This window comes from Alligator mississippiensis, chromosome 3, assembly GCF_030867095.1.
Source record: "Alligator mississippiensis isolate rAllMis1 chromosome 3, rAllMis1, whole genome shotgun sequence".
Lineage (NCBI taxonomy): Eukaryota > Metazoa > Chordata > Crocodylia > Alligatoridae > Alligator > Alligator mississippiensis.
Genome location: NC_081826.1, coordinates 197,255,265 through 197,528,866, shown reverse-complemented (window position 1 = coordinate 197,528,866; position 273,602 = coordinate 197,255,265). Strand labels below are relative to the sequence as shown.

The window sequence follows — 273,602 nt, the reverse complement described above, 5'->3', positions numbered from 1 at the left end:
TTACCTGGGATAAAATCTTGGTTCCAGTGAGGTCAATAGGAATATTTCACAAATGACTGTAGTAGGTTCAAAAGTTCCTGGAATCAGAAAATTTTGAAACTTCAGGTTTCCACTGCAAGCAATGGGAATACTCCCATTGATTTCACTGTTAGCTATATTAGGTCCTTGTAGGGCTTCCATAGTGGGCTCCCTTTGTAAGGCATGACGTGATTAGAGGATGCATATGTTTGTTTTGCTTAAAGTTATAAAATGTTTGGGAGTCATGATGTTGACACTGGATTTGGACCCAGCACCTATACCTTTGTTCCGGGTGAGCACAACCCTCAGACCGACCACAACCCTGGCCAGTTGATAGGTAAATGTATTGATACAGAGTGATAAGAAAAAGCAACAATAGAAACAATTCTGTATCTACCAGTCCTAGGGCTGTCATCAGAGTCAAAGTACATCTGGTCAGGATGCAGGCTCTATTCTGAGGCTCTTTTTCGTAGGTGTCAGCAGTCTGGAGGTGTGATGTTGAGGCCTGCAGCCTCCTTCCAGTGGGGTGCATGAGATGGGCTTCTGGTGTGTACCCTCTGTCCATGGCATCCTCAGGGACCCTTCCCAGGAAACAGGGATGGGGATGGGAACCCCTCTTGAGAAACAAGGAGGGACAGGGAGGGATGGGACAAAGAAAGGGACCCTTTGTTAATCTCAGATCTCTGCTTTTGTATTCTCTTTCCTCCTTGATTTTTGATGACTTTTCATCTGTGGCTATCTCTGGTTAGTTGTCTCTCTGTGGTCACACGTCCATGTGGCCTTCTGGGCCTTCTCCTAATTTGATCTGTTCCCCCAAAACCAGGACTCAGCCCCCCTGCTGCTCTTGGGCCTTGTGGCTGGTGTCACTTACCTTGTGTTATGGGGCAGTATGGTACATACTTCTCTGGTTCCCAGGCTGTGTCCTTGTTATGTTAGACAACCTGTCTACCCTGAAGGCTGTGATCTCATGTTATGGTATGCCTCGCTTAATTCTTAGGCTGTGTCCATCCATGGGCCTTGTTGTGCTGCTTTCAGGGCCTTGAGAAGCTGTGTGTGTGTCTCCCAAGCTCTTTAGAGATCTATTTAAACCCTGCTGCCCATTTTGACCCCTTATAATACATATATCTATACCTATAAGCCAAATTAAAAAAAATCAGACCTTTAAATGCCATTTTTAAGCCAACAGTGAATGACCAGTGATTACATCCATTGACAAAACCATCTGGACAGTATTATTTGCAACAGAGCTGTTTTTGAACAGAAACTACCTCAGAGAGGCACTATAATTTTCAGCTTAAATTCTTAAAAGATTTTTATTCTCTTTGCAATTTTCATAAAAACTAGGGGACATCTTTTTGTGATACTTTGCTGTCCTCTTTTGGCAAAAATGGACGTCCGTTTTTTTCTTAATTGAACAACTCAGCATGTCAATGGATTGTTTGCTTGTTTCTGCAGAGCATCATGAGCTATTTACCGCAGGTGAGGGTATTAACTTTTCCCTTTGCTGTGGCAGGATGGTAGTCTTTTACAGCAAGAATCTGGCAAGCTCTATTTTCAGGAGCTCCTCCCCTATATTTTGATTTGGGAAAGCCCTTAGCTATGTACTTAAGGTCTTCCATAGTTTAAGGAGAGCCCTTGAGTGTGTTTAAGTATGTGCTTAACTTCACTGGAACTTAAACATGTTCTTAGAGATAAGAACTGTTGAAGAACTGTCTTGGATAGAGTTGCTTTCTTGAAATGTTGCTGTGAAAAGGCTGAAGTATTCAGTACCTTTTTTACCTTGGCCTTCACTGGCAAGATCAGCTCCCAGACTACTGCACCTGGCAGCACAATTTTGGGAGAAGGTGAGCAGATATCAGTGGTGAAAGAACAGGTCAGGGACTATTTAGAAAAGCTGAACATGTACAGGTCCATGGGGTTGGATGCAATGCATCTGAGGGTGCTAAGGGAGTTTGCTGGTGTGATTGCAGAGCTGCTGGCCATTATCTTTGAAAACTCATGGCAATTGAGGGAGGTCCTGGATAATTGGAAAAGGGCAAATACAGTGCTCATCCTTAAGAAAGGGAAGAAGGAGGATCCAGGGAACTACAGACCAGTCAGCCTCACCTCAGTCTCCAGAAAAATTGGAGCAGGTCCTCAAAGAATCCATTTCTAAGCACTTGGAAGAGAAGAAAGTGATCAGGAACAGTCAGCATGGATTCACCAAGGGCAAGTCATGCTTGATCAACCTGAGTGCCTTCTATGATGAGATAACTGGCTCTGTGGATGTGGGGAAAGCAGTGGATATACCTTGACTTTAGCAAGGTTTTGATATGGTCTCCCAAGCAAGCTGAGAAAGTATGGGTTGGATTAATGGACTATAAGGTGGATAGAAAGCTGGCCAGATTGTTGGGTTCAAAGGGTAATAATCAATGGCTCAATGTCTAATTGGCAGGCAGTATCAAGTAGAGTGCCCCAGGGGTTAGTCCTGGGGCTGTTTTTGTTCAATATCTTCATTAAGGACCTGGAAAATGGGATGGGTTGCACCCTAAGCAAATTTATGGATAGCACCAAGCTGGGGGGTGTACTGGAGGGTAGGGCTAGGATTCAGAGTGACCTAGACAAATTAGAGGATTGGGCCAAAAGAAATCTCATGAGGTCCAACAAGGACAAGGGCAAAGTCCTGCACTTAGAATGGAAGAATTCCATGCACATCTACAAGTTTGGAACCAATTGGCTAAGCAGCAGCACTGCAGAAAAGGACCTGGGGATTACAGTGGACAATAAGATGGATGTGAGTTAGCAGTATGACCTTGTTGCCAAGAAGCATACTGGGCTGCATTAGTAGGAACATTGCCAGCAGATTGTGTGAAGTAAATATTCCCCTCTATTCTTCACTGGTAAGGCCACATCTGCAGTACTGTGTTCAGTTTTGAATCCCCCACTACAGAAAGGTTGTGGAGAAATTGGAGAGAGTCCAGTGGAGGGCAACACAATGGTTCAGAGGCTGGGGCACATGACTTAAGAGGAGAAGCTGAGGGAACCGGGCTTATGTAGCCTGCAGAAGAGAAGACTGTGGGGGGATTTGAGAGCAGCCTTCAAGTACCCAAAGGGTGGTTACAAAGAGGATGGAGCTAGACTGTTCTCAGTGGTGGCAGATGACAGAACAAGGAACAATGGTCTCAAGTTGCAGCAAGGGAGGTTTAGGTTAGATATTAGAAAAAAAATCTCACTAGGAGGGTAATGATGAAGCACTGGAACAGGTTACCTAGAGAGGTGGTGGTATCTCCATCCTTGGAAGTTTTTAGGATGCAGCTCAACAAAGCCCTGGCTGGAATGATTTAGTTGGGGATGGTCCTATTTTGAGCAGAGAGTTGGACTAGATGACCTCTTGAAGTCCCTTCCAACCCTAATTTTTGATGAGTCTATGATTGATATGCATTGTACTTGTGGATTTAAATATGTACATCTATATTAGAAGCTGGAAAGCAAACCCCACCGGAATATGCCCTCAGCACTTGTAAGTGCCCTTTGGATTTACCTTTTATTTTTGTCAGGTCATTGTTGCTGTTCCCAAAAGGCTATGAGCACACACGAGTCCTCATATGAAGAGAGGACCCGAAGGGGCTGCCTGGGGGATCAAACCCAGTTCTATGCATTGACAAGCAATCATTTACTCAAGAATTCACAAAAATTGGCACTTTAAACCCTTCTGTATGCTATATAGCACAAAGCCAGAATCACCAAAAGCTGCTGGGCAGCATGTCATTTCTAAAAGCAGGCAAATCAAGCTGTCACAGTCTAAAAGAGATGTGAACATATCACACTACCCCCAAAAGAGATGCAACTGTCCCAATAGTGGAAAAAATTACCCTGGGATAAATCAACGTCAAATCTGTTGCACTTTTCAATGCTCAGCCTGCTGTTTTGTGGACATCTGCTACTATGTGAGGTACTCCAGGTTTATGCCTTGACTTGGTCCTCCAGGGTTATCCATAAGCCCCTATTACACAAAAAATATATAATACTTTTCTAGCTGGTTTCCATCATGCTTTAAATTGAACATGTAGCAGGATTAGGACTGTTCAGGATTAGGACTGCATCAGGGTCTCCCACCAGGCCCAGTGCAGTTCCCATCAGTTGAAAATGAGCTGATTGTCGGCCAGATCTGTGACCACACTAGAGCCTGAACCAGCCCTGTTATGGTACGATTATCAGCTGATTGTTGGCTGTATCAGGACCAGACTTGGACTCGATCAGCTGTTCATTGGCTAGTAGGGCTGTGCAGGATGGCGATGTTTTGTCTTGGTTTCAGATTTGGCTATTTTGGAGGACAGTGATTCATTTCAGTGTTTCGGATAACTGTTCTATTTTGATTCTGCCGAATCTATTTTGGAGTTTCAGTGCTGTTTCGGTGATTCAGCCATAGGCTATAATGGAGAATGCCTATAATTTTGTCATTTCTTGCCTGATTTAGATGAAAATTGCAGGGATGGTAGCCCCTTCTGAGGGCATGAAGTTTGCCAAGCTTCAAGGAGATAGGTGCTGGGGTTTTAGTGAAACTGCACCTCAAACTGTTAAAAGCAAAACTCGTGTCACCTGTGTGTGTTGAGGTAGAGGAGGATGAAAACAGCAGGGAAGGTAGCCTATTCTGAGGCCATGAAGCATGCCAGGTTTCAAGGAGAAACCCCTCAAACTGTTCAAAGAAAAACCCATGATGTGTGACTTTGTGTGTGTGTTAAGGCACAGTGGGATGAAACCAGCAGGGATGGTAGCCTGTAACGGGGCATTCCCATTGCCAGTTAGATCTCTGCCCGCCCACTGGCTTTTGGGCCAACCGCCTGCCCCTCATTTTCCTGCCATGCCTCGATGGAAAACCAATTAAGATGTTTTCCAGGTGGGAGGCTGTGCATTTAGACCCCTGACGTCTAGGGGTGGCATCCATTCCATAGCTCCAGATCTCCCCTAACACTGCGGCTCATACCTCACAGATGGCATCCCAGGCAGCTAAGCTCACCTGGAGTCTCACAACTCCACTGCAACCAGCAAGCCTCAGGCCTCTCAAAGATCTTACAGGTCTTGGCTTTCCCTAGCAAGGACCGTGCATGTGTGTGGTGGCTGGAGATTATAAGGCACCTCCTACCCGCCTTTCACCAGGAAGGTTTGCAGTTTTGGCATTTCTTGGGGGCTGCCACGCCACCGGCAGTCCCACCAGGTCTCCCAAACCTTTCAGGGTGCAGTTTTAGGTCATGCCCAGGACCTAGGGCCTCCTTCCCCAGAGCCCCAGTCCATACCTCCAAGTTTGTCCTGGTACAGGAGCTCAGCAGAGTCATGTTCTTCCCCTGCTGTCTGGTGATACAGTTAGTGCCATCTCCAGCTCTGAGAGTGGGGCATTAAATGGTTTAAAAATGTTTTTAAAAAGGAAATAGTTGCGGATGGGATGAGGGTGACACTCATTTCGTCTGCACGTGGAACTTGGGGAACCTTAGCGGTGGAAGGTTCACCTTCAGGAACATCAGTTGCTCCACCAAACCAGGATCCAAGCAGTTGTGGTGGGCTGTCACAACATCCACAGTTTCATATTTTCATAGTTGGTAGGGTCGGAAGGGACCCGTGCTTTTCACCCCCTTGTCCAAGTCGCTGATGAAGATGTTGAACAGTGCGGGCCTGAGGACCGAGCCCTGGGGGACCCCACTGCCCACATCCCTCCAGGTCAAAAATGACCCGTCCACCACTACTCTCTGGGTGCGGCCCTCCAGCCAGTTGATGACCCATCTGACTGTGTAGGCATCAACACCAAAATCTCCAAATTTTTTAATGAGAATGGGGTGAGAGACAGTATCGAAGGCCTTCCTAAAGTCCAGAAAGACTACATCTACTGCGACACCTGCGTCCAAGGATTTTGTGACCTGGTCATAGAAGGCCACCGGGTTGGTCTGACAGGACCTGCCTCTAATGAACCCACGTTGGTTGCCCCTAAGCATACACTCCCCTGCTTGCCCCTTGCAGATGTGCACCTGGATAATTTTCTCAAAGAGTTTACCCAGGACCAAGGTAAGCCTAACAGGCCTATAATTTCCTGAATCCTCCTTCCTCCCTATTTTGAAAATGGGGACCACATTGGCCCTTTTCCAGTCCTCTGGCACCTCGCCAGAGCACTACGAGTGCTTGTAAAGCTGTGCCAGGGGTCCCGCAATGACCTCTGCTAATTCCCTCAGCACTCTGGGATGGAGATCATCAGAACCTGCTGATTTGAACACATCTAGTCCCACCAGAAGTTCCCTGACCAGGTCCTCACTAACCCTGGGCCTGGCAGCACTTCCCCTGGGACCATCAGGGATCCTGGTGGGGGGGATGACCTGGTCCCTGCTCAGAAAAATGGAGGCAAAGAAATTGTTAAATAGGTTAGCTTTGTCATCTGGTGAGACCACCAGATTTCCTAGCGTGTCCTGCAGAGGCCCCACGTTACCCAGAACCTTTTTTACCCCCTATGTATTTAAAAAAAGATTTCTTGTTATCCTTGATCCGGGTTGCTAGGCCCAGTTCCATCTCTGCCTTGGCTTTCCTAACAGCCCCTGTACAATCCTGAACAATGGAGGTATAGTTCTCCCTGGTGATGGCCCCTCCCTTCCATTGGGTGTACATCTCCTTTTTAGCTTTGAGACATTCCTGGATGCTTTTGGTGAGCCATGGGGGCTTTTGAGCACTCCCCCTTTGATCCATGTTGGGATTGCCACCCTTTGGGCTTGGAGGATCGTCTCCTTCAGGAACGACCTCTCTTCTTGGACTCCCAACTCCCCACCCCTCCGGGACCTCAGTGCCTCCCCAACTAGTCTCCTTGGCTCAATGAAATCCACCCTCCTGAAGTCCAGGGCTTTTGTCTTGCTACAGGCCTTTGCCACACTGCGCTGGATGGTGAATTCCAATAGGCGATTGTTCCAGGGGAGCGGGGGCACTGGGAGACCCCAGCGGCGGCCAAGGGCTCCACTTACCTCCTGCAGGGCCAGAAGACCCGAAGAGACTCCACGCGCCGGCGCTGCCGGCGCGGGCCATCAGCCGGGCGTTTATCCGGCTGCGGCTGAGCGGCGGGGGCGGGGCACGCCGGCCGGGAGGAACAAAAGGTGGCCCCGCCGACGCAGCGGGGTGGCTGGAGGGAGAGAGCAGGAGCGCGGAGCTCCAATGAGCAGGGGATCAGCCGCCACCCGCGGAGTGCGGGACGCCGCCGGATAGAGGCGGAGCAGGCTGTGAACAGCGCAGCGGAGAGCCCAGAGAGGCAGAGACAGGGGGAGAAGTCAGCCCCAGAGGCGGGGCAGCAGCCGGCGGGGAACTCGCCACCTGAGGCAGCGTGAGGCGTAGCAGCTACCCCGGGAGCGGGGCCAGCTGTAGCCGGTGTTGCGGAGCAGGCTGCGAGCAACGCAGCGAGAACCCAGAAGGGAAGAGACAGAGGGAGAAGTCACCCCCAGAGGCGGGGCAGCAGCCAGCGGGGAACCCAACACCCGAGGCAGCGTGAGGTGTAGCAGCTACCCTGAGAGCGGGGCCAGCTGTAGCCGGTATTGCGGAGCCACCGGAGTGGGTAACGGCGGCCGAGACTATTGGGGGAGGCAGAGAGGATGGCTGCCTCCCAAGGAAGGAGGGATCAGGGCAGCACTCTCCAGCTGGGTGAGGCATACCCGGCCCGAAGACAGCCTGTAGGGGCTAGGGTGCCCGAGCCGAGAGAGAGGACGAGACGAGGACGGGTGAGAGGCCAGGACAGGAAGACCTGAGGTGGCGTATGGCCGGGGTGTAGGGGAGGACGGAGCCCCGAGAGTACCCGCGAAGAGGTGTGCCGGCACCAGGGGATACCCCGAGGGAAGACCCCCCACTGAGAGAGTCATCAAAGTCGTGGCAGGCGAGTTCTGGGGTCCCCCTTAATACCAGCCGGGGTAAACCCTGGGGCGTACCAACGAAGCTCGGGGGCACACGATCCCGAGCCCGGGCTAAGGTGGCGTGCAAGCTCCTAATCGAACGGAGGCGGGTACAGCGATGATCACTATCGCCCAGGTGATCAAGCACCCACAGTCCCTTGACCAGGTCATCACTTGTGGCCAGGACCAGGTCTAACAAGGCATTTCTCCTGGTGGGACTATGCACCTCCTGGGATAGATGGAGGTCCTGTAACACGGCTAGGAACCTACATGAGCGGTCAGACCTGGCTGACTGCTCTTCCCAGCAGATGTCCTGGTAGTTTAGGTCACCCATGATGACCACATCCTTTGACTTAACTGCCTTCATGAGCTGACCTGAGAATTCCCAGTCTAGCTCTTCTCCCTGATTGGGTGGTCTGTTGTAGACCCCCACCATTAAGTCCCTTTCCCCCCAACTCCCTTGTATTCTGACCCAGAGCACTTCAGCCTGCCCCTCCTTTGACCCAGTGCTGCTGATTGAGGTTGTGAATTGTTCTTTGACATAGAGCGCCGCACCCCCGCCTTTCCTCCCTGTTCTGTCCCTCCTGTACAGCCTATAGCCCTTGATGTTCACCTATAGCCCTTGATCCCTAGCAATACTGAACACCCTCTCACTCAGAACACTGGTCAGTGGGCAGGACAGGTGTTCCCAGGCAACCATGGTCATGCCACATCTGGCTGCAACTTGCTCAGTAGGCCAAGGGATTCCAGTGGCTCCATGTCCTCAGCAAGATAGGTAGCCACTGAGGCCTTGGTGCTACCTGCCTGATGCTGGGGTCTGGTGCCTCTGGACCCCAACAGGGAAGCCATGCCCTTGGCCCACATTGGAGGAGACTGGCTCGTGAATGGAGTGCTGGCACGGGACAGTGAATCCCCCTCTTCCATGTTCCCCTACCTCCGCTGTTCTGCCTCCCTGACTTTCTTCACTAGCACCTCTGTCCACTGATTCAGGTCTTGGCTGCTGCATACGCTGCCCTTCACCCTTGGGTTACACATGGTGGCCAGCACATGGACCGTACTGGACCACAAGAGATCAAGCCATTTCCTGATGCCCTCCTTCAGCCACCTCACCAGTGCTTGGACGTCTGGTGACAGCAGCTTGCCCCAACCAGGAACATTGATCCCCTGGAAGCTCTCCATTTGGCTCTGAAGTTCCCTCACTACAGGGATTACTTGGCTAAGGGGGGCATCACTAGAGGCTATTGGTGGCCTCGAGGAAGGGCTTCAGAGCTGCCAAGATCTGGGAGATGGTATCCCACTCAGCTCTGTTAAGGGGGCCACTGATCCCAATCTCCTTGAGCAAGGCAATCACATGGATAGCCTTCTTTTGCTCCACCAGCCTCTTGAGCATCAGGTATGTGGAGTTCCACTGAGTTTCCATATCCTGCATTATGTTGTTCTGCAGGATGTTCAGCTTTGCTTGTTTGTCTCACAGCATCTTGCCCGCCTTGATGCTCCGGTGGAAGTAGCCTTCCCCCTTCCTGCATTTGGAAATGAGCTTGCTGGTGGTGCTGGTGTTGGCATCATCACCAGCAGCCCTGTACTGCACCGAGGCATCCCTGACATTGAGGTGGAACTCTGTGCCACACAGTGGATTCTAATGAAGTTGGCATCATGGGCCCCATTGTTGGTGACCATGAACCCATGGATGAGCTCGCCCTGCCCAGTGAGCCACCCCTGGACCAAGTGGTTCATGGCCCCCATGATCTCGGTTGATGCATGGGACTCATCCATCACCTTGGCTTGAAGGAGAGCCCACCCATGACCTGACTGGTTGCACCAGTGCCCTGTGAGGGAGAGGTAGGCGTGATCTCCACCCCGGCTACTCCAGATGTCCAAGGTGAAGTGTAAGGCCACCTGTGGAGCTGCCCTGTGCAGCTCCTCCCTCAAGTACTCCCTGCATGCCTCATACAGGGAGAGCACCAACGTCCTGCTGAAGGTGGTACATGTAGGTATTTGGTATGATGGGACCATTAGCCATGAGCTGCTTGCACCCTGGCTGCTCAACTAAGGAGAAGGGCTGGCCATCAACAGCAAGCATCTCCCCAATGTTCTGGGTGATCTTGCTCGCCTTTGCAATGTGCCCCCCTTTCTGTCTGCCTTTCCCCTACTGTTCCAGTGTGGCCTGCCTCTGCTTTGAGAGGATGGGGGCTTTGGAGCAAGAGGGGGACTTCCCTTTGGGCATGTTCCTGCTGGTGCCAGGCTGAGGAGGAGCAAGTGCAAGGGGGTGGTGCCTGTGGAGATGCGTCAGCATCCCTGTGGTGCTCATGTGTTTTGTTCCCTTGCCCTGGCTGGTTTTGGCTCAGCAGTGCAGGCAGATCGCATATGTGGGATCATCTGCCAGCTCAAAATTATTCCAGACCAGACTACGTGTTCACTTCTGGGGTGCAGATGAATGTGTGGATGCTGCAATTTCCCCCTCCTCAGCAGGCAGAGGCACAGCAACAGGAGGAGCAGACTCAGCTGAGCCACTTGCCTCCACAACCTCTACCTCAGCATCCTCTGAAGTGCCTTCTGGGGAAGGAGACCTGGCTCTTGGGAAAACTTGAGGGGTGTGGAGCACAAACTCAGTTGATTCCCTCTCCTTCCCCAGAATTTCCTTTGCTAGGGCACTCAGCTCCATCTCCAGTTCTTCTGCTGGCACTGGAAGGCTCAGCATGGGAAGTGAAATGGGGATGGAGGAGACAATCATGATGGTGCTTGTTTTCATGGTAGTGGTGGTGGTGGGGGGGAGAGTTATGGCTGGTGCTCTTGGAGGGGGATGCAGTCTCAGGCACAGGCAATGGCACTGGCACTGCTCCCCTCCCCATGCTGCTTCTGGAAGCCTCATCCCTGCTAGTTGTAGGAAAGAGGCTGCATCTCAGTTTGGGCTGTGGTAGAACTTGCATCTCTTCCTCTACCCCCTCTTCCGCCCCTCCCTGAAGGCTTGCCAGCTGCCTTTCCAGCACACTTCATGGTGTGTTTCACAGTGTGTTGTTTTTATTCAAATATATAAATGTATTTTTGTTCCTATATAAATTCTATAAGGTATGTAGTATATGACGCAAGGTATAAATGTAAAGAATTAAATATAAATGTATCTCCCTTCCTATATAAATTCTATAGTGTAATATCCAATATAATTATAAAATTGAAAGGAATAAATCAATGAATATAGTAATAAAATAAAAGGGTCCAGAAGAAAGCAAAATGTATTGTGGAATCCCACTTGCTAGGCTAGGAAGTAGGAAATAATTCAAATCAATGCTAGTAGTAGCTTTCATTGTCTAACACTCTGGAGCTGCTGGAAGATAGCTCAGTAAGTGTCAGAGCCCAAGGCAGAAAGCAGGCCATTTCAAACAATGCTACCTTTTTTGCTGTTTTTTCATCCTTTCCTCAAAGCACTGGGATTGGAAGGAACCTCAGGGAAAGATCACAGTCACTGGCCAGCTACACAGTCAATATGAGAGCAGTCCTTCCCCACTCTTCCCCTTCCCTCTCCTTACTTTCTGTTTCCCTGCAGGCAAACCCAGCTTCACCTTCAAAACTCGAAACATTTTGAAACTTTTGAAATGTTTTGACTGCCTTTGTTTCATTTTGAGGCTGTTTCGAAGCCCTTTGTTTTGTTTCGATTTTGCTGTTTTGAGCTCGAAACAAGTCAAAACAGCGTCGAAATGAAACAGCTGGCGAAATTTCGCACAGCCCTACTGCTTACTGTATCTTCTATGTCTTTATTATATCTTCTTCTATCTGCTTTCTATATCTTTAATCTGTAATATATTGAAAGGTGTATCCAATCCTTTCCAAAAAGAGAGGCTAGCAGGAGACTGACTAGGAAGCAAGTCACTGCAGCCAGCCAGTACTTTTCACATGCTGTTGCTTCCAGACAGACAGATCAAAAAATGAAGAGAGAGGCTTCATGCAGACCTTATATGGTGTTTCTTTATCCCTCCCCCAGAGCGCTGGGATTGAAAGGGACCTCAGGGACAGATTGCAGACACTAGTAAGGTACAGATGTCAATATCAGAGCAGTCCTTCCCCCTTTCCCCCTTCCCTCTTCCTCTTGTGAGTTTCTGTTTCCCTGCAAGCTGGCCTCTAAAACATTCTGAAACATCTGAAACATCCAAAACATTTTAGATGGTTTCACTTCATTTTGGAGATGTTTCGGAGCCTTCTGTTTCATTTTGGATTTGGTGTTTCGGGTACCAAAATGGGCTGAAACACCTCCAAAATGAAATGGCTGCCAAAATTTTGCACAGCCCTATTGGCTGGCTCTGGGTACCACACCAGGCTCTGTTCCAGCTGTCAAGTTGCTGGTGCTGAGGGATTCCAGGTTTAGGTTTGTGATCATGTGAAATCGATCCTGGTGCTCTCTGCAATGGCAAGTAGTGTGTAATTGGGATCTCATCTCCAAACCCAAGATTGCATGTTGTGCCACGCATGTCTGGCATAGCAGGAGGTGCAGTTGTTGGAACTTGGGAGCAGATTCCATCACCTTTTAATGAATATCTGTCAGTGACTCTTGTGTCCATAATCTGAGGCCTCATAAAGTTATTCATTTTTTTCTGGGAGAACAGAAACCCTACAAAATAAAAATGGCCACTTCAGGAGAAAAATAACCTGGGAACAACCAGGGTTCAATCACTCCCAAAAGGGCTTCTCCTGGGACACCATGGCTTCCTCAGGAAAGAACATAGTCCTCCAGCATCCGATCCTCACCCCCTGCCCCCCCATCCCTCCCAGGAAGACAGCGGGCATGTCTACATGAGATGCTTTACTGCACATTAGAGCAAATTACTATGTAGTAAGTGTCTGCATCTACATGTGCAGACCATAATTGCTCAGTAATTTGCTCTATTTGGCAGTTAATTTTCTACTTGAAAATGCAAGTAGCAAATCAACTGCCAAGTAATTACTGCACAGTAATATGTATGTAGATGGCCAACTGGGAGCAATTTGCTCCCAGTCAATTGGGGCACAGGGGTGGGACAGTTCCCAGATTCTGCTCCATGATCATGGGGCAGGGCCTGGAGAACCTGTTCCCTGCCCAGTTTCATGATCAGGGTCCCCACCAGCAATGAGTTCCCAGCCCCCACTCTGTAAGTGGGGGTTTAGGGATCCGCATCTCCAAAGCTGAGCTTCATGATCATAGGGCTCAGGCTGGGGGATTCTTATCTCAGGTGTCAACATGATCACTACTGTGAAGTAACTATTGCAAGTTAATTTGCTACTTGCATTTTCAGGTAGCATATTTACTCATGATTAGAGCGGTTTACTGCACAGTAAGTTTGTGCACATGTAGATGCATAAGCTTACTGCATAGTAAACTGCTCTACTGTGCAGTAAAATGTCACATGTAGATGCACCCAGTGCCAAGGAACACTAATAAGTAAATACCTTATTCTCTTGGATATCATATACCCTGGACTAAGATATACACTTTACTTTTGCAAGGTGGAGTGAAGAAGAAAAGATCTTTCCTTGTAGTAACTGTGTAACATCAGCTAGGGAGCCAAGCCTGCTCATGTGGATCACATATAGAGTTGGTTTTCATTTTGCCCAGAAGAAGCTTAAACAGCAGAAACAGTATTTCCTTCTGTATAATGCGCACACCAATTTCCAGCAGCTGTTTTATTTAGAAAAAAAGGTAATTGCTGTATATAAGAAAATACAGTTATTTACCAAATTGGATTTTAATTTTTGACATTTTTTAGATTAACAACACATTTGGGAATATTTTTATCTGCTTGAAGGTTCTGTGTCAAATCCTTCTTCCCTTACTCACATGAAGGCAGCAAGTGGGATTTTGCCCTAAGTGTACTGTAATTCATTATGCAGGAGTGTTTTCTTTTTTTTCCCTTTTTTTTTTTTTAGGGTAAACCAAAGAGTTTACAAGCACATATTAAAGTGTAAGTAAAAGAAGGCTACAGATTACTCAAAGCTAAATGATTTACAGTTGTTTTGGCAGCTACTAATTGGATATTTTGTTTAGAAATGAAAGTTTTCAAGGTTTGGAAACTTCATTCATGGGAAGGCTTCATTCATGTTATTGTAATGGCTGTGGAATAATCAGTGATATCTTTAGTGCTGGTACCAAACCCCCCCAAATGGATATAATATACAAATGTTTTATAGGAAAAATACACCTTTTTTTTTGTGGCCATTTTGATTCATCATATTTTGAGAATCAATAAGATACATTTATAAATGCTTATAAAAAAGACCTTTTTAAGTGTAGCACTAAAACATGTTTCTTTAAAAGATAATAGAAACAGAAAGCAAGCTACATGGAGAAAGTATTTGTGATGTTTTTGCTTGGAAACGTGATCTTGAAATAATATATTTTAGTTATGTCTTTGCTGTGTGCTATTTAATTCTCTCTCTTGCAATACTATAGTGGTTGTGGCTACTGCTCTACACAAAAACAGAAACCCAGATCCATTTGACTTCCTCTATAATTTTATGGTTTCAATCAGGCCTAGGGAATACACCACAGATTTTTAACTATAAAATACTTTGAACAGGCAGCAGGGCCATCCCTAAAGTGGGGTGTGAATCAGGGCGACTGCCCTGGGCCCCGTGTTTTGGGGGGCCCTGCAGAGCTGGGTGAAGTGGCCCTGCTGATTCCACGGTGCCGCTGGCTTCACGTCTGGTGGCTTGGCACCTCTCTCCCCACCGCCACCAAATTCGCCACTGGATTCCTTGCATCCGGAGGCAGGACCCCGCACAGGCTGATTTGCCCTGGGCCTCGCACCCTGCTTGGGTCGTCTCTGTCAGGTAGTGTACATAGATATTTGACACTTTAAAACTTTGGGAATTGCTTTGTAAACCCAATTACTGGTATAAAACAAACACCTTTAATTTGATATGATTGTACAGCTTCTGAGCTCTGCCTCTGGTTCTGTGGTCTGAAAAGAACATGCAACATTTTGTGTAAATAGGACAGTCAGGGTAGATCTTCAGCTGGTATAAGTAAGTGGAACTTTATTGACTTCAACAGAGAGGATCAAGCCTTTCAAGTCCCTTTTCTTTTCTTGGAAGGATAATACAAAGTCGTATTTCAATTTTTGCCTTGACACAGTGGCCAAGGGAAAGAAAAAGGAGAAAAGTCTGTCAATAGAAACATTGGCTTTCACATCAGCTGTGACCACCACAAGTGTCAGCACTTTTCTTATTGCCAGACCATTTACCAACCTACCTTATTGTCTTAAAGCCTTTCAATCTTTTCTTTGCTAAACTGGTTATGTCTTGAAATCCTCTGGAAGACGCTTTAATCCCCTAATTTACAGGAGCTCTTGCAGGGAAGGAAAGTCTTAAACAAAACCGTCCCCCAAAAGCAAAAAAAATCTTTTCAGTGTTTGAATAGCACATAAGCTATGGCAAAGCATGTTGATTTGCCCAGTTGGCATTCATTTAGTTACTTTACATCTCTGTCTCTACATACACTTTTAAACTAAATGTTTTCCCCTCTATATTCTCTTGTGTAGTCATGTGATAGGAAACCTGTAGATTAAAAAGAAAAAATCAAAACAAGATAAACCCAGTAATTTAGTTCCAGCAACGAAAGATTGGATGTGTTTTGTGCATCAGGGATGGAGGCAGGCACCTAAAACCTTCCATTTCTCAGTCTGTCATAGAATGAGTTCAATGCAGTGTCTTGATGGCTCACAGCCAGTCTAATGCAAACACAAACATGGGCACGGGGGGAAGAGAATGAGGTAAGGAGCAGAAAGGAATCTTACTTCTCTAGCCATTCTACTCTTATTCTTCATGACCAGGGGTCAAATTCTGTTACTTCTTATGGGTGTCCCCATTAGCAGGAACATGCATTTTCCTGGGGACAAATAGCAATGACACATATTTGTGCCACTGCTAGTTGTCCCCAGGCGTGCCCCTACATGCGCAGCCTGGCACACAGCAGATTGCCCCAGGTGGGATAGGGGAGGTTGGGCCAGCACCTGAGCTGGCCCCAGGAGCCTTACCTGGGGTACTGGGGGTCTCCCAAGGCTTGAAAGGTGGTGATCCAGGCACGGGGAGCCTGGCCAGCAGCTGGAGCATGGCTCTGGCTGGACAGGCTCTAGTTTTGGGTGGCACACACTGCAGCCACGTGTGCCATGCTGTTTTTTGCCCCATTTTTTTTAGATACCAAGAGTTCCCAGTATCTAATTTTACCACTGTGCTGCAAATATGTAGAATGGGGAACCAATTTCTGTGTGCTGTGTGAATTTTGCGGCACCTCAAAAGCCTTTGAGGCACCACAAACTGCATGTTCCCACTCATGGGGATGTCGCTTATGTGCCTAAATTTGCTGTGCATGCACTAACTGGGTGGGTACTGGCTATATAGGTGCGCATACTGGGTGGGCGCAAAGCACATGATTCTACCTAGCAAAAGTCTCATGACTTGGGGGGGGGGGGGCAGAGGGGAGGGAACAACAATGATGCTGATAACTACTTACATATTTTAATCCCAGTAGCTGAGTGAAGCAAGAAGAGACCCTGGGTTCCAGGCTCTTTACCTTCACCAGGGGTACAGCCAGAAGAGCAGCTCCTTGCTATAACACATGATACTTTGTAGGAAGCACCCTGAGTTACAGTGTTACCCCAGATCAAACGGAAGTTCACTGTTGGGTCCAGGGAGGAAGGGAGGTTAGGAAATCCAGCTGCTGGCTGTAAGCCTGCATCTCATTTCCCCTAGTAATGGCCCCTCCTCCCTCCCAGCCTGGGCACTGTTTTAAAAGTTGGAGGGAGGAAAGGGAGTGGAGGGAGTTTGTTCTAGGGCAAGGGTGGGCAAAATACAGCCCACAGGTGGGATCTGGCCCACGACGCCATTCTATCTGGTACGTGGGGCCCCTAAAATTTTTTTGAAAATTAAAATTTATCTGTGCTTGGTTCCTGTCAAAAATGACAGGTATCAGAGGCAGTAGGACCCAAGGGAATCCTCGCCAGGCTCCTGCAACAGCAGGGCTCACCCAGCCCTGCCCCCCCAGCTGAAAGCCCTAGCAGGGGCTTCTGGCCTGGGACCATGTGGCTGCCCCCAGCACAGGAAGCTCAGGTAAGGGTGGGAGGTAAGGAGCTGGGGCAGAGCACAGGGAAAAGTGGCCCCTCCCCTGCTCCATGGCCAGCATTCCCTGCTGCAGCCGCTTGCAGCCTGCATGGGGCTGTCCTGAGCAGGCACAGCCAGTGCAGGGCACTGGGCACAGGGCGGGCAAGGGGTCAGTTTTCCCCAGCACTCAGTCCCAGCTTGTAACCCACCCCCACGCCAGCTCTGGGCTTGCCCATTGGGGCTGCACCACAGTGGCAATGGCAGCAGCTGCAACCCCCCACTTGCCATGCCAGGCAGTGTTTGCTGCTGCTGCCTGCCCAGAGCTTGCACCACAGTAGGCTGCAGTAAGGCTGCCACCTCTGCCTCTGGGCTGCCCAGCGCACAAGTTCCAGGCAGACAGAAGCAGCCAACACTGCCCGGTGTGGCAAGCCGGGGGGCTGAAGTTGTGGCTGTTGTGGTGCAGCCCTGACAGGTGAGCCCAGAGCCGCGCAGGACCCAGGTTGGCAGTGGGGGTGGGTTACAAACTGGTTCTAGGTGCGGGGGAAAAGCAGCCCCTTACCCACCCCGTGGCTGGTGCCCCATGCTGCAGCCACTTGCAGGCTATATAGGGCTGCCCGAGCCTGCTCAGGACAGCCCTGCACAAGCTGCGAGTGGCTGCAGCAAGAAATGCCAGCCACGGGGTGGGGCAGGGGCCGCTTTTCCCCATGCTCTGCACCAGCTCCTTCCCTGCCAGTGAGCAGGGGGTCAGGGCTGTGTGCTACCCCCCCCTCCTGTACCACAAGACTGGGGAGGCACCGGGAATGAGCAGGCATGGGAGCACAGAGCCCACACCAGTGTCCCAGGGCCAGCAGGGCTTAGAGCAGGGCAGCAGGGGTACAGGGTTCCAGCCTGAGTGGATGGAGGTACCTCCTTTGTAGCCCTAGCCTCCAGAAGGAGGCAGGAGTCCAGAAATGCAGTTGTATGCAGCATTTCCTATTTACTAGATGTAAGTGGTCCCTTGCTCAGGGAATGGGTGTTTCCCTCTTCCCCGATACACTGCATAAGTAATTTGGGTGCTTAACTCTGGATATTGCACTCCATCTGGCAGATAAGTCCCTCAAAGGCAAGTGCTGCAGCATTTGACTTGCAGGGATCCAAGTCTTTTTTATGCCTCAGCCCCTAGTTAATATAAACATATTAGATTATTTCCAATAACAACTATTATATGCATTGGAAAAGAACTGCTGTTGAATAAGGTACTTCAAGGGAAAGCAAATTTTTTTTTTACCTCTTCTGTAAATTGGACGTAACCCAGCAAGCAAGCAAATAAACAGTGATGTAAGAGTAACTATTTACATAAGAGGCTCATTAATATACTCCACAAATGAGGATCCTATGGAGAGTCTTAATTCACTTTTTACAGTGAATGGCCATAATCATCAAGTATTAACTGTGCTAGCAGCTAAGGTTGGGTGTTATGTTTTTTGTATGCTATAGTGAATTATGTAAAACCTTGATTTTATTTAAAGACGCTAACTGAAGCATGTTCTTTATAACATGCTTAAAATCTTCAATAACAACCTGATATAAAGAATTTAGCTTTTTTAGTGGTACTCCATTCATTTCAGGGTTTTGCTTTTATCATAGGCCATGCAGAACATTTGCTTTTATACTTCAACTGCTACACTTCAACACTTTTACACTGCTTTTACACTTTAACCATGTAATAGCTGAATGAAGATGTAGCATGAGACAATAGGTTTCCTAGATATTTTGTGGATAGGTTTATCTAGTAAAGTGAGCAAGCATAATAGGTGGTTAAACAGACAGAAGTGACAATTTTCACTCGATCTGGCCCCTGAAAGTGGTCTACAGCCATGACCAAACAGAAGTGCACAGCTGCAAAGTGCTTAAAAGACAAACCACTAGCTTCCATACAGTATTTTCTTCACCTTCTTGTATCCCACTTTACCTTTCTGTTGAGTTACAGACCACAGATTAATCTTCAAAGACAACTAATTAAAATACAAGATATAATTCTGTGTACATGTTTGTGCAAACTCTCATCTATGGCTCTTCTTTTGGAGGAACTAGTATACATACCCTCCAAAGGCACACAAGCTACTAATGCCTTGAAGACAAGTGTCAGTTTCAGAGTCTCCTTCAAACTCTAGATAGCCTTCAGAGGATCAAAGAAGACCGGAGGAAAGCCTGGATAAATACTAGGGCTGTGAGAAGGTGGTGATTCAATTTGGAGGAGATTCAGCCCGATTTGGTGGCTGAATCTCCAAATCAAATCAGGGGACCAATTAAAAGGTCCAAATCGATTAAAAGCTCTCCAAATCTTCAGAAAAGATTCAGACAGCTTTGATGATTCAGGCAGTCCCCTGGTGGCTGCAGCACAGAACTGTAACCAGACTCTGAGCTGGTAACTTGTGGTGGGGGAGAGGGGGCTGGACGAGAGTGGAGGGGACCATGGGAATCCCTGCCTCCCTCACTCCCCCAGCCCCCCCATGGCTGCCCCAGCTCCAGCCCTATAAGAAAAAAAACCCCTGAGAAAAACCCCAGGACTCACCACTTCTTCAGCGGTCTTGGGGCTTCAGGGGGCTAATGGAAGAGCCCCCTTGTCTCGGACGGCCAAAGCCGACTCGAGGTGATTCAATAATTACTCGTTCGTCGGGGTGGGCTGGTGAATAGAGAGGCCGAGAAAGCTTTATGGTCGTAAAACTTTACTTACGTCGCTTGCTGTTGCGACGAAAATGGTCCGGTCATCTGAACAACTACTTTAGTTGTTCCAGCTGGCAGGGCTCAGGCCAGCATGTCCGTCTACAAATCAGGCCGGCAGGGAAAAGGATACGTCTGGGATTTCGCTTGGCGACGGGGAGAAGGATCGATAGGTGACCAGTCTATCGATCAGCTCAGCCACGAGTCAGATCTCTTCAGAAGCACTCTGCAACGTGCTCAAAGTTCTCTGACTTGGGCGGAAGTCACACTAATTTTTAAACGGCTAGCAAGCCAATTACTAGCTGCCACGTGTGCATAATTTAGAGCTGGCCAATAGCGGGACACACATTTACATTCGAGTGGTGGGAACTCTCTTGCACCGGGGGTTTTCTGCAGCAACAGAAAACCTTTACTTTGCAAGAAGCTCTCATGTGGCGGGAAAATTCCACCGTGCTGAGGCACCAAAATCACTGGGTTGTGACATGTCCCCTTGCCGACGGCACAACTGGAATTTTAGACACATGAGCTTATCATATGGCATCTTTGTTTCGGGACTCAGTGACCTGGCAAATCTTTAACAACCAGTAATACATATATATATAAACAACTTGTTAGACCGGTCTTTCTAACAAATTACAAAATACAATAACTTTGAACATATAACAACAACCGTTGATCATCGTCTGATCGGAGAACATCTGCTTGGGACTCTCCTCGTCTGGTAGTCAGTCCGTCCTCTCCTATTAACAGACAATGTCGATAAAATACTTAACAAAATGAGAGTAAATAGTGTTATAGCAAGTCCTGAGCTAATGAACGTTCGCCGTCTCAGTGTCTCCTTTATAATCATCACTCTATTAACTCAAACGAACTGCAGTCTGGAGTTCGATGAATCTCACGATCGGGCGGTTGTGGATTACTACTTTTCTAGGGTCAGTCCTGTGAAGAGAGAAAACAACAACACAAAACAAAAGAGACTTATGGTTAAATTTACTGTAAGGATACTGGGTGAACGTCGGAACGGCGTGTCATCCAGTTGTGATGAACGATAATAGGAGGACGATCGGGCTTCTCTTCCAATTGGATAGAATAAGTATTGGGATATTGTCCCGACCGCTGAACGGTCCCTTTGTGAACTTGTGGATGAGACTGATGGGGGTGCGGTATTGAAATCCACACTAACTTGTCTGGTTGGAACTTGGGCTCCCAAGGTGGAGGTTTCTGGACATTAGCTTCGTCCCATAATGGTTTAGCAGCGTTTAGTGAAATAAGGACATCGTGATTAAATTTAGTCCAGTTTTTAAACATCCCTCCTCCTCTAAGGCGAAGCTGCTCTTTGTACAGACCTATGTGTCTTTCCACAACACCGTTGGACTGCGGGTGGTACGAAGATGCCAGGCTACATTATGAAGACGAGCGAATTTGTCCAGAGCGTTTGAATTAAACAGGGGTCCTCCATCAGACTGAATCTCACGAGGAGGTTGCCAGGTAGCAAATACAGCAGTCAAAGCAGAAATGACAGCAGTGGCATTACTTTTCCGAAAGGGGGATAACCTGTAACTGTCTTGTTCCCAAATCGACAACAACTAGTCCTTTATTTGGCGGCTTAGACCCTGGGAGGGGTCCCAGTAAATCTACCTGCCAAACTTTTCCTGCTTGAAACTGTGAAGAATCAAAAGCTCCTAGTTGGTGTTTGGTTCTATGGCACTTTTCTTTAGCACACATCTTGCAGGCCTGAGCTACCTTTTCCCAATCGCGCCGAGCTCCATATGAAGCCGGCTCCATAAGGGTTCGGCACCATCGTTGATGGCAAGCTCGTGGTCCTGGGTGATCCCAATTTTCATGAAGCCACGTGAGGCATGGATTTACTTCAGGACCGGAGGTAGATGTGACAGGCAAGACTATATCGGTCCGAAGTGGATCTTCTAAGAGCTTATCAATTACCTCATGCACTGGATCGGTATCTGGATGATGAGACTTAGTGTGCCTAATCAACGGAAGGCGCACAAATTTAGTTAACGTTTCCCAAATATCTTGCCAATCATTCAAATTCTTGGAGGGAAAAGCTGTGACCGTAAGAATTTTATAAATGTATTGCGAATCAATTGCGATGATCGGAACTGGGAGTGTATCGTTATGATGTGTCAAACAATGTTCCAGTACCTTAAGGAATCCTAATAATTCACATCTTTGGGCCGAATTATCATCTGGGTCGGCTTGAAAGATTTCCTTATCGTTGCAGTTCTTGCAATAATATCCATAGCCTCCACCATGTCGGGAGGTTCCATCTGAGGCCATCCATGCCGGGGCAGAAGTTCCATACAATGTAGGGACCTCCTCCTCATCTTCTGGGCTTGGATCAGGTACCGTGTCTTCCAACCTCCAACAATGCCAGTTGTAATGGTGGGTAAGCACTAGCGTATTCCAGGTCTTAGATTCTCCCTGAAAATGTGGGTCAATTCTGTTTGCATCCAGCAAGGGTAACAATGTGGCACCAGGAGCGCGTAACGTCCCATGCCCCCTTGCTAAAGGCTCCACCATTTGTTCGGCTAGGAGGATTTTTCCCACAGCTCCATATCGATGTTGTGCTGCTTGAAGTGTTTTATGGGCTGTATATACTAGCTCATCATGAGAATTATATGCGACAGCCCACACATGTTTGGTGGTGAACCCGAGGGTTACGGTTAGTGACTCGCCCAGATCGATGGCATGGAGTTGTGTATCTTTAACCGTAGCTAGCAGGTGAAACAGGTTCTGCTGATCTCCTTTTGTCCAGGGCGTAGACTTTCGGGATTTATTATGGATCTGTCGCTGCAATTTGGTGAGGAGTGCCAAATCACTAGGTTCAATATAATGTCGATACCAATTCAAATGACCCAACAGCTGTTGAAAGTGCCTCTTAGTTGTAGGGAAGAATGTTTTCAATGGATCGATGTTAGGACCCTCATGAGAAATTCCGTGGCAGATGGAACCAATGTATCAAGTACCGAGGAACGTAATGTCATCTACAGGTTGTAAACACGACTTTTCCTCGTTGATTGTCCATCCCTCACTCTGAAGGTGAGTGACTAGTTGACTGACTATACTAGTAACTACGGAACTATCACGACCCATGATGGCGATATCATCGACATAACTCCAAATCTTTAGTTCCTTCTCTGGGGGAAGAGAGTATGAAGCTCGAAAATTCTTTAGGGTGTTATTCATGGCACCAGTGGCTAGTGATGGAGCGTTACGATATCCTTGTGGACAGACTGTCCACCTATACATGATGCCATCAATACACATGTTTAGTATTCCTTCTGGGTCGTTTATCGGGATGGAAAAGAACATATTTTTAAGATCCAATGTGACTCCAACCCACTTATTTTGTTGGAGCTGTGCCATCTCAAACATACATTGTGGCAGAGTAGATGGATTAGGTTGTTGAAGTACCTGACACCTTTTGTTGACTTCTCAATAGTCTACAACCAACCGGGCTTCATTAGGCTTTCCAGGTTTCGCTACCCCCCATCCTGATGACAGGTAGGTGCTGGCTGTTACAGTCTTAATACAGCCTCGTTGCTTGAGTCGCCTCAGGAGGTCAGTAAGGGACTGCTTTAGCGAACCCTTAGTCGGGATTGGTCGATATTGCCAGGTGGAGTTGTTACAAAGTGTTGGTCGATGCCAATCCTGTTCTGGGATAATGATGGGTAATGCCTGTAGCACTTGTTCTTTAAGGTCAAGCGCTTTTATCCCCGGGATCCCCAAAATGTTGATGCCCCCTAGGACAGCCTCTAGGGGGTATCGGTGGCCTTGGACCCAAAATTTGACCTTCGTTGTGACGGCGATAGCGTTAAGCTCTTGTACCTTGATCGTTTCGGTGGTCTTTTGATGAGGTATCATTGAGGTAATCACATTGGTCTGAGCTCCAGTATCGAGAAGGAAGAATGCTTGTTGTTGGTCATCTGGATCGGTAGGGTTGCAAACAGTGAGTTCGGTGTATGGTCGAGAATCTGTAGGGTCAGGTCTGAACTGGAGAAGGCCACCGGCAGAGCCAACGGCCATCACTCGTTTTTTGATGAGTCCTTGAATTTGAATCCCAATGCTTCAGCTAGATGAGACTGGCCCCTTTCTCCCAAAATTTGTAGCTGCGCCTTTGTAAGTCCAGTGCAGGAGAGAAGAAAACCAAACATGGTTCTTTCCTTCAGGGTTCTCTCCTTCGGGGTTCCTGGAGGTGACCACCCTTGCTCTCGTCGGGGAATAAATTCTTGCCGTCTGGGTCTCAGTGTTCCGGCTGGGTATACCGAAGATCGGTCCCTTATAGTATCTGAAGCTTCTTCACCTTGTTGCATAAGTGCTTGTAGACGTGGGAGATGGCTTAAAAGATTTCCCACCGGTTGACCTGCCATTGGGTTCAAGAAGAGTTGGAGTGTAACAGCATTTGCTCCTCCATATACCTCCACGCAAGCCTCTATAGCTTCCAAGGGCGTTGGGATTGGCCCAGGGTCCGATAGGTGGCAATGAGCCCATCTCTCTTTTCGTTGTACGGCGGTTAGTCCCATTGGATTTGTTCTCGGACTCCATGAGAGATATGACACCCCAACTATAGCCAGGAGGAGTTGCTCCGCAGTAGCCTTTTGTGGACGACCTTCGTGCCAGGTGTGAAATTTGTGGGTTACCTGTCCCACTACAAGCGCTGGGAGTGGGATGGGCCAGTGGGCACTGTCCACGACCACATTCAAGTCGGTAGCACGCCCACCACTCCATGCCTTCTGTCGGGTCAAAGCACTTGCTTCTTCTTTATCCAAGGTGTCAGATCCAAATTCCACTATTAACCGTCCTAACCACATTGCCAAGGTCTCTCCTGATCTTATTTTAGATTCCTTGCAAAGCTCTTGAATCTCTGGTCGAGTTCATGTGCATGAGATAATAGTGGTACGTGTAGCACCATCTTCATCTGCAACATGCTTCGTCACAGCTATCGGGTGAGCTGCGGTAGAGAAAGAGTTAAATTCTTCGTCTGGGAGCGTTGGGTATATCTCTCCTCCCATTGCCCCCTCCCCTTGGCAAGGAGGCGGGGTCGTTGGGAACGACATCACCTCAGGGGGCGGAGACGCTAGACGGATCCCCGCCAGGTCTTCTGAAGCTCCGCCCCTCCTTTCCAGGTTTCCTGGATGGCTCGCGCTTCTTTCGGCGCCATTTTCTGCTAGCGGTATCATGCGGCTGGTGCTTCTGACAAGCACCGCTCCAGAGCTTTTTGTCGCCCGCTCCAGCGACTCCTTACCCGCCGTATGCATCTGCGTCTCTAAATTTGCGTATTCCCTTAGTAGACCCGCTACTGTACGGAACAGCACATTTATCATTTTTCCCTTCTTCCATTTGGTCAGACCCCATCTCGGCACATGACGGCCCTTAGTTTCCAAGTCCTCCCGGAGCTGAATGAGGAGCTCATGACCCCGCGATTCCGGCACCAAATCCGGACAGTTAAACCAGTCCGTGGGGGTGGATTCCCCTCCTTCCCTTAAGTACCGAATGCATTGAGCGAACTCTTGAGCGGGGGTCAGCGTCTCTGCCTTCCGCGCTTTCACCCCGGCTAAGGATATGGTTGAGGTTTCCTCCGGGGGTCGATAATAGACCCGGTCGCTCCCCATTATGCATCCGAACTCCCCAAGGGATAGCTTAGTTCTCCATTCCTTCACTACGGCTTCTTCTCTCTTTACGGAGAAGTAACCATCAATATTTCTTTCTTCCCCTTCTACCGCCTGGTGGTAAGCGATATGCGCCCATAGATTGTTGTCATTCTCTACGTGGCGGGTCCCGGTGCGCCAGGGGCAGCACCCAATTAGGTTCTTCTCTATCACCGTGCCCTTAAATCCCATCCTCGTCGCCATGTCTCGGACGGCCAAAGCCGACTCGAGGTGATTCCATAATTACTCGTTCGTCGGGGCGGGCTGGTGAATATAGAGGCCGAGAAAGCTTTATGATTGTAAAACTTTACTTATGTCACTTGCTGTTGCGACGAAAACGGTCCGGTCGTCTGAACAACTAGATTAGTTGTTCCAGCTGGCAGGGCTCAGACCAGCACGTCCGTCTACAAATCAGGCCGGCAGGGAAAAGGATACGTCTGGGATTGCGCTCGGCGACGGGGAGAAGAATCGATAGGTGATCAGTCTATCGATCAGCTCAGCCACGAGTCAGATCTCTTCAGAAGCACTCTGCAGCGTGCTCAAAGTTCTCTGACTTGGGCGGAAGTCGCACTAATTTTTAAATGGCTAGCAAGCCAATTACTAGCCGCCACGTGTGCATAATTTAGAGCTGGCCAATAGCGGGACACAAATTTACATTCGATTGGCGGGAACTCTCTTGCCCCGGGGGTTTTCTGCAGCAACAGAAAACCTTTACTTTGCAAGAGGATCTCATGTGGTGGGAAAATTCCACCATGCCGAGGCACCAAAATCACTGGGTTGTGACACCCCTCGCATGGTGCGGGGCAGTGGGGATTGCCCCTCACTGGCAGGAACAATGAGTCTAGCGGGGCGTCTCAGGTTTTTTTTTCTTAAAGGGCTGGAGCTGGGGTGGGCAGGGCAGCCATAGCGGGGCCTGAAGGAGTGAGAGCAGGGTCAGGGGGTTCATGCAGAGCCCCCCACACAGTGGGGGCAGCGGAGATCGGTCCCCTGTCTGGCAGCACCCGCTGAGTTGGGCTTTTTTTTCAAGTCATGAGAGCTGGGGCAGCCATTGCTGGGCTGGGAGAGTGGGCAGGTGATGGTCCTGGCCTGGGTGATTCGGACGAATTGATTTTGGACAGTGATTTGAATCACTGAATCGAATCACTGTCCCCTGAATTGGCCGAATCCAAAGCGAATACTAGCTGCTTCGCACAGGCCTGGCAAATACCAACCATCCACAGACATACATTGTTAGCAGCCCTACAATCCCCCAAACAGATTTTGACCTACCGAGAAAGATTTGGTCCTCTCTGAATTGCATTGGACACTTCATGGAAAATGTGGTCACCTGCTCCATAAATGGAGAATCAAAGAGAGTCTGGGTTGTGATTGTGGTGCGATTTTTCAGATGGTGCTACACATTGTGGACAGTTGCCCTATTAGATCATTTAATGGTGATCTAAAATCAATCCATGCAGCTACCCCTGATGCAGTCTATCAGATTTAGATATTAATCTATGAATGCTGTATGAATGTTGTAATTCTAAAATGTTACATGAAAGAGAAAGAGAGTGATGCATTTGGGGAAAATGTACACAGAGCCTTGGGAGCAGGAGCCAGAATTCAGAACTGCCTCCCTCTGTTCTAGGCCAGGGCACAGCCAGGCCACAGAAGTGACTCCTTGTTCCTTACTTCTCCTACTGTCCCACAATCCTTTCCTGTTGGCCAGTTTCAAGAGGATGGTGGTGTCTTCCCCTGAGCTTGAGGGTCTGGCCACTAAGACATAGGAAGTGTAGGTTTAAACTTCCTGAGCCTAAGAGTGGGGCTTAGAATCCAGGTCCCATAAATCCCTTAAAAACTTTCTAGTCATTCAGTTGCTGGAAAAAGAAGATCTTTATATTGTTTTCCACATAGATATCTAGGTACTCGGGTCAGAAAGAGTTGTGCACATCATATGGTGTCAAGGGGATGTAAGATTCTGAGCAGAAGGAGGTTTTTTAGCATAACTTAAAATTCTTCATTGGAACATGTACCTCCTGAATGACTAGGAGACATCTCTGGAGGTATAACACTTGCCCATTGAAATGAACAGGAAAGAAGTGTTGACCTGCAGAGTGGAGTAGAGTTCAATTTGGGGAGCACATGAGCTGTGAACTTGCTCCCTGTTGAAATGGCAGGAGAACTCATACATGTGGACACCAATCAGACTGCCAGGGGTGAACCTGAGCAGACCAAAAATGACTATAGGGCTTTGGGTGGAAGGGTGAAGGGGACCGGGGCTCGAGTGGTGTTCTTGATTTTCCTAGTCAAGGGGAAAGGCCCAGGCAGAAGCAGATGCATCGTGCAGATCCATGCGTGGCTGTGCAGAAAGCCAACTAGGGGCTATGTTCTTCTTTACCTGCTGCTCTCAAACAGGGAAGAATTGGTGAGGAATGTAGAAATGGATGGCAACTTGGGCATCAACAACCACAAGATGATTGAATTGCCAGAAGGGCTTTGGCTTCTTTGTCTATAGGATGTTATTCCAAGAAGAAGGATATCTAGGAAGAGATGGGATCCACCTGACAAAGAGAGGAAAGGATCTTTGCATTCAGACTGGCTAATCTAGTGAGGAGGGCTTTAAACTAGGCTTGCTGGGGGATGGACACCAAAGCCCTGAGTTAAATGGGGAAGTGGGTGACCTGGAGGAAGTGCAAGTGCGGGTGGGGGGGATTCTCATTCTTTCTGAGAAAGTAGGGCAATTGGCTAATTACTTCAGGTGTCTGTACATGAATACATGCAGCCTGGGAAACAAGCAGGAAGAATTGGAAATCCTCGCACAGTGATGGAACTATGTGATTGGAATAACAGAGATTTGGTGTAGTAGCTCGCATGACTGGAGTACTGTCATGGATGGGTACCAACTGTTCAGGAGGGACTGGCAGGGAGAAAAGGAGGAGGAGTTGCACTTTATTTAAAAGAACAGTATGATTGCTCAGAGCTCCAGTAGAAAATTAGAGATAGGTCTGGTGAAAGTCTTGGGGTTGGGGTGAGAGGGAAGAGGAACAAGGGTGATGTCATGGTGGGTGCCTGCTATAAGCTTAGGGGCATTTAAATCCACTTCTTGTATCTCCTAAGACAGTACCCTAGCTACCAGGCTATAGATAGATGCTACATTCTACATTAAACCATCACTGGTAAAAAAACAAAACAAAACAGAATAGCATCGGTTGCAGTGTCCTGAAGAGACAATTCTTTTCCTGGTAGGTAAATACTTCACTGCTGGGTTAAAGAGCCAGGTTCCCATTTGAATAGTTTGTAGGACTTCAATGGGCACAGCTTTTTGCAGACAGAACATACAGTACATGCACAAGTACAGGCTCCAGTAGTTCAGTACAGTTCAGTTTATATCCAGTAACTCCTAGGATTCCTCATAGAAGTCAAATAGTTAGTTTTTTATCACTGGTGTTCTGGTAGATTTCAGATGATTACTTCTGACCCATCTAAAAAAATCTCCTTTCAGTTCAGCTTATGTAGGACTGTAAATACAGGGGTGATTTTTCTGTTTTCTATGATCAGCACCTTTACAAGAAAGGAACTGGCCAGAGGGTATTTAGGCATCTAACTCAATGGGAGTTTGAAGAACTTGGCATCTTTTTGTTATGTGACCCAATACAATGTCAAGGATATCACAATGTGCGTTCCTTTCTGTGGCAGGTGTCGGTTTGAGAGTTTTCCACACCTTTTGTCATCATTTATAGCCTCCTTCCCCAGCACCTTGCTCTGGTCTCTGGCTTCCAACCATCATCTTTCCTGGGTAGGGCCCTGCATCTCTGAACCTTAAGACCAAAGCTTTAGGGCTGCAGCCCTTTGTGATTCAGTGCAATTATCCCTAAAAGGTCTGGCATAACACCTGCTGGCTTGTTTCCCCTCATGGATAATGGCAGAGTGACTCAGGGACCAGGTAGATTTCATAGAGTGTAACACTGTGTTTCAAGACAAAAAGCATTTTAGATAAAATTGCAATAAAATGCTTAAGCCACATGTTAAGTATTGCCTAGAATTTGCATGTTGCCCTAATACAAGGGTGTCATACACCCTAACCTCTCCCCACTTCACCCCCCAGTGCATTAGATCTAGACTGTGGAGCAACTCCTCATGGGCTGGATCCAGATTGACCTCCAACAGAGGGGTGGATGGTGTTATCGTTAACCATTTTGGGGTCCTGAGCCAGTGTTGGCCACAGCTGTTGCTTGCTCCTCTGTTGCTGACACATGTCCTCAATGGGGCTCCACATGCCAGAGGTTGACAGTGGGCCCTGCCCGCAAATTCCTGACCCTTCCAGGAGCCCTGTGGGCCAGATATGGCTCCACTCTCTGGATCTCTGACATGCCTGCTCTAATAGGTGCAGACATCCAGTTTTTTGTTCCAGGATGCACTTCCATTCCAAACCCTTGAATCAGATCAGGGATGTTTCTTCACACCCTACAGCTTCTTTCTTTATGCTACTTATTGGACTAGAACAAACCAGGGCATACTGGCCCTTCTGACTTGTTTACAGGTCTGGAGGGTTACATGAATTGTCCCCTCAAAGATATGACAATTTTTCTGAATATTTCATGAGGCTGACGTGTTATACTTGCCATGTGGAGATTTACATTTGTCCTTTCATTTGTTGTTTGCTACAATTTTAGGTTACAGAAAACTAGACTACAAGAGCACAGTTTGCTCTTTGTATATGGCAAAAAAACATAAGTTATACAGAGCATTCCTCCTTCCATGCCTTAAACTCTTTTTGTTTTGCATTGCAGAACAGTTGTCACATTCTTCACTGAAGGTGGTTGCATTTCAGTGCTGGGTGAAGTGATTCTTGCATATATTATTTGTTTGTGCCCTAGGCCAGTCTCTGTACTTTGAAGTCAGACTATGAATTTTTCAGTGAGATTTTTACAACATTGTGCTGGACTTCATAACATTATTGGTCACATTTGGAATGGGAATGGCTGAAATAATTGTGAGAAGCCCGCATTATTTTCTGAACAGGAGATCATCTAGTTGCTTCTTGGGATAGCCTCAATTTTGAATTTTCTCATTCTGCTCAACAACACACAGCAAAAAAGGCAAACTGTCTATGCATCCATGGTCAGGGAGGTAGAGGTGTAAATTATACTTGTAAATTATGTTTGTAATTCAGTTATGGAAGTAAAATTGTAGAATCAGAGAGACATTTTCCCTCTCCCTCAGAAGATCTAGGGCAGGGCATCATAATAACATCCAATGCAGGTCCATAAAATGGGAAAAACTACAGAAAATAGAAGTACACCCTATAGTGTGGAAAAGTGTCCACACTTGAGGATAGGCTGGCGATCCAGACCAACCTCGACAGACTTGCAAGGTGGGTGGATGAAAACCTGATGGCATTCAATATTTCATAGATTTTCAGAGACATTAGGGCTGGAAGGGACCTCGGAAGATCATCGAGTCCAGCCCCCCGCCCAAAGGGCAGGAAGTCACCTGGGGTCATAGGATCCCAGCAAGATAAACATCCAGTTTCATCTTGAAGGTGTTCAATGAAGGCGCTTGAACAACCTCTGGTGGCAGGCTGTTCCAGACCTTGGGGGCTCGGACAGTAAAGAAATTCTTCCTTATGTCCAGCCTGAAACGATCTTGTAGTAGTTTGTGACCATTCGACCTCATCATCCCTTGGGGCGCTCTGGTGAACAAACGTTCCCCCAGATACTGGTGGTCACCCCTGATAAACTTGTAGGTGGCCATCAGATCACCCCTGAGCCTGCGCTTTTCCAGGCTAAAGAGCCCCAGGGCTCTCAGCCTGTTATCGTAGGGTCTGCTTCCCTGACCTCTGATCATGCGCGTGGCTCTTCTCTGGACTCTCTCAAGCTTCTCCACATCCTTTTTGAATTGTGGAGCCCAAAACTGGATGCAGTACTCCAGCTGCGGCCTCACTAAGGCCGAGTACAGGGGGAGAATGACGTCCCAGGATTTGCTTGAGAAGCATCTATGGATGCAAGCCAGCGTTTTGGTCGCTTTACTAGCCGCAGCATCGCATTGCAGGCTTATGTTCATTTTGTGGTCAATGATGACCCCCAAGTCTCTTTCTTCCATAGTGCTAGCCAACATAGCACTGCCGAGACTATAAGGATGGTGCGGGTTTTTCTTCCCAAGGTGGAGAACCTTGCATTTATCGGCATTGAACACCATCAGATTCTCGTCCACCCACTTGCTGAGCCTGTCCAGGTCAGCCTGGATCATCCGCCTGTCTTCTGGCGTGGATGCTTTGCCCCAAAGTTTGGTGTCATCTGCGAACTTGGCCAGTCCGCTTCTGACTCCAGTGTCCACATCATTAATGAAGATGTTGAACAGTATGGGTCCAAGGACAGAGCCCTGGGGGACCCCACTGGTCACAGGACACCACGATGAGTGACTTCCATCAATTACTACCCTCTGGGTCCGACCCCGGAGCCAATTTTCCAGCCAGTGGATCGTGGAGGACCCAAGGCGACAATTGGCCAGTTTCTCAAAGAGACGATCATGGGACACCAGATCGAAGGCTTTTTTGAAGTCAAGATATATGACATCAATCTCATCTCCCTTGTCCAGGTGATAGGTCACCTGGTCGTAGAAGGAAATGAGATTGGTCAAGCAAGACCTACCCGCAACAAACCTGTGCTGGCTATCCCTTAAGATGTTGGCATCGGCCAGTCCATTAAGGATGGCCTTCTTAATAAACTTTTCTAAGATCTTCCCCAGGATAGAAGTCAGGTTGATGGGCCTATAGTTAGCCGGATCCACTTTCCTCCCTTTCTTGAAGATAGGCACCACATATGGAGAAATGCAAGGTGCTCCACTGGGAGGGGGGACCTGCATCACATTTATAGGCTCAGCAATGCTACACTCACTAGCACCATGACCGAAGGAGACTTGAGGGTCATGATTGATGACAAGATGAACATGAGCCACCTGTGCAATACTGCAGCTGGCAAAACTAACAAAACTCTGACTTGCATCTACCGATGCCTTTTGAGCAAGACCCAGGATGTCATTCTCCCACTGTACTCAGGCTTGATGAGGCTGCAGCTGGAGTACTGCATCCAATTCTGGGCTCCATAATTTAAGAAGGATGTGGGGAAGCTTTCATAGATTTCATAGACATTAAGGCTGGAAGGGACCTCAGAAGATCATCAAGTCCAGCTCCCTGTCCCAGGGACAAGAAGTCAGCTGGGGTCACAGGATCCCAGCAAGATAAATGTCCAGTTGACCCTTAAGGGATTCCAAAGTAGGTGCTTGCACCACCTCTGGCTGCAGTCTGTTCCAGGCTGTGGGGGTTTGGACAGTAAAGAAGTTCTTCCTTATGTCGAGCCTGAAATGCTCTTGGAGGAGTTTGTGACCGTTTGACCTTGTCATCCCTTGGGGCACTCTGGTGAACAGGTGTTCCCCCTAATGTACACCTCTTTTATACTTATAGGCAGCCACCAGGTCCCCCCTGAGCCTGCATTTTTCTAGGCTGAAGAGTTCCATGGCTTTCAGCCTCTCAGCATAAGGCCTGTTTTCCTGCCCTCTGATCATGCGCGTGGTTCTCCTCTAGACTCTCTCAAGCTTCTCCACATCCTTTTTAAGTTGTAGAGCCCAGAATTGGGTGTAGTACCCCAGCTGCAGCCTCATCAAGGTTGAGTACAGCAGGAGGATGACATCCTGGGATTTGCTAGAGAAGCATCTATGGATGCAAGCCAGAGTTTTGCTCACTTTGCCAGCCGCAACATCACGTTGATGGCTCATATTCATCTTGTGGTCAACCATGACCCTGAAGTCCCTTTTGGCCATGGTGCTAGCAAGTGTAGTACTGCCGAGCCTATAAGCATGCTGTGGGTTTTTCTTCCCAAGGTGGAGTACCTTGTATTTTTCAGTATTGAAGGCCATCAGATTTTCATTTGCCCATTTTATGAGCCTGTCAATGTTGGCCTGGATCACAATCCTGTCCTCGAGTGTGGATGCTTTACCCCAAAGTTTGGTGTCATCAGCGAACTTGGCTAGTCCGCTTCTGATACCAATGTCAACATCATTAATGAAGATGTTAAAAAGAATAGGCCCAAGGATGGAGCCTTGGGGGACCCCACTTGTCACGGCACACCACAATGATTGACTTCCATCAACTACCATTTTCTGGGTCCGACCTCAGAGCCAGTTCCCCAGCCAGTGGACTGTGATGTAGCTAAGGACACAGTTGGCCAGTTTTTCTATGAGATGAAAGAGTCTATAGGAGAGCCACGTGCGTTATCAAAGGGCAAGAGAACAGGCCTTATGAAGAGAGGCTGTGAGCTATGGGACTTCAGCCTGGAGAAGTGCAGGCTCAGGGATGACTTGGTAGCAGCCTATAAGTACATAAGGCAGGGGCGGGTAATTATTTCAGGCAGAGGGCCAGTTACCCACTTTTGGCAAGCTGTGAAAGGCCGCATGGGTAGCCCTGCCTTGACAGGTGCCCCGTCCCTGGTCACCATCTTGGCACCAATGTTCCAGGGCCAGCACTGGTGGGGTCCAGAGCGGGACTCAGGCTAGCAGGGGTCTGTGGAGACGGGCTGGGCTGAGCCAACAGGGAGAGTGGGGACCTGGCCCGGCTCCATAGAGCCCCTGCTGGTCAGGACCCTGTACTCCTGCTGCCCTGCTCTGGGCCCCGCTAGCACTGGCCCCGGGACACCGGTGTGGGCCCCACGCTCCCACTGGCTCCCACACCTGCTCACTCCTAGTGTCCACCCAGCCCCACGGTACAGGCGGTTGGGGGGGGGGGTAGTGTGCAGCCCCAACTCCCTACTTGCTGGCAGGGAAGGAGCTGGTACTGAGTGCAGGGAAAAGTGGCCTCTCACTGCCCTGTGGCTGGCACTCTCTGCTGCTGCTGCTCACAGCCCACATGGGGCTGTCCTGAGCAGGCACAGGCAGCCCCACACAGGCTGTGAGTGGCTGGAGTGTGGGGTGCCAGCCACTGGGCATGGGAGGGGCCACTTTTCCCTGAACTCAGTACCAGTTTGTAACTTGCCCCCGCTGCCAGCCTGGGCCCCGCGCCAGCTCCGGGCTCGCCTATTGGGGCTGTGCCATGGTGGCAGCAGCCACTCAGCATGGAGGAAAGCGGCCCCCACTGTTGCCATGCCGGGCAGTGTTTGCCACTGCTGCCTCTGGGCTGACCAGCATGCAAGCTCCGGGAGGGCAGCAGCAGCAGCAAACACTGCCCAGCATGGCAAGTGTGGGGGCCACTTTCCTCTGTGCTGAGCAGCTGCTGCCACTACAGCGCAGCCCCAATGGGGGAGCCTGGAGGCTAGAACAGGTGGTGCAAGCACCTACTCTGGGCACTTTTAATAAACATTTGGATGCTTATTTTGCTGGGATCCTTTGACCATAGCCGACTTCCTGCCCCTTGGGCAGGGGGCTGGATCTGATGATCTTACGAGGTTCCTTCCAGCCCTAATGTCTATGAAATCTATGACATCTATAAATTACTTTACCATTTTATCAGAGGGCAGTAGTGTTATAAAAGAACGACAGCAGGACAAACAAAAACAAAAGCATCTCCATACAGTTTTGAAATTTCCCATACTAGTCATGGAGAGATTCAAAATGCAGGTATAAAGGAAACAACTGAAAGGAAGAACGATGGATCTGGATAAAGGATCCTTTTAGAACAAGCTATCCCTGTGGAAAATGTGGTCTAAGCAAAGCTGAGTCTTATAGCCATTTACTGCTATAAAGAGCCTGAACTCAGGCCTCTGAATGCTCCTATTTTATGGGCCTGATTCCTTATTCACACCTCTGGAATGCTAAGGTAACACTGCTGTATTATGTGTATAATTAGTGGAATGAAGTAGAGAATCAGGACCTGCATTATTAGATGCTTTGCTTTCTTTGACAGTGCAGCTGCAGGTATTCTAAAGCATCTGATGCTTAAATACTCAGCTAACAAGCTATGAAATATGCATATTGCACAAAGGAGAGGGCTTTTTAAAGAAAAGACCAGGTATTGGTTATGAAGAGGCCTTTTCAATGTTCAAGGTGCATCTACACAAGATGCATTAATGTGCATCAGCCTAATTTAATGTGCATTGCAGGTGGGCATCTACATGTGCACACCCTTAAAAGACATTAAAAATGGTGAAAATAGGCTAATTAAGCAAATGCAGGTACCAAAATTAGGCACAATTAGTTAAAGCGCATTAATGGGCGTGTAGATGTGACCCAGCACTAACTTTATTGCCAGGTCTGCCCAGCCACTAGGGGCACATGGGAGGGCTGCAGGGACTTGGCACTAACTTTAGTGCCAAGGCCCTGCACGTGTAGGCACCTGTCAAAAATTGTTTAATGCGCATTAGTTTAATGCACATTAAATTTAGCTGTGCTTAAATGCCCATGTAGACATGCCCTCAGGGAACACAGGGGCTTGAGGGTTAAAACACAGTGGTTAAGTAGGAGTTTACATGCCAGGTGAACACAGGACAACTGCTTGAATCCAAACTGAGTTTACTAGTGGGAATGAATTTTTGGCAGGCTTCTTGAGTTTGCTAGCATCACCCTCTTACTTTGATTGCCACAGTTTAGCAATCTGTTGCCCTGTAATTCTAGGTAGTCTGAATATTTACTTCACCTTATCTTCCTTGACATAGTGGAGTTCATGTTCACATTGCCCACATTCTTGGCATAACAGTCTATAGATTTGTACCAAGTATGCTTTAAATATAGCTGATCCCCCAGCACACACCTCTGTGAAAACATTGTTTGTACATGGTGTTCTATGAATCAAACATTTTAATGAGCATAGACAGAACTGTAAATGCTCATTGCTTACTGGAAAGATTGCTGGTACACCCACTATTCTCTTTGGTTTTGTCTCTGCATTTAGGCAGTCAGTCCCACATATTGGGTTCCAGTCTTGTCCTCTAGTGATAAGACAATTGGGACAGGCTTATCAGGGTTGGGATTTTTTTTTTCTTTAGTTATATTGCTAATGCATGTGCCCTGAACTTGAGCACTAAAGCAGGTAGATCATTATGCTTTCACTTTCCCTCCCACATACACTTAGGACATGCTGATGTTGACCCAACTAAACAGAATAAGAAGTCACCCTCAACTCCAAGCCTGAGTGGCATTTCCCAGCTGTGGGCGGGGGAGAGGGGTTTGAACTCAGGGTACTCTGAGCAGGATGGATTAGTGCACTGAGCTCCCATGCTGACTCCATCAACGTTTTCCTCGGAACATCTCCATTATCTGTACAGCTCTGTTAACCAAACCTATTATCTTTCCCCCTTGGTTTTCAAGTTGAGAAAGGGAAAGCAACTTCTTTAATGGCCCACAGATTGATGATTAACATTTTACATGTCCCTGCTGGTAAGTAAAAGAACTGCTTTGTGGACAGTGAAAATGCCTGAGAGAAGGAAGCGGGAGTCAACTTGCTTTATTAAGTTGTGCTGCTTCATTAATCACAATCTTTTTTTATTGCTGTGCTTAAAGCCAAAGTCATTGTATGTCTCTGGAATGGACTAGATCAAAACCAAGTGCTCTTAATGCACCTTTGACATCTGGCCTAGCAGCTGGCTATCTGGGATTTACTCTTAAGAAGCGTCGGGAGCCACATTTACTGTGACCATTCTAGCCCTTCTGATTTAAGCTACTGCAGGGGGCAATGAATTACCTTAAAGGAGCTCCTCTGTAAAACCTTAAGTTTTATGCTGGACCCCCGCCAGCCTCACTACTTCATGAGTATGAACAATCAGACAATTGAACTGATTTGACTTTGCCACTCCTGGAGTTTCATTGCCTTTAACCTTGGGATGTAATGATGGTAATGCCATGCTAAGTGGCTCTCCTACTAGGGGGAATATGGGCTGTCGGATCAAGTAGGGCACCCATTCTTGTTAGTTGAAAACTGCACTGATTTGCAGCAAGAGGCAAAATAGTGTGAGCATGATTAAATCAACTTTGAATGCATCTTATTTTCATTTAAGGCTTTTGGAGTTTGGAAGTGTCCTAATTTATTTTTTGTAATTGTAAGCTCATCGTAAGTCCTTGTTCTTCCTCTGAAATTTTTAAACTTCTAATTAGTGGTAAAAAGGGGCTGCCCCAGTGCTATTCAGCCAATCATGCCCACAGAAAGGTGTGTGTGCATGCACACACATACACATGTGTATGCACACACCCGTGCATACACACAGTAATAATAACAACTATAAAAACCCAGTGAGATTGAGTTGCCTTCTCTTGGGCATTGCATATCGAGGTGGTTGTTCCTCTCTGATAAGACCACAGGTGGAATGCAGCATTTAGTTCCTGACACTTTAGTGATAAAAAGTTAGATGTGTTTAATTGAAACTTCCCAGCCAGTATTAGCTGCTGTCCTTCCTACTGTCAGAATGGAAGGGTAAACAGTAGAAGCCTCTGCTTTCCAGATAATAGCAGCTGTGGATTCTGCATAATATGTTTCCCAGCTCCTTTTTCATGCTTCTTCCCTTTGGCCTCATATAGGGAATAAAGTAGGTGAGCAGGGCAATGCTACGCAGCTTCTGGCCAAAAGCATGAATATGCCAGGTGCTGTTGAGGTCCTGATGTGGGGGTGAGAGGGAATGCTGTTGGGATACTCTCCTCTCCTTGCTCCTGGGATTACATGGGGGTGAGATCTCAGTAGAAGTTTTTATTCATCCTCTCCCTTTGCTATCTGATCCCCATCCCATCCCAATGATAGTCATTGGGTCAATTTGTCCCTTAGACTGAAAGGGTTTGCAGCCCACATCATATTAATTCATGGACATTTAGGCCAGTAGATACCATTTTGATCATCCATTCTGACCTCCTGCACAACAGAGGGCACAGAACTTACCTTGTAAATTCATAGACTTCATGTTGGTGTTTGTATATCACCATTTTCAGTGGAACTTCAGTGCTGCATAAACCCTTAGTGTCCTACTGCGATAGAATGATTACATTATGTTAATAAAGATTAGTAAAATATCCTTACCCTTAATCATGCCTACCTATTATTAGAAGGGTTCACTTCACATATGTACTGCTAGTGGAATAAAGCTGATTATATCAGTTAAAACCAGATGCTAGAATAATAAATAAGCAAACTCATAAAAATAAGAAAAACATGGTCCATAGATTACCATTCACCTTGAAAGCCACCTGATGCTCATGACTCAGAAATCCACTACGTAGGGCACTGAGGAGGAGGGTAGCCTAGGGGCAGATTCCTTAGCAATCTGTATAGATCAGTGGTCAATCCTGGAGCCTCTGACAGTCGATCTCAGTCTGTCAGAGGCTCCATGATCAGGAGCAGCAGGACACACAGGCTGAGCCACGCTCCCTGACACCCGGGCTGGGCTGGGTAAGTGGGGTCAGAGCCCGGGTGGTTTGTCTGGGAGGTGGGGGATGGGGACAGGAGGCAGGGCAGAGGCTGGGAGGGCATGGCAGGGTGGGGGTGGTAAATCCTGGGGTGCCCTTTACTTACAGAAAGTGATCTTCACCATAAAAAGGTTGGAGACCACTGGTATAGATTAAGAATGTCTTGCATTTGAAGGCTTGTCTAATTCTATCCCAACTATACAAGTGGTCCAATAAAAGATACCACCCTAAGAAATCCTTGCGTCTTGCATAATCTGTAGAGTAAGTTAACAGGAATCTCGGACAATATTTTTTTGCTGTTGACCTCTTTCTGTTGGCTCTTCAGCAATCATTCATTGGTGAAGACCAGTCTTTGGGCGGTGGTGCTACTGCACACATACTCTGTTAGCCAGCTATTAAAGCATAGTCATTTCTGATCAGTGGGTACATCTACATGTGCAAATAAGCACAACTAAATGTAATGCACATTAAGTTGTTTTTGGCAGGTGTCTACATTTGCAAGGACTTGGGACTAACCTTGGTGCACTTGGCACTAAAGTTAGTCCCAAGTCCCTTCAGACTTGCCATGCACCCCTGTGGCCACCTGGGGTGGGGGTGGGGAGGCGACCAGACTTCAGCCTCCACCAACATGGCTGCCAGCTCTTGGCAGCCACGTTGAAGCCAGAGCCAGCTGCCAGCACTTGGCAGCTATCTTGGAAGCTCTGATCCCCGGCCAGCCCCTTCCCTGCCCAGGAGCCACTTGCCTAGTGCAGGGGCAGCACATGGCAGCTCCCTCCTTGCCCACACTACCTCCCTGTGCCAGGGCTGCCCCTGCCCCTGCCAGTGACACTCAGTGCCCTGCTGCTCCAGCCCAGCCTTTGTCTATAACTCAACATTTGCTGATTACACCCCAAAGCACAAGAATTTGCACTTGTCTCTATGCTTATCTAGCAATCTGCCACAGCACAATACAGATTCTCACCTGCACCATTTGGGGAAGACACAGGAGGAAGGTGGCACACAGACTGGTAGCAGGTTGTCTTGAATTTGCTGAGGTCTTTCCCAAATCCCCCTGCGTTTACACCTAATATTTATTAGCGGATTTTTCAAATGAATGTTCTTGGGTTGGCTTTATATTCAATTTTTTTTTTAATTCATGGAGACATTGGGCACTGGCATGAACCAGTTTTTTTGTAGACTTGGAAGATGCCAATTAGCTGGAATCTGAGTGAAAATTATATTTCTGGGAGAGAGGACTTCTTATCTCCTTACCTCACCAGCTGGGAATGATACTTGTCATCCTGTTTCATTTACTTTGATGAGCAAGTGTGTTGTAAGATCTAAAAAAGTTTACTCTGAAATGGGCTTTGGGGCCTTCTGCTTTAGCTCAACTTCTGCAGCTTAGCATAAGTCCCTTGACAATGGCCAAGGCTGACAACAGGGTAAGAAAGACACATTATTATTTCAATAGGATTCTAGCTGATAGCATGCAATTAAATTCTTAATATCAAAAGGCAAAACATCAGGTGTTACTTTTAGCTGCTATTAAGTTCTTTCCACAAAGCAATTATTCATTCTTGGCCTAATATAAGTGGCCTTGATAAACAGATTCTTATTTTTACTTGCCCAGACTACTGCTTATGACTTAAATGCACATTTACTGACTATCGAGTGCATTCCAGCTTAAGCACATCTTTTTTCATAACTCAGGCTTTTGCTAGGTCCATAGTCTGCACTGGTCAGTGTTGTCTGTTGGTCACTGAGCGTGTCTTCAGTCTACAAAAGGGAATACTGAGATGATCCATACAGGATTGGTATATAAACATACATTGGGCAGAACAAGTCAAGTTCTGTTCCCATTTAAGTTAAAGGTAAAACTCCCACTGCAAGCCTTTTGCAAATGAAAAAAACTCATCTTGGTTTGATATCCCACCTTTCAACCTCCTTATAAGGATGCATCCTGGAAAAAAACAAAAAAACCCCAAAACCTAAGTCAAGCTTACAAATTCCTTGTGCCAATCTAAGTGCCACACAGTACAAGATAACCTTGTCAGGATACAGGATAACTATACCAGAGTTAGAAGGCTAAAATGCCTGTGCTACAGTTAGAAATTCAAGCTGAAATGAAGAAGAGTTGTCAAGGGAAGAAGTTGAATTTGCTAGTCTTAAAGTTCATCAAGAAAGTGAAGTCAAAGTTTTGCCATATGGAATTCAAGTTGCCTCTCTTTAATTACAATTTTTTATTTATTCTTTCCCTCTTTTCCTTCCCTAGTTTCACTTATTTCCATTTCTGCAACATTCCTTTACCTTCTGTTCTTTATACTTTAACCCGTGGGCATGCAACTGTATTGAATCAAAAATATATCTCTTCTTCATTATCCAGTGTCATGTCCTGATGCTTAAATGTATACTTGTCAGTCATATGTACAGTGGTTAGTGCTGGATGGCCATAAAATACTTGCTTATGGAACGGAAATTAAATAAGAAGTGCCATTTAACCCTGCTGTAGTAGATAAGAATTCAAAGCCTGCTGTTTCAACTGACATGATGAATCTTCACTTGTTACATTCCTGGGTATGTCCTAAAAGCTTTGTAAAATTACCATCAGACCACTCAGAACTTTGCTGGGATTGAATCCCTTTTTGTCAGTATTCAAGGCTGTGGGGAGAATACTTCTATTTGCTAACTCTATAGTGTTACCAGTAATATTATATAGCAGTAGCATCTGCTGCAGGTAAACACCCGAAGAGTGGACAATGAGTTGGAAATTCCTTTTAAGATCAACTAACATCAAGGCTAATAGATCAGAATGTCCATTGATCCAAGATCCATGATAACAGACAACAGTATTTTCTGTCTGCTCTTATCATCTGTGTTTCCTGGAATCCTTCCCTTCAAAGGTATTTGGCCAAAGGCAAAGCTAAGATGCATTTCATTTGACAGCCATTCTTGTCTTAAAGACAAGAACAAGAATGCATGGCCAATGCGTGGAGTGTGAATTCTGTATGGGAAAACAATTGAGGTAGTGGGTTTCCAGTGACATGTAACAGCTAACAACCCCACTGCTTACACTGACATTAAGTAATCTTCAGCTCTAAATTGCAGTGCTATAAAGCTAGAATGACTCTACTAGATTACTTCTGATTTACATTTGTATAACTGAGGACACAATCTGTTTTTGACTTTTCTTTCTTTCATAATGCCTACAGGTGGATTTGCTATAGTTGAATTAAAAACCTTTGATTCACAAGTGTTTCCAAGATCATGAAACTGCCCCTTCTTACACTAGCAATTAAAATTTTTGCTTTTAATTTATGTTAGTAGAATGTTTATCTTTGGAAAGTCCAAGTAGAATGGAATTGTTTCTACTTGATGCTGGAAAACATACCTTTTACTAGATTTAAAGACAGATCTAGTTTAATGTAATGGACACACAGAATTCCAGTACTTTGACGTAGTTGGACTGATGAATAATTTTATCATAAGGGTAAATACAGACAGTCAAAAAGCCTGAAACTGAATTGATTCAAGCCTTGCATGTTAGTGTAAGCTGCATAGATTGAACTGAGAAGCAAGTGAACAGACATTCACTTTTGATTCCGGAGATGTAGCCACATGCCTGCAGTGGCCCAGGCTAGAAGCCGCAGGGTGCTAGAGCATGCCTCCTTGCTTGGCTGCAGCAGACAGCTTGAGTCAAGGCTAGCCTTCTCATCCTGGAAGGAGGGGGCGGTCAGAGAAGGTGAAAAGCATCCTGGGATGCTGGGGGACTGTGAGTTAACTTGAATCTGGAGGGGGTTTGGGAGAGAAGTTCAATAAACTGATTTAAACTAAATCAGTAGCAATGATATCGGCCTGTAGTTCCCATGATCACTGGCTGGTTTTCCAGTTTCAGAAGAACAATAACCATTGCTTATGCCAGATCTGAGGGATCTGGCCACTTTCTGTCACAGTGGAATACAGGGGCAGAAGCCACTTTTGAGCTATTGGTCCGAGATCCTGAATGAAGTCCAAGGGATTCCATCTTTTCTTACAGCCTTCCCTCCTTTTGGTGCAGTCAGACCAGCCCTAAATTCCTTAGTAGAGAAACTGTCTGAGAGTATGGAAGATTCCAGACAGTTGGCCATTGACTCTTTCAGTTGCCACCTGATTCAATTCATTAAATTGTTTTTTCAACCTCAGCTGTGAACCTGGACCTCGCTGCCAGTTTTGATTACATAACAGGGATTTTGATCCCAACATGGCTAATGACTAGCCATTGTTGGTTGTGTGGGAAGTGAGAGAACACATTTTTAGACACAAGGAGAGGGGCACCATCCCTGTTGGTCGAAACAAAAGTGAGGTTCAGGTTATACTCCTATCCTCATCTCACCGACCTAAAAGTATATTGCTTTGTACAGCTTACAAAGTACTGGAGTGGTGCATCCTCCAAAGGATTAGCCCAATTGCCAAGGTGTTCATCCCCCCCCAAGAACAAGTTGGTTTTATGCCACACTAAAGTTGCTGTGACCAAGTGCTTGCCCCCACCATGAACAGCAAGGCTAGCTTCCAGCACAACCTTAAGGCTGGCACTGCATTCATTAACCTTTCTGCAGCATATGATACTGTTTGGAAGCGTTGTCTGTTGCTAAAACTCTCTTGCCTTCTCCTGCGTGCCAGGCTGCTCCATCTTTTGTGGTCATTTCTGGGCAATTGACTGATGTGTGTCTACCACCGAGACAAAGTGAGCAGACAAAGGATCCTAAATAATGGCCTCCTGCAGGGAAGTGATCTTCTCCTGACACTCTTCAACATTTATATAAGCAATATGCCTGCTACTTCTTTGAGGAAATTTCCGTTTGATGATGACCTGGCACTAACCACATAGGCAAGGACCTTGAAAGGGATTGAAGACACGCTGACCTGTCGGTAATGTCAGAATGGAGTAGAGACTGTAACCAAATCCTTCAGATTGCAAGTAGAGGCTGTGATCAAATCCAACTAAGTCCATCATCTCAGCATTTCACTTCAACAACCACAAAACACATGTTTATCTCAATGTTACCTTTTGCAGAGAAAAATTGCAACACAATCCAATTCTGTCCTACCCTGGTGTGACAGTCGACCACACTTTAACCTTTTGTAATCATCTTTGAAAAATAGTTGTGAAGATCAAATGTTGGGTGAACATAGTGCAAAAACTTACCAGAACAACCTGGGGTGTCATCGTGGGAATACTCTGCACCTCTGCTAAGGCATTGGTCTTCTCAACATCTGAGTACTGTAAACCTGTCTGGGCTGCTAGTACTCATACCAAATGCGTGGATGTCCAGTTAAATTCTGCATTGAGTGCTATGACCAGAACCATGAAATCTACATCAATTCAATGGCTACCAGTCCTGCCATTATTGCTCCTTCAGACATTCACTGTGACAAAGCTACATACAAATATGTCATCCACATGAATGACAACCCAGACATCCCTATCTATGGAGATTTAAAGAATCTCCCAGCTCACTGCTTGGGCTCCCAGAAACCTTTGTGGACACATGTACAAGCCCTTGTAGGACATGACAGTGCAGCATCTTGGAGGAAAGTGTGGAAGGAAACTATCATTTGGAATAAAAGTCTAATTTCTGACCCAATAATAAAGACGCCTGGTTTTGACCTGCCATGAAAAACATGGAAGGTTTTAAATTAGATCTGAACTGGGCATGGCCACTGTGGTCACTTGATGCACAAATGGTGTATTATGAGTTCTGCAGAATGTGACTGTGGCAACCCTGATCAACTTAAGAATACTTTAAATGGTACTAATGGCAGGGAAAAGGTAGAAATTCAGCTATACCACTGGTGGCCAAACTTCTGGTCCCTGAGCCAGATAAGTGGTTCAGAGCCATTCTGCAAACTGGATCCTGCAGGCAGAGTCAGTCCTCAGGCTGGATCCACTGTAGCATGAGGAGTCAGTCTATGGGTGTGATCCAGTACTCCAGATCTGGTTGTGGAGTGCCTCTGCATGCTGGTGCAATCCAAATGTGGTGGTGGGGGAACAGTGGCAGCATTAATTGCTGTATTTCTGAAAGCCATGGCAATTAATGCTGCAACCTTTTCTTTACCACCAAATGCTGGACCTGTAGGGAGCCTTAGAGGCTGGATAACATGGCTCCATAGGCTGGAAGTTGAGGACTACTACCATTAACTCAAGAAGTAGCAGTCTTCTAAAACTTAAGCAAATGAATCATAGACCTGTCCTGTATTATTGACTAAAGTGTTCCATGGTCACATTTTGTTATGTCCAATGCAATCTAACCAGCCATGGGAATCACTTTAGGAGGAGAAGTGGAGTTTCTGCTGTCTATTTACTTATTTGATGTATGCTGCTTAGCTTTAAGTGTTTTTAAATTTAATATAAAGTTTGACTACAACTCCTAAATCAAAGACCAGTAGCTCTGAATCCATACACTGAGGCTTACACATATTTCTAGGTGTCGGAGCACCTTGTCACTTGGTGGTATGTATAGAAAAAGCCTACATTTTAGTATAAAGTAATACTTTTGTATAAATTGCTTTTAACCATCCCATGGGATCTTATAAAAAAGTCCTCTTAACTTGGAGGACACAATGGAAGATTTACTCTAGGGAAATGAGAGTTTTCTGTTACATTTTACAGCAAGTTTCCAGACAGAATAATTGTTGAAAAACAATGAGTCTAATTTTCATTTTCAGGCTCTTTTTCCTCTGCTTTCTTCAAAGGACCCTGTTTTTATTACCATCTGTTACAACTGTTCTAAAATAGTCTGCTGTGTGTCTTCTATATTGTTGACTGAAAGTTCAAAATTTATGGAAAAATATGGCATGTTTATGACTGAGCTTGCTGAAGCTAAAAGACTAATTTTAAGGAAATAGTTCACACAAATATTTTGATACATTAGTTTGGTTCAGAAAAGGTTATAACAGATATTCACTTCCACATGGTGTGATCTTTTTGCTGTAATTAAAATACATGTATATTGCATGTATATATGTGTATAATATGCAAATGTGTAATGTAATTGTAATAGCAGATAAGAGATGCAGAATATATGATATGACACTATTTTGGGATCTGTGGAAATGCTAGAATGAAATGTTGAAGGATAACAATGAATGGCTAAATGCTGTGTTTTACACTGAGCAAACCACATTTAGTTACAGTTCAGTTTAACAGCCACAAAATGAATGATTTTGAGACAATGGAAAGATAAGTCACCTCAGAATCAGGGTAAGTAGTTTCATTAGTACTAACCCAGTTTGCAGCTTCTCAGAGCAGTGTTTCTCAATCCATGGTATGCGTACCCTTGGGGCTACGTGAGACACGGCCAGGGGGTACACGGGTGCCCCATTTTGACTTTGGCCTGCCCCCTGCCCCGCGGATTAGAGGCGTCTTTGACTGTTTGGGCCAGAAGTTTTGGCCGCTGCCCTCCAGCCATGTCTGGTGCACCGGGGCTTTCACTCCCCAGCATCAGTGTGCCGGGGGACAGGGAGGGGGGCCCCATGCAGGCTGCTTTTCCTGTGGCCGTGGTCCATGAGGAAGAAGTGGGACTTGGCTTGTGGCGGCAAAACCAGAAGTGCCACGGTAGGACTTCCGGTTTCACTTCTGCCGCGTTTATCGGCAAGTGGTATGTAAGATACCAAAGGTTGAGAACTACCGTCTCAGAGCATGATGGAACTTGCAAAGACCGTATTAGTTTACCTGATAGCAGCTGGAAATTTTACATGGAATATACTGGGATGTTAAAGACACGGCTCGTATTTCTACATTGTGACTTCATAGAGTAACTTCATGATAAAGAACCAGATAAAGGCAGATAATATCATCAGCCACCTGATTGTGCATCTAAGATAAAAATGATTAAACATTAATTCACCTTTTCTGAATTCTCTGGACAAGTTTAAACTTCTTGTTTGTTTCTCTGCATCTCTTAGATTATTTAATTGTATTGTGATTTAGTGGACAGAAAAAAAATCTCTGAGATTTGCTACTTACTAACAAAGTGCTCAGCTGGAAGGTTCTAGTTTAAATCAAAGTCAAAACTTTCTAGGTTTTATTTTAAAATAAGTATATCAGTTCATATTTTGAATATTTGGTGAGTGAGGAGACTCTTCCGATTTTCAAAATATGAACTGATATACTTGTTTTAAAATAAAACCTAGAAAGTTTTGATTTTGATTTAAGCTAGAACCTTCCAGCTGAGCAATTTGTTAGTAAAGAATTTTTCACCTTCTCATCAACTTAGGCGCATAATTCAGTCAAAACTTAAGCACTGGCCTATTTTATACACTTGACTAGTAGCAATGACCTCCCATGTTTAAACGTGCTCACTATCTTAAGCATTTTACTGAATTAAGATTTGGCCCAACCAAAGCCTTTAGGCTTCTTTAGAGCAAAATGTGGGTCAGGGAAGATTGGTGGCCTTATACATAATTTCTCTTGAAAATGGTTTTAGTCATTCACAGTCAGGTGCCTTTTCAAGAGACCTGCAGAACAAAGCAGCTTTAACATTTCAGGAAATAAAAGGCATATAATTATTTCATATGGGAAAACAGTAGTTCCAACCTTATGTAGTAACCTTTGGAGGGACAGGTATGAAGAATAGGCATATTGGGGTGGAAAAGGGAAACACAGGTCTTAAGAAAGGCAAAGATAAGATAAGTAGCACTTTTATTCAAAAGAAGCTGTCTACTCTCATGGATCATTTCAGAGGAAATTTAACTATGTGAGTCTCTCACACATTTTGGCGTCTTTGTCTTCCTCTGGTGACTTGTAACATGGGAGGGCACAGGGTGGCTTCATTGTTTTTGTCAGCCTGCATGCATTAATTGTTAAATTAACAGATTCAGAACTAGCTAGTTTTTATAAGTAACGTGTTCAGGTTGGGAAGAGAAACCATAATACATTCAGAAGTATGCTGAACAGCACGCTGTAGAAAAGCCTGGAGATGCAGTGAGTAAGAAACCTCCCTTGAATGACAGGTGGTTTTCCTGTGCCAAGAACGAAGCTATGTACTTGCTATATATTTGTTATAAACATCATGGCTAGATAGGCTAGTAAATAAATCTTTAGCTGTCATTGGGAAGGAAAGGATATTCTATTTTTTTTTCCTCTGCGATTGCAATTGAATCATTGAAATGAGCACCATAAAACTTATAAAACATAAAAAGACAAAAATATAGACTTTTCACTGCTAACTGGCTATGTAATGGAATCCAGAAATGTAAGAAATAAGGGTGAATAGAGTCTGAATTTTAATAACATGGAGATGAAGTTTTATTAACCTGTAGAATTTTCAGGCAAGTTCTCTTGTGGCATGACTTAATCATTTAAAATTGTCATTTGTTAATTAGTTGAAACTGAAAGCTTTTGCACATGAGTTGTATTAAGGTAAGGCTGATCTTGCTGATTATATGAGTTCTCTAAATTAGTCTAGAAGTTGTTGTGATTGTATTATCCTGAAACTGCAACAATTGCTATGAATATCCTTTTTGGGCCAGATCCTTCAGCACATGCAAAATTCCCAGACTTAACTGTGAGATATATAAGAACTGCAGGACTAAGTCCAATTTATATAGCTAGGTAATGAAATATTTCCTGTATCTGTATGCACTTATGAATATGTGTGCAATACATAAATATGGAACATTCATTCTGCTTTTAAAAGATGCACACTTATACAAAGAGTAAAAAAGTATGGCTAAGGATAGACATAAAGGGCATTTACACATATGCTCTGGGAGGAGGGCATGGGGCGAAGTTTATGCTCTTGGAGCTACTTTAATTAAAATACCTGGAGTGTCATGTGTATCAGCATCCCTGTGCTGAAAAATGTTGGTGGGGACACTTTAACTAAAGCTCATTGAACAAGCTTTAAAGTACACCTGCCACCATTTGTCAGCCCAGGGATGCTGATACACATGATGCTGGAGTCTGCTGGAGCTCGGTAATTACCACACTCCAGCAGGCTCGATTAATCAAGTGTGCTCCAATGCACTGTAATTATGGCATGACGGAGCAGCCTCAATGCATGTGTATAGGCACCCAAGGAAACGCATGTTACCAAAGCAAGACATGGCTTGCAATTCCATTTCTCCCAAATCATGAACCTCTCAGACTTGCGGTTCTTGAGCAATTGTTACACGTGCATGCACCACAGTGCCAGATGCCTTGAAAAGTGCCCGGTGCTGGGGCACATGCAATGAAATGCATATCAGTGCACAGAAAATGGCAGTGGTCCACACCTTGAAGGTGTTTTAGTTCAAAAGTGCAATGCCACCATTTTCTGCTCACTGACGCACATTTTGCTGCATTTCGCCACTTTCCAGGAAACAGGGTTTCTTTGCCATATCATCATGGGAAAAAAAGCTTTTAGATCTTTTAAGTATCAACTGTTGTATACTCGAGAGCAATTGCAACCCAGTTTTTAAAAATTATTCTGAAAAATAAAAGTATGTTTCAAAAGAAAAATCAATGAGAAAATTAAGTTCTGATTCATCTGATATGAATGATGGACTATTTTTACATTTATCACATTTGACTAAAAATTTCTAATACAAAAACATTGACAAACGTATGTCTTCAGTTACTACTTGGATTTCTATACCTCCACTGTGCATGTCTAGAAAGCCACATTTGAATAAGTGTATCCAGTAAATACACTCAGGATTTTAAATTATCAAAATCTTAGTTTAGATTCACTAGCAGATTCTGATATATAGACTAATATATTTCACCAATAACTCTTTCCAGAGCATGTTTCTTGCTTTGAGAGATTAAAATGCACAAACAGAATAGATAATCCACTCCAAGTAAGTGACCATGCAATTTTGAATAAATATATTATGGATTTAATCATTGCAGTGATATAAAACTGGAGTACCACACTGGTGAAGAAAACTCTATAAATGATTATGTCAGTGTTTAGAAATATTTGCCTACTTTGTTCAGGTCTTATACTATGTTGGTCACTCCAATAATTATTAGATTCACTATATCTGTGAACAAGGCTAGTTGTACTTTTCACTAAAAGCTATTTTTTTACTCCCTCTCTCTCTCTATGTGTGTGTATATGTGTGTGTGTGTGTGTGTATATATATAGACAGAGAGTAAAAATTAGTTTTTGTAAAAAAAATGCTTATATCTATCTATCTATCTATCTATCTATCTATCTATCTATCTATCTATCTATCTTTATCACATATTTATCTTCACAAGGGTTCTGTCTGGGTGATGTAGTCTGAGTGCACACAAAGAGTATCTAAACAATAAGGAAGCATTAAATAGAAAACTGTTGAAGTGAAGTGCAACAGTGCTTATGATTTTCTTCTGTTCAGAAAAATATAGCTCAATATGCAAATAGATATTTACTGTATGACATTATTTACCATAACTAATGCACTTAGGTATTTATTATTAGAATTAGAAATACCTACTTTTAAAGCTGTTTAATTTTAATGACTGTATAAGCTCTTATACTTGAACCCAGTGTTAAATTAAAATTATTTCACATAGATACACATTCTTAGTTTACCAGAACTTTGAAAACCTAATGCTACATTTTATTTTCAGCTGTACTTTTAAAATTTGAAATAAAAGTTCTGATCCTTCAAAAATTCCTTGAATCCTGATTAAACAAAGCATTATAAGCAAACACATAAATGATCTGTATAATATATAAGCAGTCCCACTGAAGTCAGTATGTGTGACTTCAGTAATGGCCTGTGGGGTAAATCTAGATTAACTAGATTTTTAAAAGTATGTAGATGCATAAAGGTGCAGACAGGTATCTTTAAACACCTGCCTTTATGTCTTCAGAACTTGAGGAGAGAGATTTTCTCAAAGTCAACTAATCACCTTCAGTATATGTTGGCCTATATGGAAAAATATTGGATCAACACATTTACTTTTGCATTTAGGTGAACTCCTTATATTACTGTGTCATTTCCTTTTATGCAAGTATCTGGATTAAGATTCTTCCTTCTTGTAGCACAGTCTTTTCTTTAAAAAATAGCTATTTACATATTAAAAAATTGCAGCTCTAATTTAAATTGTTGATCAGCAGCCATTTTGGTGCATTGATGGATATACATGGTGTACTTAATGATATATGCAAAAAAAAGAGGCAGGGGGGAGTCTCAAAATGAATATGGTCTCCTGATCTTTTTTCGTTTAACTCCATATTTGTCTTTTCAATCCAAAGAATGAAGTTATATCTTTCATCTCAGAATAAAACCAAATCAGAAGTCAGACTTTATTTTCTTATAGCTTTTTTTTTATTTTGTTCAGCATTAAAGAAAGGAACTTCATCAACATTGATTGTCATTTACAGAAAACATTCAAAATCATGTGTGCATTATTATGGAATGCTAACAGTATTGAACTAATAATTTACAAGACAAAATAAGACAAAAATCTATTACATTCTAAAGTAATATAAAACCTTTTTTTTTGACAGGGAATGCTGGTCCTAGGATATTCATGATTTAAAAAAACCAACCAAAACCCTCAATGGTCACTTTCTAAATGAACCAGGCTGTAGTTTTACTCACATACACATAAATTAGGGCTTTTATATTAAACAAGGGAGAGAGAGCAGAGAGAGATTAGAAGAAAACTTCAAGGAGTGAAAAACCCTGCCCCATTAAAATCAATGGGAGCTTTTGCTATTGATTTCAGTGGAACCAGGATTTCACCCAAAATGTCACTGGTTCATTTGTGGTTTTGCTTTTTGCATCTACAAGGCAGTTAAAATACATCACCGTTATTATTATACAATTAACCTTCAGGAAAAAAAATGACGGCTCTATGAGGCATTTTGCTTTAGAAAGTAATTTTTGTTCCACTTTGAGAGATACATTTGTTATTTGTATTTTATTTTTACATACTTCTCAGGCAATGCAGCTTTTGTGCGTTACCAACAGTGGTGAGCATGCTTATTGAGTAGCAAACTACACCCCCCACCTCAAAATCAAATGAAATTAATTTACAACGACATAGCTACAGCCAAGCTCCAAATAGCTCATGGCTTTGAAATCTGGGGACTTAATGTCTCACTTAATTCTTAACAAAAGTAACTGGAAATAGGATAAAAACATTAAATCTTTGAAAGTTGGAAGTATATGAAAAATCATTTTCTCTCATAATCCTAAAAGCAAGAAAGCATTTTCAGGGATATTTCAAAAATATTAGAAACTTCATTTAAATCTAAATATCTATTTTAATTATGTTTTTATAAATTGGTAGTCATAAAATATTAGCCATTAAAGTCACACTTGGGATGCAGGAAAGGCATCCAAATGCTCTGCATGTTATTTATGCTCCTGCCTGCATTTTAAAGATGTCAGTACACTGGACAGTATTTCTTTTTCCTATTAGGATCTTTAAAACATTTATTTGGTGAAGGTCAGTTATGGCTTCAGATTATAGCTAATGAGTGACCTGACCTCAAATTTGAATAAGAAATTAAAAGCATACAAAAATATTTTGTTCATTGGAAAGAAGAATTTGTTTCTATTAATATAATCCACACTGGAAGGATACATAAAAGCCATATGCTTTAAGGAAATATTATTTGCTTCAACAAGCTTTTGTGAATTGCATTCTTCAATGCAGTCTGCAGGTATTAGTACAATACTTGCTTTACAGACTCATTGGGAAAAGGTTCTACTGACAGTCTTGTCATTTGTTTCCCTCCCGCCACCCCCCCATTACAAACAGAAGTATACACTAAACACCAATGGCTGGTCAAAAGGCTTTATCTATTACAATCAGTTTTCATAAAAACTGAAGAGTAGATTACACTCATAGGAAGCAAGTACATAGTTTGCTCTTTGATGTTTTTTCCTCTTTAAAAAAAATTGTTACAAAGTCTTATGCTTAAACAGACATAGAAAAAATCAGTGTATTCACTGTCCCAAGTTATTTACAGCAAAAATTACAGAGACAGCTTACATAGTATTAGACCTTCCACAAGCATATATTAAAAGTAATTACATTTGAAAAAATATTTTATTTGTCTTCTACATTTCTACAATACATACTCAGGATTTTTATTTTTTTTTGTTTGTTTGTTTGCTTTTAGTTACTTTTATAGTGTTAAACAGATGAGGCAGACAGTGCAGTGGTAAAATAAGGGGTTTTGTTGATATTCCGATTCCTAATTTATTTATGGTGTCCATCAATTACAGCCAGAGTAATTAGTCTGACATGGGAATCATCCCACAGATGACTGTGTAAATCTCAAAACACCCCAGACATCTGATTGAACTGGGTGTCAGTTATAGCAAGTTAGAACTTTAGTTGTGCTTTATTTGTGGCCACAAGTACAACCACTGAGCTGCTCCCTGTAGCCTGGAGGTCACGTTGCAATAAAGCAAGAGACAAAGATTTTCACAGCAAGTTTATTTGTTAGGGTGCTCAGTCACTATTTAATGATAAGTGCACAAACAAATCCCCATCTACTGCACAAGAATGCATGGTCTACACTTTAGAACCTTGAAAGGTTAAATTATTATTAGCATTTCATATTCATGACAACAAAAATTTGCCCGATTCAGACACTGAAGTGATGCATTTAAAGAAAACAGTTGTAGTGCATTTGAATCCCAGAAGAAGCTGAGAGGCTAATCTATTACTCTGATTTATTAAGCTGGGAATCTAATCAAGACAAATATACGTGCTTTTTTATAAGCTGTTTTTAAGTAGAATCGTCTTCAAGGTAAAATCTGTTGTTTGTGGCTGCCCATCTGGCCCTACTTGTTCTTCAATGCTTTTGGGCTTCTGCTGCTTAAATATCAGGTGACTAATGTGGCAATAAAATTGAAAACAAGGAGACAAATTTCTAATTCTATCTAGATATAATTTTATAACGACTATACTTCATTGTTGTCAATGTATAGCAATAAAATAAGGTCTCAATCTTTTCTTGAAGCACATACATTTTCCCCCCCTACAGCAGTATCTTTAATCATAAATTAGCAGGTCCACCCAGCAAGTCCAAAAATAGGTAAAAATACTGTTATACCTATAGTAGATGAAGCTTTTTCTTAATGCTATTGTACAGAAGACAGCGTGCAAAGCAAACATTTTCTGCATGTATAAAATAACACTTAGAATTTATTGCTCCTATATCCAATGATGTTTTCTTTCACTCTCCCTATATACTGTGGTTGAGTTGTTAGGATGATAAACATATGCAAGTATAGTACATCAAGTTACTGAACTCACTGTCAGCAGTATTATCCTCATTGTCTGCATTGATGTCCAAGAAAAATTAAGCCCCAAATAAGTACCTAATCCTTATTCTCAGACGCATTTTTGTGCATTTTCCTACTCTTTCAGCATAAATGAAAGGATTGTCTTATGGACACTGCTGCATTAACATAATCCACCTACATCAGCATATATTTAGATTGCCTTTTAGGGAGAGCTACTGATATTAGTTACCACAGGAGAAATTTGATTTCATACAAATTGTTTTTCTTTTATTTTGAGACTATGCATGCAAGTGATATTTCTAGTGAAATGAACAGCTTCAAAACCAGTTTAGGGGCTATACATTAATAGAACAATTCCCTTGGTATCTCCCAAGATTAAAATGTGAGAGCAATAGAGTCCAGGGCAACTTGCCCAGGCTGGCAAGAAGAGTTCCTTCCTACTTTGCCAGTGTAAAATGAACCACATGGCTGCTCAAGTAAGGACTTTTTGGGGGTGAAAGAGCTTTGAAAAGCATCTGAAATGGGTCAGTCACCACACAGATCCTTGATTTGGTGGGAAGTTATTTGATGCAGGGAAACTGCCTTTGGACAAGATAGGGAAATGCCTGCAAGCGTCTTCAAAGACTGACTTCTATGATTTGTGAACTAGAATAGCCTAAACTCAAGCTGCAGTGGGTCAGATGCTATGGTGTGGACACCTGCATAAGAAGCTAGATAGACAGAATGATAGATTTAAACTACTGGCATAAGTAAAAATCTGGGACTCTACATTCTAGTTCTTGATATGAGGTTCCCAACACAGCTTCAGGAACAGGAAAGGATCCTAACCAAACCATATGTACTCACTCAAAAACAAGCTGGAGATGTAAAGAAATCCCATCATGGAAATGGGAAGAGGTTAGCTCAGTCAGGGACCTGGGGAGAATTACTTATTTCTGGCTGATCCAGATTAGATCCATTATAATCCAGTTTTGTGTGAGGTTCTTGTAAACAGAGAAGAAGGGGGTTCATTTGAGATATCAGGGGGTAAAACAGTGTCTTCCAAATCTGGAAGAGAAGGGAGAGGTGGATATTGTTCCTTTAGCAGAATAGTAAAGAATTCACAGTTAGAGGTGAATATGTTTTGCCAGAGATGCATATAAACTCACAAACTCATATTTTCTGGGAGAAGGGCTGCCCTGCTAGATAGAGGCCCAACTAGGAATTTTGACCTCATGCATCCCTGAGAGAAGAGGATAAAGGGGGCCTTTTTATTTTCTGTTACTTGCTCTTAGTGATAATTTCTCCATGTGGTAATTGCTCAAAACTTTGGCTGTTGTTGCCAACACATTATAATTTATTCTGTCATACAACTTTGTTTTACATTCTTGCAGCAATCCTGAATATAACCCACCTTAACTCCACTTTAACTCAGTACCTTTAAACCAAACTTTCTTTTGTCAATAGTCCAAATTCAGTAACTCCTACAGAGCTCAAGCTGATTCTCAACAGGCTCTCAATGCACATGTATAAATTGCTCAGGAATACTCTACTGAGAAACAGCAAGGAAAGCTGAGGAACCACTGACTGTGAATTTAGTATAAACAACGTCATTTCTAATCACTGGCTTGAAAGCCTTGTCTGGGTCTCTTTCATTTGGGCATCTAAATCTGTGCCCTTCAAAGCCTCTAACATTCTTTTCCTTATTATTACCATTATATTATATATTTATCTTTAATAGTGAAACATCCCTGAGTGGAGTACAGTGCAACATCTGCATCGAGCAGTGATTGTCATTTACAAAGCACAAAACTTTGAAAGGAAAGAAGAGGACTGGTTCTCTGACATGCTATTGCTACAGGATGTCAGAGACAATAGTTAGTCTTCAGAATGGAGGCAGAAAGTGCTGGGGTAAGTTATTCAGTATAAATACCAAATTTTGTTAGCGTCAGCAAAAAGAAATCTGTATTTGTCTCAGGTTTCACTTTCAACACATACAGGATAGGCCTAGGCCAAAATGGCTGTTATGTTTCATTCTCATCTTTTTACTGAGTTCTGTATAGCTGAGCTTCCAAATAGACTATGGTAATATAATACAGTCCAAGGAAGGACATCAGGATATTTTGAATGCATGCTGCAATCAATGGAGTATATGGAGAGGAATAGTATTGGGGGAAGGCGCACGGAACCTGACCATTTTGCCCTATCATGTTGCTTTATGGCAGGGGGCTATTTAGATGCAGAGGCCAGCACCTGTGCATCTGTGAATATGAAGCCTGATCAGTCACAATTCAAATTTCAGCTCTGAGGCTACAGCAGCGTCTATGGAGCAATCCCACTATCTCTTCATAACCTGGGTTTGGAGGTAGGAAGGGGAATATTCTTTTCCCCAACTTTTGTAGAGTAGCCCAGTACATAGCTCATGCTGGTCCTAGGTAATAGGGTATGTGCCCTTTCTGCTTAAATATCAAGATGGCAACTTGCCCCCTCCCCCACCCCCTGGAATCAAGTCAAAGAAGAACTCCCATCAGTACAGGCTGCTTAGGATGAACACAGATGAAAGCAATCACAGTACAAATTGTCTTGGGTACAAAAAGCCTTTCAGCCAAGACCCTCAAACCTTCCCCAAATGCACAAATTGCCCCAATCTAAAAATATAAGATGAAATGGAGGAAATTAATTATCTGCTGTGAAATGGAGCTGGAATTAACAATGAGAAGCACAAAGTAGAAACATTAAAGCTTATGTGAAGCCAACATTTGACAGGAGTTCCATAAAACTAAAGCTTCAAACACTGACGGCCTTTAATTTTATGAGGGTTTGAGAAACTCCAATGAGGTGTGGAGGGGCCTCCATTTTCATTGACTCTAGCTGGAGCCCTGGGAGCCCAGCAACTCACAGGATCAGATCCTAAAGTTGCTTTTTGCAAACCAATCATAATATATATATAGCATTTGGAAACTGCTTGATTGAATTGAGTGCCTTCTATTATCCTGTTTTCCTAACAATCAGTAAAGCAATCTTTCCATTAGAAGGAAATATGACTCTTGGAATTAATTCTTTATACAAAGAGCTAGCAGGAGTAACATTTACACCAAAATTAAGTCCCGGTAGTAGTGTAACAAACCGTCTACATCTGTCTGATAGATGCTGAGGATCATTTGGTTCAATGTGGTTGAATTATCTGAATATAATGCTAGAAGTGGAAGAGCTAACATATATTTTTATACCCTTTTTTTGTTAGAGGTCTGGGACTAATCAATCACTGAAAATCAGTCCCATTTAAAGTGCTTGTCATTAAAAAGTCAACATGTATCAGCAATTACCACACAATGCAGTTATGGCAACTTCTAATTGTAAGGAGCTAATGGTGGTGAGTCAGATCCCACTGTGGAATAACTAGAGCTAGTTGTACATAAAACAATACAGAAATATTTTCTGGAATTAATGCCTAGACTTCAATTTGCTGTCAGTTGTGGACCTTATATTGTACATGGTTCACAAGTAGTTTGGTGGCTGAGAGTTATACATGGAAAAGATCTCAAATCTCCAATTTCTTAAATTTTAGCACGTATGTCCCAAATTCAGACTGGGAGTTGTCATTTCTTGTACTGTGGTTTTATAAATTTTAGTCAGATAATTAAGTAGGAGAAGTAACATTATTACTTTTAACTGGTCAGTCTCATATTACAAATAATGTAACAAATAATTAGCAACTAATCAAAATTAGCAAACAAGTTGTGTGTTGAAATGCATCTGTATTCACTTCGTGCAAATTTAGAGCCTATGTTCAAAGAATTCAAAAGCTATAAGAAAAGGAGGTAGGGAATGTACAATAAATATAATGTTCAATGAATAATTTGACCAGGTATTGTGGTAACTATTTGCAAATGTTGCCTTTTTAATGGTGACCAATATACTTTGTATATAAAAAAGTAACACTGCTTTTATAACCATCTTAATGTAGGGGAGCAATAGTACATATTAAAAACTGGTGTGTGGATCTGGAAAGGAAAATCAGAGCCTAAATCCCTGTCATCAAATCCAAGTTTGAACTGTGTGGCCTTTGCCGAGTCAGTTAACGTCTTTGTCTCATTTCCTCATCTTTAAAATGGGGGTACTGATTCTTATCCATGAAAGGTGCTGGGAGGCATAATTAGTGAATGGTTACCTAGTGTTTTGAACATGGAAAGTGCTATTTTAAGTGCTAAATAATGTCTTTTTAATGTCTACACCCCACATTCAGTTAGCTTGAGTAAAGTACATGAGCTAAAATCTCTAAGACTGCTGTCTTATTTTGCAAAGGAAAGAACTGAAAAACTTTTAAGGAAGCAACATAGAGTAATGAAGGAGTGCTCTTATTAGCACCGTAATACAGCCTCCTTATTTACTAACAAAAAGTACAATTATTTTTATCACATACTCTACATTTCTGGAACAGGGGCCAAGAGGTTTTCAAATATATGTACTTGTTCTTTGTGCTTTAAAAAGACAAACTGGGCATGTCTACTGCATATTAGACTAACACGTAGTAAAGTGTCACTGTCTACATGTGCTCCACAATACTGTGCAGTAGATTAATTTACTCCAGCATAGGATAGTTCCATCAGACACAGGTATTATTTTATGCCATAGTAAATTACTGATCTTATTTACAGCAGTGTGTCAGGTTCATGCTTTTTGCCTTCTTTGCTCCAGTTTCCTCCTTGGTAGAATGGGAATATAAATACCTGCACCCTCTCACAAGAGACCATGAAGCTGAGTCAATGCTTGTGAGCTGAGCTGAGAAGGAAGTTACTAGGGAAGTGCAAATACCTTTTACTATAATTACAGACATTTCAGTTTGATTAGGAATATCAGGGTACATGGCTCCAGGTGAGAAAACCCTTTTGGCTCCACTTGAGAAAAGTTATTTTAGAAACTGATCATTTACATTCCTAAGTAATTTCTGAAGCACAGTCAGGTTTACTTTGTATTTTTTACTTTGTACATAGAGGGCGAGTCCTCTATGTAGCAGCCATAGTGCTGGGTCTAGTCCACATGCACCAGCCCTGGGGCTCACTGTGTATGCAGCATGTGGGGCTGGTACAGGGCATGCATACACCCTGGACTAACCCCTGTGCAGCATTCAGCATGTATGGCATCAGGTCCAGCCCACGTGCTTCATGCAGAAAGTAGGGCTGCACTGGTGCATAGGGTTCTTCCAGTGACCTCAAGGCTGGATCCCTCAGCTCCAAGAGCTGGATCCAGACCACAAGCCATATGTTTGACACTCTGTGTTATGTGAAGAGTAGAGAATTTTGCTTCCTTAATTTATTGCTGTTGTATCTGGTGCGTGAGCGCTAAGGAAAATGAACATCATCAACAAGCAATTATTAACATTGCCTAAATAGGCCCTGTTTGTGTGGAAGGAATACAGAAGTGGCTTTTGGGGGAAAAGAAAACTGCAAACTATTCCCTCCAAAAGAAAGGGAGAGAAGGATTAAACCAGAACCTTTCAGAGCCCCTGAAACTGGCTGGAAGCTTCAGACTAACCATATAATATCCCTGCTCAGGTTCCCTTGGGTGTCTCCTCCAGCTCCATATCAGTACAGCTCCAGAGGAACCTAAAGACAGGGCTTTCCATGCAGCCTGTGGCCATTACAAAAAAAATTATAGTAATTGCACTGTGTGGCATGCCATAGTTTTTATGGCAGGAACTTGGGAGTAAAGAATGTATCTCCTTGTAGCCCTGTTTCAGAAATCGCCTTTCCTGTCATCTGATCCCATATAGATTTTAGACCATGTGGAGTAGTCTCCTCAGACGAAACGAATGGTAGAGATCATCATGGCAGAAGCTGAATAGCCTGTGCTTTCACAGGTAGAAGGCCTCTACCTGTGTGGATCCGATAAATGAATGAATTATTCACTACTGCTTTTTCATACTCTGCTAACCTCCTACTCCCCTTCCTCCAGTACAAAGAGACTGGCAAAAATGAATACAATGGAGTAGAGCAGCCCAGTTTTTGAGGAATGGTCTGGGTCAACTTTCCATCCACATCTGAATGTTGCTGCTGTAGGGTTGCTGTTTTTTCCTTCTGTAGAAAAAAATCCACCCAAACAATCCCCTACTTCTTCCTGAAGCTGTAATAGTATCACTCAAACATCACAAATTAATACGAAATGGAAACCCTCTGGTTTCATTTAGCAGCTGATCATGTTTTAGTTGGTGACAGTTTGCTGTCACCAGTCTCATTGTCATCATCATCCCACGCTTACTTTTAAAAACTACTTTGGGCCTGCGTTCACTGAAGTCAATGGGAATCTTTCTATAGACTTCAATAGAAGCAAGATCAGGCCTTGCATACTGCTTTCAAAGAAAAAAACAAAATATAAGCTTCAGTTGAGTCACAAACAAGTAAATTAGCCCAAACAGTACATTTTTGGGACCCAACAAAAGCTTATAAGTAAAAGTTTATACTGTTTGGGATAATTTACATTTTTACTCCATATTCCAGATTCCTTACTGGCCTCTTATCCTGTAATGTTAATTTCTACATATGTCTTATTCCTGTAACAGGGAACAAATTCCAAACTTTTCCTCTGTACACTTGAATCATCCAGACAAGGCTTTTGCACCATTGATATAATCCTGATGTTTCCTTTACCAGCTATGGACATGCACTACATTACACATTTCTCAGAAGTGGTACCATCCTGTCACTATAGATTGGAGATTGATGATTTAAATCTAGCTGACAAAGCAAAATCCCAATTACCCAACGAAAATCTAATATATTAGTTGGAGAGTAAAAAATTCAGGAGAGCCTGACTGAGCATCCTTTGAAAATAGGCATGGGATTTTAAGCTACAACATTGTGCATATATTACATATATATGTATTTGTATATAGTACATATACATATATGTATGTTTCATACATGCACAATTTTCAAGACAGCTACAAATTTCAACATGCATTAAACTATCTAAAAACATAGAAATAGGCAAGTCTAATAAGTGAAATTTTCTTAAATTATATTTGAACAATAAACAGCAAGAGTAATACTGCAAAGTACTGCTCTATTCTCATTTATATCTACAATAAAATTCTATGAACAGTTGTCTCCCAAAACATACCCCAATAAAATAAAATTAAAAAAGGTAATACCCAGTGTCTATATTTTTTTATGTTTATGGTCAGTTCAAAAAAAATAAAGAAAAGAAAAAAGAGCCCCACTCAGAGGTGCATATTTACATTCTTCAAACTGTAGCGGTGAAAAATAATTCTATTAAGTGCAGGACATTCCTAGTGTTGCAGTAGTGACATTTTAAATAAGTTCTTCATGAAAACATTTCTTTCGTCTTAACAGTGATGCATTCCATGACTATGTGACAATTCTATCTCCCCTTCACTTGCAGCCAGTGGTAGAGTCTGGATTGAAAAGCTCCTTGTATAATGGAGGAAAGAGCGTGTTCACTATATCTGGATGAGATTGTTTAAATACCTGCAGTTTCTCTCCGTGCAAGTTGCAAAGTGCAGTTATGGTTGGTATCTTGGCTATTAACTGTAGGACATAAAGAGAGATAGAGAGAGAAAGACTATTTAGAATTAAAAAAAAATGATTTCCAAAATGAATTGGGGTAGCAATCTTTTGGGTAGAGGAGTGATTGTGATTCACCTAGAGTGTGAAAACTTTTCAAATGACCTCTGTAAGAGAGCAGACTTTGGTTGCCTAGGTTGGTCTTTTAATTCAAGATCAAATGTGAATGTCTTGGAGAAAGAAGAGGTCATTTAAGACAAAAATGAAAGAGCTCCATACTGAAAAGAGCTCCTTAGTGCATTCTTATTCTCAAAATAAGAAAGCTGGAAGGAGAAGGGAGGAAATAGGACAGGGTGGCAGAGAGATGTGAATTGTAATGGCCTCTTCCTTGTTTTCGGAAAAAAAAACTTGCTGTTGTTTACCAAATCAAACAAGCCCGCACAAAATGATAGAATTTCCTATCAAATGTAACATTTCTGGTTTATCCTGTTGTGTGGTATAAGGAGCTACCTTTGTTAAAGTCTCATCATCAAGATGGTTCTTCTGAATCACATGTTGAAGTGCAAAGTAAATCTTTTCCTGAAGCTTCTGGACCTTCCTTGGTTCTATTAGCCAGGCTCGATCTGACAAAACAAAGGCAAAGGCTAAAGCCAACAAGGACTAGGAAAGATAGCTTATTCACACATGGACATCACACACTATGCTGACAAGTGTTAATAATAATCTCATTATGTTGAGGAAGGATTGCGATACTATTAACATGTGATTTCAGAAACAGAATATGTTGAATCATTATCACCTGTGAGTTTAATGGTTCATAACAGTTATGAATGACACACAGTGTTCAGTGCTTTGGTTTGTTTGAATCTATGTTGACTTTAAACACAGGTTGAGAGAGAGATTTAACAAAATGGGAAAAGTGCGTCTACATATTTCAGGCAGACAAGGTTCCTTGGGTGAATTTGATATCTTTATAAAAGATATCAAATTCACCCAAGGAACCTTGTCTGACTATATCCTTAGACCAACACGGCTACAACCTAAACCCCTGTCTACATATTTCAATATTTTTGGTTATGCTAAAGTTCATATTTCTTTGTCGTCTTATCCTCTAGGACATCTTCAACTTTATATCAATCTCCATGTCACCAGTTTGAGTATCTTTTACAGGTAGAAAGAATAAAATAAAATAATCAAAATATTCACCTCTGTGAGGGAAATAAAATGTAAAATGAAAAGAAAATAAAAGAAAAAATCAGTCTCTACTTGGCTAATATTTTAAGACCAAGTGTTAACAGAACTGGTCTCCTTCAAATTGTTTCTTTAACAATTTTGGTAAATTATGCTATATTGCAAATTCCTTATTATTTAAAAATTGACTTCTTTTAAAGTCACCCCAAACAAAACAAGCTCATAATTTTCTGGAAGAATAACATTTACTGACGTAGTTGCCTGCCATACTATCCTATATCTTCTTAAGTGGAAGGCAAGCCTCTCATTGATTTTAGTGAGAGTAGAATAAGGGTTTTTTTCAAAGACCTATATTTTTCCAACACATCTTCCTGAAACAAGCATATGGTAAATGGTATGGCAGATCTTGATTCAATTCAGAATGCATTAATACAATACACTTACTCGCCAACAAACTTTTTCTTATCATACTGCAAATCTTGCTCTCTCTCTCTCTCTCATGCACACATGTGCGCACACACAGAGTTTTTCTCTCTTCTATCCAGCCTGGTCTTAGAAATAGGTTGGGTTTTCAAACAGGAAATTAAAAATCTACCTTAGTGCAGAAGATAAATCTTATAGTAAGAGCTGTGAGGTGCAGCTCTTTAAAGGCTGATTTTTCCTTTTCTTAGTTACTGATGTGGAGTGATTTTACTGATTGCATAGGATTCATTTAAGTTGACCTTTTCAATGGTCACATTGGCTATACAGGCTAGATAATAGTTGTATTTCACCATCTAATTAATAGGATTTCATTATTTTCTCAATCACTTGGTGGGAGGACTGCATAGAAAGGGTACAGCATTGAAACACCGCTGATTAGAGCACGCTAGTCTGTGCTCTAAAGACGCAGTTGAGATCTCCGGACACTAAACAGATGCTTGGGGAAAGAAACCCTGTCAAAATGCTAAAGAATCTTGTTTGTGTTAGGTAAGCAAGTAGATTCTGTACCAGCAGCAGTAACAAGATTAGCTAAGAGCTTATATAACACCTGCACAAATGAGCACAGGATAATAATATTCAGACATCATATGTTTAGTGCCAAATGGTATGCTGTCATAAGAACATGTTTCAATGGAGTTAAATCCAAGCCCATTGTGGCAGACTGGAGATAAACAGTTTTATCAGAGGAATATTTTCTAAATATGATCTACTGTTCAGAAGAACAAGTTGAGAAATAGACCAAGGCTGTTGGTACTGTTTGACTGGTCAAATAAAGTATTGGAATGGTCGTATAAAGTTCAGTCAATTGACTGGTCAAATATTGGGAAAAAAATTATAAAAAACAATAATACACTGAAAAAGCACAAATTTTGTACGAAGAAACGTGTCAAAAACAATAAAAAATCATACATCTGTCAAGAAACCTACATTTTTTTGTAACATTGCTATATTCTTTATTCTTATATGGTCAAAAAATATGCAGTCAATTGACTGCTCAATTGATCGGCTTGCCAACCATAGTTGATACATAGATTTGGTGAGTTACTAATACTAATACATAATACTACCAGGTAAGGGATGTGATGCATAAAAATTCAGAGTTGTTAAATACGTGACTAGAGGGGTGATTTTCTTTTTTTTCAGTAAATAGTATATTTTCCTAAATAGTATGTTTTCAGTCACTCAGAAACTTTCCAAGTTTTAATGGAATCCCCCAACCAGTTCATGTTGGGAAAATAAATTCCAGGGTTTGAGTTACAAAACTGGTAGAGGCAGAGGTGATATCTGACACCCAATATCCCAGTGGTAAAAGCAGCTATGCAGAATGTGGAAAATAAGATTCAGTTCCTTCTCTGTGAGCAAGGATTTAAACTACCATGTAACTACCATTACATAGTATTCTGGGATGGGGTTACTCCCAGTCTTTTCTGTTAATACTATTCCACCTTGCATAAATAAATAAACATTCTTTGGAGCAGGGCAGTGGGTCTTAATCTTGTTAGACACAAGGCACCACTCAGAAAATGCCTCCTTTTAGCTTTCACTCAGATTTGACTATGGAAAAATAACCGAGCAATTCTTTTGTTGCAAACAATGCAGAAAGACTACATATTTTGACACCCTGGATTCTTTGAATATTTGAAATCTCCAGGTATGCCTTTTGAATCATGTGTGGACATTGGCAAACTTAACAGTGCTAATGTTGTGCCGTAGCCCACAGGACCCTTAAAAGGATCACATGGCGTGGCACCCTGGTTGAGAATCACTGGAGTATGAACTATAAACCATAGATTCATAGATTGTAGAGTGGGGAGGGAGCACAATGGATCATCGTGTCCGACCTCCTGCCCCTGGCAGGAAAGAGGACCGAGGTCAGATGACCCCAGCCAGGTGACTATCTAGCCTCCTCTTGAAGACCTCCAAGCTAGGTGACAGCACCACCTCTCTTGGAAGCCCATTCCAGATCCTGGCCACCCTTACTGTGAAAAATGTCTTCCTAATATCTAACCTAAATCCACTCTCAACTAGTTTACACCTGTTATTCCTAGTCACTCCCTGGGGTGCCTTAGTAACCAGCGCTTCCCCTATTCCCCGTTGACCTCCCCTAATAAATTTATAGGCAGCCACAAGATCTCTCCTCAGCCGTCTCTTGTGAAGGCTGAAGAGATTCAGCTCTCTCAACCTCCTCCCGTAGGGTTTATCACAAAAACCACTAATCATGCAAGTGGCCCTCCTCTGGATGCTCTCCAGATTCCCCACGTCCCTCTTGTAGTGTGGCGCCCAAAACTGGACACAGCACTCCAACTACGGCCTGACCAGTGCCGCATAGAGGGGGAGCATCACTTCCTTTGTTCTATTAGTCATGCACCTGCTAATGCACGACAAGGTGCGATTGGCCTTGTTGATGGCCTCGTTACACTGCCAGCTCATGTTCATCTTGGAGTCAATTATGACTCCAAGATCCCTCTCTGCCTCTGAGCTGCTGAGAAGGACACTCCCCAACCTATAGGTGTGCTGGGGGTTCCTCCTTCCCAGGTGGAGTACCTTACTTTTATCTTTATTAAATTGCATCCTATTTCTCTCTGCCCATTGATCCAACCTGTCCAGGTCAGCCTGAATCTGCTTCCTGCCCTCCGGTGTACTAACTTTGCCCCATAACTTGGTATCATCAGCAAACTTGGAGAAGGTGCTCTCCACGCCCTTGTCCAAATCACTGATGAAGATATTAAATAATATCGGTCCGAGGACTGAAACCTGCGGGACCCTACTGCCCACTTCCCTCCAGGCTGAGAAGGAACCATCCACCACCACTCTCTGGGTGCGGTCCCTAAGCCAGTTGGCCACCCACCTGACCGTGTAGGCATCCACTCCACAGTCTGCTAGCTTCCCAATGAGGATAGGGTGCGAAACTGTGTCGAAGGCCTTCCTAAAGTCCAGGAAGATGACATCAGCCTTGGCTCCTGCGTCCAGGCAGTGTGTGACCTGGTCATAGAAGGCTACAAGGTTTGTTAGGCAGGATCTACCTGTGACAAACCTGTGCTGGTTTCCCCTCAGCATCGTTTCCCCGGCTGGGCCTGCACAAATGTGTTCTTCGATTATTTTCTCTAGCATTTTCCCAGGAATAGAGGTAAGACTGACTGGCCTAAAGTTACCCGGCTCATCAGTTCTCCCTTTCTTGAAAATGGGCACCACATTGGCCTTTCTCCAGTCCTCAGGGACCTGGCCCAGAGCACCACGAGTGCTCGAACAGCTGTGCCAGTGGCTCATCTATGACACTGGCCAATTCTTTCAGCAGCCGTGGAGGAGGTCATCTGGGCCCGCTGACTTGTACCTATCCAGCTTCTCCGGGAGCTCCTTAACTATTTCAGAACTAACCGTAGGTGGACTGGTGCTCTGTGGACATCCGGCAATGATCGAGTTGGGGGAATTGGCTTGGAACTATAAACCAGGAATACTAACTTTCAGGGGACTATCCTATGCTGCCTGTAGGGTATTTTGAGTAGGGCCTCAGTTCCTTCTGTTGCAGCTGTTCCACTGTGTATAAAATACTTATTTACTGAGTGCATCTATGCATGTCCCTATGGTACCTTTGTTTCTGCGCCATCATTTAGTACTTCCTTTTGGAAGTACTAAATGATGGCGCAGTAACAGCCTGTACTACTCCATGTGCACTGTGCATGGCTAATTTTTAGCTGCTATGTTGCCATAGCAACACGCTATACCAAGAGAGTGCATTGCTACAGTGATGTAGCTGCAGTGTCATGGTATGTGTTCACTGATGCTACGGCGACATAGCATCATATGTAGATGTGCCCAATGAGACAGAAGATGCCCCCCTATCTTGGTAGACAGGGCACTTACCTGAAAGATGATACCCCTGAATTCAAATGCCTGGCTTGAATTGTGCAGAAAATGGATTTGTGCAGAAAATGTTCACCTTTCAGCATAACCGCGTAGGCTAAGAGCAGACATTCAAAAAGCCCCTAGCAGAAAGTGCTCTAACTACAGCACTTTACTTAAAGTACTATAAGTTAGAATACATTCCAACTAAACAGACATGCACTATTTGGTCAGGGGTGTGTGTGTGTGGGGGATGGGAAGCTTGGTGTCTGCCTGCACAAGCCAAAGTCAGCAGGCAGAGGGAACTCCCACATGCCTCCCAAGAGGTGCCAGAGCAGCCTCCCCAGCCCTGCTCCCCACCAGCTGGCAACTGTCAGCACTGGCTAGGGGCAGAGTGGGGGAACAGAGACCCCTCCCAGTCATGAGGTTCCCCCCAAAGCTTGCTAGCTGGAGTCTTTAGGGGGGGGGGCAGACCAGGTCCCTGTGGTGGTGGGGCAGGGGCTCACTCTCCCCTGGTCCTAGTTCCTGGGGTGGGGAAATGCCAGTCTGGGCTGTCTTCTGTAGCTTCTGGCTGCTGCTGTCAAGAGGATGGGGCTGGGGGAAAGTGAACACCCCTGTCATGAGGACCCCACTACAATTTGCTAGCTGGGGTCTTTTGGGGCATGGGCTGGCCCATGGTGTGGGGAGGGGGTTTCTCTTCCCCTCACCCAAGCCTCTTCACAGCAGTATCTAGTGTGTGGATAGCTTTAACAGTGTTATGTATAAGTTGTTACATTGGCTGGGGGATTGTAGGAGGGAACAAAAGGCAAGTAAGCTAAGAAGGCTTTTTGAATAAACAAGCTTTATCATTCTATAAGTTTAACTCCTTGGTCTGTTGAGAATAACACATGGTACTAGGAGCAGGGTGCAAAGAAAGACAGAAAAATGGAGTGCCTCAGAATTCCAGAGGCGTTAAAGCTGTCTAGCAATGCAGCAGAAAACTGGAAGAAATTTAAGAAGAGCTCCACCGTATATATGATGGCCGGTGGAGCTACAAGAAGGAAGATCCAGTCAAAGTAGCTATTTTATTTAAAATATAGCAGGCCCAGAAGCTCTGTCTCTTTATAATAGTCTACAGTTCTCAGAAGCAGAACAGAAAAGCTATGGCACAGTAATAAGACAGTTTGAGGCTATTGCATACCCAAATGAAACCTTTAAAGGTACACTTTCCACATGAGACAACAGAAAGAATATGAAACAATAGAGCAGTTTTTCAAAGACCTCAGACTGCTGAGCCAGACATGCAACTTTGGAGACTAGGGCTGTGCGAAACAGCACCATTTTGTTTCAACTACTGTTTCACCATTTCAATGGGACAGTGTTTCATTTCAAGTTTTGTTTTGTTTCGAAAGCACTGTTCTGTTTTGTTTCGTCAAAACTTTTGCTGTTTCGATGCTCATTCAACGTTTTGCCTTTAGGCTATAATGGGGAAGCACAAAACTGCCTATAATTTTGTCATTTGGAGGCAGATTTGGATGAAAACAGCAGGGATGGTAGCCCCTTCTGAAGGCGTGAAGCCTGTCAAGTTTCAAAGAGATAGGTGTAGGGGTTTCCGAGACACTGCACCTCAAGCTGCTGTCAAGCAAAACTCATGACATGTATGACATTGTGTGTGTGTTAAAGTGTACCCTCACTGGTGCTGGGGCCTCAACATGACACAGTAGTGTGCCTCAATGAGGCCTCTCCTCCTCCCCTACAGCCTCAGCTTGGTCCACCACTTTAAATAAGAATAGGTAAAATAATAACTTAATGAGGAGTAGCACAGTAGCATCAGCAGCATCTCAGGCAGCCAAACTGTGACAGAGCCTTTTTTTCCTCTCCTGAAGGAGCTTCTTCTTCAGCATGTGAGTTAAGGTGCGCCCTCACTGTATCCTTCCCCACTCTTGCCCCTCCCTCTCTCTACTTTCTGTTTCCCTGCAGGCAAGCCCAGCTTCAGCTTCGAAACTCAAAACATTTCGAAACTTTCAAAATGTTTTGACCTCTCTCATTTTGTTTTGAGGCTATTTCAAAGCCCTTCATTTCATTTAGATTTCGCTGTTTCAAGCTAGAAACAAGTCAAAACAATGTCTAAACAAAACAGCTGGCAAAATTTCACACAGTTTCTCCAATGGAGACCTAAAAGAATCCATGATCAGGACCAAATAGTATTTGGTATAAGGGATACAAGCGTCAGGAAAAGACCATTAGAGGATCCTGAGTTTAATTTGGAAAAGGCAGTTAGAATGTGCTAAGTGGCTGACATAACAAATGCCAGGCTGCAGAAACTGGAGGAAAAAGAAGAAAAAGCTGAACTAGACAGGGTTACAAGACTGCTAAAGTCTAAGGCAACACATGAGCAATACAGAATGGAGGACCTCACTATGAAGCAGGCCTGTGGAGACCAAAGACAACCGCTTGAAGAAACAATGGTTAGTTGCAGATGCTGTGGGGTTACCACAAACTCATGCAATGTCCTGCATTCAGTAAATGCTGCAGCAAATGTAAAAGATTCAATCACTTTGCAAGGTTTGCAGAAAAGAGCAGGATGCACCACACAGGAAACAGGAGGTGCATGCTGAATGCAACAAGAAAGAGGAAGAATTCCTCATTGACACAATGCAAGACGAAGTTCATTCTTCTGATGATTGGAGAGTCACCCTGGACAGCAATGGACTAATGGTATCTTTTAGATTAGATGCAGGGGCTCAGATCAGTGTAGTACCAGAATATATTATTCAAAAAATGAAAACTAAATCTGTGTACTTTGAGAATAAGAAAGTGAAACTTGGGGCATATAATGGGAACATAACTGCAACCAAGGCTGTTTATGCACTGCATGTTAGACATAAGGGTAATATAGTAGAAGTTCAGTTTGTAACAGTCCCAGGAAAGCTAGTGCCATTTATTGGGTTGTGAACGTGTAAAACTCTAGGTTTGATTAGGGGATGGATGCCATTGAAGGACTAGAAAGCAAGAATATAGAAGAAGAACTTAATGATGTGTTTCAAGGTATAGGGAAAATGTCAACCAAGTACAAGACAGAATTAAGAGAACCAACACTCCCACCATACATGGTCCAAGAAGTGTTCCCCTTGTACTAAGGGAGAAAGTGAAAAAGGAATTAGATAGATTAGTTAAAATGGACATAATAAAATAAAGTAGAGCAACCAACTGCTTGGGTTCATTCGCTGGTCATAATAGAAAAAAGAAATGGATCCTTGAGATTGTATTTTGATCTTAAGCAAATGAACAGATACATCAAAAGGGAATATTTTCCCATTCCCACCAGGGAAGAGGTTTTTGGCAATGTGGCTGAAGCTAAGTATTTCTCCACTTTGGATGCATCTTCTGGGTTTTGGCAAGTTCTAAGAAAAGAATAGCCCTAGATTATATACCTTCAATATGCCCTTCAGGAGGTATTGCTTTTGCAGGCTTCCTTTTGACTGTGTTCTGCACCTGAAGTATTTCACAGAAAGGTGCAACACATTTTTGAAGATCTTGATGGAACTATGGTTTATATTGATGAGGTATTAGTTTGGGGAAATACTATGGAAGAACACAACTTCATACTAAGAAAAGTACTAAGAAAAGAACTTCTACTATATTACCCTTATGTCTAACATGCAGTGCATAAACAGCCTTGGTTGCAGTTATGTTCCCATTATATGCCCCAAGTTTCACTTTCTTATTCTCAAAGTACACAGATTTAGTTTTCATTTTTTGCATGACAAATAGGTCCAGGGAGGTGATACTTCCCCTCTATAGGGCGTTGGTCAGACCGCAGTTGGAGTACTGCGTGCAATTCTGGGCGCCACACTTCAAGAAGGATGCGGATAACCTGGAGAGGGTACAGCGAAGGGCAACTCGTATGGTCAAGGGCCTGCAGACCAAGCCCTACGAGGAGAGACTAGAGAAACTGGACCTTTTCAGCCTCCGCAAGAGAAGGTTGAGAGGCGACCTTGTGGCTGCCTATAAGTTCATCACGGGGGCACAGAAGGGAATTGGTGAGGATTTATTCACCAAGGCGCCCCCGGGGGTTACAAGAAACAATGGCCACAAGCTAGCAGAGAGCAGATTTAGACTGGACATTAGGAAGAACTTCTTCACAGTTCGAGTGGCCAAGGTCTGGAACGGGCTCCCAAGGGAGGTGGTGCTCTCCCCTACCCTGGGGGTCTTCAAGAGGAGGTTAGACGAGTATCTAGCTGGGGTCATTTAGACCCAGCACTCTTTCCTGCTTATGCAGGGGGTCGGACTTGATGATCTATTGAGGTCCCTTCCGACCCTAACATCTATGAATCTATGAATCTATGAAAAGCACTAGAAAGAGCTCACAGAGCAGGTTTGAAACTAAACAAACAAAAATACAAATTCTGGGTCAAAAAAAGGGGTGCGAATTGGTCCTTCAAGAGTTAAAACCATTACAAACATGCAACCCCCTACGAATAAGGAAGGAGTGCAAAGATTACTGGGAATGATCAATTTTGTAGAGAAATAGCTATGTAATGTATCAGAGCAGGCCAAACACCTTAGATCACTCCTACAAAAGAATGCTCAGTGGATATGGAAACATGAAGATGAAGCTGAATTTAAAAACTTGAAGGAAAAAATAATGAAAGGTCTGGTACTAAAATACTATGACCCTAAAAGATGCATTAAATTGTCAACAGATGCTCCTAAAGAAGGCATTGGAGTAGCTTTGCTTCAAAAACATGGGGATAACTAGAGACCAGTAGCATATGCATCTAGGGCACTCTTTAAGTCAGAGTGTCTATATGCACAAATTAAGAAAGAAAGTTTAGCTCTGGTATATGGCTGCAAAAAAGTTCCTGTGTTCATCTATGGGAAGTCTGTGATAACTGAAACCGATCATAAACCTTTGGTAACTATAGCAAAGAAAAAGGGTTGTCAGATATGCCATCCAGATTACAGAGACTTTTCTTTCAACTGCAAATGTATAATCTATACACACAATACATGCCAGGAAAACATCTACTTATTGCAGATGGGTTGTCCAGATCATATGACACAATGGAAAATGACACAATTCCTGACTTGGATATAGTACATATTAATCTAATTAAAAGAGTGATTCCTGTCACAGATAAAATTTGGGCACTAATTTTAGAAGCTACTGCTCAAAAGTGATAACAGCTATTTGTGTTGGTTGGTCTGGAAAACATACCTAGCCCCTACTCTCAGTTCAGGAAAGAACTGTCAGTACTGGATGGCATTTTGTTCAAAGGCTCACAACTTGTTCCAGCAGTGCATATTAAAAGATATGTTAAACAGAATACATGAGGGGCATCTAGGCATTGAAAAATGCAAAAGGAGAGCAAGGGGTGCTCTATATTGGCCCAACATAAATAATGACAGAAGATGCTGTAAAGGCTTGTACAGCATGCCTAAAGTACAGATCAATGCAAAGAAAAGAGACATCATGGTCATGGAGGAGCCTGTAGCTCCACAATACCAAGTGGGCATTGACTTATTTATGCATGCAGGAAAAAATTATGTATTAGTGCTGGATTATTATTTTCACTATCATGAAATTGCATTGCTTGAAAGCACAACAGCAAACCATGTCATAACTCACATCAAATCAAATTTTGCTAGACATGGGATTCTACAAATTGTGAAGACAACGGACCTTAATTAAATTCAACTGTCTTGATTTTAAAGAGTTTGCAAACAAATATGGATTCCGTCACAACACTTCAAGTCCTAAATACCTACAATCCAATAGTCTGGTGGGAAATGTTGTACAAACAGTGAAGAAATTGTTGAAAAAAGCTACAGATGTTTCAACAGATTGTTGAAAAAAAGCACACACTGATGTGTCACTCTTAAATTACAGGGCAACACCCATGAAACGGATTGTCCCTAGTAGAAATGCAGTTTAACAGGAAACTCAAACCTAGGCTGCCAAATTTTGTGCATGGTACTCATCAGAATGAAAAGCAAAACATGAAAACATTAAAAAAAGTCAACAAACTCAAACAAAAATGGTACTATGACAGGGGTTCCAGGGAGTTAGCATAGCTGCACAACAAAGATATGGTGCTTGTTTCAGATGGATGAATGTGGAAACAAAAAGCACTAGTTTCCCATCAAGTAGCTCTCAGATCCTATAAAGTAGTCACATTGGAAGGACAGGTATTGAGAAGGAACAGATAACACTTGAAGTTTGTGAAGGTGAGAAAGGAAGCAGCAGCATGAGATTCACCAAAAGAAACAAAACTAACAACAAAGCAACAAGAAATGGCAGAGGAGACTGAAAATGACACAGAAGTCAAGACATCTGAACAAGGAAACCACACATGAACTGAACCAATAAAGACTGGTAATGCAGAGAACGTGAGAAAATCACTTAGAGTTAAAAAGCCAATGCAAAGACTAATAGAGACCTGTTAAGGTGTGCTTTAACAATGGGTTGAACTAAACTTCCAATGTTAGTATTACAGGGTGATATGTTACATGTAAAGGGCGAAGATGTGTGGATATTTTTAAGAGTGTTATGTCTGAGTTGTTACACTGGCCTGGGGATTACAGGGCAGAACAGCAGACTGGTAGGTAATGTACTGTTCTCTGAAAACAAGCTGTAATCTTCTACAAGTTTAACTCCTTGGGCTTTTGAGAATAACACAGCCAGGAGCAGTAGCCAGTTCCTGGTGCAATGAAACATGGGGCTGGGCAGCGTTGTTACTGTCAGGAGGCTTGGTGGGGGGAAAGGAAGCACTCCCCCCACCATCAGGGCCACTCACATTTTCCTAGCTGGGGCTTTTTGGGGGGCCAGGATGGGTCCCAGTGGTGGAAGGGGCTCCCTTCCCCCCCATCCCACCCCACCCCAAGCCTCTTGACAGTGACAGCCAGTAGCTGCAGGATGGGCAGCCTGGCCCACTGTTTCCCCACACTGAGAACTGTCAGGTGGCCCTGGCCCCCCAGTCCCTGAGCCAGCAAGCTACTGGGGGAAGCCTTGTGACAAGATGCTTCCTTCTTCCCCCTCCCCCCCCAAGCTCTTGGCTACAGTTTCTGGTGCAATGAAAAGCCAGAGCAGCCCTACTCTGGAGTTTCTGGCTTAAGTTGCTAGACCACTTGGGCTGGGGAGTAGGTGAATGGAGCCCCGATGCCATGTGGACCCAGCCTGCCTCCCCCACACCAAAGCCCCAAGTCAGCAAACTTGGGAGGAAGGGGGAGCTCATAGCAATGGGATCCATTCACCTACCCACCCCCCTGCCGGAGCAACCTGGCAGCTACAGCCAGAAGCATGCAGCATGGGACTGTTCCAGCTTTTCACTGCACTGCTGTGGCTGGGGTGGGGGGCAGAAAAGGGAGCCCCCCCACAGTGAGGGCCTACACACAGCTTGCTGGTTTGTGGGTTGGGGAGAAGCTGGGCTGGGTCCACACAGCATGGGGTTCCCTTCCCCCTCCCCTCCCCAGCTGCAGTTCCAGCATGGTCGCCAGCTGGTGCGGGGGCTGGGCTGGGGAGAGGAGCTGCTCTGCTAGCTGTTGCCATGAGAGAGACGCCAGAGTCCTTCCCCAACAGCACCCCCCAGCCAGACTGCAGCATGTTGTGGGTCCAGAGTGGCTTCAGGGACAGAACCCCCACTTCCTCTCCATGGCCAGGCTGCACATGGGGCTGGGATCAGCAGTTGTCACTGACTTGGGTAAGTGACAGCTGAGGAGGCAGGGCCAGCCCAGCGCTCGGGCACAGCAAATGAAGCTACAGCAGCACTGTGCTGCTTGAGGCTAGAGCAGCACCGTACAATGCCTCCTGGGATGGTGGTGGTCATGCTCGATGGGATCTGGCACAGACATTCAATAAAGCGCTCTAACAGAAAGCACTTTAGGCTAGTATACATCTACCCAGGGTTAACTTAGAGTGGGATCCACCAGGGGCGATGTGTAGGGGGTGCACAGGGGTGCACATGCACCCCCAAAGAGTGCCGGTGCATCCCCAAACCGGCTGCACTCCCTGTTTAGCCAGTGGGCAGGGGAGCAGGCAGGAGCACCAGTGCCTCCCCTGCAAGCACCAGCCAAGGAGTGGGGCCACCAGCAAAAGTGACTGTGCCGCTTCTGGAAGTGGCCACAAGAGTTCTGGAAGCGGTGTGTCTACTTTTGTGGTGAGTGAAATTGGCCATGTGATCGGCTGCTGGGGACTGCCCCAGCCAGCAGGATCAGCTGCCGAAGGACCCCCTCCCCGGTTGCTGACTGGTGTCAGGGAGGACATGAGGCCCCCTGACTCGAGAGGCACCAGACACCCATGGGATTCGCCATTTTTAAGTGCTTTATGTGCCGTGAATATCTTTTCTGTTATGGCTGTATAGCACTTCTTGCATGCTTAAAGCAGATTAAGTATAATGTCTGCACCTAGCCTTAAGCACTAGAATATTTGAAGATGGCCTCCATTGTGATAAGTTGCATCATGTTTCACTTTGAGTCATTGAGACAGAGAGCATGAGAATGCCTCTCTAGCTTGGTAGTTAGGACACTCAGAGACTGGAGGCCCAGATCCAGTGTCAGTGAGAGTTCAGTTATTTATACAACACGAAGGACTATTAACAGGAAAGACTGAGTGCATCATTGTGAGAATACTAACCCAGTCTCTTGGGGCTGCAAAGAGGGGAGGGCAATGTGGATGCAAAACCAATCAGAAGAGGGAATTAGACCTGGCTTTCATACATACATTGTGGGCATACTAACACCTGAGCTATAGGTTAGAAAAGAGAGAGCAAATGCTTATCCAGGAGTCTTATGGATCTTGATCTTAATTCTCTTAGGGTATTTTTGTTTTAAATATGTGAACAAAATAAAACAAGTTGCATCAGGTCAAATGAATCATTTTGTGATGAATGGAATGAGATTTTTGAGTTTTCCATTTCATCCGGGAGAAAAAAAACCCCACACACTTTAAATTCAGTTCAATCTTATGTGGTTTTTTTTTAATTTTTCAGTTCAGTAGCTAAACTGAAAAATTGAATATTGGCACAGCCCTACTCATAACAGATAAATTGTTTTTCAAGGCACATATGCTGTTTCAACCCATCAGTCTTTTATCTCACCCTTGTGCTCCCAATTATAGAATGAAGTGCTTGGCACATATCCCTTGCTTTTTGCATATGTTTCCTGATACAGGAAGAAGGAAAATAATAGCTTAAAAGTGCCTTTTTGTCTGTCTATAGGAAGAAGCCACCCTAGAAATGAAAGGTGGAACTGTGTTTTATTAGAGTAACTAGACCTTCACTTAGATTTGATTATACTGAACATGAGAATTTGGTAGCTGTTCCTGCTTATCTGTAGGACACAACTATATAAAGCATGGTGGAAATAGTTTCTGTTCAAAAGAGGTGCATCTCTGGTGTACTGTATCAGGACTAAAACGCATTAATAGAGTTAATGGGGAAGCTTTCACAACACTTGCCTGCAGTGCAGTTGGCTCAAAGCCAGTGCTGAATTGTTCACTTTCTTAGCCACTAAATACATCCACAAACATTTTACAGAAAGCAGAAAAGAGTAAGAGATTCGCAGTCAACAGCAAGTACTAGCAGCAAGTAAAAGCTTTTGGTAATTTCTAAACTAAAATGGTGTTTAGAAGACCATATGGTGGAATCAATATTTTGATATCCTTGAACTGCCTACCTACAGCTAAACACATCTTATAAAAGGCTCTATCAAAATCCTTTCTGAAGGACTGAAGTCCTTCCTGAAGTCAATATGAGTCTTTCCAATATTTCAGTTGGCTCTGGATCAGGCCTAAAAGAAGGCACAATAGTCTCAGAGTTGCTGGTACTGTTTTGTGATCACATCTCACTGGCTAAGCCTGTATTTTCAGTCCCTTCCTCAATTGTTTGGGACACAATATTGGACAGAAATCTGATTTAACTGAAAGGTTATGATTTCGCTGAATGTTCTGTCTTAGCTTGATCCAAAAGCCCACTGAATGCAATGAAAAAAAATCCCATTCGCTTCAATATCCCTTGGATTGGGTCCTATATTTTTAGCCAATTGTTTTAAGACATTAGATTAAGACATGACCTTTGATGAAGACAAAGAAAAAGAAAGGTTAAATCTCAGATCATAGGGGCTAGTGACAGACATTGCCAAATGAAGCGTATCAGGTGTCCTGGCACAACTAATCTCGCTTCATTGGGTGAAACACATGTGGCCTGTTGCCCTGTCCGCTGATATTGTGGGACAGCAGGCATTGTGTTCTCTGCTTCCAGAGACATGTCCCTGGCAATCTCTGGAAATGCCAGGGGTGCATCTCAGGAAGTAGGAACCCCTGACTTGCCCTTCTTCCAGAGATGAACCCAACAGATCCTGGTGGTGTGGCTCTGGAAGTAGGGAAAACCAAATAGATGCTCACAAGGCTCGAGGGGCCCAATCCTGTTTGGAAAGTCCTGGGGCATGCAGAACCAAGCCCCTCAAGCCCTGGGACAGTTGAAGAGTGCAGGCAGCTCTGGGCCATCCATGTTGTCCTGCCATAAAGCAAATAGATGTCTGCTGAAATAAAGTGGCATAAATAATTGCTATCTTTTGTTGAGGCCACATTGTTCTGCCACAAAGAACACGGACATGTATTTGTTTTCACTTTGAGCCACCATAAACATTTTTAAGGCAATGCAAGGTGACGCCTTTTTCCTCCCAGGGTTTTCTATGCTGAAGCTTCTTTCTCCAGGTTATGTAGGCTTTGTACTCTAAAACAAAGCTCAGCTGGAGAGGTCTGCTGCTGATCTCACTTCTCCGAGTTATGTCCTGTCACTGAGAAACCTTCCAGCATGGGACAAACATCTTTGAAGAGCAGCCTTGCAGCAAACAAACCTATCTAAGAAGCCAAAGGTCCTGAACGGCATTAGCTACTCACTGGATCATCTCTTCCTGCATTATGCAAACTATCAAAGAACACAAGTGTTCTTTCCTGTACTAATAAGAGAGGCCAGAATCATTGCAGCAGCTGTTATTAATGAAGATACCATGCATGTTGACACCATCTGTGCTAGTCTAATTCCATCTAAAAGTAATCCCCTCCAGAGATGTGAAAAGGGGCAGAATGACCTAGAAGATGTCTGGGGCAGAACTGGATGAAAAATAAAATGATTATTGCTAGGGTTTTAAAAAAGGCCTGAAGAAGTTATACAAAAAATTAGAACTCTTGATTCCAAAATGATACCTTTTATTAGACCAACTGGAATAATAAAGTTCCAGTTGGTCTAATAAAAGGTATCATTTCGGAACCAAGAGTTCTAGTTTTTTGTATGTCTTTTTATCTCAGACCAACACAGCTACCAAGTACTACACACATGAAGAAGTTAGACACCCAATATCCATTAACGTTTATTGAGAATTAGGTGTATAACTCCCTTAGGCACTTTTTATAATTCCTCCACTAATGTGTGAACATGTCTTAAAAATCCAGCTTGTGCTCTGATCCAACCCCCCATGTTTAAAACCTTTAATCTGCTTTGCCATGAATATTCATGCAGGCAGTGTTTATTTAAACACACATGCTTGGGGAGAAGTTATGTGTTGTTTTGTGTACCAATGAGCAAATTTTCATCAAATGAGCATCTCGTATTGTGTCCTGGATGCAGGTGGGTAGCCCAAAGCAGTCCCTTGGCCATTCTGCTCCCATCCTCCAGAAAGAGCTAGTTACAACTGCAGTTCCTACACTCTCTAAAAGGCACAGCTCATTCCTTAGGTTCCTTCTATCTTAAAGTGGTTAGAGGAAAGCTGAGCCCTTGTACTGCTTGGAAATCCTACGGAGAACACGTATCCATTAGGAACAGTCTTTCCTCAAGCTCCACCTGTGGGAACATTGTTCTCCACCATACTCCATACTTGCTTTGCCTATTACAGGATATACATTCTGGCCCTTAATCTCTTTTCCATGTTCCTGCATTTACACTTTCATCTTATGGCAATGTTGTGAGTGCTGATGAGACAATTCTTGGCTCACACCCAGCCACTTATTTTTTAGTTTAAGTACTGAACAGCTGGCTAGAATAGTTCTGCATACCTGGTAGGCCATACAATCTGCCTAGCTGTGGCTCTTTGGGCTGCTGTAGCCATATTTTAATTCAAGTCTATTTCCAGTAGGTTTAACTACTGTCAGTGTAAGTACTGAAGAAAGCTTTAGGATAAATGAGAATGATCAAGACATTCTTCAATTACTTAGTGTGCCAGTTTAGGTAGGAACCACAGCTGTTTATATAGGCAAAAAATGTGAACAAGGAGGCAGTAAAAAAGAAGATTCATTAAAGTATTTGGAGAAAACAAATTACCTGGCGATATCAGAACAGCAGATGAAAACAAGGCAATCTCCTCTTCAGTCAGCTGTAAGGAACATAAATTCTTTGCAAAGTCAAATGCTTCATTCACCAGATCATCAGAACCTATAGACCACAGAGGACAAAGTCAATACTAGAAATGTATCAGCTCTTAAGCTAGTTTGCAAATCTGTTTGCTATGATGCCAAGTAAAAGTGTGGGTACATGTGGGGGAGAGAAAGTGCTTTGGTTAAGTGAACACTTTCGTACATCACAACATCAAGCACAAAATGAGTTTGGGATAAAAATTGCTAAGAACTAAATTTCAGAGTCTTTATTCATATTTTATTCAATCACTACATGGCATTGTGGGAAGCATCTTGCTTTTCCACAGTGCTCTTTCCACTGGAATAAAAACATTGTATCACCACTAGCAGCTAATGGAGTTACTTTAGCCCAAGTGCTGATGCTGGGTGGTCATTGGTCATGTTCAAATTTACTAAAGAGTGTTGTTGGGGTATTGTTACACGTAGAAAGGCAAATCTACAGCTCACTCTAGCATTTGTTAGACTATATGGAAATAAAAAAGCAAACCTACCCAAGGCTTTGAACATTTGCATTCCTCCATACTTTCCTTCAAACAGAACGGTGTTGTTGAGTGGGTTGAAGGCACGGCACATTCTCACCAAAACCACTTCCAAGCAGCCTGTTGGACATCAGAAAGAACATGATTCACACAAAGCATTCGCACAAAAAATACTTCACAGAAAGATACTTAGGCATCTCAAGGCATTTTTTGAAGTAAAAGTTGCTATATCTAAAAAAAAAAATCTCCTGGTAAACAAGAATTAAAAATGATTTCAGGCACAACTAATGTATTTCCTCTGGGTTTTGGAGAAAGCTAACCACCCAATCTCTCTAGCTTGACCAGAGAATATAACAATTCACAGTCAACCCCACATCCTGATAATGTAGGCTTCTACTCTTGATTGAAACAATGCAGGTTGCCAGGGTGACAATAATTGCAACTTTAACACTGGTCAAACATCTTTTGATGTATAGTTTTTTCCACTGGAAACTACACTTCCATTCAATATTCTCCAACCACTTTTCAATGCTTCTAACCTTTGGAAGTGTCGGATTCAAATGGTTAAAATTGAAACTATGATTTTGTTTTCAAAAACAGAAATGTTAGGGGATTTTCCATAAAAATTATGGACAAATTGCAAATTTACAAATCCCCCACATTTATTTACAATTTCACATCTTTTGCTATTTGAAAACTCTTCTGACAGTAAGTTAATATAAAACTGAAAATTCTACTTTTTAAAAATGAAACGTGCACCCCCCTGGCATTTCCCTCATGTAACTGAAAAAGTTAACAAAGGGTGAAAAAAAAGAGATTTCCCCTATTTCTCACACTTTCCTACTATTTCCCACAGGGAAAAAAAGTGGGGACATGGATCCTGTTGGTTTTCTCTACTTCGCCCTGGCTCCATGATCTTAGTTTGATAAAGAAGTCACATCCTTCCTAGTAAGGAGGATGAAAGAACATAGCTTTCCAGAATGGCCATACAATTTTTTCTTGGACCACATGAAGTGCACCTCTAGCTCAAAGAAAACTCTGACAAGCCCAGGAAGCAGAATGCTGGCATGACAGGGTAATGCACTTAATTACCAGTACTGCCTTGTCCCATTGAATTAAATTAAATTATTGCAGGGTCACGGTAAATTTAATCAGAATCCCTAACAACTAAATGTCGTCAGAGTGCATCAGCGAATGATTATTCTAAAAGAGGGCCAGACAATCACTGGTTGCCATGATGGAAAAACTCCCCTGCCCCCATGCACATGTGCACACACACATACACAGAACAACTGTGTCATTACGTTCTGTCACCATCCAGCCTCTCATTCCAATAGTAACTGGTGCCAGCAGGGATTCCTCCTTCTGAGCACTGGCTGGAGGATACTGCTATAGCCTCATTAAAATGATTAGAAATGACCACAGAGGCAGGGCCTATTTAGCCTGGATTTGCTCCACTAAAGACAAGTGGTGATTTTTAAGGGGCAGTAGCATGCAGATTTAGCCAACACAATTGACTAATTCCTTGAACTGCACCTCAAGTTAGGCATTGCAGCTTCTGCAATTAGTAGTACATTTTTCTACAAACACTAATCACAATTGGCTTTGGAGAGCAGGGGATGAGAATATCATACTGGCACAAAAAGTCATGTAGGCATTAAACAGTTGAGGAGGGCTGGATGGGATAGAGAGAAGTGAAGTTTATTTAAAGGGAAAATGATGTTCAAAACAAGCATTGACACACATTTCTAATTTGGCATGTTTTAAACTAAATCTCTAGCCACTGACCTCCACTCACCTGATTTAAGGAGTAGAATTTGATCATTTTGACAGAGCTCCATGAAGCCTGTTATCCGCTTTGCAAACTCCACCACATACTGAATAGCATGAGTGATCTGAATGGCACACTGCTGCCACAGTGCTTCTCTTGTCTTCCAGGGAAAATATGCATTAAAAAGGAAAGCAATGAGCAAGTAGACTCTTCAGAGGCTAAAGAACATAATGTTGTCTCACACAAAATGGGCTGTTTATATTTTCTTATAGGCAAAGCTGGAAGTAGCTCCTATTATTAAGGTTGAATGACACTTCCCATTATAAAACTGTTTCTGTAATGCATCTGGTCTTATCTCTGGTGTTACCTGACTTCTGAGAGTCTGATTTTGAAATGCTAAAATGTTCTTTTAGTGGAGGTGTTTTTGTGGAATATACATACACACATATGTGTGTGAGTGTGCGTGGGTGTATAAAGCTAGTGATGATTAAGGAATTTAAATATGCAAATATATTTCTAGCAGCAGAGAAATAATGCTACTGAGTTACCTGCCAAAAAATTCTGGTAAGTTTAATAAACTTCTCAAAATAATTAAAGTATGATTACAGTTGAACAATAACTGCACACAGTTAGCGGAATCTCTGGGAAAACATAGGGGACTGACAGATGTGAAGCTCCCCGTTGTAACTCATGGCACTTTATAGGAAGTGCCATGAGTTACAGCTATCCCTGGGACCCGACAAATGTTCACTGATGGGTCCTGGGGACTGGGAGATGAACTGCAGTTTAGAGCAGCTACCCACTCTCCCCTAGCCCCACCTTTCCTCCCTCCAAGCTCCAGTACTGTTGCTGGAATGGCGGGGGGGAGGAGGGGGGCTCATTCTAGGGGTTGCCTAGCTGATGCTGGAGGTGGGGGACTCCAGTCCACCTGCCCCACTCTCCAGCACCAACTGGGCAACCCCCAGAATGAGCTCCCTCCACTTACTCCCCACCCTCCCATTCTGACACCAGTACGGAAGCAGAGCTCCTGGCCGCACTGGCAGATGTTAATGAAGGTGCTCTCCCTTGGAGCACCTTCGTCTGAGCCCTCATATAATGAGGGTTCAGACTGCTGCACAACTGGGCATTTTTAAAGTGTTCTGCAGCCATGCACTTCTGTCAGTGCATGGATGTAGAATCCTTTTCAGTGGCCAATTGTGTAACCAACTGTCACATCTGTCAGTACCACTGTCACATCTGTCAGCACCCATATTACTCTTTTGTGAGTTTTTCTGCTGTGCCTTTCATTCACTTGGGCTTATTTTACTGGCTACAGTAAGTTCATTTCTGTTGGAATTGCAGAGCCACAGATGTCAACAAATCAAACTGGCCTCTGTTTTGTCTTGTACATGATAAACTAAATTGTCAGCTATATTCTGACTGCAGAATCATTACTATGGATGAAAATGATTTTTATGGACTAAGCTGTATTTGAAGGGCTGCTAGTGAAAGACATTTTCTGAACACATTTTATATGCAAATAACACATTAAAACAAAACTATCTTCTCTAAAAAAGTTTCCAACATATAGGATTCAAGCCTTCTCTTTTGGAGAAATGATTAATCCACAGATTAGTTAGGGAAAACTCATTTTATGACCTTGCAATGGCTCTGATCACACTAAGGTTTTAGTTGCCAAATTCCTCTAATATCAAATTGCTCTTTCCCACTCCAAGGGTGTGGACCCTTACTGGGCATTGATAAGCAAGTCCTTACCAGATATGCTGCACTAAATCTCTATAAAACTGAAGCAAGAGAAGAAATGTTAATGGGATTGTACCTTGCTCTGATAAACTTTAATTTCTTCGTATGTGTGGGTCTGCCACGCTAGCTGGTGTAGTTCTTCCATTGTATATTGACATGTCTCCAAATGGGACTTAATGATATTCTGTGCAATTCGATCTGAGGAGGAGGGAAAAATGAAAAGCCTACATGAAAAGTCACAATGAGTAGTAACATGTACTCACACAATTTTGAAGACATAAAATCAGGTGGAGACTGATGATTGATCAGGAACACAATATACTTTATGGCACAGGGAAATGCCTCTACTTCAGATGCTGCATTTCTCCATGTGAAATGTCTTTATACTTGGTCATTGAGGGTTAGCTAACTCAGAGTCCCAAAGCAGGATAGTTGCTTTAGGCTAGCATTCTGTTCAGGCTATACACCTCAGACATTCAAAAAGCCCCAGGTGGAATCAAGCTAATTTATGTGGTTTTCTGTAAGCAGCATGGTTTAGATCAGTAGTGAACAGAACAGACATTTGCCCTTCTGTGGGAGGGTATGGGGGTTGGGGATGGTGGCAACTCTTAGACTGGGCTCCACCATTTTTAAACCTGTCTGTGTGCACCAAACTTCTGTTTGTTACAGGTGTTGATGGTTTCTGATCACCAATAAAGTTTAATGTCTGTACCTGATTATTATGATCAATGGTAAAACACCTGTCAGTTTCATTTGGGGTGTTGCCATTACACTCAATGGAATCAGAGGTAATCTAATATGTGAAATTTCCCTTCCATGTTTCCCATTCCATCATCATACCCGCTGTTCTAGAGAACATCTGACATGACATGATACAGTGACGGTTCTGGTTCCCCATTTTTGCTGAGCCTATTCAAAGTAATCAGATCATTATACATCTGGTGGGCTGGCTAGAACAGAAACCTCTGCTTCTGTGAGCAGTGTTAGCTACTCTTCTCAACTGGGCAACAACAGAAGCACCCTCAGTTAAACCACACACATTTTCATTCACGGACTCACTCTGTTTGTGCAGTTAAGGTAAGGCTGTATTTGGCTGCCATGTTCCTGGGTAAAGGAACATGAACTTCTTACCTCTGTTCCCTAAAATCCTCTGCATCTATTGGGCATAATTATATTAATTACAATTCCTCCTACTATGAATTGCAAAAAGAGAAGATGAGGCGTTGGGGCCATGCTTCTCTGTTCATGCTGGTTAGCAGGCCTGGCTAAGCATGCTGCATCCCTGAATTGGTGTACTAATAGGCACACTGCTTTGGAAAGATCTGAGAGAACTGTTGCCTCTCTAAGGACCCCTTTCACTAGGATTTGTACCTTCTCCATTTCAGGACCTACAAAGGTACAACTGAGCACTTAGGAAGATTGCCAGAGGCAAGAACCGCTTGCTTTTCACAAACATTTCCAGGAGAAATTCATTCATGCTTAAATTTGAAAATACTTTGATGAAAGGCGCTATTAGAAATGCAAGTTTTATTTATTTTTTTAGTCCTGAAGCCCAGAAAACTATAGGTCTAATAAAGTGTAGTGCTTAGATTTCAGCCTATGGCTTATCTTGTTGGCCAAAAGTGATAACCAAAAGAAATAATAAAAATGAAACAGTGGCTGCAGAACCTCGCATACAAGTCAATAGGGAATTACACCAGCACAGTAACCAGATTTGGCCATGGGAGAGAAGAGGAACATCACGGTTTCCTCCTCTTCATTCATATCACAAACAGGTAAAGTCCTATGTATGGTTTGGGGCTCCCAAAATATTAGTGAGTTTCTGTAACCAGCTTTTAATTGCATTTAAAACTGCTAATGAGAAAGAAAACTGGAAAACAAGCATCAGAACAGGTGAATGTAATAATTGAGAAGTACGTTTATTGTAGCCGCTGTTACAGAAGTGCTCTGTAAGTGAAAGATGTCTATTTTTATGCAACAGTTAATGGATATGGATGAAGTAGCTGGTCTCCAAGCATGGTTCCAGGGTTTTGTAGGACAAATAAATCTCGTTGTGCACTGCAGCTGGCTTCTTTTGTGCAGCTCTTCCCATGAAACTCTTTAACAGTGGCAGTGCTACACTGCAGCTTCATGATGGCAGAACAGACACAGGTAGTAACAACAACAAGTAGTGCACATACATTAGCGACTACAGGAGGGGGACGATCCAATATTCTTGTCCAGGAGGAACAGGTGGACCCCTTATCCCCAGGTACCAGGCTGCCCTACTTTTGGCAAAACAACACACTGATTGTCTAGCATGTTGAATGGAAGGACTTCTGAAGTGCTAAAGGAAACTGAAATTTTCTCTCCCCTCCTTTTTCTCTCTCTCACCAGAATCAGGGAAGGGTCATTTTTAAATACATACAATTAAAGACAAAATACTGTTATAAATTGCAAGCCTCAGTTTTTATCCATTAGAATATGACCTGTTTAAAAAAAAATACATTTCCAAATAAGAACAATAAAAACCACATATCAGAAATACTGACCATTCATCATAACAAAGCACAACCCCCCCCCCCTTTTTTTTTTTAAAGAAGATAGTTCAAAGAAGCCCAAATGAAAAAAGTGGCAGGTTTCCTTCTTTTTTCTATTAAACTCATCCAGTTGAATCCATGTATTGAAGCAAATAAAGACCAGTCTTCAATGTTACTCACTTGATTTGGATATCAGCCATACCTAGGTGTAACACGCTGTGGGGGTGGGAGTTTCATTCTATAGTCTAATTTTTTCTAACTTCTATGATTGTAAGCTTAGTCCTTATTGTTACTCAGCCATAACACTGCGTACATTAATAGTAACAATACAATGTTAGCTGAAAACATATTGACCTATAGCAAACCTGATTGGAGGAGTTAAGCTCCATCTGTCGGGTGTATTATGTATGTTATAGAAAGGATATGGATGGAACTGAAATGCTGTCATGGAAACATATAAGTCTTGCTGGCAGTGGAAGCATGGTTAACTTATGTTACATTTTCCCAGTCTATACTATTAAGCCCTATGTTGTCACTGGCTAGTGCATTTCTTTTCTTTTCAACTACTTCCAAGTCCTTACTTATGACTCCTCTTGACTCACACTTTTCCTTATACGAAGCATACATTATTCATATCTTTGATAAAAAGAAACTAAAAGGAAGAATTACTGCCTAGCCAGCATGGGTGGGAAGTGGTGGGGGGGGAGAGAGCTTACAATTCTCAGTCAGAATGAAGCAGATGAATGCCTAACAATTTCTGAATAACATATACGTGTTTTCATTTACTAGTCTTGAAGCACACCTATTTATTATAGCTCCTGATACAGGAAGCATCACTGATACATTCAACTTTTGCTTTTATTTATATATTTATTTTAGGATGAGCTGGTTCAGCAGCAGTTCATGGGCTTTTCTGGGGCTGGCATCCAACATATAACTTGGTGCAATTACATGCACAACAGTTTCCATGTACTTAAATTTTTAATGTCAGCTCAAGAAACAAATCTAGGTGTGTGAGAAGGCCTAAGGGTGAGTAGCAGAAGTAGTAGCAGCAGCAGCAGCTCTGCATGCTGCCATCCAAAGAAGAGCCAGGTGCAAAGACAGACTCAAAATTCTTGTGCCGCAGGCCAGCAAAGTCTGAGTGTATCACGGAAAAGATACATTTGGTCTCCAGGGAGAAAAGCCTGACAGCTCGTACTGTTGCCTTATTAGAAAGATGCATGGGCATCACAGGAAGCTGCTTGCCTGCTCTCTGACTTGGCAGTCACCAGAAGGGGAAGAGGATTAGTATGAACATGGCAGATGCAGGATTGAAGGGTGTTGTACAAGCCACTGATGAGAGAGATGAAAAGTAAAAGCAAGCATGGACTTCAGCAGAGGTAAAAGAGCATGGAACATCTTAGAACAACATTCAAAGAGCTTTACATCTTTTGATATTACAGTGCCTCTTTCACTGGACTTTCTTACTTGGGTTCTAACATTTTTTTGGTGGTTGAGACCTCAACCATTTAAAAAAAAAATCTACCAAGAAGAAAAAATTAGGCCCAGAAGTAAACAATAAAGATACATAACTGACACAATGCAAAGCTTTTCAGCTGTGTTTAGATGAAGTATGCTTGACTTCAGAAAAGCTTATGAATCTCCCATTTAGTTAGTCCAGTGGTTCTCAATCTTTTCAGATGCAAGGCACCCCTCTCAAACTTTTCAGCAGTTAGTGGCACCCCATTTAAGAAAACAATATACATATATTATGACTGTTACAATATAAACATTATAGTTGTATTATTAATTAATGCTTATAGTTAATTAACATTAATTGATGTTGTTAATACTGAGCCCTGAGGCCATAAGGGCCAAAGTCTGGGGGCTGACTGGCCGGCAGGGACAAGGTGCTGGGGGCACAGCATGTAGGGAGCACATAGAGGGCGGGAGGGGTAGAGGGTGGGGAAAAGGACACACAAGAGCCAGGAGCGCTCAGGCCAAAGGGGTACCATGCTGCAGTCACTCCCACTGTTGTTATGGTGAAGTGGATTGGCGCAATGTACCCAGGACTCACCTCATATATAATTATACTTTGATCTGGCTTGTGTAAGTCTGACTGCTTTTCTCAGAACATAACTACTACTGTGACTCATTCAAAGCTGATTACATTGGCCCTTAAACCCAATCCATGCTAAAGACTGCTTGACTATGGAAGAGATTCATTGATTCATGATTCATGGGATTCATATGATTCATTGATTCATGGGAGTTTCAAAATGAACACATGCAAACTGTGTGCTGAGTAGCTATGTCAAAACATAATAGGAAAAGTATTTAATACTAGAGGGAATGCCTCACAATAGCTTAGATGTCCAAAAGTCTGCGTGTGCAATCATCTTGCCAAAATACATCCTGTGCCAGTCAGTAGTGACCAGGAGAGCTATTCAGGTGGTGAAAAAAAAACTTGAAACAAGGGTAGACATGCTAATATAAATCTCTCTGCTCAACAGCAGGGTTAGTTTCCTCTGCTGAGACACGAGGATAAATGAGGGTTTGATTTTCCATGAAAAGAATGGAAACATAAAGAAACAATAGTTTTACTATATGAATCACACAAACAACTGCCCAAACAGACAGCCAGGAAACCAGTTCATCTGGGAATTGGCAATAGCAGCTGGAATCAAGCAAGAGTCATTACCCCTGCATCAGAGCCATGATCATATATTGATGAAACAGGCTCTCAGAGGCTCCAGCGAAACTGTTGAGATTTATTTGAAATGTTTGAGATAACCCAGATAACTACTGATTAAGGAGAAAAAGATGAATACTCAGTTCTTTAATAGAGACATCATGAAAAGGGATTTGTATTAGTTCTGGAAAAATACCTGAAAATGAAGGGTATGGCAATGAACGGCAAATAGCAAATTCTACTGTTATGGGAGTGACTGTATGGAGAACTATAAGTGTGCATATCCAGGAATAGTTGCTTCCAGAAACCTGAGGATTTGGATTGACCCAGATCTTGTGCGGTTGGTAGAAATGTTGCACCTTCTATTACAAAGTATCTCAGATACTGATGGAAGCATTATAACAAGTTGGCTGGTTAGATGGATGGATGGGTAAATCTCCATGAATAAAGGTCCCTGCTGGGATGCAGAGTATAAACTTTGCTACCCCGATCCCCATTGTGTGACTCCTACCAGAAAACGACAGCTTGTCTTCTATTGACATGCTGGTGTGTCACACCATTATCCCGTTTCCTCTCCTGACTTACAAGAAGAAAGATTATAACAAAATAAGACTTTAAATGGATAATTCAAGTTCAAATTAAACACAGGGGGAGGAAATCAAACTGCCCAGAAAGATGTGCTTGTGGACAACCAACTAGTCATAACTGCATTGAGATACAGCATTTAAAGTTAGAAGCCAGGAGACGTTGTGCATCATACAACAGGGAGATAACAGGGTCTCTATAATATTTCCAATATCCCTCTTCCTACAGCTGAAACTTTGGTTCATGCTATAACTCTCTCCCACATGGAGAGTTGTATCCTCCTCCTCCTCTCTGCAGTTTGTCTGCTCTCTTGCTTCCATCATGCTGCAGATAAAATAACTTTTGCCGGCCACCACACCCAACTTTCTTTTCTTCATCCATGTGAAGTTCAAATTTCCCGTAAACTCTTTTGAGACTCTGCATCTGTATACATATCCTCTTTCATCTTTTGGTACTCCCTTCCTTCCCCCTCAGTCATTCTTCCTGTCCTGCAAGTGCAATTTCTGGTACTTGCAAGGCTTTGAGACTCTTTTACCTGTGTGCATTATAGGCAGTTAGAGCAAATGAGATCGCTTAACTGCCTGAAGTAAAATAGAGGAGGACCTCACTCCTTTTAGTACAATAGCCTAAAGAAGGGCTGCAGTGCTCAGTGCCTAACCCCGGTCTACTGGCTAGCGCACTCTATTGGGAAATGGAAAACAGGACCAACAGGAGCTGGAACCAGGTGTCTGACTGCCTGGGCAAACACCAAAACTAATTCCAGGTTAAAGGGTGGGAGGGTTTACTTTCGCAGTCGCTAGTTGTGTTATTTTTTTTTTTTTTGATGAAAGTTTTGGGAACATTTGTAGCATGACTTGCATATCAAGGAGATCCTGCTCTGCCCTGGAGCTTACATAGCCATCATGTAGCCTGCCGAGTGTGCTCAGAAGCAAAGCATAGGGCAAATACAAACAAAAATAGCGCCTAAATTCTGTGGAAATGCCCAAAATTAAACTTCCATGGCTAGGCAGACAACACTTACTCACATAAAAATGAAATAGAATATGACCCTTACTGTAGTAGAGAATAACTTACATTATGCTCACTTGTTTTCACTTCCCTTTCTCATTTACCTTTGTGTTTGCCTATTTTGGACTATCAATCTTCAGGGTCCTGCCTACTTAAAAATATCTCTAGAAAATGTTTTGCAAAGTCATTTTACTATAAAGATGTGTAATAAATATAAAACAACAACAAGCTATACTGAAAATAAGGGACTAAAATGACATAATCAACATCAGTAATATTAATTTTTGTGTGGCTCTGGTAAAAACATACCTGAAATAATAATTTAGTTTTCATCATCTTGGCACCAGAAAAAAAAGTCATGGTGAATGCATACCTGATAATAGAGGTCTCTTCAATGCACTAGACAAAGGTGTAAAAAGAGATGAAGCTGAGAGATGAAGCTAGACAAATCTAAAGTAGAAGAAAAGGCATGGATTTTTAAGAGTGGAAGTGCATGGCATAGCAAAGGGTAAGACAGAGTCACCGTTCCTTGGTGAATTTCCATGGGCTGATTACTGCAGGAAGTGGGAAAAAGCCATCATAATGATGCCTTCTGTCGTTAAAAATCTATCATTCTGTGAAACAATTATTTTGCAAAAGAAGCAGATTTCATATGATGATGAAAAAAGGCTAAAATGCATTTAGCTTTGCTAGATAGGTAAGGGAGGATTGGGATAGTGTAAATGCCTATAAAGACTGACCTCAGTCCTGAAACTGATTGAAAATGAGTAGATTAATGTGCCATGTAGAGCCCCACTGATTTCAGTGTGGGTCTGGACAGGTGTGGCAAACTAGTCTTGCATAAATTGCATCTTATATATGAATAATGGGAGCCTTAGATACTGACGGGATTTGCTTTGCTTTATAAAAGTGGTTCTAATTGGCAGTAACAACATGAAATTAAGACACTGAATGTTAAAGTTGATTACTAGGAAAAATCATCCGGACAGTAGAACCAATCAGAATGTGAAATAGTCAAAGGACATGGGAGACAATTACTAAGACATCTTACATTGGCAAAGAGGTAGGCTAATTGATTTCACAGATCCTGGAATTCAGTCTCTATTTCTTTAAGCTGTGGGCAGGAACAAAAGACTCCGAGCTTATTTTTGTAAGGTTGGCCTCATTTACAAGGGAACTGATGCATTGCAGGAAAAAGTGACAATATCTGGTATACAACTTTGATGGTTTAAAACTAGGACGACAGCTAACAACTCCCAAAATAGCAAGCAATCCTTTCTATTCCTGTTTTCAGTAGCTCAGGTGCCCTTTACTTTTTCTCAAAGTTCTTTATACATATCTCAGGAAACGTGTTCTCCAATGGTTACCCCAGTTCAGACAAGTATTGCCCTAATCTGTGAAGGAGCTACCAGTTGTGCACAGAAAACTGAACATTTCAGGCCAAGTCCCCAGACGACATCAATTAAAATAGCTTGGAGCTATACAAATTTATTCTGGGTGATTATTTGGCCCTTTATTTTTAATATTAACAGCAAAACGTCCCTAACTACAGCAATGATGGTTTTATAAGGAAAAACTTAGCATCAAAATCAAATCCGGAGCTGGTGTAAATGGGTGCAGCAGTTCCACTGACCTACACGCAGTTTGTACCAGCTGTGCATTTGGCCTGCCAAGCGTCAGCTATCCATAGACTTGCACGGTGTGTATTTCTCAGAGGCTCGTTCGTTCTTTCATTTGTTTCTCTTTTCTCATGAGAGCACCCAGATTTCTCAGCATCCTCTTCTTTTGTACTGGGAGCTGAAGAACTTTGAAGTGTGCCTCCTAAAATACTGATAATTATCCTCAATTAAAATGAATAATGAATTTTTAATTTGCCACTTACCCTTAGGATCCAGTGGAGTAGCTAAGAGCTCATCTCAGCTTATACCCTAAGTTGAGCTCTCTTAGGGATCCATTTTGAATTAATACCACAATCCTGCCACGGCTTTATTTCATGGCTGTTACAAGTACTTGTATCAGGTTTTTAAAACATTACACACACTCTAGCTTACCATAAACATGACTGATATTGCACCCACAACATTGCTAGGCTACTAGCAACATCATCTTGCTTCTGAGCCCTTATTTTAGGTTTCCTGTAGTAAGGATAAAACATTTTAGTAAAACTGTAAAAAATATTCTCTGTTTACCAGGCTTCATTTCACTGCTTATTTCTGATATTTGTAAGAGGTGGGAGAGCTACGAATGCAGGAAAAAAAATAATGAAGGTCTCACAATTGTGGACCATTCTGAAGATAGTTTCCTTAAAAAGATTAATTGAGATAGTTGAAAATAAAAATCTCAATAGATTAATTTTTCTTGGTGTTTTTTCTGAAAATCCTTGCAAAAATATCACTATTCCCAAACATTTCTAACTTTTACATAAAAAATAATAGAAAAAGCCCCACAAAGAACATCTCTTGCCTTTCATTAGGTAATAATGGGTAGATACCCATTTATTTAATTAATTCATAGACATTGCTATGGCATGCACATACCCTCTCCCCCACCCCAAGAGCTTAGCAAGAGGATGTGAAAACTTCAAAGCCAGGTCAGAATCTAATAAAAGCAGAAACACATACCACAGTTAGCAAACAGTGAAAAGACCACTGGCTTATTTGTGATAAGCAACATGTAGTTAGCATGATTTATTAGAGGTATTTAGGATGAACTGCTCTTCACTCCTTCGAGGGGAATCATAACTCATGGAATGATATCTTTATATTGTCCTTGGGCATTAGCATTCAATTTGTCCTGCAAGGAGGTATAGCAACCTGCAGGTTATTTGTAGGTTGGAACAGGAGTTGGAGGGGATGGGGGTGATTTGGAAGGTGACACCAGGACACTTCTAGGAAGCTCCACATGCTTGGGGAATCATGCAACAGCTCTGAGTGTACAATGTACCCTATGGCTGCAAGCAGCAGCATTGAATACACTGCATGTAAATAAAGATCCAAATTGCTACCATCTAAATGGTGTCCTTTAATTTTTTTCGCAGAGCTGTGTGCATGAAACAGAAGGGCATGTTTATGTATTATTATGGTAACTTAAAAGTTATTGAGAAGACATATAGTTCATGCCGAAGGGCAGGAAGTCCCTGATGGAAGGTGCTTCTTAGATCAGAGTCAGCAAGAACTGGACGGATGCAATGAAAGATACATACAACCAAAATAGCAAAAGAGAGGGGATTATTCATATTGTTAAAGTTATGCATGCGTTTTAGTACCTTGCTAAGTTAAGAACTTAAATTCAGCTTTCTGTATGTAAACCTTTTACAAAAATCTAAAGGTAGATTTGTTCTCTAAAAAGAAAAATCATGTAAACGTTCTAAAAATATTTTGAATCTTGTCCTGAAGTATTGGAAATTAACATTGATCAACATTATACTAATACAGAAGAAGCAGAAAGTAAAACTGCCTAGAAGCAAAATTAGTTACTCCCAGAGATTTGATTGCTCAAGAGCAGAAAAGTTCAAACTGCAGACAAACAGTGTAGAATGTGAGAAGGTGTCCTGTACAGCCTTGCTTTGATAGTCCCAAATCAATAGGCTTTTCACATGTCTCTTGTAACACTATTTCATTAAAAAAGACTTTCATTCTTGATGTACACTTCAATTTTTCTTAATTTTAGCTGCTTGCTGCCAGTAGTGCCATTAACAGCACCTTCTTACTTCCCAAATAACTACATTCTATTCCTTTATCTTCTCAATCTGTTTTTCACTCTCATGTTTTCCTTTTATGCAAATCTCTCTAGGCTTGAAGCAGTTTTTTTGCTGTTCTCTGAACTCCCTCCACTTTGTCATTATCTTCCTGGTGAAATAAAGTCAGTTAAAAAAAATGATTTGGACCAGTCATCCCTGCATTCCTATGTTCCCATTTAATGCAAGACAAGTTACTAACACAGATGGGAACATTAAGCAATATAACAATACAAGCAAGGAACTTCATTCTCAAATGTGAAATTGTGGATAGTGAAAAGCCTGGGATCAGTAATATGATTTGTTAAACAAGCTATTGTATGGGGGACAGAGCATTTCAAAAAAGGAGAGATGTGGTCTTGCTGAAAAAGAAGTCTATGAAACAAATTCCCCCATGCACATGTGCAAGGAAAGTGCATAACAAATGCATGAAATAAATATGCTCTAGGCAGTTGTAAGCTACAGCTTCTCATCTGTGTCCTACTGTGACAGAGAGCCAATGCTAGAGTCTAGAAATGATGTTATTTAGGATGAGAGGGAGGGGCATTATGTATCCATGACAGAGAATTCACAAAGTTCAGAATAGCTTTGTCCGAATCATAGGTGATAGCCTGTCAGGCACATCATAAACAAGTTCTTAGACCAGGGCAGTATGAATACAGGTATACTCCTGTTCAGATGGTGAAGCAGATGTGTAGAAGAACAAGAAGGTAAGAAAACAAAGCCCCAACCCCAGCACACATTTGCCCTTACAGAGAGTTTATCCTGTGGGGCACAAGCAGACTCTGCCAACCAAGTCTGTGGCTGGCAAAGCTTCATGAAGAGCTGTACAGTACCTGACTTGACCTACTAACACTTATTTTGTTTCTATTATTTCATGTATTTTGCTATTCATCGGTGGGCTGTAACGCTTCCCACCCAGCATACTCATAGAGTCATAATAGGCTTGAAAAGGATCTTATGCATCACTTAGTCCAATATCCTGTGCAAATGCAGGATTCACAATTCCTAAATCATCCCAGACACACAGAAACCTATCCAGACTCTTTTTGAAAATCTCCATCACTGTCCCAGCCTTTGTACCTACAACTGCTCTAAACTACTCCCATGTTTTCTCATCATCAGTTAGTCATTACATTAAACTACAAGTAATTCTGCTGTGCTGTGCTGTGCTTTGGCGCAGCTTTACTTAGAGTTCAAAAGCTCTGTTTCTGACTTTTCATGGGCATGATGCCCTCCACTCTTCATTATGCACTGTTGGCTGTACTTTGGTCTTGTAAAATTAATTATTATGTTCTAAAAGTGTCCAGACAAAGACACTTATAGGACAAAGACAGACATAATTATTTCTCAAAGGGCACGTGTACATGAGATGCGATATCACTGTAGTGACGAGCTGCAGCGACTTAGCTTGTCACTATGGTGACATAGTGTCAGCAGGCACAAACCGTTGCTACTGTGCAGTAGGTTCAGAAATGACCTGTGTGCCACTGGGACTATGCAGTACCGGCAGTTCCTGTGCAGTCAGGTGCACATGTAGATGAGCCCAATAAGAATGTCATTTTTGATCATAACATCTCATGGGGAGATTATGGTTATATGATGGCTCACTTATTCTGCACATCTTTCACTTTTCTTTCCTTGATAGAATGAACACGTTTTCTCACTTCAATAATATATAATGAATTATTCATTTTATTTTTGTTCAGAAAGGGGGGCATGATAATTAGTGCCCCTTTAAGAAAATTAAAAATGAATTCTATTTCACTGGAAAATAGTTAGCACATCTAGAAATAGAATACATGCAAAAATATGTCCTTGTTTATTAATAGTTCAAAGGATAGCTTCATTTTTTTTAAACTCACTTGGAATTGAATTCTTAATTTAACTGAATTCATTTGAAAAGTGTGTCAAGTTTGTCACAAAAAGGCCACAAATATTTAATCTATTTTTACTCAATTTTAATGAAAAAAAATTAAAATTTAAAATATTGTTATCCCACTTTATTTATGTGTCTTTATAACAGTGCCTAAAGGCCCCAGTTACAATGGAGCTCCTTTGTCCTGGATGCTGCACAAATACATCTACAAGGATAATTACCATTTTCTCAATTTCCCCCCCCCCCAACATACACCATAAATAAAAAGTATGTAGTCTTTAATGCACCACAGGTAGAGCACTGCATACATTCTACCTAGAACCTCAAACCCACAATAAACAGAAAGGACCATATTTAAAATGACCTTGATTGTAGTATAAATTGATTAAACACCAATTAGGAACACTGCCAAGGGCTGTCCTTTGTCACATTATGGTGACTTTATTAGTTGGCCTGTATTTGACTTGTGAATTGCCTTTATTTAAAGAAAAGTCAAGTCTCTTTCAGAAAAACACCACTGAGATTGTTAATTTGCAGAGAAATCTAGACTAGGATGCTCTTTTGTGGTATCTACTACATTTTGAACAGCTTAAATCATTGTACTTCAAACTGTTTGGTCACATAAATAGGTGACAAAAGATTAAAACTATTTTAAAGATCAGTTGCACCATGCTAACAGAAGTGTCATGAGTGTGTACGTGTGCACAGGGGAAGAGGGGAGCCTGTTAGGATCCACAGAATAAGTACCTGATCCAAAGCTTATTGCTTAGGAGATTCTGGGTGTCCAACAATTTGTAAATCAAGCTGCTTGCTTACATGCTTTAATATAGGCTCCGAAGAAAATGTTTCTATATAAAGACTGCATCCAGAATTAAAGCAGAGTTAATTTCCTCAAAAGTCATTTCAGGTCACTAAGTATGAGCACATGCATTTATTAAAGAGTGACAGTAAATAAAAGCCATGTATGAACCTTTAGATCATTTAAATTATAATATTGGACTCCAAAAACTCTGATGAAGCCATTAAATAAATATATGGTTAAGTTGATGTTAAGTACATTTTAACTGAGGAAAATATCACAACTCATTTGAATGAGGAAAAAAATGGGGAAATCAGTGAGCGTCTCAGTTTTAAATAATAAAAATGATTCCTTGCATTATCTCAAAATGATATGGCTATTTTTGAGACCAGAGCAAAAATATTTATTTTTAAATATGAATGTTAAGAAGTTAAAAAAAAAAAAGAAATCACAGTTAATGGTAAAAAAATAAAGACTCTTCATTTCAGTATCAGTTCAGTTGGAATGACAATGACATTTCAGCATAGCTTTGCTAAGTTAAAATTTATTCCTCTGCTTTTCTGCCCCTTGTCAGATGTAGTTCAAACATCTTCCAACCCAGGACAGCTGTCAAAATAGTTTTAAAATCTTGCCATATCCATCTCTCACTCTTTTTCATGATTTTATGAAACGGAAAGAGAATTAACAAATTTGCTAGTTAAAAAGCAAGGTAGTGCTTTTTTTCCTTCCAGAGCTATGTCACATAAGTTGAAATGGGCATAGAACTGAAATACTAATTTATAGTGACTGTCGTTTTAAATAGGTAATGATGGCATGGAATAGTATCTGAAGGGTATCTGTGCAGAATACACACTTGGAATAGTTTAATTAGTCACTAGATGGCAACATTGCTCCATTGAAATATAGCTGTGAGGGATATCCTGTACTTGTACACAATAAGGCTGTAGAATTGGAATTGAGAAAGGTGACTCCATATCACCTTTGCAAGAAAGATCTTAAAATGTTAGCTAGCAAAGAGAGAGTTAAGGAGACATTGTCACACGAGTCATAGAACTACGGCTATAGAGACAGCGGCTTCATTTTGCTTTATAATACATGTATATTTCAGTTTCAAGAAAATGATGAAGAGCAGGCGGGATTTTACCATGGCACATGCTAGCTCTACCTTTGACATTTTTAAATATCAAGGACAAGTTTTAAAATTTTCAATATAATTTAGGGGGAAGTCAGTTGTGTTATGAATCTATCAGACTGTACTATGCCCCTCAGTAGCATGTAACTGCAAAGCAAGTAGTACGCCTTCTGAAATCCCATTTAGCACAGAGGCAAAATCCTGGAGTGTCTGAAGTAATAGTTAAAGAAATTCATAATCTTGAGAAGCAGTTTTTCAATGGTTAGAAACACAACACACTACATGGTCGAATGAGAAACTGAAGGCTACTTGAGGTAAAACATGCAGCTTCTCTCCTCTGCTATCTCCTGGACCATCATGACTGCCAGAGCCCTTCAACCCTACTGCTGTTACCTCCATACTGTTTAAAGGGAAATCCCAAATGTAACGGAAGTGAATGGAAATTTTTCCACAGATGAGAAAGGGATCTGGACAGGGCCTATTAGCAAATACAACAGCAAAGGATTCAAAATGAACTGTTTTCAAAATGTTTCAAAATGTTTTCAACTGTTTTCAAAATGAAGATGTCATTGAAATAGGGAACTGGATGCTAAGGTTCTTGCTGCAAGTGTGCTATAATACTATATATTTTTTCAAAGTGCAGTATAAGGACGGCTGTTCATCTGGGCAACTTCAAGATTTTTATGAACCTAAATGAATTAAGGATGAAACCTTAAAAGTGATGTGCTCAGGAATTACTTAAGACTGTAACAACCTTCTCTTGCGGAGGCTGAAAAGGTCCAGGTTCTCTAGTCTCTCCTTGTAGGGCTTGGTCTGCAGGCCCTTAACCATACGAGTGGCCCTTCTCTGGACCCTCTCCAGGTTATCCACATCCCTCTTGAAGTGCGGCACCCAGAATTGCACGCAGTACTCCAACTGCAGTCTGACCAGAGCCCAATAGAGGGGAAGTATCACCTCCTTGGATCTATTCGTCATGCATCTGCTGATGCACGGTAAAGTGCCATTGGCTTTTCTGATGGCTTCATCACACTGCTGACTCATGTTCATCTTGGAGTTCATCCAAGATCCCTTTCCACTTCCATGCCACCCAGCCGGTCATTCCCTAGGCTGTAGGTATGCTGGACATTTTTCCTCCCTAGGTGCAGCACTTTGCATTTCTCCTTGTTGAACTGCATTCTGTTGTTTTCTGCCCACTTGTCCAACCTATCCAGGTCTGCTTGCAGCTGTTCCCTGCCCTCCGGCGTGTCCACCTCTCTCCATAGCTCTGTGTCATCCGCAAACTTGGACAGAGTACACCTCACTCCCTCGTCCAAGTCGCTGATGAAGACATTAAAGAGTATCGGTCCAAGGACCGAGCCCTGCGGGAACCCACTGCCCACACCCTTCCAGGTTGAAACCGACCCATCCACCACGACTCTCACGACATGAGACACTACTGCTCAGTGGTTATACACATTTATTTGGTACTTGTATAAGCAAGTACTAAATACACATGCAATAACTAGAGTTACTGCACAGTAGTGCCAGCAAATGTATTTTAAGCGATGCTGCTGTTCAGTAGCCTAATAATACTGTGCAGTAATGTATTATCACTGTACATGCTGTGATGTGCTACTGCACAGTATTATTTGGCTCCTGTGCAGTCATAGTCTTGTGTAAGTGTGCCCACAGGGTATGTACATACATTACACTTAGATTGGTCTAACTACAGTTAGATTGATTTAAGCGCTGATCTGTATAGACATTCAAGGAGGTTAGATCAGGCAAAACACGGCCAACCTGATTTTGGTTCACCTGAGGAGGTGAACTATATTAGATTGGGAATGGGTTAGCCTGATATAATGAACATGTGTACATCTTCAGAGCACAGCATCAGGGTTGGGAAAACCACTTTCCCCATCCCCAAGCTGTATTCTTCCTATCCTCCCACTCTGACCAAGGTATTTTTTGCACCCCAACACCACCCCCAGATGGACAACCCTCCCCTCCACAGACCTGTCAGCCTGCCCCTAATTCTGCTAACCCCTCCCCACCCATGGATCCACTAGCTTGCCCCTGATCCCACCCACCCCTCCCCCAACCCCAACTTACCCTGGCACTGACAAATGTTTGCACAAATAGGACCTGATCTATGATCATGCAGCTTAAACTAAACAGTGTGACTGTAAATCGGGTCCCATGAATTGTGTACCCACAATCAGTTTCAGCTCTCAACACAGAGGTATCATAAAAAGGTTGCATTTGTTGAGGTATAATATTTAATTCACATGATTGCAAGCTGACAGGGTAAAATCAGGCCAATAGGGCCAAGTACAGACAGTCAAAAAGCCTGAGGCTGAATTGCTTCAGACTTTGCACGTTAGTCTAAGCCTCAAAGATTGAACTGTAAGCAAATGAACAGATATTCACTTTTGATTCAGGAAATGCAGTCACATGCCTGCAGTGGCTCAAGTCAGAAGCTGGGGGCTCTAAAGCATGGCTGTGGCATGTAGCCAGCATGGGCTGTGTGTTTGCTTCGTCTTCCTACTGCCCCAAGGTCCCCCCCATGGGGGCCCTGCCCTCTGGAGCAGACAGCCCAGCCCAGCCCAGCCCAGGACTGCAAAGAATGCTGAAATGCTGGGGGACTCTGATTTAATTTCAACCAGGAAAGTGTTTTGGACAGAAATTTCATAAACCAGTTTGACCTAAATCAGTTAAGTCTGATACTACATTCAACCAGGTTTATCTTAAACCAGTTTTAGCCATTTTGAATCTGGTTGATGTCCACTGAGCTTCTGTTCTGTTACTGTTTTAAACCAGTTTCTGATCACTTAAACCGGTTTATGTGTAACTTCTGTCCCTAGCCTAGATGTCAACACTGTTAACAACTTCACCATTGACAAAGCATATTGACACCCCTTCCCTCTCTCCATCAAGTGCTAATGGAGAGAGATGTTGCAATGTGCAATGACAAGTTTCACTGGCAAACCCCCAAGCTATTGCTACAAAATCTTCAGGCACCTTATCTGTAGGCTGTTTACATAAGAATATATTGGGTTTGAGTCTTGCTGTTCAACTCCATGTATTGTGACCCCTGGATAGGCTTGCATTTCAGACAAAATAGTGTTACAATCTTTCTCAACTCTAAGGAAAAGGTGAAAGCCCAATCCTACTAAAGTCAATCGGAGTTTTGTTTTTCCCACTAACTTCAAGGGAACCAAGCTTTTAAACCAACCAACCAACCAACCAACCAACCAACCAACCAACCAACCAACTTTCCTTCCTTCCTTGCTTGTTTTTCAAATAAAAAATTACAGTAGGAGTGGTGGTAGATGATGAATGCCCACATAAGAATAAGACCATCTTTAAATTAATTTAATAGATTATAAAATACGTGTTTATCATCCACAAATCTAAAAGCATGCTTTGGAGAAATCAAAAAGATTTTCTCCTTATTCTTAAAATAATTTCAAATGTGTATTAACATCCTCATCCATTTTCCATAGCACTATTGGTGTTGAAGCTTGTTTTTCAAAACATAGGACTGGAAGGGAAATCCTGTCATCCAGCTCCCTTCCCTGCTACTGCAGGCACTCACGTCATCTATTTTCTTTAATTAACTTATCAAGTTCCATCTTAAAAGTAGGTAGGCTTTTTTTTTTACAGTCACTACTACTGAAAAGCTGTACAAGAACCAAACTTCTCCAAAATGGTGCCTGTAGACAAAGGGTTATGGAAATTATGAAAAACCTTCTTCTGTTTCAATTCATACAGATATTTAACCCATGAGTTATAACATCAGTTTCAGGTTCAGAACTTGGCATGTCAAAGCAACATTTTGTCTTTCCTAATAAATATCTGCCTGGCCTAAGTTTCTTTGAAAGATTCATAAAACTTAGTGACCAAATTTGAATTTCATAATCAAATCTGATAAGCTTACAATGGTTTCAGTCTTTGCACTGAAAATTGAGTATAGTTCCAGTCACAGTTCAGAATCATTAAGATCCCCCTTTCAAAGCGATGCTGAATTTGATGGCCCTGAACACATAACACTTTTACACTTGCATCACAGATGTATATTGCTCCAGGATCTGAAGGGGACAGACAAGTATCTGCGAGCTGTTAGTATACAGTAGTAGCTTCTTACAGCAGACACTATTGCAGGGTCACACTACTAAATAATGGGAAGCAGGTAATGGTCTGTTGCCTATAGCAAATGGTTATCCCACCAACATGACACTTACACCAGTGGAACCCTGATGAAGTTTTATCCCAGCTTTTCTCAGTGTAATTTGATACTGTTTTCAAGTAGTTGATACTGTTGTAGTAATATTTATCATATGTCTTCCTTGTTTAAACCTGGTATAAAAGCAGATTATGCAGATTATGTAGATACAAATGTATGAATCCAAGTCCTAGGTGCCTAATAATCTTTGAACAGACTCATTGTTTGAGTCTGAAACCCATCCAGATTCAAATTAACTCACAGTCCTTCAGCATCCCAGGATCCTTTGCACCTTCCTTGCAGAGTGAGTGGGATAGCCTCAGCTCAAATTGTCTGCTCCAGTCGAGCAGGGAGGTATGCTTTAGCATTGTCCCCCCGTCACCTCAGTTTCTGGCCTGGGCCACTGCAGGCATGTGGCTGCATTTTTAGAATCAAAAGTGAATGTCTGTACACTTAATAATTGGTTCAATCTATGGAGTTTAGACTAACCTGCAAAGATGGAATCAGCCTTGGGCTTTTTGACTGTTTGTGCTTAGCCATAAAAGTTTAATTTTGCCATGCCTCATAGAATAATATTGTCTTAAAGCTATTGGGCATTAGTTTTGAAATTTAAAACTGTAAAAGTGAACATGACCCAGGACTGAAATGATTCTACATTTCCATTAATAATTCTAATGGATGTGAAGTTACATTTAGACTTCAGTGGAGATTTTAGAAGAATTATTAATAGCATGGATTTTAAAGGAAAAAATGGCCAGACAAACTTGATTGATTATCTATGGTATTACCAAATTAGTACATGAAAAAAGGAACTCATAAGATGTATAAAGTATTTGATAAAGCAGCTAATGAAATCTTATGTATAAAATTAAATCAAATTGGCTTGGAAATGAGCAGTATTAAATGGATTGCAAACTAGCTGATAGACCACAAACAAAAAATAAACACTAAAGTAATTTATGCAATTGCAGTGACTTGTTTAGTCAGGTGCAGCAGGGACCATTGTTGGATCTTGTTTTACAAGTATTTAACATTTTCATTAATAATCTGGAAGAGCAGGTTCACAGCATGTTAATTACATGAGCAGATAATTCTAAATTGAGAGGACTTGCAAACATCAGTGAGAGGAGAGACATAATATAAAAGGACCAAAACAAATTAAAATTATGGGGATGAAAAAGAAAAATGAAATCCAACCTTGAAAATATGCAAGCTAATGTATCTTGACAAAATATCCCCAAACTAGAAATTTGATGTTTCATAATAAACCACAATAAAATTGAAAGAGATTGAGTGGCTACAGTTAACAACAAATTTGAGATTAGTTGGTTTATAAAGTGGAAGGAAAAAAAGGCCAGTTTGATTCTGGACTTCTCTTGAAGAGTCAATATCTCAGAGAGATGTAAAGCAATTTAATGGAGCTTGGAGCAATGAATCCACATAGGAGAAAATTGAAGGACAGATTTATCAAGTAAGACTGAAAATGAATGTGTATGGTATTAATTGGTATATAATTAAGGTGAGGCTTTAGAAACTAGAAATATTTGAAGAATGAAAATACCAGAGAATATTTATTCTGAAAATGGTCTTAACCATAAGAAGTTCTAGGATACCTCCAAAGAGGAGGAGAATTAATGGGACATGTATGTCACTTGGGATATTTAGAAACAGACTGAGTAAATCACTAGAGAGTATATTGCAGGAAGCAATCTTCATTGGCACTGAGATCAGCTTAACATATTTCTCTTTATATCCATTTTCTGTATTGCTTTTACTTAATATAGGCTATGATTCAGAAAAAAGCATTTCAACTCAGGACACCTCTTAATCACATACCTAAATCCCACTGTAGTCAGTACAAAATAATCATGAGCTAGAAGCTAAGCTTGTGCTTGAAAGTCTCCTGAATATGGGTCCACTTATGTGCAAGCTTCAGTAGTTTCTTGTCCCAGAGCCATAGACTACTGTCTTTCTGAAAGCTACATATGTATAAAAGCTCCAATCAGCCAAAACTTCATTATAACATTATTCGAGTTTAAACATACTTTTTCACTAAGATTAAGTCTGAATTGTTTTTATAACTGTAAAGATTATAAAGATATACAAAAATATATTGTAGGCCACATTCAGTCAGCATACCAGGAAGTCCAGTCTCTTTGTGCTGGTTCCAGCAGCTCAAGGGGACAGGAGACATCATCCAAACTCATGAAGTGTACATACAAACATTGCCTTTAGATTGACTTAACCAAGGTTAGGTCAATCTAAATGCTTAGGTTTGCAAGCGTTCACAGGCCTTAAATCACCCTAAAAATGGCATACTCAATATAAAGTTAATTTACCTTAGAGGTGAACTAACAGTAGATCAGCTTGGGTCAACTCAGTGTAAAATATGTTCACAGCACAGTTTCATGGCTGGACAAGCCCAGCCACTTGCCCCAGTACAGGGGCTGTGCTGTTACTACCCCCCAAGCCCAACCCTATTTTTAGCCTCCCATTTCCAAGCCCCTCCTGGACCCACCAACCTCCCCTGATCTGCTAGCCTCCTCACCCCCACAACAGACTGAATTAGGTAAACTGCCTAAACCAAAAAGAGTCGTGCAAATGCTTGTTTGCACCCACAGTCTTTTTAAATACAATGAACTTGCTGTCAGTGGAGTGATGGCAATTTACACTATCTAAAGATCTGGCCCTAAGAGTGTATCCAATAAGTAATTGAAATGACTAGACCATAGGTAAAAAAAAAATTAAGCATGTAAATGATTTAGCAGTCTAGGTTCTGCTTTCAAAAGAAACTTAGCTACTTAGGAAGCAAAGTCTCATTGAACCCAATGTAACTTAGGCTCCAAAGTACCTCTTTCATTCTTGAAAATGAAACTCAGAGCCAGTTTTATAAAAGTGTTTATTTAAGTGCTAATGTTCCATCAGAATCTTTTAAAAATGTGTTTTTTAAGTTCTCTAAAGGAGCTAGTAAAAAGAGATTCTAATTTTTTTTTTTTAAATAAAATGAGACTGTGCTGTCTTTTTAGGGACAAAGTCTTTGCACTGTCCTATGTTTCTTCCTCAGATTTGGAGCCAATGTAATGCTGCTCAACCACATGAATTCTACCTGCTGAGTTTCTTGTGTCTATCTTTGCCCTTGACAGGAAGCTAAAGCTAAATTGAGGAAATCAGGCAAGCAAATGGGAGAGTGTTCCCATTCAAAGATCATTCTGGTCCCTGTATCACTGCATTGGAGATGTAGTTGTCTGATGGGTGATATGACAAGAGGGAAAGGAAGTGTAAGGAGAGCTCAGTATAACTTTATGCCAGGAGAGCAAAGAAAGAATGAAGATTTAGGCAGTAATTTCTCAGTGACTCTTTGAGAATAAGTAAGATGTAAACCTATGGAAATAAATACAATATCCTGTTGGCTTCAGTGGTTTTTGGATGAAGGTCCAAGACGCAAAGAGACAGAACAAGATCATTCTCATCTGACTGACCTTCTGTAACATTTCCATTGCACAGCAACTGTCAGTGCCCTGGTATGTATGGATGCATATGAACACTGGTTCACAATTTTTTCTAAACAAATGGGTAGCAGACAGAATGACAGGACAAATTACAGCAGCATCTTAACTCTAATTGAAAGGTCCCTCTTTATATAATAACACATCACATATACCAAGGCTAGGTACAGATGTTCAGGGAGGTTAGATCACATTAAAAATGGCCACCCAATTTAACTTAGTTCACCCAGGTGTGGACATTACTCTTAGATTAACCTAACTAGAGGTCTTAGTGTGAACAGATCAGAAAGTTTAGATGAGTCTAAAGTTGGGCAACCTGAACTAAGTTAAGTGTACCTCAGAGGCAGTCTAACTTAGATCAGGTCCAGTGAGTCTGATCTAATTGAACTTCTCTACAGTTCGCAGAGCAGCCCCAGGGCTAAGAAAGTCCAGCTACTGGTCCCAGTTTTGGGGCTGCACTTTCCCTACCCATCCACCTGACACGATATGATTTTTTGGCCCCCTGACCCTTCCCCCAGATGGACAACTTCCCACTGAGGACCAGCCAGCCCCATGCCTGCCAAACCCCCCATCCTGAAAGCCACTCCTGGTGCTGAGAGACAATCAAAGTAAGTTGCAGTGGGGGGAGGGGCAAGTGAGCTTGGGTGGGGGTAGGTACACTGTGGGGGGGTGTTCATCTGGGGTGGAGGGGATCAGGGGACTAAAACCAGCCTCTGCTCTGGGGGAAGAGAGCCCCTCATCCCACCAAAACCCCCATGCAGATCCAGCTAGCTCCTCTGATCCTGCCAAAATCTCCTGGACTCCACCAACCCCACCCCATGGACTCTGTTAGCCATCCTGATCCATCCAAGCCCCCTTCAGACCCCATGTGGCCCCCCAATCCTGCTAAACCCTCCTGGTTCCCACAAACCACCCCCCTGTGGATACCAGTAACCCTCCTAATCCTTCTCAAAGACACTACATGCCCCCCTGATCTCCCCTGCAGACCCTGCTAGCCTCTTCAACCCTCCAATCCACCCTGCAGACCCTGCTGGTCCCAATTTCCCCTATTTCCCCCTATGAAGTTTGCTTGCCCCCGATACCTCCTTGATAGCACTCCCATCCTGACTTATCTTAGATTGGGTGGCCAGTACCCTATCAAGGGAGGGGGGAAGTGGGGTGACTGCCCTGGGCACTAAGTGAAGGGGCACCAACAGGTGTTGCCCGGGGTGGGGTACAAGATAGAGCTGTGTGAAGCTTGTTTGGGAGGGTGCAGGGACAAGGAGAGCTGCCCTTGCACCTTGGGAAAGCATGGGGGCGGTGCCCTGTGGATCTGTGCGGGGGGTGAGGGCAGGCTGCCGTTGTGGGCTTGCCCTGGGTGCCAAACTTCCTTCCAATGGTACTGTAAGTGGCCATTTTTAATTCACTCTAACCTCCCTCAATGTGTGTAAAGATCCCAAGATGCTGCCTGCTCAGTGTTGCTTTTCTTTTTTTCCTATCCCACACACCTTGAGACAGAGATATAGTCATGTGCCACAGTTATGTTCATCAAGATATATTCATACAAGTCAAGGCAATATGCACCTGTGATATATCCAGTGCAGGCACAGAATTCAAGAAGTTTTTGAGAATCTATATCCATTAATTTTTTATCGATGTTGTGATTATCCTGGTTTTTCTCCTTTAAAAAAATGTAAAGCCTGTTAGAGGGGCACCCTCTCACCCTTCAATATTATTCTAAGCCACTGCTATGCAACATGCATGACTTGTTGTGGCGGGGTGGTTCTAGTTAGTAAGGCAGCCTCCTTCCATATAGAATACCAGTGATTTTGCGTAGGTGTCAATTTGAGCCATTTTATTTAGTTAAGAATCCTCTCTAGAGCATGACCAAGAAAATATTATTTTTCACCTGAAACCAGCCTTTCCTGTAGTAACAATGGGGAGCAGGGTTGGACAGAGTAAGGCAGATAAAGGAAAGCTAGGCAAGTTGTACATCCAATGTATCTGAGCAGTTAATCTAGGGATGAGCAAAATGGCGGGTATGGCTGGTGGCTGGGGCCGGGGCTGGGATCTTGCGGTGGTGACAGCATGGGGGCAGCTGCAGACCATGCTGCAGACCATGCTGTCACCACTGCAAGATCCCAGCCCTGGAGCAGCTCCTCACCCAGCCATGCACCCTGCCAGCACTGCTGGGGCCGGTCTCCATGGAAACCCTGGCCCCCGCACTGTCATGGTCTCAGTGCTGCTGGGGTCTCCATGGAAACCAACAGCAGCAACATGGGCAGGGGCTGCTGAGAAATGGAGTCTGCAACGGGCTCGATCCAGCCCACAGGCTGGACTTTGCCTGCCCCTGAGTTAATCCCAAGTATAGAAATAACAATTTACATTGGGCCACACCTCTGCTAACAGTTAATCAGTGAAATCATTCCATATGCATATCACAGTAGTTGAGATAAGAGATTGCTGCTTATTTTAATAAAGAATACTAGAACAATGCACTTTCAGGACTCTTTGGGTGTGTCCAGACAAGAGCACACATGCAGCTTGCAGTGATGCAGACCCATATGTGGCGCTGCAAACCATATGTGCCACACATGCAGGCATTCACCACACTGCTAATTTGCAACGTGGTGGGTTTTTTGACAACAGGAGATCCTGGTGTCAAAAAAACCCATAGCAGAAAAAAGCATGGCGGCACATGTGGTGGCAGTGTGTGCTGCCTGAAAGTGGAGCCTGGCTGGCTGGAGCCACATTTTGGCTACCAGCCAGGCTCTGCATACCTAGATTGCCACCCCTGGAGCCTCAGGAGGCCCCCAGGACCCTAGGTGAGGCTGCTGGAGCCAACCTGGGTGCTGGCCCCAGCCTCTCCTCCCTTACCCAGGGCCAGAACTGACCCGAGCAGGGTATGGGGCCCAGGGTAAATCAGCCCATGCGGGGCCCCACCCCTGCTCTGATCCTGTGCATCCTGGACCTGAAGAAGCTACTACTGCTTTAAAATAAGATGCCTATTAGTAAACATCAATTGGTTTTGGTAGATTCATCAGCTGCTTTGGTGTTCCAGTTTCAAAAAAACAGTGAACAAATTGCTGAGGTTAAGAAACTTGAGGTTTTGGTAAACCTAATCAACAACAAAAAACCCAGGCAGCCAACCCTGTGATTCTGAATTGATACTTCCTAATGTCCCAGTCATGTAGCCTGTCAGTTACAGGTAAATTGCAATGTACAGTAAAACAATGACATTCAAACAGCAATGAATGCTTGAGGATTTTCCTTACCTATTTCAGTCATGGTTATCCCCGGTGCTAATTGCCCATTGTTGAAAGAGCTATAGGTAAACAAGTTTGGTACAGAAGTGAGGTCATAGATAGGTTCTTGCTTTATCTGTTTGATTCCAGTCATATCTAACCCAGACTGATCTGGGGAGGGCTGGGCAGAATCCACATTGTAATAACCCTCAGACTTCGGCAGGTCAATGACGTGTCCGTTTGAGTAAGTGCCACCAGTTTCGTTGTTCAGGTTGCTCAGGCCATTGCTGATGCTGTTGCTGTATACCCTGGCAAGGGCTTCTGCCTCACCACTCTGCTGCTGCCTTTGCTCCTGCAGTCGCTGCTGGTGCTTCTGCACTTCAGCATATAGGCTATCCCTCTGCTTTTTGGACATCCTTCCAAATTTCACAGCTGAAAGGCAAAGCATAACGCAAACTGTTGCTCTCTTGTCTTAAGTTGTCATGCTGATGTGTTACTTTTAACATTAGGTTAGCTCAGGAAATACCTTTTTACTGAGGAGAACAGAGGTGATACAAAGCTTCAGACAAAACAGACCTCACAAAGAACGAAGTACTGTACTCTTTGTTCTGCAAGGTGCTAACACTGCTGTATTTTGACAGAAAGCGCCTCAGTCAAACTCACACAAACAACTTAATTCCTTCTGTGAATATTAAAAGACCATGCATTTTTTCCATGCCTCCTTATGTTCACTAAACAACAACCCAGAGGTATATAAAATGTACAGACTTTAGATTTGTATCCTATGTGATTTATCATCTTTCCACAAACCCTTAAACTGTGCACTAACAGGATTAGTACCTTCTGATGAAAAAGACCCCTAAAGCCCTATTATCGCTTCCTTTCAAGGGGTGTTATCTTCACACTCCTATTTTTAAAAGAATGTTACAGGTTAGAGTTAGGACCTAGAGGAAAATAGTAGTTTTGAAGGTAAACATCACAGATGAATGGCACATTTTTCACAAAGGCAGGACTTGGGAACTTACACAATCATATTTATATCATCCACATAGAATATGTGCATGTTCATTTCTCTTGGTGAGAAAGGAATGAAAGAGCATCATTTCTGGAATAGGTCAGAGTGCAAACTGGATTCTCCATCAACTGAAATCTTTAAATTGAGGTTGAGAATTTATGAAGCTACGTGTGTACGTTCAAGCACAAGCTATTGCACTTGATGAAGGAATTACTGAGTGAGTTTGCAGGAGGTCAGGCTAGATTATCATAATTTTCCTATCTGGTGTTAAAATCTCTGAATTATACTGGGGCAGATCTGGGGAACCTCAGTGCAGAGATGGTAAATTAAGCTTTTACAACAGATGTGGTCATTCAGTCAGGAACATCTACATGGAAAAAGAGGATGGAGCCCTGAGGGTTTCCAACAAAGCAAAAGAGAGGAACTGGGAGACACTAGATTATTCCTCTTTGGAGATGTAGTTATGGAATGAAGCATGGAATTGTCCTTTTATCTACTATGAGGAGTGATTCCTGAAGCTGCTGAAAGATCTTAAATCTATCTATATATTAAATTCATGTTTAGTGTATATTAAATTCAGCAACATGAATGGAAATATTTTTTTGGTGCATACACCATGCTCTGTAAAGAACAACGATGTCAAATGATTGAAATGGAAGTATGAGTTGGGTCTGGCTCTTTCTTACACGAAGGCCAGTTAACACCTCCGCTCACTGCAGGTTTCCCTGGAGAAGTGTCACGAGCCACCTAGTCTGTGTGAACATAAGTATAACTTGCAAGCTGAGGAAAGGTAAAAAGAAAGCAATACCAGAAATACAATAGACTATAAACTTGCCTTTCCATCCACTGTTGGGAAAAGCATGTCAGTTTATGCTACCATTAATGCAGCCTTGTGAATCTGCCCATTTTGTACTTTATCCTACTTTTACCCTCATTGGATGAGAGCAGGGAGAGAGACTCCACGATGACCTTATTTTGAAAAATGCAACTGCATATTTTCTTTAATTTTAGGGCCTCAGTAATAGAAACAAACACCCACTGTTTAGTCTCATTATATATTCATTAATTGGATTCTCCAGCTGCTGTCAATTAGCATCCTGCCTCCGCATGATAAAAATGAGTCTACTATATGGCTGAGAGGTAAAATTCACATGTGATTTCTTTGTGAAAAGGAAAAAAAAATCTATAAAAACTATTCAAAACCAGCAAGAACCTTCAATACCATTGTTTATGTGAAAGTGTTTATACTCATCAGCGTCAAAAGAAAGCAGCACTATGAAACAAATCCTTTCGCTCAGCTACACTGTGGAAGTCCCAGGGCTACAGACTAAGGACTGTCCTCTGATAGGGTAGGGTCAAAATACTAGCAGATAAATACAAATATCCTTAGGACACCTCAAAACTCTAAACTACCATCATGGGACACTGTTTTAGGCAGAGAATATACACTGATTAATTACAGAAAGAGGCCAGCTTCAAATCTACCTAGGGTAGAAACAGAAGGCTAAGAACAAAGTATGCTTCATACTAGTGACCAAGCTGACTTTCCTTATTACATGCTAGACTGGGATACCCTTATTCACAGTGGAAAGCAATTTATACCATGAAATATTCCTATGGAGCAAAGTACTGTTTAAGGTTGTGAACAAGCATTTGCTGCACCCAGTCTATGTGTAGGAGACTTACCGTAAGCCACCTAGACTGGCAGTGGGCAGCCAGGTTTGGGGGTGGGAGGTTGGGTTGCACCAGCTAACAATCCCAGGGCTGGTACAAGCAGCTGGGCTTTCCCAGCCTCAGGGCTGTGCTACTCAGGTACAGCAGTTTAGATTGGGCATGCCATTTTTGGGGCATTTTAAGCCCTCTGCATATCTGTACAATTGGGCATTTAGATGTGTACCCCAAGAGTATCACAATTTGAGCCTCAAAGTAATATACAACCCTGGAACATCCTGTGACTGTTAGGATAGTTCATTATCTGGTGATAGACAAAACTTGTGCACATGTAAATAAATTCAAATGGTATATGTTTTCAAACACTCTCAAGGACATAGTGCCAAAATAATTTACATTGTATTAATTATTAAATTTATTAATAAATAAGGTATTTTGCCTTCAGAGGGAGATATTTTTGTTTTCTTCTGCATTATTTGACAACTGAAAGGTCACGCTGTGGACTTGAGAACAATCCAAAGTAACAGCTGTAGCTGGGGCAGGTAAAAGCTCAGCAGTTTTGCTCAGGTTTCTCTATACAGCTCTGCCATTGCTTTTACCTTTGTCGTCCAAAGCTGTGGTATAGCTCTCTTCTGCACTGCTCTATAGCTGCACATTGCAGTTCAGAGGTGGATGAAGGGGTCTTTTGTAATACTATATTTAGTGAAATGCTTTCAGATAATTAAAATTGCTACAAAGATCCATATTTCCTTCAAATGTCATTTTAAAAAAATCAAACTGTCTTAAGCTCTAAGACTTTTGTGAGTCAGGACTGGTGATACAACAGGACTGCGCACTATTAATGTAAAATGTTGTTGTTGTCAAGTCCAGAATGTGAATCTCCACAAGTGAACCTTTTTTTTTGCTTTTGATCAGAATGTCACATTTCACTTCATACTATTGTGTTTCAATCTGACATTACTGTCTATTTTTATGTCATGAAAAATACTCCTGAGTTTAAGGAATGGCAAAGAGCTATGTTTTACAGTGAACGTGTTATAAAGCAGTAAGCTTTTCTTTTTTCTTTCCAGAAATCTGTAGGGGGTTTAAGTAGTCAGCAATGAAGAACACTTTCAAAGGGTTTATCTGTGAAGCAGGAAGCTAAGTCCTTACCATCTCTAGACATTCCTAGGGCAAGACACTTCTGCAGTCGGCAGTGTTGGCAACGATTTCTGTTGGTTCTGTCAATTAAACAGTTTCTCTGCCTTGGGCAGGAGTAAGAGGCATTGTTCTGCTGACTCCTCCTGAAGAATCCCTAGAGAGGAAAAGGGAGAGGGGAAGAGTGGGAGAGAATTACCATATACATAGTAGCATACTACTTACAATTATCTCTCATTCAGTGAAAATGTGTTTATGATGCAACTTTATTGATGCTCAAGTCATATATAAAAAAATAAAACAATGTCCATTCCTGATATGAAAACGCTCTACTCAGTAAAGAATATAAATTGATCTCTTTGTCAGAGTGCAAAAAGCAGCACTGAGTAATAAAATATAGTACGTTCTCAATAAAAACTGAACTTAATCAAAATGCTCACTCCTAATACAAAGGCAACTTGCATATGTTACCAGATGCCTTATAGCCATTTGCTCTGACCACCTTATTTGTGTTTAGGAAAAAGGGGTTGGTGGTATCAGATGTGGAGGGCTTGCTTATCTATTGACTATATATGGCTGCAGAAGCAATATATTGCTTTTTTCCTTAGGATAATCTGGCGCAAATAGACTGATCTGGAGGGACCACACATGCTAGGAGTGAGAGATAATTCAAATTCAGGCATGTACAAATGCATTAGGATTTAATGACTAAAGTACTGCTAATATGCAAGGGGAAAGAAAAATAATGATTTTAAATACATGGAAAAATACAGATAGCTCTTGCATTAAAGGAATGTGTTACTGTTAGGTAAACACAAAAGGAAATTTAAAAAGCTCTGATTAGGTTTGAAACGGTGCATCCCTTTTTAATTTTTTTTGTGGTGATTCTGTCTTAATAGAAGGTTGGTGATTTTTTTTATTTTTCCTTTTTCTTTTTTTCCCCTTGGGCTGTATGACTCTGTGGCAGAGGATAAGAAAGCCAGAACCAGAGTTCATGTCCTGAGTAGTCATGGATTCTGGGACTGGCACCAGAAGGTAGCATTAGGCTAGGGGTGACAAGAAACATCAGAAGTGTCAAGAGAAATGGAGCCAGCAGGTAGAGATAAGAACGGGAGAGCTCTAAATGTTTTTTTTTTTCTTTTCTCCAAAGCAAGGAAAGGTAAAGAGCACAGGAAAAACAGGGAGTCCAGAAAGAGAAAAACAGAAGGAGAGAATTTTATTGGAGAGCCTAGTAGCTTTAGAAACTGGTAACTGCACCATTCCAAAGTGAAAAAAATGGAGATTTTAACAACTGCAGGAAATCATGAAGAAAAAAATTATAATGTGCAGTTAGCACCATTAGGAGCAAGACATGTTAAAACCAGTCACTGGGTACAGTGGCACCAGGTTAGTTGGGTCCTGCTAGGACAGTGTATTAAGCACCTCTGCACTGAATGAGAAAAAGGAAACAATAGTTGATTTTGTTCCATAGCTCCAATAGGTCCAGTGTCATTTCAGCAGAAGACTATGGATGCCAGCCGAAAGTCATGATGGTGGCAAAAGTTATGAAGTCATGAGAAGTGACAATGAAGAAACAGGAGATCCAGGAAATAGATTTTTGAGGTGATATCTTTTACTGAACCAGCTGTATATTTGGGAGAGATCTTAAAAAAGCTGTCAGGAACAAGGTAAACTTCCTAAAGTACCTTGTGTCCACAACCTTGTCTAAAATCTCTTCCAGCTATTCACTGTAAGGTCAAATAAAATATTTCCCCCCTCCAATTCTTCATTTAGTAAAGACAAGGTTTTTTGGGTAAATCTGATATAAAGAACATTTGAATTTTCTTTCAAGTCCTAGTGCAGTGAATGACGACCTAAGGTGACACTTGGACTGGCTAATAGGTCCTGTGTTTCAGTAGAGATACCAGCATCCCCTGACAATAAAGTTTTAAAGTCCCATTTCATCTTCCTTACTTTGGTTATGTTAGGCAAAAAGGCAGGACAGGGCAGGTGGTTCAGAGAAGCCAGAGCTTTCATAGACAACAACCTACTTCGTCAAGAAAACTCAGGCCTCTGAACCAGTTACTTTTTAAGATGCCATCCTGCCATACCTTCTGCCTGACTTTGGATTAACATGGCTAACCACATCTTTACTTATTGATTACTTTAGTCTATTTAATTTATTCTTGGCCCTTTGGGAATGCAACAGTCTTTAGGGTAAGTACTAATGAATAATTGCAGCTAACTTATCTGTTCCTGAATAACAAAAAGTTTCTTGAAGCCCTGGCTGTGGGTTTAATTTAAAGCTAATTTGTTGCCAACAATGAGATATTTCTTATATGTTTGTTGTACTTTATTGCATATTTCCTTTTTGGCATAAAATGGGTATTCTGTTTTCAATTTCTGCAATTCCTGTGTGAATAGGGATTTGAATGAATAGATGAATCATATGAAGTCAATGTTATGTTTAAGGCTAACAGTTAAAAAATAAGTTAAAAAAATAACACATCAAGTTTAGAGTGTATTTTAATAGAACACATTTTTTCAGTTAAAAACTTATACTTCACTCACAGGAATTTACCTGGGTCTGTCTTTTTTCTTTTTTAGAAAAATCAAGCATTATATTCAAAGTTAGTCTCCAAAATATAACTTATTTCAGGGGTGCAGATAATTTTTTCCTGTTTCCTTCCCTCATTAGATTGAAATGCTTTCTTAGAAAGTATAATATAATTTGCATATAATATCAATGGTATAATATCATACCATAAATAAGAGGAAGAGACGTAGAAAAAATAATCTTTTGAGTAGTGAAGGCAATGACCCACTGTAATATTCTAAATCTCGACACTGAGTCATTCTTTTGACCTTGGGTAGATCATTTAACTATTTCCTACCTCAGTTTACAGTACTAATCTGTGAAATGTAGATAGATTTTTTAGCCTCTCCCACACTGGAAAAGAGAGAATGAGAAATTGCTAACATTAGTGAAGTCTCTAGCAATAGCAAGATCCAAAGAGATCAGTAAGTTCAAAGGTAAAAATAGGGTGACCATATTTCCAGTTCCAAAAAAGAGGACACTTGTCACGTGTGTGGAGGGAGGGGGTATATGATTGTGGGGGCAGTGATATGCTGATGCCCTGCCTCTGCCCATTCCATTGCTCCTCAATCCCAAGCCACAGCCCCCCCAGCCCTGCTGCCGCCCCTCACTCCTGACCCAAAGACTGTTGGCCCTGCCAGTGCCCCTTACTCCCAACCTGCAGCCCCCTGGCACTGCCAGTGCCCCACACTCCTGACCCACAGTCCCCTGCCCCCCCGGTGCATGTCACTCCCAAGCCACAGCCCCCTGCTTCCTCCAGCCCTGCAGCGTCTCCTGGATGCCCTGCCCCTGCGACCAAGGGCACTGGCTCTGGTGCTGCCAGCCCAGCCAGACAGTATCCTGAAGGCTTCCCTCCCCCTCTTTGCCCACTAGGGGGGCAGGCACTATCTTGCTACAGCCCCAGCACACAGACAGCTTCCCCCAGTGCTGGCAGGCACCTGCCCACCCCCACACCCATCCCCTCCACACACACACACACACATACACACACACACACACACACTCCCTAAGCCTTGGCCCTCCATCCCTTGCCCCCCATAGGCCTACATGCATTCAGCTTCTGGGGCTGCTCCCACCCCCTGCCTGGCTGCATACCAGCCATGTGCATGTGCGCCCTGCCTCCAATCGCCCTCCCCCAACTTGTACCAAGCAGCTCCTTGCTAGGTCAAGTCAGGAAAAACTTTGAAGCTAAGCTGACCAAAATCCCAGACATTTGATTATATTTAAAAAAAACCACCTGCCCAGATGGAGATGGGAGGACCCAAAAAGAGGACATGTCTGGGAAAACCTGGATGTATGGTAACCCTGGGTAAAACCTGCCACAGGGAAACCACTGGCAAACCTGTCCTTTAAAGCAGTGGTTCTCAAGCTTTTTTGTACCAGGACCCATTTGTAAACATAAGTGGCTAGTCCTGATGCAGCGCCTCTCACTCCCAACCTGCTGCCCCCCACCCTCAAGCCCCAGCTCCCCAGTGTCAGCCTTCAGCCAGCAAGGTAAAAGCCACGGTTTCCCACATTTTTCTCCTTTAAAGGAGAATCTATTTTAAAAGTTTGTTGATGCATTTTAAAAGTTTGTTCGTGACCCTTTCATATATTTTTGCAACTCACTTTTGGGTCATGACCCGCAGGTTGAGAAATGCTGCTTTAAAGTATATGGGGCTAGGATTTCACCCAAGGTATCCAGGCGTGCTGTGGAATGCAACAGTGCTATTTGCTTTACATCTTAAAAAATGCACACGTACTTTTTCCCTGATTAGATCTGATTGGCTAACGCACAGTGTCCTCATGCCTTATTGCCTGTGAGTGCAAAGGCCCATTGTGTGTGGTTCTAGTGGAGAGGTGTATGCATGTAAGCCCTCTCTTTCTTGTATATTTGGACACAGTTGTGTTCTTATTTAATTCCCGTTTCTAAAGCATTCAGACAAAGGGAGATATATATGTGCCAATACTAATGCTGGGCACACGATTAGCATGCAAGCCAAATAACAGTTATTTAAGTGTTGTGAAATGAAGAGATGATTTACACAGTCCGAGATGGAGCTAACACCTTAAGAGAGACCTTTGACAAACTGAAACACCTCCCATTGTGGTACTGAATTGGAAATTGACATCTTTTTTCATGACAGTCTCACAAAACAGGATTAGACTAATTGATCTGATACTTTAAAATTGGCACAAAAACAATAGAGCTAACACTTTTAACTGGAAGAGGAGCTTCTTATCTCGATAAGCAGTCTACACATAGTGCTTAGGGGTATCGTCTCCTCTTGAGGCACACACAAGGGCTACCATTAACACTAATCACATCTACAGGAGACTCTACCCCTTACTGCTCTATGCAGGCTGGTTACAGAAACAAGAAGCTTCTTTCTGCTTCAAGCATTTTCTTCTTATTGTTTTTGTGCCAGTTTTAAAGTATCACATCAATTAGAGCAATCTTGTTCTGTGTGATCATCATAAAAAGATGCCTATTTCCAGTCCTCTATCACAATAAAGCCATGTCACAATAGGGGGTTGTTTCATTTACAATTGTTAAAGTTTCTGAAAGGGAGGATCTGATCTTTGACAATGGATCACTTCTCAGTTTACTGGCATTAAATTAAGCTCTTTATTTTAGAGATGTAGAAATCTGAACTGGGATTTCTTAGATATTTTAGCCATCATGACATACTAAATACATATCTGGGAAGTCAGCTATTTTATACCCTGAGTACATGTGTGTGTTTACACCTATAAAACATGTACCTGCAGGACTGCATCTCCAAAATGAAATGAAGGTACAAGTCAATGGGGCCTTTGCATTTCTGCATCCCCAAGCATGTCAAAATTGTAAACGCTAACATTTGTATTAGAAAATTTTGGCATGTTGCAAGTGGCAAAACACCTTTACATACGCTAGTCACAGGAGCTTTTTAAACTGGTGGCAGCCTTTCCACAATTGCTTTAAGCTAATGTTGCACCCCCAAATCACTGGCACATTACAGGCTCAGTCTGCTTTCTACCCCCTTTCACCTTCCATCCCCTACAAGGAGGGAGGTGCCAGGACCATTTACATTGCTCCTGAGCTGATGGATTTTTTCTCAGGGCAACTGCAGCTTCATAGTCTCTGGGGAATATAAAAGAGCCAAAATGAGGACCAAAATCAACTTCTAAATATTTAAAATAGTGCATTTGACATTTAAATCAACTCAACCGTGTACATATTGCATCTCAGACAATGCAATAAATTTGCCTTCAAGTTTGTTTAAAGTAAGACAACCCCAACATACTGCAGTTAGCATCTGTATTAACATTTATACTGTATCAGATGTTAATAATTTAAAGTTTCTAGTAATCGTTTGACTGTTGAATAAGGGCAGGTAACTAGTAAAATCAGATGTGAAACACATGCATGTCAGCAAAAGGCATTACAGCCTTTGGCACCCTCTCTTTGAAAGGGTGTCATACTACATTGTTATGTACACAGATGCCTGAGGCTAACTCTGATGCCAGCAACAGAGCTGTATGAAAGTCTCATACCTTACAGCCTTCACATGTGATGACTCCATAGTGTATTCCAGATGACTTATCTCCACAAATTTTGCATGGTATCACTTCAATTTGTGCTGAAAAAGAAAATAAGGGATTGAAATTGTTGGCTTCTCCTTTTTTACTGCAGATGGTAAAGAATTGAGATGGGCAAATATTAATAACACCATCCATCCTTCTGCAATGACTCTTTATCATGCATTGTAATTCTAGGTGCTTTCCAGTTTTGACTGGGGCTTTTACCTGGATGGCACTTCCACCCCTGTCCTTACTAGGATGTTCTGTGGTTTAAGAGATATCATAATAAATATGGTTTTTAAAATTTCATTCTCGTTATTCCTAGTCATTGGACTACTCTAAGCAATGGTCTGTCCTTCTCAGTGTTTATAGACTTCAAGTACTGTGAGACAGTTAACTTGTTCTTTATCACAGCTTGACTCTTCATTTTGCAGAGTCATTGTGTGATGGACTTCCCAATGTAGTTGATATGACGTGGTTCATTTAGTGCTACTACACATAATCCAATGACTTAGGTAAAAGACTCCTATACCACTGGTAAATATTTGCACAGAGTTGCCTATCTACAACTGCTTAATACAGTGATTTATTTGCATTAGAATATTCTCCATCTTCTTCACTCAAGGTTGTCTTGCTTCCTGGTCTAAGTTAGAGAGAATCAAGACCTATAGATTGAAATGCTAACATCCTCAAAGTTTGGAGGGCTTTTTCAGCCACTTCTTTGGTTCATGAAATTAGTAACTGACATACGGAATTATCTAGGGATCCAGATTTAGGCAACAATCAAAGACATTTGAATCCCGGTTTCCAGTTAGGCCTTTTTACAAGCCAAATACTACTTAGAAAGTGTCCATTTTTCCTTCTCCTATATAGGGTTTTTGTTTTCAGTTTTGTTTTGTTTTTTGCTGTGTTATCATTTCCTGTATATATGATAACAAGGTATTGGCCTACTTCAGCTGCTTTAAATCCTGTGCATGAATCCTTCTGTCTACACTGTAATGAGGGCTCTGTTAGTACTTAGGGATAGATTGTGCCTGAGAAAATAACCTTTTTTCTTCCTCTACCCCCTTCTTACCCATGTAATGCCCAACTGTAATTCTTGCATTCTTTGGCCCAGATTCTTGATTTCTATGAATTTGTATAATGCTATTGAAGTCAAAAAGAGCAATGAATGACCAGCTGCAGATGTGGCCTCCTGAACACAGGGACTGCTTCCTTTCATAGTACTGTTGTGAGGCACGTGTCATCTCAAAGCAGGTGGCAAGGAGAAGACAAAAGTTATAGCCTCACCTCCTACCCAGAACATGCATCTGCCACTGGGGGCATCCTGACATAGTTCAGCATGCATTTCTTAAGCTTGTGGGGATTGTGGCTTGGGGCTTTCAAGGCATAATCTGTTTTTTAGAAATAGCACATATATATAATCAGCCAAGGGGAGCTTAAAATATATTCCCTTAAAACTCTTGTTTTCACTAAAAAAGTACCACAAATAGTAGAATATACATTAATGTTAGAGAATGACTTGACACATACACATGCCAGCACACACAGATGTTCATACCAAGGTAGCTACTGGAAAAGCAATGTCTTCTGGTTTTGCAACCCAGTGAGCATGTCTACATGTGCTATTAAAATGAAGCAATAAATTGGTGTTTATCATACCCCAGTTTATTGCTCCCGAGCATGCCGTTTGAATGTGTGCCTGGGACCACAGCATGTTGAGCCGAGTCGGAGCAGCCCTGGCTGGCAGGGGGCCCAAGGTGCTGCTCAACCTGCCAGCCTGGGGCTGATCTGACTCAACTCAATGGGCTGCAGAGAGGCTAGCTTTGGTATGGAGATGTTTCCATGTGGGGCTAGCCTGCAAGCAGCATCTGCATGTTCACTGCTGTGCGCAACAAAAACTCAGCAGCAGGGTAGGATTTATACTTACATATTTTGTGTATTAGTTTTGTGTGGACGTAAGATGTTTACTGATGTGGAGCTAATTAATTTATTCTACACGAAATGTGTCTCATGTAGACAATATCACATCATAATTGTTTCCTGGTAAGAGATGAGTCTGATAGCAATGATCTACATAGCTCGCTAAAGTTAGTTGACCACAAATCAGTTGAATGTTTTGTGGAATTGCTTCACTCCCTTGCAATGTACTGTGTACTTCTCACTAGAAAACAAGTATTTGCCTGTTTATTTGTTTAGTTTAAATAAATAACAAGAGTTGCTTACATTTCAGGTAGAATGGTAGAAAATGCTTCCCACCTTCAGGAGGTCTACACAAAGCCAGCCTAAAATGTAGTCCCCACTCTCAGGTGGCTGATATGACTGTTTCATTGGGATATTGAAAAGAGGGCAAAGAAGAAATAGGACTATGGAAGGATGGTGAAACTTTTGTATAGCCCCTGTCTCAGGGAAATTCCCTAAGCACTTCTTAAGGCAATGTTGCTTAGCATTCTCCAAGCACTGGGTTGTTCCCTTAAAGGCTCAAATGGCTCAAAACCAAGTCTGAAAAATTTGGTCATACAAAACCCCTAAACATGTATATACTGGTGTGTAATTGCTCATTTAATAACCCATGACAAAGCAAGAAATCAAGAAACCAAAAAAAAGAAAGTGAAGTAATTCTGCTATGTTCTTTCATTATTGTAGTGACTTGGAGCAGTGACTCTTAACCCTGTTCTGCATAGTGGAATTATTAGTATGTGATGTTATTAGATAAATATAATTGTTGTTAATTGCACAGAGGTGAGACAGAAGCAAATCCATGGATCTAAAGGTGCATTAAGTTTGAGGAATTGTTGATCTAGAAGTACATTTTGCATCTTAAGTTCTCTCTAGTTTTTACTTGGCATAGTGAAGGAGGCATACATTGACAGTGCTTTAAAAAAATCTTTATTTCTGCATCCGGATAGTTAATGCCCACTATCTTCAGGTAGAGACAAGTCTTTGTAGTTAATGTGAAGTAGCTAAGTAAAATCAGACTGACTACAGCTGAACTTACTGTAAAACTATAGTGCCTTGCCTTCACTGGGGTTTTGTAGGAGGATACAGAAACCCTGGTAACCACACACCTGTGGCAGGGAAGATCAAGTCTGAGAGTAAAGGCTAGGTGCTGCCCATTGGGAGGCTGAGGATTTGAATGATTGTAGACCCCTGCGAGTCACATATGGGAAGCAAGCTCAGCCTTCAGAAGGACAGGCTGTCCCATCAGGACAGGTCTTAAAGGGAGATGCTGATTTCAAGAGGCATAAGTCAAAATATGGAACATGGGGACATAGACAAGCTTCAGTGACATGAGTCATGGGTAAAAAGCAAGTGAAAATTATGAATAGCAATTTACATTTAACATAAATTGAATATCCATTTACAGTTTCAGACTTTATTCCTGTGACAGAAGCAGACACATGAGTTTTGAACCTGAAGTGCTTTCTGCATCAAACAGTATTTCTTACTGTGACCAGTCATCGATTCTACCTATTGTGTTCAAGATAATAAGCATTATATTCCATTGTAAATGCTCGTGGACTGGGTACCTGAATGCGAAGGCTATAGATTTCAAATTATTACGAAATAAATTCATTAGGCTAAGACCATATCAGGGAACCCAAATGCTTTTATCAAACTAACCATTTTATGAAGTTATTGGTGGTAAATACAGTCTCAAGCAAATTGCTGTCTCAGCTCTTAAGAAGTACATGGAAAAAGCAAACTCTCTAGGGCAGAGAGAAGAGATTTAAAGAAGTTTGGAAAAAGTAGACTCTGCTGCTGTCTCCTAGGCATTTCTCTTTTGTTCCGAAGACAGCGGGACAGTTTAAGGATTTGTAACAGAAAACTTGAGTCATTAATTGTACAGGCCAGAAGAAAAAGAAGCCACTGTATTCCCAGAAACATCTTGAATTACTGTAATTAACACCCAGTGTACCAGGTTTCTTTTGCAGATTTAATGATTGTCAGCGGCTCTTACACCTTCTTCACATTGCATCTTTGTTCAGCAGTCTAAAATTCTATGTTTTTCTTTCTTCTTCTTCCTTTTCTCAGTCAGACAAACAGTGTATGAAACAGTACATCTTACTGTTATAATACCCTATATGGGTATTATAAAGCAAGCTGAGTAATTCTTTCTTTAGTTCTGAAATCTGTTATGGGCATAAAATATATTTCTTTAAGGAGGAAGTAGAGCTATAGCACTGACCGTTTCTTAAAAATATTGAAGTACTTATGTCACCTTGAAAACATGGAAATAAGCTAGCTGGAGAGTTGCTAATGAACCCAATACAGAAAAAATAGGTCTCCATCTCATTCAGACAGAAGAAACACTAAGATTTGTAGAAGAGAACTACTTGTCTTCACTTTTAAGGCCCTCCGTGACCTATCTCTAATAAGCTAGTAAGAATATTACCTCCTCCCCACCAATGATTTTGGTCAAATTTTCAATCTTTTTCATATGTATGGACTGAATTCTGCATAAAGTTCTACAAAGCTAATGCTCCCACTTCCTTAAATCCCTCCTTACAAGTAACCTCTGCCCTGATGTGTATAAAACCTAAGTGATTGGGTGCTTGGTAAGTCGCTCATTAAACAAACTATAGTCATTTCATTGGCCCTGTGCAGGTGCCATATTTCTTAGATTAATCAGTTTTATCTTATACTTAGACTGTAAGATATTTGGGGCAGGAACCATCCTGTGGCTATGTGCTTGCATAGCAAATAGCACAATGCGAGTAAATAAATAAATTAATAAGCCATTAAGAAATAACAACAAAAGTAGGGTTTCTCTTAGGGAAATTAATTCTATTAGACTAACAGGAGGGAATAGTGGAAGGAAATGGAATGCAAACAAATGTAATTTAAAGCTTAACAACAAGGGAAATAACTACAGAAGAAACTAATGAAATTCAAAGGCAGCTTCTGAAAAGCAAGGATTTGTGTACTGACACTGTAAATATGCATGTGAAATGGTCTTCAAACCAGGCATTAACTGTTCTCCTGAATGTCAGTCAGAGAGAGAAAAATTATTTTGGCTGGTGAATTGTTTTTTTCAAAGAAACGGACACAAAACTATTAATGAACACAGGTCAAATTCACAAAATACTTTTAGCTGAAGTTTTTTGTCCAGGGACAGAGAGGGTCCTTGATACTTAGCTGAATTAGGACCAGCTTGAATCAGGACTAAATTCCTTCTTTGGAAGCACATCTACATAAGACGTTTATTGTGTAGTTAACTTATTAACTGCGCAATAAATATTTCAGTATCTACACATCCGCCCCTATTGGGGTGCATGAAACTAATAAACTCCGCAACAGAGTAGTACTCGTAAATACAAGTAAATACAAGTACTGCCCTTCTGTGGATTTTTTTCATGCACAGCAATGCACGTGTAGATGCTGACTGGCTGGCTGGGGCATAAGGGTGCTTCAGTGCCAGGGCTGCCTGCTGACTAGTGCTGCACTGAAGCAGCCTCAAGCCCTAGCCAGCCCCTCTACAGCACACTGAGCCCAGTTGGAGCTGCCCTGGGCTGATGGGCTGACTCCCAGGCTGACTCCCTGGGCCCCCTGCCAAACATAGCTCCTGCGACCCAGCTTAATGTGCTGTGGTCTAAGTGCACGTGTAAACTATGAGCCTAGGAGTTTCCTGGGAGCAATAAACTGCAGAGCAATACGCTGATTTGATTAACTGAGTATGCTGGAGCATGGTAATCACCGCACTCTGAGATGCTGGAATTACTGTGCATCGAAGTAGCCTCCCTGCTTGTGCATAGGTACCCCAGGTGTTCCATCTCCCTCATGACTGTTCAAAACACCAGGCTAAAGAGTTATTCATTATTCTAGGAAGAAAAACTGTACATACTCAAATACTGTATACAAAGTAGGGCAATTTCAACAGGAGATATAGAGAGATGTCCAGTGCAAAATATCATATAGCTGTGGTTATTCTCAGTGCACACTCCTGCAAAGTGTGGGGATGTAGCTTCAAGTCCCTCAGTAACAGAAGGATTTTGAAACTGAGTTTCTCTCATTCTGAATAAGAGCTCTAACCACTGGGCTATTGCACCAAAAGGCACCATATCCTCTTTGTTAATGATATAAAGAGTACCTATATGCAGCCCTTGATTTCCGCTGCTTTGCTTTAGTTAAAAATGCCTGGAAGATTTTTAATAAAACAATAAAATAATTATATGAACAGCCCTAAAATAGGCAAAAATCTTATGGCTGCATGGCTACAATACATGTTGTATAGTAGTGGGTGAACTTAGGTTGTTTCTAAGGATTTGTGAGAATGTCTACATGAGACATTTAATGCATAGATTAATTAGCTCCACAGTAAAAATCACCCAACCACACGTATCCCTATTAGGTTGAAGTAAACAAATGAACTCTTTGTTCATTTGAACAAAGAGTTCAAATGTTTACTTAGAACAGTAATACTTGTACTATATGCTTTGGAGTTTTTTACTCCACAGCAGCACGTGTGTAGATGCTGCCCCAGCTGACTGGGACTCAAGGGTGGTGCTTCAGTAGGGGGGCTGCCTGCTGGGTAGTTCTGCACTGGAACACCTTCATGCCCCAACCAGCCCCTCTGCAACACGTTGAGCTCGGGAGGAGCAGGCCTGGGCTGATGGGTGGACCCCTGAGAGCCCAGCCAGCCGGGGCTGGTCCGACCTATCTCAGTGTGCTATGGTCCTGGGTGCAGGTTCAAATAGTGTTCTTGGGAGCAATAAACTCTGGAGCAATAAGCTCTGGAGTTGATTGCTTCACATTAATTACACATGTAGATGTGCCCAATGTGTCATAAAATAATTAGTAACACACCCTGCCAAGGTAGCACATTGTAGGCTAACAAACAGCCTTTTTACTCATCTAGGAGAAAATAAGCAGGTGTATATAATCAGTATAGAAGCCTGTATATATTGAAGAATTAAGTCCACTGCTAGAAATTTCATTTACTGGCTACAGTCAAATCTGATGGCCTAACACTTAAGCACGTGACAATCATATTTTAAACATGCTAATTAGTGACCGATCCTAAAAGAAGTTTAAAGGGGGTTTACAAATGCCATGTTGAAATGTGAATAAAAGTTAGTAGGAAGGCTAAAGTGTCCTTCATTTAATAAGAAACTAGACTATCACTGTCAAAACTGGTTCCTTGAAAGAGACTTAAAATTTTCAAGCATCTGATCCTGAGTAAAAGAGTTTTCCAGAATATATAGTACACAGATCTCCCTCAGTAGATTTGTTAATACCAAAGAGACTGTATTTGAAAAATCACTGGAGCTATCGATTTAGAGAAACCAGAATGAAAAGTAGTTATTTGACCTCCAGTTTAATGCTTCTACAAATCACATCACCCTTAAAATGTAGGTTTTTGAAAAGGAACTATGGAGAGGGACAATGCACTTCTACATTTTTGTCTGAAAGTGAATTCAAAGCCAGTATACTTGGCTTTTTCATTTGTCACTCCTGCAATCACATCTTGAACTCTGTAAATTGAACAGGATTAATTCCTTCTTGTGTATCATCTTCAATAAAAGTTTTCTGTACAAATCAATTGACAATTAGTGACAGCACAGCAAGTTGTCAGTTGGTTTGCATTTAAGAATCACAAGAAAATTCCAGCTGGAATTTTACAATTGGCACGGACTCTGGGCTGCTGTGGTGACCCTATTGAGTTAAAAATGGCCACCCAATCTAAGATAAGTTGGGATGGGAGGACTAGTGGGAAGTCTGGAGGGATCCAAGGGAAGGCAAGGTCTGCAGGGGGGCTTGGGCGAATGGGGTGGGGCAAGTGGGGTCCAGGGATGGCTTTATGGGGTCTAGGAGGGTTTGGCAAGATCAGGGAGTCTGGTGGGGTACATGGAGGGCTTGGGGAAATGGGGCAGCTCTCTTCCCATTCTGGGGCCAGGGACTATTTTTAGGCCCCTGACCCTCCACCTGCCCCCCCACACAAACAATCCCCCACAGCAAACCAACCCCTCAATCCAACATGCTCCTCTTCCTACCCTGACTTACTTTCTTAGCTCCTGGCACTGGCAGACACATATAAATATGGCACTGGGAGCAACTTGTGGGATGGTGGGTTTGATAGGCTGGCAGGGGCTGGTTGGTCTGCAGGGGGAGAGCATCTAGGGGTGGGGTTTTCCCAGCCCCAGAGCTGCACTGGGAATGGTACAGAAGTTCAGGTAGATCTATCTCACCAGACCCAATCTAAGTGAGACTACCTCCAACATGCAGTGATCTGAGATCAGGTCAGCCATTTTTAGACTAATCTAACCTTCCTGAACTTTTGTACAGTTTGCAATTAGATTCCTAGTTAGATCAATCTAAGTGTAAATTCTGCACCTGGGTGAGCTAAGTTAGATCCAGTGGCTGTATTTAATGCAAACTGTACTCTCCCTAACCTCCCCTGTAAATAGTACCTGAGCTTTCCAGTTTAAAGATAGCTTGAGACTGTCTAATGAGCTGCAGTCACATCTCTGAGGGCACTGACAGAAGTGATGGCTTGTCGTGCTATCAGGCCCCTGAAGCTCTACAGCCATGCACTAACAGAGCGCATGTCTGTAGAATACTTTAAAAATGCCTGATCGTGTGACAATCTGAACCCTCATTATGTGAGGATTCAGAGGAAGGTGCTTCAAAGTGGAGTGCCTACATTAACATCTATCAGCGCATGCTGGGACCAGGGCTAGGCTGAAGCAGCCCATCCCCGACCCCAGTGCTATATTCAGAATGGGAAGGGTGGAAGGGAACAGAGCGAGCTTGGTCTGGGGTTTGCCCAGCCAGCACTGGAGAGTGGGGTGGGTGGATTAGAGCTGGGAATGGGGAGGGGCAGGGCTAGGAGAGAGTGGCTGCAAAAATGCAGCTTCTCCAAACTGCCGTTCAATCTCCCACCCCTCTGGACCCAACAGTGAATGTCTTTTGGATCTGGGGGATCGCTGTAACTCATGGCACTTCTTATGAAGTGTCATGAGTTACAGCAGGGAACTGCACATCTGTCAGCACCCTGAATGCAACAGAGGTGTAGCAAGCTCGCTGACTACCCAGGGAGAAAGGGGGGTATGCTGGCCACTGTGGATGGGGGACAGATGGAGAAGGCAAGAGGAGGGAAGTCTTACCTTCCTGGGCTCTCTGCAAACTGAAAACAGCTGATACAGCTGCTGCTGCTGTAATAGTGTCACTCCAGTGGCAGCCCTATGGTGCAGGACCCCTAGGAACTCACTTCCCCACTCCCTGCTCCAACAGATATGCTATTGGGTACAGACCTTGGAAAAGGCTTTGGCATGGGGGGAGCATCATTCTTCTCATCCTATGCATTCCCTACCCCTAGACATATTGCTGGGTGTGAGACTGCTTCTATGGCTCAGAGCTGCCCTTGTTATGGCAAAATTTTCTGGGCTGGGGGATTGTGGTGTCCCCTCATAGTCAGCACCCAGGACTAATGCCCTAATCACCCTGCCTTTGTTATGCTATTGCAGACAAATCTCAAGTCGCTTGCACTAAATTTTGCTAGCACTAAAGTGCTAATAGGAGAAAAGCAATATTTAAATATGTTAGCTTTTATGAAGTAGGCAAACATAGCTAGATATGCAGAAGGAACAACATAGTTTAATTAAAAGGTATAATTTTTGCAAAGTCCCTTTACAAAGTAGAACTAAGATTTAGATAGTTGCCATGGGCCTTGTGTTTGTGTCTCCTGGACTCTGTTCTGTCTTACTTTACTTCTTCACAGCAATGATAATGGACTTGCACCCTCAGGTAGAGTGTTTCCATTCACAAATACAAACAGCAATGTGAGTTTTCATGACACTCCCTTTTCCCTTTTCATCAGTACCCACCAAACACAGATAGGTATCAGTCAGTCCTTCTTGTCAATCACTCTGGGCTTTGTTGCAAGACTGCTTTTAAAATCCAGTTGGGTCAGTTCCCAACAGTAAACAAGGACAGTCTTGATTCAGAAAAAGAATCAGCTGATGTTGATAGCTTAAGTTTCCTCATTGTATACAACATTAGACAGCTAACAATGCCACAACACTTATGCATGTATATGTAGCAGGAAAAAAGTTGGCTAAAAAATTTCCAAAAGGAAAGTTCAGGAATGGCTCCTTGGAAATTTGCAATCTATATGCCTTGTCTGACCCTAATATCATAGGTAAGTATAAAATTTTTAAAAATAGTAGTGAATTCTAACCTTTTTGTATGTGGCATACATGCAGACGATACATTTGTATTTGCTGGAAGCAGTATTGGCTTCAGCAATTCACTATGTTTTAACTCCCTGCATAATCATGCTTCCTCATCATTATGAAGTGCGTTGAAATCTATAGAGGAAAAGCAACGAGTTCAAACTGTCATGATTACTCTAGGGGTAAAGGTAATCTCCAAATGTCTACATCATTCTAGATATCCTAATCAATAGTAAGGGTGAAATTATGGTAGGAAATGAACTGGGTAAAGCAACTTTTTCTCACTACGATATGAAGATCAAAAGTAGATAAAAATATTTGCATATGAATATATACTTCCTCCCATTTTTAATTGAAGGGTGATGAATATGGCACTGCTATGTATTAATTTGATGAGGAATGAATATGAGCTATTTAGTGAAATAGTCACTGTATAGCTATATTAGGCTTTCCTGTAGGAGGGTATTGGTTTGCTTTTATGGGGGACTGTTAGAAAAATAAGCTGGAAGGCAATGCAATGGCTGTGGGTAAGACACCTCCCAACACAAACTTTGGGGTGATCACAAGGTAATAGTTCAGCTATCAGGTTGAATATACATGGCTAAAGACAGCACCATGAAGAGCTACCTGAACTAGTTCTGTGCTTGCTAAGTCCCCAACTGGAAGCAGTATAACCACATTTCCTTGGCCTCAAGCCTAGACTAATTAGCTCTGTTTCTCAGAGGAAAATGAAAAAACAGGGAGCACTCAAACCAACAATCTGGACTACATAAATATCCCAAAACCTTGTACATTTTCTCTCTCACAAACAGACCTTAAAAATATCATGGACACTTGCTCAGTGTTAGTGCTAGGAAAAGATATAACTGCTTAATAAATGCAGAATTACTCCACAGCTTCCACTTCCCTCAAAGACTCAAGCAACTGTTCTGCTGATACTGCACACTTTCCCTAAAGAGATTACTATTGTAATCCCAAATATTATACTACCCAAGCTATCTTATATTTGAGCTCATCAAATCCAACGTTCTGCAAATAATCTCCAGCAGCTTTAGCTAGTGTTTATATAAGCTGGTCAGGATGGCTGTTTGAGCAATGATGACCAGGACTTTTCCATGCACAAAAACAACTACACAATAAATGTAGCCACACCAAAAAAAAATAAAACAAACAAAAACAAAAAACCCCAAAACAACAGCACATCTAAAATATATATATTACACATGAAAAATCCTTTTCCATGAGGGGAATACTTCATACTTGCTGATTTATACTGTCAAACTATTTGTCAACAATTTAAATATTTCCCCCTCATGTTTGCAATATAACAGCAACCTCTTGGCAGCTTTAAAACAAACTCCTTTTTTCCTTCCCACATTTTTACTCCATCATACATACTCAGTGACTTGTATAGAAAGTATTTGTGCTTTTAATGAAAACATTTTCTTATGTTTGAGAGAAGGAGACACCGACTCTGAAAGTAGACAGGGCAAATAGCAGGGCAAATCTATAGCATCTCAAATGGGTCCTTTTCAGCAGAGTTGTAATTTTTCACTTCTTTTTTCTCAATATTCAGAGGCAAATGGATAAACATTTTGCCTTGCCAAGCTGCCTGTCATTCTCCGGTAACGCTTAAAAGTGTACATGTGAATAGTTTTGCTATTACAAATGTACGAAGATGAGATTTTTAATGGGGCTGTCAATGAGAAACTTTCTGCTCTATACTTCTTTCAGTGGTATCATCCAGCATTAGCATATGTGCAGAATGTCGCATATACTAGCAGAAGTAGAAAGCAAACAGAAATCACCAGGATACTGAGCCCAAGGAAACTTGATCCTGCATTAATGAAAATCTTGCTTCTGCACAGTCACCAAGAAGTCACTCCTGTCTAATAGCAGAAGAAAGGCTAAAAGCAGGGAATAGGCTCTGAAGGACCTTTTCAAGGCTGAGAATCACACTTGAGTTTATATTTCCACAGACACACTTATACCCCAGCCACTCAACTAGTGCTTGTGGGAGTGACAAAGCAGTGGTGCAAGGGGTTTGCTACTTCTTTCCAGTCAGAATGGAGAAATATATTCAGGCCTTAGTCTCATGATGTGGAGTAGCATTTCATTCCCAACTCTTCACCACAGGGTCAAAGCCAAAATGTGCTCAGAAACCTTGAATCCTCAAAGCAAAATATTCTCCTGCTCAAACATCCCAAGCTGCATGTCCCTTTATGTAACACTTGAAAACAGAACATTGCATCATGTGCAATCACCAGGGGAAGTGAGGACAATAGTACAATTCAGACCTCAACAGGAAACTAGCTGACGGTCAGCAACTTTAATATTCATGACTCAGGTGCCACTAAATGGAGCCTGAAGCCCTGAGGCTTCAAATATAATCCTATTTAACTCCTCCTCTACCACTGTTTATTTCCTGAACAACAATTACAAGCACTCCCACTAATAAGAAGGATAAGGACTGAAGCAAACCTAGGGTTGCAGAAATGGCAGAAACAGTAATATGCTTGTATAGCTTAGTATTATATCATCATGACATTATGTGAATAATTTAAATTCTTAGGGGGGCTCTCTCTAGGGGCTCATGCAAACTAAAATCCTTGGAGTAAACACAGATAGACTCTGGAGAAACTCACAGTTGCACCTGAACTTTCTGGGGAAGGCCTATTCTATTTCTGAGACCAGAAAACAACATTCAGACTCCCATCCCTTGTATTACCATAGATTTATATATTGGAAAATAATTAAACATTGATTAAATCTTTGTTTGTTCCTAGCACTGGATAAGCTCTACATTGTTAGAAATAAACATGCTTTAAAAATATTGAATGTAAACAGAGCCATTGCTCAGTGATAATTTTAGAATGTAAAGTCATTTTAGCACAAGTAAATGGGCATTTAAAGCTCAAATTACTTGACAGTATGTTTGATATCATTCACTTCCTGTAAATGTTCGTTCATATATGATAACAGCTGATTTTTATCACGGTCTCAATCTGATCTCCATTTTATACCCACAAGAATGGAGAGAGGAGGAGAGGCAAGGGTTAAAAATTCTGCTTCCTACTACTGACCAGAAAGAAATAATAACTGTTAAGGTTGCTTAAAAAATACTACTGTTAAATATTAGCAATATAAAGAACAAAACATTGTGGAAACCACTACTTTAGCTATTATAGCTAAAGATTGCAATGCCTTCCTAGCTTATATATTCAATTTAAAAAGCAGACATGAACATTTATTTTTGACATTGTAACAAGCACCTTAACTCTGATCTATGAGACATGGTTAGCAAAAACAGCACTTTACTTTTCAAGTTCTGCCAGTGAAAGTTAAAATGACTTAAACATACATACCAGTCAAATATATACAGAAAATATAAATGGCTTTCACAGTTATATAAGCAATACATTTCGAGGTTTCTTTTTCTTTCTTTCTCTATCTTAATTGCAGACTACTGAATTATTTAGGCACTAAAAATACATTTTCATCTAATAATTTTATACCCCAGGGACATGTTTTCTATGGTAAGTATAATATGCCATATTATTTTAGTCTGACACAAGTTTTCTATTCCACACAATAGTTATTAGCAAGTATTTGCTCAGTGCTACTTTTAAGAGAATATATGGCTTCTAAGAGTATTAAAATATTATTTTACATTACCTTAACTGATCATTTCCATAGTGTTTATTGGTTAGATTTTATTAAATATACTATTCTTGACATGTATTGTTTCAAAACACATCACTATTTACTAGTCTTTCTAAACAATATCCTATTTGAACTTAAAATTTAGCATTCTCCTAAACATTTCCTTTTTTTACATTTAAACAGACAAGCAATATCAAGAGCATGAATTGAATTTATGAAGAATGTTTTACACTGGGTCATCTGAACTTGTAAATTTCTGAACATAAAACCTCAAGGATATTATGAAGTACTGTGTATACTATATCAAGGGATAGGTACTGAAGACCAGATAACACAGATTTGGGTTTGGTCTTGATGAAAGGAATGGCATCACAGATCAAATGAAGAACAGTGTCCCATTTTGGAGACAGGTAAAATGGATTTTTTTCTTCTTCTCCTGCCCCTCCAAACTGCCATTTCCTAGAACACATTTCTTGGAACATCAGTGGAGTTATTAGATACCTCTACTGAAAAGATTATATTTTGGTGTAAGACTTCTTTGCTAAGTACGCTATATTCTAACTTATTCAAGATATAGTTATCTACTGTACTTTTTGAACCACAAGATCCAGTGTGGTTTCACAACATTTTAACTAAATATAATGGATATTTAAAATTCTGAAATGTAATTAATTACCACAACTTTTCATGCTACTGTTTTCCTACTTTAGGCTCCTAGCAAAAATATCTAACTACAATGCTTGAGGAACATTTCAGAAGAAAATATTAATGAGCATAGTCAATATATTTATTCTATGAATTAGTATGACTGAGTAGCAACAACTGTTTTCATATCCGAGCTCCTTTTTATTCTTTAAGAGCAAGAAATCACAAATACTTCTAAACTGACACTTCAAAACTGATAGGGAGGATATAGGAGTAGGTCATTTATAGTCTAGATGCTGGTCTTACTTGTGCTGGGGGTAAGTCTGGAGCAGCTCCACACATCTGAGTACATTAGCACCAATAAATGCAACAGCTATCCAGATCTGGCTGACAATGTCTTGGGACAGTACACAACAACTGTCAATGGAAAAATCCCACTGAAATTTTGTATAGGGTTAGGCCCTGTATTATCTGTCCAGTATTATATATACATAGCATAACTTGCACAAGGCAAAATTGTCAGAGCCCCAGAAAAACAGCAACAAAACGTAACAATGATGTCAGAATGAAATCAGCCTTTTGACTGCAACGGCCATCTGAAATTATCTAGTCTTCCTAACTTAGTTGTACTCTCAAGATTTATTGTATTTGGTCATGTTTTTGATCAACACTGTGGATTTTCATTTTGCATATTTTTATTTAAATTTGTAGTGCAGTTTTAACAAAGAAAATCAAATCAATCAAAGATCTTTTGTAGATTTGCATCTGTTTCAAAGTTTGATAATGTTATACTCTTTGGTTGACTAAATACCATATTTAATCTGTCATCTTTAAGCTCAATGGGTAAAATTCATCTTTAGGAAAACACAAAGTAGAGTTACATCAGGGATGAATCTGGGACATCATGATTAATCTCTATTTTTCAGGTGAGCACCTATTACTAATCAATGGAAAAAGAAAAATGTTAAACTCACCATTTGCATCAGTTTTTATTCTGAGTTGATTATCACACATTTTGATGTAAATAAATAAGAGGTCTAGATGCAGAATAGGATTCTTCTTACTACTTTACTTACTGGCTACTGCACTTACGTTGTTACAAAACGGTCGTCTTAACAGACTGCATTAACAAGATTAAAATGAAAGAAGTGTTAAAGGCATAGACTGTTCCATTTCATCAAGTAAGGGTGAGAGCTTGCCTGAGGAAATAAAGGATGAAGAAAGGTACTATCCTTCTGATGCCATCAGCATGCAGAATGGAAAAGCATGTTTATTGTTTACTGACCATTATTTTAAACTAATAATGCTTCTAATATGTAGACAAATCTGAACCTCCTCTTGACACAAGTACTTTTTCACTTGGCCTAGTGTCTGAAATGGAGGGTACAACTGGGATAGGCTACTGAAGATGCAAATTTATACAAATAATAAATGTATATAATTTTATTTTGAAAATGAATTCTCATATAAAATAAAGTTAATAGGTGAATTTGTTCTCACAGCCTATAGTACCTAGACTTTGACACACCACTGTCACAGACCTGGTTGATCTCCCCCTGCTGGGCACTCACCACAATGCAGTGAGGCTATCCAAACAGGAAATCTACATGCCCTTTGTGTTTGGTGCTGGGTAGAGTTTAGGCTTTGTCTGCGTCTGGGCCTAAGGCACACACTCAAGGTATAGGTCTCGTATCTGATGCCAGTCTTAAAAATGAGGACACTCCAATCCAAATATTGAGGTCTTAATGATCCCTCTTCAAGCCAAAACAACAGGTCCTGTACTTTCTCAATATTTCTGGTTTACAGTTTACTTCTCCAAGACCACATTATAGATATAAGCACATCACAAACATACATAAAGAGGTTTAATAGGCTTCTCTAAATGTACTTTTTCTTTACCTGACAAATAAAGAACAAGAGAGTACATTTCATCTAGAAGATTAGACTGCAAACACAGCACCCCTTGTTTTGGCTGACTCTTTCCTTAAGAGTCCTTGGAGGGGGTAATATATATTTAGAGAAGGTTTCTCCTGGCTCAGTGATGCAGCAGCTCCCCTGGTGTTAAGTTGGTTTGTAGGGGTGATACTTTTTCAGTAGTATAGCTCCTAGGTTCCTTTGTCATGAGGTCCTTTCATCATCCCCAGCCAGTAATTACAGACTTTACCAGGGAACCTTGCTCCAGGCAACCTCTCCTCTGCTAACCCAGTTTTTGTGGGTAGGACCTCACCTTTTGTCTAGAATACTTCAATTTAAATCTGGATGATCCTTTATTGAACCGCCCTTTCTTATAAACACTGAACCTCGACCCTCTTGGAATTCCAGTCCAACAAGGAGGTTAAAGGCCAGGGAAGGCAAACAAGCAGCACATGCACAATGGAGCTGACAACTCAGTACAGATACATGCCGAGAGTTAGTAATCCCACACAGAATCTATACATTCTATATAGCCATGGTCCCAAATAGGCTTTGGTTTACATTGTATTTGTATTGCACTGTGCTATACTGTACAACCTCATACAACAGAGAAATCAAAGCTCTAAGGTGGTGAGAAAGAAAAGCAAAGGTTATTTTAAATGATTTTTTCACCCTGCCAATTCTATGGAAATTTGTGCAACACCTAATATATCCTTAGTAGCCCTGGGAACTTGCCTGCCTGGGAGTACCCTTAGGGCTACAACAAATCCCAGAATCTTTGCAATGAAATGTGATGCTGCTGCATCCTCATCATGCCCAAATCTCAGCTATTCCAAGGTTTTATGAGGTTTCAGATTTTGAAAGCAACGGGAAGATACCCTGAAATCTTATCATTTGCTTGTATTCTAATTGTAGGCAACTTAAATTCATTATTCACTAACACTTGTGCAAGAAATGCACATAAACTAATCAGCATATCAGCCGGCCTTGCTGTAGGGCAAAGGAAAACAGAACTACCCCTGCCCGAATCCCACCTCCAGAAGTGCACATCTATATTTGAAAACCAAAATTTCACTTGGTAGACATGGTATGTTAGCAATCTCACAGAGAATCCATAAATAGGAGATAGATATGATCCAAAATTGGGTCTGATTTTCATATTTGCATGGAATTGCTATAATTGTTGAAGAGTTTGAAATGATGGAATTAACAAATGGGAGAAATGTTACGTAGGGCTACAAAAGTTTTCTAAAATAATTTAAGTTAAGGAAAATATGAAAAGCCCTGTAAGAACAAGTAGTCCTATTAAAAAAAATTCTTGTTATCCATAGGACAAGTAAAGTCTTAAGAAGTGGCTTTTGCAGATTATATTTTAGGAATAACAGGACTAAGTTAATTACAACTGCAAGAACAACTAATTTAAATCTATGTGGACATCCTATGGATGGTGCTTGTGATCTTGCCTGGAGTCAGCCACAAAAATGACATTTGATATTGTTGTCCATTTATAAACCTAAGCCGTAACTTCATTTCTTTTTACAAAACTGTGGACATGCTGCATGTTAGATGATTAAGAATAAAACCTTGTATGCTACAATAATACGGATAACTTTAGCTAGCCCTATTATTTCTCAAAATGCAAGCCTTTGAAGTTGTGGGGCATAATTTTTCCTGACTTTATAAATAATTGGTGTATAATTTTCATCTTCTTGCAACAGCGTTTCATTCTGCTGAAGTAGCGATTGAAAAAAAAATCTATGTCTCACAATATATTATAGTTCCATTTTAAATACAGCACATTTCTCTCAGATAAATATATAGATCAAAGACGTGGCCAAAAGAAATGAACAATAATTAAACTCTTTCATTTATTCTGCAGTTTGTATCACTGAGAATTGGTTCTGCCTGTCACAAGGAAAATCAATAGATTGCCAAATATTGCAAATCTTTGTGACACAAGATTTAGTTTCAGGATGATGCAGAACATGAATTTGTGAATTATTAAGTTTTTCATCTTGGTGCTCAGCACACATGGGCACATGCCTCTTGTCTACTCGAAAATGACATCAATTTCAATGGGAATTTTGGATATGCAAGAAAAGCAGGCTCTGTTTGTAAAATACTTAGATTTATTGTGAGTTATGGATTTAAGTGGGAATCAGCGAAGGGAAAATTTACTCCAAATGTTAATAGGGAACTTATTTTATTTCTAAAAGCTGGCAATACTTAAACAACAAGTTTTCTGACATAAACTCATGTAAAGATGTACTATTTTCAGAAGTGAATGACTGTCTATGTGCCTAAAAATGTGTGTTGAAGATAATGTAAACTTATCAGACTGGACCAAGGCACAATACAAATTGAATGACTTCCAAGGATGTAAGCATCTTTTGAACAATTAAGAAAGATAGGAGACAAGAAAAAAATCTAATTTGGATAGCTGTGAAAAAGCTTGCCATGTGAAATGTTTCCAGTCAAGATGAAGCAATACTGTTCAACAGAGAAGAAAAGGCTATCCCTTTCTATGAAAACTTCTTTAAAAAGTACAAGGTGTTTTTCATATGCTTTATGACATTTTAATAACAGTTTTCCCAAGCATCTGTACTTAAGGCACTGGAATACAGTCTTATTTATGAATGTCGCTACAGTTTTTTCTTGTATTTGTCTAATATACTCGGTATTTTTATCAGATGAAGGTAAACTCATAATTATGGGCTTTATATGGATGGGGAAACTGGTGAGAGAACATCAAAACTTGAAATTATATTCTCCAGCAGTCCAGGAAGAAAATAAACTGCAAGGACAACTAACAAGATATTGGATAGAAATATAAAAATGCCAACCATTATGCCATAAGAAAAACAGATCTTTCAAAGTTATAGGTATTAAAAAAGAAATACCAGCTGTCCAGGGTCTTATGAGATTTCAGATTTTGAAAGCAATGGGAAGATACCCTGAAATCTTTTCAATTTCCAACTGTAGGTAACTAAAATGAAGTATTCACTAAGATTTGTGCAGGAAACTTTCACAAACTAGTCTTATGTCAGCCTTGCTGTAGAGCAAGAGCGAAGCAAAACAGAAAAAAAAGAAACATCTCAATCCCAACTCCAGAAGTACACATTCATTTTTAAAGCAAAAACTAAATATGCAAGTTCAAAATACTACTGTTGTGAATTTGATCATAGCAAATGACCTGATCCTATTAAGAGCCGATCATACCCCAGTGTTTTGATTCTAGATTGTGTCTTCTATAGCAACCATTAGATATATTTTTGACTTCTATACTTTTTAGTTGTTCTAAGTAAGATGGTTCATTCAGTTTACTCAAAGCCATTTGGGCCTGTTCTTTGCATTCAACCCATACATTCATATTAGTGTGATGATCATGTCTCAAATGTATCTACACAGTAGAATAATCTTCTAAATTGGTTCATCATAATGAAAACAGAGTAAAAAAAAGACATGAGAGAGAGAGAATGAGAATAGAACTTCATAAAAGGAGCAATAGATGATTGTAGAACTTGTCTCTAAAAGGCTGCATATGATGTGGCCTCCTATCTTCCTAACATTGCCACAAGATATTTAACAGTCACTTCTAGGTTGCATCCCAGCATAACTTCAAAGAATCAACTTCTGCTCTTTTATTGTAAGAAGCAGGTATTGTCCTTGAGGAATGTGATCAGATGAACCCACAGTGCACTCTTTTCTGCTTTTTATATATGTCAGCCATGCAAGCTCTGATCCACTTCGCAAATGTCCTTTTGGATGTTGGTCGTCTTCCCTTGTGAGTACAGAATATAAAGAATTGCCTCTACCATTCTGAAGTCCTTGATCTGTAAATCTAAGTCACCAGGGCCCTAGAGACATGCAGGCAATGTGAATTAAGTTATTTTCTGTTTGCAGGCTTAAGATACAGAAATTGTGATGCTCCTTTCTGGCTTAAATGAAAATCAATATAAATGTATGCAGACTGAAGTTAAGTACTACTTTGCATCAGGGCTACTATATGTAAGGATTTACAACAACAGGATTAGCACCAGAAATTTCTACCAGTTCTTTCTCAGTCTTGTGCAAAATACACCCACAGGATTTGGGGGAAGAGGGGTGGGGGGCAGAGGCAGGGAAGTAAAAGGTTTATTAGTCAGTCTACTGAACAGTGCATTTAAATTCAAAGAATTCAAAGAAGGTAATAGAGTCTTTGCTTTATGTGTAGGAAAGAAGTGTCCCTGGAGCATCTTACAACATTAGGGTAAGAAGAGAGACTTTCCACCTCAATATGACATCCAAACCACTAAAATTGTTTTAAAGAGCTTGATGATTATCCATAAAGAATTAGAAGAAATCAAGCACATGAAGAAAAGATTGTCTAACAAAAAAGCTGACCTTCCTTAATATAGTTTATCCTTAGCTTCTGCTCTAGAACATGGCATTGTCCAGATGATCTGCTCTAAGTAATCTTTCTGCCTCACTGGTTCTACTTCACTTTCCAGGCAGTATGTAGCAGGCTGCTTGTGGTAAAAATCTGTTTTATGAAAAATGCCATCAAATCTCTTTGAATGCTCTAAGACATGACTTATGCAAAATCTACCAATTCAGGAAACCGCTGCCCCTTTTTACACCATGGAAATTCTTCTTTCACACAACACGTAAGTGGACTCAGGTCACAGAAAGTCACTTAAGCCAATAGTTCAGCAAGAATAAAAAAAGCCTGAAGCTTAATCATATTTTTTGAGGAACTTTTTGCTTCAGGCTGTTCATCTAATCTACAGCTATTATAGACAAGGATGACATCTGGTGTTGGTGAATAGCTTATTCCATATTTGCCTGCTGTGGGATCCATATATTCCTGTGAAACATTAGGTACTGTACAGTCAGAAATAGGTTACCAGTCTATATGAACTTTGTGCCCAATCCCATATGGCAATTATTATGTTACTAGAAATCAATAAAAACGTTGCCATCAAGCCTCTGCACTTTCTCTATTATCTCTGCAACCATCAGTAAAGAGCAGATAGTCTCAACAAAGTTCTCATTCATTTCTAAAGTACAGTAGCACTGACATTCTTCATAATAGTGTAATGGTTGGAAGTATTTTTGCTATGACTGGAGGACATTTGAGTATTCACTCCCTCTGTATTGATGTACATAAGAAACTTCAGTTCCGAATACAACCTACTAAAAGAAAACAGAATCTCTATTCAGACATCAAAATTTGTCAGGTTATGTGCTGTGCTTTGTTAAATAGCTCAGACATTTTTGACTGTCATTATAATGGCCAATAAACTATTTTTCATAAGTCACATTTGGAAAAATAAGCAAATCTTTGAAGGTTGCTTTTATATGTAACATCGTGATCCACGTTACTGTCTTTTGGCCTGGTCCTTTAAGCATGAATTATGTAATGTGGATACCATAAAACAGATATCTTGACTTTGCAGAATATAGTCAATGAGAACTGCAGTTCCCAAGGTTTGGCCAATTACAGAACTAAAGCAGATACAATAGCCACAGGAAAAATCTTACAGCATTATTTCCATAAATCAAGGTGTACTTTGGTATATGAGCCAATATATTATATTACTGTCCTAATTCACCATCCATTTGTTCCTCTAATTGAGATAAAAGTTTGTCATTTTTTATATTGTTCTCTTTCTGAGTTGAGATGTCAGAATGATCCTGCTTTTTCTAAGAAAGCTGGGGACTGGTGAATAGCTGAAAGAAAGAGCACTGATTTGGTTATGCTGGCAGGACATAGAGAAAAATACACTCTCATGTGCCCTTGTAGTTGGCCCATGCAGTTGAGCATCATAGGCAAATTTGGAGGTTCCCAGATCTGTTTTGACCATTGAATACAGCAAAGCAGTAGGAGTACTAGCCCTTTTGGGTACAAAAATAACAGATGCTGCTGGCCCAGTACCATTGTTCCTCAATGTGCAAAATTGCCCAGCTACATCTCTGGAACAGAAGAGGAGGGAAATTAAATCCTACCATGGACTGTTGTTTTGTAGTTGTAGTGTTAAGATTCAGCTTCTTTGACAGTGACTATTTATCACAACATTTTACATAGAAGATAAAAGCATTCAAATTAATCTTTGCCTATCTGTGAGTTCCACGTGCTCCACAGCTACTTACTTCCCTCCCTCCCTACTGTGCTTCCACCAAAAACTCTAGGTTTCTAGAATGACAGCAATATTAACTCTTGACTAAAGGACTTGATACTATGAACTAGGGCTGACTGACCATGCTGAACATGGACATTGGATGATAAGTATATAGGGGCCCCTCTACAAATGCAGGTTAAGGCATGATGCATGATCCACACAATTGCAGCTCCTGCCATGCCACATGTTCATGGGCAGGAGGCACAATTGTGGGATCATGCACTAGATCCCATTGTGCCTTATTGCCAGGATCACAATCCCGGGCCCCCCCTCCACTAGCTCCCATGGCTTCCCCAAGCTGCCCCCAAAGTGAACCCCATGGCCGATGAGAGCTGCAAAGCTCGCAGCAGAGGACGGAAGGAGAACACTGTCACTACTGTGAGCCTTGTGGGGTGTGGGGCTCCCAATGGGGGCAGAGGGGAGAACAATGCTGCTGCAGCAAGTCTCATGAGAGCCCCTTCTGAGAGACCCTGCTGTGAACCCTGCAGCTGACAATGCTGCCTCCACTGTGAGCCCCACAGCCAACAAAGCCTGCGGTAGCGTTCTCCAAGCTTCAAAGTGATTCTGTACATGTTTTTTGCAGAATAACTTTGTAGGTTATTGCTTGTTTTATTATGCCATGCATTGGTTGAATGTGTAGCTGAGTCACAACTTAAGGCATGATTAACTGGTTAATCATGCCTTAAGTGTAATATGTCAAGGAGGCCTAGGTGTAGATGATAGATGATAGTGGAGGTGATAGATGATGTGTGAATGTGGAGGAAATGTTTAGACTATAGAACACCTACTGGCCTGCTCGCATATAGGGGAACTATAAACCAGTGAGGACCTCACTAAGGCTACATGTGGAGCAATATTATGGGCCTGTTTCTGGATCCAATTTTCTACATGGTTACAGGACATGAGAAGAAGAAGAAGAAGAAGAAGAATCATTGGGTTATGTGCTGGGGATAGCGATAAGTTTGTCTCAACTGAGAAATAGACAGAAAAATTGGAAAGTTTAGACTAATGGCTTTTTGTCTGGTGGGCTGGATGGGCAGTGCCTAGACTCTCCATAGGCCAGATCTGGTTGGTGGTTCTGATCCAGTACAGACTGGTCATGGCACTGCCCTATCTGGAGGAGGGTAGCGAGGGCAGGGAGTATCCAGGTTCTAACCTGGCCCCATGGAGGTGTGGGAGGAGGCATGGCCCAGCCCTGCAAGAAAAAGGGGCCTGATTCAGCCCCAACACAGTCCTGTGGGGAGCAGAGGGCAAGGTTCAGCACTGCAGGGGAAAGGGAGAGTGGTCTAGCCTCAACCTGGCCCCATGGGGGCAAGGGCATGTGGCCTGGCCCCATCCAGCCCAGGAGAGGGGCATGGCTGGCCTCGTCTAGCCACAGGGGTGGGGGGAAGGGGAATGACATAGCCCCAGCCAGCTGTGTGGGGCTTTGGGAAGTTGCCAGCAGGTGGTCATATTTATTGCCACTGAACCCCTGCTGCAAAATTTTGTAATCCATGGGGATCAGACAGATACCTATGTCTCTCCAGGCTACATTTGGCCTGTGGCCCAGAGGTTAAGCACCCCTGGTTTAGACTGTTGTGGTAATTAAGTAAATCATATTTAAATGAAGCATTTTTACAAGAACATGTTTGTAAGGGATGTTGACCTTAATGTAAATTAATATACATGTCATAAACTATGTGATTTTTTTTTAGCTAAAGCTCTTGATTGGCTTATCTGTCAATGTGATCTCCATTAGAAATTAATAAAACCCAGTGTTACCATGTGTGGTTGAGCCCGAGACACTTTTGTGTTTCCCATTTTAGTATAAAGAATTATGATAGCATCTTAGACACTACTGTGGTGTCACTGTGTAAACGTTGCCTGGTTAGATGTTGCCTGGTTATGTATTATAATGTATATTCTCACACTTGGTCAAGCCCAAGTGAAAAACAACGAAGAGAAATGACCGATAAGACCAGCTTACTGAAGTCGGGATTTGGAAACAGTGGGCACATTTACACATGCATTAATGCACTGTGGTTACTATGCATTAAGTTTAGTACCTATCATAGCAGGTACTAACTAAATGCACAGTAACTGGTGCTGCTTTGCAGTAGTGTGGTGTGCACCTTTTAAGTGATGCTTATGTGCAGTAGACTAATTCTACTGTGCATTATTGCAATAGCACAGCTTTTGCCATGACACATTAATGCTCAGTAGAATTAGTCTATTGTGCATTTAGTGTCTCATGTAGTATACTCAGTGTGTATATTATTCTCTTTCCATGAGCAACATTTTCTATATCATGTTTATAGCAAGGTTTCAGAAAGTGGTGGAATTCTGTGCTTTATATTCAATTTGATTTTGATAATACTCTAATTCTTAAGCAAGCTTTCAAATAATAAGCACACTGGCTGCCAGGTTGCAAGGTCAGCATCAAAAAAAGTGGCATTGGTGGGTTTCTAACTTTGCATCTCGTGTTCATCAATAATACAAAATATGAAATCAAATCTTTCTAAAACAACAAGCCCAAAATTTTGCTTTAATAAGTCTGTCAGCACTTCTTATTTGCATTCCTTAAGATGAAGACTGTGCTTTTCGACAAAGAAGAGATTTTTTTCAAGTGCCACCCCAAAATTTTTGTTTCATAATGCAGCATGTGAATAATAGATTTAGAGACAACATTTTTTAAATAAAAAAAAAAAAAGCTGGCTAAAAGGTCATTGTTGCTGCTGTTAAAATATATTCAATTGACAGGGAGCTTGCAACTGTCATAATGTGCTATTACTATAGTATACATACATCTCACTGTATTTCAAGCACCACAGCATTGAGCAGGAATGGTTTCAAATGGTATAGAGGGGGTGGAGCTACATATACGCTTTACTGTAGAGTGGACTAATTAGCTTTACAGTAAAGCATCACCATCTATATGTGCAGTGCTATTAGGGTGCAGTAAACTAAATAATTTCTCTGTAGGATAGTACTGCCTGACAGAAGTACTATCCTATGGTGGAGTACTTACGTGTGCTCAAATGCACATGTAGACAGTTACTGGGGCTTCCTGTGACATGAGGGTGTTACATTGCAGGGGCTGCCTGTTGGCTAGTCCCACATTATAGCACCCCCGTGTCCCAACCTTGTGCTCCACTCTGCAGCATGTTAAGCCAGGGCAGAGCAGCTCTGGGCTGGCAGGCTGTCCCCCACAAGGCCCTCTGCCAGCTTGGGGCTGCACCACCCCGGCTCAGCACGCTGCAGTCCCAGGCACATAGGCAAACGCTGTGCCCAGGAGCAATAAACTTCAGTGTGAACTGCACCAGAGTTTATTCAGGCACATTAATAACACATGTAGATGTGCCCAGGATGTCATGAAAAGGAGCCATGCTCTAGTGCCAGTGGGAATGGAGACTATGTATAGACTCAAAGAAGTGATAATCATAGACTTCCTCTATGAAATTAATTAAGAGACAGAGCCAAAAACAATGTTGATATCCACGAGAGAGGAAAGCTCAGAGTCTAACTTTTAGGCACCTGGTACCTAAAAGAATGGAATCCATAGGGACTTTTTATCCACTGCTTGGGGAACTTTAATGCTTCAGAATAGGATCTAAAAGAGCCAACATGCTGAGCAGGGAGCTGTCTTTATGGGAAGCAACCCAATATGGAAATACTGACATGCGGAGTGTCCTAAATCTCACCCCTTCAGGCCTCCTACTCAGAGTTAAATGGAGGCACCTCCATTGATTCAGTATCACAGCCTGAATCCTTTCTTGAGGATAGGTGCCTATATCCTTCCTGTGAAAGAAGTAAGTAGGTTTTTCTTCCACCACCAGAGGAAGAGATAGGGATTTTAGTGTCCCCCCACAGCTCTTCTTCCCCTTATAGAATTGCCCAGTGGTTTGAGTCCTTACCTAAAAAGTGAAAAACCCAAAGTCAATGTCTGGCTTTGCCTGAGGATACTTCTTAGAAGCGTGCCCTACACCAGGGTATAGGCTATTTGGGTTAGAGGGTTCCTGCTCAAGTCATGTTACCATGTAGAAAAGAATTAAATATTCACTGGAACAGGGAGAGAAAATGTAGGTGGGTGCATGAGGCCTAACTCAACTCATAAGCATCTTAATTAGATTAACAGTGAAGAGAGGGGAGGGTCTTCAGCATTCCTTAATTGGCAAGTTCTGGAAAGTTGCCTGCTGACTTCAGGTGGATCCCTGCTCAACCTACCGGCTGTTTTGAAACAAATTCTGAGGTACCCGGCTCTCTCCAAGCACTATATAAGAACTTAAGCTCCTAACACAGGGTTCTGAGGTCCATTTCAGGGATAAAAGTGGGCCTAAAAGTGAAGTACCCTAAAGCCTAAATTCTAGCCACCATATCCTTTATTAGACCTGACCCTTTGACTACACAAGGGAAACAGAATAGTTTTTCAAAGGCAAAAAAGGCACTAAAGCACCTAGCTGTCATTAATGGGACTAAAGAGTAAAGTTTCAGGAATAAGAACAGTAATCAGAATGATACAGTGGATAAGTAATAATTCAGTAAGACCTAATGGCTAAGTACAGACAGTCAAAAAGCCTGAGCCTGAATCAATTCAATCTTTGCAGTTTAGTCTTAACTGCATAGATTAAACCAATAAGCAGGTGAACAGACATTCACTTTTGATTCTGGAAATGCAGCCACATAGTTGCAGTGGCCCTGGCCAGAAGCAGAGGGGTGCTAGAGCACTGCTCCCTGCCCAGCTGGAGCAGAAAACTTGGGCCAAGGCTAGCCTACCCACCCTGCGAGGGGGGTAGGGTTTACAGACGAGGTGCAAAGCATCCTGGGATGCTAGGAGACTGTGAATTACTTGAATCTGGAAGGGATCTGGGACAGAAGTTCAATCCAATTTAACCTAAATCAGTTAAGTTTGATACTACATCCATCCAGGTTTATCTTAAACTGCTTTTGGCCATTTTGAAAGTGGTTTATGTGCATTGAACTTCTGTTGTGTTACAGATTTGAACCGGTTTCTGATGCAGTTAAATGACTTCAACCATCTTCAAAATACTCCCACTGCTGAGATGACATAGAGGAGCTATTTAACAGCAACCTTACATAACAGAGCAAGATGAAGTTCTATCCAGCTGAACTTCAGAGGATAGTCAGCCAATCAGGCAGAATGAAACTACCCATACGTGAATATGGTTAGGATACTGGGGCTAAGGTATCAGCAAATATTTAATGGAAACAAATGATATGGCCCTTTGGTTCATTGATTTATGCAATAGACAGTACTTTTCACTGTCCAGTACTTAAGCACATGATAAAAGAGAAGAGTGCAACTTAGTGAATCACCAGCACAATCTTCTGCCATATATTAACATTTTACAGTTTTTATCAGAGTATTTTTGAAAGTTCCCAAAACCACTGAGAGCAAACTACAAGTAAGAATGGATACTGAAGACATCATTGGTAGATTCTTAATGCTACTGATGTCATTTCACAGGGGTGACATGACTATTTTCAGGTGATGGTAGGATAACTCTTCTGAATTCATAAAACAGGATGGTGTGTGTGTGTGTGGTGGTGGGACGGGAGGGGGGAACGACATAATTTTTTCTGTCTTAAATGGAAAGAGTTGAGTGGTCAGGAAACAATAAATACTTTCTTTTGCAAGGAAAAGGCACATGGTTTCAGGTATATCTTAGCTCTACCTGATAGAAAAATACAATTTTACTGAAGCCGAAGTTTACTTTGCCTTAGCAGTGAAATACAGTACTATTTCCAGGCTCAATTTGATTGTTCTTGGATAAGATAAAATACATAACCTTTGATGAAGCTAATACAATGATTAGATGCAAATTTGGTATCTCCTAATGAGATATGATAGATGATGAAGTACAAGAATCCAATAAGGAAGGCATAATCAAAAAATTGTTCCCCAGATTTCTAATTCTGCTACTTGTGTGATCTGTAATTGAAAGTGCAAGACTTTCCCTTCTAGGTACTGAGACTGAAAACTTAACTTGCTAGGAAAAGTTAAATGAAGGGTACAGTAGAACAATCATATTTTATCAAGGTGAAGTACTAAGATACTTTCCACTGTGTTCTTAAATGCTACACATATTAATATTACAGTTGTCAAAAATGGCATCCCTATTAAAAATGTTTTAATGGTATAGGAAACTTTGGTTTGTTTCTTGTGACCTTTTAAATTTTTCTTTTTTTTAAATGATCGTTTTGAGTGAACAAAAAGTATGCATCTTTATACTGACTATCCCTTTCCACAGTTCTCATGCATAATGCAATTACTATGATTTTCTGCACCTCAAAAGTGCAGCCATTTCCCATAACTACACAGGGAGAAAGAAAATGACCTGAATTCAAAGTACTGTGCAAGGGAGAGAAAAACCTTACTAACATATCTCTTATTACTTAAAATGGCAGCAAATAACAAGAGACAGTGCTTGCATTTTCATTTCAGATGGTTATAGCTTTACTTATTATCCAATCCTAGCCTCATGTTTCCTTGGACACTAATGATTTCTGATCAAGCGACTCAAAAGATCCAGATTAAGCTGTAGTATTGGTCCTACTGAGAATTATCCAGAAAGGCACTGGGAAATAATACTTCCAGACAGCCATGTCACAACTGCAGTCATAATAATGTAGTCCTATTGGGTGTCACTAGTAGATCTATCCAAGAGTATGAAAGAGCTTTTACTATTTGGATCAATGGGACTCTATTCCTCTTTGTTCTTATTTTACCAGTAAATGTTGCTAATGAAAAACCATTATTAAGATGCAAATACGTTGCTTTGTAAAACAAAGTTGGAAAGACAATGTATTAACAAAATAGCAAGGAAAATCCTTATACCTGGTGAAAATCATAGACACTTTTTAAAAGTTAAGCAATACAAAGAAGATGTTTTCAATATGTCTACCTGAAACCTTTTATAAAAAAGTTCCCTCCCCACCTCATCTATCTAAAGCTTTAATTGGCAGACAGTAAAGTCTGATGGGAAAATAATGGCCTTTTAAATACCTAGGAATGAGAAGCAAATTAAGTTAGCGCAGTGTAAGAGGCAAGTAATTATATAATGTCAATCTTGTTTTATACAGTTTAGTCTTTAAACAGCATACAAAAAAAAAGACATGTCTAGGAGAAAATATTTCTTCAGGTGACTCATGTACTTTTTTCTCAATAAGGAAGTGAGATTATTATGTGTAACAGCAGGCTCTTAGCTGACGAGTTTCTTAAACGGTGCAGCTAATACCATTAAGTTTTTGTGTATTTCAAGATTTCTCTTCCTCCTGTCAATTTTGAATGTCAGCAACCAGTGATGAGACTACAGTCTTTATTGAGAAACTTAGAAAATGATTCTGTCTGGGAAGTTAAAAAAAAAAGTAAGAAGCTCTCTCATATAAGAAAATAGAACTAAAAACAATTAAAAAGGCATATTGTTGGCAATCTCAGGCAAACATGCCAAAGCACTGGCACAATCTCACTCAGAAACTATCAACAGTTTGTTCAATGGTGAACCACTAATTATAAAAACAAACAGAGAATTAGAGAGCTCATGTGTCAGCTCTTTTCTGTCATTATACTTTTCCTTCATTTGCCCCTACCATCCTGGCACTGCAGTGTGTTTACACACCACACACACTGCTTCAGCTGCTGGGAGATTTGACACCGAGCAAGTGCCTGGAAAATGGTTGCAAGAGCAGACAGAAGGCCAGAGCTCACTATCTCTACCTGTTATTTTATAAGCACATGCTAAACAATAAGGTGGTGCTTCCAGGTTTCCAGGAAATGTGTTCTGCGGGTTTAACCGCCGTGTTTTGCATTTGGAAATGTTTATATACTGTCTTTGGTGTGGTGATTTCTCAGGAGCAATCACTCATGTCCACCTTGTGGTGGCTGCACTAAAAGAGTAGAGATGATCCTGGTCTTCTTTAAGACTGGGATCATCACCCTTGCTTGGTAGATTCTGATGATGCATCATCTTGGTATCCTCTATTAATCCAGATTGCCTAAAGATGAAGCGGTTTTGACAAGAACCCAGATGCTGAGCTAATACAGAGAACAGCCATTACATTTCTGAGGCATAGGCTATATTATGTTACTTGGGCGGCTCCAGGTATGCGTATGCAGGTAACTGACTTTGTAGAACTGAATATCTCAAAGGAATCCAACACCCTGCAAGTCCTTGCAGAAAGCATGGATTTTCTCCAATTTACATTTGACTTTGGCATGACAACCCAAACCCCTTTGCTTCCTCTCCTTATACATAAAAAAATCTTTGTTTTTTCTCAGTACAAGGTGCGTCTTTGAATCCAGAGGAGGGGGCAGGGAACACAGTGAAAGATAGGGCAGAGAGCAGACAGCAGAGCAATAGACCAGTCAGGGAGGGGGATTGGAGCAGCACTCAGAAAGGGTGTGGGGCTTACCTTGTGGCACACTTGCCAAAAAGGTTGGCTCCCATGTCTCATGACACACATCAACTACAATGGCCACCCCCCATTTTCTGATGTATACATGAGCAATGCATGTACACCTGACACTTGCAAAACTTCCATATGATTTTATCTGCTCTTTGTGATACACTGGGATTACACCTACATAATATTTGTAAAATTGATGTGCCTTGAAGTATCAGAACATCTTTTTTTGCTTGTAGTAAGTGACCGTGCAATAGTTGAGTTACTTTTATACAATGCTGCTGCAGAAAATATTCTTAATAAATACTTCCAAATGAAATCCTATGGCTTGTGCAACCTCTGGCAATAATGGAAAAAACAAGAGAATGCTGAGGGAGGTCAAAAATTGTAGGTTATTGTCATCTGTTGGCTATGCATCAGCAATGAAAATATATCATCTGTTTGAGAAGTTCATGCTAAAAACTATAGAACATAACACATTTCATGCCCACAATCATTTACTTTTGATTATAAAATCATCTAACTATTGTAAAACAGGATATCTGTTCTACTCGAACGCAATATTTACTAACAAGTCCTGAAGAAGAAATGGATTCCATGAGAGTATCAGTCATGTTACAATTTTTTAAATTACTCTTCTGTTGACCTTTTTTTGTAAGTTCCTTGGAAGGTTTCCTTATCATAGTTAATGTGTCAATCAAATGACTTGATCTTTTTCCTTTTGTACATCTTAAAGCGATGTGAATCAGTTACTACAATAATTCTCCTTTAAAGGTGAATTACATTTAAATACCCATTACTGGTATATGAAAGAGAGAAATCCTGGCTCCTGACCAGCTGAAACTGCCATGTGATAAGACAAAATATTTCCATTCATTGCTTTCTCAGAGATAAAAAATAGCGAGCAATATAAACTAATTCGGTTTCATGAACTGATTACTATGTAATAATAGGCTTTACAGAGTTTTGTTACAAAATAAATTGAAGCCACTCAAATAGTATGGTTTAAGAAATAAAAAACTTGATAATACATCCATGGTTGCAATGCTGATCTTTCCAAGTAAAACTCACAGACTTTCAAAAATTAGCTCTATTTAACTGAATGTTTATGGATTAGCATCTAGATTTATTATCTTTCACTTTAAATAGAATGACCCCCTAGCCACCCTTTGTCAATAAATCTTCATGTTCATTGAAATAGGGATCAGTAGTACTAAATAGAAAAGTAAATTACTAGCTCATAAGTAGCCGAAACTTGTCATTTCATATATCAATATATTTCAATTGCTTATCTCCTCAAAGATCAATAACATTGGAAAAAATAGTAGTTAGAGGGTATATTGTAGTTGGATAGTATACTATAGATGTATGATATACTATAGATAACATGTTAGTACCATATATTGAATACCATATTTACACAGGTACAAGACAAGGTTCCCCCCCAAATTAGCATAAGGAAAAAAGCCCTTTGTCTTATAAATGCATACTAGAAAATGTAATTAAATACACTGTCTATCATTAAAGTGCAGCCAAAAGTAGAATGTGCTCAGCAATAGAAACCAACTACGAAGTTGATACAACGAAGCCAACACTGATCATGACCATAAAAAACTTGGCCCATATTGGACAAACATGCCGATGGGAACCTACCACAAAAACAGATTAGAGCAGCCCATCTGAATAACATATATAGTACTGCCCATTAAGCACAGTCTTCCTCAGCGCTGACTCTTTTTCCCGTCATGGTGAGCCATTTCATCACATATATTTTGACTTCATTTTCTCTCCCACAGCTGAGCTGTGCCTTTCTTCCCATTTTCAATCATTCCTGTTTCTTCCCTAGCTTTAAATGCCTGGCAAACATCCTGAAACAGGGCCCCAAACTGGTCACTCAGAATCCCTCTGTTCCCCTACCTCCCACCCTCTCTAACCTGTCACATACCATTAGTGTGGTCCCACCTTCAATAAGGTGGAACCAGACCAGGTTGCTCTGCATCTCATCTGCATATAAATTTTTGGAGCATCCCAGGACTTGTGACAAGAACACCTGGTTCCAGTCATGAATGGGAGCTAATAATTAGCACATGGATCCTTTGTGGGGTATCTGGAGTATATGCACATACTGAGCAGTGCAGAGCTGTTGGGATACCATGGCTTGAAATCCTGTTGATTCTGGTGGGGCCCAGGCCAATGAATATATGCTAAATCACAAGCCTTTGGCTTTGGACTAGTATCATGAATAGTTTATAGGCTTCTTAAAGGCTTAGATCAAGTGTAACTTCTTAACCTGGCAGGGGAAATAACTATGTATCTGTGTCCAAGAAGGCAGTTTTCCTGAGCCATCTAGCAGGAGAACTCTTCTGGTATGGTTCAGTATGTGCTGAGGTGCAGCAGCTTTAAGCTCAGTTTATGGAAATAGGAGTTTCCTCCCTTGCTTGTTCCAAGGGCCTTATGGCTCAGGGCAAGCAAAGCTTGGGGGCATCTGAACCTCCGGGCTTGGGCCTGCAAGTAGGATTCCCGCCAAAGGTTTTGGAAACATCTGAAGCCCCAGGTGTGGGTGGAGGATTTTTGCCGGTAGTAGAGACACTTATGGTTCTGGATTCATGAATTTGGAATTAGTTTTGGTTAATTTGGCCTTAGATACAAATTAAATAATAAAAAAAATCAACCCTATATATAAGTAGATGCCAAAGTGCTGCTTGGAGTGCATATGGAGTACCTGTATAAAAGCTTACAGCAGTTTAAAAAAAAAAGATAACCTGCATCAACTGTGGATTGAATATATGGGTAGTATATACAAATTGCTACAGCTGTGTTTTATTTTGAGGCCATTATTTTCAGATTTGCTCCTTATTTCTAGGTGCTCAGTAAGGAGAGGGGGAAAGGGCTGCTGAGGAAGGGGCTGCTGTTGAGAGGAAGCAGAGGGAAAAGGGGCTACTTGACCCCCAGATTTGTTTCCTTCCTGTAGGGGGACAAATTCAAGGCAAACCTCCAGTAATGAGATTCTGTACCTGGAAAATTACAACAAATGTATACATTTTCCATATATACAATCTAATGATTAGGGGGTAATTTTTTAATCAGGGTTGTCTTCTATTCAAGTAAATACGGCGTGTGTATGTATAGCAGTTAGTTGCACAGAATTCTAGTCTCCTTTTATTCACATCCCTTGTGATAAAAAAGTTTCCTAGATCTCTAATTCATTTTGAGCTTGTTTATTTCAAAGATAATTATTTCACTTCGAAAATTTGTGACCAGTCTGGAAAATATTCATATTCTTTCATTGAGAATGAATGGGATTAAACTCCTAATTCCTAAAGTTACTTTTGAAAGCAGAACTTCAGTTCCTAAATTATATGGGTGCTTTTGAAATTTTTATCTATAAAGATTAGGGGGGAACCTTTTTTTCTCTCTCATACCTGCATAACCTCGATAAAGATGAAACAGAACAGAATTTGGCCTCAGAGATTTAAGCAATCACTAACAGAGTCTTTAGTCAGCTACATGACAGTACCTGGTACAACAGAGTCTTTAGTTATCTATGTGACAGTACCTGGTACAGAATGACACAAAACAAAATGTTATTATAGTTCTCTGAGGTAAACACTTGTAAAACTTCACAGATTTCTTTAAACATTTTTTTTTCTGCTTCAGGTATCTGCTTATTATTGGAAAACTGTTCTGAAGGTCAAAAACATAAAATATATATTAAAAAAAAATCAGTTTCATGGATTCAAATGAATACCAAGTCATTTTTATTTCCACTGAAAAACAAATCAAGAACCCAGAATATGTGAAAGGTGTCTGTAATGTTAGTGGACAGCAGTGCACATCAAAATTGGAAATAATTTGAGGCCTTTCTGGCTGTTCTGAGAAGACACTACATCCTGAACGGGCAAAGAGAATAGGTATGTGAGAATAATCAATTTTTTTAATTGGCTATCAAAGTAGAGCTTTCTGAGGTAATTTGAAGCCACATCACCCATAACTGTACCTAACTGCCATGCTATAAGGTATTCTAAGGTGTTTTTCCCCTCTGTGACTCCTAGAAGAACTATTCAACTTTATATGGAACATTTAAATACTTATTAAAATACAGAATAAAATCCAGATGTCCCACCTTTCTGCATGCAAATAATTCTCACTCATTCTGTTTCTTGCTCAAAAATATAAAAATATTTTATATAAAACAGGACAGTTCCAACACAAAAGATTGAAAGAGACTTTTCCCCCTCTTTCTAAAAATACCCTTGCTATTATACACACGCATAGAAAATGCAGGTTCAAATTCCTTCCAGCCAAAATGAAGAGGAGGGAATTCAACCAAAGTCCTGGATGAGTGTCCAAATTGCAGAACTTTTAAATAAAGGTTGGCCAGACCATCTCTTCCTTATTGCTTTTTTAGAATCTATCCTGACATTTTTTTTCACTAAGTATTAGTCTAATTTATAAATGGTTTTTGGGTAAGGGAAACTACATTTTTGGTGATTTGATTATTCGTTTGAAAAATACTTACCCCAAACTAGTGTAAATTGGGTTACCATTTTTTCAGTAATATCTACAAGTATTGCTGAGGACATAGTGTGACAGTCTGTGGACGGTTACAATTTAACAATTTATGCTGTGCTGCTTTAATGAATTGAAATATCCAGATCCTAACACTGGTAATCTGACAGCTTTCATGGGGTCTAACATTGTCAAATATCCCTAGGCCTGGAAAAAAAAAATCTTTTTCAGGGGATATAGAGTTCTCACTTTATTATCCAAAGGTTTCATGCTGAAGCAAACATTCCTCAACAGCTCAGTAATATTGCTCGATATGCCAACAGTGCATATTACTGAGGAGTGCTTGAGGCACTCTTTTTCCCCCTCTCAAGGCTGAGGAGTTTATCCTTTGAATAACAGTTGTCACTAGAAAGCTGTACTGAACTTAAAGATCTTTTTCCTCTCCAATTTCAATGTCAATTTCACCAATTTTAAAATCAATCTACAGAGACATAGCTCAGCAAGACACTTAAACGCGTATCTAAGTTTACACATCTGAGTAGTCTGTATTAGTATCACCAAGTGCTGGGGTGGAAGAGTTGGAGAGTGTCAGTTATTATAAGCTGCTTCTGGTCAACGGGTTACGAAGTCTCTTTGGAAAAGCAGAACAAGTACAGAATTTGACAACGTACGTAGAGAGTGGAAGGCCCATGGCTGGACAAGGGAAGGACTTCTGCTTTAAAAAGCAAAAGTCTTAAGTAAGCACATGCTGAGCACATCTACACAAGATGTTTGCTGTGCAGTTGTCTAATTAACTACACAGTAAATGTCTCAGCATCCACACATGCTCTCCTATTAGGGTGCACAAAACTAATAAACACTGCTGCCGAGTTTTTCATGCACAGCAGCACACATTTAGACACTGACCTGGCTGGCTGGAGCACAAGAGTGCTTCAGTGGGAGTGCTGCCTGCTGGTTAGCTCTGCACTGAAGCACCCTTATGCCCTAGCCAGACCCCCTGCAGCACACTGAGCCTGGTTGGAGTAGCTCCAGACAAGCAGGGTGACCCCCTGAGCCACTTGGCAGCCAGGACTACTTTGACCCATCTCAATGTGCTGTGGTCTGGGCACAAATGCATACATGCGCCCTGGAGCTTCCCAGGAGCAATAAACTGAGAAGCAATAAGCTCCGCAATTTACTGCCGCCCCCTAATGGGGCATGTGAACATGCCCTCTATGATTTAATCCTACTGAACTGTAACAGAAATTACCTTTAGCTCCTGCATGAAACCCTGGACTCAATTTTCTTTAAAGGCAGAGTCCTACATTGAGGCAGTGGAGCAGCAGTCCATTCTGGTATCAGGCAGGTGCACAGTGCCTCTCTGAGATCCTAGAGGAACAGACACAATTTTCCACCCCTTTCTGAACTGCATCGTACCCTTCTTGTGATAACTAGTGGTAGAAAAAGAGCAGATCCTATTTTATTCCTGCTTAATTTAGGCCTCAGATTGAAACTCTCCTAATCTCTGAGGTTGGCTTCTTTCTGTTTCCTTCCAGGAAGATTCAAGATGTGTTTTCAGGACCAAAGTTTACAGTTCAGGTCCATTTCTAGTTTAAGCAAAAAGACCCAACAGAATGTGTTAAAGTTTATATGTTATCAATTGAACAATATTACTGAAACCCAGTACTAACTGATCAGCTATAAATACTTTGCAAGGCTGGAGAGTCCCTGTGACAGGTTACTTTTACATCAATTTTCCCTCCTCTGCTACCTACAGAGTTTCACTTCTAAAGCTATTTAAAATGTTGCTATACATAGGGATATATACTGGCAGGTATACTTAAAGATTACAGTGATTCAGGAAGCAGAGTGCAATAAATATGCCAATATGTATACACATTTCAAATTGTTAACTATCTCCCTTTTGCTTGCCTATTCATTCCTGAATTTAGTGTGTCAGAAACACATTTCAAGAGTGCTACATATTCAATATACTTACCTCTTCAAATGCATTGTTAATAGGGAGCTGTCAGCCCACATATGAGTGTCTGCATTTTTCAGCTAACTATCAGAGATCCAAATAGAGAATTCAGGGTCCCGAGACATCATGTAAATTTGTGATACTATCTAGGGTACTCTGGATCTATGAACAAATGAACAGCTTACACATCCATATGCACTTTATCATTCCTGACAAATATAATATGTACAGTATATAATAACTAATTCAACTATCATTCGATATAACTGTGGATTATATCTGTAAAGTTAATATATTACGTAACAGTCCTAGTGACTTAATAGGTCTGAGAAGCCAGCCAATATATCTTACTCTGCACTTAGAGGTATAACATACCACACCCTGTATGCAGCCCAAAGTACAAAATCCTGCAGCAGATAATGGGCAGGTGCATAACACTGTCTCTTATGGCTACTGCAAGGATAAAAGGGACATAAGCAATGAAAAGAAATATGTATTGTCTTTTCAGTTCATGTGTGCTGGCTACAAAATTTGGATACTGCAATTTCATTGAAAGAGCTGGATATCAGTCATGCTGGATAACAGCAAAAACAATGTGGCAGACAAATAATCAACAAAGAAATTAATTATATTTATTATCATAAAGAAGAGGTTAAGCAGTGATCAGATTAGTATAAGCAGATAGAGAAGAATCCTGTTCATAGGCATTTCCACTGATTTTCAAATGTCAGAACAAAAAATTGCAGTAAATATAGAGTATGTTGCACAGAGAGGACGTAGGGATTTTCAAAACTGCCTAGTAGATTTAGACACCTGGTTTCCAATTATATTAATAGCTAATGGTCATCCACAGCCCTAATATTACTTTGAAAGGTCATATGTAGTATATAAGATGTAACTACTACTCAACTAATCCTTTTTTTTTTAAATAAAAGGTCATAATCTGGACCTTACATGTACCACAGGCAATGGAAAGATGTGAAAAGGAGTACAATGAGAGAGCTAAAGCAGTAGGTAGTCTCCATCCATGGTAGTAGTGCACAGGGAAATGATAGTGGTGACTAGCTGATAAATGGGTAACTGAGCTGGAGTTTTCAATGTGTGGTCTGTCTTTAACCCTGTGAAATGCATATTTCTGGATAACTGTAACAAACTGGTAACTAGTTACAAAAATTATCTGGTACTGGACTTATTTGCAAAATTCACCTTGGGAACTTGGGGAAAGCGAATGTAGATATTTATTTGCCATATTGGCAACCAGTGCTGAGATTACAGAAACCAACACTCCTAAACTAAATCAGAGAGTGAAAATATCAGACAATACTGTTATGCCTAGTCAATAAAAGAGAAGCCACCCTGAATAGAGTAGTAGGGTCTCTATCTGGAAGGTCAATGTTAGTCCAGCTGCTTGTCATGTCAGCCCCAAACGGTTTATTATGATTTTTAAAATCTAAATGCACAATGGTATGTGGTAGGCATGATTTGTTTTCCCAAGAGGTAAATTCTTTTTTTCAGTGCTGTTGAATTGCCCAATCAAGCTAATGGGAACACTTATATTGAGTAGGTCTTTATTCCACAAGTAATGAGAGAATGAGAGAATTGAATGAGAGAATAAAAGAAAGGTAATCGATGGGTGACATATAAAGTGTCTGCTTACAGTACTCCTATAGCCCTACAATCTTTAATGTATTTGTTCTCACAACACCCTGGTGAGATACAGAAGTGCTATTACCTTCATTTTATAGAGGGGGTAAATAAGACACAGAGATTCAGAGACTTGCCTAGGTTCTCACATGGAATCTGTAGGAGAACACAGAATTAACGTGGGTTTGCCTAGTTGTAGGCATAAGCCCATCTTTCTCATGTAGTAGGGAAAACACATGCTCACTATAACATACTTCGGTGAGACCATTTTATAGGTCAATTCCTGAGGTATTTAATCATAGCTCAGGTAAAACCTTAATTGAAATTAACGGAAATTTTGTTCAAGTAATATCTCAGTCTAGACCTCACAATCTAGCCTGCTATCATCATTAGTCATGGACAAAAGGGTAAAATTGATATACATCATAGGAAGGCTCTGGTGTTGATGTGTAGCCATTGTTTCTGCTCATATATCTTAATAGCAATTAGGACTGGGCAAATTTGGGGGCTGTTGAGGGGGACCATTAAGCCATTTTGAGACTGCTCAGTTAAGTTTCTTTGGCTATGCTTTCCATCCTTCTGCATGAGATTACATTGACGGAGGGTTCATCTACCTGTGCACTTTACTGCAGAGTTGACACATTAGCTCTGCAATAAAGTGTCACAATCTACACGTGTGCCCATATTAGGGCATAGTAAATTAATTAACTCTGCCATGTAATAGTACTGTCTGGGACAAGTGCTATCCTACAGCAGAATTATTGTAGATGGTGACCAGGGCTGGCTGGGGCATGAGGGTACTACAGTGCAGGGGGCTGCCTCCTGGTTAGCCCAACACTGCAGCTCCCTTGTGCCCCAGCCAGCCCCTCCGCCACCTGACACTGCAACCCGGGGCCCTGGGCTGATCCCCTGAGCTTGCTGCCAGCCTGGGGCTGCTCTGCCCCAGCTCTAACTGCTGCAGTCCTGGGCACATGTATACACTGTGCCCGGGAGCTGTTGACTCTGGTGCGAACTGCACTGGAGTTTATTCTTCTGTGCTCATTGTACATGTAGATGCCTGCTGTTTTACCTGCACACTTGCAGAAAATAATCAAGAACTTGGATGCAATACATTTTAAAGTCACCGGTGTAAATGTTCATGCTTGAAGTTCTTGACTGTTAGTATGTCCCTGCCAAATTGGGCAAAAACAGAACAATAGTTCTCTGAAGCAGTTTGTGGGGAATCCATACAAGAAACACGAGGTTGTAATGACTAACTTGTATTGCTACCATTGCTAAGATTTGACCCCCCTCTTGCTAATATTAGACTTCTAGAAGAAGAGGGAGAACTGTAAATGTTTCCCTTTGTTGTATACTGATAAAAAGTAAACTAATTCTGTACATTTCAGAGGGGGCTGTTTGGTATCTTAGGGCAGCGTTTGTTATTACAGCTGTCTGGAAACATTTTGAGGAAACCTATTTTGTCAAAATATAGTAGGTTATTTTATCAACACTGAAACATTTCACAGAGGCACACTAATTTTAACAAAAGTTCCTAAGGGATGGTTTCTGAAGTGGGGGTAGACTTTCAAGAGATGCAAAGAGGCCCAAACCTTCTTGATCCAAAAAACAGACACTTTCATATAATTCTGCTTTGTGAAAGCCTTAAAAAATGCTAGTTTTTGTTCCAATATAGGAAAAAAACAAATTCTGAAACCTTGCAAAACAGCTCTGTTGCCCTCTGTTTATAACATATTTTTTCTACCTATGATATCTCTATGTTCCTGAGAGCAACAGCTCTCCTCTCCCTACACCTTTGGGATGACAGCAGGACTGGTCTAGCTGCGTATATCTAATTAGTTACCTCTCAGGTCTCAGAAGAAAGTTTTCTTCTGATTGACCTGGACAATGTGAGCTTTTATCACCTTCTCCCTCATAATTTTAGCAAGCAGGTTAAGTTGTAACACTTTCTAACGGTGGTCACAGCTTTGTAGATGTCCAAAGAGCAGTTTAGTTATTAGTAGGTGGTCTGGTTCATTGACAAACTGGAAGATTAGGAAATGGCATGTACTGGGGAATGGGCTTAGGGCTGCTAACAGCTGGTGGTCTGAGTGGTCAGTCCCATTTCTCTCAACCTTTCTGTAAGAGATCCAAGGCACAGTTCTGAAACTCGGCTGAACATGTTGAAAGATGTGGCAGCCTTTTCAGGTACCTTGGATTGCAGAAGCAAATTATCTGCAGTGGGTGATTTATTCCATAAAAATTTCTCAGATGTAGTAAGGCAGCAGAGTTGTAGCCTAATTAAAATGTATTCCTGTTGTTTTGTCTTTCCTCCTGCAGTGTCCAAGACAATGATGTTGTATCAATGAGTGTAGTGATCACAGAAATGTATAGATCAGTAAAACAGTGCACATGGTACTTGTTCTATAAGATGAGCACTGCTTAGTATAATAGTGTGATCAGTTTCACAAAATTCTTCACCAGAGCTTTGACACAAAGGAAGTTTAATAAGCCAGATAAGTATTTGTCTGAACCCCATGAAAGTAGTTCACAGTGCAAATGCACTTTCAATTACTGAATATGATTGTGCTAATAGAAAAAAATGTAACTTAAAACCTTCTTAAAATAAGGATTTTCCTTTTTAAGAAATGATGCTACAGACAAGGCTTGTGTAGCCCAGGAAAGGTTTATGATTGTTTAAATTTCTTGTAATTTAACTACTTCCTTTTCCAAAATTATCTCTTACCTTGAAAGAACAGAATGGAAAGAAAGGAGAGGAAAACAAAAGAAATTAGTAATGGTTAGAAAGAAGCAGATTGGGATATATTAGATTTGCATTTAGGAAAACATTCAAAATAATGAAAACAGAACTAACTGGGTTTCTGCCAGTCATCACTATGATCTGCCTGTATATGTAGGATAAAATTACAAGCCTTTAGGAAGGGGGTTCAAACTCACTTTGTGTCCCAGGCTAGATCTAGACCACAGGGCTCCATGCAGGCTGGAGATGGACCAGGGCAGGAGGAAGCTGCCACAACAGCTCTGGTTCCAGATCAGGGCAGGCAGTGGCTCTAGCTCTAGCTCTAGCTCCAGATCCTGCCATATGTCCTGTGCTGGAGTCAGAGCAGTCATCATCATTGTATGTCCCGTGCTGTGGCAGCAACTCCAGTTTCAGCTACAGCATGAGACACATCATGATGCTGTCAGCTGGAAAGAGAGGGTTGTGGCAGTGGCTACTAGTGAAGCAGTTGGAGAGCAACCGGGGCTGTGCCAGCCCTTGCTCACCCTCCTGCCTCTGGTCATCATTCTCTGGCAGGCTGGATAGAGTGGCTCCATGGGCCAGGTCTGGTCCATGGGCTGTATGTTTGATACCCTTGGTTTTGGGGTATTTGATGCTGCTGTTTCTATAGGGCTAGAAAGAGAAGTTAGACACTCCTGCTTTCACTCTTGGCAGGAACAAGAAAGTATATAGTGGCTGAATGGCAGAAGTTGTGCATGTGTGTGTTGCTTTTCATAAGTTATATAACTCATGTGAACATCAATGAAGGGTTCTTTTCAGAGTAAATATTTACTATGGTCAATATTCTAATCTTAACATGCTCCTAGTTATTTCTAGGCAGTAATCACCCCCCTCCCGTTTTATATAATCATTGCATCCGACCTGCTAAGTTCCTTTCTCAGAGAAAAACACATGCTCCCTTCAGGCACATACATTACCAATTTTAAAGGATAACACAAAAAGGCAAGGAAAAAAACTGCTAAATCTTTAAATCATATGAATTAAATAGGATAAAGAGTGAGCTAACAAAATAATTATACTCTGCAAACTTCACACAAATACATTTCCAATACCTTGTATAATACAATATGTGAGATTAATTTTCCAGCTGAGAATGTAATAAGCTACCAACATGGAAATTAGATAGAATTACCTTAGATATAATTACAATACCTCTCTGTATATTACAGAGGGATATTAAGAAAGGCTCAAATATTGATCTCTATATCTATTCTTTCTAGTTAATGACATACTATGCACAAATTTTGCACACTTTGATTCAAATGTATTTATGATATACTTTTGTGAAAATTGAGACACTTTAAAATCTCTCCATAAATTGTCATGAACAATACACCCAATTCATACCAACTTGTAAGTTAATTAAAAAAAATTCCCTGTGTTACAATGATATACCGAAAGAGCCAATGAGACCACATTTTAGTCCTAAAATGACGTAAGGAGGTGAGAATATAAATGTATTTACATGTAAAGTGTAGAGGCAGTGCTAAGATTCAGATCCAGATCAATTTAAGTTAGAGTTTTGTCTTGAACACTAATCAGAGCTAAGGCTATTTCCATCAAAATCCTCTGAACTGATCTTGTGAGGTAAGCTGATCCTGCAGGATTTCCTCTGACATGGATAGCAAAAATTTCACAAATTGTACTGTTCTCTAAAGGTGTTTACCATTTGGGACTGAAATCTTTTAAGAACAGCTGTTTGCACTAAGGTTTATTTCTATCCAAATCGGAAATGGATTTGTCCTGAAAAAAAGATTAAGAAAAGGTTCATCCATAAAGGTTCAAATCCAAACTCCTCTGAATTCACAGGCTCAGATTGTAGATTCCAGTTTTTGATCTTCGATACTTTATATTTTAAATAGCACGATACATTTTTAATATATGTAAACTAGAGTAAGTTTCTCCCTAATGCTGACAGCATTGTGATTACACCTTCCATGGATCATGAATGTTTCATTATGCAAGCCAAATTGATAAAATTCTGATTTTCTTTACTGTGTAAAACTCGAGTGACTACTAAAGTCAAAGAGATGTCAGAATCAACAGAACAATCTGTCTGGCTCCACTATTTTAGGTATTTTAAGATTTCCTCCCAAAGTGTCAGAACCTCAGTGCAAGAAATTGGCAAACATATATGTCAGCCAGAACTGCTATAAAATAGCTCTTGAATAGCCTTGTGCTTTGGCAATTTTAGATAAGTTTGTAAGGTTTTACTGATCTTGTATAGTATAAAATATAGCTTTCACTAATGTGTAGAGTTTGATAATATGGATGCTTTTTCTTGATTGCAGTCAGAGTCAAGACATTCTGTTCTGGATTTTTTTGTGCGGTGTATAGCACTATTATTATTAAATAATAATTATTTAATAATTATTAAATTATTATATAATTTATAATTACTATATGATCACTAAATTATTATATAATTTTCCATAGTAATTCATCAACTATGTTATATTTTCCTGCTAAGGATAGCTAGTCACAACAAGAACGCTGAGAGAGAGTATATTTATATCTTCTCTCAGAGGCATAGACCTCATATAAATAAACCCACTAGAAAATTAAGAACTTAGGAGTCTATGAAACAATCGATCCTGAGCAATAATTGTTTCTTCACTTCATATTCCCTTACTGAGTTTTGGATTAGATCGGGGAACATTTCCAACAATGTAATGCCTGTACAGTATGCATCTTTATATATTCTAAATGAAATCTCCTAAAATTTCCTCCAACACAGAGAAGCAATCCTACTTCACAATATATAGATATTGACTTTAAATTTAAGATGTGAATTGTAAGGGAATAGCAAAGGTATTTTGTCTTTTTGTATCAGTGAATTTCTCCGTAGTAGCAGAAAAGTTTCCCTTACTTTGAGTAAGATGACTAAAATCTAATAAAACATATTAAACTTTGATTTCCCTGTACTGGACACGGTCATCTTTTTTCTGGATAGTGCTGCTATTGATAAGATCACTGTTTAATATGCCCACTTCTGCACACTGGGTGAGTCTACCCATGCCCTTGACTGTACATTTGGTATTGTGCAGTCGTTTAGTACTTTCTAAAGTACTTTCTAAAGTACTAAATGACTGAACAGTACCCACCAGTACCAGCAGTGCAGTTATTTTTAGATGCTACATCGCCATAGTGACAAACTATGTTAATGTAGCTCGTTACTACAGTGACATAGCATCTTGTGTAGACATGGCCACTGCATCCGGAACTGCTTCTTACACCTTTTAAAAAAAAAATGGGATTCAGTAGGTAGCATCTTTACCAATCTTCAATGAATTAGTTAAATTAGATTATTTCTCTTAATTAATTGAATGGCTTGATTAAGATTGTGTAAAACCTTGAATATGTAATTTGGAATGTGAACTATGGTTATCATCATTATTCCCTACTATCAGTTGACCACTGTGATTAATTTTAAAGCATTCCTTTTTGTGGCTGAAGGATAGTCCAGTGTTTTCTCCATAAATATGTACAGGCCAACCCTAATCCTTGCTTGGCAATCAATCTTAATAATATCGGCTGCTCTTGCCAATGTCAATATACACAACTTTACTGAAGTTCAATTGTTCTCTCTCTAAAAATAGCACTGAGACTCCTTGTTTACTGGGTCTCTCCATGATTTCCAAAGCAAATAGGTTCAGTTTAGAAGTTAAAAAAAAAAAGGGTTGTTTTTGGTTTTGTTATTTTTTCCCCCCTTGCAGCTAGTGAGAACTACTTAACTAGGCCTCAGAAGGTCAGTCTGGGTTCTTTTTTTCCCATGTAGTACCACCTGTAATAATGGCTCTAATACCAGGATTTCCCCCTCAATTATATGTATGCACCTTACTGCCTTCTTGGATTTATTGCAGATTTAAATGCCACAGGGCATAGTTTTACTGAGTAAGAAGTGGCCATTTTTTTATAAAGGCAATTTACAGAATAAAATCAGTTTTAATATCTGGCAGTAGTTTACAGAGTAAGCACTGCACTGTTTTATTGAACTCCTTCCTGATAATAATAGCAATGACTTGACCTGAGGTAGAGTTTTTCGGATCATGTAAAAGCATGTGTGACTTGTCAATTGGTGAGACACCTCCTTAATGCCCACCAAAAGTAGTTGAAGGTTGTTTAGTATTCAGAAAACAGTTATGTTGAATCTAGGTCACTCTGCTAGCTGTACAGGTTCTGAGTGGTTAAAGAGAGTGAAAACAATGAATAAATTATTTTTATCCCTAAGGAGACCATACATGAGAACAAGGTACAAATGATGACATATTTGTGAGCCAAAAGAGGCCTTTTTTGTCCAGGGACGTTTGGTAATAATTTTGTGTGATTTTGTCTGTTAATCTGAGCAGTAGCAATGGCAATCAAACCATCTTTTCTCAGAGGCGTCAGTCAAAGTAGAAAATGTCCCCCTTTTAGGGTAAAGATTCACCTGAGTTGATCTTCTAGGATGCCCCTGTACTTTTCCTGAGCTCAACTACATGTGGTGGCTTGCAATTCGACTCACACATGCAACTGAAATCTATGCATTTTCTTTCTTAGGAAATTTATTCACATGTGAACGTTGTTCCCAACAGTGAAAGGTTGAGCTCTTTCTAATTCATCTCTTAGTTCCTATAAGTACTCAAAAAAAAAAAAAAAAGCAAAAAAAAAAAAGCCTGTGGAGCTATGTGAACTGTATGTTTCAGTTACTGGTATTTTTTGCTTACTTGCTTTGCTTATGAAATGAGAACAAATGAAATATTTAAAAATAACAGTACCTTCCACCTGACATAGGAACAGAACTAATAATCTTACAATTAAATATTAAATTAGGAGTTACTCAACTAAATAGCACCATGCAAGCTATTAAAAGTCAAATCTTTATTCTGTTTAACTAGTTAGATGTGTCAGAAAGTGGTAGTAGATTCTTATAACAAATAAAACAGGAAAGAAAGACACATCTAAAACTATACCAGCCATGACCTACTCCTCACAACAGGGGAGATTTTCAGAGATACAATGAACAGTTAGGTGTCCAGTTTCCATTGACTTTCAATGAAATAGTGTATGTCCCTTCACTTTGTGCCTCCAAAAATTCCCCCTAGAAAACCTACAGTTAAACATTTCATATTTTTAGTATGTAACTGCACCTCTACTTTGTCTATAAAATCATTGTGATTGTAATGCAAATTTGATGAGTGTGTGTGTGCAAATTACTTTGTCTGCATAATTTTCTATATGGGTATGCAGTTACCTGATTTGCATGCAGTCACATAGTAAGTGAATGTGTATATTGAAAGCAGACAACAGGGTTGACTTTGCTCCTAACTAGTTGTAAATTAGAAGTCACTAATGTGAAATCTGTAGAAATGCACTGGTAAAATTCTGATGTGAAATCAAAGAGGTGTGAAATCAGAAATCAGACCACAGTGTGGATGACAGGTGTTTTGTCACCCACTAGTCATGTGACAGAACTATTTTAATGATATATGATACATCCCAACTTGACCTCCAGTGTAATCAGGAAGTGGGTGCATCAGAGGCAGACTTCTAAATCTCAGCCTTTCTGCTAGCAGAGAACCCTTTAAGAAACTGTTTCTTTTCATTTGACATATGCTAAATTATTTCACAGAAGAATCTGTCTGAATCATTGAAATGATCCAGTCAAGTACAAATGAAGCTTGCTTTTGTAATCAAAGGACCAACTGATGGGCTATCTGGTCATGCAAAAGATTGAGGTGAAGTAAAATTACCTTGAACTAAGTGTGCAGGGAATAGGCACAGAAAGGTAGCGGATGGCTAGTGCCTTGCTCTACCCTTTTTTTATAACCCATGTTCTGGGTAGTGTAGCTGAACCAATATGGGTGTAGGGAGTAGTAATCTCAAATTTGCATTGACTAGTAGATTATATAATCACTGGAATAAGTAGAGAAATTGCAGGGAGGAAAAAAGGGTAGGGATTGCTTATCTCTGGGGATTTATTGCTCCAGAGTGGTACAGGTGTTTGGTACTCTTACATGAAGTAGGTTTCATAGGCATCACTAGCCCTGAGTATCTATTTAAATAATTCTCCACATTGCTGTTAAGAGACAAATAACATAGAAATCATTTTAGTAGAGTGAATCTAAAATATATATAATCTGAATTTGGGACCAGAAGCCCAACCAACCAATATGATGAATAATTTGTGAACCTAATTGTGCAATGGTACTGACAATTCATGACACCTCTGCAGCCAAAGATCTAAACAAGCCAAAAGCTATCTTGGCTTCTGCAAAAACAAAAGTAATAATTTATATTTCTCTAGGAAGAATGGGGAAAATGATGTAGTGTGTTATAGTACGCAGTTTCCTAGTGTATTGGGAATGGAAAGTAAAAAAAAAAAAAAAAAATCAGAAACCTGGAAATAAGATCAACAGAGTATTTCTTTTCAACATCACCCCTGTACTATTTCTTGCAGTGAAAAGATTCACACCTACACTGATCAGAGAAACTCTAAGGTTATGTATCTCTTTGGTGAAAACCTTATAATATTGGCTACCTAAGAAAGTTCATGTTTTTTCTTTCTTAATAAAACAGGTTTGTGAGCATTTCAGTAACCTAGCACGTTAAAATGAAGAGGTTGTAATGCCCACTTTTTTATCTTGCACTAACACTGGATATTTAAGCAAGCGCATGGACCTGGGCACTTTAAAAGAAATAGTGACTCTTGAGGGAGAGCTTGAATATTCTTAGCATCGGTACAATTAATATTTTATTGGAGATTAATTTTAATAACTCTGGCAAAAACAGCTTCATGGGATATTTACAAAAGGGTGGGTTCAATCATGCCTGCATTAGCAAGCAAATGCACCAACAGGCAACCTGCCACTCCAGTTTGAATCACATTCTGCTCTACTCAACTGTTTGAATTGCTCTCACTGTAAAGTCTACAGGGAATGTGCCTAGTGATGGTGCTTCATTGGCTCTGGCTCAAGCTGCCTAGTAAAATGCAATCAAATTGGTAGTTTAGCATGAACACCTTATCTTAGAGGGGCAGTCTAATGGTTAGACAAGAAGGCCTGGCAGACAGAATTCCTGGGCTGTGCCAACAAATTGCTAACCATTTAGTTCACCATTTTTTAATGCATCCCCTAATTTGGAAGATCTCCATTGCCTGACAGTTAGGACCTGACTTGAGGAGATATTGAGATCCTGTAAGCATTACACTGAGCTTCCAAGGGAAAAAACAAAACAGAACCCCAAACAGCTTGTATGGGTCTCTTAAATTGATGGGCACTTCTGAAGATGAGGACCTGAATTTATCTGTACTTATTTTCAAATTATTTCAATACGTAAGATATTAATACATTATTTTACCCCGCTGTTGTGGAGTTTAAATAATTCCCTCCTTTAGGACAAGAATGACCCAAAGGTCTCAGCCCAATGCATTCCAGGGAGAACAGAATTTAGACTCCGAGCCCTGGAGCACCAGTGGAAAGCTCTGTGAGTGCTACTTGAGCGTTAATGGAGCAGCAGCAGTCTCTACAAATTACTGCATTCAACCTCAATTTTGGTTACTTCATGTATTTGCAGGTTCAGTGCACACATCCATGCCCAATACTCACATCACTCCTCCATGCTGCTGCAAAATCACTTCAATGAAGTATATCCCTGTGGCCAATAGATACAACCTGCCTGTGAAGGTTCCCCACATCCTGCCTGTCCTCTTAAATGTAAAGGAACCTTCAGTCTCTGACATGTTTGTTTTCTTCCTAACCTACATATTACCAAGGGAGGTGGAAGTCCTCCCTTTTATATTCTGAAATCCTTGAACAGAATTATTAAAGTACAAGGAAATTATTAGTAGTAGATTTTAAATATAAGTGATGCTAAAACAAATCTATTACCTGGTAAATTTTAATGTCACCGTGTTCCCCTAGCCCATATTCTTCTCACATCAAAGACTTTCTTGATCTTACAATAATGCAGTTGGAAATGCATTTCTTCCACTAAGGAACAGCTCAGATATGTAAAAGGAACAGCTTTAGATCCTAAAATATTTAACACTGAGTTAGCAATTTAAGATTCCATTCTGGAGAATGGACTAACTCAGAGTCAATGACTTTCATAGGAAAAAAGCCATAATGAAAAAGCACTTAAAAAACATTTACATTTAAAACAAGAAGGTATTTGCTCTCTGTGAGTCTTCTGCTCTAACTCCATAGTGAAACAAAATCACAATCTTGATAATTTTTTCTACCATAGCCATCTATTTACAAGCAATGTAATCAGCTAAGAAGAGCAAGCCAGATCAGGGGAAAGTATCACTTGGCTCAAACCTTGCTTTAATGGGCATCTGTCTAGAGCACAAATCTAGTTTTACATTTGGATAAAAAAGGAAAAAAATTGCTTCATTAATGTGCCCCCATTATAATCCATACAGATCAGGATAAACTGCACTGCAGCTTAATCCTCCACTAAGACTACTGCCCTGCAGAGAGCTCTTAGAATTTCTCTTACCTTCATAAAATGTCTGACACACTTGTCCAAGTAAGAAATTACCTTCCGTATTTAATGATGCAATGGCACATATTGTTATGAATAGTTTGGTCTCCTTGCTCTCAGCAGTAGTATCTGCTTGCTACTTATATAGAGATTTTCTTTTGCTATTAATGTTACTTACTCTCTGTAGCTGCCTCCTTTCTTCTTGTCCACCATTCTCCTGACTAGATGGTTGTCACAAATTTAGCATTACGACTTAATTTAGGCTATCCTCTGGACTGTTTATGTTAGAGAGTCAGTGTTGATTCTGTTCCTGACTGCTGCTGAGCTGTTATGTGGCTTTGGCATAGTATGCATAGCCTAATTTTACTTGGACCAGGTGTGAATGTGCTTGCCAGCCTCACATTTTTACCTGCATTTGTGAAAATCTCTGAGATCTTTGGATGGAAACAAAATGTATGAGCTAAAAGCCTTCTGGACAACATTTCTGAAAGCGTAAGAGAGAACATTAATATGGAAGTTATCTCAAAACAAAATGTACTGTATCAGATTTAAATGCAGTATGTAAAAAGATGAGAGAATATTAAGATTAAAGATCAAACTGCATACATTATTGCAATTCCATTTAGTCACCTAGGAGAACATCCTGAGCAGTACAGAGCCTATTTAATATAACTTTGTATCCTGAAAATCCTCTTCCAGAGTACGTTTGCACTAGCAGCTTGAGGGGGATGGGAGAATTTCTGTAAAAATAAAGGCTTATGCTTATAAAGCAATAATAAAGATTTGGCTAAGAGAAAATACTGTATTCAAAATAGAATAATAAAACGTAGCTTTTATATTGCAGTTAAAGGGGCAGTGTTTGTTCTGTTGCAGTCACATAAACAAGTCTTCTGTCTGACTGAATTATTCCAAATTAACATCATGTAACCAAGATCAGAATCTGATTAAATGACTTGCCCAAGGGCAACCCCCATTATAATGGCAGAGCTGAGATAAGAGCTCAGGAGTTCCTTCCTCCTCCTTGACTCATGCTTAGTTTACCAGAGCACATTTCCTCTAGACTGTATTCATCAGATGAGACTACATTCAAGAAAGGATATGATACAATACCATTTGATTTACTGATGTCAGAGCACAGTAGTTTTGATAACCCATCTGACAGGGAAGTTTCTTGCATTCTGAATGGGATTTCTGGTCAAAAGAGAGCATGCAGGCCTGGTAGTGTTGGCACTTATCAGGAATTTGGAAGTCCAAGTTTTAAATTGCTAGTCCGACTGAGGCAAACAGATAGACCTAGGTCTCTCACTTCCTTAGGAAATATGCAAGCTATTCTTATGGGGCTCTCCATCTTGGTTTTTACCAAAAGAATATTTGAAAGGATTTCTGCTTGTTGCAATGCACAACAAAAATTGTTGAAAGCTGAAAGTTCACCGGGGCAACAAAACTCTTTTCTGCTTAGCTTTAGCCACCTATACTTGTGGATATATTTCATATGTTCAAAACACAGTTAGGGTTGACTTGAGTTGAAGTCATAAGTACTGAACACTTCTGTAAATCACAAGATGACCAGGTAACCTCAATGTTGATATTTTCTGAGTTTTAAGTGCTTGACTTTGTAAACTCAGTAAATTTTTTTTTTAAATGTAGGTGTTTTGTGTTTTATTAAAAACAAACACACTGAAGAAAAATCCATCATATCATGTGGTCTCCAGCAAGGTTGGTACATTTAAATACACTGTATAGACCTCTTAAGTTAAAGGTGTAACTAAGCATGGGCGACTAGTGCCTCCCGAGTCTGGGGTGGGCACCAAATTGCCAATGGAGGAGTCCCCCAGTGGCCGATCACCAATGGGGGAGGGGGAAAGGTCCCCCAGTGGCTGGTCACTGAGCCAGCATCAAAACCAGAAGCACTTCCAGTTCGCAGCTGGTGCTTCCAGGGGGTGCACAGCAGATCTCAGGGGGTGCACGTGCACCTGCGTGCACCCACTATGTGTCACCAGTGTAACTAAGAATAGTAGTAGGTTTCTGTCCTCTGTGTGTTGGCCTATATTATGACTCTTAGGCTCCATTGTGGGCAGTAGAGGGGAAGCATTTGAAACTTCTCCCCACTCCCTTCCCTTGACCTTTTATTCATCCACTTCTGCTATCCTATGCTTTTCATCCATCTAATTTCTGCTACACTCTCCTCACCTACATCTCCATGTTAAGCTTCTGACTCCAGTTTCAGTGTCTGTTCCCAAGAAGTCCTTTTCTAACCCCTCCAAACTTTCCATCACAGTCCCATCCACTCTCTTTTCCATGAAGTTGCTATCCTTTTCCAGTTTCCCTACACCTCCTGGTCCCTTGCTCCTAGCCAGTCCTAGTTTATTTCCTTGAGGTTCCTCACCTAATCTGTCTTTTCAGTCCTTCCTCTCCCTCCCCCAAGTCTTTACCCACATTCCCCATTCCTACTTATTCTACTTCCCCGCCACTGCCTCAAAGTCCTTGACTAATTTCAGCCTCCCCTCCAGCAATATGTCCTAGTATTTTTTTTCACTATATCTTGTTGTATTCTGCATTCTGCCTGTGTGTCCCAAGTTCTTTGTCTAACCAACTGGAACACTAGCTTCTTTCCATCTTAAATCCGGTTTCCTCTTCCCTCTCTGCAAATTTCTAGTCCCAGTCTCCCCCCATACAGTCTAACTGCTTCTTCTATTTATTTGAAGTTCTACCAATTATTGAGCACTCCAGCCTTGAATTTACATGCCCTTTAACTTAAAGCATGTGGAGTCCCATAGGTGTCATATGTTCTTAGGGTTAAGTGTGTGCTTAAGTGTTTTGCTGGATCAGAGCCAGATATTCGGCACCCTACAAGACTGAGTACACTTAGCTACCCTCTATGCATTTCGAAAATGTGTGATACCCAGTAGAGATTCATGAAGGACACAGCTTTTAGCTCTATGATATGCCTATTAGACCACAGAATGAATTTTCCCCTGCAACTTGAATACCCTGTTCAGCCATGTTGTCTTCCAGTGATGCAGTTTCCAGTGTTCCCTATGCTTCATAATGGTTCTAAAAATCGCTTAAAGAGCACTTGAGGATAAAAAAGCTCCTGGAATTTTTTTCTCCTGCCACCCCTTTCTCCAGTAACACACACAAAACATTTGTTCAGGGATTCATTAGTAAAGCATTCTTTAACATTAATCTAGGGAGAAAATCCTGGAGTTGTTCTTTAAGCTATTGCTCTGTTAACACCGAGTTAGTAACTAGTCTGTAGCCTGCAGATTGCAAAAGTCTTTGTCCTTTCTACTTTGCAAAGCAGCATAACTCATTAGCGAACCCTTGCTAATTGAATTTGATTTAGTGTCAACACTGTCACAGTCACACAGAAGCTCACCAATAACATTTCAATCCTGCTTGCTGTGATCATTAAGTCCAGTTGTCTAACAACAGGAGCTCTGCCTTTATGTTGAAGGTTGTCAGATCAGGCTCACAGGAGCTCTGCGGTTTCAGTCCCTACCTGGAATAAATAAAAGTGCCAAAGCTGCCATCTAAAATATAAAGATTAATGGAGAAATTCATTAGTTCAAATGATGTGCATAAGTGCTGCCATTGGCTGTTTTAGGATACCTGATCTCTGTTATCTTTTCAAAAACAAAAAAACCCAAAACCCAAAAACCAAACAAACCTCACAGACCTATATTTGAAAGCTTGCATCAGCTGGGAAAATAACTGACTTATTAATCAACACAATTCTTCCTTCCAATAAACAGAATATTAACATGTAAAGTAGATGAAAATATTTAAAATGTATGGTCTATTATTACTGTTTGTATTATACATACATAGGAACAAACCAGAACTGTTTATATTATATATGAAACCAGATTGTGAACTCATTACTAGAGCTGTGCAAATAATGGAGTTTTGTGGTTGACTAGTCAAAGTTAAATAATGTTAAGCTTTTTATTTCAACCCATTTTGGTGCTTTAAAAATGTGATTTTTATGTATGGGGTACGTATAACAAAAACAAAATGTTAGAGTCACTGAGGGACTTATTTGCCCTTAATTATTTTAAAATAATTAAACTTTTTTTGGAAGAGAGATTTGGGCCCAAATGACCATCCTTCTAAGCTCTAAGCATCATTCTATCTTTCTCTTTCCCTTTCTCTTTCTTTAAAATGTATTTATTTATTTATACAAAGTTGAACAACTTCAATGGGAGCAATGGGGGTGTGGGGGGAGGAGAGAGAGAGAGAGACACTTTAGTTATGCCATAGTTGAGAGGTTAGGATACTTTTCTGGAATTTCAAGTCCCACCTCTGAATAAGGAAAAGAGGACTCAAACCTGTTTCTCCTCATTCCAGGAGATATAATTTTTAAGGCATTTTGTTAAGGCTGCAGAGGTGCAAATCTGAGCCTGCCTCTGGGTCCACATTGAAGGCTGCCCCAAGTCAACCAGCTATGAATAGGTAAGTGGTCATTTAGGCTGTGAATCAAAGTTGGCTGGATGTCATGCTAGCCACATCACTCCCTTGTGTGCTGTTGGCTATGAAAACTGGTGCATCCTAATTATGTAGACTCACTGCACTCGGGCAGACCTCTCTTGTACCAGCTGAGTGCCCTGACTGCTGGAATGTGAGACAGGAAGTGGGGTGCTCCTCATTGTTGCTTCACAAATGGTATTTGTCCTCTTCCAAATCTAGCCTGAGATGCAAACATTTTGGAAATGTCTAAATGAATTGTTCTGACATTTCTAACTCTCCCACCCCCAACTATATGCCAATTTCAAGCTGAATTCATGAATAGTTGTGGCTGCTCCAAAAGCTGCATTTTTCAGCAAATAAATGATGGGGTGAAAACATCTTGCAAGCTCTAATCATTACTCAGTTTCATAAATACAAGGGCCCCTAATTTATATGGAATGGAAGGAAAGTCAAACCCACACTGTCTGCCACAAAGAACTAGCAACACTTAGCTTGTAAGGACAAGGGCATCTGCAGGAAGGTCAGCTGAATGCAAATGAAAGAAAAGGGATTGGGCAGAAACGGAAACACGTTTTCCTACTCTTCTCTGTAAAAAGTTCATGGATTTCACAGAGCAATTTTATGGAAGAGCTTGAAAAAGAAAAGGGTTTAAAGATGATGGCTAAGTCAGGGAGGGAGTCTAGCCCTGAGGGGTAAAGAGAAGGGAACATAGGCAGATGACAGTGAGACGTTTATATGAAATGTGATGCTTAGAAGTTTGAGTGGAACAAATGGGCAACATCAAGACCAACATTTCTCTTCCATGACATGACAACAGTATTTGCATCTAATATCACTACGCACATTATTTATATCAGCATTGCAGCTGAATGAATATTGAAAATGTATCTCCCCAAAATTTATAGAGAGAAAGAGAGTCTTTTCACAAATATTTTTTTACAAGAGTTAGGAACTATATTTTAATTTTTTTTTGCTTCCAGCAATTCATGTACCTGCTGAAGAGAAAATGGACAACTCCCTTCTTTATCCATGTCCCACTGAAGCCACTTAATAACACGTTTATCTTATTCTGCATCTGAAGAGCCTGAGACAAGAATGTCTTTAATGATAAAAAATGTTTTCTTCCAAAGTATCTCCAAACCCCAGAACAGGACAGAAGGATAACATTAGTAAATGCTGAATAAGTGTTGTTACATCACCCAGCCTCCATTTGGCTGATCATATGAAGCGAGCATGAGACTGCTAAAGATTGCCTTTTTCAAATTAAACTTTTTCATGGGTGTCACATGTGCTCTACTCACACGCACGCTACTTTAATTTTATTTTAAGAACTGTTACTTCCTAACAATGTCTTGGATGTTTGATAGGAAATTGTCATGAACACACTCATGGGCAGATCTAGGATATGGAAAAGGGAGGTTTGGATGGTATGCTGTCTCATCACATATAGCACAATATGTTTATCTCTAGTTAAAAAGAAAGTAGAAGCTTTACTAATAAGGTAGGGACCCATCGCTGTATTATTCTGTTTAGCCTTCTTGAGAATCTTAAAAGTATATCTAGTACTTCACTAAAAATTATTTCCACACCTGAGTTAATATTCACCTGAGTTAACATTTCCACATCTAAGTTAATGTTTTAGCTACTGTTAAACACAGATGGCAGGGCTGTGAAACAGGAGCTACATTAAGAGGAGCAACTAAGAGACAGCAGAATTGCAGAAGAAACAAAAGCTTGATTAGTGGAACATAAAGACCATTAAAGAGGAGAGAGGGGTGTTAACACCTGTGGAATGAAGGAATCAGGTAGATTATAATAAGCCATGAAGTCAATTGACTCCTTTCCTGCTGCCTAAATAGAAATGTTGCTGCCACTGGTTTTAAGCTTTGCGTAAACCAGGAATCAGAGGAGGGGAGAGGGTGTAACTGCAGCACTGTCCCTGCTCCCCAACTCCACAGATCTGCCCCTGAACACACCACTTGCAAAACACTGTGACACACCTTGGCTGGTAAAAGACTACATGTCTGGTTGTATCTAAAAATTCTTAATACTGTTTTGATAGATATATCCCACCTTGTTGAGAAGTTCAGATTTAAAAAAAGAAGGTAAGAGAGCTATCTATCTATCTATCTATCTATCTATCTATCTATCTATCTATCTATCTATCCTGTGCTGTAATTTAAAATTAATGGTTCAGGCATTATTTGTATATGAGGGACTAGAATTAAAAAAAAAATAGCTGTTGAATATTATTTTTATACTATTTATTTATTGTGGCAGGCACAGCCCCCTTGTAATTCAGGTTGTTCTCTTCAACCCAGGAGGGTAACAGTCCTCTGATGGTCTTACATGCAACAAGTATCCCTTTTTAACCCTGAGAAAGCTGGCTGTTGGCAGCCCATGCCAGGGTTGACAGCCTCTCAGCAGTTGACTCTGGGCCTCTTTTTCCTTGGTTGAGAAATAACTTCGTAATCAGAGTGTCCTCATCTAGTGAATGGGATTTCTAAGCACCTAGGTGAGACTCACTTGCCTGCGCCTCTCTACTCTTTTTGCAATCAAACTCTCTCACAAAGACTATTTATCTTTGTTCTGTTTCGTATGCCCTCTCTCTGTGGAAATCTGGGATAGGTCCAAGGAGCTCTCATTACTCTGAGGTTAGCTTCCAGCAACACCCGATAGGCTCTTTTCTTCTTTCTCTACCCCTTCACACCTCTCAATTTTACCTGCTCTTTTCTCAAATAGGGTGGGAAGGTCAGACATCATGGAGAGCGTGATTCTTTGGCTGTCCTTTTGCAGCCTTTCTGATTCTAGTCACACCATACAGCGCAGTCCAAGAGCTTTCAGTTGCCACCCTATTTGTAACCTTTTCTTTGAAAAGAGTTGCTGGGTGAAAGAGGCATGCAACTTGTTACATAACCAAGCATAAATGTGATTATTTTCTGGGTTTGACGCAGACTGTCCCTTTCATCATTCTACCATGTTCTGGATTCTCTTACTGAGACCATGGTGGCTGCATTTCACTATGTTCCTGCAGGCCAGATAATGTTTCCACTGGCCAGGGAGCATTGCATGTATTTTTAAATTCTGCATTCTTATATCATTCTAAGCAGTGAGAGATGACTGAATGAAGTATAACATATATATTTTCTAGTTGCTAAAATGAAAATCAACTAAAAACACAGCTGATTAAATAGGAGGAGACCAACCTTCTGACAACAAATGTCAACTTCTGCTGTTTGTAGTACTGTGACCTGTCTCCACTGTTGCCTGATACTGTTAGTAATTCTGAGACACCTCATCAACCAGGGCTTAAGTCTGTCTCTGTGTGCAACTTTGGAAAACAAGGCTGTTCTTTCTATTCATCTTGGCTTGATGATTTTCAATGGCTCCATTATTTTGAAGCTAATGACAACTTAGGGTTGTACAGCTGTTTCTACTGTTGTACAGCTTTTAAGCACAAACTACTTCTGACTAAACGCACAGATGAGGCTTTAACACAGTCTGGATTCCCTAATTCGAAAAAGGCTCCAGACAAATTTGAGAGACAACACGCTTCTTTGTTTTATAACAAAGCAGTTGATAATCTCCACAAGACAAAAAGAATGATGGTGACATGTAAGTTTTCAGACTTCTCAGAAGGAAGGAGAAAATGGGAGGATCCTAATGAAAATACTAAGTAGTACACATTATCTTGCCAGAGAAGGACTTGCATTGCAAGGCCATTATACTGAACCAGCTTAAAATGCACCCTTAAGGAGAGTGCTTGATGCAACTTTGAACAACTATTTTATCTGCAGTCAGAATATTGTTCTGGTACTTGAAAGTGACCTGAAAATCGTGAAGACAAATTGACATGTTCAGTCATAGAAAATGAGGTAGTGGAAATCATGACTCTAACAATCAAAAGGGGAGAATTTATATAAAGTTGTATACAATTGTGGTAGATGAAAACACAGAGCAAATGGTTTTGTGCATGTGATTTGGAGACGATAACATTAATATCCATGAGTTCAGTGAATTGTACAATGTATCTTGTTGTAAGCAGGTTACTTATTCCCAGAGCTGACCCGAGCAGGGTATCAGGCTCAGGGCAAATCAGCCCATGCAGGGCCCCATCCCCGCTCTGATCCCATGTGCCCCGGACCCATAGAAGCTGCCCCTGCCATCGGCAGGCCTGGGGCAGTCGCCCCAATTCGACCCTGCTTATTCCAGTGTTTCTCAACCAGTGGGATGTGTTCCACTGGTTAGATGTGAAGGTCATGTAGATGGGACTTCAACTCATTGCCTGATTGAAAAAATCAAAGTTGTTTGCATGTCAAATAGATGAATCAACAGAAATCTCAAACAGTGCAATTTTGACAGGATTTGTTTGATATATGGGGTTTTGTTTTTATCATGGTGGCACCAGGGGTTTTTGGACAAAATGGGTGATGGGATCTAAGGTGCAGAAGGCTGAGAACCACTGGCTTAGTCTGTTGGCTTTGGCAAGGGACATGCTACCTGAGGAGTTCCTCAGCCAGTCCTCCCAACCGAAACAGTCTTTAAACAGCAAACAAGAAAACAAGCCACTATGGTCTGTTGCGGGGACTCAATGGGGAAGCCCTTTGGCTCTGGCCTCCAGCACAGCAGCCCCTTCCTGTAGCAGGTTGTTTTATTCATAGCTAAGTCCGTCCCTCCAAACTGTTCATTCACAATCCCCCTTCCTGCTCTCTTCTCTGGGTTCCTTATCAGCAGCTCCCTCATAGGTGCAGATTTTCAACAGGGCTGGTTGCCCCCTCTTAAGGTGACAAACTATCCTGTTACACTTGTATGTTGGTGGAGCTTATTGCATTAATAATTAAAGGTATATTATGGTGCCTAAATCTGATGATCAATAATTCTAATGGAAAATGTTGGTATGACGCTGCTAACAAGGCCTTAGTACCAAATGTTAAAACCAGATTGCAATAGGAGATTCCAGAAGCTACCTACATGCATTACTATGGGAGTGCTTTGAATTTGGAATGTCAGGACATTATTCAAGAGAACATAATGTAATGGATACTCTTAAAATTGTTTAGAAAATCAAGTAATTCATTAAAAAGTTACCCAAAAGAAATGGTATATTTCAGGATATAAAAGATGAGGTATTATTTACATTACCAGACATCCATATCCTCTATCTAGTATATCAAACTTCTAGTAGAGAAACATTAATTTCAGTTTGTGAGAACTATCCTGTACCATGTACAACATAGGAGGTCGTAAAGGAAATACCAAAAAGATCTTGATATAACAACTTGAAATGTAATATAGTAGTTCAAATGGAAAAGTTTAATTTCCTACTTGATATGGAAATAGTATGGAAATACACATGGAAGACAATCTATCCAAAATTCTGCAAGGGATAGGTGTTTTGGCAATGGAAAGCCATGTGAAAATGGTTCTTTATATACTTTGGTCCATCCTGTCAGATGAAAGCTAGAAATTATTCTGGAAGCAAATTTACCAAAAAAAACTTTCAAGCTAGATATAGCCAATGCCTCAGCTTTCATGGAAAGGAAAAAAAATGCAAATAGGGACAGATGAACCTGGGCCTCAAATTCAGCAAGGAAATTTCTAAGTGCAACTACTTTAAAGTAATTGATTTTGCCTAGTCTAGTATTCAATCAACAGTTGAATAGATTGGCTACAAAACTATTCAAAATCTTGAAATGCTCATAAATAACTGAAAACATAAAAAAATGATGTTCCAACATGAACCATGATTTATTGATTACTCGTCTTTATTTGTAGCATGTCAACTGTTAGTTTATAAAGCACTTTTGTTTCTTTTTAAAGAGAGCGTTGACAATGTTTTCTGGGGTTGCAAAAGTTTTAAGATTTAAAAAATGTTCTTATTGTGGAGCAGGACAGTTCAAGAACATTTGAAAACTTCTATGAAAAATCAGTAGAAACATCACTCACTGAAGGATAATCAATAGTTCAGTGGCTGGGGCACATTTTTATATGAAAGAGATTCTAACTAGGGACTCGAACAAAATATTCCAGGTAAGTGTCCTAACTATAAGGCTGTTCGATATTCTGGGGTGTATCTTCCTCAGTCTGTAGAGATTATAGAATTTCCATACTTGGAAGTTTTTAAAAGCAGGTTAGCTAAACACTTGGCTGGGAAGATTTGAACAGTGATAAACCTGCCTTGAACAGGGTTGCACTAAAATATCTCCTGCAGTCCCTTCCAGCCCTATTTTTCTATGCTTCTAGGGCTGAAGTATACGTGTGTGTACATGTTTCTGTTCTAGAAGCGTAGAAAAATAGGGCTGGAAGGGACAGCAGGAGGTCATCTAGTCCAACCTTGCATATGTATGTATGTATGTCTGTGTGATATCTTTGAGGAGGGGTGTCAAACTCATCTCGCCCCACAGGTTGGATAGGATCTGCAGGCTGGTTCTGCATGCTGGAACTACCCTGTGTCCTAGAGAGCTCTCACTATTCAAGGACTGTGCTGCGTGCTGTGGCTTCTGTGTGGCACAACCCCAGAGCTGCCATCGCATGCAGAACAGCTGCTCCAGGACATGCAACTGCTCCAGGGTCATGCTGCATGCAGCAGCTACTCCACTGCTCCAGGACACATAGCATGATCCTGAAGTGGATGGAGAGGGCCCCATGTATGTGGTCCTCTGGCATGCTCCATGTAGTGCTTATGGGTTGACTCCAAGACCCATGGGTAGCCCCAGAGCCAGATGAGAGGCCTCTGTGGGCCAGATTCAGTCTGCAGGTTGTATCTTTGACACTCCTGTCTTAGAGCTTAAAGATGTTGTAGAAGGATTAATTTTGAGAAATTGAGGGCAGAGGTCACTAACTGGAACTTTTCCAGATTTTGAAGTTATTCCTTTTACTTGTGTTTTCAAAAGCAATGTTTTAATGAATACATTTGTGTCATGAATAAATTTGTCAACGGAGGTAAACAAGCTACTGTTTTAAATTCAGAGTTTTCTTTACTTATTAATGTAATCTCTAAATTGGGGCGGGAGGGGAGGGGGTTGGAGGGCTAAAAAAATCCTTCGTTTTTTATACCCATGAGGATTTAGTTGTCAGAACTAAGGGTGTGCTTTCATTTACCCTAACCTCTTCCTACCATGAGAACATACTGGGCTTCTTGAACTATCAAGACTCAAACCTGGTGGGCCCTGGCATAATTCCAGTACTCACTGATACTAACCTCTTTCCTTGGGCGCTCTCAGAGTTTGGATATGAGCCCAGTTGTATCCAAATACTGTAATTAATAATACATCAGAGTTATTTCAGAAATGTCTCTGATTTCTGTAGGCAATATGCATTCTTGTTCATTCTGTGATAAAGTAAAATACACTGCATTCCTTAAACAGAGGGTAGTCCATTTATATGTTGTAGAAAAGATCTTCTGTTGTCCTCCTGTGATAACATCAAAAAGAATTTCTCTACTTCTCTGTATCAACATTATGAACAAGCAAAGCCTTAGCACTCTAAAATTGTTATAACTACATTAACACCCATGATGTTATTCCTATTTTTGTTCAGTTTCGGTTAGAGAAGAACCAGGCTCTAACGATATACTTACACTAATAGAACTTTGTCAAAATTATTTTTCACATTTGGGAGCAATTATTTTGTTATAAATAATATATCAGAAAGAGAAGGTTGAAATATGAAAATTATCTATTTTAATGTGCCAGCTGTTTTTTTACACCAGCTGGACCAAGCTGTACATATCTTTATAAGCCACATGGTGTCACTGAGAACTACAGTGTCCTAAAAGGAAGTTTCATAAAATATGTTGTATAAAGAAGGAACTTTTGTGGTTTTATTTCTCTGCAGGCTAAAACTGATTGGGACAAAATTTTCTTTGATGTCGATGGAGTTATACCAGAGGTAAATTTGGCCTTTAGTCTTTTATTTCTCTAATTTCTAAAAAAAATATGTCACACATTCTGCAGCATTTCAGAATGGCAATATGATTACCAAGGAACAAAAGAATATCTTTTTTTTAGTTCTTTTTTGAGAGCCTTTCAGACCTGAAATACTAGGATGTTGTTTTTTAGATTGTCGCAGCCAGAGGCCACATAAAATTTCCTGGCTACTATCATGCAAATAATATATTAAGAATTTCATATAAGTAAGAACACGTTAGATATTCCTGCTTCAAAATATAGGGTATTAGCAGTTAAGCTAGAAGATGAATCACCACTGGAACCTGGGAATAGAAGGCACCTCCCTGGTTCATCCCTGCTGTCGAAGGCAACTATATCATAACTCCAAACCCACCTTAAAAATAGTTTGATTGTTTGCTCCCACTTCTCTTACTGGAAGGCTGAAGTAGTGGTGGGATATACCCTTAAAAAGGATGATCTTGAGAAATTTATAAACAGGGTTACATGATGGGATGTATAATCACACATTCCTATTCCATCGAAAATAGGTCAATGGCACACATGATCATTCGCTTATGTTTTATGAACTGTTACAAACTATAGATCTTGCTTTTGGTCTGTCTGATAAATACACCAGCACAGATTATTAAAAACAGTAGGCATTGATCAGAAAACAAAGCATAAGGGAGATAGCATATAAAACAGAAATAAATCTGTCATTACATCTACTGCTTGCGCTGATTTAATATGACCAGATTCTGGTGAGCCAGCTCCACTGCAAAACCTCCACAGACATATTGTTCTGATATAAAATTTTAAGTTTCATGCAATGATTACATTGGAGTTTCAGGGGATATAAACAGCTAATGAAAGTTTTCTCTGGCTCTTTTATTTAATATGTGCCTATGTCTAGCTTTTATTGTTATGAGATAAATATAGCTTAAAAGACAAGGAGTGTAAGGACAAATCCCCAAATAGCCTTTTAATAACTAGAGGACCAGCATTGTTATTTTTCTTCTCTTGGCCATTACTGACAATGTGGAGGATAGTATGTTATACTTTTTAAAGGGCTCGAACAAATGCTTCCCTTCCAATATTGCCCTGAGGCAATGAGGCTCTGCATTCACTCTGAAACATCTGTGCCTATCAGGCACAATCTAGCCTATGACAAGCAAAACTCAAAGGTCAAGACTCTTGGCAAATGTGAATTGTTAGCTATGTTGACTTTAATGGAGCCACGTTGACATATACTCATTGAGAATCAGGCAACTGTTGGTGTTTATGATGACACATCCAGAACTCCAAGATTTAATATAAGAAACTGTATAACAGAGTAGTCTGTCCCCTGAAGAGGGGGCAGCCAGTTAAGGACATTCAACTGTGGGGCATTCTGCTAATGAGGAAGTGTCACGCTGGGAGCTTAAAACCCAGAGGAGAGAACAGAAGGGGCAGGTTGTGAGGGAACAGTTTGCAACAAGGAGGGAAGCCAGTCTGCTGTACTGGGGAAAAAGCCTGGAGCAGAAGGTGGATCTTTTCTTAATATCTGGAGAGAATGGAAGATTTATTTGGAGTTTCTTCTGTTTGTGTTATTAGAGACTGTAGTGTGTTTGGTGGGAACTGAATTGCTGGAGGAGCTAACAGCAGTGCAAAAGGCAGCAGAGTAAAGGACCCACTTACAAACTGTAAAGCAGTCAAGCATTTGCTATTGACTAACATGTCAAGCTTCATATGATCAAAAGGATACCTAAACTTAAACTATTTACTAGTGTTCCTGAACTACTTAATCAGGTTAAAAATAAAATCAATGGGCAGTTTGGACTGTGCAAGGAATCCACAATTGGACCCACAGCTGTAAGTGTAAGGGCATGCAGACAACAGGAAAGCATCACTAACTGCTTACTGCTAACAGCCTAGGATTTTTATGAATACAGTCCAACTATTACAGTATACTGGCTGTGCAGGGTGATTTCCTAAACACCTTGATCTACTAGTTAATAACCCTGCCATTCATACATTCTCTGCAATGCATCTTTACAGGGTTTTGTGTATGACAGAAGTGACTTAAATGCACAAGCAAAGTTAATTCTGTAACATTTGGAGCTCTCCCGAATTCTCTGGGTATGAATGTACCATATTGAGACTAATGAATTTCATGGTTGTACATTCAAAACATGCACTGTAAACCTCTGAAGCCTGGAAACAGTTGTAATATATTTATTTTTCTTGATGACACTCCTTTACTTCTCTCCGGATATTAAAAGTTCTCTTACTTTAAATGACAGAGCAGACAATTTCTCAGAAATTTCTTTAGATGCACAATATATTGAAAGCTACAGGCTAGTATAAAACAGAACTTCTTTGGGTATATTTACATGAGATGCTATATTGCCAGGCACTAACTGTGACAAGGCTGCTACTGTGCAGTAGCAATACGCTACTATGCAATAGTTCACTGCTACTGCACAGTAGGGTCAGAAATGAATAAATAATAATAATAATGAGTCCAATTTCTGAAAAATTAATGTAAATACATACTTCAGGCAAACAGAAATGATACATTTTTAAGTTGATTCACAAGTCTGTCCCAAAGTTCTGTCCGGTGCTGAATTTGATTTATTTTTTATTATTATTCAACCATCTCATACATATTCAATGTTCTGACTGCATAATGATTTGTTTTTGTAGTAGGGAGGGAGGAGGGAAAAGATTACTGACATATATGAAAAAGAGCAAGCATGTTTTGATTGTAAAATGATTCTTCAAATTACTTTCTATGATGTCTGATATCTGAAACTAAAGCAAATCTACCAAAATCCAGGTTTGCTAAAAAAAGAAGAAATACTAATATTTTTTCTCATAATATAAGAGACCTTGGTGAGAAAGAACAGGACATGGTAGTCCCTGTAACTGGTCAACCCAAAAGTTTTGATTTGATGGAATTTCTATTCTGATGCTTGGGATCCAAAGGCAGACCATGTAATGAAAGAACCAGTCCTTTAAGACAGGTTCACAGAATGCCAGTTTCCACAGATTTCAGAATCTTGCAAGAGATGCCTAGTAATTGCAAAGGGTCTTGTCCTAAGGAGGTAACTTTTTTCATTGCAAATATCAGGTTTCACTGATAGGCCACATATTCATTGGCAGGTTCCTTCAAAAGTGACAAAGTCACAGGTGGCATTAAGTGCTTGGCAATCTGAACCATGATTCATGAGAACAGATTCAAACTGGAAGGAGATAAAATAGTCTCTACAACCCATGGGCATACAGTAAAGACTCTCTCATGCAGCCCAAGCATGTCTGACGAGCAACAAACCAGTACTTCTTGACCTGACTCTGTTTTGTCACAAATTCCATGACAGTTTTAGGGACAGATTGCATTCAGTGTAAATTATCCAAAAAATTTAACATACACTGCACCTCTTACAAAAATAATAATCTTTATCAGCAAAGGTTGGGTAGCTAGAGCAGGATTCCACAAGTGAAAAGGAAAGAGAAAGGAGTAACAAATTAAAGGCCTTACTTCTGCTCCTGAAGAAGTCACCAATGTTTTATTGCTGGTTTTATTAGGAACAAGATAGTTCTCAAAGACCGCATCTACACGAGATGCTGACTGCACAATTAAAATCTCAGTATTATGCAAGTGTAACTTTTTCTTGAACAGTGGCTCTAGTGAAATGGGTCCAAGTATGGCTTAGCGGGTGAATCCAGACAAACACGCATGTGCAGTTTGTGGTGCTACAAACCACATGTAATGAATGTGCAACTCTGCACTGCACTGCAAATTTGCAGCACAGTGTCAAAATTTGATATCCCGATGTCCTAGTATCAAGGAAACCCCCCACCACTAAAAAAAGTGGCATGGCACATACAGCAGCAGCATGCACCACCAGAAGCAGAGCCTGGACATCCAGAGCTGTGCTCTGGCTGCCAGCCAGACTCTGTGTGGCCAGGCTGGCACTGTTGCTGCCCCAGGAGGCCCCCCGGGAACCCAGGTAATGCTGGTGGAGCCCGCACAGGTGCTGGCCCCAACCTCCCTTGTCCCACCTGGGGCAATTTGGTGTGTGCTGGAACGTGCGTGCAGGGGCATGCCCCGGGGCACAAAGCAGCAGCACAAATATGTACCACAGCAAACACATGGCCCTGCATGTGGATACACGCCCTGCATAACTGATGTAGGCAAAATTCCATTCCTCCCCCACTCTTTTTTAATACAGATGCATTAACTGTGTGCAATTTACTTACTAGAATAAAATTTCACTCGCTAGACCTGCTTTCCTCTGTGACGTTCTATATTTACTGCAGAATATAAACATGATCAGTTTTCCCATTGAAAATATTGTTCTGATTAAACAAAGCAACTAGTAATACTTATATTTCCCACCTTATTTTAGTAGATAAAGTTCTAGAAAGGTATATTCTGCTCTGCTTCATCTTCCAAATCAGTCTGAAGAACAGTGAGTGAAAGCAGAGAAAATCCATGGAGCAAAGGAACCCAGACAAAACCTAATATCATCCTAAACAGCAAGCTGCACTAAGCAAAGACTGCAAGTACGGATGGTGAAGGAGTAACAAAATGCATGCTAGAAGGGTTATTAATTTCTCCAAATGGAATTTTTTTACAGATCAACATAGATGTACATTGTGTGTGTGTGTGTATACACACACACAATCACACTATGTTTATTTGTAAAAAAATTCCATTTGGAGAAATTAAAATAAGTCATAGAACAGCCCTTCTGGCATGCACTTTGTTACTGCTTCACCATCTCTAATTGTAGTGTTTGCTTGGTGGTGCTTGTTGTTTAGGATGACATTAGGCTTTGTCTGTGTTCCTTTTGTACATATATTTCATAGTATAAATAATGGTTGTGTATGTGTGTATATACACATACATATGTATGCACACACACACACACATATATACTGTATATATACATACATACAAAATACGCACACACGTGTGTACGTGTGTGCGTGTGTGCATGTGTGTATAAAAATTAAAACATCCATCAATTATGCTACGGGCTATTTCAATCAATTTCATTAGAGAGACTGTTCAAGAAAATCTTACTTATATATAATATTGACTTTTTAATACTGTAATACTAATTGATACTTTCCTAGGGTGTGTATTTGTAGTGTGTGGTTTATAAATATCAGAGAATATTTGCAAAGGCTAGAAAAATAGAATTGTTTCTTTTTTAAATTGCACATCATATGTGTGTGGTGAATAGCTATATAAGAAAATTAAAGTGCAAGATTTAGGAACTGTAAAAATGGAAAAAGAAGGACTAATATGGGGTAGTCATTTTAATTTTGTTTTGTTGATGGTTTAATATAACATATATATGTTACTTGCATGTGTTCTTGAGAAAAGATCTTACAGGCCTCAGCTAAAATATAGATTGGAATAAGGAACTTTGGAGAGGCTCAAATACTTACCACGCTTTGCCAATCAATTCTTTCTATAGCACTTAATCATTTAAAGTGAAATTCACTAGCACGCTGTCCATAACATGCAATATGTGGGTAAAATCCTCTGGCTCCCTTATTTTCTACATTGGTGCCATTTATGTGAGATTTGAGAGAGAGATATTTCACTCAAGAATCTTGAAGTAAAACATGTCCTGACATGTCATAATCGTAACAGTAGTCTTGCGTGAGAAATGTTCATGTAACCATGTGCAGAGGTAATATGTATTACTTCTGCAAAGCTTTTGTAAGATGCCAGGTGGGTCTGGGCTAGGAAAGATTCTAGTCACAATCACTAAATATAGGGAAAGGCAATACTAAGGAATGCTTTTTTTCTTCATCTAAGTTCCTTGGTTAGAAGAAAATGACATTCTATGATTCTTTATTACTGCCAAATACTACCCAGTAATACATTTTGCCTGATCAGTCCTGCTATTTCTATAATCTGATTGCCTAACAAAAGTTCTAATTCATGTGCTTTATGGAACAACAAACCCCCAGAATTTACTAAATCACTTAAATCACTACCAACATTTATCTTTTAAAGCAGGTATTTTCCTATTAAAGAATAAGAAAACAGATAATCTTAAGTAACCTTTTAATTGATATTATTGTGCTACTGTCTTAGTACTGTTTTCCTCAATTGGCTGTAGATTTCATTAATTTTCTAATTTAAATTCTAAATGTCCATGCTACAGGAAATTACATTATTTCAAAAGTTGTTTTCATCTCATACCAACATGAAAAACTGAAATATCAAAATATTTGATAGAATAAAAATAAAGTTTTGTTTCAGTTTGTTGAACTAATCAAAACACAGTAGTTAAGTGAATTCCACATAAAACTGTGTCTTCCTACTGTAGTAAATTTCATAGTGGAGTGGTAGGCTCTAAACCTGATGTCCCTAATCTCTCAGTCACCCTTACATCCCAATCTCCTTTTCTGGACAAAATCTCTTCTGAAGCACCAAGAGCCATGATATTTGACATGGCTTTGTCACCTGGGTGGGTGTGCATTTGGAAGATGAAGTCCTTCAAGACGTCTGCACTCATAAGTCAGTGTGCCATCACTGGGAAATGCATTTCAATATTGAACTGATCTGAATTTTTTTTTTTCAGATGAGTTCAACAGAAATGAAATATACCAAATCAGGTAATAACAATCCAAAACAATTAAAAAAAAATAATGATGGGAACCTGAATTTTTGGCAAAATTTAATTTTTTGCCAAAAATGTATAGCAAGTGTATTTTCCACCAGAAAAGTATTGATGGAAAAATCAAAGCTAGCTCTAATAACACTGTTCTTAGAATTTCTTTTAATAATACCACTTCTTGAAATTGAAGAAAACCAGCATTATTGAAGTAATAGTAATAGTTTTGCTGGATCCAATATTGCATGGCTGGCTACATGCATACATAGATATATATACATGAGTACAATGGAGTACAAAACAGTGGCTGAAAGGGATCTTGGAGTCATTGTTGACTCCAGGATGGACATGAGCCACCAATGCGAGGAAGCAGTCAGTAAGGCTAACCACACTTTGTTGTGCATCTATAGACTCATCACAAGCAGGTCCAGGGAGGTGATCCTTCCCTGTATGTGGCGCTGGTCAGGCCATAATTGGAGTACTGCATCCAGTTCTGGGTGCTGCACTTCAAGAGGGATGTGGCTAACCTTGAGAGGGTCCAGAGGAGGGCCACTCGCATGGTCAGGGGGCAGCAGGCCAGGCCCTACAAAGATAGACCAAAGGGCATGAATCTATTCAGCCTCCACAAGATAAGACTGAGAGGGGATTTGGTGGCCATCTATAAACTCACCAGAAGGGACCAGTGGAAAATAGGTGAGGCTCTGTTCCCCCAGGCACCATCTGGGATAACAAGGAATAACCATCACAAATTGATTGAGAGCAGGTTCAGGCTTGATATCAGGAGGCATTACTTTAAGGTCAGGGCTGCCAGGCTCTGGAAGGGGCTCCCAAGGGAGGTGGTGCTCTCCCCTACCTTGGGGGTCTTCAAGAGGAGGTTGGAGATATCTGGCTGAGATATTATGATCCCAGCACTCGTTCCTGCCCAGGGCTGGCAGGTCAGATTTGACAATTTATTCAGGTTGCTTCTGACCCTAGAAACTATTAAACTATGGAGCATTTTCAAGTATGTATTAATCAGGTGCTTGTTATACCTGTAATGCTCATGATGGGGCTAGCTATGTTGCTTAGAGTATTATTTCCTTTACAAAAGTATATTGATGTATAACACTTAGCAATACAGAGATCAATTATGAAACAAGATCAAGCAGTCAAACAAAAACAAAAAGAGAACAGCAGACTGGTGAAACTTCTAAATCCTTTAAAAAAGCTAATGTGCTTTGATTTTTAAAAGGTGTTTGATGTCCTTGAATTTACCTTTTGGCCACCACCTTGTTTCTAATCCCCTAATACCTTTAATAGAGTCCTTGATAGTTTCAAGTTATTAAACATTTTTGGAGGATTATAATTGCTATTACTAATTATTATGATGACTATATAATAAATATTCATCATATAATTGGGATCAAAATGTTTAATCCCAGAAATGTTTAGAGCAGTGTAAAACACCCTGGATTTAATTAAGGTAGTTAGAAGGTTAGGAATGAAATTTTAAAAGAAAGCCTGGGGCACGGGGGGTGGGGGGGGAAGGGGGCCATTTATGTACTTTTATATTTAGTTTAATTGTTAAACACGTTTAGGTTTGATTTCAGGGGAAAGAAGAGATCCATAGCAACGAGAAAAAGAAGTCAGCTAAAATTCAAGACAAGGATTAAGGCCAGTCAGAATTTACATTTGCTTTACCATACTTAATTTACACTAGTCATTTAATCTCTTAGATCCTTGTCCCTGTGTTAAATTCATTGCATGACTGAAGCCTTCAATTGCACCCTTGTGAGAGAAAATATAAGGCTCTTGGGTATATTTCTGATAATATTTTCATCAGATTTCTAATATTTCACTCATTGTTCTTCCCACTTTTTGTTATACTTATGTTTTGTTCCTATTGACCTTGTGTCTTATTGATCTGAATAAGAGACTATAACAACTTTACTTAGGTTCCCAGGAAATAGCTAGATCCAATTAAATGTAGGTTATGACACTAGCTCAATATGTTACTCTATTACTGCAAACAGACATCACATTTGTCCTGGGACCAGCTATGCTGTGACAGCCCAGAATGAAGAAGTTGGGGAATTGGCATATCCAACATCACATTTTCGATCAGTTTGAAAGACTTGCTGAATGCATTGCCGCTCTTCCACTAGCAGGTGGCTAGAAAGAGCATACATCTCAGTATGGCGTGTGCTAGTTAAGTGTCTGTTGGTTCCCCAACTCTGCCTGTGCTGAGCAGCGCCCATTGAGTGTTCAAACTGTGGGTGGCAAAATTTTTGTGGCATGGATTTTGGTGTGATTCCACTCCACAACTTGTGCCCCTGATTGTCCGCCCGTATTTCTGCTCTATTTGTGACTGTGATCTGGAGCTTCTACCACCATCAGCAACTATAGATCTGTATCTGATCATTGCTTTGCAGATCTTGCTGTCTCAGTGTTGTGAACTCATAAGTAAGACTGAGTGGAAAAGGTGACATTATCAGGGTCTGATGGCTGTCCTGACTACTTCTATTTGTGCCAAGAACAAGGGAGAAGTGCTTGCAAGGGAAAGGCTCATGTGTGTGCTTGCTGCCAAACAACAGGTGGTCCATCACTATGTCTGGCTCCTAATCCAAGGCAAGAGCTGGCATCTTGAAGATGTTTTTGCCACAGGTCAGCACTTTGTGGCTAGGCAGATGTGGAAGCAGCATGAAACTTCAGAGCAATGTGTCCAAGCCAGAGAGATGAGAAGTTACTAGTGGGAGTGGATTGTCATAGCCACCTGGGATGACCAGCAGTAGCACACAAAGTCATGTTCAGGGATACCTTCATGGAGATCTGCACCAAGTTTGTCCCACACACACACAGTAACAGACAATGGTGATGTTACTGCCCTTAACCATGGAGAAGCACATTGCAATCACTGTCTGGCAACTTGCAACCCCATGGCAAACCATTTTGGCATCTGTAAATTGATGGCTGAGGACAGGCAGTCTCCTACTGCAAGAGATTGTAGTCCCTGAAGACTTTGACTCATGGACTGGGTGGGCAGGCATGCTAACAGTCACTCACCAGTACCTTGCATCATCTAACTGGGATGTGATAAGGGGTAAAATTTATCTGTGTCTAGCTTAATTATCGTCAAGGATCCTGGTTTTCGTTGATAAAAAAAAATCCCCAGTTTTTGGATTAAAAAAAGTAACCCCAAATCCACATTTTCCATGATTAAAAGGAAACACCAGTAATATATAGATATATATTTGTAGCATTTCCTTTTGATCATGGAAAAATATGGATTTGGGGTTACTTTTTAATCTGAAAATTGGGGATTTTTAATCACAGAAAACCAGGATCTCTGATTATCAACAAATCACTCAAAATGGCTGAAGAGATGTGGCCACTGCACCCCTTGAAACACATGGCTTGAGAATACAAAGGGAGAAAACATCTCCCTCCATAACCCCCTCCTGTCTCAAAAGAATTGTCAAACCACTATTGTGAAGAGCCCACAACTGTATGAGCAGTATGCAGTTTGCGGGAGGATCATGTGTGGAGGAGGGGAAGAAAAACTTTTAAGGGGTGGGAGGTATGGCACTGAACTTGAGTCATGTTACCTCCTCCCCTTAACCACCCCCCCATGCACACAAGGCTTCTCAGTGTATGCTGTGACCCATCTTCTCTCATTGTAAAATATTCCCAGACTTCATAAGCTGAGGTCAGTAAGATAAGGGAGGCAGAGGGAGCTTGGACTGGCTTTCTGGGCTGGCATTAGCATTTAGAAGAGTCCAAGGAAGAATAACAAATTTTGTGGCAGTTTAGAGGGGAAATTATACTATCATGGTGGTCTGTATTGACCAACCAGCTGACTTGATGATTGAAAAGCTGCTCGTTGTCACCTTTGCTCTCTGGCTTGCAATTCATTGTTTGTAAAAAAGTTCCTTTATCTGTCCTTAATAAGTTGCTTGCATGGGAATGAAGGCCTCACAGCTGCTTTCTCAGGGTGGGAGGCGAAGGAAAAAGATGAAGGCACTGGCAGTGAGGTGGCAGGAGTAGGGCTTGGTTCTGGACATGAAGCTTGGACTTGAGCCTTATGCCAAGTTCTGGGCATGAGACCAGGTACAACAGGGAGAGTCCTTATAGCTATGCACTACCACTCATATTTTTTTGGTAGAGGGATGGTTGAGGCATTAAGTGGGCAATTACCTTAAATGATGTCAATTACTGCCTAACTGAACTGGGACCTTTATGGATACACCTCATAAACACAATGCTGGTACATTAATTGCCCACTTTGATTAAAATGGTACCTATTAACACACCACACTTGCACATGAGACAGAGGGGAGGAGGCATGTAAGGGCAGTCCTTAAGTACAGACATACAGTTTCAGTTCAGACCCAAACTTCAGTTTTGCAGGGGGCCAAGGGAAGAGGGCCATGGTTCAAACACCCACTGAGTCATTGAGATTCCCCTGGGAGCATGCCAACTTCTTGCCTATGATGCCCCTGTTGCATAACTTCTTACCTAACCATAACTGTGGGCTGTCACTTACCATCCCTGAAAGTAGGATTTGTCCTGTCACAAGGTGACAGGGATACTGAAGATGGAGGGGGATCAGGGAACACTGAGCCTTAATTATCCAAGCCCATGCCCATTTCAGTATCCATGTGGCTCTAGTGGATGTCCATGGAGTCTACACAACTTGGCAGGGTGGTCTGGGTTTCTGTTCTAGCCTGCAAGGCTATCTTTGACCACGGTCATGTCTGAGTTCTCATTACTTTTCTGGGCAACATGGGACAACGGGTCTACTGCATTTTTGGACATGGTTATGTTGTTGACTGCAAAGATATGGGACAGTTTCTTGCAGTGGGAGTACATGACCCTCCATGCTCTTGATGTGGTGACCATCCTGTGTCCTTATGAACTTCTGCCACAGTATCTTGCACTTGAATTGGCACTGGGACCAGTCATGGTTATGTCCATGGGCCATCATTTCCTTTGCCATCCATTCCAGAGTGCCTACTATTCCTGATTTCACTAGAGAACTTGATGTGATCCACTACCCCTCCCGGGTCTAGTTGCTACCATACTTTTTCATGGTGCTGCATTGAGGGGCTATGGTAGATAGAGGTTGAATGGGTATGTGCGATTATGGCAATCTGAACTTAGACTGGGTCTGATGATCTCCCCAATAGCCAAAGGGTTAATGGATAAGGTCCCTGATGGTTTGTGGGATTGGCAGCCAGTTCAGTGGATGCAGGCTCTGATGCTGATCTCGGTTGTACAGTAAGCAAATTGACATGCTGGACAATTAATAGGTGGAGGCGGCTATGTGGGGCTTGTCACCTTTGGGCAATAGTGTTCTGTGATCAAAGCCAGAGTGGCTGCAGACAGTTAAAATATCTCTTCAGCTTCCTAGTTTGCCTTGGTTTCAGGACATCAGTAAAAAGAATATTTGAAGTAAAAAACCATGAACATATATAGGTAGGGACATATGTATTGCATTATTTAAAAATAAAAAGGACTTTAGCTCAGGCAAAATAATGTCATTTTTTTAATCTGAGGGAGGTCATTAATCATGTTAGTCTGAAGTCAGGGAGAAGGTAGGGTAGAGATGTACCTTACAAGCTAACTAAATCAGAGATGCATAAACTTGTGAACCTGAGCTCAGTTCATCAGATTTTTTTAACCTGTTACAGAAGAACAGAGCAGTTCTATACATATATTCAAAAAAAGAATTATCATTAAAGATGAAAACTCAATCAGATTGTAGGTTACACAAAATAGTGGTCTCACATCAAAGTATGGGAGAACTACCTTAGCTCTACACAAATGATCTGTTCTAATTAACTGTCTCTACCATTTCTGATGCCCTAAAAAAGGGGTGGGCAGAATATAGCACACAGGCTGAATCCAGCCTGCTAGGCAATTTCATCTGGCCTGTGGGTGCCCACCAACTAATTGTACCCTGGCCAGACCACCTGCCTTGCTCCTACCCTTGTGCATGGAAGGACCCAGTCCAGTCAGCACACAACTTCTGGGAAGGGCTGCCTGGGGACCTGCTCAGCTTTTCCAGTGTCCAGTGGCTCCTCCTCATCTCCCTGCTGCACTGCTCACTCTGGGCAGTAGGTAAGGAAGTGGCAGGGATGGGAGGAGCTGCAGCTGGGTGAGAGCATGGAGCATGGGTCTGGTGGGAGAATAGAGCCCTTGCCCAGAGGCGTGGCAGGAGTGCAGAGCTCGGGTAGGCAGGGTGTAGGTGTGACGGAGGGTTGGGGTGTGGGGACCCCTCACACATTCCCCCCTATGGCACACATCCCCAGCTGGCACCCTCCCACATATACACCCTGCCACAACATACCCTACACCCCCCCACACAAAGCCACACCACCTCACAACCCCCTCCACTCCTCACCATACACACACACCCACCCTAACCACACCCCATGCACTCCCTCATACACAGTATACAAGAGTAAGACTCTATTTTTAGTTATTATGCAGTCACCTTTATATATAGAATGCAAACACAAATCATGAAAATATTTTTTGTAATAAAAGTAAAATATGTTATAATAGGTGTTTGACATCTAGTATATGATTTGGGTTTTTTTTCTGGTTCCAAGATGGCAACTCTTTCATTCCAAAAGGAGTACTTTAGGGGGCAAGAGGGCAAGAGGAGGGATGCCCAGTGGCTAAAGTCAGGGATAGAACTTTTGATCCTAAGATGTTAACCGGGGGCAGGGCACCTGTCAAGGGGTGGGACTACCCTTGCGGCCCTCAACAGTTCATCAAAACTTATTAAGAAGCCCTTCAGCTGAAATAATTGCCCACCCCTGCATTAAAAAAAATTTTTTTTTGGTCTTCCAAGTTTTGAGACACTAAAAGTTCTTACATATTTTCCATCATTGTAATACTTGAGCTATTACCAAATGTTAATTAATTTAACCCTATATTACTTAGTGAATAGGAAAGTAGTATTAATTCCATTTTACAGGGAGAGAAAGCTGAGGTAAACATAAACTGTCCTATCAAATCTACTTATTTAAATTATTTTTTTAAGTCTGCATAAGAAGCCTGTGGCAGAAGCAGGCCAAAAACTGATCTCAGACCAATCATTACCTCCATCTTTTAAACCTACATCCATATATCTCAGGTGTGAAATCAGAAATACAACATGCCATATATCGGTAATGCTGCTTTTAAGTTAAACAACATGAGTATTCTTATGTTTCCGAGCTCTTCATGGCTCAGTGATACAGCATAAGATTGGATAATACCAGGCCACTGGCAGATGTGAAAAAAACAAACAAAAAACACAGAACTTTACCGGAAGAGGAAGTATATCAGTTTGATCCAGCTCGCTGATTCAATCAGGTGTTAGATAAAAGCACCAAAAAGGCCTGCTGAACCATGATATATACTGGGGCTGTGCAAAGCTTTGGTCACTGGTTTGATTCGGTGCAGATTCGGCCCAATTCAGTGGCTGAATCTCTGTATCCAAATTGAAACAGGAGACCCTTTGATCTCTCCGAATTGAATTGAAACCCTCCAAATTGATTTGGAGAGATTCGGAAAGATTTGGACATAGGCATAGCTTTAAATGGTTTTTCTACATACCTCAAGGTAGCAGGTGGCTCATCAAAGCTGCGATGCTGGGACAGATGGAGCATCCCACAGGAGCATGGGGGGCCCTCAGTACTCTTAGCAGCAGACCCAGCAGTGGACCAGAAGCATTTCTGGTCCACTTCTCGGTTCACTGGGAAGCGCGCTGGGGGGCCTCCCTGAAACCCCTGGCTCACCAACTGGTGTCTCCTTGGTCTTGGGGGCACCCAGGGTCCCCCCACAGCCAATCGCCCAGCCAGGGGGGCACCAGAGGGCCCCCAGTGCACTCCCTGGTGGACACAGAAGTGGACCAGAAGTACTTCTGGTGCACTTCTGGGTTTGCTGCTAAGCATGCAGGGGGCCACTCCATGTTCCTGTGGGATGCTTCATCCACCCCAGCATCACAGCATTCATGAGCCGTGCCTGGTAGCTCTAGGTATGTAGAAGAAACATTTAAAGCTGTGTCTATGGCTGAATCTCTGATTCTTCGAATCAGCATCGAATCTTCAGATTTAGATTCAGCCAAATCGAATCGGGGACAGTGATCCAAATCAGTGAATTGAATCACTGTCCCTGATTCATGCCAAATCCAAATCTTAATTGAATAGGACCAGTTTTGGGTACCCCTAATGCATACATTGACATGATGCATCTTTTGGGCATGCACTGCATTTAGCATGGGGACATGCCAAGCTTAAAGTAAAACACTGCTTTGTTTTTTTCTACATCTGTAAGCAGCTCCTGTGTTTAATCTCTAAAAATGCATTATTCAGAAATTTGGGTTGAAATGACATACTAGCAGAAGATAGCAGGCACTTAGTACCTATACAATACCCTACGTGATTTTAGTGAAGTTTAGTTAAATCTTGGCAATACAAATACAATAGCTGACAGGATTTAAAGCTTAAACATATATATTTTTTAAACATTGAAACAGTGTGTTCAGCAATATTAGTTTGATGTGTGACTTCCATGAAAACTTCATGGTAGGCTTATGGTTGCTAATTCTTCTTTCCTCCCATGCTGACATCATACTGAAGCTATTATATTAAATCTGCATTTTGAAGTAGGAAAAAGAGGCATTACTAAGTCTTATTTTCAGCTATTGAAAAATCATTTGAACCCTGATTGGAGTAAGTTTGTCATGTAAATTTAGACAGCAAAAGCTCTGAGACCCCAAACCAAGAGACATTAAATAAATGAGAGCCTTAGAGGATGTGAAGTATGATATTCAGCTAATAATTTCTGGCTTATAATAGTCTTGCAAATAAAGTATACACAGATTTTTATAGGTTTTTTTGTAACCATGAAATAAAAGCAAAAGCTTGATCTGCTCTTTGGATCTGATTTTTATTAAAGGATTACTCTTTTGCTTTCTTTCAAAGATTAGTAAATTTCCTTTTAAAATATCTCTTGATCACCAGTCCTTTCTCAATCTAATAAAACCTGCTAAATCATTGAGGACAAAGGTTTCCACCACAGAATCTGCAAAAAGATTTATAGTCATATGCTACATTGAACAGCCATGGTGAATGGAACACAGTACATGGCACCTATGAGAGGGTGAAACAAACCTCATGCCAATTCTGATTTTAAACTTACATAAAAGTTACATCAATCTATGCCCTTAGCACAGCAGGACATGAACCAGTGAAAGGGATGTGGGAAGAAAGAATGAAGACAGAGTAAGGTTCAGCTTGCTTTAATTATTGCTTTATAGTATGTGGTATTCCCAACTTTAGTTTTTGACCAATTATACTCTTAGATGGACAATTATATAGGGTTTGTATGTAAAAACATACAGACTTAAATGTCAAAATGAAATACCACAAATTGTTCTAGAATTATAGTATTCTCTTTAACATGATTTCATCAGAAAAAAAAACAAGTTTGTAAATGGGAAGGAGGAGAAGAAGGAAGTCAACCAACTTGAGTTGGTTGTTCTACCAAGTATTCTTTTAGGCCATTAAATTGTCAGGCTAGTATTTTAACTATCTTCCACTTCTTGTACCCATTATATTAACTCATTCTTTAAGACTGAAAAAAGGTTATCTTGAAGTGCCAATCAGGAAAGCACCCACTAAGAGCTAATGGCTCTTTGCTACTCCATAAAATTATTTATACTAGATTTTTGAGGAAATTAATTCACTGGTAGCACCATGCTGTCTTCTCGGTTGACATGGGGTATAATGGGGATTGATGATTAAAAACTAAGCAACCAAAATGAAGTAATAGCAGTGCAACATGAAAGACAAAATAGATAGAAGCCAGCAATACCAGAAAAATGTTTCCCTTTTTTTAGGACACGGAGAGAAAACAAAACCCCAAGGCAGTTTGACCCATAGGGTAGCAGTGGAGCAATGTTGTAGCTGTCAAGATCCAAGAATTATGCAAGAGGCATATTCCTGAGGGTGATGTCTTTTATTGGACCAACTGCATGGCTGAGATAAAGTTAGACAAGCTTCTGAACGCAACACATTCTTCCTAAGGTCTGAAGGAGGAAGCAGGCACAGCTGGTAGTATTTAGTGTACATGGGGCCAAATTCTCTGGTAGCATAATTACACTAACTTCAGCTGAGTTAAAACCATCAGAGGTGATTAGCTCAGGATGTTTATGAGAATATATGAAATAGATCACCATAGAACACATCCTGGGCATTTATGGAATTATTAAATTAAATATATGCCCATCTCAGAAAAACAGATCCAAGCAACAACTCATAACCTTTGGGATAAAGGATCTGTAATCCAAACAGATATTTTGCTTATCAATTTAGGATGTTATGAAATGAAACCTGGATTTGAATATTTCCCCATGCACCTTGATTTTGTGCTACGTGGAATCTGAATACAGATCTGAATGTTGTGGTTTGGGATGTCTCTAATGGAAATATATTAGTTAGTATGTAGCTGTAAATTTTTTAAAGGAGAAGCAGATCATTTTCAAATGATAATTTACATTATCCTGGATGCCTTTTTGACTTCTCCTACCAGACTTTTTCCTAGAATATTTTTCTGCGCTACGGCCCCTTCACACTCCCTCCAGGATACTTGAGGGGATCTGAGGCAGAATTGTTCTCGGTAAGACAATGAATAGAAGCAAGCAAACAAATCTAGCTAGACAGAAGGAGGAGGTAGAAGAGGAGGGGAAAAATAACCTAAATGAAACAATTTAGATTATTTGAGGGCTTCCCCCCCTTTTCCTCTAAATGCAAAACTGTGGTGGAGCACAGGGTGCTCCTGCCACTTTAAGGGCCTGGAGCTGGCAGCCTCCAGGTGCCTGATTGCGGCAGCCATTTTAAGGCCTAAATAAACCAGGCAGTTTGGCTGCAGGAGGTGAGGCAGCAACATTGCCTGGCCTTAGGGCTGCTGTGTATGACCCGGAGGTAAGGGGGAGCTGCAAGGGGTTGGCAGGAGGCTCCCCCTTATGAGGATGATGAGGGCCGAGAGGGCCTGTGTTTGTGAGGGGCCCAGAGAGGGCGGACCCCGAGAGTGGGAGTAAGGTGGGTGAGGTGCCGCGGTTGCTCCTAGGAGGAAGGGAGTAGTGGCACGGTGAGGCCCGAGGAGTAGAGAGTGGCTAGAGAGACCCAGCCCAAAGGGGAGAGTCCCCTCGACTGGCCCATGCTGGGGCCAGGACCAGTGAGGGTCAAAAGGGCCGGGGACCCACCGCGAGGGACGCCCAAGAGCCGGGGGCCTGGGGTCCCGACTGGCCTTGAGGTGGGCCAGGGCTAGGTAGCCGAAGGTTCCGGGGGAACCATACCCGAGAGGGGAACAAGGCTTCGGGGGGGTGAGGTAGCCCAGATGACGGCGGAGTGGCTGCCTGAGTAGAGAAGACCATAGTGGGGTCTTGCATAGAAGATTCTGGGGCCCAGTGCGGGGGGCCGGTGAGGAAGAACACCATGATGCCATCTGCGAGGCTTGGGCTGCGGTATTAGGGGAGGTCGGAGCCGCAGAGCGCCCCTGGGCATCGGGGCAGTCGAAGGGCAGCCTCCCGCTTAATTAACATCTTAATGGAACTTATTATCATCAAAGGCGTGGCAGGCGAGATGAGCGGGCGGTTGCCCAGAGACAGGTGGGCGGGCCATGAAGAGCTCAGCCCTGAGTAGGCCTGCTGTCACGGTGACAGGCGGGCGGGCCACAGAGCTCGGCCCCGGGAGGCCCCCTGTCACAAAAACATTTTATATCCCTCTTCTCTGGTTAGAATTTGTTTCAGCCAACTATATCCCTGAGCATTTGACAGCTCTTTTTGTCCAAAATAAGATTTCACTCATTAAAGGGAATATCTAATGTACTTTGTCCATCTTACGTAAGAAAAGGTTCCTGGGCTTTATGACACTATATGTATTCTTGAAGGGTGCTGTGTAACATAAGAATACATGCCCTTGCCTTATGGCTTTTTATTTTGTGAATATGATTGATCATTTGACCTCACAAATGTCACCAAAATATAAAAAGCAATAGAATTCAAAAGTGTAGCTATTATTTTCCAAATTGTCTACTCATAAAAAATCTAATTAAGGTTCAGCTTTTTCTTTCAAAATATTCCTTCATTGTAACATGTTTAATGATAGGCTGAGTGAGGACAGTAGGATTCCAACATGGTGGTCCAATGACATGCTCAAGGAAATAGTAGTACAAAAGTTGCATTATAGCCACAATGGTCTAGAAATAGTGTGAGAGGCAAGGATTTCTCAGGATGATATCTTTTATTGGACCTATTGTATAGTTGGGATAGAGTTAGACCAGCTTTAGAATGCAAAAACATGCTTATTTAGGTCTTGCATTTCCAAGCTTGTCTAACTCTACCCCAACTATAGAGTTGGTCCAACAAAAGATATCAGTCTAAGAAACCCTTGCCTCATGCTCAAGGAAATACATTTAGTGATTCTTCTAGCTTCTATATGTTAGATCTAAATGGGTGCATCTACATGTTCATTAATGCGCTTTTGCTACTGTGCATTACATTTAGGACCTCTAATGTGAGATACTAACTAAATGCACATTGGCTGCCCTAATGTGCAGTAGCAAAAATGCATGCTTTTTTAGTGGCACTTAATGTGCAGTAGCTTAATTTTACTGTGCATTAGTGTATTAGCATGGTTTTTGCTATGACTCTCTAACGCGCAGTAAAATAGGCTACTGCTCATTAAAGCACATGTGTAGATGTGCTCAGTGAGTTACTCTACACATGTGCCAGACTGCACAGTTGTTGCTTCACAGTCATTTAGTATTTGCTTAAGCAAGTACTAAATGGCTACACAGTAAATGGCATTAATACTCAAGTCCTGATGCTGCGCATGTCTTTTTCCCATGCTACTGCGCAATAGCATTGGTGGCATGGTTTGTGCCTGCTGACACTACATTACTGTAGTGACGACATCGCTCAGTGACATAGTGTCTCATGTAGATGCATCCAGTGAGTATTATACTACTTACCTCATATACATTATGATTCAGACTGACTACAGTAAGGTTTTGCCAGTTTAAGCCAACTAAAGATCTGGCCCTACATATAAATCTTAAAATAGTGTTAATTTATTTCTTAGTAATTTAGTATGTTGTTCTCTTTTAAACATATGCCAAATTCTCATTAACTCATTGTAAAGCAAAAAAAAAAAAAAAAAAAAGAACTTCTATGTAGTATTTTATTAGCTTGCAAATATTATATTTTGAATGAAGACTTTGCTTACTTAATAACTTATTTATTTCATACCTAGTTTTTCTGCTTAAGAATTTTCAGGAGAATCTCCCCAAGTATTTATCCTATAGATAAAATAGAGACAGGGGAGATGTCTACAGGACTAAAGGCAGAAGCAATATTTCACTATTCCATATAAAACTAAATAGCAATGCAGCACTAAAAAAATGATTTTGTCTTATGATAGATTCTGAAGAAGTACTGCTGATAGCTGCTTCTGGAAATGACAACACTGTGAATTTTACTAGGGAGACGCTAACGTTTGTGGCAGAGAAGCCATAAGTATGTTGGAATTCCTTCATTCTTTCACACATTTTTCTAGAGAGTAGTTTATGCTCCATGATAATTAGAACTGCAACTGATACATGAAGAAGTATCAGAAGAGTTTGCTACTTTTTTCCTACTTCACTATTCATGCTGTTTTTACTCCATTTCTCTGAGTATGAGCAAACAATGGTTATCTCTAGTTCCCTCTTCAATAGAGGGCTCTTTGCTTAGTTAGAAAAGTTAAAGTCTTTTATATTCTCCTTTATTTTGGACTCTGATTTTCAATCCATGTGATCAAAGGATTTCCCCTTTAATGAACAGGACAGTCTCCTCCTTGATGGAATATTACCCTATTCTTAGTAATGTCCTCTCAGGCTGAAATACTTTTCACTGCTACACTCAATCTTGAATGAACTGGAAATAGAAGCCCAAGTTTTTTCAAGTTCCTTTTTAAATGTAATTGTATAGTGTGCTGCCAATTTAGCCAAAGACTTGCCAAAATTATGGTTAGATGATAAGTTTCACTACTGTAACTATTACAGAATCAAAACCAATGTAGAACAGTTGTGTTTTGGAAAGCTTTGCAAATTCTTCCTCCAAAGAATGGAAATTTCATTGACAAAGTGTAAGGCTGAAAATTGTCCCTCCCACACAAAAGCACATAAACATCCTATATTGTTTATATTCAATATATTTATATATTCAACTTCTATATATATATATATCTATATATTCATATCCCCTGCGAATGGTGAAATCTGCAAATAAGGCACTGTGTTCATGAACGTCATCTGTGCTCATGAACTCGGTGCCCCCGGTGGTTGGGGAGAGCAGCAGCAGCAGCAGCGGTGGCAGTCCAGTGGCAGCAAGTGCAGATGGAGCTCCCGAGGAGCTCCTTTAAGTGTATTTAAGAAGCAGGTTCGGCATTCGTGAATATTTGAAACCGCGAATGCCAAATCTGCAAATAGTGAGGGTTTCCTGTATATATAAAACTAATCCATAAACAATAATGCCAGGCAACTTCCTAAATAGTCGAATGGCCCAAACACACACACACACACACACACACACACACACACACACACACACACACACACACACACACACCCCTACATACATACATATATATGTTTGGGCCATTCAACTATTTGAAATAGGTGAATGGTTTGGACTCAGTGGTAAGAAACTAGGAATTTTTATAGATATAATAAGAGAATGGTAGCTTGTAAATTCATACAAGTTCTTTTGCAGTGGTGTTTGAATTTTCATTATTGGAAATCCTAAAGAACTGGTTGTGCTCAAAACCTTATATCAACCGGAGTGACACAATATAAAGTGAAGTTTGCCTAATGAGCAAACTTGTGAGTAATTAACCCAAAACCAATCCATAAAGAATAATGCCAGGCAACTTCCCAAATAGTTGAATGGCCCAATTTTTTAAGGCTTCACATTGCATGGAAGAAAGATGCCAGTGAAAGTATATCTTCTCCTTTCTGCACTGTTAGTAAAGATCATTATTATAATGACTGACATGCAAGTCTAGGAAGCCAGGGATCCAGTGCAATACATGCTGTTTGGTTAAAATATTAGACTTTCAAAGATTCTATTATACTGAAGTCTGCAGTCTCCTGATACTAAAGACCTTTTTTTTTTTACTGTTATGTCAGTTTTAAAGACCTAGGTAGCTGTACTTTGAGATACTGCTTTTTGTTACTCATTCTCACTCCATTCTGTCTGCTCCGGTAAAGTGACATTTATGGAAATCTTGAAGGCTATCACCTTAAAAAGCAGGGACTATGTCTTCAGAAAATAATTCAGTTTTCATGCCCATTTAAGCTTTGGGCTGTTGGCAGAGACTAAGGTGATGGTTTTCATGTGGACACATCTTCACCAGAAGATGGACTGAGGTCACCCATTAATTGCACACAAACTGATGAAAAATCAATAAGTTCTCTAAGTAGTGGTGACTCTAATGGGTAGTCATGTGATTTGTCTGACTCAACTGACTGAGACAGATAAGACATGGTATCCAATTTCTTTCTAGTACCTATTTTACTTTTATTTATACAGTCCTCCTCCCACTTTCAATTTCAGGGTCTATATCCATGGCATTTGTTTTGGTTTCATTCAGCAAGCAAATATTCTCCATTCATGCACACATTGCCTGATATCTCCTTGAAATATACATATTTTTGTGGGCCAAAATCTTCAAAAACAGAAATGTGTCTGAGTGACTTAGGAGCTCAAATTCTATAGGAAGTCAATGCAAATAGTGGTAATATACTACCAAGGTATTTTTGCAAATCCCGCTCTAATTTCTATTAGTGGCTTCACTGTAAAAAATGCTGGAGACCTGCAACTACCACTGAATCCCCTGGCAGATCATATTATGGTGCTTAGCAAACTTGGAAATCAGGCCTTTTAATGTAACTGTTTAAATATAGATTTAGATGCCTAACTTAAAGTGCTTGAGTGTGAATTTTTCAGCCCTTTATTTCCAGGTGAAGTTGAGGATGGTAATTGAGATTTTTTAGCATTATCTCTATTTACTTTTCTGGTAAATGATAAAGGAAAGTCAGGACAGAAAAAAACCGTTATATGTTTCACGTATTGTTACATCTGTCCTATATTCTATAATTTAATTTTGAAGGTAATCATGCTAATTATTAGTCAGTGGCTTTCTTTACTACACAGTCCAGACACCTCTGAATGCAAATAGGGAAAAGAAAGTGAGGCAGCAATATAAAGAACTCATCTTTCAAGATTTGTTTTCATTATCTCCTCTCTTTATATATGTTTCTGTATGTATTTTCATTCAGCAAGATGAGCATTATTCCTCCTTCTAAAAGGATGCAAGAAAAAAAAGAAAAAAGTATTGGTAAAGAAAAGGCTGTTGTTTTCATGTAAAATAACTGCATGTTTTACCTTGTTCTCCAGGGCTCCAAATTGCCAATCTTGTGATATGCTGTCACAACTTATGCGTGACTGACTGGTTACAGAGCCTGCTGATCTATATGGAGAGGTGAGAATTTGTCACTGTGCATAAGCAGAAAGATCAGTCAGATACAGTGATAGATCTGTTCTTTGCCTGGATTCGTCCGCTGCTATATTAGGGTGTCTCAGCAGCTGCCAAATCGAATTCTGAGTCTAGTTTTGTGGTTGAGAAAACAGAAAAAGAAGTAGTGATGTCCTGACATAACCACTTTGGGATACAATAACTACGGAGAAAAAATATTATTATAATCACTGTGTCACTGTGTTTCTGACTTCCAGCTGAGCCATGAGGTCCTAGAGTGATTTCATAGTCCTTTCCCATTTACTGCAGTGCATCCATAATATTGTGCATAGTTCTGCAAAGTGCAACACTAGGTCCTAAAGGGAACCCCTTCTCTCCAGTACTGCCCACATCAAGGATATTCAGTATAGCTAAGATACTAAAAAACAAACAAACAATCAAGCGATTCCTGTGGCAAAAAACCCTGTCAAACGACTGATGAAAAACATGAATATCAATACATAGAAACATATTTTGTTCTGTCATTAAGGAAGAGCTCCTAATTAAAAGCTGCATGCACTCTTCAAAGTGGTATGAAACATGGGGAATGGCGTATTGTCTTTTTGAATGATTGTTTATTTTGCAGTGGAGCCCCAAATATGCTAGGTGCTATATAGAAATACAGGAAAATAACAGTCTCTGGCTGAAGATTGTACTGTCTAAACTAGGAAAAATTAGGCAGAAGGCAGGGCATGTAGGAGGGACTGGTTGCACTCTAGTTGAAGCAAATGACCAACCAACAGCTTGTTAGTACCATTTTTATGAACACTATATATAGACGATACCTAGTTTTCTGTCTCTTTAGCTATGGTCAGTTTCTCTGTTTTTGCTTTTTCTTGCTCCTTTATTTCTCCTCCCTCATTCAGTCTGCCCTTGGTCTACCACTCCCATCTCACATAGCATCCTCCTTTACTGCACCCTGATGTTCTTGCTTCTGACTGCTCCAGAAGAGACCTTGGTCAGAGTGCAAGAACATTACAGCAAGAGAAGATAAACATACTTTTCAGTAGCCAATCAGAAAAAGCAATTGTGTAAATCTGAGGTGTAATACAGAGGTAATAATGTTAAGAATCAAGCCTACAGAGTTGATGGTAAAGCCCTTTCCTATTGGCTCTGGAAAGCTGAAGCTACTTAACTCTGTAAGAGAGACAGTTCACTTTTTAGTCTATCATGTAGCTTGCCAAGGTGGAGATTGCCTATTCGAATCTCTACATGAGCAGGGAGGCTTTTCTGATGCATTGTAGCATGGCAATTACCATGCTTCAGCAGCCTCCCATATCTCATGTATCAGCATCCCTGCACTTCAGAATGGTGATGGGGGCACTTTATCTAAAACTCATTTGATGAACTTTGGATAAAGCCCCCCTGCTGCCAGTTTGAAGCATGGGGACACATACATGAAATGCTTTGAGCGCTTTAATTAGAGCGGCTCTCAGAGCCCCTGAATTTCTGGTCTGTCTGTTGATTTAGTACAGTGGCCTACTTAGAGCAAAACATTATTAACTGTATATAACTACCACTGATGGAGAACTCCTTTATTTCTAGCAGGAAGAAGACTAACTCTCAGACTGCCACATTTCTTAGTTCTCTTCCAAGGGATATCACTGAAAGTCATGTTGTCTTTTCATTATTGACATACATAATAACTATATTAATTTGTACTTTTACAGATGACATTTGGGGGACAGTGGTTCATTACTAAGGAGCACAGTAACAAGATTCCTGAATTCTAGCACCAGCTTTATCACAGCTTCGCTGGGTGACCTTCATTGGTAGACAGAGTTTTGAAGACCACTGCTGAAACACAGTATTTTAATTATTCTGCAAAAGCCTCTAAAGTTTGTTGAGCTTACATAGTTTGTACAGTAACAAATAGGGTTCATGTGAAAAATATCAAAACCAAACCATTCAACTAAATAATAACTAAATGATATCCAACTATAATAATTCATGATGGAATACATGAATGTCTTATATGTTTTATTTACAATAATAAGAACATTAAACAAGTGAAACAGTATAGTAATAGGTGGGCATGCCTACACGTGCATTAACGCTCTGTAATTATGGCACATTAAGTTTAGTACCTGCAGTGCCGTAGCAACACATTTTAGCACCCGGGACAAAGCCTACAGTGGCAGCCTGCCCTCACCCCACACACAGATCTGGGGATGGCAGAAGCCACCCTTCTGCTGTCCCTGCTGTCCCACAAACGAGCTGCTCATGGCTATGTCTCATCTACTGTCCTGGCTGGGCAGCACCTGTTGGCGCCTCTTCACTTCGGTGTCCAGGGCAGTTGCCCTGCTTGCCCTGCCTTGCTATGGCACTGAGTAGCTGTTATAACAGGTACTAACTTAAGGCACCATAATCAGCGCTACAGCACAATAATGCTAATGCATGTCTTTTAGGTGACACTAATGTGCAGTAGACTAATTCTACTGTGCATTAGTGCATTAGTATGGCTTTTGCCGTGATGTGCTAATGCACAATAGAATTAGTCTACTGCGCTTTCAGTGTCTTGTGTAGATCGACCCAGTATCATTTCCTATGCAACTGTTTTTCATTATTATGTATATAATAATACCCATTGTATTGGGTTTTAAAGCTTAATATGCATTTTACAGATGAACTCTCACTTATAATAGGTGTGTTCTTTATGAAAGTTGAAGTAACTGAAATCATCCAGGGCAAACAGTTTTACTACCTGAGGGCATAATCCCTCCGTGGATTACATTATGATGAGAAATCAAGGTGGCAGCAGATCAGTGTATCAAATAAGATAGGTACAGTAACCTAGTCAGTAGTGCTTCATTCTTTTTATTATTATTTGTCTAGAGGTTAATAGTATGCTAGGCACTTAAAACAGCTGCTCCTGAAACCTGTTTTTCTAAGTTCTGCAGCTATAGTTCAATGTTACAGCTAACATAGCCTCCAGACCCAAATGAATCAGGATAGTTCAGGTATGGATTTCTTTGGAAAACATTCTAGTGCTTTCCATAAGCTCTGTGCACATACGTTAATTAAGTTCAACAATGGAAAACTCCAAGAAATAACATATTTAACATAAAACAAAATTATAGACTGTTTGTTTCTGTGTAGTTTAGAATATATCACTAATGAATATGCCACAAAAGGAAGCAGAGGAATGCAAAAGCCAGAATAGAATGTACTTTAATAGGACTGTGTACAAATGAAAGACATTTGCAACCTGCTTCAAACATACTGTTATGGTCTTTAGTAGTAGATTTTCTTTGTTTTTATTGGATAATTTATTACTAAATAATGCTGCTACCCACAGAACATAATTACATTTCACTTATTTACCTTAGGTGCAATTAGTAACAGTGGGCACTCCTGAAATATTACCTTCTTTCTTTTTCTTTCTTTTTCTTTTCTTTCTTAGAGCCTCTAATAAGTTATTCCTATAGATCTTGGAAAGCCGCTTAAGGACAGGTAGCTTTGACAGAAAACTCAGCTCAGAGATGGGCTTCAATGCACCATATCAGTTTATATTCAGCTAGAGGGATAATGCACCTGCCTGGTTAAAAAAGATCACAGATATTTCTTCATGCAGTAAAAGCTTTACAAAGTGACCAAAATCTCTGAACCTCTGAACTTAAACATCAACTGTGTCTGTACTCTGGAGGTGGAATATTTTCAATAGAAGCATCCTACTCAGAGGGGTTTAGACAGGCCTATAATTCTCAGATTGGTACCCAAGTGCTCATTGTATGTCATTGCGGGTGAGGTAGAAAAGCTTTATACTGTTTAATTTATTGCTCTTTTAAAGGTTTTTACTTTTAACACCCCATTGTTTTATTTGTCATCATTCACCTTTGTTTTTCCTCTACAGCTGCAGACATTCCTCAAATAAAAAAATATTCAAAGGTATATAACAAACATATTTTCAGATAAGTCACATAAATCCTACCCTGTATTAGAAGAGATTCTGCATTTAAATGCCTAGGAGGGTTAGTATTTAGTGGGCACATCTACACAAGATGCTATGTCACCATAGCAATGAGCTACTGCACTGCAGGTTGTTGCTATGGCGATGTAGCATCATTGGGCACAAACTGTGATGGTAAGACTACTGCGCAGTAGCAGCTAAAAATAACCATGTGGTGATGGGATTGTGCGGTAATGCCATTTACTACGCAATGTTTAGTAGTTGCTTAATGACTGCACAGTAACAATTGCACAGTCTGGCACACATGTTGATTGTGGCTAAGATGTTAATAAATTGGGACCTAGAGCTTCTTAAATCCATCTTTAGGTGCCTAGGTAAACTGAGTGATTTAAAAAATTGCTAAGCACGTACAAGTTCTCACTGCAAATTTGGGCTGAGTTTTAAAAACTTCTTTAAAAGTTTCACAATAAGGAGTTTAGACCTGATACAGGGTTTTTCTTTTTTCTAGTTTCTTAAGTAAATTTTGTATTCATGAAGATGCTAGATTGACAGCAGGCCTGGCGAGATATCCTACATCCACAGAACAGGTATGGTAGTACCAGCTGCTTTAAAGCAAACAGCCTAGTACTAGAAGCTGATTAGTCATCGTCAGCTTGGTGAAATAATTAGTAAAATTTGAGTGTGCTGCTCGTCAGTTTACATCTTTAAAGAGGTGTTAGCTTATACTGATAGACAGCACTGCTCTTTTCCAGTGAAGAAAAAGTGAATGTACAGTAGCACTGTAGCATAGTCATAAATATTAATATATAAAAGTAGAGTTACCACTTAGGAGTGTCACCTTGTGAGCAATGGATGAATGTTGAGAAACTATTGCAAAACTGATCTCAATAAGCCTCTCTTGTAGGCTAAAATATCTTAGCATATGTGTTAATATATTGTTAATCCTTTAATTTGCTCTAAAAAAATCAGCATTGTAAGTAGAATGAGACAGGTATTTGTTTTTGTCATTGTTAAACAGAAGATTGTAGTTTAGTTCCATACAGCTTACTGCTTGAATTCTTCCAGATTAAACTTAAACATTTAGTCCCTGTTTGCTCTGTACAGATACTAAAATTCCTTAGCACATTTAGTTGGAGGTGAAATTTGCCAAAATTTCCCCTTCATGGCAGTATTTTCATCAGATGTCAAATCTGACTCATAGTTGCTCTTTAACCCTAAAATTAACTGCTTGATTCCTTTACTTGTCTGTATTTAGATTATGAGGTAGTTTGGGATGAGAGATGATATATACTGTAATCCACATTTTCTTGGCACAGAGGTGAGAGTGCAATAAGTAGAATCCTTTCCCCCAACATGTCCCCTTCAGCCATAGTTGCCACACACCCAAGTATAAGGACTTTTCCTTTTGCACTACTGGTGCAAATGCTATTGCAAATAGGAACATGGAAGTGTTAGTTTACATTCATGCTTGGCAGGACAACCAGCTGCTGAAGAAAAGAATACATGTACCTTCTAATAGAAATGTCTAGAGGACTTACTACCTTCCCTGCACATACAACACATGACTTCTTGGAGCTTCAAGTAGCTCAGTGTAACTCTCCATTTCCAAAGTGCGGCAGTACCTTAACAATACACAGAATTTTTACAGGAAATGGATATAATTCTTTCCTTGATTATAGGGTGTCTTAACTGCAACATTTGGGTGTCCCCATTGTATATGTGGGTTAAAAAATTCAAGTAGTAGCATTTATCCCACCGAGTTCAGACATACAAACTTGTAGAAGGTAAAAATTTACACATGCAAATCACCTTGTGGGATCCAGAATGTATGCTGGCTGGTTAAGGGAGATTATATAAATTATCTATTATGTTCTTTGTGCATCTATTCTGCCACAACGTATCTGTTTGTACTGGGGTTTTTGTGGATCATTACTACTGTTTTTTAATTCACTGGGTACACTGGGACCACCAAACTCTTCATATTAAAAACATACCTACTTTGCTACCCTGTAATTTCATTTTCACAGATATTATCTCTTTTTTTCTGTTCTAGTTTAAGATTTGTCTCACCGACACAAAAATTCTCAGTTTATGCTCTAGTACGGGGGCAGCTGCTGGTGCTAGCAAGGACAGGAGCCTTAACGTGAACCAGCCTTTTGTATTACTACCACTGTTATCCAGATTTCCTTTGAGGATATTTTTTTTTTCAGGAAGTACTCATATATATTTCCTTGATATTCCAGACTAATTACTAGGTTATTAATTGCCAATAATTACTGGGCAATCATAATATGTTTCAGGGACCACCCCCACCAAAAAGAAAAACAACCCCCCCCCCCCACGCCACTTTCTATAAAAGAGATAAACTGAAAAAAGAGAATAGAAAGAACTGAGTGACCCAACTGTAATATTGACTCAAATGGAATGAAGATATATACATTCTGGACAAGTTGAATGTGTTTTATTCTCTTTATGCAAAAATGTAGAAGCTATTGCAGTTTACTCCAGATGAATAAAATAGGTATTACATCTGAAAAAAAAAGGTTGATTTTAATCAGTGTTTTCTGGTTGTTGGTTTGGTATTTAGTTATTATGTTATAATGCATGTTTTAATTCTAGCTAGTAACAGCAAAACCAGTTATGGTAGGTGAAGCATTAGCATTAGAAGTTCAGTTCTTCTTGCTTCCTTTACTGAGTTGTTTAGGAATTGAAAAACATCGCTACATTTTAGAAGTAATTATACCTCTAAAACATTGCCACCATGTATATGACAGGCTTCTTTGTCTCTCAGCTTCTTACGCATTGTTTAAACCTTCTCTTGAATGTGATTGCCTTCAATCCAGTGAAGAAATATGAAGTGCAAAAGGTGGTAGCACAAATATTGTTTTAAATAAAGATTGAGACTAATTACTATCAAAAGCTCATAACATTTATTTTATGAACAAAATTTTAGTTTCTAGGTTTCAGGTTATAAGACATGGGGGAGGGGGGTGTATGTGTGTGCACATGCACATTAGTGACAGAGATATAGAGAGAACTTTCTCTCGGAGCTGGATTTACAAACACAGAACAATATTTTTCAGCTCCCCCATCTCTTTTTGCCTAAAACTGAGAGGAGTATGGCACTGTAATGTAGTACTTATAGAATGATCTGGAAAATCTGATTCTACCAGTTCTCTCATCCTGAATGCCTTGTGGCAATGGGAAAAAAACCCCACCTACTTGCAGTCTAAACAGGAATAAGGCCTTCCCATTCCAGAATAAATGTTTCCACATACAGTTTACCTTTAACAGAGCTAACTGCTAGGATACATACAAAATTTCCATCAAAATCAGGCACCCTTTTCCAGTTTTTAATTTCAAGGGAGAGCCTTACCCCATTGTTTCCTGAAATTCTCAGCTCTTGTTTAGTCACAGATGCAGTTTCACATGTGCTACCAGTGATGGATGCACACCTATGAACCAGCCATTTCTGTCTTTTGCCACGGTGTTGTCCAAGCCTTCTTTGAGATGACCTGGGCAACGCAGTGGCTAAAATGTCTGCTGCAGCACTACATTGATAGTACTGTACCACCTTTGCTAGTCCTGTGTTAGAGTTGCAAGATGCTCTTAGCAACTCTGGAGCATGAATGATAATAGGAGGATTTCAGAAAGAATTCAGCTGAAACATGACTGGCAAACTTGTGTAAACTTTGGGTGAAGGTTTGTGGAACTGAATGTGAAATTTTTATCAACTTCACAGGCAATTATCCACAAAAAAAGTCAGGATTTTAATTATAAGTTAGCAGTGGCCAAGGAAGACAGTCATTTTCTAGAAGCCATATGCACCTGAACATGCAAGTTTTACTTAGCTCCCCTAACTTATCAGCACTGTAGTGACATGGCTGGGTGCCAGGGGCAAAGCAGAAGTGGTGACTCCCAATTTGCAGTTGTGAACTGGAACATGCAGCAGCTGGCTGCAGCCTCTACCTGCCTTTCCTCCAAGTCAGTGGCCAAGGAAATTGCCCCAATCCCGCCCCCTCACCCCTTAGTTATACCCCTGCTGATGAAAATATTTATTCAACAGGAAAAAAAAAAAAGTGTTGGTCAATGGAATAATTGAAGATTGGATTTGGGCATCATATGGGTTATGCAGCTACTTAGACCACTCATGTACCCTCAATATAGTGAGTGATAATGAGGAGCATATATTTTTCAGAGGTATTGATTAATCTGCCCTGGATTTCTTAATCTGCTCTGTTCCTTTTTATCACATTTTGTTCTTCTTTTTCATTAATTTTTCTTCTTTTCCTTTTTTTCTTTGGTTACCTCACATTTTACACTGTAGTCCCATCACACACTTTGGGTAGGTCTACATGTGCATTTAAATGTGACTAAATTTAATGCACATTAAATTAATGCATATTAAGTGATTTTTGGCAGGTGTCTATACGTGCAGGGACTTGGTATTAAAGTTAGTGCACTTGGCACTAAAGTTAGTACCAAGTCCCTGCAGCCCTGCTGTGCATTAAGGGTGCGCACCTGTAGATGCGGACTCGTAATGCACATTAATGTGCCTCATGTAGATGTGCCCTTTATGTTGCTTCCTACTAACTCATTACTCCCAGGTCTGTTCCTCCTTCCAGTATCAAAACTCTTTTTTAATCTTCCTCTTCTCCCTCCTACAACCTAGTCCTGGACCTTTTACAAGTAGTTAAGACTGCCCAAGTCTTAACACATACATCAATGGGTCTATTTGGAACAAATCATTGAAAATTCAGTTGGAAGCTGAGACCTGAATTGTTTCATTCTAACTGCAATTCTTACTCTTCAAGGAGCATTCTAGATATCTTAAATCATGCCTTAGACGCAACTAAACAGCATTTGCAGTGTTCTACATATTCCCCATAGCAAAAAAATGGAAGATTTGGTAGTACTAATAACAGTACTAGAGGTAACTTAGGTCCTTGTATTTAAAGCCGGATCAGCAAATCTTTGAGGATAGCCACTCTAAGTAGATTTACAGCACACTCAGTATTACTATCTATAGAATTTTACAAATATTTAATACTGAAATTCTCACTTTGGAAAATAGCCATGTTCTGTATTTTAAAGTAGCTTTTTATGGAGATGTAATAACTTTTCATCCTAGTGTTTCATATGTAAATCCCTGCACATTAGGGTGAAAATATAATCTTAAGTATGAATTTTTAATGTGTATTGCACATAGCCTATATTTACAGTTCAGTTTGTATTCTGTACTACACCTCGTAGAGTCGCAGACAAAACTCATGCTCCAGTGCAGGGGTGGGTGGGATACAATCCATAAAATCCAATACCTCTTCACCAGGTCCAGAGAAAACTGAATTGCCCTTGTGTATTAACCCAAAGAACTTCAGTTACAGGTCTCATTAGATTTTAAAGGATGAAATGAACTTCAGGCAAAAAGAGGAAGGAAGTGTTCCTGAAATTCTGGACAGCTGAGAAATGTCCTCAGTGAACAAGCCTGCGTGCCCTTTCCTTAATGAAAGCTAGACATCCAAGGTCTTTCTCAGTGAGGAGTGTTTAAACAGGAAACAATATTGAAACACATGTAGGGCTGTCAACAAGGTCAGCAGATTTTTTTTCCAGATTCTTATTAAAATTCATCTGGCATCATCTGCCTGAGCAGCTCAATAAAACTCAAAAACAGTTTTCATTTGGAGGAAAAAAAATCAAAATGGAGAGATATACATCTAATCTTTCCACCCATGTTCAATAGATAACAGATGAATGCTCTGCAGAGAATAGGCATTTTATTTATTCATGACTTTATTTCAAGTGCAGTACATTGCCAATAAACTTCCTCTAAAACGTCTGATAGTGCATCCTTGTGTCAGTTGGCCTTCAGTCACTCTTTGTCCTCTGGGTTTTTAGCAATATAGTGCCAGACACCTAAAAATTAACCTAATGACTTGTTAAGTGTGACTAAGACACTGCATCCTTCTAAATTTAAACACCAGCAAGGTGTTCCTATTCCCTGTTCTATGAAACCAGGTGGTTAGCTGGATTCATTGTGGGTTAAAGGAACTCATGCAACTTAATCAAAACCCTCCTCAGTAGATCCTTTTCAGGAGATCTTGTTTCAGGAGACCTCTTGTCTCCCAACCTACATAAATGGAAGAGGAAGATAAGTGGGATGGTAGAAACTACTAAAGGAAAGGGAACTTCAGTTTACAAAGACTTCAGCTCTTCTCTTTCATAGGTCCACAAGCAAATCTTGGATCTAATTCACCTTGGGGAAATTAGGCTTTCACCTGAACTGGACATTTGTCACATACTGCAGTGAGCTGACATTGGTAACTCCCTAGTGTTGTCTTATTGTAACTGAGTCAACTATGCCTTCTTGAAGATCTGAGGAAGGACTAAGAAGCCCCTCCCCCCCCCCCAAATATCATAGTAATTTGGCCCTACAGGAAAAAAAAAATTCTTCCTGATCCCAAATACATGATGAGTCAGATACACAATTAATAAAAAAACACAAATCTCTTTCTACAAAGAAGGAGGCAGAGGGAAGATCAGAGGCTTTTTGAAAAGCCTGGAGAAGCTTAAGCATGTGGGAAAGGGCCTGCCAGAGCCAATCATTTGGCATGACCCGTATCCCCTGCCCTGCCTTGTCAGATGAAAGGCAGAGTGCTTGAGAAAAAATATTGGCTACAGTCTTCCCACAGGCTGTTCAAATCACTGCCGTCTACTCAGGATATGCATGCTACAGTCAAGGAAGCCCATGCAAATATAGCCACGCTGACTTTACACTACCTAGCTTGCAGTGCAGTCATAGCAGCATGGAGCACAACACTGACAAACCACCTGCACATGTATCTAGCTTCAGGGGTAGATTTTGCAGCTAGTGGAGTAGGTCATTTGAGTCTACACTGGTCCTACATTATCACTGTATTGGCCTCTGCTGGTATTATCCAGGTGACTAATTGTGAAAGATAGCACAAATGAGAATTATTTATGATGGTACAAGATACCCATAGCACAGAGGACCTGTTGTCAGGCAGTACAACCCAAAAAAGTCTTACTTTAAATCATTGTTTCACAGAGAAAAAGGAAAATTTAGGTCACATTTTACCAAAACAGCTCCTACTTAATGTCCCAGCATTCCAGGCACTTATTTTGGGCTACCTGAAATATCCCAGCTTTTCATCATGTCAATTAATCAAAATATTTGGGTTTATTGTGTTTGTTTTGTTTTTTACAAGTGACAGATTTTCAGTGTGGTGTGAAAAATGGAACAAATATATACTCTCTCAAAGCTGTTCTTTTATCTGAAGTGAAGATTAATGACACCTGCTCAGCATTTAATGATAGACTCATCCAGACCTCTAAGTTAGTGGAAAAAGCTTCCACTCTAAAAGCCAAGGAAGTCAAAATCTGGCAATCATAATAACAGGCCCATGTTTAATCTAGATTTTGATTTCTCTATGGGAACTGTATCACTACAAAAATGTCCTGCATTTTAATTTTTGGAAATAGGGTGCTACTGTATTGAGGAATCTGTATTGCTTGATTTTACATCTATCTAAAATTATCCTTCCTATGACAATCAGCAAAAGTTCTAGCTCCTAACACTATAGGAGTAGCTTATGTCTGACCTTACATACACAGATGGAGGTTTCCAGTTAAAAAATAAAATTGTCTACTAAAAGTGACTTTTCCATCAGGTCCATGAATTGCATCTGAGTAACAGTTTTAAAAGTATCTACAAGCCTAAGTAGCTTAATTGCCATTTTCAGTACTTTGCAGCCTAAAGATGCAGATAGGATCCCTTAGAGGGATTTACAAAAGCCCCTATGTGAGGCAACCCACTGACTTTCACTATCCTGCTTAGATATTTTTGTAAATCCCATTAGGCACTCCTCTGAACCTTTAGGTGCCTAAATAACCCTTGTAAATTTTATCCCTAAAAGTCTTCTTGAAAGTCAATGGGATTTAGAAGTGCCTAAGTCACCTTTGTAAATGTGTTAGGTCATTTAGATGCTTTTGAAAATGTGAGTCTATTGTTTTAACATGCATTTGAGTTCTTAGTTTCTGTCACTTATAAACTAGATTAGAACTTTGACAGCTTGCTTTTTCAAACCACTTCCTCAAGGTTTTTGAAAGAAGAAGCAAATATGTTGTGTACTCCGTGTCAAAATTAGGAGAGAACCATTTAAAATAATTTATTACATGCAATCAGACAGTTCACAGTACCTGAAATGGTATGCTGTCATCTCATAATTAAAAATGATGCAAAGGAGTGACCAATTAAGCAAAGAGCTTTTAGGTAGAAGAAATATTTCAGAGGGCTTTATAAAACAAGGAGAGGAAAGCCTCTTCAGAGGTACTGAGCAACTTCAATTCCTACTTAAGTCAATGGAAACTGAAGCGGCTCAGCTGTTAGTGGAGGCAATGTTAAGATGTTTTCAATGAAAGCTTAGGACATTAGTTGTTTTATGGTACTAATGCATCAGTATCACTGAATATCACTACTGAAGCCTCCCATTCATCTGTGTATAGGTGGTGTTGGCACCTGTGTGGGTACACAGCATTCCACTCACAAGAAAGCTACACACACACACACACACACACACACACACACACACAGGGCACCACCTTCAATAAAATCATGTGGCATATACTGTACAATTTTAGTAATATTTGAAAAATCAAATACAAGCATTTAAGACTTTGCTAATCTAATAAGAGTTAATCTGTGGTTGTGCTGAGCAAATACTTGCAAGAATAAAAAAAGGATTTAGCTTCATATTTTTCTTCTGTACATATCCAAGCAAAAGAGTGTACTCTTTTAGAAACAACTCACAAATACATTTTAGAGAATGTTCATGCATTTTGAATTCTTACTTACGAGTATTTATGCAAAAAAAAAACAGCACTACAGATTATGGTCAGCCAGTTAACAAACTACATAATGTGTTATGTTGTCAATTCAAACTAATCAGCACATCTGAAGCTTTGAATATCAAATATTTGCAACAATTTCCTTGTGAACAATTTAAAAAACAAGGATTATTCGGCAAAAGTATGCAGTATTTAATACATAACAGTGAATGCTTAGAGAAAATGTTACTCAACTTGTGCATAATTTGTGGACAGAGCAGGAAAACTGCATAAGTTATTATTTGTTCAACTATAATACATGATTTCGTGAAAAAAAAATTAGGGGGGTGGGAAGAGAGAGGAAGAGAGAGGGAGACCAGGGAAGCTAAAAGCCAAAACCCTAATATCAGGAATAAAGAAAACCCTAGAGTAGCATCTCTGTACACCAACCCACAGCTACATTAACTAAAGAAAACTGCTGTTTGGTCTCCTGCTGTTCCCTACAAAAGAATTTCAAAAACATTGTTACTTGCTGCCATGATGTTTGAATTGGTTTTATGCTGCTTGTGAACCTTTAGCTAATAATGAAAAATCAATATCTCCTCCAACTCTTTACAATGTCTACACTTTATTTTACTGAGGGTTTAATAATGCACAGTAGGGATTAGAGATAGCAAAAGCACATTTTGTTTATTTTCTTCATTCTTTGTTCACTTACTAGGGCTACATTATGTGGTTCCTGTAATTTTTGTAGATTAAACTGAAAAAAGAGAATTGCCTACATATTTTTTTCCTGATCAAAAGATTACATACATAATTTTGGATAAAAATAGTGTCTATTTCCCAAACTCTCTGTTAGGAATTTCTACTTTATTTAAACATTAAAAAACTATATTTAATATCCTCAGGTTTCACTTAATTTACAAAAAGAAAATTATCCTTATATATACGTTGCCCTTATTTGTGATCCTTGTACGTATGTGTATTTATAATGACAACTTCACTGTTAACTCAAAATTAATAATACGTCTCTAATAAACAGGCAGCCACTCTTGCATATACATACACATTGTACAGTGACTCAATAGTTCACACACCTAAAGAGAAAAGAAAAGTTTCCAGGTATTGTCATTATCTTCTTCAGAAACTAATATTTCATTATCTGTGCTATGTAATCTTCTAAAGTTTCTATCCCTTATGGCTGGAAAAATAACTAAAATATGAACCAAGTTAATTCAGAATAAAACTGACTAGAATTATTCACAGTTTTCACAACAGGCTGTTACAGCTCCAGAAGAAAAGGGAGATTATCATCCAACAGTATGAAGAACACTTAATATATCTTTTTAAAATTGTAACATTATCAGGAATAGAAAAGCCATTTTAAGTAAGTTTCAGAGGGATCTAACATTTTATTTACTATTTTATTTACAATAATTGTCTGGTCTTTCAAAGTTCTATACACCTGGATTTACTGGAACCAAGTCTGATCTCATATCAATGGAAATCTGCTAGTGGAGCTATCCCAGTCATAAAGGGCACAAATAAGTGTATTTTGATCACTATACCTAAAACCTTGGTTTTGCAGGGAAAAAATGTTAAATTGAAACACTTTTAAAGTATTTAAAAATATTACTTAATGTGTTTTTCTGTAAAAAAATGTTTCCTATATTGACACAATGATATGACTATAAAAATGTAATTTGGCATTGATTTGGAATGGGCTGTGGAACTGATTTGTGATTGATGGTGCCATTTAAACTCATGCACACGAAGGATGTGATATAGAAGTCACTAAAATCAATTAAAAGACTCCCAGTGACTTCAATACCCTTTAGAGAAGGCCCAAAATACATTTAATGTTTTAAAACAAAACATTTAGGAATCAAATTAGATACTTAAAATATTTACAAAGGTAAACCAAATATTTTGAAGTTAATATTTCAGTGTGATTATAGAAATGCATATTTGCCTTAAAAGTCAAACAATTTGAAAAAAAGAATCATGAAAAAGTCACCATTTTGATGTCCTATTTAAAGCACTACTGGCTTGCACAAAAGATTTTGCCTGATACTGCACTAAGCATTTGCCTGATGCTGTGCCCAGGTGGTGCTGCTGGCCTCAGCTCTGTAGTACCGGAAGGAAGCCAGATGCACAGCACCAACCTGATCTGCCTGTCCAGGCTGAGCAGCAGCAGCAGTGCTGGTGCCAGACAGAAGCTGCTGCTCAGCAAGGGGGAAAAGCGGCCTTTCCCTCTTCTTACTGCCGCCACCCAGACCCTGCACCAGGCTGCCCTGTGTCTGCTGTGCACAGACACCACTGCCCCACTGGGCAACACAGAGATGGCAGTGACAATGGGGGAGACACAGGGAGTCCCGCGTGGGCTTCAGACGGCTGCACCAGGAAGAGCCTGGCAGCAGTAAGTGAGAAGGGCTGCATTTTCCCCATACTGAGCAACAGTTTCTGCCTGGCAGCTGCCTCTCCTGCAGCTGCACAGCTCAGTATGGGCCATTCTGGAGCAGGCATGGGGTGAGGGAGTGGGTACCCACCAGTACCAGGGGGCTGGGGCCAGTGATGGTGACAACTGGAAGGAGCTGCCACCGCTTGGACTGCATAGAGAAGCAGTCCAGCCATGGAGCTGCCCCAGCCCCACTGCATGCCCAAGGGGCAGGAGGATGCGCCACTGTCAGATGGTACCTGAGCCAGGCAGGACCAAGGGAACTGCCGTGGGTTGGACAAAGCCACTTCATGGGCCGGATTTAGCTCACGGGCCATATTTTGCCCACCCCTGGTCTATAGCATAAGATTCCTGAGCTTTAGTGCCTATTTTAACTACTAGACATACCACCTCCCTGGTCACTGTTAATACTTGGAGAAGCATTGAAGATTGTTATCATCACATATAGGAGTATAATCAAATAAGTACATATCTTTATGCATGGAGTTAGGCATAATTCCTTTTGTAAGATTAGAAGGATAAATACTCAACAACTGAAATGGCTATAGTTTCATTAACTACCATATTCCTATTAAGTAAATCCTGAATTCTTTAGTCAGGTATTTTGCCTGATTGGAAAAGTGAGTAAAGACTTCAGGATTAAAGAAATAATATTAAACAACATTTAGGTGGCACATGACAAACATTAACTAATAAACACTCATAACCAAGTCTCGCTGTGCAAGGCTTCTTTGAATTACTTACTTGGGAAATTACATCCACTTATCTAGCTGAAGAGGAGAAGTAGTAGGAAAGGGCTGTCTTACAGCAGTGGACAATTGTATTTACTTAGGTGGCCAAGTGAATGAAGAAATCAATAGTAGCAGAGAGGACAAAGTAACAGCAGGAAAGTAAAAACATCAGTAGGGACAAACACCAGCAGCAGGATGAATAAACTAGCCCAAATTTATAGAAAAATCTTTATTCCCCCCAAATAGCTTTTAATTAAAATGATCAATAAAGGATGTCCGAGTAGGAAGTACAACTCTAATAGGAGGCCATTGTGGGTTTGAACACTAGGTGCTCACTCTACATTCATACTACAATGAAGTCCAGTGTAACATTATTTTATGGGGGTCGCATGAAAGAACATGACGTGTTAATGCAGCTTAAGTAAAACAGTGATTTTGTACTTTGAATCAAGCTGCCCTATATCTCCTAAAGGGAAAAATAGTACTTCAGAGTTTCCACTATAAAATCCATATGTGCTAAGTTATTACAGAATTAAAGTGTATGACATAGTTCGGATTCTATTACTGAGTGCTTTCAACTGAACTCCTGCACTGCTCCCTCTCCCAGAAATATTTCTGGTGGTGGAAATTTCTGACCAATGTCCCCCATTAGTTCTTACATCATATTATCATTGTGAGAAAGAAACAGGAGAATGGAAAATGATACACAGTTGGTAGAGGTTCCATCAGGTCCATCATAAAAGTAGTTCTGGTTTAGGAGAATAAGGTTCAGAGTTAAAGGCTGCCAACCTAGGAAGAAGATCAAGGGAAATACAACATGAGACCAACATGAAGTGTGCTATTAAAGTGTTACTTGTAGCCAGGCATCCAAAGAAAATTAGGAGCAGACATACTGCCTGAAAGAGAGTTTAAATATGTGAGTAAAAGGGGGGAGGGGGGACAGGGAGAAGGAGGAAAAGGGAAATTAGACTCTCGAAACTGTTCTTATTCAGGCAGTTTGGCTACAGAGTTTCACAAAAGAGGCATGAATCAGAATTTAAAAAAATGTTTAATGCAGATCAGTAAAACTGGATTTTTAATGTTGGGGAAGAAAGGCTAGAGAGCAGATGTCTTCCACACTTTACAAGATGTACTGAGCCAGATGATAGCACCTTGATTGAAAAGCATGTTAATAATCTCAGAGAAATGAGCGGGGCTATTTGCAGACTAAGGTCCTGTTCAATGTGAATAAGAAAGAATACAGTATCTAATGGCTTTTTGCCTTTAAAACCATGAATCAGTAAGCCATGAACCACTGAAATTCTAGTCTCATGGCTTAAAAAGAGGTCTACATGATAGTCATAGATGCCTGGATGAGAATATGACTACCACTGGTATTTGTTACAGTTTACCCATAGAATGTTATCACCCTGTATTCCGGTGTAGAACATTAACTTAAATAAGCCTGTTTAAACCTAAGGATATTTCAGAAAAAAATCAAGAAATAAGTCTTAGCATAAAGTGTTATTAGATGTTTTCTTTCTCCACATCACTTTCAATGTCTAGTGAAACCTCTTCAAAATGAGAACAGTCATGCAAACTAGAACTTGAATGGCTTCTTCTTTGGAGGAGGCAAACATAAGGTGAGTTAGATATCTCTAATTCTTTTTGGTTTAGGTTGAAACTATTGAGAAATAAATTCAGTAGTGTCCTGAAATTGTAAGCATACAGCTAAATAGAGGGGACAGATTCTACCACTCTTTATTCATGCCCATCCGACACAGGTGGGCCTACTGAAATCAATGTGGAGGTCCAGCAAATAGGATGCTATGAGACATGAGTAGGAAGCCAGAGGCCTTGAACAGACATCTCAGCTCTCACGGTAGAAATTACAAGTATAAAAGTGTTCATTCAATTTTTCACAGAGGAAATACACCCTCTCTGGGAAAAAAGCTCTTCCGCATGTCAAACTAGAAGATCTCCATTATGAAACACACTCTCTTGCAACAAAAATCCCACTTGTATGCTCCCCTCTCAGTCTGGTCTAGGAGAAGCGGTGAGCATCACCCACTGCTCCCTGCCTCTTCCCCAAACTGGAGACTCTCCAGTTTGGAAAAAACTGGAGGCTTTGCTCTGCTGTTCCCCTCCCCTCCTGAACTAATCCAGGAGGAGAGGGGAGCAGCTTAACTTCTCTTCTCCAAATCAAGGACTGCCCAATTTGGGGAATGGGCTGGGGCAGTGATTTTCAAGTGATTTTCAACAACTGATGAGGGGCTCTCCTCCAGCCTGGTTCCCAGCCCTCTCAACTTATCCTTGACACCCCCTAATGCTCAACTGAGTGGCAGGGCCATGATTTTCAAGCCAGTAAGGGGGAAGCAAGGGATGCTTTCCTCATCCCAGTTACCAGTCCCACCAGCTTTAAATGCCATGCTTGCTACCCATCTGGGCATTGCATGTGTTGATTTAAAAACCCACAGGGCTAGAAAAGATCCTGTAGGGGCAGCGGGGCAATGTTTTCCATATCTTCTCTAGGACACAGGACTTCCTTGTCTGGGGAATAGGCTGGGGGCCTTACTCTGCTGTCCCACTCTACTCCTAGACTGGCCTATGGGAAGGGAATGGGGCTACCAGAAAAGATGCCCTGCCTCTTTCCCAAACCTCTTTTCCCTGTTCTGCGCAAGCATGGGGAGCTTTTTCCTGCTACTTCACTCCCCACTGCTCCTTACTCACAACCACTGCTCCCCACACCTTCCCCAGACTGAGATCATCCCCTGAATCTCAGGAAGGCACAAGGAGCAAGGGAGAGGGGGCAGCTGCAGGCTGAACACCTGCACTGCTTCTCCTGGAAACATTTCTCAGAAATTTCTACTGCTAGAAATGCATGCCAGTTCGAGTCCAGGTTAAGCTCATAGTGTTTATGATGCTACCCATTCCAATTTCCATATGCAATTAATGCACATTAATAAACTCTGGCACAGTTTGCACTGGAGTTTATTACTCCTGGGCACTGTGTTTGCATATGCGCCTGGGACTGCAGAACATTGCACTGAGTTGGAGCAGCTCCAGCTGGCAGGGGACTCAGGGAGTCAACCTGTCAGCCCAGGGCTGCTCTGGCCCTGCATAGTGCTGCAGAGGGGCTGGCTGGGGCAAAAGGATGCTCCAATGTGGGGCTAGCCAGCATGCAGCCAGTCCCATTATGCCCCAGCCAGCCCCATCAGTGTCTTTATGTGCATTGTAGTGAACTAAATAACACCACCCTAGGATAGTACTTGTGTTGACAAATACTATTTTAGGGCAGAGTGTATTAGTTTACTGTGGCCTAATAGGGCTGTACATGTAGATTCTGAGACTTTACTGCTGAGTAATTAGTCAGCTCCACAGTAAATGTCTCAGTAGATACACACACTGAGAGAAGCCCTGTACTTTAAAAATAGATGCAGAGAGTTGTATTAGAAAAATGCAAGAGTATTCATGCTATAGCTATAGGCTCCAGGCAGTGGTTCTTCTATCCTTTGTTTACCATCTGGCAGTTACCTGTAAGTTGTTAATTTGGAAATACCAAAGAATAACATTAGAAATGAAGTATACCTTTTTCCTCTTATTAGTTCTCCACACCAACATACCACCTAATGTACTTAGAATTGTACTTTATAAAGCAAAAGGATATAGTTAATTTCTTCGGCCAGAATATTAGCTGCTGTAAATCATTGTTGTATTCAGTGCCTTCAGAGAAGCTGATTTACACAAGATGAGACTCTAGTAATTTGTTACTAATATACAGTAGGGCCATACAAAGCTTTGGTGACTGATTCAATTCAGCAGAGATTCGATGGGGTGGGGGGCTGGTCCCCAGCATGCTCAGCATTGGACCTGGAAGTGGAGCGGAAGTACTTCCACTCCATTTCTGGGTCCGCTACCAAGCATGCAAGCCACCCCACCCATGCTCCTGTGGGATGCTCCATCTGCCCCACCATCTCAGCGTTCACAAGCCACGCTTGCTACCTCGAGGTATGTAGAAAAAAATGTTAAAGCTGTGTCTATGGCTGAATAGCTGATTCTCTGAATCAGCTTTGAATCTTCAGATTCAGATTCAGTCAAATCAAATTGGTACAGTGATCCAAATCAACAAATCAAATCACTGTCCCCCAAATTGGGCTGAATCTGAATCCAAATTGAATACAGCCCATTTTGCATGCCCCTAATATACAGGATAATGACAAAGGGATAGATCCACAAAGGGACTTAAGTGCCATACTGCTCAGAGTAGCAACAGGTAAGTTTTAAGTATTTGGCCCCATGTAAGGCACTTGTGATATATAATGCATGGGAAGAATTTGGCACCTCAGAATAGGATTAAGAGGCTGTGGGGAGGGGAGTCTATAATACAGACTCATGCTCACACTTGATTTCTCTCTGGGTTAATGCATCTTAAGTAATTCCATGTAAAGTGAAACAGCTTCAACCAAAGAAATTGAGAGTCCCCAAAAAGCATGTGGCTGGTTACCCAAGACAATCTTCTAGGAAGTGGGAGAGGAACCCATGCCATTCACATCCTAGATGATAATCTAACCACTTTTGGGTAGTAATCCACCAACACCTCCTGCTCCACTTGTGCTTTGTGTAGAGTCTGTTAGATGTGCTCTGAGCTTGCCTACTGAATCAAGCTGCTCATAGGTTCAGTGGGAAGAATTCCTTGTTTATGGATCCTGACAGGGCTTAGAAGTGAAATAGGTATCAAGCTTTTCAGCAGAGTGAGATCTGGACATGGCCAGAAGCAGAATTTCAGATGTACCCAGAGAACTTTAAAGTTAAAGACACCTACAGAATTTGGATGCCTCTAGGATTAGGTGGCAAGGTAAATAAGTGAAAGTGCCATTTTTGACCTTGGTGTTCTAGATTGGGAGTTAGGTAGGACTGAGACACCTAAATCTATTTTTGGATCTATATCTAATTTCCTAGGTCATCAGGAAACACCCAGCTCTCATTTTAATCTAAACCTGCCTTCAGAATCAGTAAAAGATGGTATAGATCATAACAATTTATGAGAATTGTTTAAGAGGAATGGAATCAAAACTCCAGATATAGTACATATGTACTTCATCTTGATCAGAGATGGAAGTCAGTGAAAAGAATTGATCTTAAATTAGTCCAGGGATATGCTCTAAATTGCATAAACTTTGTGACAAGATTAACTTTTTTTTTACTAAAAGGACTGGCTCAGTATTACATTTGCAATCCTTGGTGGTTCAGTGCGTTAGATGAGATATTCTTGTTCTTAAGTGCAATGATTCACAAAAGCTCTAGTTCTTAAGGGCTATGACTATATTTAAGGATTGAATCATATTCGATGGAAATAGCCAACAACTGGAGAGAGACAACTAAAAGAAGAGCAAAGATAGTGAGAGTAAAAAGAGAGATGAGAAGAAGAAACTGGTAGGAGAGAAGAGAGGAGGGAAATACAGAAGAAGCAGAGAGAATGAGGTAAAAACAGGTAAAAAAAGAGAGGAATTATAACAAAGAAAAACTAAAAAGGTCATGGTGGTTAAATAGAAAATGTAGGAAAAAATAATAAAGCAAAACATGTTAAGAAAAGAAGGAAAGTCAGTTTAAAAATAAGGAAGAAGAAACTCTTTCTCATTTAAAAATAAGACCCCCTGAAAGGAAACTTATGGTGTATTAACTGTTATATTTTGGAAGTAGTCTACAGCACTATGACCCCCTAAAAAAACAGGGATCCACTGCACCCGTGACTCTCAATTAACTTTCTATGTCCCAAGTTTATCACATGGAGTTGAAAGTATATATGGATTCTGATTTGAAATATGTCTCCTATTCTAGATCTGGATTCTTCTGGGCTGTAATTATCCATCATTTTATGTTGTAGGATGATCTTGTAAGAACACTATCAAGCTCATTTATCAGTTAGTGAATTGAAAGAAAACTACACTATTACCCTACTTCACTTTGTGTCTACCTAACAAAACCACAGTAAAATAACAATAACAATACTTCCAACGCGTAATAATGCACATGTAATAATACACCTTCCAAGAATTTTGCCTGTTGTCTTTAGATGACATTTATCAGTTACTATAATATATAGGACTCATTCCAAACTTGGTATCCAAGTGGATGGTTTTCAAAGCATAGAAACAAAAATGTGTCATTTTTTCTTTGACCTGAGGAAGAGTCTTGGATTTGAAAGCTTGTCTAACTATCCCAACAACACAGTCGAGCCAATAAAAGATATCACCCTAAGAAGTACTTGCCCCTCGCATCATTTCTGGACTGTCATGGCTTAAACATCACTCTTACATTTTTTTTGTTGAACTAGGAGCATGTTTTGTGTATTTTTCTTTCATATAGAGAAAAAAAAAAGGTCTCAATGTACCACTTCAAGATAAAGTGGTATATTGGGGTTAAATGTACCCTAATTTTATACCTGTGCAAACAAACTGAAGTCTACATGGATATAAATGAGGCCAGAATTTTGTTCCTAATATTTTTCATTTCACTGTTGTTAACATCTTGCTTTGTGTGCTGGATTGTGACTGTTCTTCAATTATGTTGGCATGCTTAAGCCAACTCCCATGACTATGCCATTTGTCTTCATATAAAGGGAATAGCATCATCAGTATGAGTGAAAATATTGTAAATTTTTTCTCCAGGAGGTGGATCTTCCATTATCTTAATGTATAGGCATTGCAGGTAGGAATGAGGTCAAGTTACATTTGAGGAGTTTCTAAGATACTCTAAGTTTAACTTTATGAAGAAAGTTATCTCTATGAAAATTAGTGTAATGTTTCAAATTTTATTTTTATCCACATGCACTATGGAAAAATGCTCAATTGATTTTCATATAAGAAAGATAACAATACATGATCAAAACTATTGCTCTTGTGCCAGGATCTATTCTTAAAACAATACTCAGTGTAATAAATCCAGATATTAAGTAGTAAAGCCAATTTCAAACTCTACTTCTTACCTTTAATTTTGGCACTCTTAATACAATGACTCAAATTACCAAAAATGAGGTTAAAGAATGTCTCATTTTCTTCTTTCTTTCCAGTTCCAAATGATACTTCAACATTCTTATGTAGATTCTTTATAAATGCATAGTACTGTATTTATCTCCGAAGCCTTTTCTTTAGCCTTGGGATCTCTTCTCTCACTGTTTGATATTGCTATACAGAACCTTGTTTTTCTCAAAATTACACATAAGCTTCCTTGCAAAGTGCTTACATTTTCTCCTAAACTCATATTGTCTTTAGGGAACTCCTAACTCTATCACCTTAGTTTAGATACTAGTGAGTTCCTCCCCCTCCTTCCTCCAATAATAGGGTTTTTTTTTATATAGGGATAAAATGCATGTGGAAAAGCAAGAAAAACTACAGCCCTGTCATAGATGTTCTATTTTCTGGTCAAGTCAGTTTATGCAGAAGAAAAGAGAAGTAAGTTCAGTTAAGTGCTCATTATATTCCAGATTTAGCAACGTTAGATTAAAATGAAAACCTAGTTCACATGTGAATATGCATGTGGCTTATTTTCTGGTTTGTTTCTCTTTCCCACTGGGATTGGCCATCAGAAATAACCGGTTTGTATGACTGGACCCTTAACTGAACTCTGTTGCAGAGACAAATTACATAATTCTATCAGTTTATATAAATCTAGCTGCCTAGCAACAATAACAACAGCAGCTTCAGCTAAGCAACATCACATAAACCAGTGCTTACTGCCAGGGGCATTGGTTTCTGGATGAAGAATATTTACTAGTGAGTCAATCTGTGCTCTTCAGAGTAGGGAAGAAAGAAAACAGTCCAATCAGAATTAGAAGATGAAGAAAGGATAAAGATGATATAATTAACGAAGTATACCGGCTCAAGTCAGCCTCCCACATGCTGTTGACAAATAAGTTTAATTTATAAAGCACTATGCAAAGTACTATCTGAAGAAAATGTAAAATCAAAATATTATGTTAGTATGAATAAGTGAGACAAGTGGGTTAGGAAAAAGCCACTAATGAAGCCTAAATAAAATAAACTTATGTGCAAGTCATCTGGTGTCTTTATCAACTGAAAGGGTGTTTTGTAATCATTCAGGTGGTAGTGTTGATATCAGAATGTCAGATTGCTGCACAGCCACTTCCTTTTATAATAATTAAACTCACTATTTTCCCAGCAAAATTTCCCCGTATATATCCCCTTTAGACTGTGATCTTACAACACTGTTGTTTAAGGAAGAAACATGCGTGTTGGATAAAGCAAGGACTATGATAAAAACTAATAGCAAACAAGCTCTGCTGAACATGATTCATACCAGTGGACACATCTACATGACATGCTATGTCACTGTAGCAATGAGCTACTGCGCAGTAGCTCATCGCTATGGTGACATAGTGTTGGAAATGACACGTGCGCTGATGGGACTGCGTAGTACCAGTGGGTACAGTGCGTCAAGGGCACGTGTAGATGCACCCAGTGATGATATCAGTGATTCTCAACCAAGATGCTGTCACACCCTCAGTTGCTACAAGAGCTTTTTAAGTGTGCTGCCAGGTGCTGTCCAATATTAGCACTGTTACATGATTCACTCTACAAATCCAGAGATTTCAAATAGGAATTAATAGTGTAAAAAACATGCAGAATTGTTGTGGTCTTTCCAAGTTCTTTAGGACAGAAGAATTGCTCTAGTATTTTTCCGTAGTCAAAAAACCAAGTAAAAACCAAGAGCCATTTTCTGAGGAGTGCCCTGCATGTAATCAGGGGTGCTTTACATCTAAAAAGGTTGAGAACCACTAGACTATGTAAAAGAGGACTGCAGCTTCCTTTTGCAGCAGTCAAAAGGATATTTGTCTGAAAGTTCAGTTGTGTAAGATCTGGTTATTCATAGTGTGTGCCTACTCACCTAAAACCAGATTATATTCCACCCACTGGGCACCTAGGAGGATTTAGGCACCTAAGTGCAGTTCTGTTCCACTCTGTTCGAGTCCTGGAAATTCATTTATGCATCTACCTTTTAACCCATCATCATCTAATCCTTAAAACTGAGTCACAAAAACCAGTGAGGAGGAAGAGAATCTACCCACCTTTTTGTCCGAAGAGTTTTTCAGGGATTCACGCTGGGTGGAATATTACTTAGATGTAACTACAGGAGACACTGACTGCACAGTAGTAAAAAAATAATATACAGTAGCACATCACAGCATGGACAGTGCTAATATGCTATTGCACAGTATTATTAAGCTATTGTGCAGCAGCATCACCTAAAAGTCATTTGCCAGTGCTACTGTGCTGTAACTCAGGTTACTGCGCATTTATTTAGTACTTTGTAATACAAGCACTAAATAAATACACAGTAAAACTAGGCAGTAGCGTCTCGTGTAGACATGCCCTGTAAGTGGAATAGGATCTGGCCTCACTTCACATACTATATTTTTTACTATTGATCAGTTGACAAACTTTTAAACATGGAAAGTGAAAATGTAATGGAAAGAAATTAAGATGGCAGTACAAATATGTCTGGTGCAAACATGTGAATGAGTATTCTGTAGACTTTTGTTTTCCTCTAATGTGGTTTCAAACAAACACACAAACAAAAAATTGTTTTTACAAATGCTCATTAAAAACACACATAAGGAGTAATAAATATCCTTTAGTGAATTTTATTCAAAATGATTTTCACATTATTTGAGGATAATTTTAACTTTTAAACTTTTTAACAATATAACAGAATTAAAAGGAGTTTCAGAGTAAAAACTAAATTTGCTGTTTAAGAGTTTCTACCGTACAGTATGAAAGCAATCAAATCAAACCTGCACTGTAACAAACATTTGCAGAAAGAATTCCTGACTGTAGAAAATGAATACTGAAGCTTAATGTGCATCACTGATGCTCAGCCCTCTACCAGCAGAAAATCTAAGTCAGCATTTTCTAGGAGAATTTCTTTTAAAGGATTTACAGAAGCAACCCACAAGTATCAATATTCCCTGTGCAAACTCATATCTTTGTTCTGTTCTCTCTTGCTCACTGTCTCTTTTTGAATTTCCTATAAAAGCTAAATTAGGTCTCATGAGTACTGCACCACTAAACAAAGATCTCTTCTAGTCCATTGTGATGGAAGTAAATGTACTCAGGAGGGAGATGAACTTGAAGGAGAGGCTAAAGTGTCTTTCTCCCCCCAATTCTCTCATCTTTAGCACAGACTTCTCTACCTCTCTACACAAAATCTCTCTTAGATTCACTCCTTCTCTCTCACACACAGACACCTGAGTTTACAGTACTAGAATAAAGACCTTTTTAGCATAAATTTGTCGAACAGCTGCAACATGCACGAGTCCTTCTACCATTTCTTAGTGAGAATATAATATATTTGGAATACCAAGACACTCGTTTCAATACTTAGCCAGCTATGCTAGCAGGATATGTCCACAGCACAGTCTACAGCCCATAATCCAACAGAAAGTCAATATCACTGTCTCTGCAGCTTCCGGTTTACAACAGGTAAGACTGAATTCCTAAAGCAATGGGGGACCAACCTTTTTGACATGTGTGCCACCAATTAGCCCCCCACCATCTCTAAGTGCCACTTCCCCTGCCTATTTTGCTGCTCTGGTTTCTGTTTCCTGCTCTATCTAATACTGTTCTGCCTGCCCCCTTCATAATCCTGGGGAATGTGTGCTGCAGGTTGGCCACCCTGTCTGAAAATTTACTTAATTTTCACTTGATCACAACAGGGTTTAAAGTTACAGACAAGAGTATAAATACAAATGTCAGTGAGAGAGATGAAAATTCACCATTTATATTAAGGGTTTTAACAAATGCGACATTTTAATATTCTAAAATATAAAGAGTAAAATGATATCTTTGGCAAACACAACATATATTTTTCACTTTGGAAGTTGAGACTTTCAGAATATTTAGAAGGTATCCAGTACTTAACTCAGAATTACAAGGAGAATATTATTAGAAGACTAACAGCTGATAGTTTTATCACAAATTCAGAAGATCCTGTGTTCCATACATAAAAAAAATTGAAGAAACATTAAAAAGGTAATTATTTCCATGATTGCATTGAACTTTTAGAAAAAAATAGAACCACATATCAATGCAGTCCATTATAAGCATACAACAATCAAGATCCCATTCCAGTGCCCTTCTCAGAAAATCAGAATGAGTCTAAACTAGATGTATGGGTGCATATGTGACTATATAAGACTATAGGTACTAGTAGCTGGAAATACTGTTAGACCCCTTAATAGTAGAAACAGTAAAAACAAAGATTGTTGTATGTGTATTATAGTGCTATAATATAGAAAAAAATCCTTTGAAAGCAACAGAAAAAATATATAGTGAACTTGCACACATTCTGTTCTGCTCAGCTATTCCTGATCAATTTATTTTCTTCAACTAGCTGGCATAGGCCTGTAAAATTTTAAATGTAAATCAAAGACAATTGTGTGTTAAAACCATCCTAATTTTCTATGAAATAACTTGACTGTATCAACACAAAGGACACTCTTTGCAAATTTAAGTATTTCTCTTATACCATACATATATTGCTGAATTTTATATTACTACTTAAATTGTATCCTACTCTAAAATGCTCTCACACAAAACTGGATGATTTAGGGGATTACTAATGAACGCAAGGACAAAGCTGCCGGTTCAACTCCAGGTCAGTTGTGACTGAATATAATAAAATTATGATGGTTATTTGGTGGCCTAAGTGAAATAAGTTGGTGGTCTCAGAACGGTTCTCAACAGACTTGGTTTACAACAACAACAAAAAGAATGGCTGATTAACACTAATAGGCACTCCCGTTGGCAGTCTCAGCAATAAGGTTTTAGATTAAATGGACATGGGAAAGGGATCTCTCTAGGTTAAGGGCTGAAGCACAATAGTAGAATGGCATGAGACAACCTTGCGTTTCTATTCTGTATACATTTCCTGTATCAGGTGTATTTACTAAGGGCCTAATCATACTAACACTTGTGCATGCGAGTAATTTTACCAGTGTAACTACTTACATACTTTAAAACTGTTGGGATTGGACCCTAAACCATTTCAGTCTCCATAAATGCTGTGGCACTTTTTAGTACTAAGTTTATATTCAGCAATATGAAAGTATGTGATAGTAGGTCCTGCATAAAATAAATAACTAAATAAGTTCTCTGGTAAAGTTCTTATTTCTAGAATTGCAAGTTTTCATAGCCCAGGACCTCATTCAATTTACACATTAGGACGTCAATAAATATTTTTCATTTTTCTTCGCACATACATAAATATGCTAAATGTGTTTACAACAGAAAACCTCCTACTCTTATTCTACATATCCTTTGGAAATTAAATCTAGTATTCTAGTAAAAATAATGATGTTAAAAAAGGTAAAATACATAAAAAATGAATCAAAACATATTCCTGATCTTATTATAACACCCATATTATTCTTTACCGTTTTTAAGTACATTTGTTGCTGGTAAGTGGTGTCACATTGACACCCTTGGAAAAATAATGTCTCCTTTTTTATTCACATGTTTGGATAGCCTGGAAAGTAAAAGCTCCTTGTTCATGCTGCACTACCAATGAGTCACATGCCTGACCTAGAAGAACCACAACTAGGGTTGAAAGGACAGTTTATTCTCAGTGCCTAGTCTGCTGAGGCTGCCAACAGAAGTGTCAGCCAGGGTGGTAGTTTCTATAGGCTTACAAGCAGCCACAGGACAGTAACATTTAACCATCACTGTTAATCTCAGCAGGATTTCCACACAAAGTTAGAAGCTGCATAAATTGTAAAGAAAAAAGTCCAGAAAATCTGGAAGGTTAAGCTCTGGGAGGAAACCTGTAAAAATATATAAAGGGATGGGGAAATAAAATTATTCCCTATTTTAGAAAAATCTAGAAAACGTAGTAAACATATAGTATACTATGTTCAAATTGCATATTTTGATGTGGATGTATGTTTCCTGCTGAAATTGATGGATGTTCTGGTTACAAACTTGGGAGAAAAACCAATCATTTAATTTTTAAACAAGATGTTATGAGAGATATATTATGTATCAAAATATGTCCTTGTGAAATATGAAAAATATATTCAAAAAGTACCAACTTCTAAAAAAGTACCATAATTACTTAGTCCATACTCCTTCTCGAATAAAATAGCCAATTTCTACTTTTTGGAATAAAATAAAAGTCCATTACTATTCTTTAAAGAAGTGTCTAACTATCAAGACTGTTATTTCTGAGGTCATTAAAATTACAGCACAACATTTCCTCTGATATTATTATAGCCGCCTGCTGTTTATTCTGCTTCTAAATATGGCATTAAAACATGATAATGCTGAAAAATTAAAAACTGGCCAAATCTGGATTCCCCTTTTATGTAGTAGTAATGGCATGGAGGCTTTTACTAGCATGAATGCTGTTTTCTAGCCTGAGTACTCTTAAGGATGGATGAACCAGAGGCAGAAGGGTGGCAGATGGGCTTTTAGCATGTTTGGTGCTTAGTACCCTCAAAGCTACAAGGTGGGGGAAGCAGTAAGTCACACAGAGAAGTTCTCCTCAAATTCTACTTGCCCCTCTCCCTGACTCTGAGGATGACTGAAGTCTTGACTATTTAATAATCTCCGTGAAGCTGCTACATGAGACGAAAAAGATGATCAGGACATCTCTCTCTCTCACATGCATACACATACTTCCCTGGAAGTTAAAAGGGATTAGAAAGTTCATAGGAATGTTGGTCCTATTTTCTCTGTACCCTCTAAGCGTGAAGGAAGGGATCTGAGGGCATCAACCCTTTTTTCACACTCACAATTCTGTTTTGCAGCTGTGTGTTGGGATATTACCCTTTACAGATATTCTTCTCTCTGTGAACATACTCATGTGGAATCAGGAAGACACTATACACTCAGTTATCCCCAAAAATTATGATTAGAGATATAGATTCTGTTCCTAGACCAGGGAAAGAGTAGGTGTAGTCAACCAAATAGTATTGGAGAGGAGGACTTAATCAAGTCAGGCCTCTAGGGCTGCGGAACTTGATCGCGCTATAAAAATGTAGTGAAGCTTTGGGTTGAGGTGAACAGGGCCACATTATACCTAACTGTTGTTAATATTTCTTTATTTCCTTTATGTAACATGTCCAACATAATCAGCTGGCAAGATAAGCAGAACTATATAAAGCAAGTAACAACATTTAATTCTATGATTCAAGAAAAAAAAAGGCAGTTTATTTAGTCAACAAAAGTATCTAATACCTTTTGGAACAGATGGTTTTACTTCTATCAAAAATGAAAAAAAAAAGTTTTTTTGAACTGGTGTTTTAAATACTTGGGTTTACCTGTATTTTGCAAATGGGAAAATAATATCAATTATGAATTTTGCAACTTAATATGATCGCTGAAATTAATTGCACATCAAACAACTTATAATGTATGTCATGATAAATATATATGTGATGTGCCAACCTACAACTACTCTGAAGTAGCGGAACACTATATATGCTCATTAAGAATGAACAGAATATCTAGTGTTAATTTATGGCTACTTAAACATGTATACTTAAATAAAGTACATGTGTTTGGTAAAATAAATTCACTACATTTAAATGGGTGTGCCATTTTTGGCATGATTTAAGCCCAGCAACTGCCTGCATGCCTGGGCATTTAGATTGACCTAATGTATGAGAGTTAGGTAGACTTAATGTAAGGCTTGTATGTAGCCTAATTGTGTTATCTCAAAAAACCATTAGAGTGCTACATTCTATCCTCATTCGGTTCATAAAGCAAATACCAAATGAGAGGTCATATCCAGTCAAAGGATTTTAAAGCAGAAACCTCACAATCAGTAGGAAGCTGTATTTAAAAATCAAGGATAAAATAAGGTGTCAGCTGGAGTTGCACATGCAGATTTCGTTCAGAAAAATGTAATATGGTATAAGTTTATTTGGGATATTGATATGTATGTAGTGAAACAAAGCAACGCAATTCTCTAGAAAACTTTCACATGATAACAAACCTGCAGCTTTTTATAACAAGATAGGGATTATGTTGTTTTTACTTAAAAAATACAAAGTTTTGTAGTGAGACTTTCAAAAGGCAAATCAGCATGGGACAAATTCTGTTTCCACTGAACAGAACAGAGGTAGGGCAGCAGTAAATCATTTTGAAAATCTCATTGTTAATATTTTGACAGCTGCCATGACATGGGAAAATCTTTTCAAAGTTAACCCACTCTCAGCAACTTGACAAGCATATGATATACAAAGGCAAGCTGAGATAATCAAGAAATATTTAACATATTTTATCTGAACGTTTGTTAATAATGCAGGCCCTGCTATTTTTACACAAGGGGTGTACTCATAAATTAAATTGCTATTAATTGTGAGTAAAGACTATAGAATCATACCCTGAATCCATTGACATCATTATGTTATCCTTCTCCTCATTAATAAAGCTCCTCTATTCATGCTGGAGGGATGAATTAAGCCTGAATTCGATGATTTTTTTTTTCCACAGGAAGAAACAGATTTATATTGACATTATGTTTTTTCTTCTTCAATAATAATTATCCTCCTTGCTTTCTTTGCAATTGTATAGAGGCTTTGGTTCTCATTTGGATGCAGACAGTTTTCACTAATTTAACTCAACAAAAGGATAATTTAATATATTTTAGAGTTAAAAAAAGTGTACAAATTCTCTTATTTTTGAAGTCTTCAATTATTTGGAAGAGGCAGCAATTTTTAAGTAGAGCTCTCCTTTAATTTGTGTTGATTTTTCTTCTTAATGCAGTTTATTAGTGTCATACATCAGATCATTATGGCTTTCTATATTTTGGATGATTAGCTATTAGAATGCTGTTTGGTAGTAGTGGAGTGATGTAGCTGTGATGGTCTAGAAAATGTGCATGTGAGGCAAGGATTTTTGTCAGTGATATCTTCCACTGGACCAACCACATGGTCAGGACAGATTTAGATAAGATTCAGACACAGTGCATTCTTTTTCAGCTTTTTGCTGTTGTGCATTCACATCTGTGAGTGTAGAAGTAGTGGAATTATTCATAAAGGGAGACAACTAGTTCATGGTCAGTTACTGGCTATAATTAAAATTTCAGCATTTTTGTACACCCAGACAGATGCATTCTGATACATTTCTAAAAAAATTAAGATAATTTATAGTTCATCATCAGTATAATTTGATCCCCAAAAGAATCTCTTTCCCTTAAACCTATGACCACAGAATGGCACAGTACCTTACCTAATGTTTTTTCTTGTGCCGTTGCTTCTCCGTGCCACTAGACTGTGCTGCACTTGCTCATGTTACTGATTCCCCTACAGTTGAAAAGCAGGCTTTAACTTCGTCATCATTTATTCTCCGTTGCAGCATTTTTTTGTTTAATATCAAACATATATTAATATTGCAAAAAACTGAAGCCTGACCTCAGTAATGCTTTTCATAGTCAGCAACTTGAATAAGTGTGTCTGTTTTTTCTCTCAGACAGCTAATAATGAAAGGAAATGCTGGAAACGTTGATTTAAATATGTCTATATGATCTAGTTAAGGCCTGATTAGCATTTTTTTAATTATTTTCATTTGTCAATTGATTCCTGGAAAACAAAATCAGTGCTACTATGTTCTGGTAACTCAGAAGGGTTCAAGAAAACAAATGCTAACAGTATTGCATGAAGGACTTCTCTGACAGGTTCTTAAAGTAAAAAGAACCAGCCAGTAGTTTACCATCAGTTAATACGATCAGGAACAATTCTAAAAGACACATGTTTCTTGGTTGCTGTTTCTTAGCTGAAATCCTTGTTGTTGTTCTTAAAACAACATAATCAATTTAGTTACAGTATTGAGTGGTCCCTTTCTTAAGGAAGTTTCTACTTCTAAGTGAAACGGTAAAAAGTGGCTTGCAAATTCTTTCACAGTTATTCTTTACTACAATTTTTCACGGTACCAGTTCGTGGCTTAATCATAATTCCTTTGACTACATGGGAGCTTGTCACTTATTTCAGTAAAACCAGGATGGGGCTGCTGTTCCTTTCCTCTTCTACTTTTCCCAAAAAAGCACAGCTGAACAGAATCCCTGCTGTTTAAAAACACACACTATTCCAAACAGTCCTATAATATGGATAATTTACAGAAAACATTTCTTCCTTTTTTTTACCCCATATCAATCTAGGTCTCACACTTACCAACTTGAATGAAGCATATCCTGTTTTATCTTCTGTTGTATCATAAATAGTTTGGGGTCTAAGTTTCACTTGCCTGCAAATAGACCGGCTTTCACTTTTATCACTTGAAGTTTATTTTAGAATAACAATTCCATATGAAAAAAAAAAGCAGTCTGTCCCCAAATAAATTATCCTCCCCCCTGCCCTGCTGACAGCTCATTATTTTGACTCTGTGCTAAACTATAATAAATTATTTTGTTTTGTCTTCTTTTGATGTAATTTCCCTTCCCCCCCCATGAAGACCTTAACTCAATAAAATTCAGAAAATTCTTTACTCAAAATTCCTTATTCACAGAAGTAAGGAAACTTTATACAAAGATGGCTGGGGGCAGAGGGATAAAACACAATAAGAATACCTGATTTGTTTGCAACTACTAGTCTAAAGAACATAGTTCAGTTTTGGTTCTAGTGAACCTATATTTGAGACAACAGAAACTCAAAAAGGACACTTTTTAGACAAGTCAGTTTAGGAAGCATTGCTACTCACGGATAGCAAGAAAGAAGTGTTTAGCTTTGGTGTGATCTCTTCAAACACACATAAAGCCAAGCTAGAACACTTCCAACATTGCCCAAAGCTGTATTTAAAACACTGATTTTACAATGTACATTAATAAGAAATAATCTTACAATGTGTTCTAGCTATTCTTACACTTTAGTAACTACCCACTTTGTGTTCCGTCAATATTTTTTTCATAGAAGTAGTGGTACTAGGAAAAGTTAATTTGTCCAAGATGAATTCATATACAAATTGTAATGTGACAAACACCTAGTGCATTTGGAGTTAAATGACTTATTTAAATCACTTTTAGTTCTAAAATTTCTGAAGACCAGAAAGTACAATAATTTAGAATGGTTTCCATATTTCAGGGTTGTTTTTTTTGTCTAGAGGACAATGTGTGTTTTAGGTATCTATCATACTACAACATGCCAAACTCTATCCAATTTCAAAGAGTACAGGTTTGGAGGTTGATGTTGATTTTGCTGAAAACTTCTGCTGAAAGCTTTTGCAACAAGCTTTGTTAGCACAACGTGTTTCTTATGACTTTGATTCCCTCTAAGCCTTTGTAATCTTTCACATTTCTTACAATACCAAACCACTGGGTTTTACATGAGCATTTCCAGTACACAGCCTCAAATCCGGCTTGCCTTGCTCACATGAATAGTCCCAAAACTCCAGCTGGACCACTCACATATGTAAGGTCTAGGTTAACAGGATTTGGACCACAGAGTATAAAACAGTAATCTTTTTATAAAAACAAGTTCATCCAACAAGAAATCACAATTACTTGATGCTTACTCTTTAAAGAGTGCATTCTTTTAATGTCTGTGGGCTAGACAGAGATAACTAACAATTTTATAAAATATATTAAAAATTTGGACAGCACAAAATTCACTGATGTTCCTTCTTTAAAATGGTTAGACCTACAACACAATTGTCAATTCATCAAAATAATTCATCATTAACACTGTAGTAAACACATTTGTGTCAAACTGAATTAGCCTATAGAGTTGTATTGGAGGCAGAGAAACAGCTGTCATTTTGTTTGCATAAATTTCCAGCAATATGTTTCTGGCAAAGTACAGTATGTGCACTTCAGCTTTATATAAAAATAGACTTTGATGCAAAGGGAGAAAAAGCACAGAGGGACAAAACTTCACTTCAACGGGCCTACTCAAATGAGTAAGTTCTATTCAGATGGAAGAGGGTCTTCAGGATCACACTTAGGGTTAAAGATTCCATTTAAAGAAGTGGGAGTTATCAAGTGCTTATAAATGTTAGAAACCAAAGAGCAAAACCATAGTCTCCAAACTGCCAGTGAGTGTGATTCTGGAATGCTTATAACACATTGCGTATCTTACTGTCAAATTAGCTTTGCTAACTTGCATAACACTGACTATAGTGTAAGAAGGAATAAGAAGATGTGTATTTATATTATGAAGTACATTTAAACATTAACAATAACATTTTAACTTTTAAGGTTTAAAACTGTCATTAGGAAACAGTTTTAAATACAAATTTATCAAGTCAAAATGACAATTTCATTTATAACATATTTTGTTGTTTAAATGGGTTACTATTTTGTCCCACCACAACTATATTTTAGAAAGTGCCTTATACATGTAAAACAGTTCATAAGAGCTACTTATGATTATTGTTTATTGGCTCTTTCATTCTATTATTGTTTGGTTTATTTATTTATTTTTTTTACAGTTTCCTTTAATTTGCTTCTTACATTTCATTTACTGTTCATGTAATTACACTACTGTTAGTTATTTACACAACTTTTATATTTAGCCCGATTTACCATAAATGCCGTTATAACACCTGTGGTTTCCCTCATTAAGAACTGAATGGACAAGGTCCTGGGTTGAAAGGGCAGCATATGGGCTACGAAAGGGCTAGTTAACATAACCTATTATACTGGTGCACTGGTAAAGCTCATTTCTATTCATCTGATGATTAGTTCAATCAATATTTATTTCTGTGTACTTCCTTTGATTTTAGCTACAAAGCAGACATTCTTCAATTTCATAGCACAAGCCATGTCTTCTATGAATTCATTGCTTCATTTGAGAGAGAGAAAAAAAGATTTATTAGGCAGTCTGGGATTCTGTCTTTTGATTTTGTTTTTTTTGCACCAGGTAGGTAACACACATATTATGGCTAATGCCACTTCCCTGGACTATTATCTAAGATATAGTTCAGCCATACATTTCCTAACAGGCACATGCCAACGTCACACAGCATTTAATACCCATTCCTACCCCCAAAACTTTCTGTTATTTAGTAGGGGATATCTGTCAATTCTAAGCAATGACTCCTATGAATATAATGTTTTATCTCATATATATTTTTCCGGTATAGTGATATATTTTAATATCAACACTGAGTTTTCAGCATTGCATTCAGTGGTGCTTGTGTTTCTTCTGTTTATTAACACAAGAAAACTTTTAGATCAGGATCAGGATCCGTATTTGTGAAATTAGAATTTCAGTGAAATCATATTATTAGTATCATGATATTAATTTCTGATGGTATCCACTTAATCCCAAGCACTGTCAAAACAAGGAAGGTGAATGATCTCTATTAAATAAAATTCATATTTATTTTCACATTTTTTCAAATTAAATATAAGATTGCTTGTCAATGGAGAAATATCCAGCCAGAAGCACGTGTTCAGAAAATAGAGAGAGAGAGAAAAACAAAACCCATACTGAGCTGTAGGTTCAAATATTTTTGTAAATTAAGATAGGTCATTATTTATTTTGAAATGTAGCACTTTTGTTCAATAGCTTAATATAAACTCTGTATCAAAGCATTAAAAAGAGAGAATATGTGATATCACATGGAATCTTACTATTAGGAAAATTCAGCCGAACATGATTAACAACCGGTATCAAGTAACCTCTCAATTTTCAGACTCGACCTGTTCTAATTATAATTTAACTAAAGGAATATTATTATATGGTAATATTAACATTTATATTTTTTTCTGGAAAAAATAAAGCAATAGGCTACAGCTTAGTATGGGTCTTATTGCCTGCTGTTTACTGAAAATTATTAAAATGTAATCAGTAAAAGCAAATCTATTCTCAGGAAAGGCCTAATCTTGAAAAACCTTGCTAGGGTAAATGTTTTCTGTAATGCAACCCCCCCAGTGAAGTTAATTAATGTTATTCACATAAGAAAAAGTTGCAGGATGGAGCATACTGTGATCTACTCAAAGACAGTTTTAATTCTGCTGGGATCTGTTGCTAAACCCACTTAAATCAATAATTATTTTTGTTAGAATAATTAATTTACAGTTAATACATTATAACATTTATAGATTCATATCTATAAGAACTTACTTGCCTTCATTTATTGTAAAATTAGTTAAATAATCCAGAAACATATTTCTGGAGGAATTTCTGATGACCACTTTATTTACCCTAAAAAGATTATAAAATGACCTGCATTCACCTCTTAAATTTGTGTGAAACAACACATGTTTCAGGTATCCAGACACTTTTTATATGTTAATTAATAAACTCCCTCAAAATACTGCAGTTTTTGATTTGTTTAATTCACACCTTCTTAATTGCTCATGAATGTATCTGGAAACTGTGAAAATAGAATAACTGTAGAAAGTCGTGTAGTATTTTACTGACCAATACCTGACTCTAATAAGGTACTGTCTCAAAACCTATAGAAGTTCTTTAGAACCAGAGTTTTAAGACTTTTTTTCAATATACTAGATGTCACTGCTTACTGAGATCCCACTGGAAAGTTTAAATGCCACTTTTAACAAATACTTTAACACTGGTGCTTTGCAACACTGTTTTAATGTCATTTTCACAATTGTTTAATCATAATCTCAGCTTCTGTATGTTTGGAAGTGACAAGTGCCTGGAGTAAATTTGGCTCTATTTTGACCTAGTTTTTAGTCACTTATTTCTTTCTTTATAGAGTCCCGTTTACATTATATACAGGACTTGAATATTGTTAAACAGCATTAAAACATAATATAATAGAATACCAAATAATTTAGGATTTGTCTGTTTTTGCAAATCAGATTGAAATTGTACAGGAAGTAAATTAAATGTTTTTGTTTAATTAGGCACCATGTTGATTTTATATAATAATACACACGCATATGTGTGTGTGTATATAAATATACATGCACCTATATGTATACATATATATATACACACACACATATGTATACATATATAGTATTATATATATCTTTATCTATTTATAATAAATATAGATATATATATAATATATTCTTTTACTAAGAAAAACATTTTAAAGTGTTAAACCATGTTATCTCTGATCTAAAAATCAGCCAGTATCTCTCTACCTTACATTTCCAATGCTCAAGGCAAATGCTTTATGTGAAATGGTATTCTGCTATTTTATACATCCTTCTAGAGGTAACAACATTGTTACTTTTTTTGTTAGTGTTCAGCTTTTTCCTGGTAAAAGTTTCCAAACTATGCATATTATGTTGACTGCTTAAAACAAGGATAAGGACTAATGACGACTATTAAAGCACCCAAAAGCACAAAGATGCTTACATTTGACCTACTGTACCACAATATTGTTCAGCTGTAAACCAGCATTATTGAGTAGTCTCAGAAGGATTTGAACTAAGATTCTAAACACAGGAAATTATTGCTTTGGGTATCACATTACCAGCATCTGTAACATAGTTACATAACTGCTTAAGTGTGACTTGTAACATAGCTGTAAATTTTAGGAGCATGGACTGACTCCCAGGCTTCAATTCTGTAAAGAATCATGGCGTTCCAAATATGCCTCTTAGATGTAACACTGTAAACATGGGAGTTCCAAATTACTGAGGCAAGTTTTGGGATACTCATGATTTTTTGGGGGGGAAGATATGTTAAAAGAGCAAGTATGCATGCATCTCAGATGTAACACTGTAAACATGGGAGTTCCAAATGATTGAGGCATGTTTGGGGATATTCATGATTTTTTGGGGGAGGGTGGGGGGAGGAGATATATTAAAAGAGCAAGCAGGCATGCATCTCAGATGTAACTATAAAGTCGAGAGGACCACAGATCGGCTGGGAAAGTTTGGAGAAGAAGAGCTCATGTGTTAGGAAGAACGCTGTCTTCTCTGAAGGTAATAGAAAACACATCCTTGCTGTTAAATAAGAGAATGCCTCTGGCAAGAACAGCCATGCTCACTGTCTGTGTGCAATATTAATATCACTGTGCAATATTAAGATGAATATGCTGCAGCCAACAATCTACTAATTAGACCGACACATTTCTTTTGGAAAGGGGACTGAAAAGGCAACGGGGCTGATACTCCACACTCAAGCAACTCGCCCATTGAGCTGAATGGATACCGAAAAGCCACACTAAAAGGGTAGTTGGTCTAATAAAAGGCATCGTCTCTGACCCACGAGTTCTAGAGTTTTGCATTTCTTTTTATCCCAGGCTACCAAATACATCCCTGTCTTCTTTACTTGCACCTAATTAAAACAGGGTCCAGGTCCCGCTCTGCTGCACAGCCTGCCCTGCACCCACAAGAGAGGGAATTGCTTGATCCGTGTGCTTATTTTTACTGCTCTGCCCTCCTCAATTAAAGTCCACGAAGTCCCTACTTAGACATACTGATTCATGTTTAAAAAAGCCATACCCTACCCCCTCCGGTCCTGTTCCTCTCAAGGGAGGGAAGATTGAGGCTAGCGTAGTTGACACAGAACTTGATATGGAAACGTGGTTATCCAAGCCTGCTGCAAAGCAGAAGAAAAACGTTGCTGGGCATGGGGCAGAGTTTGATGACTTCTAGGCACCGTGTTTCTCCCTCCGTCCTCAATCCTAGCAAATGAGGGTGGGGAGGGACCTCAGGAGGTCATCTAATGCCACCCCCTGCTCCAAACAGGACCATCGGTCTGATACGTAACCCATGCTGAATAAATCTGCTAAACAATCATGATCGGATCGGACAGAAATAATAATCATCATCATCATCAACATCATCATCATACGAATCATACTACTACTAATAAAATCGAGGCTGTCCTTTCCTGTCTTTTACAGGGTAGAAAAACACCATACTTTATTATTATTATTATTATTATTATGTTTAGCCCCTGTCACGATTTTGTCTACCCTGCAAGTGGAGGAAACACTGGCCGCAAGGATCTAATTCATTTGCAAACCTCTTCGGGACCTGGATGAGCTGTGGGGTTCAGAGCTAGGAATTAGGGAAGCTGGAGGGGGGGGGGGGACGGGAGACGAGGACTGTTTTCCCAGCCACGTAAAGACTCATCCAAGAGCCTGGCCACCCCCCACCCCCTCCACTGCAGCTCTCCCTCCTCCTTTTTACCCTCCATCACAACAAAAGGTAAAAACCCAGGCAGGAAACAATGCCCCAGAAGTGCGCACACAGCGCCTGGCAAGAGACCTGCTGGCTTAGCCTCCTTGGGAAGGGGAGAAGGAGGTGGCACAGGAAGGGGTTTTGCTGAAGGAGGAGGGGGTCTGCTCAGGCTAGCAGGGGTTGGACACGATCTTGGAAGAAAAGGGCATCAGCAGCTACTGAGCAGGGGAGACAGGGGAGAAGTAACTTCCCGGACCTTAAATGCTGGAGGCTGCAAGGGAGAGAGGAAGGGGGGGACCCCAAACCTATGCTGGATGAGACCCAGCTGAGCACCCCTGCGGGACACAGGACACTGGTCAGGAGGGGCCGATGGACTGACCCAGTGAATGGCAATTTTTCAGGTTATGTTCGCAGCTAAATCCGTTTCTCAGCTTTTCTATTGGTAGGTTTTTTTTCAGTGCCAAGGTGGAAGTGAGCTGTCCCCCCGCAGCGCCTTGCCCAGGGGGTCGGTGCGCTCCGCGCAGCTGGCGGCGCTGGGGGAGAGAAGGGAAAAGTTGCGCGGGGACGGGAGACCGGCTCCCTCCCCCGGCCGCGGGGCTGGCACAACTCGAGACGTTTCCACCCGCGGACTTGTGAAAGCCGCGCATTGTTCTGCTCCCGGATCAAGGCTGCCGAGCCCCGGTCCCGGGATGAGCTGGAGGCACGGGGCTTTGGCCCGGCCCGACCCGAGCGCCTCTCGCAGGGAGGGAGGGGGCAGGCGGGCACGGGGCGGCGGCGAGCGCGGCTGTGACTGGAAGCGCGGGCCGAGGGACTTGTGTACGCGCGGGGTCCGGCCTCGGCCTCAGCCTCGGCCCTGCCCGGGACAAGTGGGGCAGGGGGGCACGAGGCAGCCCCAGATGCCTGCCGCGGGGCACGCAGCAACAGCACTGCCGCACCCCCCCCAATCACACACACACGCATGCCCCACTACCACCATCACCCACCCACCAGTACCATCATCACACACGCATACACACCACAACTACTACCACCACCACACACACATAATCACACCAAGTACCATCACCCCCCCACACAACTACCATCCCCACCACGCACACCCCACACAACTACTACCACTACCCACCCACTCACACACACACACACACTCTCTCTCTCTCTCTCTCTCTCTGCCTCTCCAAGGACCCAGCCCCTGCACAGCTGGCCGTGCACAGCAGATCCCACTGCAACGCCCTCCCCCGCTTGAAGGGCACCTTGCACCCAGATGCCTCCAGCACCAGCCTTGCTCCTCCTGCCCTCCCCAAGAGCCCCCGCCCCCACCTTACAAGCCCCCCCCCCCCCCCCCCGGCTCCCAGCTGGGCTCCCGCAGCTCTCCCGGCCCGAGGCAGCCCCGGCCATGCGCACCCCTGGCCCCGCCGGGCCTTCCCGGGCCGCCCGCTGCCAGCGCATCACTTGGGGCTGCTGCACCCCGCGCCCCCCCCCCCCGCCATAAACCATGCTTAAGGGGGGGCTGAGGGCCTCTGATGCTGAGGAGAGCTCGAGGCTGGGGCGGGGGGAGACTTTCAGCTTGGTTTTCTTTCTTTTTCCCCCGTCTTTGCCCGGGCGGCGGGCGCGGAGGAGCCGGGCTGCCGCGGCAGGGGGAGGGGAGCCGGGGCGAAGGACTCGATTGAAATGCAAGGAGCTGCTCGCTCCGAAAAGAATGAGTCAGCTCCAAGTTCAGGGCGAAGGAGGCAGGACCGCGGCTGCCGGGCACAGCACAGCCTCCACCTCCGCGCAGAGGCCTCCCCCCGCCATGCCAGCTGCCCCACCCCCCCACCCGTGGGAGGCAGGTAACAAGGCGGTCCCGAGTGCCCGCAGCTGACACGCCGCCCGGCTGCGGCGGGGACGAGCCATCAAACAAAGCGAGCAAAGTAGTTGAAGGCACAACTTTGGGATCCCGATCCCTCCCCCCGCGCAACCTGCCAGTCACTCCCCCTCGCAGTCCCCATGCCCACCCCCCTTTGCCACCTCTGAACTCCCTGCCAAACTTCAGCCACCTGCTGCGGACGCGTGTGTGAGCCCAGTCGGCACAACTTCCCTCCCCCCGAAGAAAAGCCATTTCTTTCTGAGCATCTCCGAGCAGGTCCCAGCGCACTGTTTCCTCTCCAAGCTGGAAATGCCAAGCTCCTGACTCCCAATGCCCAGGGAAAGCCCCCCTCCGCTTCCCACTAGCCCTGCTCATAGGACAGATGCTTTCCTTGGTGGTGGGGTGGCGGGGAAATAATACAAGCAGTCGCGATCGGATGTCCAGCCCCGAGTGAACTACAGCCCCTGGCTCGCTGGAGCAGGTTCCTAAACCACTTAAGCCAGCCCCATGCTTGGGAGCAACGAACATCGCAAACAATGAATGCCTGGCCGAGCAACTTTGGGAGACCCGAGCTCCCAAGTCGCCCAAACACAAGGGATCAAGAGAAGGAAAAAAGAAAAAAAAAAAAGCCTTGGGTCAGTGAACCCGCTGTCCTGAGCCCACCAGCCCCGTCCCCAAACCCCCACGTCCCAGCGCAGAAGCAGACACATGTGTCCCGTCCCCCACCCTCCCAGCCCGGATCGTCCCTTACCTCGCATGATGTTGGCGGCTCCCTATGCAGCGCGGTCATGAAGCTATCAGCACGGACCTTGTATCACAAAAATACCCTCTCAGCACGAGTGAAGGCTGCAGCCGGAGTAGATCTGCTCTGCTGGGAAAATCATTCCTCCAAGGTGGCTGTTCTTAATGGATCGGATGTGTCGGATGGAAAAGGATAGGAAAAGGGGGAAAAGGTTCTCGGAAGGTCTCTTTATCCGCCTCCCCCTCCCCTTAGCCTCCCCCCCTCCCCTTCTCTATGTATTTGCTTTTAAAGATCACCACCGGCTCTCAGAGATTTCTTTTGTGATCACTTGGAGAAGGAGTGGTGGTGGTAGGTGGCGGTGGGCTGGTTAGTTACAAAGAAAAAGGAGGGGGAAGGAGTTTAATAAAGAAAGAGAGAGAGAGAGAGGAAAGAAAAGAAAAGAAAAGAAAGGAGGGCTGTGTGAATGGCAGAGCATGTGCGTTTTCACATGACATCTGTGCCTGTTAGCAGATCCCCAATGTGAATTTTCACTGTTCGGTTACAGAGACGCGCAGACAGAGAGAGAAGAGAGAGAGAGAGGGGGAGATTCAGAGAGAAAGCTGCAAAGAGGCTTATAGCGGAGGGCGGGCTGCACCGGCTGCCCGAGGCTCCTCCTGCTGTCAGCCCGGCAGCCAATCCAAAGAGTTGGGAGCCTGGCTAGGACCGCGGAGGGGGAGACCCAGCCGGGGAGAGAGAAAGCGGAGGGGCCCACAGACATTTACCGACATACACAAGGCGTGGGAGGGGGAAGAAGACAACACTTGCACAAAAAAGGGGAAGAAATAAATCCCTCCTCCCCACCCCCCTATGGCTTAGAAGCCCACTTCTTTTCTGGCCTGTGTTAAACCCCAGTCATGCATCAAGATAACTGATTGTAGTTTTTAATCTGCAGCAGGTATTTTCCCTGTCCCTCCTCAATCCAGAATTCAACCCTGGCTAAGGAGGACTGTTTTGAGGTTTTTTTATGTTTCCAAATCATCCCATCCCACAATCATCAACCCAGATCGCACCAGATTCAAGAAACAAGGAACATTTTTTTCCTCCCTGGGAATATTTGGTTTATTAACAGTTTTCTGATCAACTTTGAAATCCTCAGAGTTTTTATTTGTTCTCATGACTTTTTTATTTTATTATTATTTTTTTTTATAGCTCTGGCTGCTTCCTTAGAGGGGTGGGAAATTCTGGTATCCTTAAACTGAAGTGACTGCAGACTGTTGGAAGTGGGGGAGAAGTAACACACCAAGATATGAATCCTATCATGTGACTTTTTCTCCTGGAGACCCTGGTGAGGGAGGTAAACCCTCCTAATACATGTGGTTTATTTCAGAATGAGAGCATATTTCCTGCATTCTCTCTTCTAAGAATAACGGGGAATTTTTATGGTGGGCCATTTCTTATTAAAGGAAATTTGGAAATGAAAAGAGGTAGGTTTTGTCTGGGTAGGAGCAAGGGATAGTTATGCAGCAATGAATATGTATGTACTCTCGTACAGTAAGATCCTGAAATACTTCCTGAGCTTTAACTCCCATTCTGACTTCAACTGCAATGTTGCCTAAGAAATAAGTGACTGCAATACTGCAGTATTTGCCCAATTTTATTTTTCTAATGGCCTTAGGCGAACCACGGATCATATCATGTGAGGACTGAAGCACATCATTTCAATGGGACTTGAGTAAGTTCCTGAACAAGCCCTGAAAGTAAAAGGATAGAACTCTGCTAGAACAAGCCTGTGAAGCAAATGGAGAATGATCCTGCTTGCTAAAATGTGTTTGTATGCAAGTTGTGCTTAATGCCCCACAGGAAGTGATGAATTCATCATCATTTGCATCTATAAATCAAGTTTGGATAGTCTTCTAAAAGATTTGCTTTAGCATGATCGGGTTCTATGTATTCATTTGATAGAAAAGAAAATATTTTACAGCAAGAATTACAAGGTGAAAATCTATGGTCTCTAATAGCCTAACAAGAGTTTAGATTAGATAATCATAATGACCTCTCCTGGCTTTAAATCTATATGACCAGAGAAGTGGTGTTTTCTACCGTTACAGTTTTCTTTCTGGAGGACAGGGCGTCACTTTTTTTAAGCAAGCAACTGAAAAGGGCACAATCATCAATTCTCAGTCTCTTTCAGACCTTCAGTTTTAGGAACCTTGGTGGAGAAGGCATGGTGAAACATTTGTTTTTCCATGCTCTCTGAGAGCTCTGTTTCAGTTCTGTTTATTTTACCAAAACTGAGGTTGGAGATGGAGCTCAACCAAAGGAAGAAGATTAACTGTCAACATTGATATACCTTAGATCCATCAATTTCCTTTGGTACTTCTGACCATGAGGTTTTGGTGATACATCTGCAGTTCTTAAGTAGTAATTTATGGCATTGTTTTAACACCTAATCTGCAACTGTTTATGCAATGCTTACATTTAATACCATTGATTTCAGTGGGTCCATAGATATTAAACATATACCACTTCTGCAGAGTTAGAGCCATAGATGGCTTGCCTTCTAATGTGTTGAGGTTTTAGAAGGTATTGTATGTTTTCCTGGCCCAAAGCTTCTCTCATCTGGGATACCACAAGCATCTCATATTAACTCTTTAGTTCAACATGTACATAAGGCCTTTAGAAGTATTTGAGATAAGAAAAACAACAATTCAGAATGAAAAAAATATGTTCTGCACCTGAAATACTAGATAAGGTAAAACTACAAGAGAGGATTTTCCAGGGTGACTTCTTATTAGCTTTGCGTTTTGTATATATCTCTTTCCCTTTTTCACAGTGCTAAGACATATAAAGAAAAGGCTATTAATGATTAATGACAAAATTTGTTTCATGTGGATGATCTAAAACTATGTGGCCACAAAGAGGTTGAGAAGAATTTGTTGGTTAAAACTGTAGGAAATGTCTTTGAAGAATATAGCAGTAACACTCACATAAAACAAGTGTTCATATAAGAGTGTATAAAGATTGGCACAAGTACTGCAAGGGATAAAAATGGATAATGGGAAAAGAGAAGACATCAAAAGCATCGGACACTATCTGTATTTATTAGTTCTTCAGAAGGAAATGATTTGTGATTGAAGGTGTGAAGGAAACCGAAGAAACTTTCTTTGGAGGAATATTAGTAAAACACTTGGAACAAAGTTAAATGTGCAAACTATTAGTGCTACTCTTGTTATACAGTATTTCACTGCAATAGTAAAAGGAGTTGACTGGGAGAACCAGAAGGAAATAAAATGAAACAAACTCAGATGTAAAGAAGGAAGGGGTGAACAGTCAACAGTAGCAGAGAAGAAGTGTGTAATGTCAACAAGTTATAGGAGAGACAGATGATGTACAAAATAGAGCTTGGTTCAAGCTCCAAGTAAATGAAGACTTTACTCTTCTTAAAATTTAATCACTAAACCAACAACAAAAGGAAAGACAATGGGAAAAGAATTACTTAGAAAGTATGCAAAAAACTTCAGAGATGAAGGTGGAAAATTAAAAGTGGCTTATTGAAGGACAATGAAAAGAGAAAGTAAGAGTTTAATTACAGCTACACAGGAGCAAGCTATGTGCACAAGATATGTTAAAGCAAACATGGATGGTAAAAGAGGTGTAAAACACATGTATTTAATGTAAAGGTGAATGTAGGATGTGTAGCTAGGCCACAAGAGACTATCACTCATATTATGGAGTATGGCATGACAAAGTTTGCAGTATCATGTACTAGATATTGTACAAGAAGTATGGACTACAAATAGGAGACAAGTACTACAGTAGGCGAGACACGGCTGTACATAATAAGAATGTATGTATGTTATTAGATTTTTCAGTTGTCACTGTTCATGCGTATTTGCTAAAAAGCTAGATATAGCAGACTTTTCTTTTGCTACTTTTAATATCCTTATGACACCTATGTCTGCTTCTTCATATTCCCAATACAGTTGAATGGTTCATCTGATATCTGAATGAGCCTGGAGTTTGAATGTAGGCTTTATGCAGAGAACACTGGGATGGTGTATATAGGTCAAGGAATGCAATTGGAAGAAAAGGCAGAGTTTATATCAGCTCTCTTGCTTGAAGAACAGCATAAGCATGCAATGTATTAAAGGTTTGTTAGTTTACCACATAGAAATCTATTAAAAAAATATGTCCTCTTGGATGTCCACTCAGCATTTACCAAATATTTACCAAAACCATCTTTTCTTAGATATGCTTGGCAAGAAAGCTTCAAATCTTTTTTCAGATTTTGGACACTGCATCCGTTGTTTTTGTCTTTGAGGTTCAACTTTTACAATGTACTTTACTTAGAGGCTATACCTTAAGATCATTCAGAAACTTTACAGTGGTAAATAGTGAAGCTGCTTATTTGTTAAGCACGTTACAGAATACCTCCACCATTTCTCTGAGAGCTGCACTGGTGACCAATTCATTCCTAAATAGAACTTAAGGTGGTATTTTTGGATAGCACTGTTTTATGAGAGAAAATGACCATGATATTTTATCTGTTATCAACATTTCATCTTTTTTTGTTTTCAGTCTGTTATAGGCTTGATTTTTAAAACTTAAATGTTTTTGAGATTGGCTGCCCTAGAACATAATTTATTTCCCCACATAATGCCTTGGAATTTTGGTCATGAGAAGCACTTTAACTTAGTTTCTTTGTGTGTGTTTGAAAGAGAGTTGAACTGATAAAATAATATTCTTTGTGATGAGTTTCCACTCAGGAACTTACTTCTGCCCATTGAACCAAAACAATCTACATATATTGAACACTTGAAGACATTGAAAGGGCCAACTCTTTTCTAAAGTTAAAACAGGAGGTCACAGAATTTAAGTTCTATTTTAGGTGGTTGGTTTTAGCATATTATTATTATTATTATACTTATACAGACAAGTTGTTTCTTATGTATTATTGAGTTGTGAACTGATTTCTTGTGAAGCATCTCTAGGCCATATGATCCAATTGTATTTAACTATGTGAGCACTTCAATGAGCACCCCACAGACATAATTATATTATCTTTACCATACCCTTTTATGGTGGACAAGTAATATTAGTCCCATATTTTAAGTGGGAAAATGAGTCACAGAGAGGAACACATGACTCGTCTAAGGTCAGACATGAAGCTTGTAATAAAGCCAGTCAAGTGATTTAACCACAAGACTTTCAACCTTTTAAAGAAGATATTTATCCTAAGTTGGAAGCAATTATTTGCAATTTCTCTTGTTCTACACTAATGAAAAAATTGAAATGTTTGAAAATTCATGTCATGCACATGTATTTATTGTAAATATTTCAATATAATAGCTTTAAACATTGTAATAAATATGTTATATGTTATGGAAAAAACATTATTCTATCATTACTATATTTTAACAGTAGATTGAACAAAGACAAATTGACTTTCAGAACATTTACTCATATAAGCACCTTTCCTAAGGCTCTGTACCTGAGAAACCTTTTTTAGGTTTTCCAAGGCCACTCAGCATTATTATTTTTAATAATCTAAAATATACTCATCATAACTGCATTAAAGATGCATCAACTTATGCCTCATTTAGTTGCCATATTAAAAATTACTGAATATAAAAAAAAAAAAATTACACCTACAGGTCAAATTCTGTTCACTTGGAAATCAATTCCAAATTTTTATTGATTTCATGAGAAGCAGGAACTATCCCATAGTCAAAATTTGTTATTTATCTTTAACAAGAATAAGATGGACATAATACATCTCACCCCCCCCCCCCCCTATATGTGAGGCACATGTGTCTTCAAAACCACATATTCCAAAACATAATTAAGTCATAAGGTACACTGCAGACATAGTCCCCCCATTTTTGTGACTTTATGTTGTTTAAATGGAAATTATCAAGAGGCTCAAAAGTATGACCCTGTCTCAGATTGTCTTCAGTTGTAATTTACTTTCTGACTTATGTAATTCTTCCTCGTTCCCAATTATGTAATTCTTTCTCATTCCTATATTGTCTGCCATCTTTTAAAGAATGATGTTTATTTGAACTTTTAGCAGAACCAGTATTATTTATTCTCTCTCAGGTGGTTTTAACAATGCATTTTATTCAGGAACTATATGTCACTATTTTTTTCAGTTTCTTAGTAAAATCATTTTAAAAGCAGAGCTAACCAATTTCTTAATCAAATAGAAACAGTGTTCAGTAATTGAATATCTTTAGTTATGTTGCCATATTTTTAGATAATATGGATGTAATCCATCCATTATGCATGAAAGGATAGCTAGAAATGTAGGAAACATCTGATTATTTCCTCTGTCTTTTAGGGTGAAATGAAAAACAATCTCCAGCTACAATTGTAGATCTCAACACCCGTAAATACTTCATTAGATTTAAAAATGGATGCTTTTTGTAACCTGCAATCCCACAGATCAGTTTAAAATTTGCATTTTTCTCTGTGAAAGATTTTTTTACAAATAGATGATAAAATGATATTCAGCTTCCAAACCAGACTTTTTCCCCTGTAGAGGTTATATAATTATCACTTTTAGATATTCATAGGGTGCCAGTCATTTCTGTACCTGGACCTTTGTATCATATATCTCCTTTTAATATAGCTGAGTAAAAGCAGGTTTCATGGAGGGAATACATTAACATTGTGACTTCCCTTCCTCTCTGTTTATTTCAGAAGTCTAGCAGTGGAAAAGGCTGGATTCAAGGGAATAATTGTTGATCAGAAGTGCATTCACCCATAAATAATGTAATCGTTTGGTGCACAAAAGCTAGTGTGGAACGCATGTAAGGTTGACTGAAGTACATTTGTCCAAGTCAGGTAGGGCTCCCACTAAAGAAGCTATAGAATATTTGAAGGTTTAGGAGATGAGAAGGAGGCAGTAAAAGAATCCCTGCCTGAAGAAAGAAGATGCTAAGAGGTTATCTCACCAAAGCTGCACTCCTGACATTGTACAATCTCTTTTCTTGGCAGAGACAAGCATTCCTATGCCTTTTTTGAAGTAATGAAAAAGCAGGTCTGGCTTCACTAAAGGAGATGGGAAGATGATAGCAGGCAGGGAAAATAGAATGTGCTAGCCCGGAGAATAGCAAACTGAGAAAGATAGACCAGTGGCTCTGTGTTTCAAACAAGCTTGCTTGAGTTCACCATCCAGGATTGTCATCTGGGAACAACACTGTCATCTCAGTGGTATATGTTGAGAAAGCATTAGAAGCAGAAGAAATGTGAACCAGAAGACCTCCCGGAGCAAAAAATCTGACAAACCAACAGGCAGCAATATGGTAAGTTAATTAATTTTAAATAAATAAGCACTTAATGACATCTTACAGGAAATCAGTACATGCAAAAGGGATGAGCAGGAATATACTGAGTTTAAGCTTTGATTTGCAATGTTGTCAAATTCCAGTGGTATTTGGCTCCAGGATTTAATTCAAACCAACACACAGAGACGGACCTACTGTATAATTTGGATTTAACTCCATGTTCAGATTGTACTATTTCCCCTCTTGTATGCCTTTTGAGGTATACAGATCTTGGATTTTGGTTTGGACTCATCCCCAGTGTATACTGCATCTATATAAACATACCATAATTATAGCTGTAGCTCATAGCAACAGCTATAGTTAAGGTTGCCTAAGGGTTTCTATTCTAAAGGGGCTTTTTAGTTACTCATAACTTTTTCAAACTTTCTCCTTCAGGCTGGAAGGTATTTATAGCGCCCTGCCAGAGCCATCTGATACTAGAAGGTATTTTGCCTTATTCTATGCACATCTTGTGCATGACACAGTGTTCCATAGCAGTCTACAAAATTAATTTTTTCTATCTTAAAAAAATATCAGTAGGAAAAGAAAGAAAGAAAGAAAAAGAAAGAACGAATGAATGATCAAATGAACAAACCCCTAAAATTTTGGCACATCTAATTAAAGGTAACATCATAATGCATATCAGGGAAACTATATAGGCAACCCGGTTGTATAGGCAACCCTGACTTAGGCATTTCCTGGCTCCTGAAGATGGCATTTTGAAAACTGATTTTTTTAAAAACAATAATATTATCTACCATAAGTTGAGATGTAAAATATGATAAAGTGTGACCACATATTTGTGAACTATATGCTTAAATTGCCTGAATTTTAAGGATGCAGTTTTCAAAAGTACTTAGCACTGGCTTAACTTTATTCCCATGAGGAAATGACTACATTTTGTTTTTTTCTCATATTTACTATTGCCCAGGTTTCACCTCTCTTGCTAATTTATTTTTCCAGTCTGTGGAACCATTCTTGAAAGAAAACTGAGTTGCCATCAACTCAGGCCCTCACAGGAAGCACTCAGCAGTTGGTGAACCCTGAGTCATAAAAATGCTAAGGTACTTAAGCAAACAGTTAAGGCCAAATATAGATTACGTGTTTTTCTGATTTGGGCCTTGTATTAATGGAGTTTTTAAAGCATGGTCTTACTATTCAGAACACACCCTTTTCTCCAGTGACACAAAGTTTGTGATTATTTAGTGCAGCTAATGATAAAGGAAAATGTATTGTTGTCAATGTCCACTGTACATGCTATACTTAGTGATAAGGTTCAACACATTTGTAAAGAATGACAGTGACACTATCTGAATAGGTTAATAAGCATGTGAATTTTAAATCCTAAATAATTTTGAAATGGTCAAGTTACGTAAATAAGAAGCATGAAGTTCATGTGTTCGTGAGCCGTCTCTAAGCTGTAACAAGAGTAGAAGAACCTCCCGAGCAAATTATAGTCATGGAAGGACACCACAGACAAAAAGCTCTCACAATATTTATTTGAAACTGAAGTTCTCAGGCCAAATTCTGGCCCACGTTAACACTCTTAGTGCCAGTACAAAAGCAGCCTTTAAGCCAGGTTAATCAGATTTGGGAGAATTTCCCAGAATGGCTAGCCTCTGGCTATAATAGCTTCTGATTTTATGGAGCAGAATCAACCAGCCATCCTTCTCCATTGGATCCCGTCCAGAATGGCCAATGGAAAGCTTAGTAAACTGGAGCTTTGTACAAGATGGAACAACCATGAGGCTTCTCTGTTTGGCACTCATGCCCCTGAGGTCAGGACAATGCAAGGAGATTTTAGAATAGTCTTCACTGCAGTTTCAGCAGTGCCTGTAATGTACTGTGGCAATACCCAAACTTTCTTAGGATTACCTGGTTTGGGCACCGGCAGTATGTAACATTTGGGGCATAGACAAGAACTGCCTTAATTTTCAGCTGTATAATTTTAAAATGAGAAGAGACACAAGAAAACATGCTGTGAAAACAATGATAGCAGGCCAGACTTAAAGATGTAAGGAAGAACATAAGGAACATATAAGCAGCTAATTGCAGCGCAGTAAAATTAAGTGACTGTAATGTTCACACCCTTCTTATTTTTTTCCAAATTTTTCTCATGTATTAATATTGCCAACTCAATCACATTTACAAATCTGAAGAGTGAATTGTCTAAAAATGATAGTGATATGTCAATTTAATCCCAGTTAGATCCCAAATAATTCTTTTGCTTTTGCTTTAAATAATGAATTTAGAAAGCAAATGATAGCAAGACAGAGAAAAGCTGGAAAATGGACAAAGACAAAGAAACATAGGAAATGAAACACTCATATGCAGTGAAAAATACTTTTTTCACCTAGGAGATACAGCCACACAGTGTATATATCTTTAGGAGCACTATTTTATATATATTTTCCGGCCAATATGTAATACAATACACTAATATTTTGTACAGTACCTCTGATACAAACTATATTCAGAACACTGGTGGTGTATAGAGAAAACAAAACCTTTTTTCCTGATGAGATGACAAGTGGAGTGTAGAGGTGGAGGGATACCACAAGGGTCTTCCAAAAGACATGAGCAGTAAAGGCAAAGGTTCTTGCGTTAACACTGGCAACATTTCATGGAAGAGCTGAAGGCAGTAGTAGGATGAAGAAAGGAAATGGAGGGAAAATAAAGATAAAGTATACTGATGCAAGCTACAGAAGATTTTATAATCAATGAGAGCACTATGTAAAAATGAATTGAGAGTCAATGAGTTACCCAGTCCTGAAAAAGAATTTCCTAAAATTAGATGGGGTCTATAGAAGAAGATGAGAATGATTAGATGCCAAGAAACATTGCCATATGAAAAGGTTGTAAAATGGAATTTTTTACCTTGGATAAGAAAAGAAGAGACATGATACAAATAATAAAATAATTATCAGTATTGAGGCTTATACATGAGTGTGGATGCTGCTCCAACATGCTGAAATTCCAGCACCTTGAAGCAGACTCAATTGAGTCTGATGGAGTATGGCAATTGCTGCGCTCCAGCACCCCCTGCATCTCATGGTTCAGTGTTCCCATGCTTTAAAATGGCGGTGGGGGTGCTTAAATGAAAGCTCATCAAATGAGCTTTAATTCAAGCACCCCTGCTGCCATTTTTAAGTGTGGGGATGCTGATCCATGGGATGTGGTGGCGGTTTAATTAGAGCGGCTCTAGGAGTCACTCTAATTAAAGCACCACTCCCCTCCCTTGTGAGGCATGTGTAAAAGTGTCATCAGTCTCAAAATATAAGAACAAGGGAATATTCTGTGAAAATGAAAGATGACAAATCTGAAACTGATACATTTTACAAGTTTTTACAAATTTTTGTCTGTAGAACTTGTGGCCACTGGATGTGATTGTGACCAAAAATGTAGCAAAATTAAAAAAGGGACTGGGCATCTATAAGGATAAAAACAATATCTGAAGTTATAACAGATGTTAAATTTAAGATATTAAACTATATGCTTTTTATAATCTCCAGGTGATTAGGAGTATAACCTGGCCTCAATTATTCACAGCTCCATTACTTTTTAGCTACTACAACAGGGCATGCAGGTTTTAGTTCTTAGTTCCTCCACAAAGTAGGTTATATAAGACTATCAGTCTGTTGTCCCATAGAATTTCCAATCAAATTCAATATCTCCATTCGTATCTTGTCATAAATATGGCCCAGATTATCAAAAACATCACCTAAAGTTTTGGAATGAAGATATAGTCATGCTCCTATGACATAATGAAATGTTTTACACTTAAGGGAGACAGAACTTTCTCAGGGACTGGCAATAGTGAGGAACTGATTCCCATGGAAATGAAGGACCATCACAAACCTTATCATCTCTTGCTCAAATTGCAGGGTGCATTCCTAAGACATTGTTTTCCTAATATGAATCTTAAGCAACATGCACATTAAAAAGTTGAATACAGTTCGAATATATTATTTTGATGAGGTATCTCCAGAAGATGCCTACTTTTGAAATGACCAGAATGTATATACTAATTTCCTTTTAAATTTGTAAACAACAGATACTATTTTGTTTGTTCCATAAAGAATAGTTCTCTAATACCGATTGCGACAATGAATTTACTGCATTATTATATAGCTTAGAACAGGGCTGTCCAACTGGCAATCTATGAGTAGTCAGATTGTGGCCCCTGGGTTCCCACCTGGCTACCATTCTCCCCCATTATTTTTTTTCTACAGAAGTAGCCTGGGCTTTTCCCCCTTCTAGCTTCCTTTCATTGCTCCAGGGGTGTAATGCTGCAGTGTGGCACAGCCTGCAGAATTGGGGGAGCCTGTGGCCTCAGATGCCCAAGAAGTGTGGTGCAGCAGAGAAGCCAGGGAGCTGAGGGAGAGGTGGAAGTCAGGGTGGAGGGAAGGTGGGTTAGCATGTGATGAAGTAGGGGTTGACTGGGCAGGCAGTTCAACAGCTGAGGGGCCCTGGGTGTGCAGTGCAGTGGGGAAGTCATACGGCATGTAATGCATGTAGGAAGGGGGCGTGGTGCAATGGGAGAGCAATAAGGCACACGGTGTAAGCAAGGGACATGCAGTGAAGTTGGGGTGTAGGAGGGCACCGGGGTTTATGGAGTAGCAGTGGGGAGCATGAGATGTATGGCTCTGGAAGTCCATTGTACCTCGTTAGTGTGGCCAGCAGGGCATGTGGCTCCCACTGAGTTAGAAGTTGGACAGCTCTGGCCTAGATCATTTCCTTGAATATCAGTGTATAGGGCTTCTGTGGAGACAACACTCTATGGATGCTAAAATTATCGCTCAGATTATTTAATGGAAGGTAGGAGATGGATTTGTTGGGGTTCTCATCACAGATGTATAATCATGCTCCAAATTTGACCTGTTTGGTGCAGACTATAAAATGAACGTACCTGGCACATGATATAGCTTTGAAGTAGATGTGAGATACCTCTGTGAATAAAGGATGGGAGAGATCACAGCACATATGTAGATCACACATGCATGATTAATTCTGAAAGGAAACTGAGACATTTGCTAGCTATCAATCTGTTTCTTGGGATTACACAAAAATATGAACATTATTTTTGTAAAAGAGTTCTCCTTATCCCAATATCACATGAATTATCCTTATTAATACAAACAGGTCCCTCTAATCTTAATGTAAAAATTGCCAGCAGTATAGAATCTAGTGGTTAATCACACTCTCTGTTAAAAATTCAAGACTTATTTCCTGAGCGCATCTAACTTCAGTTTTCAGCCATAGGATATTTATAGCTTTGTCTGTTAGCGCCTTGTTACACATTAATTTTAGGTGGTTCCCTGGGGCTCTTAACCCCTGGATTGTCCACACATTAACAACTGAAACTACTTTTAAGAATATTTTAGGTGGCCTACATTTATTCTACTCTAGGGAAGGTTTATCTCTTCTCTGTGTTACCCAGCTTGTACTCCATTAATATATGGCTTCTCCCCACAGATAAGCTGTCCAAATTGCAGTCTTCCAGTATCCCAGGATGCCCATCTCTCACCCTCCTGTTCTGTGTGGACAAGCCTTCCACCCTTTGAACTCTACTGCCCAGGAGCTGGTTCTGGGATTAAGCTAACTCCCCCTCCCACCCTTGGAAGTGTTACCTTTCTACCACCTTCCTTCACTCCACCATGCAACTTCTCCAGATTGCTGGGCAGGGATGGGTCCAGGAGTGGAGTGTGTGTGGGGGGGAGGGGAAGGTTGAGGGGGAACAAAGCAGGGGGCTGGATTGGGTCCCCATGAGCTGGGGCAGTAGGCAGGGGCATGGGCAGTAGTTCCCCCAAAACTACCTTTCTTCAGCACTCTCACCTCCCAGCCACCCAGGGAAGCATAGCCAGCACCCCCAATGCCAATCCCAAATCCCAATTTTTTTAAAACATGAGACCTTCTTTAGTTTACTTTTTCTTTATATCTTTTTTAATTCTTTTTTTTTACTTCTTCTTATTTTGTTCTTCAGTATCTGACTTCTTTTATTTCACCACCCTTCCCTCACCCTTATTTCCTTTGCAGCTCCCATTTCATTACCCACCCTCATCCTGTTAACTCTTTGCCTCCCACTTTCATGTTCTTGCCCCCCATCTCCTAACCCATCTCTCACATACCCAACTTTTTGTTGTCCTTTGAATTCAAAGATGACCATGACATCACTGGTTGGTTTGGTTTCTGTGAACACATGAATAGCTGATCAGGCCAATTTGTGCTTTAAACTGTCTATGGCACACTGAGCAAGAGTTGCCACTTTGGGTTGCTTGATCAACAGCCAATGTGCTACTGTTGTGAGATACACACTGTTTGCACTTCTGCTCTGCATCAGCAGTTCTTCTCTGCTGGAAGAGGCTTCACCAGGTGGAATGATTGTGAGCAAGATCTTCCCAAGACTTTGGATCAATGTCAAAATGTTTCAAGGATGACTTGAGGGAGTCCTTGAGGTATTTTTTCTGGCCTCCCTGAAAGTGCTTTCCCTCCTTTAGCTCACCACAAAAGATCTTGGTCATTCAATCATCGGACATCCTGTTAATATGGCCTGCCCATCTCATCTGTGATTCATCAACAGAGTGTGGATGCTTGGAATGCCTGCCCATGTAAGCACCTCAGTGTCTGGGACCTTGTCTTGCCATTTTATCCCCATCAGTTTCCTCAGACAGTCCATGTGAACGTGGGTCAGCTTCGGAGCATGGCATCTGTACACTGTCCAGGTTTCACACACATACATCAGGACTGGCAACACAATAGCTCTGTAGACATACAGTTTTGTTTCCTGGCTGATGTCTCTGCACTCCCACACATTTGCACATAGTCTGCTGCAGGCCACACTTGCTTTAGCAATTTTGGCATTGGTTTCATCATTGATGTGACAGTGTACTGCTGAGATGGGTGAGCTTGTCCAGTGCCTGGAGGGTTTGTCCATTCACTGTGATGGTAGGCAATATGTAAGGCTTTCCTGGTGTAGGCTGGTGCAACACTTCTGTCTTTTTAGTGTTGATTGTAAAACCAAAGTTCTCACAAGCACAAGAAAAATGGTCTATATTCTGTTGCATGTCAGTCTCAGATTTAGCATTCAGGGAATAATAGTCATCAGCAAACAGAAGATCATGAACAGTCACTTCCTGTAACTTTGTCTTCAATTCCAGTCTACTCAAATTGAAGAGTTTGTCATCAGTCTGGTAACTGATGTCAATCCCAGTGTTACAGCCACGCAAGGTATCTGTAAGCATGGCTGAGAACATAATATTGAAGTGGGTTGGGATCAACACAACCTTGCTTGACTCCACTGGTGACTAAGAATGGTTCAGATGACTCACCATCATCTACGAGGTGAGCATGCCATCATGGAATTGTCAAACCATTGTGATGAATTTCTCCAGGCAACTGAATCTTGCCATGATTCTATCCCTAGAGCAGGAATAGAAGCCTGTCTTGGCTCCTCAGCCCTGTAGTGGCAACTCACAGTTGTAGCTCCTAGTTAGACCCCTGATTGCCAGTTCTGTAATGGCAAGTCACACCTACGCAGGTGAGGGACAGTCAGAGAAAGTTTTTAGACTTAGGGTGCAAATGTTCCAAATTTGAGTGAGCACTAATACCAATCACAATTTGAGTTGCAACATGTAACAAGGCATTTAGACTGATGTCTTGAGCTCTTAAAGTTACAGCTTGATATGTTTCCTATATTAAAAAGGCCAGAGTACACTATATAACATGAAACTCATTTCTGAAGGTTTTTACTCAGAGAAGTATGGGTTTGCATGACAGTGCCACTTATGAGTCTCTGGAGCTGTCATTCAATGAAGCCTCCACACATTCCACATGTTGCAAAGAGAAGAGTCTTGGTCCTGGCACTGGCTTTAATGTGAACAAGCCAGGGAAGGGACTAGGGGATCCACAGCCAAGCAGACCTACTGGCCCTAATTCAAGTAGCATGAACTGGATGAAGCAGCTCTTTTGATCCACAGACTACAGTAGACAATGACAACATTGGCCAACATGGTTGGGCAAACTCTAGTTTTTACATTGATGTAGTGCTGACATAATTTAACTGAGTTAGAATAGAAGTCAGCCTATTGCACTCATTCAGAACTCCATGCTTACGTTATATATTTAGATATAATGATAATATATGCTTGAAAAATTCTGCACAGTTGTTATTGCTTGCTCCTATACCCCCTGAAATCCATGAGAGAAATAAATGAGGACTGTAGGATTTTGTAAATAGTAATGCAAATATGCAAATAGATATTTTAATAACATATTGTTCAGCATCAAATTCATTCCTCGTTGCCACTCCATTGATGACATTTCCACTGAATTCAGCAGACTTGCATCTAGTTTAAAAAATGTTTACTTTTGATTCATGGTACTAAATTTTATTTCTCTTCAACTTAGTGGATTTGGGAATCTTAGAGAAGAACTTGGAGTGAGAGGGTTAATTGATCTATAACAGGTAGAAAAGATGGGGTTAGATTCTCTTCTCATGCTGGCTTAAATTGGGAGTGAGCACATCTACATGTGTGCTTTAATGTGCAGTAGCTTACTTTAGTGTGCATCAAAGCACCGTGTAAAAAAAGTGCTAATATGCTAATGCACAGTAAAATAGGTTATTGCTCATTAAGCGTCACTTAAAAAGCATGCACTTTTTCTACTGTGCATTAGGGCAGCCTAATTCACATTTATTTGGTACTTCACATTATAGGTACTAAATTTAATGCGCAGTAGCAAATGCATATAAATGAAAGTGTAGATGTGACCTGATTGTACTTTCCCTGCTTGAAAGAAAGTCCTAAAGAGTCCTAATAATATTTCTTTGCTGACTCAAAATATATTCCATCTTAAATTTGACCTGAAGTTTATCTATATGCTTATGAAGTGCCAGTTCAGTATTTAAGCAACAATTTTGAAAAACCAGTCATTATTAACAAGTGATGATTTTTGACTTAATGGCCTAGGGTGAAGCCCAGGGCAGCTAACACTCTAACAAACTGGTTGTTAACTTCATTAATGACCAATTTCCTCAGGATTATTGCTATTATAAACCAAATTCAATGGTTTAGAACAGAAATTATACAGTTTGTTTTTTTTTTTTTAATCAGCTATGACATGGTTAGAGGCATGTTTGCAAGAGAGAGGTATATATTTTTTTTAGCTATTAATGACTACCTATCATTATCCTGGACATACATATGCACTTGTGCATACACACACATCCATATCTATATTATATATGCATATGTGTGAGCACGCACACATGTGCATTTGCATACACTTATACATACACACATTTGTTTATATTTAGATAGACAGACAGATAGGTAGAGATCTAGTAAACATGTTAAATACAAATTAGCTAAAAAAAAAGATATAGTTAATTTAGGCAGAGTGAGCATGAAGAAAAAAGATGAAAATATTTCAGTTTCATGTATGGATAAAACCAATGCCAATTAAAATTAATCTCAAATCTATTCCAGAGTGTTCTGTTGCATCTGTTAGAAACTTTTCTTTCTGTGCATTTCTTTCACTATTGTTACATACAGGAATGCAATCAAATGGAAACTAGTGTAAACCTCATGCAAATGATTCATGTTGTCTATGTACTGCACAATATTCAACTAGCTGTATTTTACTTAAATAATGCAAAAGAATGCCAGCCAACTACTGCACAATGCTAAAAACAGTCATTTTTCTGGTTTTGTATAAAGAGCTTTGCATTCTTCTGGCATCTGATGAGTTCAAAAAGAAAGCATGCCAGCAGTGTAGACCAATGCATTATCACCCCAACCCCTTGCTGCATAACTGTGCTTCATAATATGCCATAACATTGGCAAGCACAGCTCAGAGCTCTTTAAGAATAAGAAGCTGCTCATGAATAATGGTTGAATCAGGAAAGTGATAATTAAATGAGACAACTGAATGCCAATGGAGTCCCTGGTGGAAAATACTCTTCAGTGAAGATCATTTCCACCTTTCATTCTCTTGTCCTCCCCTCCCCCATTTTAGTATAGTTTAACAGTTTATTACTGTAGACATTTTGCAAATCAATGTGTTGAAGAATATTCAGGTCCCCCCAAAATGTTTGATATGTTTACACATTACATATTTTTAATCCTTTTTGTTTTTAAAAGGCTTTAACTGCATTGACTTAACTGACATACAACACTGTGCTGCTTTCACAGAGCTGGCTGACTGAAGCATTGCCATAAAACAAATTGAAAAGCAAAGGACTTCCTCAGCTCCCTGGATAAAATGGCTGCTAGACAGTTTTTCCCATGTAGGAGCATCGTGATATACTGTAGTAATGATCGAGTAGTGGTTCCTGAATCATGCCACCTCTTGTCCACAGAGTAGGGATCTATCCTATGGCAAATAACCAGCTTTTGGAATATCCCCTGGTAAGTATTTGGTAGCCAGTGTAAAAGAGACATATTTACGGTGCAAAATTTATGTTAGGGTTTGGCCTAATGGTCTGGCACCTCACAGGACTGGACCTGCAATAGTGATTTACAAATACATTTGTATCTCCCCCTGCACTGGATTCAAGTGCAGCCTATGAACTGGGTCAAAGGTTAAAAGCTGTAGACCTGACTATACTTTTTATCATCACTTTTACTTGTGCAAGGTTAGTGTAGAAATGATAGCTCATCCATTTTGCAAAGTATGAATGACTACAAAAAAGCCAATGAACAATCAGGCCTCTTACTGAACAAATTCATTTAAAACAGTGGAAAGGTGGAGTAACTTTGCTGAGTTTAATAGAAGTACTTCAGATTTCCACTGTTGTAAGTGACAGCACAGAGTTTTATATTGCATGTAACATCCGTTCATTCCTTACATTTGAGGGAAGAGTGCACTGTGTTTTTAGCACTCTCCTCATTCTTAAAAAAAATCAATTCAAAATGAATGTCAATTTCCTATACAAACTTAGATTCTGTTTCTTTCTTTTTTTATCAGTGACTTTTAACATATCTGCCTTGACAACTTTTTATTCAGGTTGACAGGATATTTCTAGCATCAGAAGTATTTAAAGTAGTGATTCTCAACTAGGGTGCTACTATACCCTGGGGTGCCTTGAAATCCTTCCAAGAATGCTGAGGGGTGCCACACAATGTTAGCACTGTTAGGTATGAAAACATGAGTCACAAGACAAGCCCAGAAATTGCAAGTGAGAATCCAAAATTGTGATCTTTTGGGGATTTTTATAACAACAACAACAAAAATGATTAGTATTTTTCTGTAGTTAAAAAAATGAGAGAAAATTAAAAACTGGCATTTAGTGAGGGGTGCCTTGAGTTTATTGGGGGGAGGGGGTTCAAGTCTAGAAATGTTGTGAGCCACCGGTTTAAAGGATAAGGAAAAATTGATTTAGGTTTGCTTGTTTATCAAGTATGCCACACAGACTAATACTATTTAACATGCTTTTATAAGATTTTAAAAAATGTCTTCAGTATTTTGAAGGGAAAAAAAATCAGAAAAAAATGTGCTTTCTCACACTTGAACGGTGGAAAAAGTTAAAATGCTTAATGGCTACTTAGAATGGTGTATTGCTATCTTTTTAAAAGGCAAAACGGGAAATACACTTACTCACATAAAGTTATAGTAACATGAATATGCAAAAAAGCCAGTAAGGACAACAAAAATTTCAAACATAAAATAAAACCTAACGTAATTTTTGAAGAAAATATTTTTTCAGTCCTCCAGCTTTCTTTTGATTAATCTACAATGCTAGATATTTAAGTGTAATTAAAAATGATTATTTTGGCATGTAGGACAGAAAATGATGTTAAATGAAAGATAAAGAGTACACAAGCCCAGTCCTGCAGTCTTACTGAGATAAATGTTTTTTTTCTTCTAAATATGTACCAGATGTAGAACAGAACTGAGTGGGGTTTTTTGAGCAGTAGTTTGAAGAAGAAATATCATGTTTGCAAAAAATAAACAACCCCCCCAAATAAAAAAAAAAGCTCTTTCAGTGGACCCCCAAACTATTCCCAATTTTAGGTCAGATATGCTGAATAGTTTTAGATTATTTTGTGTGTGTGTGTGGGGGGGGGGGGGGGGACGCGGCAGGAAGAGAGGTTAGAATCACAAAATTTGAGAAAGGTATACTGCCAGTTTGTGTTGAGGACACTCACTCAAGATGTGGGAGGCCCAGTGTAAATCATCTTTGCATGATGGATCTGAAACCGTATCTCCTATCTTCCAGGACACTGCTCTAACCAGGTTTTCTCAGCTCCTTCTGTTGATACTGTTCCACTTTGCATGGATTCATTAAATATTGATTGGGCCAGAGAGAATAAGAATGACACAATAGCCTGGTGGTAAGGGCATTCACCTGAGACATCTATATTACAAGTCCCTACTTCAATGCATACTTGAGTAATTTATACAAGTGGAGCAGGTCCAAGAAGAGAAATTGGAGAAACCAACACCAGGAAAAACCTGCCTAGGTATAATAATTTTTGGAGACTTGAGGGACTTTATAAATCCAAGGGCATGCCAAGTAACTAGGGGTGGGAAAGTATGGCTGGCTTACAGGGGGTGCTAGGGACACTGTATTAATGCTGGAGCAGCAGCAGCAAGAATCGTGGGTGGACAGATTGCATCATGGCAGCAATAATCATGGATTTTGAAACTCTTTACCAGTGCGCCCCCCTGCTCTACTTCAGTGCCTCCCCCCCCCCGGCAGGTTTTGCCCAGGGTGCAAAATTTGCTAGTTTTAGTATTGGGCATGCCTGTATGGTATATAAGGCAGTGGCCAAGGTCTGGAATGGGCTCCCAAGGGAGGTGGTGCTCTCCCCTACCCTGGGGGTCTTCAAGAGGAGGTTAGATAGGCATCTAGATGGGGTCATCTAAACCCAGCACTCTTTCCTGCCTGTGCAGGGGGTTGGACTCGATGATCTATTGAGGTCCCTTCCGACCCTAACATCTATGAATCTATGAATCTATGAGTCATACAGAAAACATAGATGTTATCACTTAGCTCTGGATGAGTTACCTCCAGAACTGCAAGCTTGTGGCTTAAATATCTCTGTTGAGGGACAGGACATTTTTCTCTGGTGTTTACAGGTGTCACACTAATATGACTATACTACCTTCAGTTTTAAAAGTGGCACATGCAGACCTGGCTCAAGAACTCTCTGGATGGTGCTGCTCTGTGCCATACAGACATACCCTTTTGCTCACACCCCTGCTCTGAATCAGAGATGGAATTTAAACTCTACTCTCCTACATCCCAGGTGAGTGCCCTAACCAAAAGGCTATTAAGTGTTAGGGGAAAGAAGACCATTTCCTCCTTGAATAGTGAATAGTGTCTAGATCTAGCTTTCCATTTCCCTTGCTTTGTTTTTGTTAAAAATGCCTGGACCTGAAAAAGAACTTTTTGTTTCAATTTGTTTGTTGCAACTTTTTAACATTGTTTTGTTGGGAAATGTTGGAAGCCCCCTCCCTCCAGTGCAAACATTTTGGTTCTATCCAAATTCCTTAGTTTGGTTGCCAAAGCAAAAAATGAATTACTTGCACAATTTGACTATAAAGTAAGGCTCAAGGTGTGAGAACTCCTAGTAAAAAAATAAGAATAATTTAGTGACACTGATAAGCTGATGCGTGCTTCCTTTCATGTTACAGAATCAAGAGAAAAAGATCTAGCTAAATCATTCACCATCAGTTAAGGAACAGAGAGTTGTATTATTTAATCAAAAGACAGACAAAATAGGACAGAAGGATATAAGATTATGTGAAATAAATGACCCAATTTCCTATTGTAGGGGTGTCATAATATTTACAACCACCTGCAGGAAACTAATAAAAATCAGTATTTGACAAAATAAAGTTTTTTGTAACTCACTATATGTCAGTTTTCACAGAAGTGAGTAGGAGGAATAGAAATCTTGAAAGAAGCATGAATTGTCTTAAAAGAGAATTGTAAAAAAGGTATGTTGTAAAGCTGGTTAGATTTCAAGAGTCCAACACAGCCTCTGTCTTTTAGCAGAAACAAGGTGTCTTTACAATATGTGCTTCTGGGCTTAATGTTTCTCTTTGCAAGCTTTAAAGAAAATTTGTTTAGTGAGTGAGACTATTATTAGCCATTGAAGAGGGTAGATAACTGCCTAAAGTTTTGTATTATAGGTGTGCAGGTTTAGTTTAAAGTATATTCATTATGGTTTCGAATACCAATGTGGTGAGAAAAAGAGAAAAGAAAATAAATTCAGACACTTACAGAACATAGGTAAGACTCATTGACAGCTCATCAAGTAGCATAGATATGAGGCTTCATCTTAATTAGCATTATTATTATGCATTTTTACAAAATCTGTTTTAAAAGAGAAATGAAGTGAGCTTGGCTCTGAGATGTGTTGCTTCTGTTTTGCCATGATTGTTATGATTGTTCAATATATTTTACATGCATACGTTAAAATTAATGCTGTAATAAAAATGTGCACTTGGCAGTTTGCTTTGAAAGGAATCTGCTTAAATAACATTTTATTGATACATGATTTTTTATGAAAAAAGTTTACAACCTTCAATAGACATAAAAGGTTCATTGTGCTTTGCAAAGTGCATCATTAAAATTGCATTGTTTCAGTTTTTGGTTTATTTTCTATTATTTAAATGGTAATCCTAGTAATTTACAGTGTCATAGAGAAGATGTGGATGAGAAGAAAAGATATTAGTGGCAGTATAGTCTCACAGGGCAGGACTAAGAACCAGGACTTTCTGAGTTCTATTCTAGACTTTGCTGCTGCCTACAAAGTGGCCCTAGACAAGATGCTTACCTGATTTACTTCTGTATTTGCTAATGTAAAATGGAGATTGTAATATTTACACAACTCACAGGTAGGTTGGAATGAGTAGCAAGTGAGTATTTGGAAAACACTGTCAAGTTGTAAAGCACCAAGGGCCCGATTCTATAATCATAATTTACAGTGGTTGCTATTACTATCACTATTAAAACAATGCAATAAACTCCAGCACAATTTGTGTTGGAGTTAATTGCTCCAGGATGCAATGTCTGCATGTGAGCCTTCGGCCTACAGCAAGATCTGGATGGTGGTGTTGAATGGTGGAGGGGATGGCTGGGGCATGAGGGTGCAAAATTGAGGGGCTAGGTGACAGACAACATTGCACTACAGCACTCTTGTGACCCAACCAGTCCTTGTCACCATCTACATGTCCATTTCAGTGCATGTAATTACTGCACTGTAGGATAGTACCATCTCCAACAGTACCAGCCTATGGTGGACTTAATTAATTTACTGCATCTTAATACCACTGCACGTGTAGATAGTGACACTTTACTGCAGAACTAATTAGTCAACTCTTCAGTAAAGGGCATTTGTACATGCACCCTCTGTGTAGCACCAATGAGTTTTTTCAGAATAAATGTTCACTGTCAGCAATTATGGTAGAAGAAGTCATACTGTGGATGCCTTTACAGAGCTTCTTTTAATATTTTTACCCTAAGGATTATCAGAACAAAGGGTATTCCCTATGAACAGAACAAGCAATTCTGACAGACCTAATTGAAAAAAGGAAGCAAGTTTCAAGATAAAATGATTTTTTACGTTTTTTTTGCAAAACATTTAACACTTTTTGTGAAGATGTGAATACCACTTTGTTCAGTTTCAGTATATCTCCTTTCTATCCCTTTCCTGAGCACTCCTTTTCAAAAGAAAAAGAACAAAATCAGAGGAAGGAGGGAGCACAAAAAGGAAGGGTGCAGTATGAAAAGGAAGGGTGGAAAAACAAATTCATGATGTTTTTGCATGTGTATTATTCAGGCAAATATCAAAACATTTTAAAGAGAAAATCAACATTTTCTTATTTTTCAAAAAGCCATTTTTTCATTTAAAAAAAAAAAAGTTAGCTCAAGCAGCTTACCTAATGTAGAAGGGCAAAGGTGCTTTCTGTTCTTTCTTAATCTGTGCATTGTATATTAGTACTAGGTATTATTATTGAAAGGACATTCCTTTGTATTTTTTTTTTTTTTTGGATTTCACATGTACAGTATAAATCTGTGCGTGAATCTCCATCAGTATCGTTTGAGATGATTAAGCTATGCATTGTTAATTTGTCAATTTTGCTAACTTTTCAAAGAGCTTATACTTTGTATGATTGTTATTTTAATTCATAACTGCACCTATTCTAGGTGAACATATGTCAGACAATGGTGGGTCCATGAAGAAAGTCTACTGTAGGTACTCACCTTTAATTCCCCTTAGTCACATGGTGGTGTTTGTATTTTCTGATCAGGTGAGTGTAACTGTAACAGAAGATAAATCAATTAAGTCACTGGCCTGTTTCTATATTGGATAGAATAAAATTTGTTCCTGGAGCTAAGAACTGGACTTCCAGGAATTCAAGTGTTATTAAACCTTCTTCCTTTTGAACTTCCTCATTGGACTAGCATGATGCAACTGGATGGAGTCATACTGAAGATGAATTTTTTTATCATACTGGTTTTGTAATCTAGCCTGTCTAGGTTATGGTAAGACCCCTCTCTGACAATCTGTGCCAAAGCCATAGGGCTTTTTAGGTGGTCCTTACTTTGGAGGAGAAAGGATAACCTAGACCTTGTTTAAGTGTGCTAGGCTTTGGCTTCAAGTTTGGAGTAAAGAGCATACCTGCATTAAGTTCTGTCTCATCTATAGCATGTATTTCATAGACCGTACATTCTTCATCTCTGTTCACCTCTGATAGCACAACAGAATTCTAATCTTGAATGAAGGAACATTACTATTTAATATACCAGTCTCCATTTTCTGCAAATGATCTCACCGTGTCTCACAGTGATTGTTCTTCACTGCCCCTGCCCCTGCCCCTGCCCCTCACCCCCAAAAAAGGAACTGTGCTCTACAAAGTTGTACATTGCAGTTATGAACTGTGTGATTCATTCCAGGGGAGGTCTATATGTCATACAATGACATAGGGAGCACTGCCAGGAAAACATGTCTGACCATTTATTTTGTATGTGTCAAAAGCATAAAATAAAATGATTTAAAAAAAAGTAATGAAGCAGCTTTTTGGCTCATGACTAAGGTGTGCCTGGTGCCGCTCTCAGGCACTGATGTGCTCATAGAAGTGGCACTAAGTAGCCACACAACATTTATTTAAGCGGCAGTATGCATGGAACTGGAGTAAGTGTGGTCCATAGCCCTTTCAGGCTCTGTAAATAACTTCAGGCAATCCCTTCATGCTCTCACCAGCTTCTAGCCGTAGTCTCACTTGGGCTTTTCCCCCCCCCTATGAGTAAGTCTCAGGCACAGCTATTTCTTTAGGTCACACAGAAAAGCAAACACCTGCTTTGTTAGTCTCATGCAGGCTGACTAAGTAACGGTAGTATGGACCCCAGGCAGCAAAGCATCATGGTCAAGTCCTGGTACATGTATGTTAAAATGATAAAATAAAAAAGTTTTTTTTTTTTAAACCATAGTCTTTCTTTTAATTCTGATTATTTTAAATCAATCGATAAATTATTTTCATTTGCCTTCTGGTTTCTGGCTTTTCTTTTCAACTATGTGAGCAAGAAAGATACTGTTGGTGGTTTGATTATGATCATTGTTAGCTGAAATTCTTGAGTAGTCACATGATCTCAGGAGATGTTGTTTTAAGACAAACATAAAAAATCCTAGAGTCACAATCATTGGCAGTGCAGGATTAGTCACACTGGCAGTCAAGTGATATTGGAACGTCATCTTTCAGAATTCTATAACTGAAGTGCTGAACTACCATAAGAGAGGCTGGACCAGCGGTTTTCATTTGTGGTCCATGGTCTGTTGGGGGCCACAAACTACGTCTGAGGGGTCTGCAAAAGATGACTATGATCAATCAAAAGTATGTTAATACCCACACTTATAATTCAAAGGGTTCCACACCCCCATTTGATATTTCCAAAGGGGTCTGCACCTCCATGCAGAATGTTGTAGGGATCAGCAAATGAAAAAAAGTTGAAAACCACTTGGCTAGACCATGTTTGTATTGGAGCACCTCACAATCATTAATGTATTTATCTCTACAACACTCTGAAGAAGCGGTAAGTTTTTATCCCCATATGTAAAATAGGGACACACACATACACACACACAGAGGGCCTGATAAAACTAACCACATTCAATATTAAGGGTTCTAGTAAGCATGTTACTCTTCAAATCAGAGTCCAGGAGCCAAATGCTTAGAAGTATTAAAGTTTCAAAATCATTGGGAGTTAGGCCTCTAAATTCTAGATTCAAAGGGCTAGAGACCCAATACAAAAAACTTAGACACTTAGGGCATCTATGCATCTGCCAAATGCCTGCTCCAATGTGTGCTAATTGGAGCTTGGTTAGAGCAGTCTAAATGTAATGCTTGTACCTACTCCCCCTAGGCAGTGGCCAACCATGAAGCATTTCAACCCAACCAATGGATGTTTTAGAGAGTTATATGTACAGCATGTGAAAACAGGGGCTTATTGAAACTGTTTTGCAACCTTGACTATAGCGTCTACTATTAAGTGAATGCTCCAGTAATTACTCTGTGTTCAGTACCTATGGCATTATAGTGTTGCATTCATAATGCTTCAATTAAGCTTCCCATTATAAATGTGTACTTTCAGAGGCTAACTCTTAAGAGGAAATTGTTTAGCAAATTTGGCAAAAAGCTGTCAAGCCAGTTTTGATCGATGAAAGCAAAAAAGGCTTTTGTTTTTTCTTGTTTTTTTATTTTTTACTGATGTCTGATTTTTTTTTTTAAGCTTTTTTCACGAAAAGGCTGTTGCATTTTAAGGAATATAATTTAGTAGTCATGTAAGGTTCTTTTCTCTCCTTAATGTGAGTACCACTTCCCATTAATTTTACATAGCACTTGATAGAAAAATAGGTCCCCAAGTTTAACACTTTTGCAATCAAATAACATATTTCTACAGTGGAAAAATATACATTTAAAAGGTGTCATGTACTGTAACGTGGTAGTATAAGAACTGAAGTCAATTGAATTACATTGATTTACATCAAAGATAATCTGACCTTAACTAAGTTACACTGGGATAGAACTAGTGTGTACATTTTGTAATGCATTTCCCTAGTAGTCCAGAAATGTTATGCTAACTCTAGGGGCACATGTGACAAACATTACCCTTTTGACATTAACTCCAACACTTCAGAAGAATCTATATTTATTTCCAGTAGGAATATCGTCCAGCACATACTGTGCTCTCCTCTCTTTTAGATCTGGGATCTTTAATTTTTTCCTGAACAGACTAGAAAGATATCTTGGTTCAACATCTCATCTAAGGACATCAATTAACTGCTATTAATCGAGCAGTTCTACTTAGCAATGTCTTTCATC

At 40.5% G+C, this 273,602-nt stretch overlaps 1 protein-coding gene across 1 annotated transcript; it reads right to left on the bottom strand.

Moving 5' to 3' along the window:
• Positions 1–50,934: 50,934 nt before the first annotated feature.
• RORB (RAR related orphan receptor B) lies at positions 50,935–247,531 on the bottom strand. The gene is made up of 10 exons (XM_019478217.2): positions 246,973–247,531; positions 118,468–118,553; positions 112,389–112,530; positions 108,581–108,982; positions 83,364–83,485; positions 81,572–81,704; positions 79,786–79,893; positions 79,203–79,313; positions 61,903–62,015; positions 50,935–61,416 (listed from the first exon to the last, which is right to left on the bottom strand). The coding sequence occupies exons 1-10, from the start codon at positions 246,977–246,979 to the stop codon at positions 61,261–61,263; spliced, it is 1,380 nt and encodes a 459-aa protein (XP_019333762.1). The 5' UTR covers positions 246,980–247,531; the 3' UTR covers positions 50,935–61,260.
• Between the last annotated feature and the right edge of the window lie 26,071 nt (positions 247,532–273,602).

What these genes read in the sequence shown, in the direction of transcription:
- RORB (XM_019478217.2), bottom strand. An exon ending in GATAACCATGACTGAAATAG is followed by an intron (nt 83,486 to 108,580) that starts GTAAGGAAAATC and finishes CCTCCTCCTCAG; the next exon opens with ATCGAATTGCACAGAATATC. An exon ending in AATTCTACTCCTTAAATCAG is followed by an intron (nt 79,894 to 81,571) that starts GTGAGTGGAGGT and finishes GATGTCCAACAG; the next exon opens with GCTGCTTGGAAGTGGTTTTG.